We start from the raw sequence: 288,358 nt of genomic DNA, 5'->3' as shown, positions 1-288,358 counted from the left end.
ACTGTGAGGTCATTTAAAAGATTCAGTTCCACATCAGATCAAATGCACAAATGATCGGTTTACAGTACATACACTAGTACAAATAAGAAGAGATTAACAGTAGACTAAGAGGCATTACACAATTATTATCACCATCTGCTTTTAGAGTAGCATTTAAACCATCTAAAGCCATTTGAGAGACATTAACTAAACACTTGTTCTCCAGTTTTGAAGAATCTTGCAACTGCCACAGAGCTGTTAACATAATGAACAATGCACAAACTCCCTCATTTACTCCACACACACAGATTTCTAGAGCTTGCAATAGCTCAAAGAACTGAGAATGTACATGCCCAGCAGTACCATATTTTGGTTGCCAAATCTGACAGAGAGATTGCTGTAAACAACAAAGATTTTTCTACTTGCACCCAGTTTGTTATCCATTTTAGGGTATTATGTTTAGCTTGGGTGAATGACTGATTTAGTCTAACTTTAGTCTAACTAAAACAGTGAAACAAGTAAGGAAAGGAAATGGCCTGACTCCACAAGACTTTACAATAAACAACAAAGACTGCCCAGAATTTTAAAATGAACAATGATACTTCAAAGAGAGAGAGAGAAAGAAAGAGGCAGACAGACAGACAGACCAACTGACAGACAGAAGAGAAAGAGAGAGAGAGAGAGAGAGAGAGAGATTGAGAGAGAGAGAGAGAGAGAGAGAGAGAGAGAGAGAGAGAGAGCTGCAGTGGTTAAATGAGGTTGTTTCTCTGCAATAAGATTGATCTCAAAGATAATGGAAACTGACAGATAATTGCATGCTGGCTCATCTGAACATATCAGTGGTAATCAAAAAAGACTAAAACTGAATCCTGTTCAGGACCAAAAACTGTCTGTCTACTTAACTTCATGAAGTTGTATTAAGTACTAGCCGTATTCAGCATTTTGTCAGTAAATAAAATACAAATATGATGTACAGAAGAACATTGTTCTGTCATCCAAAACTGGCAACCTGTATGCTTTTCTGTCTTGTCTTTGACCATATCAAACCACTCTCTTTGTCCAGGTTCCTATATAACCTTCTGCTTTTGTAACATGACAGTGAGCGTTGTGAGTAATCCTGTGTGTGGGTGGAAACCCCTCAGAAACTGCGGTGCATTAGTTGCAACCCAGATTGTTGATACTTAAGTTCCTCTGTGAATTACATGCAGAATGAGACTCCAACACTGGAGTCTAATCCAAGATGTAAACATTTAATTCGCATTGTCTCTGGTTGTCTGATAAAGATCACAGGAAGCCAACTGTTCACACACACCATTGGAGCTGGCTAATCTCTGAGGAGCAAAAAGCCCCCCCCCCCCCCCCGACTAATAGGTGGGAAATAGACATTCAGATTCAGACAGGGAGGCATTGCCATGGTGATGGTGGTGATGGCAGTGATTGGAAGGGGGGCTCTTTGGGGAACTGGGATAAACCTGCAGGCTTGGCATGGTGAAACCTGTAGACAATAACTAAGCCAAGCCTAATGGGACAGTCAGTTTGAATGACCATGCATTAACGTGATGATGATGCACACTCAATAAACCAAACATGCGTTTATCACAAGTACCAGTACTCAAGTCACTCAATGTCTGAATGAGACTGTTGCCGATGTTGAGTGGACACTAACCAAAATATTTTGAGTGCTAGATGGGCAAATCCTTCCCCTAAGATGTCTGAGGTTGTTATCCCTGTGCTTGAGAAGATCACACAGTGTGCATTAATAGTTTGAAGAGATCTCTGGCTCAACTAGAAAGCCAACGGTACATCACCTGAATCCCTAGCTCTGTGTATGAGTGGATCCCTGCATGCAGAAAGACGAGTAGAGAGGATGGGAAGAGAGGATGGAGGGAGGGGAGCAGAGGGCTGGTCTGGTCGGGGACCAGATGTCCTCCCAGTGGGGGAGGTACGATGAGGTGAGGGTGGAAGGAAGGAGGGAGGTATGGAAAGGGGGGTTCTCAGCAGTTGCCATGCCATGCCTGTTGTATACATAATGTTTATATTGTTGAACATGCTGATAAATCACACTTTCATTACATAAAATACAGATGATAAGAGGGATGCTGTATATTTTATGTACCATTTCCATTACGTCTGTCACAAAACAAAAGCTCACTGTGCTGGTTTAGACATTTAAACGACATTACTCATATTAATTAGGGAAAGACAAGGCTTCACCTTTGAACAAATAGCAATCACTCACTGAAGCCACACAGGCACCTGCTTTTCCTCAACATAATGTCACTTTGCTAGTTTAAATTCTAAATGTGATTCTCCATATGCACTCTCCTCCTCCTCATCTTAGCTTACACGAGTGATTAGACTGCAGAGGTAAATGCATAAGTGGCCTTGTTCTCTCGCCCACACACACACACACATATACACACACGCACACACACACACATCTGCATCTCTAGCTCTCACTCTTTCTGTTTAATACACATTAGTTACTCAATTTCCATCTGAATTCAACAGTTGCCACGGCTAATTATAGTCTGCACGCACAGCTTACATGCTGTAATACAAACAAGTTTTTGCTTTTGCATGAAAAGCCCTCAATCATGTAGAGCAATTGACTTGAGAAAGCAGACAATAAAATCAGTTTATAAAAAACAGCTTTTTAAAAATGTTTGCACTTAACTATATAATTTAAAAGCCAATCATTCTCCTATTTATCAATCTACATCTCCCTACAATCTACAGCCCTTTGTCAGAAGCCTCTGGAGTTGGCAGGACATGCATACCTCCATACCAAACAGCTGTTTAGCATAAAGGTTCATAACTACAATCCCACAGGATAAAGCAGACACTTAATTACTCTATCACTCAATCGCCTTGTCAATGCCTCCATGTTCAAATGAAGTGCCTTACTAACTAAAGCCTGTATTTGCTGGAATAGCCACTTTGCCGCATCCTTCTCATCTGCATAGAAACTGGCTGACCAATCTAAATAGACAGCGCACAGCTTTCCACACAATAGCGTGCTCTAAAAAAAAGGAGGAGAGTTAAAACTGGGCTGCAGGTTAATTAACCCAACTAACACACAAAGGCAAGAATATCACTTCAAACCACATTCAATTTCGATGTGGGCAGCTGTAATATTGCATACGCCACAAAAAGTGTCATATTTTACTCCATGGACTATGGGTAAGAATGACCCATGTTGCTAGAATAATGTGTCAGTATGCAATTTAATAAACAGACAAGTCCATCACTGGCCACTGCAACACATAAAGCAGAAGAAAAAAAATCATAAGGGACTGTTGGCTACTACTGTGTGTAATGACTGAATGTTTATCTGAATTTCTCAAGGTATCTGTAATGTTCCCTTCACTGAACAGTCAATGGACTGAAGCTGCTTCTGTTGCACCACAGCAGCATATCAAGGCTTTGCATTTTTCAGAATTACATTAAAATTGATTATGTTTTATCTTAGTGACCCACTTCACTAAAGTCATTTGACTTTGCTTGTTGCAGATAAGTTTATGTTCTTGTCCTTGTCCTTGTCTCTTGACTTGTTTCAGAGGGCATTTAAGGCTCAACTAAGATGTCCATCATCTCTGATCTCTCCCTATCCCGCCCACTCAGGAGGTAGTGGTGTCTACAGAGGTCAGACAAAGACTGATGCAGCCGCAGTAACACAAATATACACAAACCCATACTTCCTGCAAAGCCTATGTATAATTCAGATTTGAGAAATAATACAAACTGTATGGATAGGGGACTGGTCTTGTTGTTCTACATAATTCAACAATAGCTACACATGTGACAACAATATGTTTGTAAAGGATGGGTTTTTGGGATGTTAGAAAAAAAAAGAAAAAAAAAGAAAAGGCCTATGCTCTATTTAAATTATGTACCAATGGTCGATTACAGTTGTGTTCACACAACATTTGTTGTTTTGCTTCAAATTTAAATGTTAAAATAAATAAATAAATAAGTACCTAATATAGACTGATAATCAGTTACTCTAGTAATAAAGTAATAGAATATCATTTGATATATCTAAAATAAAAACATGCAATCAATGCTTAGAATTGAATTGCCTCTATTGGGAAATACTGGTGTAAATATATTGGTAAAATACTATATAATTAAAACTTTAATGTCAATTCAAGATTATTATATGTAATATAACTGAATACCAACACTAAACGTAGATGACAGAGAAAATCTATCATCATCCATCTCAGGTCAGTGAGAGCCGAGCCAAAGGATGGAGGTGTAAAATGGCTGGTATGGCCATGCATCTGTCCCTGGGCTCACTGTGCGTCAGTCTGTTCACACAAAGACCCCGCATAGGCTGTGTATGTAAATAATCAATTAAAATGACATTCTACTTTAAAGTTGTCCTCTCTTCAGTGTGTACACATGTCTGACACCTATTTTTCCCCACTTTAATTATGTTGTCTTAAGATGTTTTTATCATGCAATGATGACAGCATATCATTCATGTCAGGCTGGACTGATCCAAATGTCTGCTGCAGCAATCATCCAACTTAGTAACACTATTTAGGGAATGTTTCCAAAATAAAACCAGTGCAGTGAGCTTCTGTTGAGTCTGGGATGTGGGCTGCTGAGAAGGGTCTTTGTCTATAATTCATAGAGCTAAATGGAATAGAGCAGCCGGTCCTGTCGCTGCATGTCTGCACTAAAGCTCTTAATGTAGAGCCAGCAAGATGTGGGGTGTGAATATGAAATACTCCTCAAGTACTGTACACCATCCAACAAAGACCATGTGTGCACACAAAGGTCCCCATCAATCCACAGACAACGGAAACCAAACACCATATCCTGTTAGATGAAGTCTTGCACGTTGATTCATAGAGACAAGCATTCCTATTTAATTGTGCAAAATATGAATACCAACCAGATCTTGATAAACTAAAAATACTATGTAACTCTGGTGAAAAACAAGGAATAATTTACAAAAAAATATTTGTGATTTTACAACAATGCAAAATCAAGGCCTGGGAGACTTCCCTTGCGTTCTGTTAGATTGTTGCAAATAATGAAAAAAGAAAAGAAAGGAAAGTCAAAAGATGGGTCATTCATTGGATGGAATTAACAAAGTAATAGAGAATGTACACACGTTTCTCTTTTTATTTATATACCCCTTAGTTTTGAACAAACTAAAAAAAGAAATCAAGACATGAAAGAAAACAATATGTAATTGAAATCAATATCCATATTCATTTTGTAAAGAAAAAGTGAAAAATGAACCTATAAAAAGCTTAAGAAATTATTTATTTATAGAATATTGCGAAATATTTATTTGTATTATATGTATTGTTAAAATTAATAACATAATTGTTTTGTTAATTTTTCGAGAATGAAAGGCATTCAATTGTTCAGTAAATTGTTAATTGTGTTTATTTTTAGGTGTTAAAACTCAATAAACAGCAATAATAAACCCTGAATGCTCCCTATGGCTCTGAACACCCGCAGTCAATTCTCCCTCCATAAACAATAGGACATCCCTTATCTTTCCCGTCGTTTATTGCTCTCATGAGCAGGCTAAACTGAAACTGAAAAAAGAAATCATTTAAAAAGCCTTTACATTTTGTAATAGTAAATTTTGACTCTTATCTTCCTCAAACAAACAAAAAATATGTATAATTTGTAGGAATTTCGGCCATGCCCATATTCACAAGGAGTTTATTTCTAATAACCTACAAGATACATTTCACTTTACCTCATACTGAAGATACTGTTTCCTCCACTCTGGAGTAATGTGGGACGAAAGATGCTCCGCGAATTTCATTTTTGCCAAATCAACTATCCCCTTGAATCTCCGTTAAATCCAAGAGCGGCTGTCCCCTTCCTTGTCGACGCGACTTTTGTTATTTCAGTCAACTTGCTCGCTCAACATGCGGTGCGACAGCCCGGCGCACTCTGCTCCTCTTCACTCCACTTCTGGCTCGTCCCGGTCAGTGCACTCCGAGCAGATCCCGTCCCACATACTATTTCACGAGAGGGACGGCAATGGCAGCGGTCTCTCTTTAACAGGTAGTCAGTTTAAGGGAGCCGGTGAGAGTGGCTCAGTGACTTTGCTCCGTCCCTCTCTGGGCAGGTCTGGGGACATTGCGGTCCGCCATCGCATTGAGCCACAGCGACGTGGTTGCGTCAGCAGAGCGCGCAGTGGCACCGGGCGTTGTTGGGACCTCCGCTAAAACTAGTTGGCAGTGCGGTCAGGGAACCCCACACCTTCTACACACAATTCAGTTTGTTGTTGTACGTCTGCAATCAAAGAGGGGGTACAGTTAAACTTCAAAATAGAATAATCTAGCCTACTTTGAAGTTTACATTCCATGTTTTCCAACGAGCTAGTGCAAACTCAATTTCAAGATCACATAATGATTGTAAACGTACTTTTTTAAGTCATTATTGACTGTCCTCATCTCTTTGTCTCTGTTTTGTGGCATTTCTGATTAGCAGTCCTTCAAGTTATGGGTATGCAGACTTTTTCGCAGAGTATCCTACTTCTGCTTATTTCTACAATTTATCTTAAAATGGGACAGCGAATTACATATAGGCTACTTAGATGCTCAGTTAAATAGGCCAAAAGAAGCCTTTGTTTGTGCTCTGGAAAAGCACAGAGTTTTAAGAGAACAGGATAATAGGCTACCATTATTTAGGCTATTTCAAAAGAATGTCATTATGCTGTCCATACAAAGATCTCTACATTTATGACAAATACAATCAAAGGTAATGAGTGAGACTATACACATAAACAAGCTGGATTGGCTCGTCTATGTATTTGTGTAAGAAACATATAAGATATAGTTTTAAGTTTGGGACAAGCGCTAAGTGTCTGTTGCACTGCGGTGTAGGAAGGTCTGGCAAAGCGACACTAGTTGCAAGTGACAATTCATCGTTATGCCAATAGCAGCACCTGCTGGACAAACTGCGCTAATGCATTTCCCCACCAATTGGTCTAAAAAGTTACTCCATTTGCCTCATGATGACAGCTGTCATTGAAATGGAACAAATGGGACTTAAATTGGACAGAGTAATTATTTAAAAAAAATAAAGCTAAAAGAATAATAATAATAATATAGCAATGATAAAGCCCACATTTACTTTACCTGCGTTATTTTCTGTCTATGGTTACTAGGCTGTAGATTGAGGACATCTCCAAGCAACCATGTAGCCAACAAGCAAAAATGCAGGCCGTAACGTTAACGTTACACTTAAAAATGACCATGTTGGCAGCTGTAGGCTACTATGTGATAAAAATGCAAATAGTTTATACCTCTGTTGTCATCTGATGAAATTAGATTTGGATAATACTAGATATTACAAATAAACCATTTTCTTTTGTACAAGTCCAAATTAAAGCTAACGTAAATTTTAGTTAACCTAGCTAGCTAGCATACCTAGCTAATTATTGACGTTGACGTTAACGTTAAGTTAGCTAACTAGGTTAACAATAACTGACAAAGGCGTTTCAACTTGGTTGTTTTCACGTTAACCGGATGGTTACCACACACACAATGAACCCAAAAATATTTTCTTTTCATGTAGATTTTGTGATCTACTTCAAAAACACAGTCATACCAAAACGAACCAAGAATTTCACAGTTTCTTTTACCGTTTGATTCGTTGATTTTTTTACCAAAGGAGCACCATGAAGCACAGACCGGAACCTTCCTTGCTAGCAGAAAGTTTTAGCCGGTGCTTTTAGTTGACAGTGCCTGAGACGGACCAACGGTAGAAACAAATCCGACTGTCACCGATTCTTAACGATAACGGATTAAAAAACGAAATCGGCGCTGAAATACTCATCAAATATATTTAGGGTAGCTACTCTCCGTTCGTCTTTAACGTTTTTAATACGAATCTACGGCGCACGTCGTCTCTGACGGAACGCTACCGTTATAAACCAAAATAACAATGGCTTCTGGGTCGCCGTCGTCCTCTCCGGACACTGCGACGGGCTCAGGTACAGACCCAGCCCGGCCCGACACAGGGGAGCCTCTCGGTGGAGCAGGCTCGGACTCGGACTCGGACATGGGTTTGGGTAAATTTGACTGCAGCGCCATTGACACGGGGGACCGGCTGGATGGAGAAGGGCTGGAGCAGGAGTTTGAGTCTGCAGCCGACCGCGTACGAGATCTGGTTCAGACGGCCAGCAGGGACCAGCTGCTGTACCTGTATGCACGATACAAACAGGTGAGTCTCGGATTAAATGGCACTGTGGTCGTGTAGGCCAAATGTAACACCTCAAATACTTGCAGGATGTGGCTTTTAGATAAGAAGCACATACAGTACATTGTATGAATCCCTAACAGCCTTGTATCATCACTGATTTTTAACATATGAGGTAGGCCCAGATACCTCTGTTGTCATCTGATAAAATTAGATCTGGATAATACTGAATGAGATGAATGATTCAGACTTGTTTTGTTTTCAGGCCAAAGTGGGAAAGTGCAATACACAAAAGCCTGGCTTCTTTGACTTTGAAGGACAGAGAAAATGGTATGTAGCTTAAAATTGGATGATCATTTTGAATAAATAGTTTGCACATATGTTTAAAATGTTACAAGATTGCATGAATTAATTTGTCATCTTGGATTGAAGTTTAAAAAGCACTGAATGAATGAATGAAGCCATCAACACATGGTACAGATACAAATGCACACCCCATACAACTGTAGGTTTATGATTGTGTAGTGACAATTATGCTCCCATTACAGGCAAGCCTGGAAGCAGCTTGGAGACATGGAGGCGGATCAGGCAATGCAGGAATACATTTCTTGTGTCAATGTGTTAGACCCTGAAGGCTGCACAAAGGTAATCAGAACCATTTCTGAGAAGTTAAAGCGGATTTCCAACACCAATGTTGAATATAAATTAGTGTGTATGGTGTACTACTATACATGTTTGTATCATTCTGAATCCTAGTGTAGTGGATGCAAGGGTAGGAGGCTTAATAACGGCTTAATAAAACCTTAAGTGAAGCTGTAAACATCACAGATGACAAACTAGTTGCATACCTGGTGAAATGAAGACATATCTTGTTTGCAGCACTCATTTTGTTGTGCTTAAAGATCGATGTTGGTGGAGTTTGTCACTTGTTGATGATGCTGAACTAAAGGTAAAATCCATCCAATCAGAGAAAAGCTCCTACTACTGTTCAGTAAATTATACAGTGCCTGCAAGACTAACAACATTTTGCTAAATGGCTAATTCCACCCACCTTCATGTTTAATGTTAGGATAATTATTTATCAAAGAATGGACAAAATCACTGGAGTTCTCTTAAAAGTTTGTTTACTTGCAGCAAGTAGAGTCAGTTTACAGCACTTCAGCATAAGTACAGAAAATGACTGAAGATTGTTCACAACAGTGTCCCTTTAAAGGAGTTGGGAGTCAAGTTAGTTATTCGGTTCATACAATCAGTAGCTTTCTTCTTATCTCTGATCAAGCCCGGCATCTCGTCCACATTATGCGTTCTGCCCTCAGGGATACATCCTGTGCACTTTGCGAGGTCACTCAGCTTTCATGATTAACACATGAAAGACAGAAATACTAAAACAGAAATACTAAAACAGCAGTTTGGATGCAAATGGTTTAACAAAGAAGCAAAACCTTTCTAAGCATACTTTTTCTAACATTTAATTAAAACTAGCCTTTAGAGGTGTTTCAAATGAACATATCAGTATTTGACTCAGCTCTGCTCCACTGTAAGCTTTAAGGTATGACAAATAAGGAAACGTTTGTCATTGCTGCCCTTTTAAGATGCAGTGCAGTTTTTCTGCCAGTAGAGGTCAGTGTTACAATGTAATTTTGTCCCAGGCCTTTAAGTGGCTCTTTATTTTGTGCATGTAGCATGAAAAATACATGAGAAGGTTATGTTGTCTTCCTCAATAGCTGACATTTTGGGATATTAATAATGCAAGAAACTGTCATAGTTCTGGCTATTTAGAGTACCTGTGTGTATGGCAACATAAGAGAGGCTGTTGTTTACATCTCTACACACTCCTGTGTTGTATCATTCCACTGAGTAAGGAGTCTTGTGTTGCCATGCATAGGCTGTCCTTTGGGGCAGCAGCATTCAGTTACAACAACAAGTTTGTACTGTCTGCTTAGTTGGGAGGAGTATTATTGGAACACTAAGAACAATTTTGTCATGCTTAATTTTTTAACATTATAATGTATGCTGAGTAAATATGAATGTAAATATTAAACATTGAGATTTTTACATAAAGAAATTATGTTCTAAAATTAAGATGGTTGCTATTAGGCCAACAATATTAAGTCTGCATTGCTTTGGAAAAGACTGGACCATTCTGCTAAGTTTGGGGAATTTCCATTAATTAATATAACCAGATAAAACCTCAACCTGAACCTCATTTTATTTGGTATTTGAGATACATAATATAAATACTACTATACCATGTTGCCATATATGTCAAAGTTGTAATTCTGCAGCTTTTATATACATTCAGGGGTTTCAGTACTTAGACCTTTATCCTGGTGATAGTCTAAGGATTAAGGACCAAAATGTTCAATTTCTAAATAAAAGTTTATTGTTAGTAAATAGGACAGTGTGCGGGAATTCTCTTTTCTCTCATTGGCATTTCCTACTATACACCTGTCCACAATATATTGAAGGTATGCATGAGCCTTCAATGTCAATGTTTAAAGTATTGACATATTTAAAATATCTAGAAAAACTTAATCCAGCTGGTTCCTGGTGTTAGGGCTACAAGTTGCCATAGCTTGTAACTCACACCTGAATGTGCCTGCCGTGTCCACATGAGGCAAACATCTGAACAGAGTGTGTGGATTTCCTCTTAAAGTGTAGCATACTCTCCAAACAGGGGGATGGACTCACAGTCACATAATGCTCTACAAGCATAGCCCCAGAGAGATGGGAGTAGGATGTTTTTTCTAGAACTGAAAAGCCAAAGAATACATTTATGTATTAAGAGCTGACATCCTGTGTCCTGTGTGACCTGCTGTACTGTTCTTTCCATTTTCAGCTCATCCTCTGGTTTCCCTCGCCTTATCATTACTGCACCTTTTCTTCTGTGTACTCCACTTACTTTCCCTCTACTAATCTCTCCCCCCCACCCTCTTATCTTATGTAACCCCTTCACTGTTTTATTACCCCCCCCCCCTTTCCCCCTCCCCCTTTCCCCCTCTCCTTCCATATTTATGTCTCTTTAATAGTGTCACTGTCAACCCCATGTCCAATTCTGACACATTCTTTTCTCTTGGCCATGCTGAGGGGCAATATGCGCTGACTCTGCCTCATAGCTGCACAATGCAGACAGGCCAGCAAACGCACAAATGCCCCCCCGAAAAGAAGCTGATTGTATTAGTGTTAACAAAGCACCATAGCATGGCAGTTTCTTTTCTTTTGGAAGCACAGTCAAATAGTGTAAGTAGGAGTGCATAGACGAAGAAGCAGGGGAGAGAATAATACCCAGAATTTGACCTTTGTTCCTGTCTCAATTGTTGAGCAGACACTGGCTTTATATTACATTATACTGCAGAGGAGAAGGGCTAGTGCATCAGCAAATATTCTGAGTTTCTGAAGTGAATTAGGTCTTCCCCAAAAGTGCACCCAGAGTTGTTTTGCTTCGCTTCTCATGTTGTTCCCCACTCTCGCTATTTTCTCAAATCAGATTTGTGTGGGTTCTTTTGTGAGTCGAGGTTGGTCCGTGAAGAATAGGCTCTGTAATAAAGTCTTGGCTGAACTAAATGTAAAACAGAAGATTAACAAGAGTCACAAATTATTATATATTTTATATTGGTCTTGTGCATTTTGTTGGACATTTATTAGCTATGAGGTCATGTCTAAAGCCCCAGAGGCTTGTTTCAAAATTACACATTTTGAACTTTGTCTGTGTCATGCATTAGCTTTGCAATGGCTATAGGTGAAAAGCCATAGGTACAGTGAATAGATGAACCCAACCCTTTTGTATTGCATTGAGCACACAAAACAATAAGGTCAGGACCTCTGTCCATATGGGATAGCAACACAGGCTGCAGAACTAAGCCACACTAGACTCTGTTGTTGTTTCACACTAGCTATTATTAAACAAGAAGTACGTTTTGTTAACGGTGACCAACATCTGTGGTGAAAATGTCTAATTTTAGTTTTAACTGTGGATATGGTTTGTTAATGTGTGACTGTCTTTTATTTGACAGGAAAGACGACAAGCAGAAAGAAGAACGGGCTTCGGAGGAGCAACAGTCAGCTCGCTATATCAGGAGGAGATGATCAGGTATTTACATCAGAAGTAACAGAAACACACACATACAGACAACCATACATCATAAAATGCCTATTACATTAATTACGCAAGGAAAGCATCTCGTCGGATTTCAGGGACACACGTTGTGCTTTGTTGACTCCTTACACATCTAACACACGCTCTTTATTTAACTGTGTTCTTTGGTTATGTTTTCAGAGACCAAAGCATCTAAATGCAGTTTCTCAGTTCTTTAGTAGTGTTGGAACAGACTCAGCTATTTCCACCAGTTGTGAATCACTACTTATTTAATGCTTAGGTCAACTCAATCTGAGTCTTACTGTAGCATTGTTAACCACTGGTCTTGATGCTGTATTTGATTCTATTCAACAGCGCAACTGCAGTCAGGGCCCGGAGACGTCATACAGTTCTGATTTATGTTAATGAAATATATTCTCCATTTACTTCTGCCTGGCAGACTTACTCAAGCTTAAAAACCTCATCTTCATTTCAATGAAAAAAGAGCTCTTTTGGAGATGAAAATGAGATGTGTGAATCCTGCAGGTTTTCCTCCTAAATGGCTGTATGTGATTAGTATGCACGGTCTTGGGAAGAGGTGGCCAGAGTCTCCCTTTTTTAATTACGTTACGATTCAGGGGGTATTTTGTGGGAGGGGGGTGATGAAGATGTGCCAGGTACAGCAGAGAGGAAGCAAGTTCAGCAGGTTTCCCAGAACGATGCTCCCCTTGACGATATCCAGTAGCAACGATGCCCCAAGGGGGAAACCAGCATGAAGGAGGTCATTAACATGGCATGTACACACACCTATGCACACATTTGCACACATAAACATACACTCGCTGCTATATGTCGACACGATTGCATCGGAATCCATGCATAACCTGCTGGAACTGTCACACTCACTGCTCTGCTGCATTTTAATTTCCTCTCTTTCTCTTTTACACACACACACACACACACACACACACACACACACACACACACACAGACCCACTCCATATTAAACAGTTAAGCACCTGTTAACCAGACAGAGAGTTAATTGCATTGCTCATCTTGGTGTGTGTGTGTGTGTGTGTGTGTGTGTGTGTGTGTGTGTGTGTGTGTGTGTGTGTGTGTGTGTGTGTGTGTGTGTGTGTGTGTGTGTGTGTGTGTGTGTGTGTGTGTGTGTGTGTGTGTGTGTGTGTGTGTGTGTATTGACAAAAGCGGGATTGATTAGCAATATCCCTGGGCTACTGAGCTGATCAGTGTGTGATTGAATGATTAAAGAGGCTTTGAATGTTACATTTGTAATTCTCTCACCCACCTTGGAAAGAACACTGGAGGCTTTGTTGTCCAGACACTGCTGGAAACCACTGCTGAGTTATTTGAGTTCTCATTGTTTCTAGTACTTCTGTGGAGCTCAGCCATGTTGAGAGCGTCGACCGCAGTCCTATAGGGTGTGTGCGTGTGCGTGTGCATGTGCGTGTGCGTGTGCGTGTGATGGATGGTGTGGCCGTGGTGTTGATCAGTGAAGCTCAGGCCAGGTAGATGAGTGTTCTCCACCACTGTGGCCAGTTTAGCCTGATGGATGAAGGACATATCCGCCAGTACACCATACTGGACAAACACACACATGTGAGCACATAACACTCTCACACTGTACACAAAAACCCTTGGTACACTAGCTGTTGTTATGACAGAGTAGCCTGTGACCTTCCCAGCATGCATTGCGGTGCTGTTGATGTCACGTCATTTATAGGACCCACATTAATCATTTGTTTGTTTATAGCCTGTGTGTGTTCATGTCTGTGTGTTACTCTTACTGTGGTGTGGACTAAATACAGGTGTTGTGTGTACATTCACATTTAGCTTATTTTAGTAATGTGCATATTATTATTATTATTATTATTATTATTTAACCTTACACTGTATTAGATGTGTGCTTGTGCTTTATATATATATATGTGAGGATGTGTCATGCGCCCGTCATGCCAGCCCTGTTCGACCATCAACGAAAGACTGATGAGCTGGCCTATTGATTAGTTGCCGGGGAGACGGATGGCGGCCACACATCAGGGACACTTGGGGTCACCATGGCCATCAGACAAGGAAGTGGGTGTGGTCCAGCGTGGAGACTCATGAATAAACATAGCGCTGGCAATCAGGAGTATGTAAATGAATGTGCTCATACATAACCCAGCAGTGATAAAAGTGTAATGAGTTATTCATAATTCATCACAGGCTGATAAGGGGGAGATGATGGGATGAGGGAAGGGAGGAAAGAGAGTGCCGGGAGAGATAAAGCGTGTAGATGAAAATCTGAAGAAAAGGAAGTACAGAGGTTCATTAAAGAACAAACAGCCGACAAAACTTTGTTTGTGTATTCTTACAGTAAACAATAAAATGTGTTGATTATGAGTCAGAATGGTTTACGTCCCCTAGGAGTAGTTTTAAGTTGTAGTTGATCCAGCTGTGTATTAAGAGAGAGTTGACATTTGAAGGCAGTGGGTCGCAGTATGAACGAGGAATTATGCCACTGCCAGGATTCTCAGATGCAATTGTTGTTCTTTGTATCAAAAACACAGCCTGTCAAGCACTTAATGTAATTAATATATATGCGACCACCTTTTCTTCAAGCTCAAAGAAGTCAGGATAAAGACTTTTGGAAATCTTCAGAAAATCATTTGATTGGTTGTGAGTTTGATAACCGCCATAGTCCAACAGTGCCTCTGGTTGGTTTTTGGCTGGGTACAAAAAAGTTGTTCAGCAGAGGTGGTAAGGAGCCACGAAAGGGCTGCAACTTAATACTACTCATTTTAATAATGAGTGAATGTGTCAGTTTTCTCAATTTATCAAATAATCGTTTGATTAATAAAATGTAAAGAAATGATAAAAAATGCCCATCACAATTTTCCAAAACCCAAGGACATGTCTTCAGATGTCTTTACTTGTGATTAATTGAGTTAGTAAGTGACGACCTAAACAAATACTCAAATCATTAAATAAATGCCAACACAATGTTATGTAAAACAGCCCCTCTGCTTTTTTTCCCCTGAAGGTTTGTTTTTGTGAGTGGAGGTGGTCTTCATTTCAGGCAAAACATTGTGGAAAACCTTAAAGTTTGTCCGTCGACTTTTGTGCTTGAATTTTCATAGCCAGAATCTATATCTTTATGCTAACAGAGGACCAGCAGTGTACGATAACTGAACCCCTAACTATGAACGTTAAGGCCACATACTCAACACAAAGCTAAACAACATCCTTGTCTTAATTGGGACAGCCCATGGTGTCTCCTGTGTGCTGTGTGGGATTTGTAAGGCAACAGTGCGGCAGAGCAAGCAAGCTTCAGAGACAGGAACTGGGGGATTGGCCTTGGGGATGACTGACTTACTGCGTGGGAGTGGTAAAGCGGCTGGTATGCGGGGTTTCTGTCAGACAATAGAGCACTAAATTCAATTAATCTGAATGGACGGCATTGGGTATGAGGGAGGGGAAGGCGTAAAGCTCTAAATGAGATTTCGCCCCTTCTCTCCCCTTCACCCAACAGCCCACCACCACTGCACCGTCTCCCCCGAGCACTCACTCCTGTCCCCAATGCCAGGAGGTGATTAGAGACACAGAGATATAATCGGTGTGTGTGTGTGTGTGTGTGTGTGTGTGTGTGTGTGTGTGTGTGTGTGTGTGTGTGTGTGTGTGTGTGTGTGTGTGTGTGTGTGTGTGTGTGTGTGTGTGTGTGTGTGTGTGTGTGTGTGTGTGTGTGTGTGTGTGTGTGTGTGTGTGTGTGTGTGTGTGTGTGTGTGTGTGTGTGTGTGTGAGTGTGTCAGTGTTCCCGAGGGATGTGGCACGTGTAGGTGCTGCTTGTGTGTGAGACAGAGAGAGTAGTTGTGTATTTACACCTGTGTGTTTGATGACTAAATGATCTAGTAGCATGGTGTTTGCTTTCCTGGGTGTGCACACACTTCACACATAAGGCACTTGGATTGACACACAAGGCATTTAAAAGGGTCTCTTAACTCAAATTACAGATAACATATTTTCACAGTGCCCCTGTTACTCTGGATCATGGACTACACATACTGTCACCATTTTTCTTTGGGACTAATTCTTAGGTAGAAAGCAGTTTCATTGAGAACTGTTCACAGTGAGGTCTGTAAATTATTCAGAGCAACCAGTACACGGTGTAGAGGCTCCTAATATCTCAGACATACTGTATATCTCAAAATCTGGGCAAGTAAAACCAAAGAAAGTAAAGTGTTAAGTTGTTAAAAGTAAAGGTGACGGAATCTTCTTTCTCTCTCTCTGTTTCTGTTTCTGTGTCACTCTCAGGGAAGAGGATAAGAACATCTTTGACTACTGCAGAGAAAATAACATTGACCACATCAGCAAGGCCATCATCTCACAGAAAGTGGATGTCAATGCTAAAGACGAAGAGGTAACTACAGAATGCAGAAATATGTCAAGTGAAACTTTACTGATGGCATGTGAGAGTTGATTTTAATAGTGCTACTGTACATAAATGTATTATGTCATAGTTGGTATGTGGCAACAGGGGGGCAGAGAAAGTATCCAGAGGATCAATGTTCAAAGCCCATGTCAGGAGGGATTCCCCTTGCTGAAGTGCCCTTTAGCAAAGAACTGAGTCTGTACCAGCCACAGGGTTATTGTTATGTTCTCTGACCCCTTGTGCAGGAGGGCAGGTGATGATCAGTGGAGAATGATGGATAATACAGGTCACCAGGGGATGGTTCAAGCAGCTCTTTTTGCAATTGTTACATAATGGTTTAAATTATCTGAAGCCACAAACACATGGGAACCACTCCTCAAGCGGAGATGAGTAAATTGTGTGAACCGCTATTACCATTGCGAGGTGTTTCCTGGATTGACCCTGAAATCCATTCATCTGTCCCCGATTCATTATCGGCCAGGCCAAATGGCTCGCTCCCTGCCTCCCCATCATCACAGCCTTTCTTCAGATAAGCAGGCAGTTGGCTGGCGAGTTTTCCACTCAGAGGCCAGATGGTTGAGGGACCTCGGCAGTGAAAGCTTTGTCTGTCCCCTGCCATTGTTGCCGTTTGCACTCCTGCAGCGCAGCTTGCTCAACAGCAGAGGGCAATGGTGAAGTTTCACATCAGCAAGAAGCCTGATCTGCTCCTGCAGCTCAGAGAGAGAGAGAGGCAGAAAGAGGCTCTGTCCCAGTACTCACTCTTTGGGTATGTGGCCAAATATCCACATGTATTTCTAGTAGTTTCCAACAAAGCCAAATATCAGTTTAGACTGCAAGTGTGTGGAAGCTTTCAAAACACATTCGGACATGCTTGGTTAATGAACTCATACTGCTCATCATTGCGCTCGGTTGCTTAGCCTCAGATGCTTTTTAGATAATTAACAGCCATATAGCATCACAATAATATTCAAATAACAATAAAACAAAAATGGAAAAATCCAGGGAACCATAGGAGAAATACAGTTGTTTCATTCTATTGAGCTATTTAGGATTATTGTTGATTGAGTCACATAAAAAGATAACACAAATCAGGAAATGTCCTTTTGTATGATAAAACATTTTGAAAAGGCATGTACTGTAATGTAACTCATATAAATTAAAAAATTAAAAGAGGATACAGTTTTTAAAGTCACAATCACCTTTTGGAGGGCCTGACAACATGACGTGCATTGTTTGGATAAATTAAATAGTTGATTTGTGTATTGCTAGCCAGTTTATATATCTACCTTATTTGTCATGTTCTTTTTGATTACTTAAATCATTGTTGCTCTTCCAAATGCTTGAATATTATATCCATTTCAATCTAATTCTGATTGCACTTTTTTTATGAATGTGGTTTCTTTTTAAATCAGGAACAATTACTCTAATAGTATTTGAGTATTTGACTTTAGAATGCCTAACTTTATATTTGTTCATCGTTGTCACAAACCAACTTGGATGCATTACCGCCACATGAGCTGGTATGGCAGAGTAGAAGATCCTGAATTGTGGGATACACTGACGCTCTAAATACCAATAAAGCAATGATGAAATGAAGTGTTTGGTATTAAAGATTTGGATACATTTGCATGTGTATGTATGTTCCCATTGTGATTTTATCATTATATTACCACATGTTGGCATTTTGCAAATGTGCAACACACTTGCATACTTTTTTGCATACTTGCCAACACTGCATAGCGTTTTAATACTAACTCAAACATGCCAAACCATAAGTGTGACTTGGGGCAGAGCCAAAGAGAGAGGATAGAGAGAAGAAGACTGTACATACTGTACATTGTGCGTGCAATATCCTGTTGAAAGTAGTAAACTCTGGTCTTCAGTGAAAATGTGGCCAGCAGCAGAAACACCTGGAAGAGAGCAGGAAAAAGAGTGAAGAGAGAGAGAGAGCGAGAGAGAGCAAGTTATTGGTATTCTGGCCTGGCTTATAAGTATCCATTTTAACATGCAGCCATGGTGATCAATATGATTTAAGCAACAGAATTAAACTTGGAGAGTTTGCTTTACCTAATTGGCCTGACTGAAAAATGAGCTTGCATGGTTTTATTAGAACAAGGATCTTGAACCTTAGGAGTGTGTGTGTGTGTGTGTGTGTGTGTGTGTGTGTGTGTGTGTGTGTGTGTGTGTGTGTGTGTGTGTGTGTGTGTGTGTGTGTGTGTGTGTGTGTGTGTGTGTGTGTGTGTGTGTGTGTGTGTGTGTGTGTGTGTGTGTGTGTGTGTGTGTGTGTGTGTGTGTGTGTGTGTGAGAGATAGAGTAGGGGGTTGCTGATCAGGGGGCTGCTCTTGTTTTGTGCACAGTGTCCCATCAATCAAGCTTTACACAGACTGTGCAGGTTACTTCAATTTGTCTGTGAGCCCTCTTTGGTCTGTGCTTGCACCACCTTATTGCTCTTCTTCACACACATGCACCGACACACACACACACACATCTCGTCACTCTGTCCGCAGATCATTATGAAACTGAGGCCCAGAGGCTTTGAGTTCTGAATGGTAGTGCATAATTTATTTTGTCTGAAAGCGAAGAAACCGGTTGAAGTTTGAGAAGGAGGAGGAGGTAGAGGAGTAGGAGGAGTGTGTAATTCATGACTGTCTGAAATGACAGGCATGACACTGCATGCAACAAAAAGCAAATTTAAACACGCAAGTTAAATAAATAGTCATCATTTAAACTTTTGTACATGCCATTAAAAGTACGCCGGATTCTGCAGTAGTAATCATCTGATGTGCACTTGCATGTGTGCTTGCAGGGCCGGGCTCTCCTGCACTGGTCCTGTGACAGAGGACACAAGGAGCTGGTTTCTGTATTACTGCAGCACAAAGCAGACATCAACAGTCAGGTGAGCTCTTTTTCTGTCTCTGCTTCCGTGATAATGAATGACTGGAAGCCAAACGAGCCCCTCTTATTTAAATTGTATGACAACTTCTTTTACAGTATTTACCTGGTCTGTATCATTCGAATTTATCGACATTAGAGTCTGTTTTATAGTTTCTGTCTTATTTTTCAATTTCCATTTCTTATTTTTAAGAAAGATCTAACAACATTTGTTTTGGTAGCATTCAACGGCTACAGCTCCCTTGAGTTTTGACCTGTGTTATATAGACTGCAAACACCAGTATTGTGTTTCATATTTTCAAAAAGATCGATGAAAGAAACCCTCTATGGGAAAATACATTGTGGAACAGCGACTTGCCCAGAAGTGGAGCGTGACTTAAGATCTCGATTCCGTTATTAGATTCCACCTCTATAATTGCATAAATTACTGAACTTGAGAGCTGCAGTCAGGGAGTTTTATTTCAGTGGCGGAAGAACATAAACATTCATGCACTGCAAAGTTTTTTAATAACACTTATTTACTCAATACAAATTATTTTCTCCACCACAGAACTTTAATGTATTTGTCTGATCTCTTGAAGTTAACGAAGACGTGTTGCAACATTTTCCAGGACACAAGTCTAGTGGCTGTATTTTGTTCTAGAAGTCAGTACAGAATATGGAGATGTGTGCTTGAGTATATAGATGGATTTAGGATGGGGATGAGAGGAAAGTCACAGGAGCTTTCTCATTCCTTGTAACTCTGCACACATGTACATGCAAACCCAAGGCAAATAGTGACATCTCCAGCATCCACATTGCCCTTCTCTTTTCTCTCTCCATCCTCTCCAGAAGGTCACCTTTAATTCACTTTGTGCCACAGACAAATCCCCCAGGGCTTTAGCAGACAGAGTTAGCTGGTAGCTAGCCTAGTGTTTAGCCTCCCTGAGGTTTAGCAGCATCCAGGAGGCTTTAGCTTTTGTGGTAAGCTGGCTCAGCTGCACATCGGAGAAATTACTCCTCTTCCCTGCCCAGCGGCACGACACAGTGCAGTTCACCCGGCTGAACACTGAGGCTTTAACTGTAAGGCCAAATCAATTGGAAGTAATCAGACAAATTGTTTTACGTTGCACAACCCACATAATCAGGACATTTCACAAATGACTTTCTCTTTTGTGGTCGTGCGTGGCCCCTTTTGTTTTGAATGCTTGCAGGGAGGGGGTGGATTTGTAGAGAATGGTTCATAAAAGACTTAGCAGTAGGATAACTCTGAAAACACTTCACTAATGATTTATAGCCATATCAAGATAATGACAGACGAGGATTGATGTATAGATGGAGGCTTTTGTCCTTTTGTAAGATGTAGCGTATTTACAGTCATGTATCTATCAATAAAAATATAAATTGATATCTCAATGTGCCAAGATGTTTCAGCAGTCAAAGTAGGAAACCTAAATCTTTGGCCAGGTAGTGATAATGGGTGGCTGAATTTGAGTAGACTTTTAATCTCACACTTCTGATTTGACTGCTTTTCGTATCAAAACACATATAGCAAACGGAGCGAGGATGATGGCAATCTAGAGATTTAAGGTGTGTTTTAATTATTTAAAGTTCTGTGTACGTGAAGACAGGAAAACCAAAAAATAATGTTTCAGAAGGGTGTATCTGGAGCCAATCAGAGCGCAGACATACAGTATCCTGAAGTAATGCATTTCAGGACCTTTTCACCTGCCTGCCTCTTAGGTGTTAGAGGAAGCTGTCTGTGGAGCAGCCTGAATATTAAAGACACTGGACCCCTGCAGCAGAGTTACTGGTAGCAGATTTATGAGGTGGCGAAGAGGTGGCTGAGAGAAAAATATAGTCAGCTAAATCATACCACTCTGTCGCAATGCCAAATTATCTCAGCATGTAAAGCTTACAGAACGATATGCTTCTCATTAGAACCTGCTCGAACATCCTTTTGTTTTGTTTTACTTGGGGTTAAGTCATTAAGGAAAATTAAGGAAGAGAAAGTTTGTTATATTAGAGAAAGATAAAAACTTGACAGAGCAGCCTTATACTTGTGTCTCTTTTGCCCAAAGCCCCTGTAATATGAAACAAAGAGTATAGGAGGTTGTGAGAGGAATAGAGGAATGTTTGAGTTGTCTGCAGGCTATTAGAGCAAACCAGTAATCTCTCTTGACCTCTACCAACTGCCGAGCAACCAGTAAATAAAGATCAAACATGATTTATGCTTAATTTGTTGATTAAAAAGGGGAGGGGGACTTTCAGAGTTAAAACAAAAAGTATTATTATTTGCTTGGCAGAGGAGGAAAATCGTTCGAAATTAATCAACTGATTGTTTTAGTGAATTGTTCCCAAACCCTGGTAACCTGCATTAAATGCTTGTTTGATAGTTAATCCTGGATCAAGGCGGGGAGGGTCTACAATAGGTAGCTGTGTGTGTGTGTGTGTTTGTGTTTGTGTGTGTGTTGTGTGTTGTTTGAATACACAGATCACAGCTCTGCCACCTGCCAATTGTAGATCAGGCCCTGGGGTTGGTTCCCCTCATCCTCACCGTATCACTGCTCCCTCAGCTAATACACTCAGAGAAAGTAGGGCAGAAACTGTGGGAAAGATGACCGTAAAACCTCACTTAATGTAATAATGGAAATTAAGGCTTAAACACTGGACTTGTATTCTGTGTGCTAGAATGTATTTAAGAGCATTAATGAGGCATTAGATTAAGTTTAGGGCATTCCATCATATCACAACAGCAGTGAAAACAGATCCCACAGTACAGATTCTTCACTAATTAGGGTTTAGTTTTGTTCAACTAGAAGAAGTATAATTGTTTTAAGACATTACAAATAAGGCGAGATATCAGACTTCAATATTTTACGGGTAATGACCAACATATGTCTCTCTACGTGAGTACCGAAAGCTGGCCTTGAATGACAAGTCATATTCTTAGTTTGGGTGGAGTTTGCCCAGCTGTCATAAAATTGTAGATGTTAAAATATTTTAATAAATTTTGAATCTAATTAACTAGGCTATGTTTTATTAAACAAAGTTTTTCTGCAGCTGCTTTGTGTAAAGATAGAATTAAACAGCTTTCAAAATGTTTTGTTTATTTTGTTAAATATTTTTTTTAGATTTAACAGTTAACATGTTTCACAGCGAGATTCTGTAATAAATAATAAATAATTAAAAAGAATTAATAATACAGAATAGGCATGAGAAACATAACCGCATGATTAACAATACAGAAACAAGAAAAACAAAAACAAAAAAAGCGAAAGAATATATGTATAAGGTGTATCAAAATTGTTATGGAAAAGATCTACCTGCTATGCTATAAAGGCAATAAATACTAAAATGTCTGTATTTCCCAAAAATAAAGTTAGGAAGCAAGGCAGCACATTTTCTACAGGAAAGAAAATAAGCATATTTCCCAAAATGTTGAACTATTTAGAGAAAAGTTTAATCAATGAAATGAAGACTCATTCAAAATTGGGTTAACTAAGAGTTAAGGATTATATCCTTACATGGTCTAGACGACCTGTGTTTGTGTGTGTCCACTCTCCCTGTGGTCATTCTCTGTCTAGTCGTTGTAATCCCACAACCACAGGTGGAAATCCCACCTGAGCCATCCTATAACCCTCCAAACAAGCTGTAGGGTTGCCATGTACCTAAATATATGCATTCATAGAAAGGACATGACCATTCATGGGAACTGGAGTCGGAAAGGCAAGGGCTTTGTTGCGGAGGTGCTGCAGACCTCCAACAAAGGTCAAGAATGGTCCGGAGTAGATTGATAAAATGTCTGACCTGCAGTGATTACTGACATCGTAAGGGACCAAGGCAGGATTAGGCTGACAAAGAGGAAGGACCGGTGAGATTCAGGTAATCACAACACAAACACAATGCCAGGAAGGTAACATTGTTAAGGTTTAAAGTAGGTGATTGGAGGAAAAGGCAGTGCAGGTTTTAAGCACATGGCTGTGTCTCACATCCTTTTACTCGACTCATGCCTGTTTTTTTGTTTTTTGCCTTTCCGTCTGTTTCCATCTTTCCCCTCTCCTCATCACTCTCCCTTCCCCCCAAAGCTCCCGTCCCCTTCACTCCATCCCTCCCACGCCTCCGCCTCTACTTTGTATTAAAACAACATGATCCATGAGGCGGGGAGGGCGACTCACAGCACCGCTAATTCTAATTAATCCAGCGTGGTAGCACGGCCACGGCAGGCCCCAAGCGCTCCCAGTCTATCAGATAGAAATTCATAACTTAATTGAGGTCAGAGCCTCGAGCCGGCAGAACAAAAGTCTCCAGCCAGGACCAGCTAGATCAATAGTAATAAATATCTGACTGGGCGGCCTACAATTGGTGGGAAGAGATAACACAACAAGTCTCATACATACTCATAGTCTGCATGTTGAACGTGCCTCGATATCTGTGTGTGTGGCTGTTGTGAGGATTTGAGCCTTCCCTGACTGGCAGACTGGCATATCTAAAGTTTCCCTGTAATTACATTCCTTTAATATACAGTTTTATTATTTTAGTTAGATTGTAGAAAAGTATTCTTTACTGGTAACAATAGTTTGTGTTTGTATACTTTTATATACTACTACGTGTGTAAAATTGCACGATGGAACTCTAAATATACATGTGTGTATGGCTAATTTGTAATGGCATAGTTTCTCTTAAGGTATGGATCCATTGATTTGATATTGATGTGAGTGGTGTGGGTGGACTCAGGCTGTTGATATAATGGACTAAAACAGTGAATTCATCACTGTGGGAGTTCTCAATTTAACTGACAAATGCAGACAGTCAGGCAAGAACTTGGGAAATCTTTATAATATAAAAGGATGTTTCCTCTGATTTCACGTTAACAGTCACATTTTCACACCAGCTGCTTACCATCTGTTGTTACCTTCTAGAGCTGGACCAATAAATCGACCAAACTGATATATCCTCTGATATGAGGTCCTTGCAGATGTCAGTATTGACGTAAATGTTGACCGATAAGTAACAAGACATTGCAGTACAGAGTGCCAAAGATACAGTATGTGTAAGATCATGCAGGAACAGTGTCTTCAATACATAGTTTGTTTACAAGACTGCTCTGACATTTATAAGTGTAAACATCCCACACAGCACAGATTATTTAATACCCATTTATTTATTTAGTTATTTATTTATTGTATTTATGTTTAAAAGATAAAGTATAAAAGGAATAAAAACTGAAATATTTACATGTTTACATTGATACAGACAGATACCAATGCACAGTAACAATGCACGTGGGAAACACACACGCACAGAGATTCCTCGATTTAAAGTTAGATAATTGGAGTTGCTATGAAACAGTGCAGATGTACTGCATGTTAAATTAATGGAAAAAATATTAAACCTCATACGGCTGTATAAATATGGGCTGCAACATTCAGCAAAAAATTAAAAACTGTAACCTTTTATTATATTATGCTGCTTTACAGGCATTTTAGAGCTTTTTGAATTCAAGCTCTGCTGTTGTAGCAAACAGAAAACTGAACCATCTCATCTGTGTCCTCTACTGTGGTGTCAACTACTTGTGTGATCAAAGCACACACACACACACACACACACACACACACACACACACACACACACACACACACACCGTGGTGGTTGATTGAAATTCTATGGTGGAGGCATTATTACACGTTTGTAGCCCTCCCCTTTCCCAGCACTGCCTCCTATAACTAATGGCTCAGTCAGGCCAGTCATAACAAATATCCAGCAAGATTCGTCATAATTGTGTGTGCGCATGTGTGTTTGTGTGTGTACCAGTGTTTGTAATTGTGCAACCTCTCCCCCAGAATATATAGGGTCTTTAAGAAAGGGAAGGCAGCAAGGTGGGAAAGTAAGAAAACAGAATATATCGAGGATTCAAAGAATATAAAGGGGGAGAAAAAAATAGAATGGAGGGAGAAATAGAGCAGGTAAACAAAGATATGAGATGGTATGTGTCCCTTTCACCTCTCTGGGAGTATTAGGACATTATTGACTATCTTACAAATCAATCAGCATGACGGCTTTATGGTAGTATTATGTGATATTTGCGTAAGTGTGATTTAAAAAATAAAAAAAAAACTTTATCAGGTATTTAATTTACTGAATAAGCCAAAACTAGACATTCATATCTGGTTACTTCCTTCACAGTTTCTCAACTTTTTCCAGAAATGATATCATGCTATATATTGATACACACAATTTAAAATTAAATATACTGTGATAAAGATTTTTATCCATATTGCTCAACCGTAGAGACAAGCAGAGAAGAAGCAAGACAATAATATGTACATGTATGTTCCTTTGCTTGTGTCCACAGCTTGCAGCATGTAAGTGGTTCCTATTTAGCTGAGCAGATGAGTGTGCACCTTCACACACTTTCATGTCTCTGCAACAGATTAATAGTTGACACTGAGACACTCCCACAGCTTAGTGCACACATTAATGCAGATATTTAAGAAAGCCATTCCTTGCTTCCTCTTTATAATAGGCCCAAGTGTAATTTATTGCTCCTGCATTTTCAAATGTGTTTGCGTCTGCCTGCCTACAGTATGTACGCAGATGTTAAAGTAGGGGAATCGGAACAAACCTTGGTAACGTATAATACACACACATAAAAGGCACCGTAGCCACAACACACACCACTTGACATTTTACACACCACACTTTAAGCTGCTCTTATAGGATTCATTTTTAGTATTTGCTACACATTAGCTTGACTCTGTGAAATGAAAGCTGTTGCCGCGCTGTGTTAAAAGGGCCTATCGGACATAGATATAGTTATGAATCTATAATATGAGCACTCAGAAAAGAGCCAGCTACTTGACAGTAATATTGCAGCCTAAAGAGCCATTCCAGCAGGTAACAGTCCTCTTTGCTATCATCAGCTGTTGTTTCTTTCTTATTGGCCACTCACTGGGCCTTGCCTACACTCAACTATTTGATTTCCATCGTTCTTAACCGTCCACATAAATTATCAGGAGCATTAAAGCTGTCCTCGACCGCTTTAGACAGAAGGGGGGGGCGTGAGAGACTGAGAGAGTGAGAGCTGGATACAGACAGCGAGGGGAGGGAACGGGGGTGAGGAGAGAGAATAAACAAAGTAAGTGTTTTGCCTTCCATCAGTCTCCCGCAGTACTCAGCTTTATGAGTCCCTCACTCCAAATGCCTCAGCCGCAGCCCCCGCTGCTTGGCCATTGATTTTCATATTACACTCTTTTATGTATTTATTTATTTCATATATTTCTTTTTAAACATCATCGATGAGCCGCAGGAGGACAGACGGGGCCTCTGGCGATGTTAATTCTTAGTCGCAACCTCATCCTCCTCTCTGATGGCTTTAATGGAGGCTAAGGTGTCCCATGGGAACAAGTAAGCTCCCTGACATGGGGAGGAGAGGAGAGGAGAGGGAAGTGTGTGTGTGTGTCTGTGTGTGTGTGTGTGTGGGGGTGGAAGGGGTGGGGGGGGACGACAACAACCTTGGTGAGAATGGAGATTTAGAGCTTCTTTTGTCTGGTGTAACAGAAAAATGCAAGAAAACCAGGCTATTGTGGGTAAAGGTACAGTATGTACAGGCTTTTAAAGGAGCTTTTACACTCAGATCGAGCTTCAGAAACTTGTATTACCCTTTGCTCCAGACCCACAGGAGTTGTTTTGGGATGGACAACCTGTGCTGAAGTAAGGTGTGTCCCACTTTTGGGCTTCCTGACAACTCTGACACGATAAATATCTATAATCCCTGGCAACCACTGGGACCCCTGTCATCTCTGAACCTGTGAATCATTCAGGCTATCCCCCCAAACTGTGATTCTACTGATTGCAGCTATGGGTGTGATTGGGGGGGGTCACCCGGGCACCTGAAGGACACTCCCAGGAGGTGTGAAGGACAGGGAGTTTGGCGTCAGGCTAATTTGACCATTGGTGGCAGTGCTCACACGCTGAGTGGCAAGGTTACCTCTCCATGCTCAGAGAGGAGACCCAGATTCAATTAGGGCTGGCCCTGGTCAACAGATCCTTTTAACACAGGGGGCCTTCCCAACACGCACGCACACACACGCACACACACACACACACACACACACACACACACACACACACACACACACACACACACACACACACACACATACACATCTGGCAGTTAACACACACAGCAAACATAGGGCAAACTCATGTGCATGCACAGCCCTTTACATACAATACATATGCTTGTATCATAATTTCTTACTTCATCTTGGGAAATGTAATGACGATTCTGCATAATTACAAATCATGTTTAATTTACATTACCAGCAACTATTTTCCAAAACATGTTTTTAGCTTGATCACCTACCTTCAGGATTGCTGCTGGTTTCTTGAGATCACAATAGGCTTTTTTCTACTTTTACTTTTGTCAAATCGATGTCATCATAATGCAGGTTTAAGGAGATTTTAGAGTTAGCTGCTATGCGATAGGAAAAACAAGAGTTACAATAACATGAAAAGTATTGTGTGAATTTGATGAATTGGTTTGGCTTCTGTTATATAGCAGACTTTAAAATGTCACATGTTTCCTTAAAGGCAGGGTTGGTAACTATTTCCAATATACACTCTTTTATATGTTGTTTGAAATGCCTCCTTGCCCCGCTGCATGTACTCTACCCCTCCTGTGTACGAGCCTGAGCTCAATGCACGTCGTCACCGCCGGAGTTACTGCAGTCTACTCAGAGAAAACTCAGCAAAATTTGCCACTGCCACGGTTACTTTCAGCCGCCCGCCTGCCCTGCTAAAAAGGCTAAGAAAAAATGCAGCGGTGTTCATGTACGTGTGTTTGTAGGCCGGAGCCCCGAGGGCAGAGGGGAGGGGTTAGACGGAGCCCCAAGAAGATGCTACTCTTAATTCTTGCTAGCTTTTCAAGATTACCAACTCTGCCTTTAAATACACAAACAAGGGAGAATTTTCAAACTTTTCAAATCTATGTGACAATAATATTTAGACATAGCAGGCTGTCTATGTCAAGAGGGTTTTATGGTGCTGGAAGTAGATTTTCTCACCAGACTGCATGCAACAAATCTAAAACTCAAAAAAATGCATGGTACTGTATGTTTTGGAACATGCTAAGCAGTATATTCTGCAGAATTAGTAATGAATGTTCTATAAAAGCGCTATAAGTTGGTTCTGTCTGGTGCCACAGAAGCTGCTCTGGTTACAGATGGAACCCAATGATGGAGAGTCTTCCTCTCCTCCATCCTTCTCCGATCTATGTTCTGCTTTCTGATTAATGGCACCTGCTCATCATAATGCTATCTGCTGGAATCTGCATACCAATGATCCCAGTCGCTTATCGATTCACCCCTCATCTTCCCCACACACACACCCTGGAGACTGATCCACACACTCATCCCCCCTCACTCTTTCTCTCCCTCCCCCCGACCACTGTCATTATAAAAGTCAGCAGCTGCTGCATGCATTGATCATAAATCATAATTGCTTGTCCATTTTTCCCCACTTGTTTAATGTTGCTGTCAGGGACAGTAGGGGGGAGAAAAGGAAGAGAGGGGAAAAAAAAACCTTGAGAAAGTTTACTGAGACAGAAAGATGAGACAGAGAAAAAGAGCTAAAGGAGAAATATAGAGGAAGAGTTTGATAGTGGAGAGGATATGATAGTGAGAAAGAATAGATCTAGTAGAGTTTCAGTTAAATACAGCTAGTGGCCATTAGAGGAGTTGCAGCTCAGGACGTCTGCATTAGCTTTTTGTATTGAACTATAGTGGGTTCCCTTTTTTTTTTCTTTTAGCTTTTGCAGATAACCCTCTGCCTCTGAAAGTGTTGTACTGCTCACTGTGGAAGAATAACACCCTTCTTGTTTTGTGGAGTAGCCGACATGTCTGCCAATCAACTTGGCTAAGGTCTTGTTGGTTTAATTACACTAATGTTTCAAAATGACTGTAGCGATGATTTATTGATGTTAAATTCTTCACCTTTAAGTGGTATTTTCATTTCCTGACAAAACATTTCTTGCTGTAAGACAGTGATGAAGCCATTGTGTGCAGATAATGTTTAATTAACGTTTTGTCCATTTTAAAATATATACCACTTAAATTATTGTTACTGTTGGGAATGACACCATTGTTATTAATAGTTATTAGAAAGATAGCACATAGAAATAGAGTGGGCTTGATTACCCACCATATACCAAGGACCATTGTCAGTTGGACTGGCATGGTATGAACGCATGAACTATGGGTGTGCAAAAAAATCAATTCACATTCGTATCGCGATTCAAACCCTACCAATTAAAAATCGATTCATAGAATTCCAAAAATCAATTAATTTTTTTATTTTATTTTTAATATATTTTTTATTTTATTTGTCTTTATTTGGATAGAACAGCAGAAGACATGAAAGGGGAGAGAGAGGGGGGAATGACATGCAGCAAGGGGCCGCAGGTTGGAGTCGAGGAGTAAACCTCTATATATGGGCGCCCGCTCTACCAACTGAGCTATCCGGGCGCCCGTGAATTGTTTGTTTTTTTAATCGAGAATTGTTTTTAAATCAAATCTTGAGCCCAAAAATCGATATTGAATCGAATCGTGACATTTTCTGAATCGTGCACCCCTAGCATAAACGTTTTTACAGTCCATGGACACACACACACACACACACACACACACACACACACACACACACTGCTTTCTTCAGTCTCAGAGCTGACAGAACTTTAACCTCTACCCACAATCTCTCCTCTGACTTGGACACAGACAAAGGGAATGAAACCTAGTTTCAAGAGGAGACAGACTTAAAGGACCTCTGCGTTCTATTTGTATCCCTGACTGAGTTAACTTTCCGCCTCTGATATGCCCTTGATCCCTCCACTTAATGCTGGTGTAAACAGCTTGGGTTGAATGTTTGGAGTGTTCTTGTCTTGTCGTCCAAGGTTCGTGAAAGAAGACTGACTGAGAAAACAAACGAAACCACTTTCCAGAAATGAACCCAACATCTGTGACAGTCCCTTTTGTGTGCTCTCTGCAGATAAATATAGTTACAGACAATGTTTCAATTGACCCTGGTTGGCCTCAGTCTGACTCTGAGTTGCCTGGACATTCCTGCAGGGCAATCTGAATGATAAAACACAAATATTTACACAAGATCATCTCACAGTATTATTTTGATCTGTAAAGAAATACAGCTGTGTTCTCATATCTTTCTACATTCTTGATTTGCTGTCTTTCTCTTTCATCCATCTTGCTTCCCATCATTTGTGTGGTAGAAATGATAGATTGGTGTGACTTAAATTCAGCAAAACTGCATTTGTACTAATAGATCAATCCCAATCCATGCTGCTCCTAAGCATATTGCTCCACCCCATTAGGGTGATACACTACTACACAGTGCTGGAGCTCTGCTGCTGGTATTGTGCAAGCAGCGGCTTTATTGAGCACTCTGCTGACATCCAGCCCAGTATTTCTGCACCGCAAGGGGAAACTTTGGATGACATGTAAAAGCAGGGGTTTGGTGCGACATGCCTCCGTAATGGGATGGGAACAGGGGTGCACAAGAGAGGGGGGTGGGGTAGCTAACTATAGGTATTGGGGGAGAGTGGTGGGAGGGGAAAGAGTGTCTCTTCCAGGCTGCTTCCAAAGCAAATGGAAGACAATCCAATTTCCTGTGATTCCATCAAGCCTCCGTCCTGGATGAAAGGGCATTAGGGAACGCTGAGAGGACAGGCTGCTGACCCCTCACATGAACATGCAAGAAGCATGTATGCCGAGCACACACACACAAACATGCATGTGTACAGGCAACATACCGTATAACAGTATTTTTGTTTTGCTTCCAGGCTCACTGCACTTTAAGGCATATTTTCTCTTGCTTGTTAATTATCAACCACTCATTCATACTTTTGTGTGTGTGCTTGTTGAATAACTAACGGCAGATTAGCGCTTTGTGCAGATTAGGGCTTAAACCCCTTACACTTTAATTATAACTGTATGTATTTATGTGCATCAAGGTCTTTCACTTGGCCCCGGCTGTAAACATCTGTCACTGCCCCATTTTGTGTGTGTGTGTGTGTGTGTGTGTGTGTGTGTGTGTGTGTGTGTGTGTGTGTGTGTGTGTGTGTGTGTGTGTGTGTGTGTGTGTGTGTGTGTGTGTGTGTGTGTGTGTGTGTGTGTGTGTGTGTGTGTGTGTGTGTGTGTGTGTGTGTGTGTGTGTGTGTGTGTGTGTGTGACAAAAAAAAAATGCCTGGACAGTAAAATTTTACCTTCCCACCATTTTATCTAAATTTGTCAATTTTAGTTCAGTTCAATCTCTCTCTCTCTCTCTCTCTCTCTCTCTCTCTCTCTCTCTCAACATCATTGTGAGAGACAGACAATGTCCTCAGTACATCACAGGTTGCGATTTGACTTGCAGACAGACAGCATTGTTGTCTTGGGTTAACTACGGCACGCTTTCCACGCTGGTGGCGATTTGCATCTGTGCTCTGTGATCCACCCAGAGGGAATAGAAAGCTCTAATCCAATCAGCAGGTCCCTGAAGTGCTGCCCCTGAGAGAGCGACACACACACAACAATAGGATCACTCTGCACTGTGCCCAGCTAGAGAGGGAAGACAGGAAAGTGACGAAGAAGGAAAGGAAAAGGATAAAGATTGAAGAGGAGACTGAATGGAAAAGGGAGAGAAAGGTGGATGTGGTAATGAAAAGAGAGAGAAGAGGAAAGAGAGGAGTGACAGGAAAAAGAGAGAGGCGACGGTGGGCAATGTAATGAAAGAAAAGAGACGAGGTAGGTCAGAAGAAGAAGAGAAGGAAGAATTGGAAGAGAGTGGAGAAAGGACATGGAAGTAACCAAAAACAGGAAGGTGCATGAGAGGATCTGCTGTTAGAAGGGCAAAGGTGGAAAGACTAATGAATAATTTCACCATAACAGTTTTAGTAATTTGGAGGTATTTCCACTGCAGTGACATTTTACGGCACAGAAGGAAATGTCACTGCGCCGCCTGCTGGCTTTTAATCTGTCTCTGAGCATTTGATACCGTTGTGCTTAGTTCAACGACTGCTCTTGTTCTGAGACTGAGGGCAACAGTTTGACCATTTATCATCATTATGAGGTGCAAAGGCAGGCTGGAACAGTGATTAAGAACTGAATGTCCTGTTGATGATGCCAGTCATATATTGTGCCTTATTATACCTGCGCACGCGCGTGCACACACACACACACACACACACACATTTCCCCATCCCTGTCCCCAATCCACAGTTCTAACAAGAAATATATCTCTACCATTGACCCCTTGAACCAAAGTATCATTTTTACCGCACACCCACATATCCGCATGCACACACAGACACACTCGCACACACTCGCACACATGCATGTAAGAGAACACCACTGATTTTCTGGTCACCCCCTGACACTCTTCTCTACATTGTCCCTGAGCTGTTGTGTGTCAGGGTCACATAGCCTCCATGGTTAATTAATTTAAAAAAAGTATGCTTCAAATATTCTATTTTTTTCTTATTGCTAACAAATCACATGAAAAGACTAAAACCAACAAGTATTTTCTGCCTATCCAAAGCCTGATCACGTATTCGTCTGTGCCATAGAGCTATATTGTTGTCATCAAAAACACATAAATGAGCACCACTGTTGCACAAGCTGACATGTTTTTTAATTGCCAATTCATTTTAAGATGTACATATTCAAGCAATTCAGTTAATTCAAATAACGCTATACACTGTTTGTTTCAGCTTTCACTTGTTAACGAACTGCTACAGATTTGTAACACAACAAATGTTACTAAGTTTGTCTTTAATAAAGCACAAACACTACCCACGCTACGGGATAATGTGGAGGCTTTCCTGTTCCTCCCATTCTGTCCAAACTACATACAGCTTAATACATTGTTTGTTGACAATAAAACAAATGAAATCACCAGCCTTAATCTTTAAGACTCTCTAAGACCCTAGTTTTGTTGTCATGGGGTTGAGATGTATGGTCGGGGCTAACAATGGTCTGGTGTTTGGAGGATAGATACGTAATGCTGGAGGCACCTCCACAGTAATATGTTGAGTTTCAGTAGCTTATTGGTTCAGGTTGATCAGAACTGCAAGTCACCTGCAAGTTGAAAGATTTGATTTGCAGGTCCCATGTTCCTCAAATCAATATCTCATCGTCTCATAATTCGCCTTTGGTACAATAAAAACGTAGCACCTTTTGTCCACAGCCAACAAGTAGGAGGTGATTGGTATTCTAGTAGCTGAAAGTTTTCCTGTTGACTCCTGGGAAGTTTGAGCAAAGTAATTTCTCTCACACCAAATGCTCACAATATATATTTTGTTATATGATATTATTAAGACTTGTTTTTGTCTTACAGGATAATGAAGGACAGACAGCGCTACATTATGGTAAGAAGGCCTCTCTTGTTAATCTCTATAGTACAAAATGTTGTATACTCACTTTTTTTAAGTGTATTTATATCTGTTTGTAAATGGTGAAAATCTCTTTTTGGATCTATCGTACACTGACATAATTATGTTTTGTGTGTGCGCGCTCTTTATATGAAGCAGCTTGTTTCCCGCTCTTTGCCAACATTTGTCTCAAATTTGACAATGCTCTCCTCCGATCCTCATCTTTATTTTCTACAGTTGTTTTTTCCACCCAGTTTCTCTTATTCCTCTATGTGTGTCTGTGTGTGTCTGTGTCCTTTGGTATGTATGTGAGCATGTGTGGATGTCTGGTTTTGTTCTGCGTGTGTGTAATAATCGGCAGGCCTCCCAGAGGAAATCAGCAGTGGTCCTTAGACTCCCCTGACCCTCTCATGCCCCAACACACATGTCCCTGAGGGGCGTTTCCCCTGTCCTCTGTGTGTGTGCATGTGTGTGGCGTCACCATCTGTCCCCCAGCTTTGTGGCATTGATGTGGGCATGTTGCATTACCCACCGTAGATCTACACACACAAACACACTCAGCAGAGGAAGCCCCGAGGATGGGGCATAAAAAGATGACTAATAAACATAAGCGATGAACTCCAAGAGACAAATAGCAGAGAATGAAAATTCATTCCCACCTCTCTTTGCACAGGGCCACAGTGGCTGGCAAGTGATTAATTGAGGGTTTACTGCTCACCATAAATTGTTCTCCTCCTCTACGGCTCCCCTGAGAGCCAGCTACTTTTTACAGCTCAAGGCCCAGGCGAGACACCCGCCACACACACACACACACACACACACCCCGCTGGCTAAATAAAATACTGTTTAGAGCAACAAGAGGAGGACTGCAAGCGTGGCTGTAAAAAAATAAGCCAAGCTTTGTTAGTCTGATTTGGCTGAAAGATAAGTGGTTCTTGTAGTGTTTGATAATCACACACCTCATGCAATTCATAGACACAACCTGCGCATGCACATGCATTTGCTTACACACTCAGATGCATTCCGATGTATCATCATATCTCATGCACACACACTCCCGCCAGCCAGCCAGCCCACCAGCCACCCCTGGGCTGGAGGTTAAAAGGCCTGGCTGTCAATCACTGTGGTTGCTGACATCAGCGATCATGGCACAGCACAGAGTCCGCTCTTTAAGAGAAGCGAGCGATTGACACCGACAGAGAAGAGCACTCAGAACAAGAGAGGAAGAGAGAGGAGATGGGGGGGCGAGGTGCCAGAGGGGCGAGAGGTGCATCAGGAAAGCAGGGACCTGCTAACTGGGTTAAGAAAGTGCAAGCCTCCCCCACTTCCTCCCCCTTATACAGAGAGAGAAGACCCTTTTAGTGGGGCACAAATTGCCAATGGGGCAGAAATGAAGTGTTTGAGAGAACCACAGGTCCAGGCCGGTGTCAGTGCTGGGCCTCCAGATGGGCTTTTCATTAACTGCAGCACTGTACATACTGTACATTACGTAGAAGAAAGGGATGAAGCAAATTTACTCAAACCTCTGATTCACACCAGCATAACAGTCTGTAATGAGCTGCACATTTGTCCAGGTTAATAATAAGTGACAGTGTTACCACACTCCTCTGTTTAAACCAGACTTTACAACAACTCTTGTGAGGCTGTGCTTAGGCACTGCGGTGCATTGAGCAAAATCCTAACATCAGCATCCTAACTTGCTCAATGCTAACAATGTTTACATGTTGATGTTTAGCAGGTATAGCATTTACCATGTTCGCCATCTTACCTTGTTGTGTTAGCATGCTAACATTTTCTAATTAGCACTAAACATAAAGTGCAGCTGAGGCTGATGGTAATGTCATTAGTTTTGCAGTAATTTGGTCATAAACTAAAGTACTGGACACATTGAATTTTGGCCTGATTATGGCGCTAGACTAGCTAGTATATCGCCAACGTAACTAGGATTCATCCTCAGTGGAACACAAATATCCGTACCAAATTTCTTGGCAATACATCCATAGTTGTTAGATAGATATTTCTGTCTGGACCAAAGTGGTTGACTGATCTACAGGGCGACGAAGCCATCCACACATCCTTGCAGCTGCTAGCATGGCCAAAAAGCTAAATGCCTAGCACAACGTTTATATAAATGCTTTTTGTTTTCTACTTATTTTATTGCTCTTCTTTGCGGTTTTCTCCTCCTTATAATTACTCCATTATGTTATTTCTTTTTTTTCTTCGGTAGCATCAGCGTGCGAGTTTGCTGACATCGTGGAGCTCCTGCTGAACGCTGGAGCCGACCCGTCCATCAAAGACATGGAGGGCTCTCTCCCTGAGGAGGTCACTGAATCCAGTGCCATCTCCTCTCTCCTGCGTCACTACACAGCTCCAAAAGGCTAGCTCACCCACCTGCCACCACCCTGGTCCTCGCCCCCGTCCTTGTCTCATCCCTGCTCCACTCATTCAACCATCCTCCTCATCATCCCTCCTTCATCCCTGAAGAGACTCTGTTCTTCCCCAGCAGTTAGTAGACCAGGATTACAACAGTTTTATTTGATTTGATTTTCAAATACTTGAGGTGAGTTTGGTTATGTTGGCTTAGCTCTGTGGAACTACAGGGTGTACACATTAATACATGTAATTTCAATCATCCAAATAATGTATATTGACTTTATATGCCCAGTAGGGTTGGGTGATATGACTTATTCTGGTAGCACTGCTGGAGATTTTGCTATACTGAGGTAGTTATACCTTAAATATATTTTGCTGTATTCGACCAATGCAGACAATGTTGCAAATCAATGAGCAGGACTGCTTATTGACAATATTGTAATGACAGGTTTTTGCATCAATGTGGTGAAGTATCTGTATTTGTCAGGTATTTAAGTCACTGGACGAACCAAAAAAAGACATTCCCATCCACTTATTTGATCTATAAACAGTAAAATATTTCAGAAAGTTCATACCGCAATATATTAAATACTGTAATAAAAGATTTGATACATATCACCCACTCCTACTGCCCAGGTCTGACTATCAGCCAGGCCTTTTAGTCTGAGTCAGCCCTCTCTGACCATTTGTTCATGATTCAGTTGTTACGTTTAAGGAATGCTTTGATCATTTGTCATTTATCACATTAAAGTCTTCAACAAATACTTTCCCTCTGACTGCTCATTAGATAACTTAACATCAGATGACAGTGTGACATGCTCTATCGTATTCTAACATTCATAGTACAAACAGACACGGCAGTGTACTGTATACTGCTGCAGCCCTTGTACTGTATGAGTAAAACCTAAACTCATATCCCACCTTAGTGAGCACCACATTGAAACTAAACCATACATTATCAATACAGACTAAACCAACTGAGCCAAGTTTATGTTGATATACCTTTTACAGCAAATTAGTTTGGAAACACAGATACTTTTAAGATAAGCTTTATCAGAATAAGCATTTTTGTTAGAATTAAAGTGCTTTACACAATAGGTAATTCACGCAAAAACATCCTCCACTTAGTAGGCAAGAAAAAAATTAAGAAAGAAAAAACATTTCATGCGAGAAAGCGTTGGGGGGGAATCTCACAAAAGATACTCCCTAGCTGCCCTGAAGGTAGCAAGATTAAAAGTCTGCAGAGAGAAAATAAACATGAAAAATATATAATTACATCATCACCAACAACAACTTGACCGTGCTCAAAGTCCAACCAAGTGGTATGCTACAATACACATGAGCACTGATACAAGTCCACGGAGATCCCATTTATTTGGCCTGTCTGTGTTTTAGTGCTGTCAAACTAATGATAACACATGGTTGGAAATCATACTGCCATACTGTGTGGCACAATTAAACACTACAGTATAAATGGAAATACATATTTTGCAGTTCTGACACAGCTCACTATTGTTTTTATCCACACCCCACCCAACTGGCCCATCTTCATCATCCACACAGCATATGCACAACATACTGTTCATACAACATAGGACTCTGCAACCTGCCTCTGTAGTATTGCGTCATATAGGAGAGATGTGGATGTTCTCCAAACATAACCAACACATGGTCTGAGTCCAAATCTGCTTTACTTGTCCTCAAGCCCCCTCTGATCAGCACATTTTCTCTGCCTCAGCACACACACACACACACACACACACACACACACACTCAACAAGATGAGAATACACTAAATCTGGATCCTGCATCTTAACTACAGCTTTATGAAGATACAAATGTACATTTTGTACACAACAGTGGGGACAAAGCTTAATCCTTTACTCTCTAACACCCTCCCTTGCTCCACGCCTGCCCTCATCCCCCCATGTTTTACTTAACTGGAAATCTGCTTCGACACAAGGCGTTAGATAACCCCTCAACATGTCAGTCACTCACAGATCTATGGCAGCAGTAGTCTGACAGGCATTGGTAGTCATTGCCAGGGGCACCACTTCAAATTAAATGTTTGTCTTGACAGCTGTTGTACAGTGCCTGTAGTGAATTCATATGCAAGTGAGCTGTGCTATACATGAGGTGAATTAAAATGTCTCCACATGATGTCTGTATATGCATCCATGTCCCGGCCTTCACAAATCACATGGGAGAAGAGAGCCTGAACTATTCTTTTTCAAAAGTGTCATCCTTCACTTTTGCAAACTCTAGCCACAGAGTCTGCCTCACCCCTCATGAATTTTGAGGAGGAACCCAACATGAGTTAAGAGGAAACCTTTTGAGTATTCAACCTGAGTCTGAGACATGATGTGCTACAATCCCACAAAGAGACGACCAGTGACCATATTGTTGTTATGAATTCCATCCACATCCAGCCATTAGGCTGTTGGTGTATTTCTAAAGCCTGTATGGGGCCCGTTGTTGTCTCCTCGTTGATTCCTAAACCCCGTTATACTGGCTAGAGGTAAGAGAGGGTGACGGCAGTCAAGTTTCCCCCCCCCCGGCTCGTCTGCAAGACTCTGACACTAAGCCCATTATGCTTCCATTATGGGGCTTCAATTTTCCTCTGAGCGCTTCACTTTTGACACTGCAGCTCCCTCCCTCTCCAAACCGCAGACTCACACACCCCTCCAGGCCCAAGATTGTTCAGTCGTTCTGAATATTTATACATTTTTCCGAGGTGAAAAGTAATAAACTACATTTTCTCAAGTAGTAAACTTAAGTACAGTTTTGAGGTACCGGTACTTTGCTTGAGTGCTTTCATTTTGTGCAACTTTATATTCTACTGCACTATGTTTTGGAAGAAAATTTAGAGGGACTTTTTATTCCCTAACAATTCTGTATGGTGTCCCCAAGGGGCAGCCCCATGTTGAATAGTAGGCATTTTGTTTTTGTAAATATTCAATTAATTATCTAATTATGAGATGATGACTCAACTGTTTTGTGACGTACTGTCTATAAGTACGGCCACATTTACCTGAAAAAGACCTTTAATATCTGGTCAAAACATAGCAAGTTACATCCTTATTAAACAAAAGAAGGGCAGGAAATGGTTATGGTTATGATCAGGTTTTTTTCAGTGTTATATTTTGCGCATATAAACACCATATCCTGGTTTCAGAAACCATACTAAACTGTTATCCCAGTTTTGAGAAACCTGGATATGCTAGCTGGAGTGCTCCAGTAGTATACAGTGGCATGTAAACACCTTATTCAGGTTTCTAATCATTCTCTGCCGTGTGTGCAGGTGCCACTTTAACTCAAGTTACATAAGTAGTTAGTCACTAAAAGAAGAAATATAATGGTAAATGATGTAATGTAATGATGATCAACAAGCTGAAGTAAGGGGAAAGTCTGACCTCAGTAATGCAATGCAGATCATAAATTGTATTGTCACTCTTGTTTTCCATTACCAGTGATCAGATGGAGACTCTAAATCCGAGTCCAGACAGCGATACACCAAAATGTGTTCATTTTGAACTGTTGAGGTGTCTCAGTTGGTGACATGTTGAGAAATCAAGACATGCATGCAGATAGCTGATCAGAAACTTGGTTACTGTCAGAAGAATGTGTTCAGGGATATGAATAGCCAGGTTTCCTGTAAACAGCATATCCCCGTGGCCGGGTTGGATCAGTGGGTAGAGCAGCACACATATACTGAGAGGTTTATGCCTATTTGTTGCTGGGAACCTGGAATGTATTTGTAGATGTGTGTTCCTCCAGAGAGAGTTCTCCATCTCTACTCTTTACCACTCTCATCACTCCCCTTTTCATCTTTCTCTCACACTGGCTCTCTCTTCTTTTACCTCACTCCTTTCTCTTTGTAAAGCAATAACATGTTTTGCTTTGGCCAGCTCTTAATGCAACCTCTTTACCCCCACACCCTCAATCCCCCCCTATTTTGTGCTACGCTGCAGCACCCCCACACCCACCCTGAGCAGCGTGGCTGGGAACCCAACAGTAAGCAGAAATCCCTCAGCTGCTGAAACACTTCCCACTAATATTAGGCTCATTCACTGGTGCCCAGGACTGTGTGTGTGTGTGTGTGTGTGTGCGTGTGTGTGCGTGTGCGTGTGCGTGCGTGTGTGTGTGTGTCTCCGAGGCTCGGCTCTAAAGCTTTATGTGTAGTTTATGGTGATGAACAAGCGTTTCTGCTATCCACCGACACAGAGGACCTAAGCTTTCAGACAAACAGTAAAGAGTCTTTTTACACTCTCTCACAGCATCTGTGTCCAATACGGACATGAAAACCTCCAGAGAACTATTCTAGAGACTGAGGCCTCCAATACAGCAAACATATTTTCATCACTACAGTATTTGTCGTGGTTTCCTTGAGTTCGTGAACCCTCCTCCTTTGGTTACCTGTCTTCTATCTGATACATGCAGCAGGATAATTATTGAGTGGGAAAAAGCCCAGTTTCACATTAAAACAGCATTGAGCTCACAACCTTGAGGGTGTCATTGAGAGGCCTCTGCTTGACTCCAGTCCCTCTTTAAGACTCACTCCGTCATCCTGCAGATCATTGTTCACTGCAGATCATTGTTCACTGCAGGCCCGATGGAGTCATTTGGGAGAAAAATGCCCTGTCTTGATGCTGCGAGATTGACTTTCGGGCCAAAACAAATTTCTATTTTGCATGTTAATTTATTCCCTTTTGCTTCAGATGGAGAAAAAAACTGTTTCCTTCAGGAAGTTTGTAATAAAAGCCTTGCGATCGATGATAATGGCATTTGTGCTTGTGTTTGTCATCTTCGCAAAAGCAACAGTGGTGGAGTTTCCACAGATTTATTTGTATACTAGTGCTGTAAGTGGCGTGTAAATTATCCTAACTGTCTGTGTGGCTTTTTATCTTTGTAAAGCCATACTATTAGAGCCTATCCATTAATGCCCATAGCCCAGCCAATCAATGCTTAAATAAAAATCAGCTCAATTTGTAGTGTTTTATGCAAACGTGCAAACTCCAACCAGGCTGACTCTTTGCTTTTTGTTTTTTTAATGTAACAGGAATAGCTAAAACACAAAGGAATCGATAACACTTAAGTTTGGGTTAGGTTGGCCTGCTCTCAGTGCTGCACATTGCTGCATACAAATGAGTTTCATACAGATGTACACAGTGGTGTAATTTCATTATAATTCTATACATAGTTAGCCAACACCATAGTTACAGGGAATTAATCCACCGTAACCTGAGAGGTTTAAGAAATGCAGCAACGGCTACTAAGAAAGCAAAGGCCGAGCAGCCACACACGTATAAGGTCAGGACCATTGCTACAAATGAGGACACTGTGCTCATGTCCTCTGAAGGAGTTTTGATGGTTGTTTTTTTAGAAAGATGGCGGAAAGTGAGGGGAGAGAATGCAAACCAGTAACATTGTGGTTCATGGCCAATACCTTAAGGTCTCCTCCTATTCCACCAGTTTGACAGTATTGTTTTTTTAAAGGTGGTTTAGATACTTTTAGCGAAGCTAGCGGTTTGTCTTTAGGGATGGCGATGTCAGTTTGTTGTCAGCCCACCACTTTAGTACAGACTAAAATATTTCAACAACTATTTGATGGATGGCCATGAAATCTGGTACAGATATTCATATTCTCCTCTGGGTAAATTGTACTAACTTCAGTGATACCTAATTTTTTTCATGTAGCCCCATCATTAGGTCAAAATTTGAATTTGTATAATACTTGGGTTTAAGAATCTGCAAACCTATTCCCATTACCTTTGTATTCAGTGCTAATTAGCAAAGTTAGCATGCTAACATACTAAAATAAGATGGTGAATATAGTACAGTATGCCTGCATGCTAGCATTGTCATTGTGAGCATGTTAGCATGCTGATGTTAACTCAAGTACAGTCTCACAGAGCCAGTGTGGCTGTAGATATTATCAAAATATTACTTTTTTTAAACCAAATTTAAAGTATTTAGTATTCCTCCACCAGAATTACAAAATTAAAAAATGCAGGAGCAGCGGAAGGCTTTGAAACTGCCTGTAGACCATCAATAATGGAGATGAAAATGATAGAAAACATGCAAGTCAAAACATTTCCCTCAGGGTGTACGGTGGACTTATGACCTCAGTGGTTGAAAATCCTGGCTACAGCTACGTTATAGTCTTTTTAGCAACTTGACATATTGACATACAAGCTAACTGCCGGCATATGGGACATATTCCCTCTTTGCCCGACCACAAAGCATTTTTCCCAATATTTCACAAAGCACTCTACAATTAGTTAACAGCACAGGGATTAAGGATAGATTTGACAGTGCAGCGCTGCAATCTGCTGCTGTGTCTCTTTAGCACTGAGAGGATCAGTGAGCTAGCGAGGCATCTGTTTCTCCACTTGTTTTATTTTTTCTCTCTTTCTTCTCTCTCTTCATGTATCTTTCTTGTCACCCCCACCCCGAGAGCGAGAGAGGAAAACAGCATCAATCACTGTTAACTGACTGACCACTGTCTGTTGGTGGTACTAAATGGATCTCTACAATTGAATAGAGGCCTAAGTGTGTGGTAAATGCTCTCAATGGGTAAATTAATTTGCGGGTTAACTCGCTCTAAGAGCGTTTAGATAAGGCAAAAATAATAAAAACACCTAAAGCAGATATTTTTCTTTTGATATATTGAAAACAAAGTTCAGCTGAAAATCTTAACTCGCACATTCATCACCACAGGCCTGGTCTGTTAAAGAGAAATGCACTCAGGGGTAACCCAAAGACAATTCAGCTTTATTTTCGTCGTATAGATTTGACTGTACACGGTTCATACCATTACACAGAAGGCATAAATGAATAAATTCAGTGCTCTCTTTTACATCTTTTTCAAAGACACATGGCAATAATAAATAGCGTTCATGAAACAAGACGATCAACACGTTTTCAAACTGTACAAAATTTACAACAATTAAGATGCAAACTTCTGAGGCAACACAGAATAGACAAAACTGTAGCAGTGTTTGTGTATGGTTTTAACTACACACTTTAGATTGTAGCCCGCAAATTACACTGAAAATAGTTTGTACATATGAAGTACAAATGAAGCACCTAGTGGATATCTACTGGTGGAGAATACTGGGAGTAATGGGTATTTTCCTGTTATCTATTGAAGTTTATCATACTTTTAAAATCAATTATATCGCAACTAATGTCACTGAAATATTCCCTAAGCTATTGTCATCTTCCCCTGTACTTATATTTTAATGCCGGTATAGCCATACGGTAAGTATAACATTAAAACATGTATTTACTAGATAATTACGCTGAAATTTGCGGGCTGTAATCCAAAGTGTTACCCGATTCACTTAATGGTGTCACTTTCGGTTTGTTGATTTGCTTTCTGGCTCTTAAACAGGATGCTCTAGTAAAAAAAGAACTTGGCATTTTTTCACGAAAAGGTGACCACACAGATAAGAATTGATTTCTTTTCTTCAATTGACAAAACAGAAATAGGAGTAGGGATGTGTTTTTAAGCAAACCTTCCCCCAGATTAAAACTTCATTTTGACATGCTCAACAGGTCAAATCAAACTTTTAGAAGAAAGTTTGAATTTTAAGGGAATCAGAATCTTCTGTCTTCTATCTCATTTGTCGTGGGGGTTGTTGGGGCTTTAGCTGATGTGGCCTGAACTGTACAGTAATAAACATATCAGCCTAGCGGTCATGCCAGCACTGAAGCGACAGTAGGGTATCGGCCCTGATCGTGGGGGGCTCTGTGGTAATCCCTATGACATGGAGGCCAGGCAGAGGGAGAACAGATTGACAACACATCTGGGGTCAGTAAGTAGGTTGATAGCAGGCAAAGCTAGAGCTCTGCTGGGCTGAGTAGATTACCGTAGAGAAGCCTGGATCACACTGAGGAAACAGAAGAGCCAACACAAAGGGACTTTTTATCTGTGTTCCTGCTAATACTTGTTGGTGTTTTGAATGTTTTGTATTTGCCTAACCATCTAATTTGGTCACTAATATCTGCAAAAGAATCTGTCTTATGAATGGATATCTACTCGTCTTACGTCTGTGCATTCAAAGAAATGAATTCATAATTTAGATGTGTGATATATTACTAGAATGGTTAAGAGTTGAATCTTTCCAAAAGCCTAGTTTTCTTGACTGTCCTCCAACACATAAGCTCTGATGCCTGGTGAGTCTGGAAACAGATAATTTAATACTGACAGACGTCCGCTCTCAAACAGCTTTTACACAGACAAGAACAAGTCAAGCACCTATAAATATAGAAGAGAGGCTTGCTGTGTAGTAAACAGTGTTCGCCCTCATTCAAACAGAGGAGATGTCAGTTTCTACGGACAGACGGACGGGCAGACAGACCAACCGCCATCTACTTCCTAATAACTTGTAAGCTTCAGCAATACATTAAAAAACATCAGCATGGTTCAAAATTCACACTTGTGCCACTGTTCTTGTAAATTTCTTTCCCAATGAAACACTGTGTTTTTGCCTTGTGCATATGTCTCTCCTCTTTCTCTCTCTTCCTCTTTCTGCATTCCTGTCCATATGTGTAGAAAAAGAAGAGGAGAGTAAAGTGCATTGCCAATGTAACAGGCTTTGATATGGCCCGACAGCAGTCCTACTCATTATGAATCAGAAGCATGCAGGTGCCTCCTGGGTCTCATAGGGACTTTGATCTAGAATGTAGCCCTATTGTTGTAGCTGTTACACAGGGGTGGTTTATTTTGGGGGACAATATTACCTTCCCTGTGAGCATTAATCCACCGACATTCAGTCTCAGTCTCGGAGTGTAAGAACAAAATAAAGTCAGGTGATACCAAAAATTGTATGATACAGTGTTGAGATTGAACATTCAGTGGTGTGGAGGTGCTTCGTCACACTTTGTTCGGACTACACATCTCGACCCGGTTGTTACCTCACCATTACGACTGCTGAGGGACTGAGAGTCACACTTCTTCTCTCTTCCTTCTCCTCTTCACCCAAATCCACAAAACATACCAGTCTTGGAGGGTGATAGAAAGAAATGTAAAAAGCCTTGTGAAAGTCTGTTTTGTCGTACCCCCACAGCGCCGTGTTCTAGATTCAAAACTGGGAATGGTCCATCTCGTCCAGCCATGAGGCGGGGCTGGTGGGGAAGTCGGGGTATCCTGTACTGCTGCCTGTGGATAGGTCTGAGGTTGGGCCCCCTGCCATGGCCCTCAGAGCCTGTCCCACGCCGCCCGGCCCGCCCTGCACCACCAGACTGTCCATGCTGAAGCCCAAGTTGTTGAGGAGAGGCGTGTGGCCGGGCAGAGAGGTGATGGAAGAGGGCGACTGAGGAAGACCATAGGGGCTTCCTGCTCGGATGTCGTGGTAGGGTTGTCCCGCCACGTCGACAGAGAAGCCGCCGTTCAGTACCGCGCTGTTGGTCACGTCACCGACACTCCCGTAAAGCCCGTTGGTGTGGCCGAGATCTGACAGTACCTGGTCATCTGTGTAGGAGATACCGTCACTTAGCATGAAGGGTGTAAAAACTTTGACACATCAACAGTGCTGTCAACGGCAAGAGCATTATATAGTTGTAATACTTCAATACAGTTAAGTGCTTTTATGAGTGAGATTTATTGTGGCAACATTATGTGGATTTTACAGGTACAGTAAATGGACTGCTGAGCCACTGCTACGTATTTAAAAAGCATTTGAGTCTTGTTGGTGAGAAAGGATCTGCTTTACTTTCTTCTCTAACAAAAGAGGTCTGTGCAGTATGTGTGCAATTACTGCAGCACAAAATAGTTGTTTCCATCTCAATCCGTCCCCTGAGTGGTTTCAATAACAACAATGCCCCAGAGCACTTTCTCTCTAATTGACTAAAAGCCTCACATGCTTTATAGAGTTTCTGTCACCATGTTTTCATTTCTCATAAAAATGGCCTTCTTTTTAAAAGTGGCTTGAAGACTTTTATAACTACCCAAAACGGGGTTTGTGAACATTAAATAACACAAAGATGTCTAAAATGTCGTTTGCATCCCACTAAGGACCCTCTCTCTTTTCCAATAAGCTCCATCCTGGCGACAAACGGTGGCAGGAGGATGCGTCAGTGGCCATGGGGAGGTGTGAGGGGAATGTGAAATGAGAACGCCGTTTTGGATTTTCCTGACACCGTGCATTGAACAATGCAAGAAAACAAATGAATTGCGACAAATACACATTCAAGTGCTGCTGCACCACATCATTTAGCAGCTTTTAGGCTCCCTTAATCCCATTAACACAACAGCATGACTGACAGTTCCCTTTCAGGAATCTCTCTCTTAACTAATAAGAGATATGGACTCGGTTTAAGTTCTGCACACAATACGTACCTCTGAAGCTCAGTTCACTGTCACTAAGTCCTGCGTCGTCGGCCGAGCTTTCCTTCTCCACTTTAGTTCCTCCTCGGCTGCGTTTGACACTTTTATAAAACTGAGTCCAGCGATGTCGACCTGCATCTTTCTTCAGACGCTTTTCCTTTGCTCGCCGGTTCTGGAACCACACCTGACGGAGATCATAACAATTATCATTAAGTGAACATAATAACTAATATTGTAATTCATCATTCAAATAATCATGAATAATATTATTTTCAGTTCAATATAGTATTACATTTTTTATGATATTTTAAATGTTAAACTCTTAAAACTATTTTCTTTGACACAAAAAAGTTGTGAATACATGGTGGAATACATAACCAACTTAGTCTACACTAACTTATCATAATAAAATATAAAAACACAGTTCAAAATGGTGTTGCATAAAGATTAACAGAAATAGCAAGACAATCAAGGAAAGAAATGTTAAAGCAGAGCATAGAGTCATAAAATATATAAAGTTTTATATTTATCATTAACAGGTTATGTGTTTGTATCATGTCTTTGTATCACCTTTTAAATAAAATAAAATCTTTTTAGATCCAAAAGTCTGATAATAAAGGCCTGTTTTACATCATTTATATTTTAAAACATACATTAACTAAGGACTTCAGCTTGTAATTAAGTCATACAGGGCTAAAACATTTGTGATAAAGGAGGATAATTAGTAAAAAACTTTGCTAGTTTAAAGATGTAAAAATCAAGAGCTAATGTCTTTTTACTGCTTTGTACAGGTTGGAGACAACAGAGATCCTTTTGCAGGAATATTGACAAAAGAAAGACGAAACCCTCTACCTGAACTACTCTCATGTCCAGCCCCGTCTCCGAGGACAGCTGCTCTCTGACGTGGCGTGCCGGCTTTGGCGAGTTTTTGTAGGCACTTTTGAGGGTCTCTAGCTGCTTGGCTGTGATGGTGGTCCTCGGTCGCTTGGTCCCCGCCTCTGAATCATCTGAAAACATCATTACAAGTGTGAGTGACGTCTTCTTACATTTGTCACGTTACCTTAACAGTCAGTGCCCCTTGGCCTTTGCGTGGAGTGTACGCACGTTAAATGAAGTGAATGGTTATGTATGGAAGTGTATTATTGTCCTTGTGCATCTGTCCCACTCCCACAGCAGAGTACATAAATCTACACAGCCGGATTGCCAGAGGAACGGAGTTATTGGGGCTGCTTCACTTTACATAATCAATCAGAGATGCATGGAAATCTCAGAAGGGAGGGAGGGAGAGAGACAGCATACACACCCAGACCACAAACAACATAGATCCACAGTCAGTAGTCATTTCACTGCATTACTCAGTGTACATAGCTTGATCTGTCACATCCTCTACTGTGATTCTGATGTAAGTCAAGCCAGACTGACTTACATGGGCTGCGTCTGACTGTAGGGATGTAAAGGAGTCCTGATTGTTGAAACAAATCGTTTTAAGTAGCCTAAAGTTTAAACCTGTAGTATTTTTCTTTTAAATTGACTGGATTTAAGTTGAGTATCAGCTAATGTTGCCACTTAATTTTTTGGATGCATGCAGACCTACCATTTTGTTTTGCAGTCTCATAATCCACCTTGCACACAAGCCTCCCATCCTCCATTAGGTAAAACTCGTCCCCGGTGGCCAGTTGTCGGCTGCACATGATGCAGGCAAAGCAGTGCAGGTGATACACAAAGTCCTGTGCCTTCCGCACAACCTGTGTCGGAGGAATCCCCTGTTGGCATGATGCACATTTTGTTCCAAAACGCCTGCAGGAAAACATGAATAAGGGAGCAGCCATTACAACATTTGATGCAAAACGCCAGCAGGGTAGACTGACATCCTTCCCATTTATGCCCACTTTACAGGCTGGTGGAGATAGTGCGACCAACCGAGATTAAAAAATGTCACATGCCAGACAGATATTTCTTTAACTGCAGCCAAGAATGATGGCACAGTGTCTGTATTAATAGAAGCTCCAGCTGTTGTAGAGAGAAAAATCAGCACTGGAATGCATTTCTGTTAACGATAGACCTGATGGATGGAGAGGATCAATGCACTGTGGTGTGTGCACGCCTCTGTGTGTGTGTGTGTGTGTGTGTGTGTGTGTGTGTGTGTGAGGAGGAAGAGGAGGAGGAGGAGGAGGAGGGGTGCCCACAGTAAACACACCCTGAGGAGAACCAATAAAACACTGACTCGGGAGAGGCTTTAAATCACACAACCAACCCACAGAAATAAAAAGAGCAAGGTGAAGCCTCCAAATCAGGAATCTGTGTGTCTACACGTGTGTGTATGTCTGTGTTTTCCAGTCACACACGTGTCCCTCGCCACAGCACTGAACATGCAAACGTCCCCCTGCTGTCCCCCGGGGTCGACTAACACTGTTAGCTCTCAGTGAAGACTCCAGAGCTCTTTAGGTCTCATTCAAGCTTTGAGCATGAAAACCTTTCAAACATGATTTAGTGAAAAGCCTGGATCTGTTGATCCTGTTTTGGATAAAAGTCAAACTCAATTGTCTTCTGCAATGCCTCAAAAATCCAATCGTTTGAAAGAAAGAAAGATAGGGGGAAATGGCAAAAAGAGAGAAATAGAAAAGGTTGTTTGAGCTCTTGTTTTGAATTTTTTTGCTTCTTCTTATGATGTCAGCAGGACAAAACAGCCGGTAAAAAGGTGAATTATGTAGAAATGTGAATATTATAAATAACTTAATAAATAAATCCTAAAATATTATGGATACCTAAACAAATAAAAATAAATAATCATAAAATATAGTCCAACATGGTGCCTTGAGCTGAGTAATAATGACATCCATTTATAACAGACCAGCAAAGTGATTGGTGTTTAATACAAAATTATTAGAAAGACAAAACTATTCACTAAAATATTATATGTAATGTTACTAACGTTAGCTAGCTCTCTAATTTACTAGCTCTCCCTGTGGATGTTTTGGTTTAAGAAATAAATAATAAGGTTGATAAAGCTTAGTGTAAAAATAACTAGATTATCTTCATTTATTACAATAAAGCATGACTTTCCATGAAATAAAAAGGCTGCACAAATTCCTAAACAAAAATATATAAACGAGAAACACTGGATTTATGCTAATAGCAACTTCGAAAACAAGTAGCTAACGTAACGTTAGGCTAGCAAGTTAAGCTAATGTTGCTAACATTCTTTTTTACCAGATGGAATATGCTAGGCTGTTTTGTATGTCAAAAATATACGAATTATTAAAAAAATTAAGACTTATTTCCGTTAGAATCAGTCACTTTCCACCCTTATTAGTGGTGAAAGTGACCAACATGTTAACGTCAACGTTACTTTCTCTGGGGGCAACTCTGCTAGCTTGTTTGGATTGTATAGTCCATGTTTGCTTTCACAGTTAATAGGCCAAGAAACCAACTCAAAGAAAGACTGGGTTAACTATGAACACATTTATAATTTCATCGCTATGACAAACAAAAATAAATAAGAAACTGACTTGAAGAAATCGTCCTTGCAGTAGACGCTCCCTGCCCGGGAGAAACATTTGTCTGCCAGCGGAGTCTGGCAGTCGGCACACTTGAGGCACTTGGAGTGCCAGTGTCTGTCCAGCACCTTCAGGATGAACTTGTCCAGGATGTGTTGACTACAGCCGGCACACTGAGGGATCTCTGCGGGGGGAACAAGAGCACACACACACACACGGTGAGTACAGAGAGAAGTGAGCAACCCCTGATAGTAGCCATAGAAATAAATGTTATCAGGCAAGCGTTGTTACGCGGTAAAATAACAACTATTATATACATGCTTATGAATTTTAATCTGAATTTGAACTTTGAATCAAAACAGGTGGGTTTCTCCTCCATCATGTCTCAACCTGCAGGTCAGTCTTGAAAAGCACACTATATCTCTGTCTCTACATTGAATATTAACTTGTCAATTGAGATTTATAATAGGAACTTTATTATATTCTTTATGATAGTCAAAGATACAAGACGTATTTTCAAAAGCTTTAATCAATCTATTTTATCTTAGTGATATTTGTTTAGATTAGTGATTTTTATTTTGACCCACTTTTGTCTCGCTGATTTTTTTTATCATTTTAAATTACGTTATGAATTAGATTTTTTTTAATTGTATCATCTTCGTTAACAATAAAAATAGAGGATGCCATGTTTTAAAAAGTCAGTTTATTTGTAGGCTATATGAAGCGCTTTGTGAAAAATGTCCGTCACTGTCCAAGGTGCTGAACTCAGAGCTGTTTCCCAGCAATGCACACGTAGACATACTTCATATTGATTTGTATTAATTTTGTTAACCAGTGCTGTTTCTCTGAAGCTTGATCATCTATCTAGATGTGCTTCTAGGATCTATGGTGGCAAATCGGGGTCAAGACGAGGTTCAATTTAATTTAGTGGTTGTGAAAAACACAACTGGGAAACAGCGGCAGACCACATGTGCACATACAGAAAGAGAGACCGTACTGATTCCCTAACGTTTCCTATTCTGCAGCGGCATCGATGATCTACAGTAAACTGCAGATTTCAAAAAGTAGCATTTAACTCATCAATCAATGAGAGTCAAATGTTTGTCCATAACGAAATAGATATTTCCTCTTAAAGCTGGACCTTTAATAAACCAAATGCCATAATTTAGTCTATTTAAACATAGATATGCCAACACGACATATGTTGTACATAATCTGGTTTATTTTAGACACTGAAGTTTGTGTCTTTAATTATATGTAAACCTATCCTTTCCATTGTATTTAACATAGAATCAATCCGTTATTTATATTGTAAAAAAAAGGCCTCGTGTCATCTGAAAACCAACCTTTAATCTTTTCAATTATTCTGTAAATAGCAATGCAATTTTTAATACATTTTCTTTTGTGGCTTCACTTAGTCAAACAGCCAACATGATATCTGATAATGCAAAATCAATATCGAGGAGAAATGGAGAGAAAACACCAGACACAACACACACACACACACACGCGCCCACACGAGCTGCGGCAGCGAGGCTGTTCACTGTTGAGACAAAACATAATCTACCAATAACCGTCTAAAGCGCAAGATGCCTTATGCTAAATCTCATCACAGCACACAGTCTGCAAAAAACAAAGCTCTCGGGTTATGCAACATGGAGGTCGAGGCAGTTTGCACACAAGTAGACACGCGCATTTTATACGTAAATGCATGTTCAGCCCGTAAATATGTAGGATATGTAATAAAGTTGTGCTAGTTCCTTTGCATTAAATTACTTTTAATTCGAGACATTTTTGACTAAAATGAATTACGTTTAAATGTACCAAAAAAATATATATATATTTTTCATATTAGTTTGCGTTTTTCTGAAGAAGATGAAATGTATTTTATGTAACTTGCATAAAATATCCGGCTTCATTTTACAACAGAAAACGATCCACACAGTAAATACAGAGCAACATTCCTGCACAGACAGACAGGATCATAGGATGGACTGGCTTTGTTTAACCTCGATAGTGATGCATTCACAACAGGGATGATGTAAGAAGTTATTTAGAAAGGATTGCACTTGAATCTGTGTCTTGGCTTTTTTATATATATGAGGAAAAATTAGAGGCATTTAGAATATCTAGAGATAAGTGGTGGGTGGGTGAAGCTGAGCGGGTGCGACAGAAGTAGTGCTGAAAGGAAAGCAGCACGATCTTGGCAACGACACAAGTTCCACCGTCCAGTGTGTGTGCGTGTGCGTGTGTGTGTGTGTGTGTGTGTGTGTGTGTGTGTGTGTGTGTGTGTGTGTGTGCGCGCGTGTGTGTGTGTGTGTGTGTGTGTGTGAGAGAGAGAGAGAGAGAGAGAGAGAGAGAGAGAGAGAGAGACGTGTATTTAGGAGGTCTTCATATCTTGATATCTGTTGCCACCACTCTCCACTCTTACACTTCACTCTACAATTCAGTCTCATCACCTCCGTCATTTCACACAGGAAGTGAAACACATTTTCAGTCCAACTGGGGGTTTTTTCTATGTGGAATAAGTGCAGTCTGGCAGCATTTATACTTTCAATTGTCAAATGATTTGTGGTAATTAAACGTGGAGTAAACAAGATATCCCAGAATAATAGTCTGCAGGTTAGAATTTGGGTGTAATTGCCCTGAGTCAGCAGAGCACTCTGTCCATAATATAAAATAAATGTTTCGATACATTCTCTGTTGCTTTTATTCCTGGAATAATCCAGGTTTAAATCCAGGATGAATGCTGGTATACTGCAGGGGGCTGAGTGGCAGGATCTTTATCCAATCTTTTAATCTGACTCGATTTATAAAATTAAAGAGCATAAGCCGACCACATAGTCTCTTTGTCATTTGGTTAGGTTTAAATACTTTGCTGAACTCTAAAATGACACCATCAAGTTATTCTATTTCACTTGCATTTTTATTTGCATTAGGTTTGTTTACACTCAACAGGCGACAACAATGTGGTACAAAGAAAATAATATTATTTTGTATTTTGGGTTATTTGGAAGCCAAATGTGTGTTAGAATTTGGCCTACATATTTAGAGCTAGAAGGAACGATTTTGATCAAACATCGTATTATCAGTGTTTTGAAATCAAGGAATGCCCAGTAATTATCTCACTTTATTATCCCATTTTGTTTTTTGGAGACTGTTAGAGTATAGCTCCATCTGTACATTTGACTAACTCGCATATTTAGGTCAGAGCAGAGACGTATCCTATTGCACTTCTATCTTGATTGCACGATCAGATTATAAAAGGCCTGGGACAGATTAACACGCCGGGACGAATAGATGTAAGGTAATTCTAGCCTTTGATGCTGAAAAGTAGAATAATGCAATAAGATGCTGAAAAATAACTGTGAGAAATATTTGGTCGTATCCTGAATAAATAATGGCACAAACGAACGACGGGCTAATACTACTGCTTTCACCACTACTGCTACCATCCTGACCTTAATTGTAAAACATTCAAACTAATGTAAAGGCCTTGCTTCAGAGACGAAAACGACTAAACAAACTGTATCATGCAATGTATATGTATTAGGCAATTATTTGACCCAGTAATGAGTGTCAATCAAAGTCAGTGTGCGTTTGTCTGATGGGTGATGACAACTGCGTCTGATGTCTTGGCCATGCAGGCTCGTTTACAAATTAACAGCTGCCTGGGAAGGCTCACTGTGAGCCCTACAACCTGACTGGGGATGCAGCAAAGTTTGAGGCCAAACTGGAAAATGAAATACTGCTGCTTTAAATAACAGAAATGATTCTCTTTTCTTCTAGAGGTGGGATGAATAACCGAAGTGCCTTTGCACTATAGGTGTTGCATCCTATTGCAGACTACAGCTACAGGCTGCAACGATGAATTGGACATGCGGGATAGTCATTGCTTGGCTTTGAGGCCAATACTCAGTATTATTTAAGACGTCTATGCTCGTTGAAATATAAGCAGCATGACACATCATTGGCCTGTACGTGACAATCTAAGACAGAGAGGTTCAGCCTCCTCTCCCCATCCTCAATCTCGGCCGAGTTACTGGAACTAACCCCCCTCTCCCTACAGCAAAACCCCGCAGCACTGGTTGCACTCGCCAACCGCTTTCCAGATTGAAAATCGACAAAAAGGAGGGTAATGTCTTACGTTGCAGTGGCACTCCGAGAATCTCCGGTAAACTCTTTACAGGACTCTCTGTCGGTAGGACCGCCGCACTTTGCATCATCGTGATCCAAACCGGGAGACAAACGCACGCACATACACCCGCAACACGGTGGGCGCACTCCCCGTCCTGTCTTTTGGAGAAAAAAAGTATATGATGATGCAGATGTTGAGGCCTCTTTCCTCTCTGCAGGCTGAGCTCTCCTCGCTGTCCCGCCAAGCCTCTATCCCTGTACGGTCTCTATTCCCGGGATGATGTCCGTGCCGTGCTGAGCTGTTTTGGAGTGAATCAGACAGGCTGCTAGGTCCATTCAGCGCTGCAGGGGCGGCGGGGCCTGACGTCACCACGGCAGTGGCTCACCGGGGGCCAATAGGAGCGCAGGAAGAGGAGGCCCCCGGGGCGGAAAGCATCCTCCATAGGTGTACAAGCGAGGAGGAGAAAGGAGAGGAGCAGAGGCGTCTAACATGGTATATGAAAATGTCTCAGGAGAGGCGGGGCCTTGTTCCTCTGGAGACCATAAATAGCTCACTGCAGTGGCTCCTGGAGGGACCCCGGGCCAGCAGGGCTCCTTCTGGGAAGGAGCAGGAGGGGGGAGGCTCCATGCAGCCAGGAGACTGAGGATCAGTTCACTTTTATTTTAGAAATGACCAATAAGACAATATATAAAGAAAGGAGAGTTGTCCTTGCATATGTCAATTCTGCTCATATGAGGGTGTGGGATCACTTGTAAACAAATGTTTCTTCAACGTGCACCAGATTGCTTGAAAAGGATTGAACCCAAAATTTAAGTTTTATAGGCTAGATAATCAGCAAGTGGGATGGTGGCACACTGGAAATAATTCAATTAATCTTTTTTTTTTCATTGAGCTAGACGTATTAGTTGGGCATGTGTGAATATAAAAGGTGGACGCAAAAGCAAGCTGAAATAAAAAAAAAAAGTCACTCGTTCTTCTTTAAAAAACAGCAACCTCATATCAGTTTAAATATGTTTTCATAGGAAAGAGATGGCACACTGATTTGTCGCTAACATGTACCGTATGGGAGCAAAAAAAGAAACCAGACCACAGAAGTGATATCTTTGAACACATGTCTGAGTCAAATTCACAGCACCTTCACCTGCACGAGCTGTACTCTTTCCCGGCAGCGTGGCAGCGCCCACGCAGCTGGTTTTCTCCCAGTGACAGGTAGGATTAGGAGTCTGGGCGCAGTCCTCCTGACACTGTTCATTTCAAACCCCATCGTCTGACACTGCTCTCCCGGATAAGATATTCCCCCCGGAGGGCTGCTAGTTCAAGCTAGATGAACTCAATCTTCGCTTCCAATTTACTTCAAGCATGGAAAGAAAAGCACACAGTGGCGCTTCCCCGCCGGACCGCTTCCAAACCAACGTAGGTTATTTCCGTCAACAGAGTAACCGTCTGCAGGTCCCAGCTCACACCACATCTGCCCAGACACATCTGGATACACGCTTAACTACAACAACACCACCAAGTTTACTTTGAACAAAAAAACAAGGTTATTTGACTTTATTCACATTAATAATAATAACGTGAGTTAATTTCTGTGGTTTTTCAGCCCTTAAAATGATATAATGGGCATTGTATTAACGCACAGAGGCTCTAGAATTAGTGTTAACCTCAGAAAATTTAAGGTCAAAAGATTGTTGTTGTGGAAAAAATATTTCCGAATAATATTGAAAACAATTAAGTTATTTAATTATCAGTGAATCTGCAGAAAGTGCTTATGTACAAATTACAAAAATGAGGGTCGTGTTGGAAACTCAGATATTCAGCTTTGGGAAAATAAATTAGATTTTGCGTTTGTCCAATTCAAACAAGTAAACATTTCTCTGCTACATTATGCTGATTTATCTTCCTATCTTTTTCCGTAGTCTATATTTCCAACTGACTGTTTATTCCATTGTCACACACCGTTTATATAGCCTAATGGAAAGAGCCACAATTCCATAAGCCGTTCGCTTGTGTAGTTAATGTTTCAAATGTAATTAAGTAAAAATAAAACGCACATCAAGCTGATTAAAAAAGGAGCCTGGGAGGTTACAGGATTTTTGTATCCAACCTATTGAAAGCTGCAGTGTCTTGGGTTAGGTGTCCCATCCATCCATCCATCCATCCATACATACATACATACATACATGGCGTGCACGTGTGGGAAAGGAATCATCTGGTCTTACTTTATTTTCATTATACACTTTTCCCCTCAAGATCATTCAATTTATTCAACTATTCAATTACTCTGATTGTTAGTATTGAGACCCCTTTAGCTGCCCTGGAAAACAATGAAGATAAAAATGCTCTTAACCTATCAGCAAGGGCAAGATAATTAGAATAATTGACGGATGCAAAATGCAGAAAGAGAAAAGATGTGCACATCTGGTCACTAAATGACGTTTTTTCATTGTCAAATGAGATGGCAAAAAAACAACAACGTGGGAATTAACTAAATTAATTGCAAAACATTATGTATCTATCAAGAAATATTTATACTGCACAAGGTGACAGCAGATATTTAAAAGCGGAAGTGATAGGCCTATATGAAAAATTGGGCTAAAAAAATATGTTTTAAAGACGTCCAATTGTTTACTGCTAAGCCCCTCACCAATAAATCTAATTTAACGTATTGCCAATTCATTTTCGAACCTTAAACAATGCACTCAAACACAAGAAAGAAAAGCAAGAATGATGGTGAAATGATTAGAATAATGCACTTTCTGAGATAGGTGAAATGACTGATCTTTGTCCATATGCAGGTGCTACTGTAAGAGGAAAAAAGCTGTAGAGGAAGCAGCTCTCGGGCAATAATTCACGCAGAGGGCGACTCCTTTGCCACCGACGTTGACCCAGCCACCTCTAATTAGATCTAATATTTCAGTGGACGAGTTCATTGGCATGTGAAATTCACATATCCATCTTTCTGAGCAGATAGTCAGAATTACAGAAACACATCCATCTGTACAAAGAGCAGGCTTATAAGGAGTCTAATACAAGTGTGTGTCACCCTGTACTGATATATAACTGTGCGCTAGGCAGGCCTGATGAACCAAAACATCACACATTTAATAGATTGGATTTATTATTATCAATATTTAACATTGTTTACAATTTAACAGAGGCCCATCACGCCCACACAAACACAATTAAATATCAAATGAGCACAAGAGCAATGTATATTACAAATAGTGACAACTACATCGCACATTCATTTAGTGTGGAAATGACTGCAAAACAGCACTTAGAATTCACTGTACCGGTGTGATCAATACACAGAACATGGATTATATCTCAGTGACTTCACTTCAGAGAAGATGCATATTTTAGAGAAGTGTAAATTCCCTCTATGCTTTAGTGTAAATTCCCTCTATGCTTGCAAGAATATATAACACCACCGAGCAGACCTACCTAATCACCGCAGCTCGCCGGTGATTCAGAGGCAGGCTGTCTCCTCCTCCTCCTCCTCATCTTCTTCTCCTTTATGCCGCTGAGAGGTTTTTCTCAGCAGAATGAGCCGAAGCTCGCAGAGAAAGAGCAGCAGTCAGTCCACAATCTCTCCGGCATCCGCTGACAAAACAACATTAGCGCTAGCGATGGCCCCGTGTCCCTAACCATTTGGTCCGAAAGCAGGAGAGGAACAGAGAGAGGGAGAGAGGCAGAAAGCGAGGGGGAAACCTGAGGAGAGAGCACGGAGGAGAAAATTAAATTGCACTTGGGGGGCAAATTCTATTAGGGAATAGTTATTGTCTCCTGACAGCTCCTGTCCATTTGGGTAATTAGTAGAAGAGATTGGTTGAACAAACGAAATCTATTCCCGTCAGAAATGATATTTTCCAATTCCCTGATTAAACCTGACCCTGTCGCGCTAAGACAGGCGGTAATAGGCTCATTTGACTCAAACAACTTGTACACAGTCCAGCCAAGCCTGCCTGGTCCAACACTCGATTGAGGTTTTAAAAAATAACCTGAAATAGACGTTTTATTAGTTTTAAGACACAACGGCGAGGCTAATAAAGGCTGCACTTGTCACAAACATTATGGTATAAAAAATTCACAATTTTATTATTATTATTATTATTATTATTATTATTATTATTATTATTATTATTATTATTATCATCAGCCTATCAGTAACCAATGCGTGCACTGACAAACTGGATATATTTTTGTGGGAATCTCTCTGGACAGTAAAGACATAATTCAGATATATTATCCAGTTTAATTTGAAATACTGTGATTTAATATTAATGGCACCTGCCCAAGGTGTTACCCTGTCTGCATGCTGCCCCCAGTGCATGCTGGGACATAGACCCCAGATCCCCAAGAACCTTCATCAGATAAGCCTGGAAAGCAAATGAATGAATGACAATTCCAAAACCTCCAAATGAAAGTATTGATAGAGAGAAATGTCATGGTGCCTATTTGGTCTGAAACCCTGTAAACAATAATGTCTTAATTAATGTGCAACATAAAGTATCAAACAAAAAGATGTCTCTAAAAAATGCATTAATTCACTGAAAATCGTTCAATCAGCCTTTAAATAATCAAATGTGCACAAAATGTTAGTATGTTTAGTAAGTAGGTTTTTGCAAGCAACTCTTCCTTTGAGGGCCTTTGAGTTGAGGGGTGACCTTCATTTCATGAGTGTAGCTGATTCCGTTTGCATTGCAATTCTCAGAGGATGACCAAGATACAACATACACATCATCTCAATTCACAGCCTCAATTACAACTTGCCTGAAATGAACTTAATTTATACAACTTAACTTTTTAAACTTTTCGTTTTTAAAACATGATATGCTTAAGTGCTATATTTTGCTATTTACATCTAAGATAAGGATTCAAATCAGATGACCCAAAGCCCCTTTTGTTACAAACAAGTGACAGTAAACTAAAACAGACTAAAGCCTTTATATAACTCAAGATTTCCTGTGGAAAGTGAGGAGTGAATCAGAACATAAAAAACAAGAAACACAAGAGAAGAGAAGAAGTAAGGCTCAGATTTGTGTTGAAATTAAAAAGTGCAGTTGAGCATATTAGCAAGGCCTAAATGCAGTTGATAGTAGGAGGTTATTGATTGTCCCTCCCTCCTGTCCACACTGCTACACTCTCTGCTGTGCACAGATGGACTGCAAGAACTTCCAATTTTTGCTTGTCATTTAAAACACACACTGCAGGTATACAAACCAACATAGGATGACAAACAGTCACACAAAGACAGATATTGATTGTGCTGGATCTGACAGAAACTCTAAAAAATAAACACACACTCTGTCTTTTGGTTGAACACAGGCTGACTGGCAGCACAAAGTACAAAACAGCATCCCAACACACTGATGGTGAGATGAGATGTTTGGGAGATCAGCAGATGAGCGTCCGTATGAAAGGGGGAGGGAACGCAGCAGTAAAATGAGATGGATCTGACCCTACTTGACTCCTGCCTTTAAAAGGCTGAATGTTTAAAACTGAAAGGGGATCTGGCTTAGTTTGGATGTGATATATACCAATACCATATATTAACCTCTTTTTCATAATTTATTCACCCCCCTCTCCCCTTCCTTCTCTCTCTCTCTCTCTCTCTGTCCACAGCAGGAAGCTTTATAGTATTATTAAAGTCAGAAAGAGAGATGACAGAAAAATGCATCAGGCCCCTCCTGCATTTTAATATCAATACCAGAGGGGTAATAAACATCGAGGCAGAGAGCACACAGGAGAGGAGCGGCAATAAAACCCTACATTGTCTAATTTATGGAAGACAACAACAGGCCAACAAGGTGAGGTTTTTACCCTTCAGTCTGTGCTTTCATAACACTAAGATGTATCAGTGCACACCATTTATTTTGCAGTGAATAAAGACAAGAAAAAGTTTTGAATAGAGTAATCCTCCCTTTTTGAGTAAATGGCTCATATTGTACCTGGAGGAGGGATGACAAACTGGACAATTTCTGTAAACTGGAAATGTTTCTCTCACATGAGTTTCTGAAGTTATTAAACTTACTTACTAAGTACACAAAAAAGTTTGAGGAGGACATGTAATTCTTCATTTAGTTTGACAGTTTCCCCCTTGTGAAAAAAAAAAAAATCACAGCCCACCCTGATGTTAAAATCTATCAGGTGATATATTGGATAATGTTTGAAAAAGGAATAAATAACATGCAGAAGCATCTCTGGTGACAAACTGAGCTTTTCTCAATCCATTCTGGCAATCATAATGTGTCATTGAGGGTCTAATTTAAAGTATCTAAGAGTTTGATTAAGCCACGGAACCACAGCTGCTCAGCCTTGATGCTCCTCTGCTTTAATGTATGGCTATTAATCAGCCTATTGTGTGTGTGTGTGTGTGTGTTGTTAGAGGAATTGACTGCCTTAACTCAACTAATTCACCATCAAAACCTGTCATACCGTTGATGCTTGGATAAAGAGATTGGTGAGAGTGGGGTTTTCAGATGAGATCAGAGTGTGTGTGTGTGTGTGTGTGTGCGAGACAGGTTGGGGGTGAAGGTAAGGGGTAAGAGTCAAGGGAATACAAGCCAATGTTCCAGGAAACACAAAGCTCAAGATCAAGCATCAGTTGTCCCTCAGATGGGCTTGTTGTAATCCGGACGACATCAAAACCTCGTCTTCCGTCCATCCATCCATTTATCCCTCAACACACACTGCTCCCTCTTTCATCCACCTCACCCGATCATCTCACCCACGTTACCCTCCCTGAGGGTCTGTTGCTGCCCACCCCCCGTGGAGCTCACCTCCAAGTCTGTGAGGGAAGAAGCCCCACAAAAGCCGATTGCGTTTTAATAAAGTTTATTATCTGCAGGGAGCTAATCCTCAAGGGTAATCTCTCCCCTCCAGTCCTAAAGGAAAGCTGGATTACTCACTTGCTATAATCGCAATGAAATTGTTAGGATTTAGCTTGCGCTGCACAGCAGATGGCAACAGGCTTTTTTCCTTCAACCTTGGATGCTTTAACCCCCCCCTCCCCTCCCCATTTCTACATGCAACACCCCTGTCCTCCTTGCCACATGTCCTGGTAGTCTTGGCCAAAACAAAAACAAACATGTTTTTGCCAAACCTGCAGAGAATAACATCTAGGAGGTTCTCGAAACATATCTGAGACAGTACAAATGGGATCAAGGTGTACCCTTCTCTGTAAATTCATGTTTTACGTTAAAAAGAAAGTGTGATTGATGGGCCTTCATCTAGACCTACCTCAACAAATGACAGATTGTAGCTGCAGATCAAAAGCAATGAGTCCTTATCAAAAATAATTTTATTGATTCAGACAGAAGTGAAGAAGCAAACAGAAAAACAGTGTTTTTGAGATGACCAGCCAAAGCTTTACATCGTCGACACAAGCCAAAAACAAATCCTGCTTATTCTAAAACCTTGTCCAGTGTGAACATATGCATCGCTCCACAGCACTTCATAAACAACCAGAGTAGCTGTTATGTGGACTCAGCAGTGTGATGTAATATTTAACCCATGTGTTTTATTCCCGTTGGCCACGCAACTTTTTGTTTTTCTGGTTTGAAATTTAAAATTTAAACCGTAAGAAGCTTTCGTCGCTTTTCCCAGTGTTTTTTTTTAATGTTTGTTCTTCTTTTTTTACCATATTTTTGAAGCTTTTCCCGACGTTTTGTCACTTTTCCGGAGTTCTTTGTTGATTTTTTCTGCGTTTGACGTTTTTGTTCTTGTTTTTTCCGACATTTTTGTCACTATTTTCAACGTTCTTTTATCAATTCTTTTCTTCAAATGTTATCAAATTTAATAAAACACCCACATTCAATGAAAGTAGTGAACTGATCATTCATTATACTTGTGAAGAGCGTTCCACGTAATTATTTTTGACAATTTGGTTGAAAGAAACCCACAATTCTGATATAGAAACTTTTTGAAAAAAAATGGGTCAAATATGACCCGAGGACAAAGACATGTAAAGACATGACATAACGCTCAGTGTAATGTACCGTAAGACACCTCAAAGGAGCTGAACAACAAAAGGCTGATTCGCTCTTCTCTGGTAAAAGTTAGTTTGGACCGGCTGGTCCAGTCACAGTATTCAAACAATATGATGCAGCTGTCAGGCGGACAACAAACTTTAAAAACCCACTATGCATTTTTCGGGACTGGGGCGTTTTAAAAAAAATCTGATTATTAAATGAAATGCAGAAACATTTAATTTATTACCTGATACATTGACTTGATAAACACAAAGATCTCAGTGATTGATTGGAGGGAAAACAGATCGTCTGTAATTTAAGATACAACAAAATGTTTTTTAAAATCGAAGAATAACCTATTTGAGTATTAAGTTCAAATGATTCAAATATTTTTTACGTGTAAATATATAAAAAATTGTGACTGAAATAAAAACATATTTTGGTTATTCTGATCATAGTACACAGGGAAGTAGTGTAGGAGGTCTTTCTCCTACTCTAAGATATAAAAAATATAACGAAAGAAAAATCACACTGTTACAAATGTCCATAACTCAAATCACTTATTAGTTGCATTTACTTCTTACAAATAAAAAAAGAAAATCCTCTCATATTGGGTTTAATTTTATCCTTCATAAGTGGTCAAACAAAAATCAAAATATGGATTACCCTTAACTCAGGCACAAACCACAAACAGAAGCCCACTTATAGAAAGATATATCTTTAGGCACATATTTTCCACAGTTGAGGTGATGCCTAATAAAGCTCTGGAAGCCAGGTTAAGTGTAATTTTAAAAGGACCCACCCCCGCCCCAATTTTCAAAGATTTGGAAGGTGGTCTGCTAATTTTCCCTTCTCCTCCTCTCCAGTTAGACATAACCCATCCACAACATTCAGGGTAAAACACACTGTTGCATACTTTGGCTGTAGGTAACAGTTAAGTGGACCACCGAAGATCGCCTTAATCTTAACACATCCCCTAGCACTAACCCCGACCTTAGCCTACATGAAGCTAATTAACGTTAATCATTGCGGACTCAGCTCCAATTTGGATACACTCTGGTTCAGGGCAGGCCTACTTTAGCCCGCCGTGGTCTGAGGCGGGTCTTGAAGAAAAGGTACATGGCCAGAAGACACATGGAGGACAGGAAATAAAGGATGACACACAGGCTGATGTCCACTTTGGAGAAGCCAATGCTCAGCACAGTCATCCAGCGTCCCCTGTGGCTCAACTCGGCCTCCTCAACAAAGTACTGGCCGGTCAGTTCTCGCTTCTGCAGCCGCTTTCTCTGCCGCCCCACATCTTGCTCAAAGTCTGCTTCCATAGGCTGCAGGCCCACCATCCCCAGCCCTGCATCCAGCTCCATGCCGAGCCCAAACACAGGCCAGGGCTCCTGCTCCTCCTTCCTCTGCAGGGTGCGTTGTTTGACCCGCAGCGCCTTGGCCTTGTAGTGCTGGTTGACAAATGAGTCGAGATCCACGATGTCCTCCTGCAGCTCTCGCATCCTCATCCCCACAATGCTCGGCTTCCTGTGGGCCTGCAGCCGGCCTCGACCCACCTCCATTTCAGGCTTGGCCCAGGGGGTTGTCTCAGATGTCTTACCCTCCATCTCATCTGCTGCTGCTGCTCCTTCCCCACCTTCCTCCTCTTCCTCCTGCGGCCCCTCTTCCTCCTCCTCCTCTTCCTCCTCTTCTTGCATGGCGGGTTGCGATGGCAGAGGATGTGCCATTGAGTCCAAGGCCTCCCTGGCTTTCCTCTCAACACGTTTCTGAGCTTCTAAAGCTTGCTGCTGACTCGCATGTTTTTCCCTCTGTTTTGCCAGGATCTGGCTTTCATCTTCGAGGTAGTCTGACAGGGCGAGGAAAAGAAAGACACAGGGAAGTTATTTCTAAACTGTAATCTAGAAACTTTAATCTAGAATCAGAGGCATTACTTATCATCTTTGGTTCATCTGAATCAATGGTGAACGTTCAGCTCAGAAACTCTTTTTTTTTTTGCTATTCACTCAATACAACAAAAAAAAGTATTACTCACATATTAAAAGAAAACTACTGTCTTTTATTATACTTTACATTTAGAGAAGACTTGATATGATTTAGAGGATACATTCTCTAAATTTGATATAATTTGGCAAACCCAAATTATAAAAAATAAAAACTCGACACAAATAAGTGACAGATACTGTACAAGGAATTTGGGTGACAGCGGGATTATCTAGACTCTTTGTTACCTTGTTTCTCCTTCTTTGTTTGTATGGCATTACTGTTCCTATGTTTTTCATTTACTGAGAACAAGGATCTTTTACAACACATCCACACACATACTATATTTACATAACATATTTTTTTGAGCTGCTTACTTCACATACAGATAACAAAAAGGAAATACACAGGACGATGTCATGATTATTAAGCTCTAGACTGCTTACACAGGCAGGTAGAAGGAAGAAATACATTTCTATTGTTTGGTAAAAATCCTTGAATTCATGAGATATGATCTCTTCAGAAAAGGAAACTATAGTGTTAACCTGTACCTGTGAGGATACTGCTGGATGAGAAGTGGGACAGGAGGAAGGGGAGAACCTGCTCCTTACTCCACTTGTGCTCCCCGTTTTCCTTCACCGTATGGCAGGCTGGACACATTTCTGGTGGAGGCCACTGGATCTTTGGGAAGTTGGGGTCTTCACTCAAATCACCTGCAGAGATGAATGCAAAAGTAGGGTTAATGTAATGTATTGTACAACAGAGTCCTGATCACGTTAGTACTGAGCAAAGATCAAGCACACAGCAACATAGGGGGGAAAGGATGAATTGCAACCATAAAGGGTAGCTGGGTGGTTGAAAATTAAAAATCCGAGAGCCACAGAATTAAACCTAGTGACATATATTATTGGCTCATGCCTTTTTTCTATAAAACTACCTACTAAACGACCTGAGTACAATTACACAAGTAGTGTCATTACTTGATTATTTCAACTGTGTGACACTTTATGCACCTCTATTCCATTACACTCCACTATATTTATTTAAGTTACTTTGCAGAATGTTAAACATATGATTAACTCAGATAATATGACGCATTGAGATACATACTTGTGATACTTAAGTACATCACCTGCAAATACTCTTTATGTACTTTTTTTAATGCAGGAATTTAAATAAAGAGGCCCATTTCTTCCACTACTACGGCTTTCTCACAGCAACAAACTAATATGTACATCGCTAACTTATAGTAGATAATAAACAAGGTCAGAAAATGTTGCATGGCTCGAGATTCTTTCCCACATACAGGAATCACACAACATAAAGCGCCCAGTCAGCTGCTTCATCCATTGTTGTTTCTTTTATTCTCCTTGTTAGTGCATTGACTTGAGGATGTAAGTGCTTTGAGGACTGGATGCAATCTGTGTTGAACCCATTTGATCTTGTCACAGTGCTCGTAAATACTAAGTGCCTATATGCATATGTGTATGTGTTTAAGTGTGTATATGTAAATCATCTGTCTGTGTGAATGTAATCTAGGGATTGATATTTGTGTGTGTGTGTGTGTGTGTGTGTGTGTGTGAGTGAGAGAGAGAGAGAGTATGACAGGGTCTAACAATGATCAATGGGCTTCTGGGATGTCCCAGTGGGAGGGGTGGTGAGATAATAGATGTGGCCAAAGTGGACCACACACACACACACACACACACACACACACACACACACACACACACACACACACACACACACACACACACACACACACACACACACACACACACACACACACACACACACACACACACACCTGCAGCAGACCTCAGTGCTCTGGACCAACTGTCTTGTCCCTTCACACCCCTTTGAAAGCAACTCCAATCTCCAAATTGAACATGAGAGCAACAGAAACCTCAGAGGGGAGCTGCCCTTCTAATGAATTAGAAACTTTCTCCTTTAACATGTTTTCTTTCATGTAGCCGCTGCCTGCTAACGCCCCTCGTCACTCACAAACAACATCCATGCAAACAGACTGGCAGAGGAACAGGCATCCACGCAAAAAATACTCATACACAGCAGACACACTGCACAAATTCCCACAAGGACACACACACAGGGCAGCATCTAGTAATAAATTGCTTGTTGTCACCAACAGGCCTCTGTGTGTGTGTGTGTGTGTGTGTGTGTGTGTGTGTGTGTGTGTGTGTGTGAAGAAAAAAAAAAATAAGGAGAGCAGCAGCAGGTCTGTCACTTTACAGGACTGTCAATTTACATCCTCCACCACCTACGTCCCCGCTTCCTCCTCCTTCTCTACACCGCTCAAGATTAATCTCAGTCATATGCATGTGTGTATGTACTCTGCATACAGTACTTTACATAAAGGATACATCAATTTTACTGTGTCCTGGATGGGCTGCAGCCTGTGGGTGTGTGGGCTTTTATACATTTCAGCAGGTGAGAGCGCACACACACACAACACACAACACACACACACACCACACACACACACACCACAGATGCCTCAGATCTCTTTCCTTATTCTAATCAGCTTGTCACGTTTGCGGCCAGGGTGACTTTAGCCATACCAGCCATATTGAGATTGCCACAATGGCCTGTCACAGAGATGTCATCACCGCTGCGCATACATATTCATCAGGTATAAATATGTATTGTTCAGTACGTCAAACTAGCTTCCTCAGCACTAATTCTGTAAGTGATGATCACCTACACCACATGGCATACCGAGCCATCATGACTGCTGGGCAGTGTGCATGATGTCAGACATTTTGCTCATTTAGATAATCGAGACAAAACCTAAACCAGGAATTCTGTTTATGATGCATCTCACATTTGGGTGAACCTCGATACTTGTATTGATACCAACTCAAATGTGTCTGGAGCACACATTTCCATATAATCTAAAACTGTCAAATACTGAAAATTGGCACTGAATGTGTAGTTTAGTTTAGTTTATTTGACAGAGGACATTAAATCACACATAATTACAAACCGTTCAAGTCCAAGACTAATTTCCATTGTGGTATACAAAGGAAAAGCATAGATTGTCAGCAGATTGAAGTTTGCAAGCTTCCAGAAAAATCCCAGGGCAAAAAAAAGGAACAAATTTTGGCACTCAATGTGACATTGAGATCATGGAGGCTCTGTTGTTATAAATAAGTAAATACTATGTACCACACTGAGTTGTAGTTGTACAGCTCTATCCTTTAAGGGTAACCATCCGACCTAATGGAACTGCTGTTTCCCCAACATATGCCATTGGGGTTCAAGCCCAACTCAAATTTAACTAACTGGGGTTTGTCTTACTATACTCCTTAAACAGTACAGTACATTAGTTTCTGGTTTGAGTCAAAATGTTGCTAATTTTAGACTACTTTGTGTTAGGACAACATTTAACATTTGAGAATGTCATCTACCCCTGTATTAGTACTGAAATCTCAGGTGCTGTTTTGGCACTAGTATGGAAAAAAGATGTATGCATGGGAACACAGTCCTAAAGATAGCCAGGCCTGCTGCTGTTTTGTCTGTAGAAATGTGAATCAGTCTCAGCCTGTTGACAAGCAGCAACAAGACTGAGCTGCCACCGGTCTTAATTCTACTGCTGCGAGGAGGCAGAGGGCCCTGGGGCCTCTTTGTTGCCAGCTAAATTAATTGTTCGGCCGCTTTACAAATAGCTGCTCTTTTATGCATGGCTGCTCCCGAAAGGAGGGGCAGGGAGGCCTGCTAAAGAGCTCCACTTTAGGCAAAGGGGAGAGGAGGGGCTGAGTGGATGGAGGGATGGAGTGTGCACTCCTCAGGGAGACACCGCCACTCATTGCTACAAACACAGCCAAACCCCCTTCTCCTCCCTCTCTCTCCTTACGATTCACCCGACTTATCCCCTGAGGACCCACGACTCACCCTCCACCATGACTAACTCCCCCTGCCACACGCCACAACTTGACCCATGCTCGGAAAGGCTGTGTGTGTGGGTTTGGGAGAGGGAGGAAAGGAGGGGGAGAGTGTGTGGCTTGTGTCATGGTGTTAGCCACCTGCTGTAACACAATACATTGGGAATTGTGCGTGTGTGTGTGTGTGTGTGTGTGTGTGTGTGTGTGTGTGTAAAAAGAGGGCTGGTTCCTAGGGGACCCATCCTGCAAGGATGCTGTGCTGATGCTGTGCCATTACTTGTCAAGCGCAGGATATGAGTCCCAGGGGATGGTGAGTGGAAAGAGAGAAAGACTGCAACAGAGATAGAGGAAGAGAGGGAAGACGGATGGGTGAAGGTGGCGGGTTGAATAGTCTTTAAGCGTCTGGGGTGCAGACACTCGCAGGGACGGGTGTCATTCTGGCCCCTGCTGTTCAGGACACAAGCTGTCCCAGAGATAGAAGAGGGGGCAGTCAACACAAACAAAAGATAGTGATTTAACAAAGTGGGCTGTTAATGACAGCCCTGTGCCTAATAAAATCATATGAACACAGATAAGAGAGGAGGGATGCTTAGGAGCTGTTTAATACTCTCGAGACTGATGTGCAGAAGTGTAATACGCTGATACAGTACCGTCAAAAAAGAGAGAAAACTTTATACATTTACAAGCAGAGGAAGACGAGACAGACTGAGCATTAGAGGAAAAAGTGCAATCTGATGCAAAAAGGAAAGATAAGATTTATTTCTGTGTATGGCCTATACAAGTTAATAAGTCGGTAATTATGCTGCATTTAATGAATGATCTGGATAGAAATTTCTAGTCATAGATTTCTCAAAGACACAAATCGTACAGTGGAGTGAAGGGGTGAAGTTTGGGGTACAAACCTATGAGGACAAGGCGAATGAGCATGATTTGGGGTAAATAAGACTAGAGGAGATATGAACAAGAAATGGTTGAGGACTGGTAAGGTGATAAAGTGGGGACAGTGGGGTATGGGAGAGAATCAAAGTAAGGGTGTGGAGAAGGACGGAAGATGGCAGAGGGGGGTCAGGAGAAAATGGGTGAGGCAGAAGCAGATGATGCTTGGAGGACTAAGACGGGGTGACAGCTGGTGTCTGATCTGAGGATCCATCCTTCCTCCTCCCCTCAACCCTCTTAGTCGTATTACAAAAGACTAACTGACCATGAACAGACAATCTTCCCCCAAAATTGAATAAGGTAATGCTTAAGATCCCAAGGTGTGGACGGTCACAGAAAAGAGGAGTGTGGAAAGAGGAAAGGATGGGATGGAATAAGTGGAGGGACGGGAATGGCTTAGCAAACTAAGGCGTGGAACATCAGCTTCACAACTTTTTTTTTTTTATTATATACATTATATATATCTCCTGTATAGGGGCCAATATACAAAATAAACATATTCTTTTCTTCTGCATTAGGGCTGCAACTGACTATTAGTTGTTCTATTTGATTAATACATTTTGTCTTATCTATAGAATGTCAGAGAATAGTGATAAATTACCATTATAATTTCCCAGAAGCCAAGGTAACATCTTCTTGCTTGTTTTGTCTGGCGAACAGTACAAAAAGTAGCAAATCCTCATATTTGGGAAGCGGGGAGCCAGAGAAACCTTGGTGTTCTTGCTTGAAGGATGATTGAAATGATCGAGTATCAAAATAGTAGCAGTTACATTTTTCTGTTGATAAACTGAATGGCTAATCGTTTGAGCTCTACCGATTAAAAAATTACCACATTAAGTTCAAAACAAAAAATTCCCCAAAACAAACAAGACCATTACCAAGGTGGCTGACACTTTGTGCTGACCTCTACACAAGATTTTACAGTCTCATTTGAATGCATGTTCCTTGTTATGAGGGTCCTTTATCATGTCTTATCTTTCTTTTGGCCCTCAAAACAAAAGCACACATCCTCTTTATAGCAGAAAGTAGTTTGTGGGAAATATGGTCTTCACTTTAAAGCTATAGTGCGTAGTTTCTGTCTCCCCCATGAAGAATTCTAAGTAATGACAACAACACTGTCGCATCCACATGACGCATGCCTTCAATGATCGCGCACCCCCCCACCCCCTCCTCCATGCAGTTGCTAGTAGCCAAGAAGGACACAGAGGATTAAAAAAAACATGGACTCTTCAGAAGAGGTAATGATCTTCACTTGAGAGGGTGTGGTCCGGCGACTTTTGCGCCAGACCACACCCTTGTCTAAACATAGCCATACTGAGAAATACAGAGAGAGTGGAGCTGATAGGCTTAATTAGCTTTGTTGCAACTCATTTGGCAATGGCTCAAATGTAACGGACATTCATTAATATAAAATAGTTGCGCACTTTAGCTTTAAAGACACAGTGAAATAAAAAAACACATTCTCTAACCCTGTGTTGATTGTTTAGTTATCTCTTGGCATATGGTTAGATTTTTTTTAAATGATTTATATCATAATTTCTCTCTATCCCTCTTAACATTAAAATACTTTTAAAAGGAAAAGGTAAAGGTACTTTATTTGTCACATACACGTACATTGGGAATTTATGTTGTCAGGAAATTCATTCTCTGCATTTAACCCATCCCTCAAGGGAGCAGTGGGCAGCCAATGACAGCGCCCGGGGACCAACTCCAGATCTGAGCCAGTGCCTTGATCAAGGGCACTGCCTGGAGAACCTAGTACATGTTTTTGATGACTCATCTTGAACTCTAGGGGCGTATACATAAATATATCCAATCAAGTGTGATTTGAGGCATCTAGCTAACCCCACCTATCATATAAAACCGCGAGTTGTTAGCTTGTTGGTCATAGTAGCTAGCATAATGATATTATGGGAGGTGTGGATGGAGGCCAACAGCTCTGTATCTCACTACAGCTTTGTATCGCTCCATATTTGCTAAGCCAACCCCATGTTGGAGCGATCCAATCTGACATATGAAGGATTTTATTTAAATAGTAATTGTACCCCTCCCACATAGTTAATTTCACTCAGAAATACATTACATTGTGGAAGCTAAAGATGCTATAACAGCAGTTTCATTGTCATTTTAGGGAAACATCTACACACTGTGTACCATAGCTGTAATTGAAATAGAAAGGACAATCACCTCTAGTTTGCACCAAAGGGATTTTGCAAACTAGCTACAGATGATCGTGTCGCTACAGATGATTGTGTAGCTACAGATGATCGTGCTGACTCCTACCTGCCAGTCTGTTGTTGACACGATTGTGTCTGGACCAAAGCCACAGCACCGCTGACGACAACGTGTTCACCTCCACCAGACTCTCTGTCGCCATAATTTCAAAGTGCTCGGCACACGCCCTGCAGCCAAAGAAGCTGTGGACATAGTTTCTCATCGCACTCAGCACCTCCTGAGGATCTGGGGGGAAAGACATTTTATGTTGTCAGTCAATGTTGAGCACCAGTAATCTGATCAAAGTGAGAAATGTGATGCTGTGTATGTCACAATAACAAAAATATCACAAACGCCTTCCTAACACCAACTTCGTTCTATTTCTTGATTTTGTTACTTTAAATGTTTTTGTGGTAACATCTTTGGTAATACATGCAACTAAAAACAATGGTTAAAAAACAGCATGTTTACAAAAATAAATGCTAAATCAAAGTCATTATCTCCTAGTTGAAGCCCATCACCTGTTCTTGTAAAGCTGGTTGTTTCTATACATTAAAATGTCCTGTTAACCTGCGCTGTAGCCTGAAAGCTTGCTAATGGCAGTGTGGGTCCACAGTTTCCTGGATTCCCACGGTTATGTGGGCCAGGAGTCACAGAGAGCTGGGTTAACCCCTTATTGAGATGAATTATCTATGCAAATGGGATAACCCAATCTGGAGATTAAATACAGTTAACCCTCTGTGTGAATGGTGGCCATGCTGTTGTCTCAGGACTTCAAACAATCCACAATCATATTTTCCTAGAGCTTTTTGGTTTTGTTCTCGATTTAGCAGGACCTTCAGATGAACCGTACTGATAGTGGGAGTGTGTCTCTTCATGAAAATAAGGATGGGCTTGTGTTTAAACCTATACTAATGTGTTCACACCTTTACTAATCTATGCAGCGTGGGTGTATATAAATAGAGTTTTATCTGATAGTCAATACTGTACAGTACGTGTGTGTGTGTGTGTGTGTGTGTGTGTGTGTGTATCCTCCCATTAAGCTGGTGGTCTGTGGGGGGCCAGATGGACGCCCCTTTTGGCCAGTCCATCTGCAGGTCACATGATGGTCCGTAAACCTCGGGATTAACCTCTGTGTGTGTGTGTGTGTGTGTGTGTGTGTGTGTGTGTGTGTGTGTGTGTGTGTGTGTGTGTGTGTGTGTGTGTGTGTGTTGAAGGGAGATTAACGTCCCAGCCAGGAGTGGAGCCTCCGGTCATCTGCCTGTTTTATTAACCACTCACATTCCACTAATCTAACATAATCCTTTTTCACACAATCACAATTAGGCTCAATTTTAGTTGTGACAAAAATGACAAAACATAGGAGAAAAACTCAAACTTCATTGTGATATTTGTATGTGTTCTCTGTGATGTTAAATCCGGTCAGTGTGAAATAAAAAGCAGTTCACCAAACATTCCTGAGCTAAATCGTTTACAAAGCCTCACAAAGCCCTCATCCTCAGTCCACCCATCTTTGTGAACTTTCAGTGGCCCTTTTCCTTCACAGCAATACAAACTCAGTGTGTGTGTGTGTGTGTGGGTGTGTGTGTGTGTGTGTGTGTGTGTGTGTGTACCGGTGCCTCCTGCGTTCTTGGCCTGGACAGTGAGAGTATGGAAGAGGGTCCACATCCCGCAAGGGTAACGTCTCAGGTGGGGTCGTGAACCCTGACAGCCCACCCACCTCTCTCCTTCAGGCAAAGCAGTGTCTGGAGACTGAGAGAGAGAGAGAGAGAGAGAGAGAGAGAGAGAGAGAGAGAGAGAGAAACAAAAAGACAAACACAAATTACTGACAAATGGGAAGTAGGAAACAAAAAATGCTTAAATGATCAATCTGGTGATATTATATATTTTTCTTACTGTCAACAAATCCCACAAAAGACCAAATCAAAAATCCCACTAACAAATATTGTCTGTGTAACAAAAGCCTGAGATAGCTTTTTCCTCCTTGTTATACGTCTATTGACACCACACTGTTGCACTGCCATGTTCTTTTATTTCTACAACTACAAGTAGCCTTGGTTGGGAAACACTGCGAAACATAAGTGGATGAAAATATAACAAATGCATTATTTAATCCTATTTGATAAAAAAAATGATAATGCCCAGTTGTTTAAAAAAATAAAAATATACAGTATATATAATGCATGACCCATTTTTAATACATCCTCAGTAGGACAGAATGTCTAAATGCCACAGACAGAATAGGAAAATTGGAAAGTATTGAGAGACAGGTTAACGCATCAATGGTTTTGGTCTTTTCATGGGATTTGTTGACAATAAAAAAAGGAGAATAACCGCAGCCTTATCCTTTAAATAGGACTACAAAGATTCTCTAAAAAGTAGAGCCTCTTCAGCATCTCCCAACCTGTTCAACTTAATGAAAGCCATGTAGTTTTCTTGATCAATAAGAAGTCAATCTTAGGTTAATGGCTCAGCCCTCCACTAATGAACAGAAGCTATCCAGATCTCTAACCACGAGCCACAGTTGAATCCAATAACATATTTTCTCTGACATAAAGTCGTTTCTCTCGCCACACTGCATTGCCATCACTGGTGTGATTGACAGGGTTACTCACATGTCAATAGTAAAGATTTTGGTGTGTGGGTGTGTACAAAGTCCATTTCCTCTGAGGCGAAGTCTATTCATACCTTCCCATTGATTCATTGATCAATTGATTTGCCTGCTAAAAGCTAATGATGTAAGTAAGTGACTCTTTCAATTTGCGAGGGGCGGTACTGTAGGCATGCAGGCTTCATTCCAAAGACAACAGCACATAGATCCTCAGCTGTATGTGCTGGCACCGATACAAGGACAAAGTACATATTGAAAGATCTGGATACTTATAAAATGTATTTTTATCTACTCATACTGGGTTTTTATAGACATTTTCAGGATCACATTTTAACATTTTCTTTGACAGGATAGGCATCACTTTGATGCCTCAGAGGTGGCTTTGAACTGATTATGTGGCCAGACTGACAGGTGACCTTGATATCTCGGTGGAACAAAGAGGCTACTCCCAGACAGACGTCCTCACATCAGTCTGGGTGCATTTCATGATGCCCTGCCCTCTGCTTACCTGTCTGGTCCTCTCTTGTCTCCCTTCCTCTCCCTTTAAGATGCCTGCCTGCTCAGGCTCACAAAAGTATGTTCTTCTTCTCAATTTGCATTCATGTACTTACCTCGATGCAGCATGTAATGGACAGACCACTTCTGAATCCAATGAATACCAAAGATGGAAGACAGACTTAAAAAGTTAACTATGTCCTACATATGATGTTGGCTTGACTGACAGTAATGAGCCCCAAGTTCATCGCAATATTCAAGAATAAGGTGAAAACTTCAATTGGATATTAGTCTATCCAGCTCTGCCTTGACTCACCTGAGCTGAGTTATCCAGTATCTCTCGGAGAGCGTCATAGGAAATCTCATCGCCAGTCTGGTTCTTTAGCAAAGAGTTTACAGACTTCAAAAGGCTCATCACCACTGGACGGCCTGGAAAGTACTGCAGACATTAAACAGGGCACAAAAAAATTGTTGATTTTGAAGCTGATGAGATGTAAGAAAAAATGCAAATAACCATTATTTTCATTGTCGATTTATTTGTTATTGATTCATTCATTAGACATTTAGTCTATAAAATGGTGAGAAAAGCACATCACATTTTCCCAGGAACCAAAGTGACGTCTTCTTTCCGACCAACAGCCCAAAACTATTCAATTTACTATCATTGAAGACATGTAAACCCAGCATATATTCACATTAGAGAATCATTCTGTCAATTGAGTAATTGATCAATCAAACCAATTAGTAGTACTAGTTTTAGCTCTAAGTGCAAGTGTAGTTTATTGAGAAGGAACCAAAACTCCTCTACACTGTCAGTTACTTGTAGTCCCTTTATTTAATTATGATAGTTATGTTGGTAGATACATTTAGATGAAATAATCCATTAATTAATATTCACTGATAAAGTTTATACAATCTTACAGCTCTGGTATTAGTTGTATGCTTTAGTGAGCACATGACAATCTAAATGCTTAACAGTTTGCACCACATAATAGCTTAAAAAATATAGACTGTGCTAATGTTCTATGTAAAAATCTTGTATTTATAAAAGATTTATTTTCCATGTGCTAATACGGATACTAATGCCCCATAACGTTCACACTCCTTTGCCTGAAATGAACATTTCAAATCAACATCTTCACATTTGATGAACACGATTTCTGTCCTACTAATGCACACAATGTACCAAGCAGAAATGTAATGCCTAGATTATCAGTTACCAACTCATCCTCAACTATGTTGTGCACGAGGTTTACATCCTGCACAGATGTTGTGGTTTGAGTGTTTTCCCTGTAAAGAAACTCACTAAATGTGACAGCAGCCGAACTTAAGCCTCTTCCTTCATTAAGATCCATTTCCTAAGCCACTAAAAACCACTTAGCTGCTGTCTACTCAGTGCTTCCTCCTGATGTGTATTTACATCCTTTCAAACTAGCACTACCATGGTAACAACCACAACTGTGTGGAAACATGATACTGTAACTAGCAGAGGTAGGCACACAAAGAGAAAGAGGAAATCCAGCTGATGGGTTTCTGAGACCAGTGATGACAGAGTAAAGACATACACAGACAAACATGTCTTCACACATACGTTACTGACAATAGAAACAGCTGATGTCTTCAGAGAAGAGTGCTTTAATACATTTCAGCTAAATGTGCTTCCTATTCTTACTGTAAGCCTCTCTGTGCAACAGTTTATGATAATGGTCCAGTTTCAGAAAAAGGGATCAAGCTTTTTCCAAGACTTCAACAACAGGCAAATAGACTATTTCCATGGTAACTTTCATCTAGGTCTGCAACTACAGTAACAATTATTTTTTATTAGGGATTCATCGGCTGATTACTTTTTTAAATAACTGATGAATCATTTTGTCTATAAAATGATGGTAATGAAAATCCCCGTTATAATTTTCCAAATGGCCCAAGGTGACATCTTGAAATGTCTTTTTTGTCAGAGCAACAGCCGAAAACAAAGATATTCAGTTAACTATCATGTATGACAAACAAAAGCATCAAATCTTCACATTTAATATGCTGGATCCAGCAAAGGTTTGGCATTTTTGCTTAAAAAAAAAAAAAAAAAAAAAAAAACTGTTCTACTACGTTTGCCATTTTTGATCCTTTTTGATCATCCAACATGTGGACCTTTATGATTTGCATCACTGAGTCTTTTTAAATTGGCCTCCACCATGTGTTAAACTAAATACACCTGCATACACTGACCATCTTGCGCGCGCACACACACACACACACACACGGCTCAGCCGTCTATTCATCACCCTCTAACAGGATCTGTGTGTTACACCCTGACCACTTAACCAGACCCCCAGTGATTTGCTTAAACCTCCTTGTCCAAGGCTGACAGAGTCCTGCTCTGTCCTCCATCCTTCCCTCTGCAACAGAGCACTCTTGACGCAGTCCATGCAGCGCCTTTCAACTTTAATCAACATGGCCTGCAGAAAACTGTCTCTGTGCGTAAACAGCTAAATTTCAACATATCGGTTAGTAAGCAATACATAAGCAGCTGCCTTACATAACTAAAAATCACAGTCAAATGCAAGTATACTATGTGATTCTCAATAATAATAAATAAGATGTGCACTACTTCAACACCAAAAACACACACACAATATTAGTGACAGCAACAACATGGCCCAATAAATAATTAACAGAAACAACTATTTTATAAATCCTTACTGATCATGAATCATCTACTATAATTGCTTTTAATATTGTTGCAACATCAAACATTTTCAACTTTTCTAACACACACACACACACACACACACACACACACACACACACACACAACAACTTGAAGTAATAGTTGCAAAGAGCAGACAAAGGCCTCTGATGTGTGCTGCTCACTGCTGGGAAAGAGATCTAATAGGTTTAGGTCTGGATCTGGGGTCCGGATGCCAACCGCTCAGAAAAGCTCATTAAATAGCCATATGAATTTAACCAGAAGAGAAAACGCAGGTGTTTCTCACAAATGGGTTTAACTCTGCATCACCAAAGCAACACTATTCATGAGATCTCTGGGTCTGGTGATCGCCTTAAAACTCAAATGTTCACCATCTTTATAATTTTATTTGTGCAACAAACAATATTTATGTATTTAGATATCAGTCAGTTTCATCTTGCTCTGTTTTATAACTATATATATATATATCTTACATTGATTTCTCTTTCTCTGATTCTCCCTGGCCTTGATCATTGATGGTGCACAATGTCAATCAATATGCCAAATATATTGCACTGATATATTGATCTATAATGTGCCAAAAACAGTGACAGGCGATGAAGAAAAGACAGGTCAAGTGACAGCATACACATTCAGGTGACAGTGAGACAGTTCAAATTTAAAGCTATAGTGCGTAGTTTCTGCTTGTCTCCCCCATGAGGAATTCTAAGTAATGACAACAACACTGACGGCGCGTCCACATGATACAAGCCTACGTGATCGCGCAGATTTACAGTATAAAAGAAGTCCAACAGTTTAAAAATGTTATACCAAAAATAATACTGCCTGTTTTCCACATATGTATTAAATGTACTTACAGAACACTTCTCTCCTTCATGAATACTCACTCTTGGAAACAGTGTAAGTGTTTAAAATGTAATTACGAGAGACAATAAGGATGCTCGTTTTAGACGATTCATCGACAACAAACCATCACAGTGACACAAAAACAAAAAACAAAAAATCTTTACTGATCAAATTCAGTATTGGGAATAACTAGTGATTAAACTGTAAACACCCATTTTATCATCTCTACTAGACATCTCCCTCTGCATTTGTTCTCTCTCTCTTGATAAAAGACACACAAGCATGCACAACCCCTCCTCTAACCCTGTATCCCTCCTGCCCCCATCCCAGTTGGACCATGACAATCCCCTTCACCCTGGCAATATGTCATCCCTGATCCGATTAGTATCAGCAGCACTTGAGAAACCGCAAGCTCCTTGTGGTGAGGGTCCCGAGAGGGAGGCATCTGTTGGCTGCAACACGGCAGACCAGGCCAGGCTCGGGGCAGGAGACAGGGGTGAGGCCCCTTGGTAACAATCTAACTTCAATCCACTGGGGAAGCATGGGGGGACGCTGCAGACACGTGCCACAGAGTGGAAACCAGGCAAACAGCAGCCTCATCTTTACACACAAATATTTAAATTTGTCACTGAGAGAAACCTACTGAAAAAAAGCCAAAAGAATCAACATTTTTTGTTGACTTGCTTATTATGATACATTACATGAACAGCTGGTTTTAAAAGAGAGCATATTTGGTAATATAGGTGTTCCTGAGCCCTGGCGTGAGAAGGGCGAAGCCTGGGTCCGTTTAGACCAAAGCCCCCCTCTTAATTCTTTGTTTTATTCCCCAGCCCCTCTGTCCCCTTTAGGCTGAAGGGCTTCTTTCAAGAAAAGCAGGATAGAGGTGTAATCCTTAAAAACCTCGCTGTAATGCTCTCATGCTTCCCAAGATCCAATTTTTTAATCCTCATATACATGTAGAGGCTTCATAAATCCGGCTTCAGCCTCCTGACAAGACAGTAAATCTAGTAATATTATGACCGGGTGCAAAAAAAAAAAAAAAAAAAAAAGAAAAGAAATCCAACATCCACCATGTTTACATGTTTGGATAAAGATAAAATGATGGGATGATTGTGGATTGGAAAGAAAGAAACAATTCATGGAAAAACAATTCTTGGACCGAACAGTGTATTTTTTTTTTGGTCAGGGTAAAAGCTAAAAAGAATACATATTAATTTACACACAGACTTTGCTTTTCCTCAAGATGTACAGAACAATGATTAGTGGATATACAGAATATTTATAGGCAACTGTTTTGATATTTAAGTGACGTTCTAGCAAAAATACCAAACATTTGATTTCCAGCTTCCAGTTTCCAGCTTCTCAAATGTGAGTATTAGTGATTTTTTCTTGTCTTTCATTAAATAAACTCTATAGTTAACAACAATTTGGGTTTAGGACTGTTAGTCAGCCAAAAAAGCAATGACATTTTATAGAGAAAATGATTAAATCGAGAAAATAATTGGCAGATTAATTGACATTGAAAATAATAATTAGTTTCAGCCCCTTTACAAATGCATAATGGCAAGCCCACACATTATCACCCATGCAAAGACACACCCTCGTGTATGCAAATACACTCTCCACTAATTATTCTGTATGGTAAAAGTTCAAAATTGTGTTATGATCGAGGAAATGTGTCACCAGTGTAAAGTGATGACACTCAGCACTGTGGTCAGGACATCATGATACACTTTCACTCTAATCATGACTCACGCGGGGAGTTCCGGTGTCACATACACATACGGTGTTTATATTTAATTTTCTTATATTCAGCATATGAACTGCATTCTATGAAACTTAATATAAAAATGTAGTCATTAAATATGTGTTTGCTTTTCAAAGTGCATCAGTAAGCATTTTCTGCCATTCAATCCACTCTTATCCCAAACCTCTAGTTTCACATCGACTTGCTTTTCTTACATTAACTGTTCTTAACAAGCTGACTGACTCAAAGGATTCGGCCTCTTTGTAGCAAAGATCACTCAGTCAAACAACAATAAGGAGAAGTCAGCTGCAACAATGACAACCTCCTCAACTACACAAAGCCCTGCTGAGTGGCTGGTCCATCATGGTAGGGGGACAGGCTAAAAATACCACTCGGACCTGCCACTATTGACTAAACAAACTGGAGCTAATGGGAGGCCTCAGTGTTCAGTGTGTGTGTATGTGTGTGGGGGGGCGCACACACACACACACACACACACACAGTTACACCCTAGCTTGCTACAACGCTTCCCTAGAGAGTGAGATATAATCAGAGAGATTGGTGGCAGACTAGGGCAGTGAGACAGCCTGGTGCGTAGCCAATAGGCAGGTCAGGCCTCATCATCACAACATGTTTGCCTGGCTGGCACACTTCAGGGAGGAAAAGAGGGAACAAGGGAGCATGTGATCAGTAGCGGAAAAATAAAGTGGGAAAAAGCATGTAAATAAAAGCTGATAAATCAATCAAACATGAGACCCTGGACAAAAAAAAAAAAAAAAAAAAAAAAAAAAAAATAAAAAGAAATATGTATGCTTTAAAGTTGGAAGATTGAAGAGAGCAGAAAAGAAAAATGGGAAAGAGGATAGGGGGAACCACAGAGGCTTGGCATGTTCACAAGTACATACAGAAATGCCTGTGTGACACCAAAATTGCAAAACTGCATGAGGAGAACAGAGGAGGAGAAAGAAGAGGAGGAGGAGTAGTGGCTGTGTCTGTGGGTGGCAGCCACGCTTTAATCCCCCTGAGAGCCAACATGAAGAGGGTCAACAATACCTTAGAGAGTGTTTGTATTCCTGCTCTAGTCAATGGCATCCACTTCTGCTTTCAGTAATGTGTGTGCGTGGTGAAAAACAAAAGTGAATTTGACAAAACAATTAATTAGGTAAATTTGCCAAATAATCTAATGGATTCTAATGGAATAAAACAAACATGTTATGAAGAGAGGACCTTGAGCTAAATGCTGCAAAACAACAGCTCCAATCTCAAATGTGAGCAGACATTCTGCTGTCTAACTCTCCATCTAGTGGTGACCTGCTGTAACTACACATTTCTGACTGGATGTTCATTATACTTAAGTTTTTTTTTTTATAGAAACAAATCAGTTTAAACAGATTTTATTTCCCTATGAACCAAAAATGTGTTGTCTTTCCTGACAACATGGCATCATGACTTTGCGTAAACATACATGCCACATTCCAAAAGCCAAATGGTGTGTTATCTGTACGCATTTTGAGCTATCCACGTGTATGTCTACGCTGTACACAGCGGATGTAAACATACACGCCACACGCGGGACGCGATCCCGGCTCTCCTGGGTGAAAGTCCTGTGTTTTACCCAACCCAATCCAACCTCCTTCCGTGGACTTAAGTCCTTTCTTACTACTCGCTGTGGCGAAAATTCACACGTAATGTAGGTCAATGGCGGCCAAACAGCGTTGATTATGCGTCTTGATAACACGCCAAAATGGCATACGAATTGGCGTGTCATACATACGCCACTTCATGAGATCAGTCTGTTCCTGATCACCGTTAGTTTACAGTTAACAATCCTCTGTCCCGTGGTGACAAGGACAGCTAGGAAAATGTTTCCGATAATAGAAAGAGAAGAGTAAAATGAGGGAAAAAGTGAATGAGCTGCTTATTAAACAAGAGAATCCTTATAAATGAGAAAACAATGAATTAATTAAATACAGCATATATTATACAGCAACGTTATTTTTTTAAATCAGATATTTTACCTGGATTTTGTGTTAAAAAGGTGTGGTCAGCAATTTTTACGTTTTCAAATAAACAAAACAAAAATCTAAATATTATAAAATAATGAGCCCTAATCAATGTATATCATTTGTTACACATTTTGTGTGTATGCATTGCTCTCTCTGCTAACTCTACCTTTGCCAGGACAGAGATGTACTTCTTGAGAGAAGTCAGGGCCTCTCCTTTGATGAGAGTATGGGCAGCTACCTCCACACGCAGAGAGTAGTGCAGCGTGGACTCCAGGTCTGCCATGTACACCCTGGACCTGGGCACACAATCACACACTTCACGTCAACAAATAATAAGAATGAGCATACAAAAAGACAGAGCCGCATGTATTGTTCATACCTGTTGAAGGGTCTCCAGGGCTCCTCTGTGCTGTTATTGAGGACGTCTAGGGTGACCGGTAGAGGCTTCCCTGACCGCACCACCCCCGGCAGCCTCTGGAGGGCGTAAGAGTAGAAAGTACGAGCCTCAATGTTGCTGAGGGAGAGAAGGACAGGTGAGACAGACCTTTAGGTCACTCAGCATAGACTATATGCACAAACCTACGTGGACACCCCCTCTCTTGCTTTCCTGATAAAACATTACAATGATCCCATGCACAAAGAAGGTCCAGAAAGAGTTTGGTTTTGAAAGAATTTGACCATCCAACACTTTGTGATCAACTGAAACCCCAGACCTTATCACTTAACATCAGTGGCCGAACACACTAAAGCTCTAGTGGCTGAATGGGAGCAAATCTCTGCAGCCGTGTTCCAAAATCTTATATAAAGCCTTCATAGAAGACTTGTGGTTGTTATAGCAGAATGTTAATGCCTAATGTTTGGAACGAGATGTTCAACAATCACATGTGGGTGTAATGTTTGACTGTACACTTTTGGCCATATAGTGTTCATGTAACCCAGTTTGTACAGCAATGTGTTAAGAGCATAGCTTTAATTCTGCAAGGAACCTGAAACAAATGCACTGTTTTTTTTGTTTTTTTTATTTCAACCTTTTGTTTCAGCAGTCCACTTCCATAAAAATTGTTTTATGACCTGTATTTCTTTGTGGCCATATATTTTATACACTTACGGGAATGCATTTTAAATACTGAGCAGATGGTGCCAGAGTAGCATGGAACTGAGAGAGAGAGAGATCGCTGATTATTTAGCCATGTGATAACCCTGCAACAGCCATTAATTCTCTCTCTCTCTCTCTCTCTCTCTCTCTCTCTCTCTCTCTCTCTCTCTCTCTCTCTCTCTCTCTCTCTCTCTCAGAGAGAGAGAGTGGGGCAGAGAGAGAAAGAGAATATCGTAAAACTGGAACAGGATGGTAATAAGGAGGATGGATACTCTGGGCCCACGCTCACTCACACCAGCCAGGGACTCAATTACACCTGTGTGTCTGGTGGGAGTGTACAGATGTGGAGGGAGAGCCATTCATCCAGTGATCCCCAGGGTCGGCGGGCAGGCAGGCAGGCGTCAGGGTGGGCTGGGAGGGAATGCATTCACCTGGGACCAGCACGCATTACATGCATGACGGATGTGAGACGCCCCCGCACACATACACACACACGAGGCACACTCTGCTCTCCCAGGATCAATCAGACATTCAGCGATGATGGGAGGCCATCTGTCGCCGTGTGCGGCTGGGGCTTGTTTGGCAGGTGAAGCCAGAAAAGCAATGGCATTGTTTTCATGCAAGAAATTAAAAAACCTCCCCTCTGTACAGTGATGGAGATGAGGGGGGTTGGAAGGGGAGAGATGGAGGGTGAATAAATAAATCAGCAATAAATCATTTCCTTTTTGCATTTGTCAACTAAAAAGAGTCCTCTTTGCATGCCAAGTTATTGAAACAGCCAAACAAAGAGGCAGAAACAGCAGATGAATTTGCAGGGTGAGGAATGATCAGCGCCGCTTTATGATAGTGAATAATGGGAGCGATTTTGATGTTCTGATCCCATTAAGAGGCCAGATGTTTAAAAGCATTCTCATGAATAGGGTTCAGATAATGAGCACACGATGAAGGTTTACGGCAGAAAGCAAAGTTGTCGCGTGTGGAACAATAGGAACCAAGGGAAAATAAACTTGGTGTTTGTGTATTTCAGATCAAGCTAAATGGAAATTACTGTAAAAAGTTTGAGGTGTTATCGAGATAAATACAAAATTATCAATATGTACCAGGTACTGAACATACAAGATATACACAAAAACAGTTCATGTTGCAAGAGCCTCACAGCTTCATACATCACATCCATCCACTTGCTTTTAAAAATGTTAGCCCTACAAATCGAATGCTGACTGGTGGATAGAAAAACACATTCAGAACAGTTACAACATTGTTTTTCACAATGTGTATTGTCCTGTACTTCACAGATAACAATCGGCAGATCTGGATGGTCTTAACTTAAGCTCCTCCTGCTCCAGTTGGAGGTGGCGCTTGTTAGCGTTTGGCACAACCACAATATGGCCACCACTATTTGCATATTTGACTGTTTGTCATTTTTAGGGCTGTCCCAAACCAGCTAGTGGGGAAAGGCAGGGAACAATAAAACCTTCAGACAGCGAGTCTGCCCCAGCGCTGACTCGATTCTCCTGTGCCCCTCGTTGTTAGTGCAGCGCCACAGAATAGGGGAAACACTGTATAAATTCACGTTCTGTCCTGCGCAACCACACAGGTGTTCTCACTTATTCTGACTCATTAGACCTCTGCTCAGGTGGAAGTTGGAGAGAGCTATGCTGAAATTACAAGGTCACCAAACCTCATGAACCAAAGACATAATAAGGGTGTAACCTCTCTCACAATTTCGGTGGAACAAAATCCGGCTGGCAAAATTCACTCGTGTGGTGTAGGAAGGGACAGGAAATAGGGTGGGTTTAATCAATTACAATTACTTAATAACAAAAAAAAAGTAAAGTATGCAATATAAATACAATCACAGTTTACAATGTTTAATAAATGTAGACTGCCCTCCACGCTGGCCTGTGTGACTTTATTTTTCTTAGTTATGCTGCGTTCCGAGCACAATTTTTAGCCCGTAAGTTACGACTTCAAATCATGAATCACAACTTGGTAGCGTTCCAGGCAAAGTCACGACAAACCCTTCTGCGGCTACCTAACGCTGACGTTAGCTAGCGCTAGCTGATAGTAGCGATTTCTAGTTGGAGACATATTTTGGGCTTCATTTAATAAAAATAACCTGTAGTAGTACACAATCGAATGTGTATTGTTTTGATTACAATGTGCGGAATTATTTTATGTTGCCTATTTATGTCTATTCATTTCTATTTCTCACAGTTAATCACCGGCGTCTGTACAGCATCAACAGGGGTTGCCATTGTTGTTTATGTGTGTGTGACGTCAAAAACTGTAAGTGGGAGTACAACGATCTGGTACGAGTTCACGTGTAGTAAGTTACGGGTTTGACTGCCGTTCCAGGGCACTTTCACGGGTAGAAGGTTGTAAAAACACAAGTTACGGGTTGCCTGGATCGCAGCATTAGTAGCGATCTGTTTGGGATACAACCTTAATGCTAGCTATCTGGTCTTTGTAATTTGTCTAAAAACACAACTGTCACTAATGCCTGAAATATAAACACACCTCATCCTTCAGCAGGGAAAGACCTACCAGACACTGACTGTTTGTAAAAGCAAATACAGTATTCATGAACTGGTGTAACAAATCTCTGTTTTCTAATATTACCATTAGGGATGCATATACAATTAAAATGTAGAAAACAATAATTATTATTATCATCATCATAAATCTCTACACTGCACAATACATTATGTATATTTTCTTATATTTTAGTGGAAGCTGCCAAACATTGTCAGGATGATAATACTGTAGTTATAAATAGCAGAACACTGTATAATGCAGTGGAAGTTAAAGACGGCACAGATACTCACACTTTGAGTCTGGTTAAGTTGCCTTGAGGAGAGTAAAGGTAGCAGGATGGAAACTCAGTCACTCCCAGTTTGGTTACCAGACCTTCCTCAGTGCTCAGGACTCTCCGCACTGCGACGTTCTCATACTGCAACAAGTCCAGGGTTACCTGAAGAACACAGTACACACATATACACACTTCAAACTAAAGATTGTAGTCATGTTATATTTCAACATATGTCATGTTTATCTGTGATGTGCAATCATTTCCAGTCAAACATTACAACAGCTTATTTTGACCACGCTTTCTCTTTCTGGCTAAAGTAAGACATACATAGTCAGAGAGAAAACTATATTTAGTATTTCTAAAAGCTCATCTCTTCTGCTGCACAAAAATAAATAATATTCAAGAGGAGAAACAAACACACAGCTCAGGTTGACGGAAACATGAGCCATTACCTCTCGCCCGATGTAGGATTTAGTGTCCTCGAAGATCAGAGCCAGGTGTTGAACGCTGTTGGTCTCAAAGAAGCTGTCGATCTCTGCTTGGCTGGACAGAGAGATGAGCAGACAAAACACTTAAGACTGGAATCTTAGGTACAAGTTACACTAAGCCGCGAAGAATTGCCAAACATCACCAACAAATCTTAAAGGCTATTGATCCTGCAGAGATCAAAAGGAAGAATTAAATAAGAGCATATGACATATTTTATCTAATTAAGAAAAAGGGACATTCTAAATGTATCTAAGAAGACTTTAGTTCATTTGGAAATAGTTATTTTTTTACAGGTTTTTAAATGCCTTGGATCTCCTTTATCCACAAGACTACTTTTTATCTGAAGAGCATCCACAACCACAAACTTTTAAGCTACTGTGTGATATCTGCTTTCAAGTATGTTGTTTCCGCTTGAAAAAAAAGAAAAGAAAAAAAGGAGAAGAAGAAAATTGCATGATTCTGAGAGAAACAATGTTACGTTTCCTTTAAATGTAAAAATGAGACATGAACTTGACTTCCGGATTCCTTTTCCTGCACCACTATGATAATAAACTGTGTGTGCAGTGTCTGAATACATGCGTGGCAGGATGTGGGCAGAGCAGTGTGGCCTACTAGTGAAGACCTAATATTAATAAACAATAATAAATAACAGGGTGGCAGCTAATGATGAGATCAGATAAATTGATGCAGTATGGTGGGAATGTGTGTTTCTACACCAACAAGAGCACGATTCTGCAACAAAAGGTAAAAGAAATACTGTAGCTCAACATGGAACTATAATAAAATACTAAAATAAACTATAATAATACATGTTCAATAAAAGTGTGAGATAGGTAGATGTGGGGAAGAATATGGACTCACTTGCATTTAAGCCTTACTGTACATGTAACTCAAATCAAATAACTACATGTAACTACAGGTTTAACAAACATTATTATTATTCACAACATCCTACTAGACTGCACACGTGCATGCTATCAGTAGAGCAGACATATAGATAAACAGAGTGATTGACAGACAGATTAACTTTTATCTATGGCATTTGTTACTTAAAAAAATAATAAAAAAATAAAAATCAATCAGAAGAATCTATGTGTGTGTGTGTGTGTGTGTGTGTGTGTGTGTGTGTGTGTGTGTGTGTGTGTGTGTGTGTGTGTGTGTGTGTGTGCGTGCGTGCGTGCGTGCACCTGGTGGGCTCCAGTGGGGGGCAGGCTGGAGGCCAGGGCTCTTCATGGGATTCCAGTTGGTCTATGATCCTGTGACGGAGCACCCGAACATCATGAGTGGAAGCTGGAGGTCAAAGATTATCAAGAGAACATTATACACTTATTATTTACTAACGAGACCTGAGCATGTACACAAATATCTGCAAACTGGACGCGCTCTATAAAAGACACATTTAAGGTGAAGGCTCCTCCTTTATTTTCACTGGCCTGAGTTGCTTCTGTGTGTGTAGTAGTACCTTTAAAGGCCTGTCCTGTAGAATCAGCTTTGGAATAAGCATGGAAGAACTGCAAAGTGAAAGAGAGAGAAGGTTTAGGTTACGTAGGAAGTGGTGAAAAAGAGAGAAGTGAGATCAGATCAGACGGCACTCACACAGCCATGAGAGAAGCAAAGTGATGTTGTGTAATGTGGGGGAGGGTGGGAGGCAGCTTTCCCCTCTGCCCGCCTTGACCCCTAAATCCTTCCTGATTCAAATCAGTCGCAGATGTTAAAAGCTCCATTGTGTGTTCAAACAGAAAGAGCTCTTTGTTTCATTGGCTCTCGCTGGATGACAGAAAGGAGAGTCTGAAACACACACTACTGCTGACTAATCAGATACGCTACAAATACAAATGCAGATGTTTGAAGCTGGAGTGTTTCTGCTGATCATGCATAAGTTAACTCTACTGGGAAAGACTGTTGCATCTACAGTACCTAACCCAATCTGTCACGTTAACATCCAGAGCTTCAAGAATTATATATAAACCCTTTTAACATAGGTTGCTCGTACATTACCCACGTACTGCTACTTTTAGAAGGAGAAAAATCCCCTGTTGACTGAATATTAAAAACAATATTCTAAAGTGGATCATTTAGATTTTGAATTTACTAAATGACAAACAGCCCAAAAAAGGTTATTTTCCTTTATAGAATTGACAGAGTTTATGTATAATGGTTTCAGAAACATCACAAAACAAAATCACTACGGTAGTTAACAACTGAAACATACTAACAGGTAGGATAGAGTCTGATCACTTAGGGGTGAAAGTTAAACTTTTGAATAGACTTTGGTTTATCAAATACCTCTTTAAAGTACCTGATCTAAAAAAAAAGTCTTTTGTTTCCAAGAATGCTTATGCACATTATACACTACATGCTAATCAAAGTCAAACATAATGTATTAGTGTTGAAAACGGGGGGGCCCCAGACATGTTCAAGGAAAACTGTGAACATTCCTGATTTTATGGTCACTTTAGAATATGTATTGGAGTACCATGGGAGGGAATGGACTAGAAATTGTATGTTTGTATATACTGTATAATACCTTTATAGTGGGGTACGATCTGATGCCAAAGCCATTGCAGACCTTCCTGTTTTCCTCTGCAGCACAGTCAACAGCTGCCAAGTTCACAGCTGGCTTCCACTCTGAAGAACAAACATCAAATAGAGCCACAGTTAATATTTAGCGTATGGTCTACTGCACCCTGTACAGTCTGCGGACACTGGGTGGGCCTTATGTTGTCCTTCTGCCATGCAGTGGGCCAATATGAACTTCAGTATATCAATACACAAGAAGTCCATATTGTCAAGAAAAGAATTCTGTTTATCAATAGACCTTACTTACCTTTATCTATCCACATGTCTATTTATTTATGAAAGAAGGCAACAAACTCATCACAGGTAGCAAAATAACTGAAGTGATTGTTACATGTTTTTATAGCTGATAAACATCAACAGGTTGAGGGTTGCCATGCTGCCAGTCATTTAATCTGCATGAAATCCTAATCTTTTCTCTTGTATTCTCCTCAATTATTAGATGGATGACCCTCCTAGGCAAAGCATTTGACAGCATGCCAAGACATCAGTTGCCATTGTTGACTGTGTGTGAGAGAAATACCTCATGACTGTGTCAGGCCTTGTGCCATCATCAGAAACTTTCCCCTCAGCTATATTCCTAATTATATTTATTGTCATGGCTCTGTGATATTTATTTTGGCTCAAGAGCTACAGAGAAAAGGAGGATGTGATGGATAAATAAAAAGACATTCTTTAGATCACATGCTCTAATTAACAGATAGAAACAACAGTTGGTGTTCTCACTGTTCCCATGCAGATTATAAAAAAAACACAGGGAGACGTAGGCAATATTTAAGCTAATTAATTAAAGACTACAGTCCTAAAATGTTTAACTAGGATGTTTGACTTTTTCGCTGGCTTATCATGTGAATGAAACAAACTCTGAAAAGTGTTTACTTTGTAAACATTGTAAACAGCTGCAGCTACGTGACTTGCGCCTGGTCCGTACCAACCTTTTATGTCACTCGCCAAACCTTTGTAAACCGGAGAAAAGGCGATGCAGTGTCCGCACCATGAAGCATAAAACTCCACAAGAACAGCTGCTGAGGAGTTGATCAAAACCGACTCGATATTTTCCTGACTTAATAGGATGACTTGATCAGAAGCGGTGTACAGTCCAGTCTCCGCAACAGAAGGGAAAAGAAGACAAAAACATAACCAAATTGCGAATGTTGCTATCCTTCTGGGATATATTTGTATTTCTACAGTAAACCGAGACGTGGCACGGCCACAGCGCCGCGCCATCTTCCCCGTCCGAGCTGCTAACCCCATCGGTTTTCACCTCCGTGTTCTAAAACTTGACACAACTTTTTCTCCCTCTTTTCCCGGTCAGCAGGCTTTACGGGTCCTCCCCCCTGAAGAGCTCCAAACACCTTTCACAACAAAGTAACACACCCTCTCCACACTCTCTCATTGTTGTCGTTAACTTCTGTGTAAAGATTAAATATGTTGATATCAGGCGAGTTAAGTGACGCGCGAGGACAAGAATTACAGTCGTTTGCCCCTTCACGGCTTTCATACAGGAAATAACCTTGCATTCCTATTAGTATTATTAAGACTTACATTGTTTTAAAGAAAAAAACTATTAGTTGAGCGTAAAGGGCCATACTTGACCTTCAAAATAAATAAATAAATAAAAAATACCTTTAAAAAAACTTCAAACTTACTTTTTCTTGGGGGTGGGGGGGGTCCGATGAGGAACGCCATGAGATGAGGTTGAAATCTGAGATAAAGGCTGGTAAGTGGACATTGAGTTTTTTTTATTTGTGTGTCAAAACAAAAGCTTTTGGGTCCTCTTTACCTAGACAGTTAGTAAAATCACCACCACTATTTTTGGCCATATACATTACAGGTATATTCCTTTACACTCAGTACATCATTGAATAGTGACTTGTAAATGAAAAAGAAGCTAATTAAATTAAAACAAAACAAAAATTACAAAACTCCATAAATGTATTTATTCAACTTTATAATGGCCTTTTCTGTTCTCTCCACACATTATGTAGGATACTAGTAGTTTTTGTTGTCGTCTTCACACTTTGAAGATTTTTAGACTTAATATCAGCCTTAAAAATCCAAACATGTGAAATAGTTATTAATAATCATAGAATGGAACCCCTTTTGGTGACATGTAACTCCCACATTCCCATAAATGCTAACAGTGGATATGACAGTGGTGCCCTCAATATATGCTGCAGCCCTGTAGTAACAGTTAGTAGGAGTAACAGTTTTCAATTTTCCTGCATTTTGAAAGTTTTATCATGGATTTGCAGTATTGAGGAAACCAGCAAAATAATTTCACTATTTGGACAATTCCTTGGCCTGCTGTCAGTGCTGCAACAACACTGTGTGGTAACTCCAGCAAACTCTAAACTAAACCAGAACACAATCCAACTCCGTGTTCCTTTAGAAACAATGAAAGCTTTATTTACAATTTCAAAGGTCATTTAATGTTAACAAATATATATATTTGCATATATTTGCAAAGTAAACAGTGTTTATGTTACAACAATCGTTCAGGTTACAGTAACCGTGGGTCAGATAGGATAGACAGTATATTTACACCCATAAAAGAATTGTACAAGTCTCCAGTGCACTTGGCGCACTCACAACACATTATAAATATTCTTAAACATTTCAAAAGATGAAATGGGAAATCTAGTCTGACTAGATTCATTTGATAATCAAATGTCTACCTTTATAATTCAGTTAATCAGATCAAACTCTATTAAAGGTGAATTTGCTTTATCTCCCTGTGAAGAAAACGGACCTCAGACCAGCAGATAGAAAGCAATTCTGCCCTGAACCAAACAGCTTCTTGTTGATTTAGTTTATCTACAGACTACAGAAAAAGTCTAAGCTGTTTGGTCCATACCTATAAAGCAATGCATAAGACCAAGTACTGCATAGTTACAGAAGGGAACTTGACTTCCTCCCACACACAATCAATTCAAGAGGACAATCCTAGAGGGTTTGTAATACAGCCTTGCAGAAAGTCTTTCTAAAGTACTTATCATGTCAACATTACAGTTACATATGCCTATAGACCAGACATACAAGTCATACAGCATGGAGAGGTTGGTGTCAAATGTTTTTGGTCTTTTTCTACATTATATAATTTACAGTTTGAATGTACACTTAGCATCTTTAAAACATTTACAGTAGGAAAAAAAAAAAAAAAGACTCCGTTTAAGGTCACTTTAGATCCAGTCAGTGAAGATTAAGAAGCGGTCACACATGCTATGAGTTTGTACAGTTTCTTGGATCAAAGCAGCACAGACAGTGAAGGCTAAAATAAGCCCTTGGATACAGTCCTACGTGCTCAGTCTCATCAGCTCTATGACTCGCACTGTGTGCGTTTGTGTCAACAATCTAGTTCCTGATACAGTTCATTAATAAAATGACTCAACTGTGTCTATATGCACAGATGGTGGGGTGATGTAGACAAGCAGGTAACATTTAGAGTGAGTCAGCGATTCTGTTACCTCATAGGACACATTTCCTCAGGCAAATGAGAAACATCTGAAAAATGAGGTTTAAAAAAAACCCTTCCTCAATTATGCTTCAATACAGAAAGATTGATAAGGCAGAAAATGAAGTATTGGCCAAACTGGTTAGAAGGAAGAGCAGCCGTTTAAGGATCATTTAGAAAACCGTGGAAAGAGACATTCAAAGAAAATAGGTCCAAAGGATGTTGAGACATGAACAAAGTTTGTTATAAATCTACAACTTAACTTAAAGAGGCACTTAAACTGCATGTTAAGAAGACTACCCACTGTTGTCTCACTACAGCCACAGGCTACATTCTGACGGCTGGTTTGAACTTGCCGATTGCTGTGAATCCAAATTATTCACAACAGCAAGAGAAGCATATAATCATGCTGCTACACGATTCTGATGTTTTTTGGGCAAATGTTCAGCTGGCAACCTTTACCAGGACAACTTATGAAAAAACCAAACAACCACAGGTGTTGTCTCTCAGGTCATAGACGGTAAATGGACTGTAGGATAAGTAAGGCTCAAATCCAGCATTTAGGTTCTGTCCTATGATGGGATTCAAAATATATCAAGTCAGGCCTACTGCCAGTCTTTTGCATCCCACTTGCATGCTATATACTCATTCTGTGGTTGGTGTGTGTGTGTGTGTGTGTGTGTGTGTGTGTGTGTGTGTGTGTGTGTGTGTGTTTACAAGCATTTTGTTAGCTGGTTGTATGAGATGTTTTCAAACTATTAACATTAATAAACAGTGTATACAGTATGTAGTACGAAAGTGGGACACAGTGATTGTGTTAACCAGCTGCACAGTTGTGGCCACAATAAAAGTCATACAGAACACTTTAAATTAATCATATATACTACAACGTTTAAATATTAAAACAGTTTTCTCCCCCATGTTCTTTTTCTGGTTTAATAGTATTCTTTCAACCTCCTACATAATATATTGCTGTGTTCACATTCCCATTTCTGTTTGTGCTTTTTTTTTTACAATTTCATTAGATGTAAAAATCTGTTCTCTATATATGTTGACAAGATCATTTACAATTCAAAATGTTCCTTACTCCTGTAATCAACCATTTTCACGCAATAAATAATATAATTATGGAGACAAAATGTTTCATACAATATCTGATCTCAGCGATGCTCCAATACAGCACAGCCTGACAATATTTAAATCGGTGACAAATTTCTATTGTTTTATCGCTCCACCAGCACATTGGATTTAAAATTCAACAATGATTATAAAGTTAAAGTGCTGACTAGCATCTAGCACCTTTTTTTTTTTTTTTTGCATACATATTACCCCAATTTAAAGCCAATGCATGAGGACAAAGCAAACAAGGATTTTTTAGGGCCAAACAGTGACTGGCTGAGTCGGTCACCTGACAGATTTAGCATGTGTTGTACTTGCTATTGACCAGACTTCAGGCAAAAAGTCTCAGAAACAAGCAAGAAGTGAGGATAGTTGCAATGTTTGTGGGTCAAAGACTTCTGCCAGTTTTAAAATTTAAGGCAGGCTTAAAGACCTATTAACTAAGGGTGGATGATCACTAATCACCCAGTATGGATGTAAAACCCCTCAAATTACAGCTAAAAGTTTAACCTCATAGTCATTGTTTAATTTCAATGAACTGGATTACCAAACCAACACACTGTATAGTCTTCTGCTACTACGGTCTTCTTTTACAATTTTTTAATCCATATATATATATATATATATATATATATATATATATATATATATATATATATATATATTTACTTTAAGATTCAATACAAAATATAACAACCTATTTTAGTTCCAGGTGGATTTTATATCACAGTCCGCTATGGATCGATCAATTTAGCAGCATTAATGCACAATCCATCCTATCAAAACATCTACACATTCTCCAACTGGTATTTACAAAAAGGACCAGACCGGGAGGTGAGATCTGAGACTCGGTGGTGTTAAGGTTTAAAAAGGCTGGATTGCTCAAGGAGGCGTTTTATGTTTAGAACAAATTATATAACCACTAGCTGATGCAAAATCCAGCAAATTAATGTCACGGAAATAATAGGAGTTGTTTAGCTGAGAGGTAATGCTGGGACTGAAGGCATCTGAGGGTTGCTGTTGGCACATCCGCTGGTCGGCTGTAGTTTACGGGGGTGGGGAAAGACTGGGATTGAGCTAGAAGTTGTAGTTTAAAAATCTAAGCAGAAAAGCTGTCAGGAGAGGGCGCTTTCTCTTTTGGCCCTCTTATCATAGATTAGCGTCAGCACATTTGCAGTGTCCTTCAGCAAAGCATCAAAGATGCTGTCTGCCAGCTGCATCTTGACAAACAGCTCGTCCTCATCGTAGTTGACCCACTGGGCTTCCTCCTCATGGAGTTCCTGAACCTGACGGACAAACAAACAGTGTCAACTACTGAAGCACAGTGACTAACATTGTACTGCAGTGAGTAAACTGAAAAAATGTCTACAGTTATTTTAGCCAGATAAACTTCTACATACGGTAAACTGACAAAGTATTAAAGCAGGGGTGGGGAACCTTTTTCCTATCAAGGGCCATTGAAATGTTTGTAACATCCTTGTGAGGGCCACACTAAAAGGTGTTGGGCGATATGAACCAAAAGTCCTATCTCTGTATATCTCAGTCTGTGATCAAAATAAAATGCAAAGACAGGGTTTCCTTAAAATAAAATATCCTAAAATAATATTTAAAACAAATAGCCTATATTAAATAAACAAAAGGCCTTCTCTGAGAAAGTCCCTTCAGCTGTTTTCAACAACAGTAACAGAGAGAGAGAGAGAGAGAGAGAGAGAGAGAGAGAGAGAGAGAGAGAGAGAGAGAGAGAGAGAGAGAGAGAGACTCATAGACAAGAGAGTGAACGTGCGATGGACTCAAGCTTAAGATACAAAAACTTTCTCTGACCATAAAGCCAACTGTGTTACTGTACAGTTTTCTGGTTTATCAGTGAAGTGTCTGACCTACACTGCAGAGTGGATTCTCTACTCACAAAGTGACGGCTGATTCCGAAAGAAAAAATGACATTTGTTTGTATTTAACTTGTAAAAACTATACAAGCAATACATGATAGTGATCTTGTATTGCTTGAACAAGTGGGTTACAAATGCCGTCTGTGTATTAAGTGTTCTGTCCTGGTGATAGAAAAATCCTGGCTGCCCTTTCAAATCATATGTACAAGAAAAGCAAACGTTTAATTTTGAGACCTACCAGAATGTGATCGACTCTGTCTCGCTTCTTTTTTCCAAATTTCAGCATCTTCTGCCAGTCAGTCTTCTGGCTATGATCTTTTGTCAGACCGTACAGTTTCAGTACTTCTGCTGAGATGAATTCCTGGGACACAATGTAAAAACATAACATATAACAATAAATACAATGTAATCAGATGTGTAAAAGGCATGCACTGAATTTGTAAAACTGTAAAAGGACTTTATTACTGCACTTTATAAAATGTGTTGTAAATGAACAAAGCCAAATTGTAAAGTGGGAAGATAAGAAACAAACCAACTATACTCTGAGTAATCTAGCTGCCTTTAAGGCAATTACAACGTTTCAGACACAAATGTACAGTAGTGTCTTTCTTTTGGTGGTGGTTGCACTTCAGTACTGTACCTGGATTTTGGTGAGGTCTCCTGGTGTCTTGACTCTGTGGAAAAAGGAGGACTTGACTCGACGCGGTTTGACCCACTGAGGCTGATCTGCGTTAGGGTCCTCAGCATAGATCTCCTGAAGCATCTCCCACGTCAGGTCATACACAGCCTGGGGAGTGAAAGACAGTAATGAGATACGAGTGCGTAAATATGCAACATTAACTAAAGCTGATCTTAAAACTGCAGTAGTTTCTCAGGTTGAGTAACCCTATTCTAGGTGAAGATAAGAGAGATAGTATGTCAAAATGTCAGAAATATTTACTGCTCAACAGCTTGAGTATTTGCATTCAAAGCATAGCTTCTGACCCACTGAGGGAATATCTTTCTCAGTGGCAAAGGGAGATATTGTAGTTGTAAGACAAAGGCAACTAAAAAAGCAAAAGTAGTCTTGAAAACATCAAGATGCTAATCAAAGAGGAATCTGCTGAATAATAGAATTTTATCTGGCTTGTTACCTCACTGAACTCACTCAGAGTAAGTGCTGTCTTTGAGATTAAACTGCAAATCCAGCTGCTGTTGGCTTAGTGTTACTGAAGACAGTTGTGTGCTAATTTTAACTTGTATGATGAGTGGGGAATGAAAAGGAAGTCGTGAAGAAGGATGTTCATCTTACTTCTCTTACAGATTGTGGTATTATACACATGCATTGCATTTTTTTTTTTCAGTGGGCTATCTGTATGTTTTTTTGTTGTTATATTTGAAACTACTTGAAAAGTTCTTCTTTTCACCTTTCGGTAGCTGCGGACGCAGAGGGCCTCCTGGTCCTGGCTCATGGCCTCTATACCCAGATACTCTTGTGAAGGTTTGGGGTTTGGCAGTTGTGCAAGGATCAGTGCTCCCTCCTTCCCCAGACAACAGCTCTCCCAGATCTCCTTAGTGGCAGCATGGACCATCTTCTCAACCTCTGTGGATGAGTGGGGCACCACCATGGCAGGCTGCTCGGGTAGTTTTGGAGGCAGGGGGAGAGGTAGCTCCGGTCTAGGTGGAGTCTTAACCTGCTGTTCCCCACCTGATGATAAGCCAGACCTCCCCAGCCTCGCCTCCTCCTCTTCCTCTCTCTGTTTGAGTCTCTGCTGTTCTCTACGGGAGCTAAGGCCAAAGTCCTCATCAAACCAGTCCTGATCTTGACCCAGCTCATCTAGCAGTTCACGGCTAAGTTCCAGCTCTGCTAGTCGTTTGGCGAGCTCCTCCTGACCGCTGGCCCCCAACACCGGACTCTCCTGTTGTGAAAGAAATACAAGAAAAAGTCAATTTCATGCTCACTTCCAGTTAAAGATTAGAACCTTCCATAAATATGAATATTAAGTGCACCATGACATAACAAGTCCCATTATAAAGCATGGTTTTACACTTTTGATCTAGTCTTAAAAGGTTTTTCTTTCTTAGTGATCATTCAGACACAAATGGTTTTCAGCAAAGAGCACCAAATTCAATAATGTCTGTCAACATAAAGGTGGACTTTGGCTGAGCACATACCGAAAACAAGGGTTCACCAGGTCAAATCAACAAGTACTGTTTGTCAGTAACTTTGGAGAGTCATTGTTGCCGTTTCCACAGCACTTTTACATGTTGTCAGTGAGGTTTTTGCTCACTGACTGTGACATTTTGATTCATGTGTCTTATATTAATCAGAAAATACATAGAAAGAGAATATTATTTTATTAGTTAAAATATTATGATGAATTAATTTTTTTAATGTTTGTATTAACAGGTTACTAAAGAATCAGAAATATACACTCACCGGTCGGTTACACAGCTCTGGAGAAGACAGCTCCTCTTTTTCCGCAGGTAGGAAGAAGGGTAGACCATCTTTTTGTTGCACTGAAGACAACCATTCTTCTTGTTCAACATTTTCACTAAACAGGTATCCATTCATCTGGTTGGCAGCTTCTATCTTCTGCTCTTTAGCCTTTTTAATTTCAGCAAACTGTGTCAAAGTGTCTTTTACAAAGTTGTTGAGGAGCTTGTCTGCAAATGTGTCCATTAAGTCTCTGTCCTTCGGTTCTCCCTTATCATCCCTGATATCAGTGGAAAGATCAGCAGGACTAAACTGGTGTGAGTCTACCTCTTCTCTCTCAACAAGGGCAGTAATCTCCTTCCGACTCTGCTTCCCCTGTTCAATCTTGTCCATGTCGGAGATGAGGAGGGTGGTTGGTGAATCTTCGAAATCCAACATTATGTCCCTAGTGTTGCCATTAGAAATGGGATGCTTAGATTCGTTGTGATGCTGTAAATTGAAGTGGGATCCAATCTTGTGAACAGACTCTTCTGTTACCTTTTTATCTCCAGACTCACAGACCTTATTGGAAGTTTGATCATTTTCACTCTTCAGATTTCCTTGCTTTTGGGATTTGTTCTCATCTGTTTTACATTTTTCCCCATCTTTATCGGACAGACCATCACAGAATGAGTCCTCATCCTCCGTGGTGTCTGTGTAGATCTCAAACTTGTCTGGCAGGTGTGTGATCTTGTCTGGAGGAGCAAAGATACCGTGGCTCTCATCACACTTGAAGTATACTACCCCATCATAAGTGCCGTTGTTGCTCCCCTCAGACTTATCCAACTCCACACCAGCCCAGAAACCATTAGCAAAGCTTGTTGGACCTTTAAATCTCAGAGTGCCAGGCTGAACACTACCAACGAGAACCCGATCTCCGATGTTAAAACTTGGCATTTCATCTATAACAGGAGAGAGAGGGGTATGCAAAGGAGAGATTGGTGGTGAGTGGCTGGAATGAACAATATCCTTGCTGTCATGTTTGGAGTCTTCTGTGTGGTTACGAAGATCAAGCAGTCTCCCAGATTGGCAGCTAACTCCACTAGTCCCTGAATGGTGACTCAGTTCTTCAGATATTTCCTCGTCTACCTCTTCATCCTGGCTGTCATACGGTGTGGCTCTGCTAGGGGAGTCCTTTTTCAAACCCTTGATCTCGGTAGGGGCAACTGAGATTTGAGAGGTAGGCTTGGAACTAGGACGCTCCTCCCTGGGGGAAGAATCTGCTGAAGACTCAAAGTCCTCATGATAACCATCTGCTATGGGAGAAGAGATCTCAACATCCTTTATTGGCACCCCCTTCTTTGAAGAGAAGGCCATCAAGTCAGGAAAGCAGGAATGCTCACTGGACGCAGAGCTATAGCTTAAAGGAGGTGACGTTTTGAGGTCCATTGCAACTGAATGTGACTTACTAGAGGAAATAAGATTAGATTTTTCAGCTTCCTCAGCTTCAGATATTTCCCTTTTCTTTATTTCTGTATCTTGTTCTAGGCTAACAGATGGTGAATATCGATGTTCTTCACTCATGGAAGAAGAAACATGGTTAGATGCAGACAGCTTCTCTTGGGATTCAAGTCTGTCTTCTTTGTCTAGTTTGAGAAGACGTTCAGAATGTTGATCCTCAAATGTGGAGCTTACTTCCACCTCCAGCTCTTCCTGAAGGTCAGATCTTTGATAAGACACAATGTTCTCATCCCCAGACTTAACTATCTGTGCATGGGCTTCCTTAGAGGAAGGTCTTAAAAGACCCCCTCTGGCCAGGCTGCTCCTCGGTCCTGAGGGCGGACACTCTGGGCTGTCATATACTGGGGATGTTGTGACTGTTGGTGCGTCGTCTATATCAGACAATTCTTCAGGCACTGAGGTGGATCTACTAAGATCAGGTTGAGGAAGGGCATCTGTCATAATAGGAAAGGGTCACATTATTATTGGAACATCAATGATCATCAAAACACTTTTTTAAAAAGTTGTATGTATTAGTTATGATGAGTGAACAACTCACTGCAAACTAATGAAGCATCATTTGGCGTCCTTTCAGATTCAGAGATTTTACTGGTTTCTGACCTGAGAAAGAAGGATTTGCTTTCAATTGAACACCAATATTTTCTAACTTATATTACAGTATAAGATATGTTGTCATGTTTACAGCTGTATCTGGTACCTGTGAGAAAGTGGTTTAATACTGGACTGCTCTGCGATTGAAGTGGAATCTTTGACCTGGGATTGCGTATCAGGTGTTGAGTCTGGCTCCTTGTTCAGTTCTGCCTTAGTTTTCTCGATGAAGTTGTTATAGCTCTGAAAGGAAAACGGAAGAATAACAGTTATTATGGAGAAATCTGCTTACACAGTGCATGGATAAACACACACATTAACAAAAACATAATCATCCACGTTTTGACATTTGAACATTCAAACAACCATCTAAAAGCCCCCAGGCACACTTGCACACATTTACCTCCAGTTGCTTCAGTAGGCTGGCCTCCTGTGCCTTCAGGCGCTCCTTGTTCCTCTTCTTCTGCTCTTTCTTCAGCTGGTAGGCCATCAACTTTCGTTTTCTGAGTTCTTCTTTCAGGGCCTTGATACGGCTCTCTATGTCACTCTGGTCTGAAATGGGTTCTGAAGGCAAATTTTGATGATAAATCAGTTAGAATGTGAAACCAGTGCCAGATCTCTGATTAGCAGAGGGTAATCCAACTTCGTGCCCACTCGATCTTAAACCCAATTCTTTGGAGATTAGTGTACATTTTCTTTACTAAGAATGTGTTAGGTTCATTTTTGTGCATGCTGCATTGGCTTGTACCCAATGACCCAATTACAAAGATTAAAGGTTAAAATAGTAGCCTGAAAATGAATGCAACACATTTAGCTACAATACTGGGCCAGAAAAGCTGTCTTTGCTTGTGCAGTAACTAAGTCCAATGCAATGTGTTCTCTCCTCTTTTCACACAGCTAAGCAGGTTAGGTATCAGGGAAGTGCTTGCATAATGTATTCCTGGCAGCATCACATTATGCCTGACTACACAGCGCCAGCAATATAGCTGCATAACGTCCAATCTCTCCTCTTTGCCCCTTCTATATTCTCTGAGAACTACCAGGAACTATTATAATCCCCCCAAAAATATTACACATTCAGTGTATGGATGTTGAATTATTGGGGAACTCACCAGTCTGCATGGGCACGGGGGATTCAGTTGGCTGAGTGTGGGCATGTTTGGCGGTCCGGGAAGAGGAGCAAAGCTGCATCTTGGTTTTACTGCTTCTATCTGAAGGAGAGGCAGTAGAGCTGTGGCTGCCTTTAAGTGGAGACTGGAGAGACTAAACAGAAGGAGGAGGAGCGGAAGAGAAAGAGAAAGGAATATTACTTCAGGATATAACAACACAGTCGGATGGACTAATAGAGGCATGCCTGGATTAATATTTTACATGCGCGATAAACTAACAAATTGCACGTCCCTCACGCAACATAAAACGTTATATTTTCAATAGAATCTAAACTTAATTCTATGGGATGAAGTTGACTGAAGCCTGGTCACTGTAGCATACTTCACTTTCTCAGACACTTGAGGTCAGTTTTTGAGTAGATATATTTAGACTCAAAATTAATTCAGCTATCATCAAAGAGATGGGACTAATAAATAAATAAATACTAAAAAGGAAAGAAAACCACACTTATGCCTACTTGTTTGCTAGGCGACCGGGAAGCTGAAGTGAAGTCCTGGGTGTAATTTGCAGGGCTGCTCTGCACAGAGGCCAAAGGTGTTTCAGGGATTGACGCAGGTTGTACTGAAGATGGGCTTCCGGGTTGCTGGGACCCCAGTCCCTCTGTGTGTATACTGGACTCAGGTGTCGTTGAGGAACAGTCGCCTTCACTCACATAGTCTGAAAACATGTGAAACAGATAAACATGAGATAATTTTTTGTAAGTCCAGATACATTTTGACCTGAGTTTGACTTTAAACCTGGCAAAGCACAGGTAGGGTCCTGTTGCTTCACCTTTCTCACTGTCAGTTCTGGGCTCTGAGCTTCGATGGTGACTGGGGCTGGGGCTAATGTCGGGGAGCTCCTTTTCCTGACCCTCTGCCGTGTTCCGAGGTGTTTGTCTGTCCCAAACAGCCAGGGCCTCCTTTTCCATCCTACGGACCTCTGCCTCCTCCTGGTCCAGACGCTGTTTCCACTGCAGCAGCTCCTCGGCATGGTGACGCCTTTGCATAAGCTGCTGCTCCCGCTTTGTCAGAAACCTGGGTAAGGGGATGTTAAGAATGAAGGGAAAAAAAGAATGGGGAGAAAGGAGTCGAGGAAGAGATGATGTTGAGAAGAAAGGTGAGGAAATGGAGAAATTAGGGAAGAGACGATGGGTGGTGAGGGATAAGGTAAGGTGGCAGTGAAGGGGGAGAGAAGAGAAGTTTGACAAAGGCATTTAGCATAAAGAATGTTAAACATGACATCGCAGTAACAAGCAGACCCAAATCACCTGGACATCCAGTTATCACTTCAAACTCACCTCAAACCTCTGTCAAAACACACACATACACACCGAATACATGCTTTACTTATTTCTTTCCCTGGAATAATCATCCAAATAAAGAAGTGTACAAGCACCCAATAAATAAACAAGCACAAAGTAATGACGTGTCACTCAGGAGAAAAGGAGAGCAGGAAAATAACAGTGAAGATGTCAAGATTCATGCATCAGACTGAACGCTGCATGGTTGCAGTCACACACACACCTCTAACAGTTACACGAAAAAGAAAAAAAATCTAAACATAGGCAGTTACATCTGTATGAATGCGTCTCTTCAGTAGAAAAATGGGGATAACGAGACTTAAACACAACAGCTTTTTTTGTCTTGTAAAGCCAACAGAATTTGTAATTCTAAAATCCAACTTTCGCTAAGTCACTTACACATTCATATATCTGTAGATGCCTATCAGTCAAGTGCAGTCAGGTATAGCTGTTGTGTAATGTGGTACCCCACAGCTATGGGTGCCATTACAGTGCAGTATTATTTAGCCTTGATCTAATTTAGAGGCCTTTCGCTTGACTTAATGTATACTGATGACAGGCCAGATACTGAAGAACCAGACTGGGGGGGTTCTTTTAGTGCCTTTCCAAACTCCATTACAGCCAATGGCCATCTGTACTTATTATCCAATTCTATGCAACAGTTACCTAATAAAGAGGGCTAGTTAAGATTTACTGGGATCATTAAAGAGATAAATAGATAGATAGATAGATATCTCTGGTCTGTTCTCTGCAAACCTCCTTTACTTCCATGTCATATTGTGGTTTAATCTTAAAACATTTTGTATCAACGACTGGGCTGGAGCTGACCAGCCAGCAGCCACAATATGAAGGACATTGAAGATAAATGCACTGCAACATTCATTCCAAGAGGTAAGAGAAAAAAAAAAGAAAGAAAGAGGGAAAGAGTTACACATTTAACGCAACAAAAATCCGTGAAATCCCAGTGTTGAGTCTGAGATTCCTATCCAACAAGGAAGGCTCCTATTCAAATGAACACAACCTTTATCATTTATAAAACAACATTTATATCCCCTCTAATATTCTCAATGTAACCGCTTTGTTTTTTTGTTTAAAATTGCTCCACAACCATACAGCTTTAATGCACACAGTAATGGCAATAAAGTGGCAAAAAAATAAATGATATTTAAAGTGAAGTTGTCAAAAGGTTAGGTTATTTCAGCGAGGTAGCCTTCCTTGGGCACTTTTCAAGCTTTTACTCAAACTCTTCCCCACACATATTCCATCCTGGAAACAATCCAAACAATCAGTCATCATTCACCGTCCCACCCCTACAAGGTCCCAGTGCCAGTAGATGAACACAAGCATGTTCCATGGGGTGGGGTGAGGCAGGGCAGGGCTAGGTGGAGGTGCTGGGGAAGAGGTAGATAGCACTATACAGTACCTGACCAACTGGTTGTAGATAAAGAGCTGGAATTTAGGGTGAAGGTTGGGAAGACGGACACTGAGGGAGGCCCAGTGGTGGGCCGTGAACACAGAGAAGAAGTAGTGGACAGGAGAACAGTGTCTACAACACATAAGCACGCAACAGACAAAGTCACACAAACATGGGTATGGAAACAAACAACACACAATGTACAGTAAGGAGGAAAAACATAAAAAACACAAGAGAAGTAAAGGGCAAAAGACAAGTAGAGAGAAAGGGAGAGAGAAGAGTGATATGAGCACATGTGGTTTGATTGCACCCAATGTGTCAGTCTGCCAGGTTTCTGTTAGAATATGGCTACCTTTAAATGACCATGTTTTTGGAGAACATAAACATTTTAGCTTAGCTTTTGGGCATCGAGCATGGGGGGTTGGTTGGGGTATGATCACTGCCAAACCTGCTTATGGAGGGGGTTAAATGATTGAGTTATCAGTAACCCTGATTATTAAGCAAATAACAGTGTGAGGTAACCATTACAGCCTTAGATGAAGTGATTACAACTTAGTGGTTAGTGTGTTATGTCAAGATGAATATATAGCGTACATTTGCTTTGGCTTTGATCAACAGCAGGACAGTGGTAATAGAGAATGACAGAGGAAAGAGAAGAAACAATAGTTTAATTAAATGGCAAGCAAGCCAGTAAATGCATGATCAGAAACAAATATCTAAACACTTTTATGTTGTTATGGTTTTTGTTGTTAGATCCTCTTCTAAACCTTCTAAAAGATCTAAACCTAATTGTGGTGATTTTGAACTTCATAATGTATCAACATTGTGTTGCTAGTACACATTTAAACAAATCTACACCTAAAAAAAACATGGAGGACCTGTGATTTATAGCAAAGTTATAAATCCTAAACTCGAGAACAATTAACCCACTTGTTGGAACTACCCGGTCATGAGAGACTCTACAATCACCTGGCCAAAGCTGTTGGCCAAGTGTAAAACCTTGGAGGACGAACAGGAACTCCAAGCGAGGAAGTGGGTGTAATAAAAATGATGGAATGCACAACCAATATATAAGAAAAACGTCTCATCTGTAAAAGAATCTTGCCTCTGCAATTGAAAGGTGCAGTATCAAAATTATTGTGTTACAATAACTTAAGACTCTGTAATATTGTCTGATGTTCTTGCTTTAAAACGTTTGTTGAAGACTGCAACAGATAACTCTTAAGACTTCACTCTTAGCACAGATTATTCTACCAAGTACTGTTACAGTTGTACAACTCTCAAGTTAAGAGGGTTACTGTAGCAAAGGGTTAGGGATTCCTATCTAGTTTAGACGGGAGAACCACATGGAGCATGCTTATTTTCACATCCACAGCATTTTAGACAGCAAAAGAAAGATGGCATGCACGGATTAGTTTTCATTAGTTCAGTGGCTAGTTAAGGTAAAGACCCTATGTATACAATTAGAAGATTTGGTATGGTCAAGGTAGAATAAAAAAAAAAAAAAGAAAAGACACCATCGCAAACAGCACACTGCCACACTTAATGCAGAGCCACGTAGTTGTAAAACATATCTAAACCAAGCTTTCCCAATTTTAATAAATGCCTCACTGCATGCTAAAGCCCCGATCAGACAAGGGCAGCTTGATGTAATTCTTTACAAAGAGAGTGAAGTGTTTTGCTCACTGCTTGTCCATTGTTAAGTACCTTGCATGTTTTTGCTGGAGTGCCCTGAACTCCTCGAGTTGAAATAACTTGATTTTAGAGTGGAAAAAAAGCCTGACGTCATTTAACTTCACAGCAAAATAACGGTTGGCTCAGGACAGGTTATTCGATGGTTGCCTAGCAAGAATAACAAAAAAAAAACGCAACTGGTCTGATCAGGGCATCTTTTAGGCAGTGCAGCGCGCCTCGTGTTTTGCAACCTGCAAATGCACCCAGTCTGATCACGACCAAAGTGTAAATGCAATGATGTTATGCAAAAAAAAAAAAAACTAAATAAATAACAGATCAAATTGTGTGTGTATTAACAAATACTATGGGTTAAAGAAAACTGTGATCAGTAACTATTTTTACAAGCACAAAAGAAGCAAAACCTTAAGGGGAAAGGCAGCAGGACAATTATGGAGTAAGCACTGTTAAAAACACCGATAAGGGAGCATGACTTCTGATAATTCACTCGTCAAATTGGCAGAAAGCAGAGAACCCATTTACTATATGAAAAATTAAAAGTCTTTACTTCTCATCCATGTGAGAGCGCATCTTCTTGAGCTTCTGCATGATGCTGCTGGTCTCACTTCCAGAGACGGAGAGCGAGGGAGAGGGGCTGCGGATATCTTCAGCATGTCTCATGTTGGAAGAGGCTGCCTCGGACACAGGGGTTTCTGACACAGGAGTCTCCTGGAGGATGGATACATGGACGCAGACAAGCCAAGTATTAGCAAAGCCAATTCAAAAAAGCTTAGGAACATGGTAGCATGTTCTACAGTTATAAAGGTTTTCTTTCTTGATTCCATTAAGATTTGTTCTGTAGAACAAAACTGAAATGTTTTTCGGTACCTCTGTATGGGCTGTGAAGGTGATAAGTGACTGTTGCACTACTCACAGGTGGCGTTTCACCCCCAGCACACTTGAGACGTTCCTTAAGTCTGAATGTAGAGTTTCTCATCCGCTCAATCTCCTCCTGCTGCTTCAGCAACAGCTGCCTTTCCTTCCTGGCTGCTTTGTTGGCCTCCTGAAGTCGTTTGATCTCAGCCTGTGAACATGAGTGGGAGAGAAGGTTTGTTGGTTAAGATCACAGTATACCCCAAAACTCAGTTGTCACAATGTCAATATATTTCCACCCCTACATACCTGTTCCTGCTGTAGTTTCATCAGAAGGCCCCTCTGTTTCTTCCTGATGGGTGGCATTTTGTCATCTTCTCCCTTGTCCCTTAGCCTCTTTTTCTGGTGCTCTAGCCAGGCTAGCTCAGTTCTGGTCTTCTCTTTGACAGCTTTCTGGCGAAGATGCAGCAGAGAGCTCTGGTGCTGCAGTCTTACCTCCTCGTCCTTCATGTACTGACGCACCATGTCCATCGTGAACTGGGAAAAGCTATCCTGTCCGCTAGAAAAGGCCATGTTTGCATCCTGAGACTGCAGGAGAACAAAGATTGGAGTGGCAGAAAAGTTGAAAGGAAAGGAGATTGAAGGGGTGTAGGTAATAACAAGTAATTATGTATGAGAGGACAAAAGAGACACAAACCACATGCTCAACAAGGTACATCCAGGCAACAACAACAACAAAAATCAAATAGTCACACTTTTTGAAAAGGACAGTAGTCACACCAACCTTCCATTGTCAACAACTGACTCTTAAGGATATGCATTGGCAAATGTTTGTATAACTACACTGCCTTCTCACCTTTAAGATATTGTGTGCCCCTGAAACCAATGTTGTGTCGTGATTGGCTCCATCATCCTCTGATTCCTCATGGTGGCGGGACTTCTTCTCCATAGTTCCACGGCGGTGAGCCTCAGATGGCAGCAGAGAGCGGAAGGAGCGCTCTTCTATCTCATCCTCCGTCATGGACTCATCAAACTTGAGAGAGTACTCCGTTGCCACTGACGTACTATCTCCTGGGGGGCCAAAAATAAGAGCGGTTCAGTGTAAGTGTCATTTTTAGGTGCCTTGTGCATACACAGTTTTGGCTTCAGTACAAATTAAACGACGAGGTTTTCACATTTTCTCTGACAGTCGTGGTGATACTTATTTAACAGCAGCCCCAGCCAGTTGAATGTATACTAAGAAAATACTGGTGTGTGTAAACATGAAAAAAAGCATGTTCAATTAAGAGGTGTGCTTGCCATCAGATACCTTTCTCATCCACTACAGAGGGGATGCTGTCACTGCAGAGGGAATCATTTGCTGCTGTAAGAACTTCCTCCTCTATGGAGTTGCTGCCTGCTTCCCTCTCCGTCCTCTCTTTAGCTCCCCCCTTCCTCAATTTCCCCTCTACTGCTTCTTTTTTTGTCCATTCTCTGGGGTCTGTCGAGGTATGCGACGGGCTATGGTGGCTGTTAGAGTCTGGTCCACTGAGGAAAGTGACAGATTTAGTGTATATTTAGATTTCTCTTCCATAAAAAAACAGAGAAACTTGTGCTACAGAGAGGCCTGAGTGGTACCTGAGGTTGGGTCTTCTGAAGGATAGAGAGTCAGAGTGGCTGAGGCTGTTCAGCGAAGACAGCGGTTCCTCTGGCCTGGTCCTTCTGCTTGACACCTCACTAGGGAAGCTGTAAGAGAGCATACAGAAGAGATTTAAAGGTCCCATGGTTTCTTAACATTAATATGAGTTCCCCCAGCCTGCCTATGGTCCCCCACTGAATAGAAATGGTGATAGGTGTAAACCGAGCCCAGGGTATCCTGCTCTGCCTTTGAGAAAATGAAAGCTCAGATGAGCCGTTCTGGAATCTTGCTTGTTATGAGGTCATAACAAGCAAGGTTACCTCCCCTTTCCCTGCTTTGCCCGCCCAGATAATTTGGCCAACCCATGAGAGAGACATCATGGCTTTCAAATGAGAAAAGTGGCAGTTGGTCAAGGCCACACCCCCACTCTCCACCTTGCCCCTCCCTCTCTCTTCCTCAATAGCTAAAGACACAGAAATGGCACGTTCTGAGGAAAGCTCATCGTGGGACTGGCTCTAGTGGCTGTAATTCTGCACCAAGGCTGAATTTTGGGAAAGAGACTTCAGATACAGTATTAGGGGACCACTAAGGTCTATATAAAAGCATCCAAAGAGCACCAAGTCATCGGACCTTTAAGAACCATTTAGCACAGATACTAAGTTTAAAATGAAAGACGGTATGCAGTGTAAATGATCAAAAACTCTTTCACAAAAGGTGTTTTTAGTTTACCTGTCAGAGTCATTTTTTTCCTGTAGCTGTTTTGAATAGGAGCTCTGCTGTTCTTCCCGCTTGTCCAAAATGGAGGAATCAGAAACAGCAGGGGGGGCAACCAAAGCTCCTGCTATCTGGGACCGTGCCAATTCTGTCATCTGACAAGACAAGGACATACATACATACCAAATGTTTGATTTGACGAATCTTACAGCAGATATTATACTTTCTTCCTCTGCATGGATAGTTATTTCTTTAGTGAAACTCAACAATCAATCAGCTTTTGTTACAAAATGAAGACACAGGTTTTTTTCCCAGGCAGAGATTGCTAACCTCTTTGATGTGTCGGGCAGTGTCGGCTGTGTACCGTGCTGCCTCAGCCTGTTGACTCATCATCTTCGTAGTTGCCTCCTGGAGGCCCTCCAAGGTCTCTTTTTGATTTGCAGCCAAGTTTTCCTGCAGTTCTATATGAGCCTGGACAAAAGCAAGCATGGACATCATACACACAGAAAAAAAGCACACATATCTTAGAATTAAAAAAGGTGAAGAAGCAAATACTAAAGTTATCATCTATAAATGCACATATATTTTGTTTGTAAGAGTAAACTAACTGATGAACTGTGTGTGTATGCCTGCATGTGTGTGTGTGTGTGTGTGTGTGTGTGTGTGTGTGTGTAGATATACCCTGGCCACTCTCTGCCTGTTTTCCTCCAGCTGTAGCTGTGTCTCCAGGGCTTCCCTTTCAGCCTTGATCTTTAGCTCGTAGAGATCACGCTCATGGCACTGCTGCCTGACCTGCAGGGTCAGAGTTCAGAGAGCAGGTCAATACAGTGAATCAATGCAGACATTAGTGAGGTAGTAAGTCACTGAAATTTATAGAGGCCAAAAAAGCTCTTGAAGTATTTATCATGTACATTTTATGCAGCAAGAATTAGAGTCCCTGATAAATAAAATATTGGGAATGACTGAACTACGTGTAATTCCTATTTTTATTGTACATTATATAAAATGTAGATGTTGTAACTTGTACATAAAGACACAGCTTAAAAGTATGTGCTGTCTTACAATAATCAAAATATTAAGCTAGATTAAAAAAAAAAGTCAAATCATCACTGTGTGATGACACCAAAAACAGAATTGAGAAAGGTGAGGATAATTTTATATTTATTGTTCAACATTAATTTATGTTAAAGGGGCGCTATGCAGTTTTGGCCATTTCTTTGCTTTTTGCTCGCAGGTTTCTCTATAGAGCTCCCCCTACTAACCTTACTCCGCCAGATGGATTGCTTCGCATTTGCTCGGCATATCCATCTGGGAACTTACCGTTGGAGAACTTTTGGGAAGGGGCGAAAATACTGGTTAGCTGATTGGATAAACCATCTGTCTATCACCACCTATGTTGGTGATAGACAGGCCAGATCAACCAATCAGATCAAAACCATCAAAAAAGCTGATGTGTGGTGAGCGTTCTGGCGTCGTAAGGCGTTGTATGGCTGCCGTGCATCACCCAGGTGGGTGCTACACATTAGTGGTGTTAGAGAGCAGTCCCCACCCCCCCTCCCCCCTTTGAGTGTCTATGATAAAGCGCTATATAAATGTAATAAAATAAAAATAAAACAACCAACGCCGATTGGTCGGTCGTTTGGCGAAGGGCTCCAAATTTTCTCTATCTCAAGATGCCAGACTGATCTGCGAGTGGAAAACTGGAGCTTGCGAGATCAGGACGGTCTCACGAGGCTACCCCCTACAGCTTCGGAATAGAGATTTGGCAACACTGTGTAAAAACTTGCTCGGTCAGTCTGCCGTTTCCTCTTTCTTGGTTCCTCCGACAATGCTTTCCTAGCTTTCTGCTTTTTTTTTGCCGGCTCAGCCATGACGATAGTGAGAAAGACTCCATTGCTACCTTGTTGTTATAGCTAGCCGGTTCCTGTATGTGTGCAGTGAAGCAATTTGTTACATCGCGAGACCTGATATCACGCAATACTTCCTGACTCTGAGGCCGCCGGCTCGCCAGCCAAAAGTTGCAAGGGTGGTTTTTCCGCTCACAGGCGCTAGGGGGGAGCGAGACGACCATCATTCAACTCCAAAAAAGTCATATAACCATTCCAATGACTCCGAAGCTGTTCAATTAAGGTAAATTAAGCTAAAGAAAACTGCATAGTTCCCCTTTAACACTTTAGACCTGGCTAAATATACTCTGTGTAGTCCTGATCTACAGTCTTGTTACTCTCAGTCTCAGCAACAAAACCCTTCTTCACCTTGAGCATCTGAGCCAATGTCACGCTCTCCTGCTGAGCCATGGACACACCCATCACCCTCTCCACGTCGCCCAGCTGTCGGACTGACTCCTCAATGGACTCCAGGTACTGGAGCTCTGCTGCCATACGCTGCTGCAAGACGGCAGGTGAATATTGTAGTTCACCTGGGAGAAAGGAAGGGCAGATAGGGTGAGAGAGAGATTTATAAAAAGGAGATGTTGGTGTGTCAGACCTTTTCTGTCTTCATCTTAACAGTTGTGACTTCAGTTAAAAGGTACATTCTGTCTTGAAATCTTTTTTATATATGGCCCAGCTGAAATCACATTTCTTAAACCCCATGGCGCATACTAGTGTCACTGACCGATGTGAGTCGAGTGCAGATGCGCATGCTCAGATTTAAACGGTTTGCAGCATAACGTGTCATACTGAAATTTGTGAAATCCATAAAATAATAAACTTTTCTCTTTACATACAATAACAGAAGATGGAAATCCTTTCAAAAACGTGACACCTTTCCTCTATGTTAGTAACGTTACCGTTATATAGCGTACATTACAATCTATGGCTATATAGCTTTAGCTATCTATGATTGCTAACGTTAGCTCAAAACACCATTCTAGTGACAGCCTTTGTTGTGTTTGATTGCTAACTTGTAGCCAGCAGTGAATGAACTTCGTTGTAGGTCCATTTTTATTGTACTGACATTACAGAAGTCTCGACGTTAGCATTTTTTAGGCTACTTGTCGCAAAGTGACGCATGCGTAACTCACATCTGCACTCGACTCACATCGGGCAGTGACACTATCCAAATTATTTTAATAAAGTTCTGCTTCACATAACATTTGTCATTTTTAATGAATATTATTTTCATTAATATGAGTTTTATTTACCGGTGGTCTTGGTCTCTGCTCTACCACTGCGAGCTGCGGTGCCTGTGTTTGGATAATTTGCTTCCAGAGAGCCACTTCTCCCAAGCTCACTGGGGCAGTCTGCTCCTGGAGGAGATCCAGGGTATGGAGAGCCAGATGGAGAAGACTGTTTGGGCCTGGCTGCTGTAGACTTCTTACTGTCAAGTCCCAAATTACAAATATAATTAGAAAAATAAATAAATAAATAAATAAATAAATAAAGGTCAGATACATAGCTAATGAAAGATCAATTACTGCTGTGAAACCAGACAACATCTCTTCTGAGGTAAATATGTTTGTAACATTCATGTTGATGGGCTTTGGTGCATGGGTATCAGACATACAGTACAGGCCAAAAGTTTGGACACACTTTCTTATTCAAATGCGTTTCCTTTTATTTTCATGTCTATTTACATTGTAGATTCACACTGAAGGCATCAAAACTATGAATGAACACATATGGAATTATGTGCTTAACAAAAAAGTGTGAAATAACTGAAAATATGTCTTAGATTCTTCAAAGTAGCCACCCTTTGCTTTTTTATTAATAAGGGGAAAAATTCCACTAATTAACCCTGACAAAGCACACCTGTGAAGTGAAAACCATTTCAGGTGACTACCTCATGAAGCTCATTGAGAGAACAACAAGGGTTTGCAGAGTTATCAAAAAAAGCAAAGGATGGCTACTTTGAGGAATCTAAAATATAAGACATGTTTTCAGTTATTTCACACTTTTTTGTTAAGTACATAATTCCATATGTGTTCATTCATAGTTTTGATGCCTTCAGTGAGAATCTACAATGTAAATAGTCATGAAAATAAAGAAACACATGAATGAGAAGGTGTGTCCAAACTTTTGGCCTGTACTGTAAATGTATGACTATTTAAGGTGTTTAAAAAAAAAAAAACATACAGATTCAGTACTTCAGATTATTTTATTGTTTTCTAAAACTAATTCTAAAATAGGGGTTTAACTCACACACACACACAGGAAAAAAACAGGATGTAACAAGCTTTGCAAAGTGATACAGAAAGAGGGGGCTTCTCGTCCTGCAAACCCTACAACTGACTGAGGCAGCATGACCCTGCTGTGAGAGGCCCAGACTATGAATGGCTATATTGTGCTGCTCAGAGATTACTATAGGCCATGGATGAGGTCTAAAGAGATCAAAATACACTCTACTTCTCCATTAAGGATAGCAGACTGTGGCAACTTTTTTCTCCAAGAATAAGAATCATACTTGAATTCATATATTATAACACAATATTACCATGATCTCAATGATAAAACAGTTAGCTGTCATAACAGAAACGGATATAAATGCAATTTTCCCAAAGCTTACATAAATTATTTTGAACTGTAGTGATGCATGTGCTGTTACTAACGAAATAAAAAGAAACTACAATAAGTCTCCACAAAAGTTAAACAACCTGCTACGTGCTGAGAAGAACACTTGAACATCTTGCCTTCATTGTGTAAGACAATCTGCAGGAATCTGCCACCTGGGCTTTAGAGTACCATTAGAGGGCTCAAATATCTCTACTGTGCACTGAGATTAAAAAAAAACAAAACTATCCTTTTCCTTTGGCTGCAGGCCCACGCTGTGGTGAAGCTGGCTGACCCCACCAACCACCCTGCAGGCCCCCAAAACAAAACCGCCACCGTTTTTGGTCTTGGGTCAAACTGCAGACTCCTCCTGAATATCCCAAATGTAAGCCAATAGCACCACTACTCTTCTCTCAAAGAAGTGTTGCACTAAAGGTTATAAAAAACCAGGAAGGAAGAAAACACCAGAGACAACTGGATGTTTGGGTAATTCAAACTTGTGGAAACACCATTCACAATTCATTCACTTCTCTGCTACCAATGCACAGTCTCTTAAATTTGATATCTTAGAGATGCTTTCAACTGCAACACACTCACAGTGAAACCTTGCAGGTGGAAAGCTTTACAGCACTAAACCAAAAGTAACAAATCTCCTCTTTAATATAGTCTGATGAAGATCGTTACCTTTGGTGAGAAAGCCCTGACGTTTCCCCTATAGTGTCATTAGAGTGGACACTCTTCGCCTGGCTGTGGACCGAGCTTTTGTCTGAGCCCCTCTTCCTGGAGTCAGAGGATAATGTCTCTGAGGGAGGTGAGTAGGAGCTCCTTTGCTCTTCTACCAGGGTGGCATCACTCTGGTCTGATGCTGTGCCTGCAGAGGAATGGAGTAGTTACTGTATATTCTGCAGCAAAGGGACTTCAAAAACACAGTATTTTACCATATAGAGACCATGTCCTTTATTTTATTTTAAATAAAAAAAAAGAAAAAAGGAGCTGTCCAATAAATTATGCTAAATGAATGATTCTCACCTCTTTTTCTGGTGGAGCGCTTGGAGAAGGGTGAGGAGCCAGATGTTGAACCAGGGGAAAGATGCGGTGAGTGACTAGATGACTGAAAGGATGAATGGTGAGAATTGATGCCTCCTGTACTTTTGTCATAAGGAGACCTCCTCATCAGCTCCTCAAAATGACTGTTCACACTGACAGAGAGAGTAGAAAGACGTATGATCAATCAGTTTTTAAATAAAATTCAGGATCTGTGACAACACAAAAACATTATGTCTAGTGAACAGGGGATAAACAGCAGAGTTAATCTTACTGAGAGTGTTCATTCTAAGAAACCTGCTTAATTCGAGAATACAGACGGGGATTGCTGTCTGAAAGGGCTACATGGGCTTTCTATTTGTGTGACATGAATGCCATCTTGTGGTCACTTTAAAAACTAACATCCACTCTTTTTTTTTTTTTTTTCTTTTCTTACCTGCGTGAATTGGAGCTTCTCCTCAACTGGCCGCTGGCTCTGCTGCTATGTGATGACACAAAGTCATCTTCATAGACGGCTGCGTCTACGGGGCCATTCCCAGAGTGTATAGAATGGGCAGAGGGAGAGTTCCTCTCACTCACTACAGGACAAGGTGGTGATGGAACAGACAGAAGAGAAATATTTAGGATCTTGCCTAAGACGGTCAGTACGAACAGTAGGAATGCTAGTTACTGTGACAAACATTCTGTGTAGCTCTTATGGTTACATATTTATTGGAAGTTTACCTATAGATACTCAGTAACGAAAACATTCTCACCATTTCTCATCAGACAAGACACACACTTATGTCTCATCACCTACATCTAATATGGAAAACTTGCCTATGACATATTTTCCTTAGTGGAAAGGTCCTCATATGTAAACTAACCTGTAACATGGCCATGAAGATTCTTAGTAAAAATGTTGATAACGCTTAAAGGGCTTCCTTTGTTCAGCTCCTCCCACGCTGCTTTGCTGCCATCATGCTGTGCAAAGGGTGGGCTGAGGGCCGAGCACCTTGCTGCCTCCCTCTGGAACTCTGACAACCGCTGGTAATCCCTTCTTTGACCTGCGCAGTAGTCCATTGCCTCCAGGCGATCTGCCAATACAGGCACACGATTGTTGGAAGGGTGAGGAGGGCTTGGATCATCCTCAGAAAAACTCCCTTCGCTCAGAAGAGGACCCTCACTGATGGAACCGGCACTTGAGTCATGGAGTTCTGTCCGATTCTTATCCTTTTCCAAACCATTGACTAGCCTCCTCCTTTCGTGTGTATAACTGTTGAGAACGGGCCCTGTTACATCAACAGAAGTTGTTTGTGGATGGGTCAAATTGGTGTGCGTACCCTTGTTTTCTTTGTGTCCCCTGAGGGCGTGCAGATTGCCTACTCCTGGAAGAGCTGTGCCATTGTATGAACTATGACCTGCGCTAGTCAAAATTCTCTGGATCCTCAACGCTACGTCATCATTTTCTGTGGCAGCTGTTTCTGCCCAGCATCCATCATTAAAATTAGCTTGAGCGGGCCTAATTGTGTCTACGTCCATTGAAGTTTCTGTACCATAGTTGATCCCCTCCCCAGCAAGCTTTCGTGCCTCACTCTCTATGCGGTTGGAGAGGGATGCAGCTGTGGCCTTGAGGGCCTCAATGCGCGACATCTTGGACTGCGGCCTGTTGAAAGATGCTGTGGCTGGCTGCTGGGTGTGCTTGACGTCACTAGCTGCAACCGCAGTCTCCAGCCTAAGAAGCCGAGAGAGTAGATGGTCACCAAAAGGGGCTAGGGCACTGCTGCTGGGACCAGTCATAGGTCGAACAGCTGGGCTCAGACGGTCAGGCTGAAGCAAAGAGGTAACTCCAATATCCAGATCATTCCTGCAACAGGAAGAGCAACAAAGAATGGAGATGTCAGAAGGAGAGGGAAAGGACGTGTAAACAGCTTAATATTTTGAAAACAATGGTTAAAGTAAACATGTGTAAGTGTATTCATCACGCGAGCTACTTAAGAAAGAGAACTTTAATTGTGAGTTCTCATTATTCATTTTACTTGACATTTGGGTCTGCTCTCCCCCTGCAAAAACACCTTAATGTATTGCAGCTTTTTGAGTAAATGTGTTCAACAGCCTGATATGTAACTAATAAAAAAGGATAAAGCATACACTTTATTAACTGGATAAAAAACTATGAATCAATAACTATAATCACGGAATACACACAGAGAAAGATTATTATATCTGTTTCACAAGAAAAGGTATTACACACCCTCATCTTAATTTCCAGTCAATTATCTAAGATGCCGTTTCATGCAACTAAAATAGAAGAAGTGCTCTCAAAGCCAACCATCTGGGAACAAACTGTTCAAACTGTTCCTGTTCCTCTGTTTGGTACAGTCAGGTGATTCCAGTATAGATTATTTCCAGTAGATACCAGAATATGTTTACTGAGCAGAGTTGTTTGTCGTTCATCTGGGTCAATAAATCGGAGTGTTTGTTATTCTGAAGAGTGATGGAGGTGAGCAGGCAGGTTTGTGTGCACGTACCTGGATAATGGAGGAGATGGCCGATCATTCAAAGACCTATCACTGCTCGAGGGGCTCTGAGGTGCCTCTAGTCTTTTGTTCTCTTTGTCCGACTCTCCTGAGGGCTGGTACATCGGTCTCTGTGGCAGAATCACATGTTAACACAAATGTCAAAAAGTATTTAGATTCTTACATCACATGATTAAATACATTTATTTTACTGAGTTACTTATTCTAGCCAATACAGCTTCCATATACAAATAGGGTGCCCATGTTTTATGTGTATGCACAATACCATTTGACTAGAAGCTGCAGCAGGTAGCATCTGTGTGGCCTCCTCGCCCAGCTGGGCTTCCTCCAGCAGCAGTTTGTTGTAGGTTTCCTGTAGTCGCTTCTGTACTGGGGCCACAGGCGCCTCGCTGGGAAGGGCCACTGTTTTAGCTACTTCTCTTTGCTTCCTGTAGAGCTCCTGCAATCTCTGGTTTCTCCTTTCTGCCTCCTCCTTAAGTGCCCTCTTCTCTTCTGCTTGACGCCTCTTTCTCTCCTCTTGTTGCCTGGAAATGTACTGGCGAACAGTGTCTGCATCATAGTGTCGCTTTTTGTGCCCAGAGTCAGTAGTTTCTGGTCGGTGTGCGGTGGGGCTGACACTGCGGCAGCCTCTTGAGGAGCTACCCGATGTCACAGTGGTTCCCCAAACGGAGACTGGAGTTCTTTTTCGTGACCCTGATCCCCCTCTCCCTCTCCTAGCACTGCTCCCACCCCGGGACCTTTGCCGGGCCCTCTCCTCGCTCTCAGCTGCTTTGCACTCTAGCTGAAGATCATCAAGTATCCCCTTGATGTCTGCTGACAACAGGTCTGTGCTTGCACCCACTGGGGCCTGCTCCCGATCTGTAGATGAGGGGGGAGATGCGGTTGTGGAGTGGTTTTTGAATTTAAATCCACTACGAGGTCTTTCTGTGCCGTTAGGGCGAGGCTTTGGGTTTGATTCTGTGCGTGGATCTGAACTGGAACGGTGACGGGAAGCTGGTGGACATTTACAGAAAGGCAAAATGTTACAGTTGGAAACTGGTAATCCACTTACTAACATCAGCACACACAGTGCCCCTGCTAAATAGTTTGAATGCTAAACTAAGATTTAAGTGAAAGCTAGGTTCATAAAACATTGAACATTTCAAATTTGCTTTCACCATTCATATTTAAAGGTATAAGTGTGTGACAAGTCGTAAAACTCTTTTTTAACTAGTTTAACTAGTAATAGGGGTTGAAATCATTTAAACTGTTCTCCTGTTTATCAATGATCAATTTATTTAATGAACAGGTTTTTCACAGCTAACAAAATACTGGATGCTCCAACAAGTGACTGCAGCAGATTAAAAAAAGCTAAAGCACTAGACCCAGACAGAATATGCATACTAAATGAGTCTTGGGGGGCAGGCTTGTCATGGCAACTCTAATCTGGGGCAAATTGAAAATTCCAATTTAGATTTGACAGTATCTAATCCAGACAGTGTTTTTTTCAGAACATGGCTGCAGTGAGCCTCTCCCTGCCCCACTCTGCCATTCCCCAGCCTACATGCTGCCTTCACAGAGCACAACCTCTGGAAATCAGGCCATGTCTAATTGTGCACCCAACCAAAACAGACAGTCAATCTCTATTCCTTCCGGTCAGTGGTACCCAGTACAGATGCAGCTAGAAAAGTCAGAGGTCGATGCAGACAGTGTGTGATAATGAGAGAGTGTGAGACAGAGTCTATGGCTGTAAATGTACAGCAGCAGCCAAAGACTCTTTACTTATTCATATTCTTTGGCAGCCTCTGTTGTCAGTCTAACTGTGGTTACCAGACATGCAAAACCTCTATAAAACCTCTATATAGTGCAGAATAGCACCCAGTGCAGAATTGCAGAAAGTGTATTTGTAATTTTAGACATGGATATGTTGGTTTGAGATAGATAGATAGAGAGATAGATAGAGAGATAGATAGATAGAGAGATAGATAGATAGATAGATAGATAGATATACAAACATACATACACACACACACACACACACACACTTTGGTGATTAAGTCTTGTCCTACATGCCACTTGACAAATAATGCAGAGAAGACATTTTTGACGTCAAGCTGATATATTTTGAGTGGCACTTAAAACCTTACTAGAAAGCTAATCACCTATTCTATCTTTGTCCTTTCTACCTCTTGACACGCTGGTTAACGATAGTATGTCAAGCTGAGCAAGGCCATTGAAGAAACGGTTACAGCAAAATGACTGTGTTACAGGCAAGCTGGGTCGGCTGCTGGTATCATGAAATGGGCTAACATAGTAATATAAGATAGGGGTATAGTGGCATGTATAGAGGGTAAGAGTTTAGGTCTCCAGGTCCCACCTGTTCTGCTCAGTCTGTCAGCTGGCTGGGGTCTGTCCTCCTCCCTGGGCAGCTTGGGAACTGGACCCAGTACCATCTTTACCAGCTTCTGGCCCTCCCGCCATGATGCAGGGCTAATTACTGCAGTGAAATAGAACATTATCACTTTAGATGCTGCCAGTGAAGAGCATGGAAATTCAATGTATTTAATGTTGACCTGATGGAACATAACTGCATGTGTTAATACACATACGTATGTAAACATGTCACCACAGTAGCAGAACATAAATATACACAGATTAGAGAATGGAAAATACACAAGAAAACGTTTGATAGACAAGGCGCATTGCTTATTAAGACCAATATAAATGTCACTTAATCCAAACCTAGTGATATGAAAATAAGACATGGAGGCCACGACTCAGTTTACTTTTTTTAAGTTACTTACGTTGTTGTCTGGAAGAGGTGATGAAACAAAATAACTTATTTTTGCAGTATGCACTCTATTACATTTCAAAAACAGCATTGTCTTATTGTGTGGACTAATCTTGAGAGCTCTTTTTACTATGACTGTATTGTACCAAAGAGCAGTTCCTGGTAATGAAGCTGTACATCCAATAACCAAGCAGCTGTTTGTACTGGGTGGATGAGGGAACTGAACCTGGCCACAGATTTCAGAGAGCTATTTATAGTGCTGTGCCCGCACGAAATAGAGACCAGCCAAACTTTAGAGACAACGCAAAAGTTGGAAGAAACACAAGTAGACAACAGGCACAGAGCGAATAAGAGCTAGAGCACAGGAGAGAGATATTTTGCATTTTTTTGTACTGTACTGTATATTTCCACTGTTTTTGCAATGAGACTGAATCATTCATTACAATGACCATGCCAAACCAACATTATATATACATAATATATTTTCTTGTGTCCAGGTCTACACAGACACAGAGATGAAGGTAGCTAGCAATCATGTTTACATGTGTGCCTTTGGATTCATATTTGTGAACGGGGAGGGGGGAGTTTTCTCAGCTGTCAGAGGTCTGCTCTGCCCAGGTTACAGCAGTAGGATTCTGCTATGTGGGTGTCCGTATGCTACACAAACTGCATGTCACACATACTGAACATTTCTTCAGGGATTAGAGTCTTAACACAGCTTTAGAAGCCAGCAATGTATCTGGTTCATATACTGGGACACATACAGGCTGGTATGGGACAGCTGAGTATATGGAAAGAAAACATTGAATACTGTAGTCTGAAAAAAGGTTTCTGCAGTCCGTTTGATGCATTTATGAGATGGTCTCATTTAGATTCAAATAAAAGAATTCATGATTTCTTTTACTCTCATTGTGGGACACTAGAGAAGCAATGCCATTTAAGAAAATCCTTCTATTGCACACCAATAGTTTAACATTTGAGATTCTTGGTTTTAGGCCATATGCACCAACCCCTGACAAAATCCTAGTAGATGGAACATACTTAGCTTTCCTACTGTCACTAATTAAAAATAGATCAGAGGGTGGGTTGGCTCCCTCACATAAAAGAGGATTATTATACCTGGTTTTGCATTTAGGTCAGAGGAAGGGGCAGCTCTGTGGACCTTCCTGACTGGTTTGGGAGGCCTCCTCTCTTTCGACCTGTCTGCTCTCTGCTCCCTTTGCTGCTGATGTCTAGATCTGGTGGTCTCTGTACACAGAAGACACAAGCAGATAATAAGCAACACAAACTTAATATTTTTTAATAAAACTAGATGCGAGTTGGCTGATAAACAAGCCCAGGGTCGAAACTCTGATGTTATAAACCATAGACTATGAGCATAAATCACGTTTTTTAATGCAACACTATGAGAAACAGCTGTTACAATATTTCTTGAGCTTCTGACAGATCAATACAACTCCATGCCATGCATTCATATGCAATCCTTAGCTTGCCCATGTGGTTTTTCAGACAACTCTCTATACTCCTTGCCATAGGGTCTTATAACCTGGATCAAAGCTGCAGAGGCTACTAGCTTTTTTTCTTCTTTTTTTTTATATAAATAAAACAAATATGGAATGTTGGCAAAACCTATGCTTACCAGCAAACTGTCGTGACAGGTCACTGTATATTTCTTTGCTGAGATTATGAAACTCTTCTTCCTTCCAAACTCTCCCATCGGGAGTCCGGATCTTTGTCTCAGTACTGTTGAAACCTAAGGGTAAAAAGGATTCAAGATGTAAGCTTTAGCATCCTATTTCCTACTATATAGCGGAAATCTGTATTCCCAAAACATTAAGCTATTCACATATCATTATGTTTATTTAACGAGAAAGTTAAAGTTTGGGATTAGAGATGCACCGATTACAACTTTCTAGGCCGATTCCGATTTCCATTGAGTTAGGCCAGCCGATACTGATTTTAACCGATTCCATTTTTTCTAACCACTTTACAGCACACGCAAATATTTATTTTTTATCTTTTCTTCAATAGAACATTTTGCACAGAACATAGAACATCTTTTGAACAGATAATGGAACACTATAAAATAGAACTATATAAATTACTCTAAGTGCAATGTTAGAACCATTTCCTTCCTTTCACATCCAATATCCAACTAAAGAAAATGCGATTTTGGTTTTTGGTGTCGTCCCTCCACGCTCTACTTTTTCCTTGCAGATGTTGCATATTGCAAACTTGTTATCTTCTGCACACACGCTGGAGAATTTCCAAACAGCTGACATGTTGCAGGTTAATTCACGAGGTTACCTACATGTGCGAGAATAGCGTGGATACGTTGTTCACACCGCGAGCGGGTACGAGCGACACACGGCGGAAAAGTTGAGAGAAAGGAAAAAGAGACTGTGCTGTCGCGTCCGTGCGTCCTTGAGAACTGTAACTCGTATAACTTATGTTATCAGTTAATTGTAGCATTGACCAGTATGAAATCGGCATATGTCAGACTGACCTGCCGGTCGCCGGTCATGGCTGAGCACGTGAAAACCGGTCAATTCCGTTCACCAGCCGGTCTATTGGTGCATCTCTATTTGGGATATATCCCACACTGATAGTACCTTTGTATATAGGCGCAGGCGGTGCAGCTGCTACTTTCCGTATTATGGCTGTGGGTATGTTGCTAGTACCAGCATTGTTACTCCCCACAGCTGCCATAATGGGCTGTTCCAGATAACCCAGAAGCTTCTCTTTCTCTGCAGCCTCCTCCAGATGTTGTCTCTGCCTTCGAATACGCTCTTTGAGCTTCTCCAGCTTATCATCAGGCTGATGTCGCCTTAGGTTCTCCAACCGTTGGGAAGCTGAGCCAGGGCTGGTGGAGGGAGTGCTCTCCCCTTGGCGTATGGAGCCTGGAGCTGGAGCTAAAGATGGGCTTGACTCCTGGCCATCCATGCCAAGTTGTGCTTTTAGAGTGCTTTTCTCCTCAGTCCTTTCCCATGCATGAACTCTTACACCTGTGAGATGTGACTGGTTTCCAATAGTCCTCAGGGTGTCCAGGGCTGGCTGGTCATTGAGGTAGCGTACCTCGGTGTTCTCCAGAGCCGAGGAGTGTGTGCTGTCCAGGTCCCTGTCCGCCTGTTTGTCCCTGGTGTCTCTCTGGTAGACCAGCTGGCTGAGCAGAGGATCTGAGGGAGGCGGAGAGGATGGGTATGAAGACCCTGGCACTGACTGCAGACTGTAGGCCTCCAGCTGAGAGGAGGGGTGTGGTGGAGGGGTGGCCTCTCTGGAAACAAACCAGATTACATGGGATCAGAAAGAGGATCAAGATTTACTCTCGTGTATGGGTGGCCAAAGGGTATTGAAGGAGGAATTGACATATTCACTCAAGACGTTACTTTACTTGAATGATAAAAACTATTTAAAATGTATAACCAGAACAAAAAGATTACGTGGAATTTTAAAATTGTGGTACACTTCCACTGCCCTGGTAGTTCTCTACGTATAATATCAAAAAGTAATCTGAATATCATGTACTTTTGTGTGCATTTGTTGTAAAACAAACAAAAACAGGTCATTTCCAAGACTTGTCTTGCTTAAACCTGCAATAACGGATTTTTTAGCAGAGCTACTGAAATATCTGTGAGCCACTGAGCTACGAGCTATTCAGAGAAGATGTCACAAACATATGGTCACTGAATGGAAGTCTTGAAGAGTAAGTAGTGTTGGGGACTGTTATTTAGGTGAAAGAGCTCTTCTCCAGATTAAAACAATGAGCTGACGCAATCATTACAATGAAAATATCACAGCCAGGTGGGGAATAAACACCATCTTATACTGTTGTCACTCTACAGAGCACACGCACTATATAGTATGACTAGAATGGTATCATTTTATTAAAATTTAAAATAGTAGTAGTAGAGGTTTTTTTAACATTAATATGCGTTCCCCCCAGCCTGTCTATGGTCCCCCAGTGGCTAGAAATGGTGATAGGTGTAAACCGAGCCCTGGGTATCCTGCTCTATCTTTGAGAAAATGAAAGCTCAGATGGGCCAATCTGGAATCTTCTCCTTATGAGGTCATAAGGAGCAAGGTTACCTCCCCTTTCTCTGCTTTGCCCATCCAGAGAATTTGGCCCACCCGTGAGAGAGAGACATCATGGCTTTCAAACAACTAAAGTGGCAGTTGGTCAAGGCCAGACCCCCAACCTCCACCTTGCCCCCCCCCTCCTCCTCAAAAGCATTTAAAGTTACAGACACAGAAATGGCACATCCTAAGGAAAGCTCATTGTGGGACTGGCTCTAGTGGCTGTAATTCTGCACCAAGGCTGAATTTCGGGAAAGAGACTTCAGATACAGTATTAGGGGACCACTAAGGTCTATATAACAGCATCCAAAAAGCAGCATGCCATGGGACCTTTAAAAAATGATTACCAACGTGATTTAATAAGTGGTGGAGAGCATTATTCACAGATATCCAGTCCTGAGTATGACAGCATCCCCTGCTTTTCAAATAAGTATGTTTCATGAATTCATTTTAATTATTTGCACCTGTAGGACACGAGTGGCTCCCTGAACTCCACGCTGTTGTTCCTGCGGACATTGCTGTCCTGGGTGGCATTTCTCAGTGGGCTACGTGAGCTGCTCTTTTCTGGACTCTGCTGACTTCGCCCCCTGCGCTTTGATGACCCTCTACTGTCATCAGCTTGTTGTCCATCTATAATAGAGACAGCAATGTTAAAATAGTTATAGTTTAAGTGTAGAATTTAACACATCATAATGGCATGTTGAAATAAGTCACCCCTGCAGCGGATCGTCCTGGAGGATTTCTTCTTTGGGGGGTCCATGACAGAGTCCAGGAGAACCCCTGTCCCTGGAGCTGCCTCTAGGCGGTTTTCTATATGCCGCAACTACAGAGGGAGAATACACGTGTCAGACTTGGGTTAGAATAGAATGGATTTTTTTTTCTTAGAGGTTGACAAACAAACAAAGCCATTCAGCAAAAAACTGCCAGAGATGTACTTACAGCAGCTTTGGACTGAGACAAACTTTTCCATGCAGTTGTCAGCTCTGACAAAGAGTAAGAGAATGAAAATCCATTATAAATAATACAGTAGGTGATAGAGAACCTCTCTCTATGTAAACAACTCATATGGCATGTCTAAATAATTATTAAATGAATTATTTCATTTCAAATGAAGTGATTGTGAAAACACTAATACAACTGAACTGCTTTTTTTTCTTTTTAAGAACACACCTGTACCAATATTGTGATCGGTAAGCTGCTGACCAGAGCTTTTAAGAGACACCTCAGTCCTCCTGCTGCTCCTCATCTCTCTCGTTCACCTGAAGTCAAGATTAGAGGACGCAAATAATGAACACCAATACTGAGCAAAGGTAAAAGTGTCGTAAATGATTCAAAGTATATACTCTTCTCTACTTTTATACTGCATACCACATAGACAGTATAGACAAAGGCAGGAACATTTCAGCAATTAGGCAGATGAAACCAAAACAAGGAATAACATACAGCAGGGGTGGCCAACCAGTTCAGCATAAAGAGCCACAAAAAAAAAAAAAAAAAAAAAAAAAAAACACAAATCACAGCACACATGCACGTCCACATTACAACAGCAACAGTGACTTCCAGATCTAATGACAGTCATAATACATAGCAGTCTTCATAGGGTTTTTTTTCTTACTTATATTGACTCAGTGGGAAACCTGACAGTCTTTGTTATCCACAATCCTTTTTAGGTCTGGTTGTACTCTGTTGTGGCCACTCAAAGGGACTCTTTCATTCATTTGTCACTAGTGGGGCTTTCAAACAATTTGATTCAGCAGTGAAAGGGTTAATGAGGAAGGTGACCTGTGGCCGCTTTTTTTCCTCAGGTTGCAGAATCGGTCCATAAAAAAACTCTGCTGCATTATTTTTTATTTTAAAAAGGAACACGCCGACTTATTGGGAATTTAGCTTATTCACCGTAACCCCCAGAGTTAGACAAGTCGATACATACCCTTCTCATCTCCGTGCGTGCTGTAACGCTGCCTGACGGTTCCAGCATTAGCTTAGCCTAGCACAAATCCTGCAGGTAACTGGTTCCAACTAGCCTACTGCTCCAAATTGTGACAAAAGTGACAAAATAACGCCAACATGTTCCTATTTACATGTTGTGATTTGTATAGTCACAGCGTGTACAAAAAACAACGTATCATGAGACACAGCTGTCTTCTAACAGTAAACAAACCGGGAACTATATTCTCAGACAGGCTTGCTGCGAGCATATCACTCCGCCCAAGTACTATATTCTTCCGCCTGAGAATATAGTTCCCAGTTTATTTACAGTTAGAAGACGGCTGTGTCTCATGTTACGTTGTTTTTTGTACACGCTGTGACCAAGGGGGTAAGCTTCGCTTCAGAACGCGAACCTCCGATGGCGCCATTTTGTTGCTACGAAGCGATCACCTCTTGTTAGCATTACACTGACCGCCATTTTTTTTTTACGTCACTTGACTGCGAATAACTTTACATCTGAAGTGTTTAAAGACTCTATTTGTCCATTGTTTATTTCTAAAGAAACACAACAATGTATAAAAGGCTCCATTACCTTGTACCTCACGTTATAGCTCCGTAGCAGACGTTTTTGTAAAAATAAGCTAACGATTGTGTCATAACCAAGTGACTTACTGTCGCACAGTAGAGGAATTACCGTATAGTACAGGAGAAGCTCGCAGGCAGTTTCGACTTACATTAGCTGTTTAGTTTTAATTACTAATGTTAACTAGCATGTTAGCAATAATTTGCCTGTGCTTATGTTATCTCCTTACATATTCCTACGCTCTCCGTCTCTGTAAGATTGGAAATGATTGAGATTTCTCTTGGCACAGCTACCAGAAGAATTACAACTTTCAGACACGTTGCTCACGTCACATTTACGTTGTCTCTGTCAGTTCGAGGCTGCGCAGTAAAGCAAGAGATCACCGGAAAAGTGCTTCTAATAGCCTTCACTGGTCTCCGTCCAGAGCAACGGGGTCTATTGGTCCATTATATACTGTCTATGGCTGTGACACTAAATCACAACATGTAAATAGGAACATGTTGGCGTTATTTTGTCACTTATTCGGAGCAGTAGGATTACTGGAACCATTACCTGCATGTTCTGTGCTGGCCTGATGCCGCTGGAGCCGTCAGACAGCCTTACAGCACGCACGGAGATGAGAAGGGTATGTATTGACTTGTCTAACTCTGGGGGTTATGGTGAATAAGATAAATTCCCAATAAGTCGGCGTGTTCCTTTAAAATAATTGGCAGATGCATTCAAATGCTTTTTTTTTTTTTTTTTTTTTACTTATCTGAAATGTTTCAAAAAGTAAAAAAGAAATCTACCAATAACACAGCCCCCAGCCACACAGTAAGAGCCTCAAAGGAGCAGGCAAAGAGCTGCATATGGCTCAAGAGCCACAGGTTCGCCACCCCTGACATACAGCAACAAAATGCATCAAGCACTTTCAAACATGAAAACGACAGATGACAGAAACAAGTATGCGTGGGGCAAAATATCCATACAGCAATTATTGTTGGCCTTCTTTGTGCGATACGATAATCGATACACTGGCGCCAAATAGAAATTTGAATTAATAAAATAAGATAGATAGATTTCCCTGCTCCCAGCATCGCTACTTCATCGCTCAAGTCCAAAGTCTGGACCCACAGTTGCTCTAGTTCTGTAATTTGAATACACAGACTGAAAAACTTACGCTGCACGTTTTCAAACAGTTTGGACAGAAAACATGCACTTAACCTTTTTCACAGGCATTATGTGTTCATAGTTAGACAAATATCATGATGTATCATTATATGATTGTCTAGCAATATAGTGATTATCGCAAAAATGCTGTATTGTGATATTATCGGTATCGTATCATGCCTTGTAATTCCCACCCCTAGAAACAAGCCTTCAAGACAACAATCACATACCGTAATACATACTATAGCCTAAGTTATATAACCCAGTATAAAACATGTAACTATTATGACAGCTTGTTGACAGCAGATTAATATTACCCTGCCATTTAAAACTGGTTCTACAACAGCACATTCCTCAAAAGATTTCCATATGGGAAGGTGAGCAGAACTGAAGTTTGTCACATGTCAGCCATGTAATGTTTACTTAAAACACCTGTTAGAGTACAGGTGTGTTGTCCTACTCGAATGACAAAATTATGTTTAATAGGTTTGTTCTAAGTAGGGAACCCTTTTGCTGACAGTGGGTTGATTTGTTGACAACTTTGCCACTTCAATCAGTTAACTGTACCATGGATCTATAAGCAAGTCTAGCCGAGTTAGCCCATTATGGGTGTTGTGCACCCATATTTAACACCCTTTGTGATAAGGAGTTCTTCATAAGTCATGCCTTTTACTCATAACAATCATGTGACACAGCCTTGAGGCAAGACAGCAAACAGGAAAAAAACTAAATGCATCTGTTTCTATTACAGCTAAGATGAACTAATTAATTGTCAACTCTTAAATTAATTGCCAAATATTTAGATAATCAATTAGTCGGTTTGAGTAATTTTTTAAGACAAAAGTAAAAATTATTGGATTCCAGCTTCTTAAATGTGAATAATTTCTAGTTTCTTCTCTCCTCTGTGACAGTAAACGGAATATCTTTGAGTTGTTGACAAAACAAGACATTTGAGGACATCATCTTGGCCTTTTGGGAAACACTGATCCACATTTTTCACCATTTTCTGACATTTTATAGACCAAAAAAACCATTCGAATAGTCGAGAAAATAATCAACAGATTAATCGACTATGAAAATAATGCAACCCTAATTTATATATCAAAAGAAATTCTTAGTAACAGCCCATACACTGATGATGGTTATTATAAACTCAAATTAACAGTGTGATTTAAATTGTGATTAATAAACCACACTACAAATAGTCGTCTTGTTTTCCTGTTATCTGAATCCAGATATGGGACTAAATCCAAAACATATGGTTTAGTCAATCGCAGGGGATAACCAGTAAGCCAGAAGACCTAAGTGACCTACCGGTAATATAACCATGCATATGTCAGAACAAGAACCTTAAAAATGAATCCTTAACTTGATAAGAAGCTAATGTAAATAGTATAAGATAGGAGCAATGTGAGTGGTCCATCTGGACCTGGTCAACAGCCTTGCAGCAGCAGTTGTAGACGGTCCAGGCCAGGGACGACTGCTTTGGCAGGTGAAAAAAATGGATCAGGGCTATTCAAACGCTAGCTGTCATTGGTGTTAACGACACAGCTGACTATAGATATAGCCTAATAAAACATTAGAAAAACTGAATAAATTATGAATAAACTAAATGAAACAAAGTAATGACCATCTTACTACCTACGTCACAGTCGAGACCGAATGATCTGTATCTGAGATGATCTTTGCCTGTATCAAGGCTACGACTGAAACAAAACAAAAAAATTCTTCCTAGGATGGCAAAGGATAGGGGAATGTAGATGCTAGATCGGATCCGCTAGAAGTGTCGGCGTCACAGAACGTGACTCGTGGCCCGCCTTATTTTGCAACTGATTGGCTTACCCCGCAATCCCCACTCCTCATGCCTGAATCTAACACGACACGTCTAGCAGATCTGATCTAGCATTTACCCAAGGGGAAGGCATGACCCGCCCTACTCTCCCTCTGATTGGCTAGTACTCGTTGCCTACCTTGGTTAGATTGGTTAGGTTCAGGCAACAGGAGTGGGATTGGATAAGGTTGAGTAAGCATGTCAGGGTAAGCAAATAAGACGCAGAGTAAGGACGGTAATGCCTTTGCCATCCTGGGAAAAAATACCTATGAATAATACTCTCGTACGGGAATTACACGCCCGTGCACTTTAACAACACAATTCATCAATAATCTACTTTTGGGTGTGAACTAACAGCCATGGTATTACTGTTTTCTGAAAACCTAATTATTATTATTAAAACAATCTTAACTTTTTAAACAACCTTTTTTTCTAGAACAATCGTTGTAACGTTACGTCCAAAAAATGTCTGCAACTCACTCCAACATCTGACTTCAAGATGACTTATTTCGACCGTTTAAACGGTCTATAATTTCGACATGTCTTTGGTCCAGGGAATAGTCGGAGCCGCTAACTCGACAGAGTTGAAGTTAACGCTAGCTGGCAAGAAAGTCATGAATTAACTTAGCTGAACACCTTTTTAGAGAGACATAACACATACCTTTAGGGAAACGACCCGACGTGTTTAGCTAGATGTCCACATTCATGCTGACGTTCTCATGATAAGAAAATCCTAACTTCTCCAGACTTCAGTTTCGTTCAGCTGTCTGTTTGCTAACGTTAGCGTTAGCCAGCTAACGTTAGCAAACCAATGTTAGCTAGCAACTTTTTCTAGCAACATGCACCCATTGTTGTTGACTCAGTGTTTGTCCGGGCAACTAAATATCCACGTCAGCCTTGAGATTACTAGAAAGAAATGTCGCTACCCGCTTCTAAGGTTGCTTTTCCCGGGTTACTATGTTGATGTTTCTCAACAGTGAAACTGGAGTATCCAAGACGGGTAGGGAACTGAGAGACCGAAATATCGCGAGATTCAGACGTCAGACGCTCGGAAAGCCCCACCCAACACACACACACACACACACACACACACACACACACACACACACACACACACACACACACACACACACACACACACACACACACACACACACACACACACACACACACACACACACACACACACACACACACAATAATTTAGCCCAATAAATCGTTAGTTTTGTGGTTTTATGAATTGTATCAAATTAATGTTCAAGTGTATATTGCCTATCAGATTGTAGTAGCCAATAATTGATGAACATTTTATTTTTTTTAAAGTGTACTCTTTAATTAATTTAGTAGAACACGTAGACTTATTGGTATATTTGCTTTAGGACTACACTATTATCCATAAAATAGATTAAAAGTCAATATCTTTATTTATTTAGCAAATTCACATATTCAGAAATGAAATAGAGACTCACAAGTAGCCTACACAATTAATTAATACACAAGAACGAATATATATAAACTAAATAACTTAATAACATGAAATTAATTTTGAATGTACAGCATACACTTGCAAGTTTAACTGGTCTCGTATTGTCTGAAGTAAGACTTGTTTGCACATATTGTTTATTTCTTTAACGTTAAACTGAAAAATAATTAATTAGTCAGAGCCATAGACCGGAACTACATGCAGTCTGTCAGGGCAGACACAGCAGAAATTACCTAGCTATAAAGAGTATCTTTGATACTATCAATATCATTTATATGAGTTTACTGCCACCTAGCGGCCTGAGTGTGTCGCACATGCAGAGACACACTCATATGCATCGTATCGCCTTGAACGCTCAACTCATTCACAAAATTACCATAGCCCACCAACCCCGAGTCCAGTTCATCTGAGTCATTTTTCATCAAAAGATTATTGCTTCATATTTTTCACTCGACTGATTTTTATTGCTAGTATTCTTTTTTACTGGTCCCTATGGCAACGAATGGAGTGCAGCCAAATGGGTGAAATAGTTTGATGATCGGATGTGTGCTCACTGTTAAACAGGTGGGTCATAATAAATAGCCTATATAAACTGTAGTGCAGCCTGTCATAACCATGAAGCCATAAGATTCAGGTTTCCAGGTTATGGCAGCTTGTTTGACCATGCAGAAGGCATCAAGTAGGTTACCTGTAAGCTACAGCGCTGTTTAGGATGACAGCACTCGGATGTTCATGTGGAACTAAATATTTGGTTACATGAAATAAAAAGATAAAATGTTTTCAATATGTCATACAATAGAGGTTTCGATTGTGTTTTGGGATGTATTTAATAAAAGGTGTTGTAACTGCTCCAATTTCCCCTGGCTAATAACCACGGTTCTCTCTCTCTCTCTCTCTCTCTCTCTCTCTCTCTCTCTCTCTCTCTCTCTCTCTCTCTCTCTCTCATTACTGGCAGGGGAATTGTAGGGCGGACGTGGTCTTATCTGCCGCCACATTTTCATTTTCTGTGGAAAGGTGAACGACATGGAAAGGAGTTCTCCCTTTTTAGGTAAGAGTAATTTATATTTTTTTAAACAGTTTTTAGTTAAAACCACTGTATTGATCTTATATGTCCGACAACTAAAGCTTTTTTGGCAGAGGTTATGCTTGTGTGGCACCCAGATAAGCAGGGTGCAGAAATCAACTATAAGTCTTCCTTCAGTCTTCATTGATGATAGGCTACTGATCAATGAAACAGATAGGCCTGAGTGAATGAGTGTGAAGCTTTTATGTCACTTGAAAAACAACAGTCTGCCGTTTTGCTGATGTTTTTTTGATACTAGCTGTTTTCTAACTCCACTCACCTTGGCTTGCTAATTAGTCCTTCAAAGACAGTGACAGAGCAATAATCTCTCTTCACTTTCACCAGTGCAACAGGATGTACAGGAGTTCTAATACTAATTCAAGAAGACTCAACTCTTCATATTCAATGTGTCACTCAGAGTGACATGTCAGTATAAGGGCCACAAGGAGGCAGACTTGTTGAATTAGGGTCTACTAATTACTTTAGTTTACTTAGTGGGCCTAGGCCTAGACCAGATAATGATACAATTTCAAGTGCAGGAGAAGGAATCAATCAATCAATCAAATTATTTGTCACATGAAATCATATAAAATACAATTTCAGTGAAATATAATCCTGTCAGTTTCTACAATTTATGCCTTAAAACTAATAATGATAAATATGTATGTAAGTATAGTAGGTAGAAATCTCTCTGTAGTTTAATCTTAGATGTTGGGGAAGACAGAGATTATTACCTCAAGGAGGAATGGAATTAATTAAAAATGAGAAAATTGAGACTATATTTGCTGCAGTAAATAGATAGGAACTGTGTGTTGTTGATGAGATTTTAGACACTAAAATGCTACAATTTGCTCGTATCATCAATCTATCATCTTGGCTGTTTGTCTCTGCCCTTGTATGTCTATGACCTTTATCAAATGTTATGCATTATTTTATTATGAAAAAAGGCCTTGAGTTATTTATTTAGATAAACTAATTGATCAGAAGTTGAACTTGGAGTCATGGGAGTTTGACAATAAAGGAAGAGGCAGTTTGAATAATCAGTGTGTGTGTTGTAGATGACAGGCTGCTGGAGGCAATTTCACTGTGTTGCCAGTCAACTTCATCATTCACATCTCTCTTTTTCTTGAAGTTGAGTCGCAGTCATGCAATCTCTTACAACACCCATTTACCATTCAGTGGTTCGATAGGCAGGTGATTAGCTTTGTGCTGGAATTGATCAAATTACTTTGGAATTAATGAAACTGGCCATTGCTTGGATCAGTCCTGCTTCTCCGGAGTGTCTTGTTAATTATTTCATCACATTAACATTTGTCACTTACCACCCCCAATCTGGTTTGGCTATATTTTACTGTTCATCTTTTCTTGTCAAGTGCTCTGGTTGTCCTGCTAACACCATTCTCCTTGGAAGGGGTGTAAATTGGTTTCATGGTGTATAAATTAGTGCCTCTATTCAGCATAAAACGGAACCTGACTATACTGAACTGATAACAAGATGTATGTTTCTTGTGCCACCTACAATGCATATTCACAATAATGAATCACTGTGATACATAATTTACGAAGATGAGTAATCATATATTTTACAGCCTCAAGATGCACAGTAATTTCATGTTTAGTTGCCACATTCTGTCAGTCTTTCTGTAAACTCTTGGTAAATAAATATGCAAGTAAAGAATGTAGCTATCTAATGCATTGAAAACAAACAAATCCTCTGTTGAATTAATAACACCATAGCTACAATGCCTAATGTGTAATCATAGGTTAAAAAGTGTAACCTAGAGACTGTTGGGGACTGTAAACTTTGTCCAGACGTCAACTTGTTTATTTTGTTTTCACCTGGAAGCCTTTAGGTGCACCATGATAATAAAGGCTGCTTTTCTAATTGATTATCTGGGTCAACAAGCATTAGCAAATGCATTTATTTCATGTGCTGGATTTTTTCTCCATTCAATTAAGGCTGCTATCTAGAACAAGGGAGCAAACCTTTCTTTAAGGGTCAGTGCTACTTTGACAGAATACACAGCTGTAGCTGGGATCAAACTTTGGTATCCTCTAGCCACTTTTACGTTTTGCTGTACTGTATTTTTTTCATAGTTTGCTTCCTCTTAACTTTGTGCTACAATGATGTGGTTTATGTCTCAGAAATTTCTGATGTGTCAAACATGAAACATTGACAACATACTGCCCAGAATGCTGTCAATGCATGTTGTTTCAGAAAATGACCCAGTTTAAAGTTAAAGTACAAGGAAGTGATACAGTAGCTTCCCGTTGAGCCTGAAACTGGATCTGAGTAATGAATGCAAACGATTCAAATTTGCAGCTGTTTTCCACAGGTAGGTCAGGTGTGTAATAACCGAGATAAACATATATTAACACATTTCTTTTATCTATAGAGCAGGTAAAATCATTGATCATTATTTATGTTTTGTGTAGAATTGGTCCATGTGGGCGCCCAGATAGCTCAGTTGGTAGAGCGGGCGCCCATGTATATATTTTTTTTGCTGCATGTCATTCCCCCTCTCTCTCCCCTTTCATGTCTTCAGCTGTCCTGTCAAATAAAGGCCTAAAATGCCCCAAAAATAATCTTTAAATAAAAAAAAAGAATGGGTCCATGTTTCAAATATAATGTTTCCCCTCAGCCTTGTAGATGGATTTGGCAGTTTTAAATGTCAGTGGCCTCATTGCTATGTGTTACTTGCAGAAAACAATATTGCACAGCAATCACAGTACATGTGCAAGACATTCTTCCTAATATCCTATATATTGGGATGAAACGCTGTAATATTGTTGTGCTGACATTATGTTCTAAAAGCATTTTTTATGCTATGACAATTCCTTTCCATAAAATTCAATTACTTCTGTGGTAGGATCCCATTAGATTTAAGAGTTATTATATCAATATTTTATTCAATTTACCCTGCACATTGAGTGAGACTATCTGTTGAACCGAGATAAATATAACATCATTGAAACTTAATGATGAAGTGATAATTACAACACAGGGATGAGGAAATGCATCATATTCCACCCTGGGACAATTTCTTACCTTTCAGCCCTTCCCTGTGAGGCTACTTTACCTTCCAGTGATTGGACCAGAACAGTGTGATGGTCCTATTAGTAGTGTTGATCATTACTGATATGATGTGTCAGTGGTGTTGTGTAATGGTCTTTTTTTGAAGGTCATCGCAGCAGTAGGATCCCTTCGAGAAGCGACAGTAATGGTATTCCTGGCTGCAGTTAAAGACAGAAAGCCTGACTGCCTTATAAACTATTGAATACATTTAGCACAAAGTGTGTGTGTGTGTGTGTGTGTGTGTGACTCAGTAGCTGACAAACTTATCAAACTCATAAATACCAGGAATTCAAAATGATACTATGTTGTTTGATAAACACTGCATGTTCACTGTCAAGTGTCACTGTCAAAGCTTCAATCATCACACAAAATGAAAAATTAATGTAAAGAATGTGAAATGGAAAATATGAAAATGTGCATATGACATAAATACCTTCAGAACACGTGGACATTACAGATAAAATAAACTCAAAAAAGGAGAAGAAGAAAGGAATAAAAGGGAATTCACAGCATACATATAGGATGAGCAAAACGTGCATAGTATTTGCATTAACACACCTACAGATGTGTTATATTTACAAAGAAAATGTGTAGCTTATGGTAGAAAAAAATGGCCATGTCGTTAAATACATAATTTTTATTTTTCCAGATACAGAGACGATGAAGTAATGATATAGAGACAAAGATAGACGTGGCTGTGGGTGGAATAGACTGTGCTGGCGAGATGCAGTTGAAAAGTTTTGCTGATTGAGTTATTATCCTTCATCAGTTATTATTGTCTCAGTGTGGGGATGCCCCCTTGCATATATAAAAAGTTTCAGAAGTTTGGGATGAAACAGTAGTTAAAGTAGCTAAATGAGATTATGTTTGATAGTCAGAGATACATATATACAGAATACAGTAACACTGTGCCATTTCCTTCTTTACCTTGACATTTTTAGCGCTGATAGTGGCATGGCTCTATCAATGGCAACGTCGGGCTGTCGTTCAGTCCACCACTTTAGTCCAGACTGAAGTATCTTGTATTCTTATTCCTTGCCAAAAACCTGGGGCCTACGTTACCCACAGTGCAACTCGATCGGCGTCAGTTTGGTCGGAGATTCAGACTCACTTCTTTCTAACGCCGCACCCCAGATTTTTTTCATTTTCTAACTTGCAATCATCAGCCCCAAACCTGACTCAAGTTACATCACTAGAGGCAATTTATCAGACTTCAAGCAGCTTCTTCTGTAGCCACAAAAGGCTTTATACAACTTTTTTCACATGTTCAGTAGTACCCTTCCTTCCAACACCTATAAACAGACTTTAATGTGTAAAATCTGTGGCGTTCCCTTTAAAATTTTCCTCTAGTGCCATCATCAAATTAATGTAAACCTGGTAAACATTTTACATTTAGACATCAGCATATACTGTGAGCATGTTAGCATGCTGACATTAGCATTTAGCTGTTTTTTTGTCTCTTTGTTTCCTGAACCTCGATGCTACCTTCAGAAAAGTTTAATATACATTTTGCCTATATAACACTCTACACATTTGCATATTTGCTGCTTCCGTTTGCTCACTGAAGTGCACCATAGTGTGTGATATAAAGTTTTTAATTTAATATGTAGATGTTGGCAGTGCTTAATGCACTTTGAATACAGAACATTAATATGCAGTGACTGTATTATGAGAGACTCACGGCTCTAAATTAGTAGCTGGCTGAGCTAGAGAAAATTAGGCTTCTTATTGCGAGGATACTTACTCATTCATAGTATTCTGTATGTGTCCAGGCTACTACAGTATTTATGTTGTCAGTGTTCCTTACTCTTGGATGAGCTTTCTATTCAGTTCAACTGGTCTTTGTTCTTCTGTTTGTACAAGGCAAACAAAGCTGTAAAATAACCGACAGCACACAGTGTTACAAAAATTATTGAATACTTTAACTTTGACACACTTGATTCAAAAGTACCTGCACCTTGCTATAAACACATGATGATTATTTTCAGCTGGCTCAAATTTCACACCAGACTTCCATTCCTGAATCGTGTATTAGAGTAGGTTCAGGTGACATAACACTTCCTGACACATGTTTGGCCACTCACCAGGTTGAGGGGGGGATGTGGTAAGATACTGTATGAAATCAGGCATCTGTGTGGGCCGTTGGGGGCAGCAGGTGTGAGAAGGTTCCTCGCCTGACTGAGCCTCTTCTTCACTCCTCATTAGTAACCTTGCAGACACCTGTCTGTCTTGTAGTCAACCTGCGTAACTAAAAAGTCACCAACCAGCTGTGAGTAGCACAACAATTTCACATAATGGCAGTCGGAAAGCTCAGTGACTACGGCTAATCAACAACCAAGCTCTTAAAAGCTAATTAGGAAAATGAGATCAAACCAAAGTCAACTTTCTTGGCAGTGTGGTTTTTGTAATTGTGTGGAGCAACCACAGTGGAGTGCAGAGAAAGCAGGATTGGTCATTGCATATCAGTGTTAGAGCTCTGTGGTGAAGGTCTGTTTTTGGACTGGTGGAATGGGTCTGGTTGTACTAATGGTCCTGATAATGGTCACATGAGGGAGTGGAATAAAACAAAGATGTTTTCTAAAATTTCAGCCTTTTATCTTCGTTTAATTATACAAATTACTTGCTCTTTTTCCTCCTCATTCCTGGTCACAAGCCATTTTTTTCAATTGTTTTTCTACTTTTTAGTCAGTAATAAATGAACAGTTAGACGTTTTGGAAAATACTCTTACTTGCTGTCTTGCAGAGCTATGACGCTAGCACCAGCAGCCAGTTAGCTTGGCATAGCATAAAGAGTGGAGATGAAGGGAAACAGCTATGTCCAAAATTCACCCAACAGCTCTAAAACACACTAATTAACACTTTGCACTTCTGCTGGTAGTAGGATGGATGTTTTATACTTTTAAACAGAGCAGGCTAACTGTTTCAATCTGTTTCCAGTCTTTATGCTAAGCTCAGACTCAATAGACTCAATATTTAACGAACAGGCATGAATGGGTATCAATCATCATATCTTTTTCTTTCCAAAATTTTGAATTATTTTTTGTGTGTGACCCAAACAGAATATAGACTGTGAAGACAAAATACATCACATAAAGGATTGTTTAGAGTATTTGCATGTGTCTTTTTTTTATCTCATTGTAGTGATCTCACTAGCAGATGGTAGATGACCATAAAAAAGTCATGAAGTGCGTCAGTATCGAAGAAGACAGTCTAAATGGCCTTTACATAAATACCACCATAGATGAGCCAAGTTTACTTGTTGTTTTCCGATAAGATCTGGAGTGACTTAAACATTATTGTATTTGCTTGTGGCAATATCCAATTAATGTTTATTGTTGTATATACTTTTTTGTCAATGTGTGTCCATTTTTAGTAGCTTTCATCTTCTGGAAGAGGCCTATTTATCATTCAACCCTTTACTAACCATTTTTTTCTAAAAAAGGTTTTGGTGTTTAAATGTTTGTACCAGCCTATTTTATTACTATTGATCATAAATACATTATGGCACCTTTCTGAGTCAATTTATTCTGTCTTTGTTGTATTTTGTATGACTGTTGCTTTTCTGGGAGTAAAATACCCAGATACAACTGTCTCTACTGAAACACCCAGATATATCAGCTACAGTATTATATTACAGTATTAGTATATTTTGTTGGCATTCCTGTTCAGCAAGTTTGTATACATAATTTGCTAAATGGATTCAGTAAGCACTGGATCAAGTTCTCAAGTCTCCCATTTCTCAGACAGAGTACCCCCTGCCAGGAACCACACTGGAATGGAATGACAACTATATGGACAAATCATACAGCTATATTCATAGCTATATAGTCTCACTCTATGGATGTAATTTAGCAGCACTCAATAATGCTGTGGAGAGAAGAAAGAAGGGAGGACTTAGCAGCACTGTTTTCTGTCAGCTCATAATCAGAGTTTAGAAAGGCAGACTAGAGCTGCTAGCTTAAGTTACAAACAGAGGGTTTATCTAGACGATGATGAGAGTGTTCAAAAACTGTAAAGTCTGGTCTGTAAAACCAAAACAATGAGTTAAAAAAATGCCAAAAGAGAGACTATAATGTTAATGTTGGACTTGGTAAATCATAGTCCAACTGAACAACCTGTATACCAGTAGTCCCCAGTTGGCCCATTTCTATTAGCTCTAATGAGCCGAGCCAGTCTCCCTTGCCTCAGGAAAACATTATTGTTTGATGATTAATTTGCTGGGGTTTTTTTGCCACATTTTTTCATTTATTTCATTTGTGTTCTCTATAACATTCATGTCACTTTCTGCTTCATGAATAAAAAAAAAAATCATATTCTTAATGGTTTATTTGTTTTCTCGTAAAATAAGTCCAAAGAAATGTTCTCATATCAACCTATGTTCTGCTGTTTCTCACAGTTATTCATGGGGCTTTGTGCTTTGCAGTAAACACAAGATCTAAGAAAATCAAGCTGGGTGTTGTTTCAGTTTGTGCAAAATTTTGATATGTGGAGACCTCCTGAAAATGAAGGAGGTGCAGCTTTCTTGTGCAAGTGATTCCATCATTAACTCAAAAATGGCCTCTAATCATCAGTGCCTCATACATATCAGTGTGTCCACTTATTGACAGCAGTCTAATGAATGGCTCTCAGGGTGCTCAAGCAGTCTGTTGGATTTTGGACAGATGCTCAAGACAGTTGAATAGCTTTCATTCATTTATCTACACTACACAACAACCTCTTTTTACGGCTCAATATTTTCACCTCACAAGTTATTTAGAGCTGTTCCTCTCAGAGGGACTGTGAAACCAGAAATCCATCATTCGGCTAACTAAAATGGTGAGGGCTCCATAAAGCTAGAGTAGGAGCAGCAGCAGCAAAACGGAGGCTTATGCAGCATGCCATATAATGAGATGTATTGTGTGCATGTCTTGCTTAGCAAGTACCCGAAACCAGACTAGTCCTTATTGTTCCTCCCAGATAAAGGAGAAGGTGGGTTGATAAAATCACTCTCCCTCTCTTTCTTCCCGCTTTGTAATTGCACCATTAAGCACAGCACTGGCAGTATTATATATGATTATTTGTTTTGAGGGTTGCGTTGCAGCTTATCTAATTGGTTCTGATGCATAGAGGACTGGTAATATTTTAAACTGACTGAAGACAGTGAAAGCTGTTGGGTAATTGGAAAATTGCCTCGGAGGGTTATCTGAACAATTTCCTATTTACCCAGAAGCTGGATCTCTTCAAGCTTTTCACTGATGTAGTTATAATCCAATACCCGAGCACAAGCTGGCTGAGTGTCTGCACCTGTAAGTGGGAATGATGTTGCTACATCATTGTCTGCACTAGGGGTTTAATGCAACGCTACTATATGTATGCAAACATATCTAGGTATTAGTATACTGATTTAAAGCATGCCAAAACTGAGCAGGGCTTTTTTTGGGGGTGGGGGTGGGGGTGGGGGGGTAGAATAGGAGGTTTTAACAATAGGAAAAAACAAGTCTGAATTGCAATGGGCCATTTTGCATGATTTCTTTTTTAACTAGAGGCTGTGCATATCATGGGCGTAGGCCCTTTTTTTTTTTTTTTAAAACTCTTTTGGCTGTTTTTTAATGCACTTTTGAGACAATCCCTAACTTCAGCTTGTCCGTTTCCTGTCTGTTGTCAAGTAACAAATTCAGATGCTGTTTGTAATGGAGAACATTATCTGTTCACCTGAACAGCCTCTGTTAAACTCCCAATTGCACTGAATAAAAGATCCGGACAAACTGTTTTGTGAATCTTTGATGTCAGTAAAGGTTTGTGTATTATTATGACGTCTCACTTTTTCTTTCCTTGTACTCTCTACTCCCTTTCCTTCCTGCAGCACTATGCTGAGATCCCGGGCAGCCTTCCCACTATGCTTGAACCGGACTCCTGTTTGGTCAGCTCCCAGTCTCCGACAAGGGGCCACAATGCTTTGGGGCTACCTAGACCCCCGTCAGGGTTGGAGTGTCCAGGGGAAGGTCTGGGCATGGGGGCGATGTGTGGTAGCAGCACCCCGAGGCACCACATCCTTTACTCGTCCCCAACAGACTGTGAGACCTGGCAGAAGCATTGTGCAGAGCTGGCCGAAGCGTCAAGCCTGTTGTCTGAGTCCCGCTCCCTGTTGGAGCCCCAAGGTCTCTCAACCAGCTATGACACCCTCTACCTCCCACACATGTCTGGCCAGGCTCCCCATCTACATCCTAACCGTCTTGGCCTCTCTCTTGATGTGGCCTCGACGTTTGAAGTCGGAGGGGGAATGCTGGGGGTGGATGGAGATTTGGCGGTCAGTCCCAATGTGATGAAGAGACGACGGGGTGGCCTGATTGAGCAGAGGGACATTGTCAAAGCCCACCAGGCTCATAAGATTCACAGCACACCACAGGCACGACGCAAGGAGTGGGAGTGAGTATGATGTTAATGTGTGTGTGTGTGTGTGTGTGTGTGTGTGTGTGTGTGTGTGTGTGTGTGTGTGTGTACAGTACAGGCCAAAAGTTTGGACACACCTTCTCATTCAATGCGTTTTCCTTTATTTTCATGACTATTTACATTGTAGATTCTCACTGAAGGCATCAAAACTATGAATGAACACAAATGGAATTATGTAAAAAAAGTGTGAAATAACTGAAAACATGTCTTATATTTTAGATTCCTCAAAGTAGCCACCCTTTGCTCTGATTACTGCTTTGCACGCTCTTGGCATTCTCTTGATGAGCTTCAAGAGGTAGTCACCTGAAATGGTTTTCCAACAGTCTTGAAGGAGTTCCCAGAGATGCTTAGCACTTGTTGGCCCTTTTGCCTTCACTCTGCGGTCCAGTTTACCCCAAACCATCTTGATTGGGTTCAGGTCCGGTGACTGTGGAGGCAAGGTCATCTGGCGCAGCACTCTATCACTCACCTTCTTGGTCAAATAGCCCTTACACAGTCTGGAGGTGTATTTGGGGTCATTGTCCTGTTGAAAAATAAATGATGGTCCAACTAAACGCAAACCGGACGGGATGGCATGTCGCTGCAGGATGCTGTGGTAGCCATACTGGTTCAGTATGCCTTCAATTTTGAATAAATCCCCAACAGTGTCACCAGCAAAGCACCCCCACACCATCACACCTCCTCCTCCATGCTTCACGGTGGGAACCAGGCATGTAGAATCCATCAGTTCTTCGTCGCACAAAGACACGGTGGTTGGAACAAAAGATCTCAAATTTGGACTCATCAGACCAAATCACAGATTTCCACTGGTCTAATGTCCATTCCTTGTGTTTCTTGGCCCAAACAAATCTCTTCTGCTTGTTGCCTCTCTTTAGCAGTGGTTTCCTATCAGCTATTTGACCATGAAGGCCTGATTCGGGCAGTCTCCTCTTAACGGTTGTTCTAGAGATGTGTCTGCTGCTAGAACTCTGTGGCATTCATCTGGTCTCTAATCTGAGCTGCTGTTAACTTGCGATTTCTGAGGCTGGTGACTTGGATGAACTTATCCTCAGCAGCAGAGGTGACTCTTGGTCTTCCTTTCCTGGGGTGGTCCTCATGTGAGCCAGTTTCGTTGTAGCACTTGATGGTTTTTGCGACTGCACTTGGGGACACATTCAAAGTTTTCGCAATTTTCCGGACTGACTGACCTTCATTTGTTAAAGTAATGATAGCCACTCGTTTCTCTTTACTTAGCTGATTGGTTCTTGCCATAATATGAATTCTAACAGTTGTCCAATAGGGTTTTCGGCTGTGTATCAACCTGACTTCTGCACAACACAACTGATGGTCCCAACCCCATTAATAAGGGAAAAGATTCCACTAATTAACCTTGACAAGGCACACCTGTTAAGTGAAAACCATTTCAGGTGACTACCTCATGAAGCTCATTGATGCTACGTTTACACGTGGCCGGCTATTTTCATAAACGGACATTTCAACCTCTCGGTTTTCAGAAAAGTGTTCGTTTATATGTACCTGTGTATATATGCCGTCAATGCAGTCAAGAGCACGCCAGACCTGTAGGTGGCAGTGTAACGAGAAGCTCAAGCCCACATTAGCCAATCAGAATCCCGACAATAGCAACAACAGCAACCAATCCCGTCCTCATTCTCTCTCTCGGCTGCCTAAACCTCCGTTTGTCTCAGTTTACATGCAAACGTACAAACGAAGTTTTCCAAAATCTCCACTTTGGCCGGAGTTTTTAGAAATAATCGTTTTCTGTGATAAAAACGGGGTTTTTGTGTAAATGAGGCCAAACCGCAGGAAAATATCTGCATCTTCCCTTTGTGTAAACGGGGCCTGAGAGAATGCCAAGGGTTTGCAGCGCTATCAAAAAAGCAAAGGGTGGCTACTTTGAGGAATTTAAAATATAAGACATGTTTTCAGTTATTTCACACTTTTTTGTTAAGTACATAATTCCATATGTGTTCATTCATAGTTTTGATGCCTTCAGTGAGAATCTACAATGTAAATAGTCATGAAAATAAAAGGAAACTCATTTGAATGAGGTGTGTCCAAACTTTTGGCCTGTACTGTATATATATATATATGTATGTATGTACAGTACAGGCCAAAAGTTTGGACACACCTTCTCATTCAATGCGTTTTCTTTATTTTCATGACTATTTACATTGAAACAACAAAAAAGTGTGAAATAACTGAAAACATGTCTTATATTTTAGATTCCTCAAAGTAGCCACCCTTTGCTTTTTTTGATAACTCTGCAAACCCTTGGTGTTCTCTCAATGAGCTTCATGAGGAAGTCACCTGAAATGGTTTTCACTTCACAGGTGTGCTTTGTCAGGGTTAATTAGTGGAATTTTGTCCCTTATTAATAAAAAAGCAAAGGGTGGCTACTTTGAAGAATCAAAAATATAAGACATGTTTTCAGTTATTTCACACTTTCTTGTTAAGTACATAATTCCACATGTGTTCATTCATAGTTTTGATGCCTTCAGTGAGAATCTACAATGTAAATAGTCATGAAAATAAAAAGGAAACGCATTGAATGAGAAGGGGTGTCCAAACTTTTGGCCTGTACTGTATGTATGTGTGTGTGTGTATATATGTATATATATATATATATATATATATATATATATATATATATATATATTAGGGCTGGGCGATATGGACCAAATGTCATATCCCGATATATTTTGGCTGAATATCGATATACGATATATATCCCGATATTTTTTCCGCAAAGTGAGAGCAAATGTTCAGTCAAAGCCAAATATGACATGTCACAAGTAGTTTCATAGAAACCGGCTATTTCAGTGAACAGTTACAAAAACTAATGAATAAATAATGAACAGGTTTCTTCACCTGGTTCATGATTAAATGCTCAGCTGTTCAAATAACAATAAAATGTAAACTGTATAACATATAAATACTGTATAACAACATCAGTACCTTTATTGAAATCAAAGCTCCATAAGGTGCACATTTAAATAAAAAAATATCTTAAATAAAAAGCCTATAAAATAAAAGAGGCCAATCCAAAAGGATCAGCAGCTTGCTTGCTTGGAGCAAGGATCAAATTTGAACTATATCGATATATGCGATATGGTCTAATTCTAATTCTCTTTCTCCTACCTGCTAAATTATCCTGAGTTTTATCCTGATTATAGTCGTGTAGAAACAGACCACAGCAACACAACTGCAATCAATCAATCAATCAATCAATCAATCAATTTTAGTGGGTACGATTGCAGGTTTAAAAGAATAGTTTGACATTTTTGGGAAATACGCTTATTCGCTTTTTGGCAGAGTTAGATTAGATGAGTGAAACCATACTCATGTTTGCATATAGTCAGTTAGCTTAGCTTAGCAAGACTGGAAACAGCTTGCCTGGCTCTGTCAACAATAACAAAATCCGCTGGCTGTAGCTTAATATTTACTGTGCAGACATGAGAGTGGTAATGATCTTCTCATCTAACTTCCTGCCAGAAAGCAAATTTGCATATTTCTAAAATACTCCAAACTATTCATGTAAATGTGACCTAAACTTTAAGGTGTGCATCATTCTGTGGAGTGGAGAAAATAGCGTCTCGATCTAAATGATTATTATTACAGTCTCACTATCAGCATACTGTACTGTACTGTTTAGTGTTTAGTGTGTGTGTGTGTGTGTGTGTGTGTGTGTGTGTGTGTGTGTGTGTGTGTGTGTATTTACTGGTTTCCTGCCCTGTGGCGCTATAAAAACTTCTAGCTGATTATAGCGGTGACGCCCCCCTCTGTTTCCCTGCTGATGCTGGGGCTTCACCTCTAATGGCGTTGGCACCCTCTGTGTCCCCCCCCTCCCCCTCCCTCCTGCCTCACCACAGGTACAGGATGCCACATCCCATACTGAGTTTTGTCTATGGCTAAAGAGACAGAGGCTTGAGGAGCATAACGGCACAGAGAAAGTGGGAGGATAGATGGGAGGTGGAGAGGAGATGGCTGATGAGGAGGAAAGAGACAAATGTTAATTTGAAATATAAAAGGAGGCATTTGTGAAATGAGAACCCTTTCTGCTGTAATTTGCATTTGATATTTAAGCCCATGTGACAGTGCTATTGATGTGGTTGATTACTGGATCACCAGGCCTGTAGAGCTGCACGGTCATGGACCAGATAACTATTCTCTCCCCTGCCTGATAGAATTATTACAATACTATAATGACAGATCTTTACTTCATCTGCTGAGAGGACAATGACCAGAGTGAGTCAGGGTACGTTACAACCATGAACATTCACCTCTCAGGGCCACTTAGCAACAAACCCACAGCCACCTGACAGGAGGATGGAAAATGAGGTGTTGCACCTGAGCCAAAGTGTGCACCTGCTTTTGTTTTTCAAAGGAAATTAGTCTTGGTTTTCAAACCAAGCGAGAGCAATATGTTATGATAAAGAAAGTTTTTTTTCCCAGCTATCATCAGAGCACAAGCATAGTAAAGTTATTCAAACACTCAGTTTGTCCCTCGCTTCACTTTAGCCTGTTAACATCTCTCAACTTCCGGTCAGATTGCAGTTTAAGTTTTGGATGGATGTTTGTAGTCCCAAGTGAACTACTTTTCAATTTGAAATGACCCCATGTCATAAAGCGCCACCATCATGTAAAAGTTGCACTTGATCAGCACTTTTATGTTGCATGAAATGATTCATGTTCCCCAGAGGATAAACTTTATTGACTTAAGTGACCCTGTGATGTTTCCTCTTGCACTTCTGTCACATTAACATTTCTAACATTTCTTTCACAGTGCATTCATAGATATGTACTCTGTAGTCTGATAACCTTTACTGAGGTTATTCATATTCCCCAGAGGAAGAACCCATTTGAGTCTGGCATTTGTGTCTGTCAGCCTGCACATTTTTATCCCCCCTGTAGGGTTTTCCCGTAGAATAACAAAATGCCCATTGTGTTGTTTCCCTCTGAACCCTTTGTATTGTGGATGTTAATGAGCAAGACAGGCAATGTGAGTCATTGACTTTGTCTTTAGTCTTGTTTTTTTATGTGCTTCCAATGAGCATCTTCTGAAAGATTTGCATGTCACATACAGAGCTCCACTTGAAAGACATGTTGAAACGGCAAACTCTGCTTTGTAAATGAAGCAATTAAGCTTCCAATTCTGGTATCTTGTCTGCTTTTGGCAGGGTTGAAAGTGTTTTGTATGGTTGTGTCTGTATGTGCAGATGCATGTGAGTGTGAGTCTGTGTGTATGTACATTTGTAGCATTTGACACATGGCGGTCTGGATAAAAACCTCCTTTTGGAAGTGTTTGATGAAATAGCAGCATTTAGAGTTGGTGTGGCTGTAATGACAGTAATCAGACTTAATTAATCTGGCATTTCAACGACATCAGGAGGAAGTGGTCACAAATAAAGGAGAGCACACAAAATGTTTTGGTCTCTATTTGACATTTTGTGTGTGTGTGTGTGTGTGTGTGTGTGTGTGTGTGTGTGTGTGTGTGTGTGTGTTTTTATTTAATTGTGTGTATTTCTGAGGGAAAAAATAGCATAGAGAGGAAGAGAGAATACTATGCCAAAATGTTTTGCGCACAATTGTATACAAATTTCACTAAAAATCAGCCTGACAAAAATTAGGAATCGGTTTAGAATTTAAAAAAAGATTTGATTAAAAGAAAATCCTTCTCTACAACACAGAACTATTCAGCGTGGTTACTACAGTATTTCTGGTGTTGTGGCGTAATTATTCAGACCCCAAGACAGACCCTCAATATCAGTAGGATCTCCAGCTTGCTTGTGATGGCAGTTGTGCAGAGCAGAAGCCCGATTTCCAGAATGGGCTCATTAAAGTAAAGAGTGAAGCAGTAAAAGAAGAGCTGCTGGCTGTGTGGGAGTAGTGGTTAATTTAAATGATGCAAGCCAGAGTTTTAAAGCAATTAGAGTTGTTAAACTAATGGCATCATATGCTAAATCCATGACTCATTAAGCTGAACTTGGAAATTTAGTCAGAGCAGACTTTTGAATTAGAATTTTCTCATAACAGTCACACAGTAAACTAGACGAGACAGCAATAAAAAAAAAAGCAGAAACAGACGAAAAATTAAATAAAAATAACCACACACACCCACAGATGGAGGGCTATCAGAGTGCAAGATCAAAGCATTCTCAGATTAAGGGCGTAGCATAGCAGCAAACACACAAATCAGACATTTAGGTCTCATCAAGCAATATCAAAAATGGTTTCCACACCTTCAAAATGTATTTTTGTATTTTTTGAATTTCCTTTTGTGTGCGTGTATGTGTGTAGTCTTGAATTAGTTTCCTGATTTGCTTTGATTTCCATTGTTCTTGATCCTGTCACGCCTGTATTTATGTCGGTCATCTTTTGCACCAAATTACTCCTCTGTCTGAGTTCTTACACACGTGCTAGGACCGGCACACATTTACAGTAAAAGGATGCAGGATGAATGAGACTGTAGTGGCTGATTGCACTTGCGATACAATAGCGCCTCTTCACAGTCTCTTGACGATTCAATTGGACAGTAATTACTCAAGCATCTTTATGGTTTTATTAGGATAGATTTAAAAAAAAAAAAAGAGTAAAAGGCACTTTCTTTTTCTCCTCTTCACAAACACAAAGGTAAACATGTACACACCTGTAATTGTCAGTTCAAATTCTTTTTTTTTTCCTGTTTTACCAAAAACATTGGGTAAGGTGAGAAAACTCAGACGTATATTCCAATTTACTTTCACAAATGAGACTAAATGGAAAAACAATTGTCCCGACACTTATTCCTTTGTGCTAACACCCATCACAGATTTTTTCGATTTTTTTCATAGCCTGGCATACTCAGTATGTTATTTCCTTGGCTGCCCACACACACATATATACAAATCTGCCCATTGAAGACATATTGAAGGATGTCAAATCAACAATTCATGTAATACTTCACTGGTGATGTATTCTGAAATGCTACAGGCCGTTTTTAGAGATAAAAACATGACCACATCATCATTGCTGTAGCTACTGAGTGTGTGTTTGTGTGTGCATTGTGTTATCAATGGTTATCTGTGCAGGGCTGTGCGTCCTGTGTTGACTCTATTCTCGGCAGGGGTGTTTACAGACTTGGACACAGTGTGTTATCCTCATTTCTTCTGATCACAACCTGATTGGAGCATACTGGCCATGCTGCTGGCAGTGGCCATCCATAAAGAGTCCGCCTGATTTCATTGCTCACAGCTGCAGTTGCAAAATTGCCTGTTTACAGAAGTGTCAGTGTTTTCATTCTTTAAACACCAAGCACATGCATCATTATTTTTCCACCGGTACAAAGAACAGGGTTCAGGGTTCTTGTTTCAGTTGAAGTCCGCATGAAGCATTCTGACTGTAGCAGGGCCATAACCAAATGACTTTGCGAGCAGCATGGCTTCAAGAATAGAAATTGTTGTTCAACCACTTTGGTTCATACTGAACTATCTCAACAATTGGTCATTGATGGATTTACATGAAATGTTATACAGGCATTCGTTGTCTCAAAGGATGAAGTCTACAGACTTTGGTGATCCCTTGACTTTCCTTTTACAGTACTTTCCTTTCTTTCCGTATTTTGTTTTTCTTTCTTTTCTTTTTGTCCTGAATCATTATTTAGCCAATACAGACTTGACTGTTATAGAAATCTATTTGTCCTTTTCCTCTGTCAGTTATCTGTCTATTGTTGATAAAACTCAATGTATTGTGTGAACCTGCTCTACAGAGTGGAGAAGCCATAATCTTGTCAGGGAAACAGTGACACCACCTCTGGTTTCAATCTTTCTGCTTCTCTCAGTGTTTGTCTGCCCTCGGAGGGCCGCACACATCGGTTTATTGTCAACCTGTTTAGCTGCGAGTCAAACGGTTATTCAGGAGGGAAGACTCAGGGAATTACAAAGTCTGTCATTTAGTCAGCCAGCAGGCCTGCTCATTCACACATTCTCTCAAAAACTGAGGGAGTGTGCGATTGATGTTTCGAACAGAGGTATTATTGGATAGCAAACATGCAATCTAAATGTCATGAAAACCTGTTTGCTCATTCATACTATTTTCACAAGATTTGCTGAAGGGGCTCGGCTGCACTCTTAGGTTAGAGCTACAGTCATTTTTACTCACTAAGTTCAGTGTGAGCAATGGACGATTTCTAAAAAGGTCATCTTAGGCAGCTTTTGCTTCTTCTGTCAATGTTTTATTACTGAAGGTTTGACACTTTATTAGTCCTGACCCATTCTAATTTCATCAGTACACAACTGAGAGAGAGTCTGTCTCTCCTTGTATCTGTCTCCTCCTTCATTATCAGACAGACACTGTCAGTTTCAGACAGACACCCAGTGCAGTGTAAATGTCAAAGCTGTTTGTCATAAGTGAATTATTAATGATGACACGCTGAAAAGCCATTTTCTGCGCCACAAAACCATGTGTCTGTCAAACAATATGCAGAATGGAGAAGGCAGTGTTATTGAGAGAGAATGTGTGTTGGGGGGGAAAAGTGTGGAAATGTTTGTTCACTTGCACACTCTATAATAATGTTTTCATTTAATTCAAGCTGGCATATTTGTTTTATGACAAGGATGTATTTGTGTGTGCCACATTTAGGGTGGAGAGCTCCAGGGTGCTCAGGAAGTTCAGTCAGATGTTTGAAGGTGCTCTTTGGGGTCGGGAATTCAATTAAGTGTATAAAAAAGGGAAATCCAAGGCACTCTTCTTCAAAATTATTTTAAAAGCCTTTATTTTACTGGCTATTTCATAATAGAAAATATAAAAGACATAGGGAGAAGCAACCCACGCGTAGCGGCGCAGACAGCCTTCTTCGCTAATGTGTTCACCCTCCACCTACCTTTGTTTCTTTCTTTGCTCTCTCTCTATCTGTCTTCCTGTCTTTGGAACTGACACTGTTTATGACCATCACAGAGATGGATGGTGTCCGAGTTTGACTTAATGTTGCTCTAGGGTGTAAAGTGAAGACAGTGACGGGATGGAAAAGAGTTTAGGAGTGCAGCAAAGACAGACAAATACAAAGGGAAGTGGAATGGTAACCTTTTTTGGCAGATTTTGTTTTTGTGTGAGCGACCTCACGCTTCTTTGTGAACGTTTTATATAAAGTCCCCGATCAATAACATTCAGATTTTATTGCTCTAATTATTGCATAGTCATTGTTCTCTTTGGTTTTGATGTTAAGGCAATTGCAAAGATTATTGAACTTAGTTAGTGTTTAAAAATGGCTTTAGTGATCATTTCTATATATTTTTTTATCATATTATGTTATCACAAAGTCCCTGATCTGATTCTGACCGGGGACCTTTGTTGCATGAATCTATGTCCCAATGTACCTGTCGATCTCTATTGTCCCTATCAATAAAGGCAAAAAAGCTAAATGCTAACGTCAGCATGCCAACATTGACAATGCTAACATGCTGATGTTTAGCAGGTATACTGTTTACTATGATCACCATCTTAGTTAAGTGTGTTAGCTAATATGCTAATATTTGCTAATTAATTAATTAATTTTGACCTGATGATGGTGCTAGATAAACGGTTACATTATATCCTGAGGGGGACATGACAATAGTTAGGGAGACTGTCCTTACCCGAAACACACCAAGTTCTCTGTTTAAGCAGCAATTATGACTCATATTTACATTTACAGTACAGGCCAAAAGTTTGGACACACCTTCTCATTCAATGCGTTTCCTATTATTTTAATGCCTATTTCATGACATGAGATTTTTACTGAAAGCATCAAAACTATGAATGAACACATATGGAATTGTGTACTTAACAAACAAGTGTGAAATAACTGAAAACATGTCTTATATTTTAGATTCCTCAAAGTAGCCACCCTTTGCTTTTTTATTAATAAGGGAAAAAATTCCACTAATTAACCCTGACAAAGCACACCTGTGAAGTGAAACCCATTTCAGGTGACTACCTCATGAAGCTCATTGAGCGAACACCAAGGGTTTGCAGAGTTATCAAAAAAAGCAAAGTGTGGCTACTTTGAGGAATCTAAAATATAAGACATGTTTTCAGTTATTTCACACTTTTTTGTTAAGTACATAATTCCATATGTGTTCATTCATAGTTTTGATGCCTTCAGTGAGAATCTACAATGTAAATAGTCATGAAAATAAAGAAAACGCATTGAATGAGAAGGTGTGTCCAAACTTTTGGCCTGTACTGTATGTATAGTGGGGGCCCTCTAGTGGCTGTAGTAAAATAAGTAATAAGGAGGTAGGTTGGAGTGTTGGATGGGTCAAACAAACACAGAACTTAGACCCAGGGGACTGGGGTTTGTGTCCCGTTTGAAAATATAAGTGAACAAAAAGTTTTTTTTGACACCCCATGGTAGCGCTTGAGTCAGGGTGTTACCGAAGTAATTAGGATTCATTATTATCTAGCAATCACGAATGCCTGTAAAAAATATTTTGGCAATCCATCTTGTAGATGTTGAGATATTTCAATCTGGACCAAAGCCAGAGTGATAGACCAACAGATCGATGTTTCCATTTTGTGATAAAGTTCTAAATGATGTAAGTTCAGAGCTCAATGCCCTCACAAGGTTTATCTTTTGACTGAACACAGGGCATCATCTGCATGCCCCCATTACCTGTAACCCATTCTTTCAGTATTACAGCCTTAAATGTTACTACCATGCATGTCTGCATCATGCCCTGCTTTACTGACATCAGCTACGTCTCCTAGAAAAAAACTCTATGTAATATGGCCTCCGGCCCTCCCATTGAAAACCACATGACCTACTCTGGCGCCTGCTCTCTCATTTACTATTGCACATTCAGATGTACACACACACACACACACACGTACGTGCATCCAGAGTCCAGATGCATATGGTTTGCAGGCCGTTGCGCTTGAGGGGAATTTATTATCTGTTTAATACTTAATAAGACCATAGATGAGCTGATAACTCTTATTTAGACCATATCGCATATATCGATATATTTCAAATTTGATCCTTGCTCCAAGCAAGCTGCTGACTCCTTTTGGATTGGCCTCTTTTATTTTTATATGCTTTTTATTTAAGATTTTTTGTATAAGTTGTTATACAGTATTTATGTTTAGATTTTATTGTTATTTGTTTAACAGCTGAGCATTTAATCATGAACCAGGTGAAGAAACCTGTTTTATTATTTATTCATTTGATTTTGCAACTGTTCACTGAAATAGCCGGTTTCTATGAAACTACTTGTGACATGTCATATTTGGCTTTGACTGAACATTTGCTCTCACTTTGCGGAAAAAATATCGGGATATATATCGTATATCGATATTCAGCCAAAATATATCAGGATATGACTTTTGGTCCATATCGCCCAGCCCTACTCGTGTAATGATGTTTGGCTAGAGAGGTGACACCCTTAACCCCCCTTTTAAAATAGGCTTTCAGCTAGCATGAGTAAGGAAGTGATTTGGGTGTTGAATGGTCCTGTTGATTGCCAGGTTGCAAAATGTCAAGTTATAAATAAGAAATCAAATCATCTATTCCAGAAACTTCTATTTGTGTGTGTGTGTGTGTGTGTGTGTGTGTGTGTGTGTGTGTGTGTGTGTGTGTGTGTGTGTGTGTGTGTGTGTGTGTGTGTGTGTGTGAGTGAGAAAAGACGGTGTGTTTATGTGTGGTGTGCATACGTGCTGAAAATAGCAAAGCTGTCATATGCTTCTTTGGACATTAAAGTCCTGACACGATGAGGGGAAGGATGAATGTGTGGCCCGTCGTTGAATTCACTCCCGTCCGTTTATTCAAAGCTTCAGATTTAAATATCAAAGATGATGGTGCTGTGCTCTGAGAGTTCAATGCTGTTAGCTTATTGGAGCAATAATACCTTTGTAGTGCAACAGGATTTCTTTCAGCCACTGATGTTTTCAAGCCAAATGGGCTTAGCAGGGGGCCTTAGCTATATCCAAATAGCCTTTTTTGGCCCCTATACTTTGAAATTACAATTCGGTGATGGGTTGTGGCGTATGTGGCCAGCATCAAGATCCACACATTAGCCGTTGTTGAAGACTGATATGCAGGGAAACAAGCCAGAGACACGCCTGAAATGTGTGTGCGAGATATTCATCACATCCCCCACCCCCCCCTCCCCCAAAACCAGAGGGAGCCCGAAATGTTGCAGCTGCGTGACTTATGTTGCTCCAGGAGGGGAGTAGTTCTGACAAATGGGGAGAAGGATGCTGGGTAAGCAAACTGATTCTTCATCAATATCCAACATAATATCAAACTGCGACTTTAGTGTCGTGTCTGTGACCCCTAGTGGAGCTTCTGAGAACTGCTTACTGCACAGACAGACTCATGCATGCATCCATGAGACACATTGATGGTGTTTTAGCTTATGAAGTAATAATTTGTTTATATCATGATGTCACTTGATGATAATAATAGGGAAAATGTGTTGACAGAGACACCAAAATCCAACTGGAGGGGATACACAGGAGAAGAGGAATAATTTAAATAGTTTTTCTTTGGAATTATTCATGCAGAGGTACAATGAGAACAAGAAAGTGACACATTACATATTTAAAGCTCTTTTAGGTTGAAATTGGGCAGACTGGAACTCCCCCTGCATGCTAAAACATTGATAAAGAGAAGCTGTGGCTGAGACTGCAAGCACACAGAGAACTGATGAATCATTCCTCCGTCCTATTCATCTCAAGCCAAAGTTTGATTTGATCCTGAGTGTGTTAGATTAGCGTTGTTTTGCCCACCAGAGACCATTCATAATCCACAGTCTTAGTGATTCACTGCAGCTTCAGTCGAGCTTGTCTGCACAGTATGTTTTCCAGATCACAGCAGCTGTCACTTAAGTAGCCATTAGGTAATGACGTGGGGAAATACTGTCATGTGGAGTAAAGAATCAAGCATTCCCAATCTGCAGCTGCTGGTACAGTTTTAGTAATCAGAGTAAACTGTACTCCAGCCTACCAGCCATCTGGTTATGACATGGCCCTTGCACACCTCTGTGATAAATTTACAGTTGCCTGTTGACAGTATTGATCTGTCTGGCTGCCAGTTTGATTATTAACATCATTTTCATTCACTCTGATTATGAGCTAGATAGATATATGGACTAATGGATGGTTTCATTTAAAAAGTAAATAGCTGCAGCACCAATTTTTCACAGAGAAATCCTTATTCATGGCTTTTCTTGATTAACCCACCTGCTCCCTTTCACTGTATATTATGATGGATTTCCAACATCAGGATTTAATAGTGTTTTTTTTTGTTTTTGCGCCACTGAAATGTTTGGTCTAAGAAAGGTCTGCAAGCCACTACACATGAATGCTTTGTAATAGAAACATGGTTTGCAGACCCTTGGGGGATTTAATAAAGGCAATGATCAGGAACAGGCTTTTATGTTGGCAACAGGATAGCAGTTCGAACAGTAAAATAAATCCAAAAGGGCGTGACTGGTGAGCAGGTCAGGAGCATGTGGAGACGGGCTGGTATATAACTGGAGAGGGATGAGGAACAGGTGAGCAGGCGGATTTGGGAGTCATGTGACAGGGAAGTCTCAGGCCGTCTGGTGGATTGGTGGAGAATGGCAGGTCTGGGCCTGGGGGAAGTGAGAAGTGGCTGGAGACAGAGTCCCAATCCCAACCGAGTGCGAGAGGCTGCAAGGGCTCGAAATGGTATACAGTATAGGCCAAAAGTTTGGACACACCTTCTCATTCAATGTGTTTCTTTATTTTCATGACTATTTACATTGTAGATTCTCACTAAAGGCATCAAAACTGAAACTCAAAACTATGAATGAACACATATGGAATTATGTACTTGATCACATTGTCAGGGTTAATTAGTGGAATTTTTTCCCTTATTAATAAAAAAAGCAAAGGGTGGCTACTTTAAAGAATCTAAAATATAAGACATGTTTTCAGTTATTTCACACTTTTTTGTTAAGTACATAATTCCATATGTGTTCTTTCATAGTTTTGATGCCTTCAGTGAGAATCTACAATGTAAGTAGTCATGAAAATAAAAAGGAAACGCATTGAATGAGAAAGTGTGTCCAAACTTTTGGCCTGTACTGTAAATAGAAATGGGACAGTACTTTATCGTATCACGTATCGCGTATCACGTTACCTTGACCATGCCAAAACATGTTAGGTACAATTGGGCAAGTGGGACTTTTTATTTTACTTTTTTTTACAGAGTGGAGTAGTCAAATAATCATTTTACAAATTTTTGTCAAAACCAGGTGTGCTTGTATTCCTCTGATTTTCACGTAATCATTTCATCTAAATCCTGAAAGTTGATCTAATGTATCTGTGTAAATGTAATACTCGAGGCTGAACACCCATGTGCCACTCCTCCTTGTTTACACTTTCAGGCTTCCCCTGGTAACTCTGTGTTTTAACATCACAACGCTATAAATTGTCGGTTATTCTCTCAGGCAAAGTTTGCAGAAATGCGGATTATGGAAAGTGTTCAGAAAGGGCTCAAAATGTCTATGAGAGAGACCTCATGCACTTGACGATTTGACAGTGGGACAGCCCTAGGCCCTCACAGACTCAATGGAAATGAGTCCATTAGTGTGGAGTTTGTGATCGGGCCAGTGACAGAGGGGCAGACTGAGCAAAAATAAAAACAACTGAGGCAGCTGTTTTGACAGTAAAGGGCTTTTACATGGTTCACAACCTTGACAAAATATATATATCTCCCTAATGTGAATAGATGATATAAAAAACTGGAAAAATAGCAGACAATAGCATCAATTGTTAGACACCCTGTGTACTCAAATTACAAAAAAATTGTTCCGTGATTTCTAACAAACAGAGTGTAAATTGTAATTTCCCCACTGGGGATCAATAAACAGTATAATTATTAATAATTCATTAAATAATGTAGTACCTATATTTGTCACTAGATGGAGATAATTGCTCAGCAATCACATTTCCCAGCACACTTGACTTCATTCAACGACAGGGTTATGCAGCAAGGATGCATAATGTGACAGTATTGTTAGTACACATATAAACCAGTGTCAGACTGATATACAGAGCCGTCCTTGGAGTTTTATTAAATATTAAATATAAGCTGCAGATGTCATCCACCTGCACTATGACGGAGGTACATTAAAACGGTCTGCCAAACCTGCCATAACATTCAATTTTCTTTGGACAATGAATTCCTTCAATAACTGTTTAAGTAGGTTCATAACTTGACTCTTCATTTTAAAGACGAGGTGATGTTTCCCGGAGTTTTCTGTATCATTGGTGTGATGTATCACATACATAGCCTCAAGAAACAGGTACTAAAAGGTACAATCTTTGATCCAAATGTAAGCAAAAGTGTTACCCTAATGGTGTTCTAAATCTGCCCCAAAATAATTTAGAGGTGTTTGTTGTTGCTGTTTTTTATTTTGTACTAGAAGGACCTAGCCTAGAAATCTAGACGCACCCTAGCGGCAGCAAATTTAATTTGCAGCCAATGTCAGTCTAAAAACTCTGTTGGCTTGTGAGCTGGAACAACCAAATTCTGGTCAGGCCAATCACATTGTGTATGGAGTCGGTGGGCGGGTTTAACATAAGGACGGCAGAGTTGCGACGGTTCCGCGTGAATTCCCTGCTACTTGAAAACAAAGAAGATGGCTGCTGCTGCTGGCGAACAGCCGTCTTTCGAATCGGCTTTGGCCGTGACTCTGGAAGACTTGGAGTTAAGCTCTGAAGTCATTCTTAAAAAAGGAAGATGTGTTCGGAGTTTTGCCGACCGGATGCGGCAAAAGTTTCATCTATCAACTAGCATTGCTCTGGTTGGCTATGAGTGCAGAGGAAATTTGAAAGACAACCGTTTATCCCGCCCCTGGGATTGAGCTCTGCCAATGGTGAGTTCCCAGACCCAACATCTTGATGTGCGTCTGGCTTGTCAGGCTAAGAAGGACCGACATTAGACGGAATTGTCAAAAAATATAGATTGGGTAGCCGGGTTAGCTCAGTTGGTAGAGCAGGTGCACACATTCATAGAGGTTTATGCCTTGATGCAGAGGTCCAGGATTCGAGTCCAACCTGGATGATTTCCTGCATGTCTTCCCACTCTCTCTCCCCTTTCTCACCTAGCTGTCCTGTCCATTAAAGGCGAAAAAAAAAACATACACTGTATTTTTATTTTTTTATCTGCCTGTCTCTTATATATATATATATATATATATATATATATATATATATATATATAGATAGATAGATAGATAGATAGATAGATAGATAGATAGCTATTTCTGAGGTTTTTCCACCCCACAATTATTATTATGGCATTAATACAGTACAATCATCTTAAAGGAGAATTCCGGCCAATTTTTACGTTAATCTTGATCGCTATAGCTACGCGAGTACTTTCGATAGAAAAAACCCCGACCCAAATCAGTGCAGGTAACACGGAGAAGCTGCAGCTACGTACTACAAGCGTCCCCTGAGCTAAAAGCGGCGGTCTTGCGGGGCAAGTTTTAGAGTGCCTTTGTGCCTCTTAACAGACACAATATGCAATTAATATGTCTGTGCCACATGAACAGGGCCCTTACGTGTCAACAAGATGCGTTTTCAACTCAGACATTGTTTAAATTCACCTACCCTGGTCCCTGTCTCGATCCTGCCAGTAGCTAGCTTGCCCTGCTAGCTGATAGCCGTTAGCTGCCGTTTGGTGAGTGTATTCAGACAGGCTTCTGTGATAATCATCCCAATAACAATCCACGGAGCGGTGGTGGTGTGGCTATGTCCTCCAGAGGACAGGTCATGTCACGTCTTGAAGTGTATTCCCTCCTAAAAAAAACAATAGTGCTGTAGTAGCTGTTAACTGCTAGCTGCCCTCCGGTGAGGGTGTACAGCCAGATAGCTGTTAGCCGTTAGCTGCTAGCTGCCGTCCGGTGAGTGTATTCAGCCAGGCATCTGTGATAATCATCCCAATAAAAATCCACGGAGCGCCCGGTGGTGTGGCTATGTCCCCCAGTTACTGAAGGCTACCTTTAGCTTGTGCTTGGAGCAGCAAGTTCATCTGCCTGTTTCCCCTCTGTCTGTCAGTCTCGTTCTTTCCAACTCTTGAGGCTAGTTCTTCGTCTGTATACTCTGGTTCGAATAAATAAGGATGACCATCAAACATAAAGGCTCTTCCGTGTGTTGCATATCTGCTATATTCTTCATACTCCAAGCTTCTTCCGTTATAAACAACTCCGCTTTTCACTCTTCACACACACTACGCTCCAATCTGCAAATTACTGTTTACCTTTTTCTGCTACAACTGAATTCCCAGGAGACCGCGCGATGCAACAGCTAGGCTTCAGTAACGCTATTACTGTGCAAGCCACAGACATCGTTTATCCCGTTTCCATGTAGTTACATAGTCACTGATATGGTCATAACCACTACAGTGCTCAATTACCTATTTTGAGGGGGAAATAATCTAAACCTTTCGCTGCAAAGGCATGATCTGTCCTATGCAGGATTTCCACCAGCCCACCGGGCGCTCCGTGGATTTTTATTGGGATGATTAGCACAGATGCCTGGCTGAATACACTCTCCGGACGGCAGCTAGCAGCTAACGGCTAACAGCTATCTGGCTGTACACACTCACCGGAGGGCAGCTAGCAGCTAACAGCTACTACCGCACTATTGTTTTTTTTAGGGGGGAATACACTGGAGGACATAGCCACACCACCACCGCTCCGTGGATTGTTTTTGGGATGATTATCACAGAAGCCTGTCTGAATACACTCACCAAACGGCAGCTAGCAGCTAACGGCTATCAGCTAGCAGGGCAAGCTAGCTACTGGCAGGATCGAGACAGGGACCAGGGTAGGTGAATTTAAACAATGTCTGAGTTGAAAACGCATCTTGTTGACACGTAAGGGCCCTGTTCTTGTGGCACAGACATATTAATTGCATTTTGTGTCTGTTAAGAGGCACAAAGGCACTCTAAAACTTGCCCCGAGCACTGCCGTTTTAGCTCAGGGGACGCTTGTAGTACGTAGCTGCAGCTTCTCAGTGTTAACCTGCACTGATTCGGGTCAGGGTTTTTTCTATCGAAAGTACTCGCGTAGCTATAGCGATCAAGATTAACGTAAAAATTGGCCGGAATTCTCCTTTAACACTAACTCAATGTTGGCTGCAGTGTTTTTAAAATAAATTCACCATAGCAGATTCAGTACATGAAAAAAATCCTCTTTATCATTCTAAATCACTTAAATTAAATGTCAGCGTTTATGTTTGTTTTGTTATCCGGTCGATTATTGCAGCGCACTATCTACTGCCCAACTGTTGCTTTGTCCACTCTACACTTGTAGTATGTCAGAAACTAGGTTAACAACATGCTTGTAGACGGAGTCGTTTGTCTGGAGACAACGATCATAATTCAGCCCCCCCATGGGGAACAATGATTTATATAGCTTATTCCATAAAATCTAGGGTTACGGGGACAGATTCATGGGGCTGAGAATAGGGGGCTTGTCAGTTTGGTTGCTAGGAAACAAGTAGGATGAAGACAACAGTTGAATGCAGAAATCTGGGTTGGAGAGAGAGAGAGAGGGAGAGGGGGGTGCAGAGAAAGGGTGAGACAGCTGGAGAGATAGATGAGGGTGATGGAGAGGGTAAGACAGAAAGAGAGTGAGAGAGACAGGCAGAGAAATCATGCTGCAGGGTAAATTTGTTTCCTCATATTTCCTTGGGGCACTGATCAAGGCCAGGAAAGAAAACCAACAGTGCTGCTATTTCCATGCTGTGTTATTACAGAGAGATGACTATTGATTCTGCCAAACCCCCTCGTAATTATTCCTGTTTCTATGATCAAAACACTTTACCAATGCAAAGCCGAGAAATTCAAATGGTGGTTCTTGTACAGCTCATCATTAACACACACCCAGACACACGCAAAGCCACACATACACTCACACACAAAAGTCCTCTCATGTTCCAACCATTACCATCTCAATGAAGCTAAATATAGTCCAATCCCCGGCCCCTTCATCTCGCTTCATCAATAGGTCTGCCTTTGTCGTCTGTCTGTCCTTCTATGTTTGCCCGGAGCTTTTCTGTGTCATGTTGAATTCTGGGGTCTGGCCGATGGCACACTGACCCAGCACAGCGGCTATTTTTGGGGAACTTAATAGGTTTAAGATTTTTTTTTTAGATTTGAGCACACAACACTTGACGCATACTGGCCCTATGTTAAATAGGTGTTGTTGTAGGTGAATAATATTATAGTGTTTAAATGAATTACTTAAAATGTTTTTTCTTCAATTCAGCAGTTGTTGTAGCAGTGGCTTAAACCACATGGTCATCCACATCTCCATCTGTGCTCCAAGCTAATTTCTACTGGAAATATGAAGTTTTTTTTAATTCATTAATTAGTTTGTCACATTCAGCTGCATACATCAGCTGTGCGAGCAGACTCTGTGAACAGATTGTTTTTGTGCTGATGCATTTTCCGGCAGTCCATTTTTATTGTGTTTGAAGCCTTATCTATCAAATGATATGCAAAACCAGACTTGATTTCAGTCCAAGCATAATGGTATGTTTGCAAGCTCAAGAAATCAAATGTAGTTTGATTTCAAATTGAATCATTCGGAGTGATGTCTTTGGGTGTAACCGCAACACAAACAACGGCTCAGAATTTGGCAATGTTTCACACCTTTTGCAGCTCATTTATGGTGCATTTTATGGCCAGGGACAAACACACACTGCCTTCTTAATGTAGTTTTACCTAAGGGGTGCCTTGCATCTAATTAGCATTATTACATATGTATTTAATGCAAATAACAGGGGGAAAAAAAGATGATCATTTCTCATTGTATTTTGTGGGTTAAAATCTCTGCCTCTAAAGAGCAGGTGCGGGAGAGAGAGAGAGAGAGAGAGAGAGAGAGAGAGAGAGAGAGAGACGTTTAAATGAGCGTAACATTACACTATATTTTTTTTCTATGGTAAAAACTTCAGACCCTTAAAGATCTAAAATACGTCCCAGGATGAAAAATTGTCTACCGATGTTTCCCACTTATATCAGGGTACCCGCGGGGTCTTAAAAGCATTGAAAGTCTTAAATTGATAATCTCAAATTAAAGCCTTAAACTAAAAGCCTTTAATTTGATGTATATTTTAATGCATATTGTTTCCTATTATTTAATGTATACTCTGTATGTGTGCTGTGTGTCTGATATTTTTGCTGCTGCAACACCATTATTTCCCATTTTTTTGGGCTGGATGTGACCGGCAGGTAACGTTAAAGGTTATCTGCTACTGTAGCAGAGCTGCAAGTAAACGCTGAACTGAGCTGTGTGTTTTCAGTGTTAACCACTGCTGCACTTGTTGGTGATTTCCAGAGGTGGAAGACTTACTCAGATCATGTATTGCAGTAAAAGTAGAAAAAACTGTGTTGTAGCGTTACAAATTACTTGTCAGTTACAAGTCCTGCATTCAACATCTCCCTTAATAGTACAAAAGTATTATCAAAATATACTTAAAGTACCAAAAGTAAAAGTGCTCATTATGCAGTGTAATATATCTTATTTTATTGGATTATATTATGATCCAATAAATTGTATTAAATATGACTGATAATTTAAATAAAAGGTTTTATTCAAGTAGCCTGCTTGTACATAATTATTTTCTAGGATTTAAAATTTATCCAGATTTGACATTTTCCCCTCATACTTCTGTCGGAATGGGTACGAAGTTGGCATTGAATTTAATTTGAAATGGTATTAAAAAGGTCTTTAAAAGCCTTGAATTGAAGTTGGAGGATTCTGGGGGTACCCTGTGTTTTGTTTGTGTTTGTTTGTTAAACATGACTTTTTCATTGTAGCCTAGGCTGTACAAACCATGAAAAAGAATTATAGTAGGCCAATTTTGGAACAATATTATAGTAATCTTATAGAAATAGGCTACTATAGGCCTAGTATTTTGGGACTTACTATAAAAGTATTACAGTATTTTGGGACAAATTATAGAAGTATTATAAGACTGTAGGCTACTGTAGGAACATTATGGAGGGTGAGGGTAAGGTTATTATAGAGATCATAAGTAACCTGGGCTATGACTAATGACTATGTCCTAGGACCAGGGGAAGTGATTGGTAAGCATGTGAACTAAACGATACACTATACTGATGCCCAACCAGCCAAAATGACATCAAATACAGCGGTAATGGCACATTTTTTCCGTGTGCGTGCTGCCGTGTTCATGAACCAGAACTTCGACGATAAATCAGTATGTTGCTACTCAAAAAAGTTTTTCAAGGTTGGCAGGTCTGGAAGTTGAATTTGATGTTCATTGAGCTGCTGCTTCACTATGGTGATGGCGAATGCACTCTTATGACATATATTTTATAATGTATTTTTAAAAAGCTCAAGACCAAGTGAATGTTAGACATTAACTAACAATCTTTTTCAAACGTTTTTCAGTGCAGCTTCCTTCTATGTTTTGTGGTGCACCCACTCTGCTGTCATTGGAGTTTCCACTGTACAGATTATAAATTAAAGTTTCTCCTTGTCAATACACCTGCCGACCCCTTGCAAACAGTGTGAAGTGAAGCTAGTAAATCCAACAGAATGCACAGTCGACTAGATTTATCCTGTCCTCCTCCGTAAATGCATGCAATGTAAGGGAGAGAGGTGCACATGACTAATTACACCAGGTTATACCTTAAATAACAGTCCAACTGAGCAGCCAGGCTGTTGTCTGAAATGAGACACCCTATGTGTTAAGGTTGTCCTGTAATGTTGATTGTGGATGATGAATTACGGTAAATGTTACAGTAAATCCAAAAAAAAGTTTACTATGCTATTGTGTGTGTGTGTGTGTGTGTGTGTGTGTGTGTGTGTGTGTGTGTGTGTGTGAGAATGTTCTGATGGCTTGTCCGATGACATGACATTGATGACTAAATGTTTTAAGCACAGCTGTTGGCGCAAAATTGGCTAAGACCACTTTGTTGCTCATACCTCAGCAGTATGTGTAAGCTGGACAACACCATCTCTACATGGATGCCTTGTTGCTATGGAGACTAATCCGACTGTGACAGGTTGAAAACAATTTAATATTGGGTTAGCCTGGAAAGAGTCGAAAAAAAAAAGTCTAGCTTAAACGCCTTCAATGCACGGTTTAAACTAATTAAATAAATAAGATTGTTGTGTCCAATCAATGCCTTCATCCTTCTGGATTGAGAACCATACAGAATACTACACTACCCAGGATCCTTTGGTGCAAGAGTTTTATTTTTGACATGCATGTATATGTCCTAACTAAATGAAATGTAGACTGAGATAAATACATTTAGTTACAACAGAGATATAGTGGGGTAAAGGAGATGGGAGTGAATCACTCTAAAACAATTATGAAACGCTTTAAAGTTGTTGATGTTATGATCATACTGTATGTTGACCTGCTTATTTATACCTGCACATGTAAAGCCCCTCCAATGGCTGTCAACAAGTGTGTTATCCACACTGATGAAAATGTGTTGACATGTCTTACTCAGACAGACATACAGATTCTTTATGACGTCTCTGTCTGTCTCTCTGTCTGTCTTTCTGTCTCACAGCACTGTGTAAATAATGTCTTCTGCTGTAAGTGACTCACTACACAAGCTGGCTGCAGTTACACTCTTCCAATTACAATATTTGTCATTTAGTCAATGATACAAATTGTTCTATTTTCTTTCCTTTTATTACTGTTTACCTACCTGACTTGGTTTCAAACTAAAGTGCTTCACAAAGGAACAAAAATGAGAAGCACCTACATAAACAGCCGGAGTGGTGTGTGAATACAAGTCTATCATTTAGTATTTGTTTATTTGTCGGGTCGTGGGGACAGCAGCTCCAGCAGGGCACCCCAAACCTCCCTTTCCTGAGCCACATTAACCGGCTCTGACTGGGGGGTTTCCAGGCCTTTACACCTAGTCATGGGTCTTCCCCGAGGCCTCTGTCTCTTCAACTGGCTCCTTTCGACGCTAAGTAGCTGACTGAGCTTCCCACCCTATCTCTAAGGGAGAAGCCAGCCTTCATGACCATAGTTGAGGGTAGGAACGAAAATTGACTGGTAGATTGAGAGCTTTGCCTTCCGGCTCAGCTCTCTTTTCATCACAATGGTGTGATAAAGTAAATGCAAAACCGCCCCTGTTCCTCCGATACTCCGGCCAATCTCCTGGGGGGTATTGCACAAAAGTAGAATTTATAAATCCAGGATAACTGATAAAGCGAGGCTTGACCTAGTCTAATCTGTGCATCCCGGCCTGGTGCGTTTCACGAAGGCCAAGCCCGGCTGAGGAGGAGCGACTAGATCGAGCCAGGCTGAAGTAATTTGGATAGATGCTCTTTCACGGCTTTCTTTAACAAACCGCGATGTCGATCACAGATTTCTGATTTACTGATGCTAAAATGGAGAATACACATTGTGTATTCTTTACACAGAGTGAGCAGCAGCTTCATATGGAATTATGACAGCGTGAAACACATTATTTGTAAAAAAGAAACACGGCCGCTGTAATGAAACAGTAAGAAAAAGCGAGGCAGACGATCACGGACCGACTGAATGCGTAAGTAGCCTAATCATATACATTAACTGACAACTGCTCTTAATTGAAACCGCCATATCATTCAAGGAGTTAGGCTAATTATTTGCACAAATGAGCTGTTGTACTCTTTGCCTTAAAAGTGAACAGAAGACAGCCTAATGTTACGCAGGAAATGTACCATGAAGATCAATTACAACCACTAATCTACAATGCTAGATTGATGCGTACATATCCCCCTCTCTCTGACTCTGTCGGTCTATCTCGTTTGGGCTAAAATATAAATTACCTAAGTACCATATTTATTTCCACTGCTCGCTTTTCAGGCAAAGTGTACAACAGTTTGTTTGTGCAAATAATTAGCCTAACTCCTTGAATTGTTTCATTTAAGAGCAGTAGTTCATAAATGTACATTTTTAGATATATCATTCAGTCGGTCTGCTTCTGCCACGCTTTTTTCTCACTTTGAAATTGGACTCTGAAATCTAGAAACTATAAAGATAATTATTAAGTGATACATTTAATGCACACCTTAAACATGACTGTAACACAGTGTATTCATCAATTATTTCCCATCCAGCTAAATATAAGGTACAAAACCATTGAGGTGTCCTCTCCCTGTTGTTTCATGAATGTCCAGTATGTACAGTAGCCTCAACTTACTGGTCCAGTGAACTAAGATTATAATAAGGGAGGATTGTACAATTAGAAAAACCTATAAGAATTGTTCAATCTTCCCAAATTATAGTCCCAGTTCACTGGAGACAACACACATTGTGTGCTAAGATTGCCAAATACTATGCACATGGAAGGGGAACATACATGGTCCTTTGTTAAAGAATACTAAAAGAAATAAATCAACAAAAATAATTAAAGGTGTATTTGTCCCTGACCAGTCTGCCATTGTTAGAACCACTAACACGTGTATAGCACTTTATATATTGTCCTTCATCACTGACTTCATTTAAATCAGCCTTTTCTAATTATCTCCATAATATATTCACTAAACTTCTAACAAGCAGTTTTCATACAGCAATATAACCGTAACAATGACACATGAATAATTATAAAAAATAATCGTCAGCTTTAACTAATAACAATGCTTTACTAAACAGCAACCTGCACCTGTTGTATGTTAATGCAGGCTGATAACAATAAGGTAAAAACCACTGCTGAGGGAACAGAAAAGGCTCCAGGATTAATACATCCTGGCTGTTAGCCTGGTCAGGAGCAGGCTAGCTGCACAGAATAAATCTCTATGGTAATTTAGGTGCCTCTGCTTTTGTGCAACCAAGTCAAGGCTAAATTCATCCAGGATAACTGGAATATCCCGGCTTAATCCCTTATCCTGGTTTTGTGCAATAGCCCTCTGCTCCATTGTCCCTTCACTCTGAACAAGACCCTGAGGTACTACTCCTTCACTTGGGGTAAGGACTCATTCCCTACCCAGAGTAAGCACTCCATTGGTTTTCTGATTGTTTTTTTGGTTTTTTTACCAATTGTTTCAATTCAGAATTAATCTATAAAATCTAGACTGTACAAGCTGTATTGTATCATACAATATGTAAAGATAAGTTTTACCTTTAGTTTGTGCTGTTGAACATTTTGTAAGAGCAGAAGTTCTTCTAGACTGAAATGTATATTTTATTAATTCTCTGCTCCAAATATATGTCCTGCACTCTTCTCTTACACGGTATCTGTGGCCCTGTTGTCCTTGCTGTGTTGGCACATATCAGTAAACTAAAGTTGTCTGAATCGGATATTTTAGCATACCGCATAACTGAGCCGCACAATATTATTAATGTGTCATCTTCCAAATCCATGTTGGACTAGGTTGCAAAAGTCAAGACTAATAATACAAACTAACCCTAAAACAAAACCCAGTAAATTCAAAATCACAAACTTTGTGAATTATAGTCTTGATAAGGAAAGTTGCACCACAATGTTGTTTTGTTAAAAATCACATTTTGCACAAACAATAAATTGCTGGTTGTCACTGTAGCAGGTCTAATTTATTTATGGTTTTGTGTGGACAGAAATGGGGTAAACTCTACACTGTAGCCACGTGAAAAGCCATGTGAATTCAAAGCGCTGGAGCTTGTAGGAAAGATGTTGGCAGCAAATGTTGACTTGACAACCAAATGTGTGTAAAGTGAATTCTTATGTGAGCTTTCACATGACTATTCTTTTCCTCAGGTCAAGAACCTAATTTAGATAAATACTATTAAGCGAAGAGCATGATAATGACCAGGTTTCAGATTCAAGCCTGCCAGTATCTCTGTTCACACGTTCTATTTCTGAATTAAAATCTTTGTTCTCACCTCAGGCCTGTGTCACTAAGTCCCATTACCGGAGCAGGGACTGTCAACCTGCTGTCATGACAGCAAGTAACCTTGGTAACCCCATGTTCCTCGGCTAGATTTCTGCAAGCTAGACGTCTCCTACAGCAGGAAGGTTGTCCAACATTGACAACATGTCTACGATGTCAAATTAAATGTCCAACAATATTTACCTTAAATAGTATAGAATTAGAAACACAATACAGGAGAATATTTTAGGGTTACTGTCCTGTAAGACTTTCTGTTGCCTCAGTGAGAAAGATTCAAATGAGATCTTTTTGTATTTTTTACAGTCATTGTCGAAATATCAATTTATTTTATAGGATCTTGTATGTATTTTAAACATCTTAAAAAAAAAATCTTTTTACTTCATAACAATCACTTGAAGCTGTAGAAATCTTTCCTCTAATTGGAAATCTAAATTGATTGGAAATCTAATTTACTAACACTTTACTTTAAGTCCCCTTATTTAGCATTTACATGTTAGTATATACATGTTCATTGAATGCTGATCACACTATAAGGTAGTTGTAAGCAGATACCGGAACATTTTATGCATTTATTAATGTACAGTATTTGTCAGTAATTATACATTATCCTATGAAGACTATTGTTTAATATTTTAAATTATTGCATTGGTTTATTAAACACATATCTTCTTACAACTACATGATAGTAAGTTATAAACCTTTTTATGTTTATATACTGCTTATAAATGCTTAATAGGGGGACTAAAATGAATGTGTTACCCTACATTTATTGGAAAAGACTTGGAAATATTGAGACACCTTTTAGTTTCAGTATCCAACATTTTGAGTTATATATATATAATTTCAATTTCAATCTAATCAGTACATTTCCATGTGAACTTTATAGGGAAAGGGCTGCAGATAATCTGGATTTATTGACATTTATAACTGCAGACTTGATGGCTTATTAGAAAGTGAGAAGCCCATGAGCTTTGATTAATGTATTACTACCATGTATTACCAAATAGGAAGGATAAACAAAAGACCATAACAACAGACAAAGGGATTTTTCACAACATGGCAACCCCAATATTTTTTATTGTTATTGGCTTATCACTGATCTATAAATCATTAGTATATTGTTTTTTACCATAGAGAAAGCCATTAGTCACAACATATAAGCTTTTGGGTGCCTTATTACAAATGGCTACCAACTTTGAAGTCATATTTTAGTTGGGTTAAGTCACAGTCCTTCAATAAAATAACCTTTTTTTTAATTAGAGAAAAAAAACTACTGACTCACAGCTATATCTATAAAGAGACTCCACCAGCTTGCCCTCTGCCTTTTTCCAGTAAAGAACCATTATCCTTCCACCCTAATCATCCTTGTTACTAACACCTAATTACCATTAATCACCCCTCACCTCTCAGCAAAGGGAGCTGTGGCTGCTTCACGCGCTCCTCCTGGCAGAAAACAATGTATTGGTGTCACTGCTGCACAGAGGAATTGGCAGAAGTAACATTTCTATCACACTAAGAGACACAAAAAAACGAAATAACAAAAAAAGCAAGTAAAATGTGATTTTGCTTTCAACTGTTTTTCGCCTTGTAATTGGAGGAGTACGTCATTTCAAAATGTGTACGTCTTATCTCACCATTCATAATGAGGAGATGTCAGAAATCTGTCTGTTATGCGTTCTATTTTTAATGCCCATAATGTGTTGGAGCACTAATGAGTTGGAGGCCACACACCATTGATCACTGCCTTCGTCATACCACCATCACTAAATACCCATCAGTGTCAGTATCGTGGTTAACTCTCTCCTGTGGTTCATCTTTTCTTTGACTTCTGTTTCCATTCACATCAGTTTACATCAGAAAATAAAGGCTTTCATTCAGGCATCTACTAGATGCTTTATATCTTTGTAAATAGTGCATTTGTTGGACGGTTTTCAGTTGTGGATTTTAACATCTAGTATTTACATGTGTAAATGTGTGATTGACTCAAAATAAACATGCAACATACAAATGTACAGTGCCCATGTTCATTATAATGAAGGAGCATGTTATTCACTGCAAAGGCGTTATTCACAGATGTGTTTTTAATAGTTTTTAGCAGATGGCAGTGTCAGTCTGTAAGTAGATCCACCACTTTGGTTGAGAGACTGAAATATCTCTCTATAACTATTTGATAGATCCCTTGACTTTTTTTCTAGCGTCACCATGAGCTTCACAATTGTGGTTTGAGTGAAATCCCTCAAAGTTTGGATGGATTGCCATGAAATGTAGTACAGATGTACCCTTATAGGAAGACTTTTGTTATCACTCAGGTCAAACTTTGTATTTGTCCCATGACAAAATAAAAATGACAAAATACCTGCAAACTAATTACATTCACCGCCTCAATTTTATTTTGTGTTTACTTAGGAAAAGTTTGTTTCGTTTGCATTTAGCACAAAGCACCGCTGGGCATTGTAAGGCATGGCTGTAAAGTCTTGTTGGATAATAATGGAGGACAGGCACAAAGGAGGATCTTTATCAGACTTTGGCTACACTGACAACTTGTTAGTAGAATCAATTCATCATTGGTTTTGCTCTTTTCAAGGGGTTTGTTGACAATAAGAAAAATATAGAATATGATCACACTCATACTTTAAAGCTAACTGTCTTCATTATTGCTTGATCTATAGTCATTTTTCTCAGAACTGACAGCTGTAACATTTCAACTCCACCTTCCAAACCAACATCGGTCCCTGCTCTCCTGTTTCCCCCCCTCTTCATTGTGAACATTCCCCATCCTCAAGAGTGGATATGATTACTTCCAGTCAGCATACAGCAGCTCAACTCCCCCTCACTATTGCATGCCTTGCAATAGTAGGTTCTGAACCATGTAATTAGCCAAAGATGCTTGTTGCTGTCCTCCTGGGTGTCTTGACTGGCGCTGGTTAATCTCACAGCAGGTGTTTACTCCCTTCCAGACTCCATGTGTGACCAGCATTCAGTTTGGCCATCCTAAGGACCGTGTGGGGTGGACAAAATAAGCATCAAATAGACAAAACATGGCCCCTTTTCAAATGGTAGTTGACCAGTCACATGAGAAAGCTGAAGTGATCCCACATTAAACCTCTGATATTTTACGAGAATTGTACGCACATTTCCAGCACCTGGAATTACAGGTTTACAAGCTTTAAAATGTCTAATTTAATTGGTTTAAATAATCTCTACTCTCGTCAAGATAGAGGCAACTAATATTTGTTTTTTTACATTGTGATTTTATCAATTAGACACACGGGTTGTTAACTCAATCTGCGCATATTAAAGCGCTTGTGTGGGGTTGGCCAGAGGTTAGGAGAGGTGCCTGTCGCATTAGGAGACACTGTTGTGTTGTCTCCTCTCCTCCTCTGACAGTGCGGGCGGAAAGGGAGATACTTCCCTCACCTTCCAACCCACTATCCCACTGCAGACGAGACGGATTGAGAGTTTTCTTTTCCTCCGTGTGACATGTATTTGGCAGCTTGTTTTGTTCTCGTTCTTTCGGGGGGAAAAATGTCGTGGAAAATGCCAAACTTTTTTTCTTCCGGTCGTCCTCTTACGCACGCAGCAGGATAGTGCTCTTGTGGTAGGTGGTCAACAGAGAAGAGGAGAGAGGAGACAGGAGTGATGTGCTCTGAATTACTCAGACGACTGTTGCTAGTTTATTTAAAAATCCATGGATCAACCTGTTCTACTGCTTCTCGCTCAGGGAACTGAGGATGGCTGAAGACGTGACCTGTTGCAGCTTTTCTTTAAGATATTAATGTTTGGATGGATACAACGCTGCGAAATGAATGAGTTATTTCACGTTCATTTAAGACGACAGGTTGTTAAATGGGGCGGAATTTAATTACTTTTTGGATTTGTGTCCTTTATTTTACGCGGAGCACACTTGGAATCGACGGGCTTTTCTAATTGGACAGACTGGAGAAGAATCCGTGAATGTTTTGGACAGATTTTAAAGTTGGGAAACACTGAGTTCGGTGTTTTTTTGCGAATTAAACGGATGATGGACTAAAACTGGTCAGGATCTCGCCACTCCGCCGCTGTCACACCGAGCGCATCACCGCGCCCTGCTTTCTAGGAAACTATAACCTCCCTTTCCTATCCTGTCTTCCCTCCCGACAGAATGGCCCGGTTTGGAGACGACGTCCCGGGCTTGTTGAGCCCAGGGGATGGAGGGTCCGATCGCAACCGGAACCGCGATGGGGCGGCCGTGTCCACAGGTGGCCTCTCCCCAGCCTTTAAGCAGACCAAAGCGCAGCGTGCTCGCACCATGGCCTTGTACAACCCCATCCCGGTCAGGGAGAACTGCTTCACCGTCAACAGGTCCCTCTTCATCTTTGGCGAGGACAACGTGGTCAGGAAGTACGCCAAGAAAATCATTGAGTGGCCATATCCTTTTTCTGCTTCATGGTGTAAATGAAGCGGGTAAGGTGTGAAATATACAAACACATTCATCCGAGATGTGCAAGGAATCGTATAGGAGTGAATTGCTAAGGTGGGTAAACAGTGTTCCAGTTTAACAAATAAACAAGAACAGTGTTCTCGTATTTCCACAAGTGTACACAATTTCACACAAGAATAAAGCCTACATTCTCTTTAGTGTTTTGCCCGTAGTTTATCTGTGCAATAGAGAATAGAGAAAATTTGGGAATTTCAGCACCATAGACAGCACAGATAAATACACACAGGAAAATACATGAGAAATTCAACGAGAGAGAGAGAGAGAGAGAGAAGTCTTGGAATTGTTTGAATGAAACAATATTTTGGTTTCTTTAATTGATTAATTAATTTAAATGCAATCCAATACTGTACAACAGGGACTTAGGAATTAACTTTTTGAGTGTACCTGTGCCATTATTTTTACTATTTTATAAAACAATAATCCAAAAGTGGATGAAATCATACATCAGTTTGACTGTGGTTATGACAATATCTAGACAAAAATAGTGCAGAAGGGGAGGAGGTGTCAATGGAAAGTGGATTAGAGGAACACACAGGAGTTTCTCAGCTTATGGCTGTAAATCTTTTCTGTCAACAAAAAGCTATGAAGACCTGCTGTTGCCACAACAGCACTGTCCCTACTGACGAGTTGTGTACAGTGAATATATCAAGCTCAATAGAGCTGCAATGATTGGTGGATTAATAGATTATCGATCGACAGAAAATGAATCGGCAACCATTTTGACAATCGATTAATAGTTTTGGTCATTTTTTAAGTAAACATGCCAAATATACTCTGGTTCCAACTTCTCCAATGTGAGGCTTTGCTGCTTATCTCTGTTTTATATTACTGTATTGTTGCCTGCCTACATACTGCCATTAAATCAGAGTGGCGTTATCCAAATCGGTTTTACATTAACATTTTCGGTAGTGCTGTGACATAGTATGTGACAGTGATTATTTGGCTGCTTTCAAAAACCTAATGACTAGCTCTTCTATTACTGAAAAGGGAACGACTATATTATTTCCTCTGCCTGTTGCTGAGGAGGGCGACCACACGCAAATGTCCATTGGTGGCGTGTTTGTGCTGCTGCTGTGCAGCTCACCAGGTGTCCGGGCCAGGTGTAGCCTCTTCCCAGCTATTGTTCCGCTCCTTTCAACAGCTTCCTGACTGACTGACTGGCCTACTGCTGATTATAAAAACCCAGCAAATAGAATGAGTGGACCTCTATTGTTGATCACTGTCTATTGTTGTTTTCTCTGGGCTTGCCCATCCATTGAGGTGCTTAAAAATAGAAACTGGATGAATCTCAATCAACAGCTGAGAAAAAGGGGTTTGTGTGTGTGTGTGTGTGTGTGTATGGGTGTGGGTGTGGGTGGGTGGGTTGGTGGGTTGGTTGGTTATCATATTACAGATTTTTCACCCAGTGGATGAAATATAATCAATAATGATAATACATCTACAGGCACATATTATACTCTGTGTCAAGAATACAATTTAAATCTAAATATTGTGTGTGCTGTAGTGACCAGAAGGAAAGCATCCAGACTGAATAACCTCCAGGTTAATGTGCTGTTGTGGAGGGAGTGTCTCATTACATCTAATGAGCTCTACTGTATCTGATTAACAAGCATTAACAGGAATTATATGTAATGATGTCTGATCGCAGTGTCACATTATATTACAACAAGTCATCACTCACTGAGTCATATTATATCGTTTGCTAATATGGTTTTGAAGGGAGTGATGCTGAGCTGAGTGTTTCTGTGTTCTGGTCAATATCCACTGTGGCTTTGATGAGTGGCTCTTTGTGAATCATGTCTGGAGTGTGAAGAATCATTTACAGTTAATACACATGTAAGCACAAATAAGAACACATACTGTAAATATAAAGACATATAAACATAAACAATGGTACACAAATGTATTTCTATACTTGTGAGGACCCTTATTGACAGAATGCATTCTTTAGCCACCTTTCCTTACCTTAATGCCCAGTGGTTGACGAAGTAGTCAGATATTTTACTTTAGTAAAAGCAGCAATACCACAGTGTACCCTTCATTACACTTAGACCTTGGTCCAAAGGTAAACAAAATCCACTTACCAGCACCTTTTACAGCTCACTAATGCCTCATTTCCACTGCATTGTTCCGCTAAACTCAACTCACTTTTGGTACCAGGTGTTCCTCTCTGTTTCATTTTCCAGTGCAGCTAGTACAACCTCAGTGTAGGCGGGATTATCAGCTGATCGCCATAGCGACACTCCCTGGATCCGTCATCTGCAGCAATGTCTGCAGTTTGTCGATGTACACCATTATGTACGGAATAAAAACTATTGTGGTCGCTGTTGACAGTAGCTTTGCTTTTTAAAAAATGGCCAATTAACATAATTGTATTTTTAATACTAAAAGGCCAGACCCTTAAACGTTCCTTTTAAAGAAGTAAAAAACTCCTTAAACATCCTCACTTCCCACAAATGTCCTTACTTTTATTGTCTAAATCTCAAATCGGTCCTCACAAAAATAGAAATACAAGAGCACACACACACACACACACACACTCACAATCTCACAATCTCAGCAGGACATCTCATAAAGGTCAGCCATGTGTTTGGAGAACAACTTCTGCTGTCACCTCGCTGTAAGAGGCTCTTTTTTCTCTGAGTGCTCAGTTAACAGCACCTGATCAATTCAGGAATTATCCAAAGGCTTCTGTGCAAGCTCACAGGAGTAAGAGTTGGTTAAATGTATGTGTACATGTATGTATGAGTCTGACTGTCAGCCCATTGTACCTACCTGAGGTTGCAGTCAATGGAAAGCTGATCAAGGCCTGGCAAGGAGAGGCAGGGCTAATTAGGCCCACGGCCTGAGTTTAGTGTGGCAGGCCTGGTGAGGACTGACAGCTGCTCCTCCTGTCTGATCCCCACTGGGATCCCCCGCAGAGGGAAGTTTCCCATTGAGAAGGTACACCTTTAAATAATTGATAGTTGGATTTAATAGTTTGTTTCATCATGGCACACAGTAATAACCATGTGCTTGCTGGTTGTCAGACTTTGTGAGTTTTTAAGCATGAAACTGTTCAAAGAAATATCAGTAGGCTGAGATGGTGCAGTATAAGACCTTTATTTCATGAACAAAGATCTGAGATAGTCAGCAGAAAAACTGAACTCGAAAGTGCAGATACATGACAATATAAACTGTGAAGATTATTAAAACACACCTTCTTATCCCCCTCCTTCCAGAAGACAGCACTCATCAAGAGACAAGCACCCCCCTTTGTTACACACAAATCTTTGGAAAAACAATTCTTGGTAATTCTATGTTTTTAGCTGCTCAGGTCACTTCGACCTCTTAGTCATGTTCTAATCTGATATCCTTTTCGTTAATGGTATGACGCATTTGGTGTCCAGGAAAACACTTGAGTGTCTTACTGTACTGGCAACTTACTGGTTATACAATAACAAAAAAAGGTGGGTGATTTAAAAAAAAAACACTCTATATGGTCTATATGGTATCTCTATGGTTTTCTAATATATAAATCCCCCCTTTTCATGATATATCTGTGAGATAAAAGTACAAAACTATAAAGGCATAATCATTTTGAATTTAAAAACTGATATATTTAAAAGTGATATTTCATTACATTTCAATTACCATTCTTTAGGTCTGTCATTGTAGCCCGCTACCACCAATATCTTAAAAAAAAGACCTAAATCCAGAACTTGCAACCCTCTTACCCTGAATTTTCAACAATAAAAGATAAACATTTTTAATGTATCTTTTTTGTAATTTAATTTACATTTTAAGCTTAAGGCATAGGTCTATACTATGGTTTTCTACCTCAACAGGTAAACATTTGAGGTATTTGACAGTCAGGAAATGTCATTGCTCTTTTTTTAAACACAGAGGCCTAACCATCATTTAAAATGCATGGATGGCAATTTAATTAGGGAGCATTTTAGCTTGTAAATCCTTTGCATATGCCTCTACAGCCAGCTTAAACTTGAGAAAGACTATTAATTTCTCTCTTACTAAATTGCATCCTTGCATGAAAAATAGAAATGGAAAATTAGCAAGGAAATGACCCTGGTGTCCCCAGTGGTCCTACTCTTATTTATCTCCAAATACAAAAATGTTTTTTCCTATTATTGACTGCTTTATTTTAGAGTGAATGTAGCTGAAGAAAATGAGACTAGTAAATGTGACCTTGCACAAAACACAAAACATCACATGAGGTATGTTCAGCCCTCCTTATTATGACTGTATATCCACCTGACAGAGAGATGTATATAAGAGCCGGCTGTGGCTCTGAGTTGACACGGTTTACTCACAGGGCTGCTGCTCATAAACAGGACTGACTGAACTATCTCCGCATTTATCCTCAGGATTGATCGGCTGGCTCAGGCAGACCACTGATGTGTGGAGATGATGTGGAATTGAAGATAGATTTGTCTGTTAAATCCATTCAACGTCTTTAATCTTACATCTTTTTGAATAACAGCACAGCAATAGTTCTCCAGGCTGAAATATAGTTCATTTTACTCCAAATGGAGATTACACTCCTGGCTTTCCTCTATGTTGTATATTTAATGCTGCTCACTGCCTTTAAAACTCACTCATACTCATGCACGTTGCTAATAATTCACAGATTTCTAATAAGCCGGACTCCGATGCCTGTAATTCATTTTGATTTTCACCTCTACGTAATAATAATCACATGGGCTTGGATCCAATCTGGGCCTGATCGTTTTCGCAGATGCACAGGGCATCACACTCTGTCTCCATGTCTATTTTTACACGCATGTTTGAGGAGTCGAGGCAGAGTGCCAGCGTCACTGTGACTCACAGGATTGCTCACGAGATGCCACGCTGCTACAGCTGGTAGACGATTCACGATCAACGTCACACTTTAGAGCAGCACAGTTGAGAGGAGATGGGTTTTGGTTAAAGACACTTGTTGAGTGTGTAACTTAGGGCCAAGTCAACATAGAATTTTAGGGAACATCAGTTATATCAGGAATAACCCATCCGTTGTTTGGACTCTCTTGGGCAAATAAGTCAACATACTTCTGTATTCTGCAGAGTATATGAAAAAGGCATCAAAAAGGCTGCAGAGGCTAAATCAATAATATCATGTAATAATCACTATTGTAACACATTTGTAACAATGGATAAAATGACTGTTGTAATGAACCAACAGAATTATCATCAACTCTGGAGTTCTTCTCAGCTCTATGGAGCTCTTTAGCATCTTTTAGGTAGGGCTGTGCAATTAATCAATATTTAATCATACGATTTCTGCTCTTAACAATCCCAAAAAGAGAGTAATCGAGAAAAACGATTATTTTGCACGTTACGTTTTGCAAGTCAACTCTTATTTTTTCCTGTGTTCTGAATAGAAAGAAAAAAAGCTCAAACGGGAAAAGTATTAGAGAGAAATTTCATAGTTCAAGGAGTTTTCACTGTTGATTTGTTTAACTATTTCACTGTTTTTTTTTTTTATTCAATAATTACAACATCTTTCCAAAAGTCAATGAGTAATTATGTAAAATAATCGTGATTTCAATATTGACCAAAATAATCGTGATTATGATTCTTTCCATAATCAAGCAGCCCTACTTTTAGGTCATTGTTTTGGTTTTCCAGGCCACAACTTTTGCTGTTTTTGATTCACATTAACACTCACTGTGGTGCTTTGGGCCGCAGCAGGCAGTTGGTTTTCATAGAAAAATCTTTAAAAACAAACTGTACACTACCTGCCCGGCACCAAACGGCACGCAGACAAAGTTAGCAGCTAGCCGGTGAACATAGTCGAGCATTTAGAAACTAAAAATCCAATTTCCTCTAAACTAAACAACGGAAAAGAGAGCTAATTTGGCGGAGACCAAAATCAGAGCTTAAATGTGAGTGAAAATTTGACTTGAATCCGTGAGGTTGCCACACAACTCCAAATGAATGTTGCTCCTTATCTGCTGGATGTGTAATAGTCAAATGTCTCCTAACATGTTTGCCATATCAACTTAAAAGGTGATAACGTGTCCGTACCATATGTGTGTGTCTAACCACAGATAGTTCAGCTGCCCAGGAGGAACTGTCTTGTAGCATTGACTTTTGGCTGGAAGAGAAGTCTGTTGCCGTGGATACCTCTCTCTTTCTATCTTAATTTTCTCTCTCTCTCACTCTCTCTCTCTCTCTCTCTCCTCCCCTTTCCTACCTTTGTCTCCCCCTCTCACGTCTCCCCCCTCCTCCTGCTTGTGTTGTATGTGTTTGAGGGAATGCAGGGCATGGCGACTGTCTGCTGCTGAGAGCTCTCAGCAAGACTAAAGTGATGCTAGTTATTGTAGAAAAAAGGGAATCAAAAGATATACTTCCCTTCTTGAAAACAAACTTGAAAACAACCCGTCAGCCTGAGACAGATGTTTTGCTATTTATTTTCATGCTCATCATGTACTCATGTCATCATCATGTACTCATCTCAACATGTACCAATGGCTGCTGTGGTTTTGTTTATCCAAAATGTATTAGCGATCAACTTGCAATCACTGAATCAAATCTGTGGCTAAGCCTAGCTTTAAGTTAGAATCCCTGTAGGCTGGTGGGAGTAAGATTATTTTTGCTTTGTTTATTTAGCTTCTCATTGCTCAAATGTCCCTGAGTAACCCTGCTGGTTACAGCTGCTTATCTGGTCTCATTGCCTTTTCCTCACCCACCTGTTTAGCAAGCTTCTGACACTCTATATAACCATCATCTTCTCCTCCACTGATCACCCGTCATCCACCTTATCACTTTCTCCTGTTTCATTCTTCCCTGTTATCTCTGCCTCCTTCTTACTTCCGCTCTCCCTCCCTGTCTCCACTGTGCAGATTTAAGCTCCCTTCCTTCCTACCTCTTCTGCACATAACCAGAAGAATGGGGTCTGCCCACGCAGAGCATTAGATAAAGAGCACATTGCTGGCTGAGCTCAACCCAGTGCGGCTGGTGTGGAACCGACAACCAGTACAGGTCTCATTGAAAAGGCAGTGAAGCGTGTAGTAAGAGTGACCCTGTTTATTGGATCACGTTTCAGGCCACCCACTCATCCATCCTCGATAAGCCTTCTGTTGCCTCAATGTGTGCGTGTGGATGTGTGTTGCAGCTGACCTCAGAAAAAAAGTTTAGCCCATGTCTGTTTGTGTCTATAGCCCCAGGGCTTGGTACATGCAGGTTTATTCTGTTTCATACAGAGGAATCAATGTTAGCCTGTCTATCTGTTTATGTGTACATGACATTGTAATTGCAGTGCTGCTGGGTTTGTTTTACTGTGATTAATTCAATTACTTTTTCATTTTTTTCTCTGATTTAGTGTCTGGATCTTAATTTGTTCTCTCTATTCTAATAGCATAGACTTTCTGTACTCTGTATAGATAGCATAGAAATAATTTTAGTGCCATTTATTACATACATATTTATTTCCTCAACTACTGTTTGTTCATCACATTTGTGTTTGACTGTGACCTAGAAACCTGTTTAGAGCTTTCTCTGTTTCAGTCTATTTGCTTTTCTGTAAATAGTCCATATGTCACTTAAATATAGTACTTAAAGGACAAGGCTGGAAATATATTTTATATTTTTTATTGTAAACAAATTGCATGAATGACCAAAACCAATAGTAAACTGATGGTACTAACAAGTGTTGTTTATGTATCAAAGCCTGATAGAGCTTATTCCTCTGTGTTTAAACCTACATCGTACATTGTTGTCCAAAAACTTTTTAAACACATCAATGAGCCACATTGTTGCACTGGGTGACATATTCCTTCATTACCATGAACATGGGCACAGTAGTTTATTCTAAGTTGATCCCACATACATCGTCCTGTTGCCAGAAAGACCCACTAGTGCACCAAATCTGCGGCTTAAAGTGGTCCCTAACAAATGCACTATTTACTCCTTTTTGAGTGATGTTTGCTAAAAACTACAGTTTAGGGAAATTAATTAACCTTTTTAAAAATGAAAGTATATATTCATGACCTATTTTTAAAGATTAACTTGGGCTTCATGGGTTGAGAGCCACAGACAGAGTAGGTCGTGCTGAGAGACTAACATATGTTTGGTTTTGATATTTTCAAGGAATTTGCTGCCAATGACACAAATATAGAATATCACCAGCCGTATCCTTTAAATTAACATACTTTACTAGACACTCAACATAAGGTCAGTCAAAAGTTCCTTAACTTGGTCCTTCCACGCCATTTGAATACATGATCCTCACCACCATCATCGCCAACTGTATCGTCTTGGCTCTGGAGCAGCACCTTCCTGGAGAGGACAAAACGCCCATGTCTAAAAGACTGGTGAGATATTCACACAGTGGAAACATCTGCACAGACAACCACACTTCATGTTTTCTGCCAAGTTACTGAAATTAAAAGATAACTTCCATTTCATTTCAGTGTAAGACAATTATCACTCTGATTATCTGCTTTGCACTTACAGGAGAAGACAGAGCCCTACTTCATCGGGATGTTCTGTTTTGAGGCTGGGATAAAGATCATCGCCCTGGGCTTTGTTTTTCATAAAGGCTCCTACCTCAGGAACGGATGGAACATCATGGACTTCATTGTGGTCCTCAGTGGGTGAGTCGACGAGTGTGTGTGTGTGTGTGTGTGTGTGTGTGTGTGTGTGTGTGCGTGTGTGTGCGCATGTATATTTGGATGCAGATCTGTGAAACAGGATTAGCGTTATGAATTGAAAGGGATGGTGAATCTGTGAGATTTACTGAATTCAAAGCACCTGATGTTCTGATGTCCCAGTTATTTCTATCTGGTTTGGTTGGTCAAGTTTGACAGTTGGCTTCTTTGTTGCTTGTTGGTCTTTACTGAATATTAATACCTCCTCACTTGAGATGTTGTCCTACATTTTTAACTCATCCGGGATCCTGTAAAGAAAAGTCACACAAGGAGGTTAATTATCATGATTTAAATGTATATCTTAAATTTGGTTTTTGTTAACTGTGTTTAACCTCATCTTGATGACAAAATTATGTTCTCGGTCCATTTTGTTATGCTAGGTGTTCCAAGGCTGAGCTGTCACCAACCTCCTTATACACATTAACACTTTTTCATTGTCATTGGTGGCCTTTTCTTGTATTTGGTTCAGATTATTTTCAAAACGCACCATAGTTTAGCCCTATGCCTCTAGTTGTGGCATAAATGCACCCTACATTTTTGTTCTTGTTTGACCACTTACCAATCTGCGCTTCATTTCCTGCTTAGGGAAGGACAAGATGAGGGTCAGTGTGCGATATCAGATTATATATTCAGTCAGTATATATGCAGTCAAAACTATGAGGAAAACCTTTTTCATCAGATATATGCGCTGGATGAACAGATTTCATCAAACATAAATGGGCCGCCGTTTTCGGATACCTCATCCAGTGTTGAACATGGTTTGTATTAAAGAGACACCTCTCAGTTTTACTCTGCCTTTTATTTGATTTATTTATGTAACTTAAAGTGATGGTTCGGAGTAATTTCACCCTAGGGTCCTTTGCACCATGACCTTGAGCCAAACACCCCCCCAGAAGCTTTTTTCAGCTGGGTCTAGCATTGGGAGAGTTAGCGTAGCAGCGTTATCAGCTGAATAGCTTAGCGCAGGGGCTAATGGACCCACGTTTGTATCTCGTAAATGACCCCACTAATAATGCCCGAAATGATACCAAACTTCTACACTAGTACAAATAGGTTATGTACTCATAAAACGATGGATTGGAAAGTTTGTAAGTACACCAGAAGTTTATAAACACTTGCCTGCGCTCTTCTGCTCTCTGTTGCTTCTGCTGCTGCTGCTGCTGCTACCTGCCGTTAGACGAGTGCTTAGGGCCGTCTACAAATTACTACACCGAATAGAAAAAAAATATTTATTAATTTAATGATTAAATAAGGTAATGTCTCCAAACTTACCTCAGTTATTACTTGTCTCCTGCTAGTTATATTACAGCACTTAGTTAAAAAAAAAAATTAAATTAAAAAATATTTTTGTTGCATCTCTTTTCGGTGTAGTAATTTGTAGACAGCCCTAAGCACTCGTCTTACAGCAGCAACAAAAACAGAGAGCAGAAGCTGCTACGCTAACTCTCCCAATGCTAGACCCAGCTGAAAAAAGCTTCTGGGGGGGTGTTTGGCTTGAGGTCATGGTGCAAAGGACCCTAGGTTGAAATTACTCTGAACCATGACTTTAATAAATCAAAGTTAATGGAAATTGTCAAATTAGACCAACTAAACTCTAAAATCACCCACTTGTTCACTTATCCACTCCATAATAAACACTAAATAGTAACAACACTAACGACTTAATAATGACTTACTACCACTATGTGATGTCACGGAGGGTTGGAGACACTTAACAGTTTTTACACATTGATCAAAATTGAAGTATTATATTGTGGAACCTTTAAACAAAAGCAGTGTACATCCTACTTTTTGTTCTATTGTAGAAAGACCTTGTAGTTGCCAAAGTTTTTTACATAGATTTTTTTCCCACAGCTGTAAATATAATGGATTAGGTAACAAATAGACAGGGATTTTCAAAAAAGCCTCTTTAACTGTAACCCATTACTACCTGAGCATCATGTTGAATTAACGACCAGCTGAAGTTATACAAGGACTGTTGTGAGGTGGTCACAGCTTATAAACCGTCACCTCACTCTGTGTACTTACAGCACAGTAATTACATGGCTGTTAAATGCCCAGGGGGGCTTACGTTAACGTTAGTCTGTTCTGTGGAGGAAAGGTATCATATTAGAGGGCATTTTGCAGCAGTTACCGGAGAGTTAGGTGCCTCACTGTCAGAGCAGAGAGAGGAAATGTTTATGGTTTTAGCAGATTAACCTCTCTCTCTCACACACACACACACACACACAAATGAAATATTAATCAATTCACAGCACAGAAGTACAAAGGGTGGCAGACAGGGTTCTTAGAGAATTCTACATGATTCTGGGTGTTCAATTATTGATGAGCCAAGCTCAGACGATACTCCACTCGCTGTTGGAGAGAGGAAGGGTGCGAGGTTGGAGGAGGAGAGAAGAGCTTAAGAGAGGGGTGACATAAAAAAGTGTTGATCAGTTCACGTGTGGCAATAGTTGAGGACACTCAACCCCACAGCATATTACTATGTGTTCAAAAATAGAAGCTTCATTAAATCACACTGAGACAGACACATGCTAATGGGTTGTTCTAATCTCACCTGCCTGAATGTGGACAAAGAAGAAGAGAAGGCTTGTTAAGGCCAGACAGGCGCTGTAATCAGACTTTACCTTTCTGTCTGCTCTGTGTATACTAGATCAGGCAGCACTTATTGATGTGTTGGTTTCTCTTTGTGCCGAGGTCAGTGTGTGCCGAGGCTGAAGTCATTTGACTCGCCAAAAATGAATGTAATCTAAATACATCTGCATATTTCCTAAAAAAATGGCAGATTCTCATGTTCCAACTCTAACTGTAAAACCATTATTTGGCAGTAAGATGAAGGCATGTTTCCTGGGTTGAGTTTCAGCGACAGAGATCTGGATGAAATAGCCTTCCTGGTCTCAATTTTATTAATATTCAGCATGATGAAGTGAGCTGCAGATAGATCACTCTCTCGAAATTATCATTCTGGCCACAGCAAAGACAAATTAATGAAAATTAATTCTCTCTCTCTCTCTCTCTCTTTCTCTCTCCCTCCCTCTCTCTTTCTCTGAAACACACGCAAACCATCTAACACTCACGCTCACATGGCCACATTCACTCATCTGCAGGCCATCACTCCAGGTTTGCAACCTTATCAGAGATTGAATGAAGATTATGAGAACTGCTGATAATATTCAATGAGTCACCAGTGCTTTCATCAGTTATCATTCAGTTAGTAATTAGGAGGCCTCTACAGACAGGAAGGGTCAGACTGTGTTACAGATACAGACACAGACTCCCCAAACCCCTACTCACACACACAGTATGCATGCAAACACATAAGCATCATAAGCATAATGTACAGTATAAGATACATTTAAATGAATAATCATAGAAGAGTCCCTGCCTTGTGAAGCCCTTTGTAACCATATTTTGTGCTGTAAAAATAAATCAGGATTAGAATTAGCATTGTATGCTTGTTCATCCATGTGACCGAACTAAAGTGGCCACATACACTAGTCTGCGGTTTTTGTAGTCAGACCATACTGTAGAGATAGGTCTGGCAATGCAAGACTACATCCACAGCTGCAACTTGTCCCTTCAGGCTTGGTGTGCAGCAAGTAGTCAAAAACAATACTTACAGTTCTTTACTGATTTACCAGTTTATTAGTTATACCTGTATCATTTAATTCCATACAATTGCCCTGCAGTAAATCCTGTCGTCTGTGAAGCTTATAATGTTCAGTCTTGTTGACATTGTGTCAGGGAGGTGCTGATTCAACTCACATGACTGCACTGAGCTCACTTTGATCGAAGGTTTACATGACTCGAGTCATACAGGCAGGGATCCTAATTAAACTGTACTGCAGAAAATGTTGCTTTTGGAGGCAGAAAACACTACTGTTAGCTCACACTGCAGAGTGTGTGAACCTTTCCACAGTGGATAGTCCTGACTAATTAAACATCTGTAATCATGTGTAAATATGGAACCATTTGATAACCGTGTCAATGCTGAAGGCCATGGTCACCTCAGCAAGCTGCCTTGGTGTTTCAAGATGGCCTGTATTACACAGAGAGAGAGAGAGAGAGTGAGTGGAAGGGAGGTATGAAAAAACAGATGGCACTTGCCATTTCCTAGGCTATTATTTTGTAGCGAAAGGGCAGTTGTTTCTGAAATTTGAAGACAGGGACTGTGGGTTTTTCTCAGGCCTTCACACATGCTTCTTCTCTTACTCCTGCTAAAATGGCAAGTTGTGAGCGGAAGTCAGAGACCAGATTAGGTTTTAACCAGTAAAACACAACAGGAGAGAAACAAAGTAAAGAATAGAGATGAGAGAAGAGATAGAGCTGGAGGAAATGAGGAGTATGCCTCTATGCGTAATCGTACATACTAATTGGCACCTTGGCAGTCTCATTCGCTGGCAAGCCTTCCATTAGACTGGCAACAATTGGCAGGGGGCGACGCCCACCAAGGGATTTTGTCACCACTATGTGCCAGACCCTCCGAGGGGGATGGGAGAGACTAGAGGAGTTAGCTCAGAGGGAGTTGATAGGAGTAAAGATTAGGAGACTTTTCTTTTCTCCATTTATCACAGCATGGTTTTAGGAGCACAGACATTGCTGATCAGTAAAGATGGTTCAGCCTTTTTTCTCTTTACTTTGGAAATTTAAGCTTATTGAAGCTGTCAACTGAATACATTTTTTTTATTCTAGATCAAAAGAGAAAATGAGAAACAGCATTGATCAGGCAAGGCAACACGAAGAGAGGAGAGGAGGAGTCTTGGATGTTACAGTAATATGCCTTCTTTAATCTGTTGGAATCTGTATGCCTTCTTTAATCTGTTGGAATCAATCTCAGTTTCTTTTTTTTAGTTGTGTACATTCAATTATGGTGCACGTGTGATAGATATCATAAGAAAGGTGGAGCGTGTCCGACCTTTTACACCTCCAGTGTTAATTTACAGAGAGAGGCGGCGTCCTCTTTGCTGTGTGTTAACAGATAAACGCTGCAGCTATCAGTGTTTATTCCTCACTGGGTGTCAAAACTGGACTGTTTCTACTCTATTACCACTGCTAGCCAGAAGGGAGAGCTTCACATCTATCACAGCACCATAGTATCAGCCAGCGAGACAAAAGCAGGAATATTATGAGAACTTAGCCTATGCGTATGCATTTATATTTTAATTTTTGTCTTAATCCTCTCTTCAGTCTCACCCCTTCTCCTGCCCTGTTCATTATTTTGCCTCCTTTACTTTACTTTTCATTCCTCCAGGTAAGTTCTTCCAGTGTAGCCAAAGTTGCATGAACACAGTGTCACTGTACCTGACTCACTGAAAGCTGAAACCACAATCTGTCTGATGTGTGTGTCATCACCTGTGCGTGCGTGCATGCGTGCGTGCGTGTGGGATGTGTGTGTGCTTATTTGTGTGTATGAACCAAATGTGCCACTACTGCATGTATTTTAGCCAATGACACCGTCTGTCTGTTTGGCAGTCATACACCTGGTAGAACTGGCTATCTCAAACTGACACGCACACACGCATGCACGCACGCACGCACGCACGCACGCACGCACACAGACACACACACACACACACACACACACACACACACACACACACACACACACACACACACACACACACACACACACACACACACACACACACACGCATACAGATACAGACCTGTCCTCTCCAATCTTATTTTCCATCTGTTGTCTGATCGATTGATGAGTTCAGACACAACATGGGGTGGATATGTCCCCCTGAGCTGTTACCGTGGTGATGGAGGACCCCGCCCCAGGTTAGGATGTCAATGGCTCCAGTCCTACTGCTCCTCTATTCAATGTCTCTCCAATTAGACCAGACCAAGATAGATTTGTCTTCTCTTATAGTCAGATGGGGGAATGTGCTTAATACACCTGATTTTTGTGTGTGTGTGTGTGTGTGTGTGTGTGTGCGTGCGTGCATGTGTGTGTATGTGACAGAAGAAGGAACAGGCAGAGCGCTGGCAACACTTTTCTTTCACTTTTCAACAAACCTTTGTTTCACAAATCAAACAAAATGAAAAATGAATATGTACGTGATTAAGAAAGAGTGAGTAGCTAGTGACATTCAAATGACATCCTCAGAGTAAAAGTGGTGTTTTAGTTGTGATACTGAATTGAGTGAGTGAATAATAATAATAATGGTGGTGTCGATGTAATTGACAGTCTACCAAGCTTTCTCTCTCTCTCTCTCTCTCTCTCTCTCTATCTATCTATCTATCTATCTATCTATCTATCTATCTGTCTCTCTCTATCTCTCTCTCTCTCTCCATGTTTCTAGCCATTATAAAGAGGCTAAGTGGGCCGTGAAACAAAGACTATGTCAAGGGCCTTTATGCAGTCTAGTCTAGTATCTGTTCAGACGAGGTGCTACACTGAGATGAAAGCGGTCCTGTTAACTGGAAGTCACGTCAAATTAAATTTGTTCACTTCCTAGTGAAAGTTACAAAACGGAAAATAGTTAAGCTGAAATTTACAAGAACATTTCACAATTACGAACTGGTAATTTGTCTTTATAAATTGAATTTCAGGCAGACAACCTATTTGTGGGTTCATTCTGGCATTTGTTCCTGAACAACTCTGTTAAAAGCACTAACCCAAAATACAACTTACGTAACTCTTGAATCTCCTCTGACGGCATTTAGAATGAAATTACATGTTTCAGACAGACAGACAGACAGATATAGAGGCAGCATCAGGCAGGCAGTAATCTACACGGTTGTAAAGTTGTAAAGACCCTGTTCACTTCACAGTGAGACAGGCTGATTTTAGAGTGACCTCTAGTCCACCAGTCCAGGGACAGCGGATGTAAAATAGCCTCCAGGCTAATTCTGGCACCTTTTTTTTAATGTATTATTAGTGTGCATTGTCTCTGACAAATAAACCTGAAATAAATAAACATGCACACTCTGCACTGGATTCTTTACACCTTATATTACATGATGAATGATTTCAGAGTTATGCCATGAAACTGTGGTATGCAATAAGCAGCCTGTGGGCCAATTTTGACCTCTCAAACTAAAGTTATAGTCTCCAGACATCAAACCTTTAAAACAGCAGTGTGACTTTTTAGGAAATACAGCAGCAGTTGCCAGGCAACAAGAGGAGACTCAAGGAAGTTACTGGTAAATCCTTCAAAATAATGCAATGCAAATCAACTTTCACCAGAAACCAATGGACTAATTCATTAATTCTCTAAAACCTTTTAGTATTTTTTTGTTTTTATTGTTCAATTATATATCAATTAATGGGATCCTTTATAACCACTCACAAGACAGCTGTGCTCTTCCATATGCCAATTAACAGTGCTGGGGGGAAAATGGCCCATGATTGAACCTAATTGCTGACTCTGTAATACATTTTTGTTCATCTGGTTTTTCAGTTAAAATAATGACGTGTTTCTGGTGCTGGATTAAAACACTGGGGGATGCAGTATCTATATGGAAGTCAGTTTTTATTTTAACAAGCATCAGATGTCTTCTTAGAGGTGTCAGAATCAACCATCAGTGTTGTTGGCAAGAGGAAAGTATGTGCTCTGTTACAGCCACAGTTTCTCTGCTAAAGCTGAGTTATTTTTTTACACAGTGCATATGGGAGTCTAAAGCAGAACTAATGTGGAAGAATTGTTTTTGGACTTTTATGATACCAACTAACCAACATGTCTCCTCTCTTTACCTGGCTACAGGCCAAGGATGTTAAGAATTATTTGAGCGAGTGCTTCTGACAAGCAGCTAGATTGAATGGATGAGTGTCCAGAGGGGAGGGATGTGAGGTGTACCCAAGAGAAATCAAGAGACTGTAGGTAGTTTGAAATATTATCCCCAATGTTCAGTGCACCAGTGGTCCAGTGTGCTGAATCATCAGTGGCAGAAAGTGAAGTAAAATTAAAGACAAGAAATAATCTATTGTGGGGTTTTAATTTGGACTAGTGCAGTACAAGATCACTACACAATTTAGTGAAACAACCACTCTCACTTTAGCCTCAGTCTTACACTTCTATATTTGGTTGAACTGGCACCTACACAGATATTAAATCAAGCCCCAAACCTGACTTTTAGAGTCCCTGACCTATAGAAAATCCACGTTTCAGCTCTGCAGGAGTCTGACTGGGGTGGAAATTACACCATCAGAGGATCTCCCTGTCAATCAATTTATAGATTAGCATCAACTAAATTATGTACTGTATGCAATCAGTCATCATCCTTCGGTCTCATGTTTAAAGCAATATAAGTGCATCCATCATGTACATCTTTTTGAAATGTGCATAAAGATAATAATATAGTATGTGAGAGGCATTAAATGAAGCACAGGGTTTTCTGAGCACACCATGTTTTGTCACAACAGAGTCAGCGCTCAAGCAGCTTCTTGAGCAGTGTTGCTGTCAGAGTTGTATCATTGCCAACAAGCAGTGTGTTGCATTTGGCTTTCGTTGTCCACAAGATACCAAACAGAGCTCCAAGCCTAAATGCATTCACCTTTATTGCTGTACATGTAAGAATATACTGTACATACATGTGATAGATCTGGATGTTCTTTCAGACTAGTGTCTCACAAATCTCACAAACCTAAAAATACACCAAATCTCTTCTACATTTCAGAGAGGAATACTCTGCATTTATCTGATAGCTGTTGTTCCGAGTTGCTCTACAGAGAGCCGTCACATACAAGAGATGATCATAAGAGTTGCTCCACTATTTATAAAATATGATTAATTGTTACGCATTAAACGACTCAACAGTATAAAACTAAAAGAAGTAATTGAAATGACATTAAATGCTGCTTACACAATACAGTGATGTAACAATAATTATTAACAATAATCCAATACAGGTTTTTTTTTTTCGATTGCTAGACAACAGTGGGCACAACTGGAGTAACGTGCAAAACTCTAACCACAGACTGCACAGCAGCAGTTCAAGTGGACCAAACTGCAGTTAATTTTTCATTGCGTGAACACAGTTTTCAAAACTCTACAGACTTATCCCATGACTTTAACCACAACCTGCACAACACTGTAGATTTACAGCACTTTATTCAAATGCTAACACACTGCTGTCAAAATTGTTAACCACACATGCAAAACAGTACGGATTTCAGCCCGGTGCATTTCAGACACTGCTGATTGCAATGGTTTCTTGTTTTAGACTTGTTAGTGAACACATACTGTATATACAGTATATAGGGAAAGCTCATAAAGCCTTTTTTTGGAAATAAAGAAACACCAAATAAGAATGAAACAGTTATACATTGTACCGTTTGAGAGAAATAGTGAACAGGTAAAAGAGCAAAGATACCAATATGTCCAAGGTTACATATACAGTTGTGAAAATGTGAAAAACACTTCCTTTACTATAGTAAAACTGCGCACTTACTGTTTTTTTACAAAGTAACAGAGGTGAAAGCAATGGGAACACCACATTCATTAGGGACCACAATGGAAATAAGTCTATTGGCTTTATTGTGTCATCCCTGACTAGTTATGTATTTTTTAACGTATGACACAGAGTACTGTTTCATATTTTTATATTTAAGTGGAAAAACAAAATCAATCAATCAATTTGTATTTATAGATGATGCAGGTCCATGGCAAGAGAAGAAATCCAATTTGTTGATAAAAAACTTGTAAAACTTCTGGACTATTACGTACCTTTAGTTTTTAACATTCCCAGTGATTACGTAAATTACGACAGACAAAATAAAAATATATACAGTATACTGTATATCTATTTACTGTAGGTAAGCAAACTGAGGATTTTCATTCATTCTTGTTTACCTCAAAACTTTCACTCTTTTCTTATAGAAAATATTGATTAGTGTAAAGTCACTTAAATTATACAAACTGTAAAGATGATAAGTTAGTATTTTCTGTACTGGTGTTTGATGCTAGTGTTTTTACTCGCAGTGTGTTCTGTGTGACAGTGTGTGTGTTATCTCAGTGAGGATTGTTCATAGTGTTTGGCTGCACTGAGCCTGTTTAGAGACACGTGTGTGAAGAGTTGTGTTGCTTGGAATGATGTGAACTTTTTAGCTCAGGTGACTGTTGGTAATGTCGTTTATCAATCGAAAAAAACTGTAATACTGTATAATAAACAATAATATAACACTGTCTAGAGCAATTCTGCTGTACAATGATTACTATACATTTTGTTGATAGAGAAGTAACACTTTGAATACAGGACTTTTACTTGTAATTAAATATTCTTACATTATTCTTAGTGCTACTTTTTTGTGGAACATCTGGATACTTCTTCCACCACTGCCTGATGTGGTTTATAAGCTTCCTCTCATTAAACATTTATTTATTTATTTTATAATGTGATTAATGTTTTAATCTTTGTAATTCAGCTGTGTTCATGCCTTGACTGTGATAGAGTTTATTAATATAAACGTACTGTATGGAGGCAGTTTGATTATAATATTATGCAACATTTGGTTTTGCATGCTGTATGTGAACTTTTGAGACCTAGAAAGAGTTGGTGTGCCTACAACTCATCTCTGTACTGTACTGAATTAATATTTCTCACTCACTCGTCTTTATCTCTCTCTCCCTCCCTCTCTCTCTTCCAACAGATGGCTAATAAATCATTTAGCGAAATCAATTATTCATAATGCCCCAAAAGCAAACATTTACCTAACTGACACATAAACCAATATGCAGGCTGATACTGAAACTGATTCACATAAAGCCAAGCCAGTATCTCAGGCTGTCGATATATGGAGCAGTAACATTTGATCTTGCATAACAACTTTAATATTTTGAATGTAGAGGGTTCAGTGTGTGTGTGTGTGTGTGTGTGTGTGTGTGTGTTTCAGAGAGAGAAAGTAAAAAAGGCTGAGGGGGGAGTTAAAAATGAGAAAGCACACTGTGGGAGGCAGAGAGGCTTATATTAACTAGACCAACCAGAGCATCACTGTAGGAGTTGCTCCACACAATTCCTTAATCTGTCAAGACAATCCGCTGTACACACACCACCCACTGTACTGTGGGCCACAAGAGCAGTTATATGAATTCATCGGCTTGCAGATTCACAGGTCTTCAGAATGTGGGGAATGTATGAGAGGTCAGATTGTGTATAGAATGTGTGTACAGAAGTGTAGCTGCTAAACTTTGGAGGAAATGTTGACAACTCACTGTGTGGCAAGAAACATCAGTTGCCCTAAACAAACCTTATCAATGCTTAAAACTGAAATGTTGTTAAATCAACTCCACAAAACTCAAAATCTGCATTGACAGTATTTAATGTTCACCTCAGTACAATATTGTACTATGGACAAACACACACAGTTGTCAAGTTTTCTTTTTCTCGTTCAGAAACGATTGTGGCCCTGCGGCTAAAATGTTCTAAAAAAATTTATAAACTGCAGAATAACTTCTTATTCAGATCTCTTTCACTAAACTATCACATGTGAATGCAACAACTAAGCCTTTTGTGGGAGCTTGTGACGAGCAGATTTTCCATTCCAGGATTTATGATCAGAAAAGCTTTAGAAGATATCAGCAACACAGCCAACAGTATCAACAATAAGCCAACAAATCACTGTGTAACAAAACATTTAAATACAAAACAATATTGTTAAAACCATCAACAGGGTGGATGGACAGAGAAAGAAAAACGGTATCATCCATTGCTGCGAAACTCGCTGTCAATCTTTCACAGTACTACACCATGATCCCCCTAAAAAACAAAATGACGGGCGCGGGCCCTCTGCATGAAAGTTTACTTTTATCTTTAGTTATTGTTTCGTCTGTGCAATTACCATTGTTGAGTTGCACAGTAATAGTTAATATCCAACTGTTTTTATCCAGCTCATGTTGTGTGTCTCTCCATACTGCTACTGGATTATTTCCTCCTGATGCAATCTACTGCAGGTCATGCTGCTGGATTGTACACACTGAAACATTCATGACTATATACTTATATGTATTATACTTACACTCACCTAAAGGATTATTAGGAACACCTGTTAAATTTCACGTTAAAGAAATTATCTAATCAACCAATCACATGGCAACTGCTTCAATGCATTTAGGGGTGCTGTCCAGGTCTGGACAATCTCCTGAACTCCAAACTGAATGTCAGAATGGGAAAGAAAGGTGATCTAAGCAACTTTGAGCGTGGCAGGGTTGTTGGTGCCAGACTGGCTGGTCTGAGTATTTCGCAATCTGCTCAGTTACTGGGATTTTCACACACAACCATTTCTAGGGTTTACATAGAATGGTCTGAAAAAGGAAAAACATCCAGTATGCTGCAGTCTTGGGGGGCGAAAATGCCTTGTTGATGCTAGAGGTCAGAGGAGAATGGGCCGAGTGATTCCAGCTGATAGAAGATCAACTTTGACTCAAATAACCACTCGTTACAACCGAGGTATGCAGCAAAGCATTTGCAAAGCCACAACATGCACAACCTTGAGGCCGATGGGCTACACCAGCAGAAGACCCCACCAGGTACCACTCATCTCCACTAAAAATAGGAAAATGAGGCAACAATTTGCACAAGCTCACCAAAATTGGACAGTTGAAGAATGGAAAAATGTTGCCTAGTCTCGATTTCTGTTGAGACATTCAGATGGTAGAGTCAGAATTTGGCGTAAACAGAATGAGAACATGGATCCGTCATGCCTTGTTACCACTGGGCAGGCTGGTGGTGGTAGTGGTGTAATGGTGTGGGGGATCCCTTTCGCCTTCAGAACTGCCTTAATTCTTTGTGCCATTGACTCAACAAGGTGCTGGAAGCATTCTTTAGAAATGTTGGCCCATATTGATAGGATCAAACACAGTATTAGTATGGTGTTCCTAATAATCCTTTAGGTGAGTGTATATTGCTTTTTTATTCCAGACATCAACTTCCCAAGATCAAATCAGTATCACCACTATTGGGTATCACCAAGTAGCTTGTACAGAAGTCCTCAAACTGACCCTAAGGCATAGAAATCACCATAATAGACCTTTTTCACAGCAGACATTTTGACATGTCATTGCAGGAAACGCACAAGTGTATAAGTGCCCATGCTGTCTTACTGGGGTAGCTCGATTTATTTTGGGTTTTCAGCCAACAGTGATGATGTGCTCTAGGTTCGGCTGATATGTACTATTTTTTTGTCCCCTTGCACTACATGTGATTATGCTTTTGTCCATATCATTTACAAGTATGTCAGTACTGTACTCTGTATACTACCTATGCTATTCACTTTTTATTTGGCTAGTAAGCACTAAAAATGAACCACTACTCTCTCACCCCACTGTAAACTGTATTTTCACAGTGTTAAGCAATTCAGAAGTTATTTTGTCTTTCGTCGGGAGAGGCTGATAAGCCTATATAGTGTCATAAAATAATATAAAAGGTTTAGATTAGAGAACAATAAAAAAGTAGACATATTTCTAATAGTATCAACATCATATTGTGATACACCTAAATTATCCTGGAACCCCTGAGCTGAGAACCAGAGGTGTACATACTGTAACACATGCTGTGGAATTTATATCTCTACAGTAGTCAGGTGCGTTCACATCATATTAGTTAGCAGCTCGACAGTGACATGGAGCATAAGTCACAACGTTATCACTATCATGGCATGACGGTTGTCACAACAGATTTGTCACGCCGCAGCAAGCTGTCAGTTCTGCAGGGTATGTCATTGTTACTCACTTATCATGGCTGACAACTCTGACCAGGGCATCAGCCCAGTTCACTACACTGTGTATCTCACATAACGCCTGTAGATATGTGCAGGGTGAATGAAGAAGTGTTTCTGTGCAACAGCTCCCGGTGACTAAAAATTACTTGATTAACTTGTAGATGCACCAGGCACCTCTCAGATGTGTGTTGTCTCTGGGATCATTTAGGGTGTCCATAAAGTGATGGCCAATCCAAGACCCTCTCATCCCCATCATGCCCCAACTGTAACTCAAAGGTTTCTTTACAATGTAGTTTAGTTGGGAGAGAGAAGAAAATAGAGAAATTGGGAGAGTTGTGGGAACTGTAGCGATGCACCAATTGACTGCACCAATAGAAAGCTACAGGTAGGGCGCCTGGTTAGCTCACCTGGTAGAGCGGGCGCCCATATATAGAGGCTTACTCCTCCCTTTGCTGCATGTCATTCCCCTTCTCTCTCCCCTTTCATGTCTAAGCTGTCCTATACAAATAAAGGCCTAAAATGCCCCCCAAAAAAGAAAGGTACATTTATTTATATATATACATATATTTCTTCATTTATTTATAGTCTATACTGTAATCATGACCATTGGGGTTTCCTTATAAATCAAATGTTTAACATCACGTACTGTAAGAGATTTAATTTTAATCATAAAATAGACCTAAGCTTATACCAACAACAAGTAAATAAATCAATTGTCCTTCACTGGGGAGAATGGAAAAATACAGGGAGGAAATATACTTCCAAATCAGCCATGTGTTGTGCTTCCCTTGGCTGATTTACATCTGCCAGTTTTTGTGGCCAACCTTCACCTTCCCCATCTCGGTCATACAGAGGGTGCCAATGTCCAGACGGCAGCAGTGTGAGGCATAGCTGTCTTGATGATGATTGTAAAGCACTATGATAGAAGGAAGTGGGAAGGTTACTGGATATTTTGGCAATATATTCAAATAAATTCATGAAATATTTCTCATTTCTGCCTGGACTGTGTATGTAAATGGTATTCCTCTTCTTTGGTGGAGAATGTCCTGTTCCTCCTGACCAAAAGAGGCTTGTTTAACCAACAGGTTAATAATAAATCAGTCAGGAGGTAGCAGATAAACACTTTTATTTATTTTGTCTGTGAGAGACCCAAATCTAAGAACCAACTGAAAGAGGAGAAGGGAAGAGACCAGAGAGGCCTCTTATGTTGTACATTGGCAATCAGACCAGACATGGTACACCTGAAGAGAAAGGACAGAAAAATTCAAAAAGCTGGCAGCTCCTACTGTAACTTAGGTTACAATTGAACAAAGCAATGCAACGTTGTACAGTTTGATGTATTATAAAATGCTGCTGGTTTAATTTAAGCTTTTTCTACAATAAAAGGGGGCTTACAGATAGTTAAACATTCCAGTTTACTGTAATTCCTCATTCTCTTCAGCACCATGGACAGCTCTTAACAGATGTGCACATTCACATGTGCTTCACTGTAATTTTGGGAAAGTTTATGCAACATTTTGTCCAACTGGAATTTCATACACATCAAAGCCTTCTTTAAATAAAAAATATCAGTAAATAACACAGATAAATTGACATTAGAGCTTTTCTGTCTGTGCATATTTCAATATACATCTACACATAAAGAGAATATCTTTACATCTAGCCAATCGAAACAATTTATTTTCAGTGTGTATTTGCAGGCTTTAGCAGCAGCTGCCACTGTTCTCTTAGCGTGACGGTGATAGTGACGTTTATACACAGAGACAAAAAAAGCACAGACTGAGAACCAGCAGCAAACATGATCTTTCTAGCTGTAATGTATCTTTGTTATTTGCTAGCATGACAATATACAGCTGACAAAAAAAAAAACTTTACATGAGTTCTGTCTGCAAAAAAAGAATGAGTTCAATTGGATGTTAAGAGCAAAACATTACTTCTGCAAACGGTAGTTTTTAGAAAACGGGGCCCAGGACATCCACTGAATTACAGCGGACTAAATGAGGAAGCCATTTTTAGACCTCCATCCCTTTGTCTCCATAACAACTAAAGAGCAGCCAGGACTGACTAATGGTCTGAAGAAAGATTGAGAGATGGAGGAAGTGGGGGATGAAATGACAGAGGTGGCGGGAGGCAGCAGAGTAAGTGATTGAAGTAAAAGGAGGAAAGGAGAAAAGAGTTGGGACTGGGGTGGGAAAGGGGAGAAAATCCAAAGAGGTTTGAAACTCATGAGGATAATTCTATTTCTATATATTTGTGTGGATGATGGTGAGCTAGCTTTCTCACACCTCATTCTCTCTCTCTCTCTCTCTCTCTCTCTCTCTCTCTCTCTCTCTCTCTCTCTCTCTCTCTCTCTCTCTCTCTTTCTTTCTTTCTTTCTTGTGTTAATTAAATCAGATGACGCTCTGTGTCTCCTAACACAGACAGGACTAATTCTCACCACTGTATCACTGGAATGTAAATGGGTCTATGTCACTGTTTTTCTACCTGTGTGATTATCAAGTATCCTAGCTTATAGCAAATGACAGTACTGGACATAAGATGGTTCTTTAACATTGTACTGCACATAAATCATGTGTTTACATAACTGCAATCATTTTACATAATAGACCTATCCACCTTAGAAAGTCTTCTTTTATATGTTGTTGCTTTCATTTTAGTCCTATCTTTATGATTAAAGTGAAGTGTAAGTACAGTTATTTAGCTGTCATTGTTTTTTAACTGGCCAGAAGAACAATGTGCATTCATGTACAGTATAAATAAAGTTTTTGAGTTAGGAGAGGGTAAATCTTATGATCCTCTTCAGAATCTTGGCAAAAACCTCAACACCCTTTTCGCTATTTTTCTTTTGTTTGTACCTCATTTCTCCATCCATCTCTGTGTTTCTCTCAGTAGGTGTTAAAGGGGTATACATATGTGCTCAGGTCAGTGGAAAATGGATGAACAGAGTCAGAGGTGCAAGTATAATTGGGAGGAAGGTTATAAAAAAAATAGGTGGAGGAAGAGGGAGATGAGAGAAAAGAGATTTAGGGATGAAGGGTAAGATATGACGGTAGAGAGAGGAGAGAGAGAAAAGGAAAGCAGGAGGGCAGACTAATGAGGTGCCTCATCAGTCTGAGGGCTGAAGGCCACAGAGGTGTATTTAGAGGGCGGGGGAATAGTGGAGACAAAACAAGACAAAGTAAAAATGGAACTTTTGTAGGACTCAGGCTTTGTGTAGCAGATACGAGGTCGATGTGTTCGCGACGTGTGTGCATGTGCAAGCTTCATGTCTCTCCAGCCTGAGGGTGTCCTGCCTTCTAAGCTGCTTTCTTTGTTCTCATCCTAAATAGCAGTTGTCACAGCCATCCTCCCACACACAGCGAAACAGCCGAAAGCCCCCAAAAGCCTCCCTGTTGGTTTCTCTGTTTTCTCTCTGCGTGCTGGAGACCCTTACGTCCTCACACTCCATATCTGAGCACTGCAGCCGTCCTCCAACACTGTGTCCTTACTGTGTTTGTGTGTGTGTGTGTGTGTTCGTGTGTGTGTGTGTGTGTGTGTGTGAGAAAGCCCGATTTTTGACATCGCTCTGCAACATATTATAAAGCATAAAGTTGTAGCGTTCATGAGCATCTGCAAGACAGTGACAATTCTGCTCAGTGACTGTGGTTCTGTCTGTGTTTACCTCTGTAGGATCCTTGCTGCAGCAGGGGCACATATGAACATCTCAGTGGACCTGAGGACCCTGAGGGCGGTGCGAGTGCTCCGACCCCTCAAACTGGTCTCAGGCATCCCCAGTGAGTACCACATATCAATATCTTTTTTTTGCTAAAGTAGTAAAAATATTCTCTCGCTCCCCAAGCGGTATCTAGCCATTAAGAAGAAGTTTTAACCTCTATGTGGCCCTCACACAAACTTGAAAAATATATTTAAAAAAAATGTGATTCTAAATCTATTTTTCAGAAACAGTGTCCCTGTTTCACCACAGTGCACACTCCCAACAGGGACTATTTAAGCAGTTCCAAATAAAATAAAAACTAAACTGTGTGCATAGCTAGATACACTGTGATAATTTGTAGTTTGGTCCAATTACAACTGTCATCAGAATACCGTGTTAAAATAAAGGTTGAATTAATTAATGAATCAGTGATTTCCTCTATTAAATTCCAGGCCAATATCAGCATGAGGTATTGGCCTAACCGTAGAGATAGGGCTGCACATGATGATTAATGATTATTTTTTCATTAATTTGGTTTGTAAAATGTCAGAAAAAAGTGAAAGAAAAATCACAATTTCTCATAGCCCAAGCTAACATCTTCAAAATGGTTGTTTTTCTGACCAACATTCATATCCAAAGATATTCAGTCATCATATACAATCATCAGACAACAAGCAAATATTCACATGTGAGAAGCTGGAACCAGTCAATCTTTGACATTTTTCTGAAATTACTTGAATGATTAATTGATTAACAAAATAGTTTCTGGTGATCAATTAATCAACTTATCGCTTCAACTCTACTTGAAGATGTTATTTTTTTCAATCATTGTGAAGTGAGGTTGAAACATTACATTTTATTACACACGTTTCACAAATTTGTACTGTAAGAAGTGCCTTTTCACTTTAACTCACTGTGTGATCTACTTCCAGGTCTCCAGATTGTCCTGAAGTCTATAATGAAGGCCATGGTTCCTCTGCTGCAGATCGGCCTGCTGCTCTTTTTTGCCATCCTCATGTTCGCCATCATCGGCCTGGAGTTTTACAGCGGCAAACTGCACTACACCTGCACGCCACAGCCTGGAATACTGGGTACAGACACGTTCATTGTATATCTCTGTATAGCACACAGGTATATGCTGAAAATCACAGACAGTGTATGCAAAGTGATTCTTACATATGCAGATGTATAGCTGTACAGGATGTGTACAATGGAGCAGTTAAGTTTGTGCCCTACGTATAGTACATAACCACACACATGTACAGATATTTCCATCCAGTATTTTACACAGACAGGAAGTCAAAGAGATTGAAATATAGAAGTGTGTTAGGATTTTAGTCCACATAAGTAACTGGTAAATCCATAAGTTATTTGTACTAATTCAGTGTTTAAGTTCAGATATACACACATTTACAGGCACATATACACATGCAATGATTCATACTACTTACATTCTTTCGAAGTCTTCACTACACATTATACTGTACGTGTCTGGCCAGACAGGGATGTAAACTGCATCTTGACTGGTTGGCGGAGGCATACAACCGCAAGCTGGTAATTCTGGTTCATCTTGAGGCTAGATCTGATTTGAATTGCATTATACAACAGGAAATTGTCTCAACACCTCTGCCACACACTGATGGCATGGCTGAAACAACAGAGAGCAGTTTGTAGAAAGGGCCTGAAATGGTTGTGGATAATTTATTAATGCACACGGATAAAAGACTAATTTTAGAACTATTTTTGACAACAAACTGCGTCATGGGACGTAAAAGCAAAGAGTCAGGACTGAGCTCATTCTGTTGCTGTTGTTATTGAGTGTGTAGATAATGTATGTGTGTGGCTGTGAGTCGTGTACGTATTTCTTTAGGTAGTAGCTCCATTGTCATAATCACAAATTCATACACACAATGGCACGCCAGGCTGCACCTGCAGGCTTGATCAAACCAAAACTGGTGTTGTTCTTCTAATTAAAACCAACAATTTGGTGAGCTGCAATAGCTCATTGTACATTCACAGCTGTCATTAACCTCCAAGCTGTTCCCGTGACAAAGAAGCCTAATGGACAGATAGATAATGCAGACGCACTGAAGGGAGTATTTTCTGTCTCTGAATGGTCACGTTACTGTTCAGTATGCTGCTCCACTGTTTTATAGAGAGGCGTCTTTCATTCAGTTTGACTCTAATTCAATGCATGATAATTTTCCAGTCATTCATTGAACAGGCAAAGTTTAACTTTGGTCTTATGTAAGACACATAACATATTTCTGCTTTTCTTTTTTTCTTCCCCCCTCCTCTCTCTCTCTCTTTTTATGCACCTTTCTGTTCAGAAAACGAGACAGTGGACTCCTCTGAGTACGAGGTCCCGTGTGGCGTGCGTCAGTGTCCTGCCAAATACACTTGCAACGATACTTGGATTGGCCCTAATGACGGCATCACTCAGTTTGACAACATCCTGTTTGCTGTTCTCACTGTCTTCCAGTGCATCACCATGGAGGGATGGACCACTGTACTCTACAATGTAAGACAGCTCACACACACAAATGTGCCACTCATAATATTTCTCTGGATGGCTGCAAATTATTGAAGTGCAGCAGTGTTTTGTCGACTCCATTAACCCGAAAGCACCAAGCAGCTTTGGCTCCAGCCCTCTGATGGTAGATGAGTGGAGGTCTGCAACCCCTGCATCCTCCTCTCTCTCACGGTCTGCCTGTGGATGGAAACATGGGGACAGGGGTTACTGGCTTGTGATTTTAGTGTGGAAACTGCTCAGTTGATTCCTGTTTTGCTCTCAACTTGCCATTTTTATTCCATCTACAGTACAGGCCAAAAGTTTGGACACACCTTCTCATTCAATGCAATTCCTTTTATTTTAATGCCTATTTCATGACATGAGATTTTCACTGAAAGCATCAAAACTATGAATGAACACATATGGAATTGTGTACTTAACAAACAAGTGTGAAATAACTGAAAACATGTCTTATATTTTAGATTCCTCAAAGTAGCCACCCTTTGCTTTTTTATTAATAAGGGAAAAAATTCCACTAATTAACCCTGACAAAGCACACCTGTGAAGTGAAACCCATTTCAGGTGACTACCTCATGAAGCTCATTGAGCGAACACCAAGGGTTTGCAGAGTTATCAAAAAAAGCAAAGTGTGGCTACTTTGAGGAATCTAAAATATAAGACATGTTTTCAGTTATTTCACACTTTTTTGTTAAGTACATAATTCCATATGTGTTCATTCATAGTTTTGATGCCTTCAGTGAGAATCTACAATGTAAATAGTCATGAAAATAAAGAAAACGCATTGAATGAGAAGGTGTGTCCAAACTTTTGGCCTGTACTGTATGTATAACCTTCTGCAACATGCTGCAAGGGCTGAATTGAGATTAGACTGCCCACCTACTAGTTATAAAATATGGCACTGAATCTCTTAGAATGGAAACTGAATGTTTTTATGCTCAGAGACTCTTAGTCCAGTAGCAAAAGTTAGAGTCATGTTATGAATTCCCCTACATTTATTACAAACAAACCAGAAGAATACTGCATCATGTTCGTAATGAGTACATTAACTCATAACAATGCTATTGTTTTGCTATAGAGTTAACTGTCAGACAAGGATGAGGTGCTGCAACGTGCTTCATGAGCATCTGTGTCACACACACACACACACACACACACACACACACACACACACACACACACACACACACACACATTATGTAGACAGAAAGGCAGGCAGTGGCACCATTTGCTAATTTGATATATCTGTTGCCTGCTTGACCATCCAACAAATCAAGTCCAATTATGTCCACCTCTGGTTGCAGCTGAATTAGATCCTGTCCAGATAGGGACGCTATACGAAATCCTGCCCTTGTACTAGAGTAGCATATTTCACATCCCAAAAAAAATACATATATCTCATTCTGCTCATAAAGGCCTGGTGCTGGAAATTTGCAAAGTCACCGTTTTGAATGGTTAAATTATGCCTCGTGCAGTGCTGCTATCTGATCAACTGGTCTCTCAATTTAGTTTGCATTATTTTAGACGACCCTGGACCATTTTGTAAACGTTTGAGCCTTTACTGTAAAAAATTTTGTATCTGGTATTGCCTCAGATTTGAAGGAAATTTGTATGTAAAAAGCTTTTACACTAGATATTTTTTGACTGTTTCAGGCTCAATTTTTGATTTCAAACCAACAAGGAAACGCACTACTCGAAGTCCAAAGTGCTCTGAAGATTTATTAGAATAAAAAATAATAGCTGCAACATTTCCCCAAGGCCAAAAACACTGAATTTATCAAAAACTCCTGAGCATGAAATTCTCTCAGGAAAGCAACAATCATATGCATACACTTGCAAACTGCTGTGCCGGAGTATAATTTTCGGCCTGCTCTTTTAGTTTTTATTGAGATGGATGAAGTCAGATGATTTGCCAGAGTGATGGTGTTATGTAGTCTAAAGTGAAGCTGAATGTGCTTTGCTGATGAAAAATGAAGGGGGGGTTGGGGGGGGTGACATGCTGCTTCAGTGCTGCTGCAGAGTGACTGCTGACCATACAGACTCACTGACTAAAGTAGAGATGCAATACTCTGTTTCTATATTGGCTTCATACAGTAGCTTCTCCCGTGCAGAGTACCTGTACTTCACTCTCCTCCACACTCTTACTGGGAGGCCAGAGTGGCTCAACACACATGATGTCTCTGTCCAATGCCCTGCCTGCATTCTGACTTGCACCTTCAGCAGCCACCCAAACCACAAGTTTGCTCCAGCCTGATATGATTTTACTGAATTTAGAATTTATGTTGATGTTTCAGACCGATGATGCCTTGGGCCCCAACTGGAACTGGCTCTACTTCATCCCTCTCATCATTATCGGCTCTTTCTTTGTCCTGAACCTGGTGCTGGGAGTCCTTTCTGGGTAGGTTAACATTGAAGTTCACTGCAGGTTAATTTTAAACTCATCAAGGTGTCAGCCTTTTGTGATGGAGATTTATGGGGCTTTGTCCCAGTTAAGGGGCTGCCTATTTGTGTCTAAGAAATCCTTTGTTTAACCTATTGTGTGATGCATGTACATTTGTTGACTTTATGCATTGATGTGGACTGCTTGGAGATGGTGGAGAGGCTTGAGAAAACTCCCACCGGAAAACTGCTGCAAAGTGCTCAGGGATCTCATTGTGGCCTTATGTCCCACAGCTGACAAAGGGATTAACTGAACTGACAAGGGGCCACACTCAAATGCACCATTAGTTTTTGTCTCTGTCGAGATAGACTGAATCTTTTGTTAGGTGGCCACAGGTTCCTTGAAATGGGCTGCAGCTACACAGTCAGCTGGTTTTGTTGTCTGAAGCCAGACATCACACTAAGTTGCTTTTTCACTGGTGGTGTGGCTGGCAAACTACCTACTGCCAAGCCAAATTGTTCTGTTTCATTCTATACAAGTTCATTGGTATTATAGAAAGTTAATTGGTAATATCTCCACAGTGAGAGAGAAGAGAACTCCTTTGCCTCTTTTCCTCTCCACTCCTCTCCTTTTGAATGAACAATGACAAGAGCTTAGTTTAAGACAACAATATATTTTTCCCCAGGTGATTGTCTCCAAGAGGACTAATTTATGGGACTATAAATCTCTGTACCCTCGAAGAGTAAATAAACAATTCTGTGGTTTGATTTTGTTCTGCAGGGAATTTGCCAAGGAGAGGGAGAGGGTGGAAAACCGCAGGGCCTTCATGAAACTGAGACGCCAACAGCAGATTGAGAGAGAGCTCAACGGCTACCGGGCCTGGATCGACAGAGCAGGTGGTTTTAGTCCGACCCACGGCTCAGAGAGGATTTGGATTTGGCTCTTGATGAGAAAAACTTAATCGATGTTTCACTTTAAGCTTCAGGACTAACCTGTCAATTGTGGAACGTAGGACTATGTGATGTTTTCTTTTAGCTGTTTGTTCCACCACAATTGAGATATAGACATAGTTACAAAAGATGTCAGTATGTCTCTTTCCATCTGAGCCATCATCGGCTGCTCATTTCTGACTGTGGTTTGTTGTTGTTTGCTTTCCAGAGGAAGTGATGCTCGCAGAGGAGAATAAGAATTCAGGACCTTCTGCCCTCGATGGTAAGTTAGCAGAGATGTTTGTTTTTCTTGGTTTCTTTTGTGCATTGTCTTTCTGCTGTCCTCGCATTGCTTTACATTCTGTCTCTCTTCTACTGAATCAGTTTAATGCTGGCATGTACACCTGATGCTTTATAAAGGCTATTCAATATTATGCTTTTGGAGTCTGTATTATGTATTTGTATGTTATTCTAGGTTGACACAGTATTTTTTTAAATACAGATATAGGAATAAAAACTCTTTCCAGTGAAGTTAAATTACAATTTCAATCTGATCGATCATTTTTAGCCACGCTAGCAGCAAGCAGTGTCAGTGTCAGATGGTCAGTCGGCCCACCACTTTTGGATGGATTGCCACAAACCTTTGTTCAAACATTCCTGGTTCCTAGAGGATGAAAATTACAGACTTAGGTGATCCTACAGCCTCACAGAGCCACTAGCGTGGTTGTAGTCTCTTAGTCTTTTTGAAATTTCACTGCTGCGCTAGAAAATTAAAAAAATAATTGAAAATTGACACCACATTGCAACAACAACAAAGAAAGTACAGTACAGTATGGTATATCAGTTCAGGACATATTGTATTGAGCGCATTTGCACAGATCACTTTACATTATTACATCTCTCAATGTCACATAGAGAGATTTAGCACTGATAGTGGAAAACCTGCCACTAGACACGATGCCCCACAGACATTTATCTGTAAGTGCCTGCTCTGACCCACTCAACTCTACTTTGACCTTTCCTCCTCGCTAAACCAGCAGGGCTTTTATTAAATGTTGATTGATTGGCAGCTCTCAGGAGCCTCCCAGAGTGGAGTACAGGTGGTGCTTATGGTGAGAACCGTCCTCTGTTCTGCTCTTTACCTCACCAACTTCACCAACTCATTTGCAACGCACACATACTGCCAATCAAAAGCACGCACACTTTAACATAGAAAAAGGAGAACAGCAAAATCCTTGTTTAAGTATGTTTCTGTCACTTGAGGAACAAAGACCTTCTGACAAGATAAAAATAAATCTACATGATGCAAATCTAAAAACACATAGTGGCTCCAGCTGTTGTGATTGAAATGAATGCGGAAGCTATGATTAGAAAGAAAGGTGGCGCACTGCAGTTGCCTTAGCAACCATTGGTCTGAAAAGGCAGCAGCACGCTTGTGTGTGTGTGTGTGTGTGTGTGTGTGTGTGTGTCTGTGTCTGTGTCTGTGTTTGTGTGTTGTCATGCCTTGAGCAAACACTCCCGTGTGCGTGAAATGGCATCTGTGTGTGTTTGATCAACAGCTTATTAAAAAAGGTCCCTAAGCTAATATTGAAGTGCAAGTAGATTCAGAAATCCAGAGGAAGCAGGAAGGTATGAGTGGGGGTGGGATAGTATGAAAGGTAATCATAAACACATCACTCAGCAAAAAGGTCAAAACATACTCCTCACACTCACCTCGGCATGTGTGCACTGAATGGCGTGCCCGCTGATACTGTATTGCAGCAGCTCAAATAAGAGAAATGCATGGACCGCCAAGTCGCCGCGGAGCATGGTTTGCCATGATGAAGATTGTAAAACAGAAGCAGAAGGTTTGCATTTAGTTTGGATCATTGCACAAACATTAAATGATTATTTGTATCTCATTCAACTGCAATGTTAATGAGCTCAACTTTTCCTCTCAGCTAAAACTTCACAGACATTAGCTTGTCAGGCTGATGATCCTCATTGTGATTTCTTCTGATCATTTGCTTCATAATCTATCCATTGCATTATAAATTCCCACGCTGCCTGGTTCTACCTATTAGTGTCTTAAAGATGCATGGGTGGTCACACACAAGGCAGTTTTTTGGGCCACATTTAAATACTGCCAGCAAAAACTCAAACATCTTGTCACTAATTCAGCACACTGTGCAAAAAGTAAACTGTTTTGTGGTCACGTTGCCCAGAAGTCGGCTTTGTGTCACTAGTATCCTCACAGTATGTTCCCTCCTATTGGTTATACAGTTTGGACATCTTGTTCTGGGACTTTTTATGTTCACCCTGCTCTGTCTGCAGTGTTAAAGAGAGCCACCACCATCAAGAGGAGAGGGATGGATGTGGTGCATCGAGGGCAACCAGGGGAGGAACAATATGGTGATATCTCCTCTGTGGGTGAGTCGGAGTCTGGACAGGCTCATGAATATGGGCACCTAAAGTGTATAAAGCATACTCCAGTAATGCACACTGACCTCTGGTGCAGCCGTAGAAAAGCAGTTTAAGATTTGCAGTAGAACAGGAACATGCTTTACAGGCACTGTTAGTTAGACCATATCTCTCTATCCTGCTAATCCCCTCAGGCATCCCCATGGCCAGAGCAAGTATCAGGAGTGCCAAGAGAGGTCCAACAGCGTATTTTCGTCGTAAGGAGCGTCTCCTGCGCATCTCCATCCGCCGCGTGGTGAAGACGCACACTTTCTACTGGACAGTGCTGGGCCTAGTGGCTCTCAACACGCTGTGCGTGGCCATTGTTCACCACAACCAGCCCATCTGGCTGTCCAACTTCCTCTGTAAGTCACACTTCATTTCAGTTAACACCTTGAGGCAGTTAATACACCTTTTCTTCACCGCTGTAAATCAATCAAATGGCTCTGAAAGTTGTTGCTTTATCATATAATTGTCTTTGTAACTTTTGAAATTGAAATACCTATTTTTTGTTGTTGTTCCAGACTATGCAGAGTTCCTGTTCCTCGCTCTGTTTCTGACTGAGATGTTTCTGAAGATGTACAGCTTGGGGCCGCGTCTCTACTTCCACTCCTCCTTCAACCGCTTTGACTGCAGTGTCAGTACTCCCTCTCCCTCTCGGCATATTTGTTTTTCCCAAATCCAACTGCTTGTGTATTTCAATTATGCAGCGTCAGCCCTCTCCTCCTCTGTATCTGACTCTATTGCATTTTCTCTGCCTCTCTTTTACGTCACTCTGTCACTGGGTCATAGGTGTTCTTTTATACTCATTTGTTCCTGTGTGTTTTTATTAAAGATGCATGTGAATATATATATGTCTGTAGGTGATCGTTGGCAGCATCTTTGAAGTGCTGTGGGGTTTCTTCAGGCCTGGCACTTCCTTTGGCATCAGTGTCCTGCGTGCTCTCCGTCTGCTAAGGATCTTCAAGATCACCAAGTTAGTGCCGCAGCCTTCCTCACTCTTTGCCATCTGTTTAGATGTTTCATAATATTTACATGGAGCATTTCACTGTTGACTCAAAGCTAAGTTTGGCATGTTGGTGTGATATGCAGTGTTCTATATTTTGTGTTTTGTTTGTGTGGGGAATTCATTTTTCTTTCATTTCTTGAAACATAGTCTTTTTTTAAATATATGTATGCAGCAACAATCAAGTCCATCAAACAATAAGTTCATGAATACAAGACAAAAAAAACAAAAACAACAAAACAGACTCACAGTAAATTAACATATGCCCATGACATTTACAGTATATAAGGGTAAGTTACATGCAAAAAAGTGGAAATCGATGGAGCTCCCCTTTAAATTTTCTTTAAAAAATAAAAGTAAAGTATTTAAACTTTTTGCACGTGATATGTTGTGACTGTCTAGGTATTGGGCGTCTCTGAGAAACCTGGTCGTCTCTCTGATGAACTCCATGAAGTCCATCATCTCCCTCATCTTCCTCCTCTTTCTCTTCATCGTTGTCTTTGCACTCCTTGGCATGCAGCTCTTCGGTGGCAGGTAACACTAAATCGTCCCCTATGAAGTAAAATACTGATGCTTATAGTTCTTTGCATCGCTCCATATGAGTCCATAAAGTAATGGAGTCAACTGAGGAACCACCGTAGCAGAAAGACAAATCTAATAATTTTTTCTCTCCCACTCGGCTCGTTACTCATTTCCAGTAAAGACACAGACATAAAAACAAGGCTGAAGTAGACTTAATGGTTCAGTAGATTCCTCTTTACTGAATGCACACAGTTTAGTGGAGAATAGATTGTCCTATGGTTTTTGTTGTTTTCATTATACCGACAGACTGCGTGAGCTTGGTCGAGATTTCAGACTTTCTTTGTCACACACACAGCTTTTGTTGCTTGGTTTTCCCCTGAGTCGAATGTTGTTTCACCACAAGCTGTCGCTTCAATAAAGACTGGCCTTGTATATGAACTGGCCTCAAGAATACAGAGCACATGGGAAAAAAAACATCAGCCAGCCAGTCGGAGAGAAGGAGAATTGATTTATTGATATAAATAAAAGAAAAACTAGATCCAGCATTGCTTTTTTTAAGGACCATATGTGTGTGTCTCGCTCACAGGTTCATCTTTGAAGACTACACCCCGACAAACTTTGACACATTTCCTGCAGCAATCATGACCGTCTTTCAGGTCTGGAAATTAACCTGACAATTTATTGCTCTCTAGTTTACCACAGCCAATCACAATGTACAGGAAATGTAATTTTGACAGTGATGCTCATGATAGTTTTGTGGATGATATTCTGTGTGTGTGTGTGTGTGTGTGTGTGTGTGTGTGTGTGTGTGTGTGTGTGTGTGTGTGTGTGTGTGTGTGTGTGTGTGTGTGTGTGCGTGTGTGTGCGTGTGTGTGTGTGTGTGTGTGTGTGTGTGTGTTTTCTCAGATCCTGACTGGAGAGGACTGGAACGAGGTGATGTACAACGGTATTCGCTCTCAAGGAGGAGTGAAGTCTGGCATGTGGTCCTCTATCTACTTTATAGTGCTAACACTGTTCGGAAACTGTATCCTTCATTTACATCATTTCAATGTCATGTACTGTCCATCACTTAATGCCTTCCTTTAAGTAGGTAACCTCAACTTACTACCGTTATTACTAAAGTAATGGTACCCTTATATGTTATTATTTTGTATCAGTAATTTTGTAAAAGTGTAGTAGGCATTTGTTTACCACTATCTGTCTCTTAACAAGGAGTCAGTGTTGTGTCAGTTAGGGTTGCCTGGTTACACTTTGACCACGTCCTTAACTCAGCTGTGACCAGACACACTGCTGAATGTCTTCTTGGCCATTGCTGTGGATAACCTTGCCAATGCACAAGAACTTACAAAGGTAAAAAGGGGAATAACAACAAAGATATAATTGAAAGAGCAAGCCTGGTCTTATCGGCTTTTATTCTTGTTACAGTTACTTAATACTAAATAGTCTAAATAATCTTGCTACTCCACCATGTCCAGTCCTGCTCTCATCTCCTCTCATCACTTTGATTCTGTTTAATTATTTAAACTCGCAGACGTTACAATTGTTCAGTCGCCTTTTGCTCTTTTCCTCTTTTGATCAGGATGAAGAGGAAGCAGAGGCAGCGTTCAACCAGAAGCATGCTCTCCAGAAGGCGAAGGAGGTCGGGCCATTGTCGTCCTTCATGTCTTCAGAGTAAGTGCTGTATGCAGCCACTCTCCCTGCCTGACCTCCTCTTCTCCTTCCTCTGTCTCTCTCTTCCTCTCCCTCCCTACCTCCCTCCCTCCCTCCTTTCCTCCTTCCTCCAGGGATTGTCTATATAGGACTGACCCGCAGTGCCAACACTTTGCACGAGTTGCTGTAGCCTCCAGCAAATTTCGAGTCCATCTTTAGGTGCAGTAGATTTGGCTTACTAACCACGTCATGCAGAACAGTTATAGGTTGAGGCTGAAGGTCATCAATACAGAGCTTCTAGTTGTGTACTTAAATGTCACATAGGGCCTGTTGAATCAGTATTTGATGCTGTCCCACAAGAGACTTATTGATACATCTCTAGATTCTGCCTGCTCCCAGCACTGTAATTTGCTCTAAATTGAAGTCTCCATGGTTACTGGTTCCACTCCAGGGTGGGACACATTGTTACTAAGTGTCCAAATTAACATGGTGTGTCGATCACAGTAATATAGTCCTGGATTTAGCAAAGTGGATATTGTAGCTAGTAAAGTGTGTGCAGGCTTTGATCTGTTGAAGTGTTCTCACTTGTGGAAAATTTGATAATGTGACCTTGTTTTCTCAATGCTCAGGTTTCCAGCTTGCAGAATAGATTTTGTTTTTTTCTCAGGGATTGATTGCACAGTGCCTTGTTGTCGTAGGTGGTGGAAGTGCATGTGCATGCACAAGAGTGAGGACCTCTGGCTCTGTATGCACGCTGTGTATTGAGAAACAAGCAGTTTGTTGCATGGGCATGTGGAAGATTTTACCAGATAACATTTTATTAACATGCCATTATGTACCTTCTTCTTTCTTGCTTACTGTCTTTCTTTCTCTGCCTTGCCATTTTACTAAAACTTAACCCAATGGAAATTAAAATTCGAACAGAGCAGAAAGAAAAGTAAATTAGTGCCTCAGTTTTTGGTTTAGCTAGTTGAGGGTCAGGCTCCTGTCAGAGCCCATAGATAAGACAAGAATACCATGGGGTCGTCTGAGCAAGCATTTGTATTCAGAGAGGAAACTCTGAACTTTAAGGGGCTCTGGTCTCAGCTCCGATGTCAGCTGTGAAACCCCGGCGGTACCTGCCCCTGTTGACCTCGAAGAAACTTGCATGACAGCATTTGCTCAATAAAAAAAGAGATGCAGCATGTTGGAGGCTGATAATGATTTAACTTTGGGAGCGCATGCATCTGGTCAGCATGATCAAAGGAAGAAAAACTGAAATTACACACACACACACACATCTCTGCTTTTTACGTACAGTATTACAAGTAATACTTAGACTGGAATAGTGTTTTTCAGTGTGTGTACAGTTTTTCTTCCATTGTGAGGTTTTTAATCCCTCTCCCAAATGCTCTTGAGTATTCTGAATAATTTTTTAGCAAATATTTTGAACTCCGCACATGAACTTCCTCTACTAGCATGTCCTAAAAGAATGCTAATGTGTGAGTGCTCTGAGGTGAGGGTGGTGTTCAGAGCTGCATCCCAATGTGGTGGTTTTGTTCAAAGGGTATCTAAATATGAACTCCTTTCCTGTGTTTGCTGATGGAGCCCATCTCTGTGTTTTCTACCTGTACCCATACTGTAGCTCAGACTGTCTAACATCTCAATCTTACTTAAGATGTCTTCTTATCAATGTTGTATGAATGTTGTTTCTAATACTGCTACCATCTTGTTTGTCAATGTGCTGCTAGGCTCCAGTGGAGACACACAGCAAAGCATCAAGAGTCAGTTTTTGACCTCCAAATTTATCCTTTATTCTTTACAAACATTGAAAGAAGGGATGCGCGCAGTGGAAATATCCAGCTGCAAATAGAATGCATGATGTAGCAACTGAATATAAATAATTCATCTGTGCCTGCAGTCTTCTAAAAGAGCAGTTTTACCCCTGAATAACAAATTCAGAACAGCTGTTAAATGGCATTAACGGCCTGTCTACAGTTGTTTTGATGACTTTGGTCTTTGTGTTTTTCTTTGAGGATTGTTTGCTGTGTGTCTCCTGGTCTGTTTTGTCTCTGCTCACAAAAGCACTAATGTCTTGTTTTCAACCAATCGCTCATTGATAACACGGACCACACAAGAGTCCACGTTCCAGTAAGTAACACTGTCTGTTCAGCTCTCTGAATCTCTCACTAATGCCCTTCTGATTTTCTTGAATGGATAAATGTCCCAGACTCATTCTGTATACAGTAGTATTCTGTTCACACTCTGTCCTGTACTGTACCTCCAAACTCTCCAACCTCATTTTATTCCACCTATCTCTATTCCACTGGTTTCATTCTGCATCTTACTCTTTTTGTTACTACAGTCACACAACAATTCCTGGCTTGGTTAATTTATCGCCTAACATCTTCATCGATCCAGTAAATTGCTTCATGTTGACATGAAATAGCTCTTTGTTGGTTCAAATGTCTTGATTGCTAATTTAGATTTCAAAAGACCTAGAAAGAATGTTAAATCCATCAAAGCAGATTCAGAAACTTTACTTTGAATCAAATTAGATTTTTGGTGAATACACAGCATGCAAATGAAAATGTTTCAGACACGGATTAATAAATAACAGAACAAGCTAAAAATGAAGTGTTTCAAACCAAATTCTAGCACTAAGACATTGACCTTAATTTACGCCTTCTGTATGTTAAATGTGGCACTGTATATACTACTTTGTCTGCTTCTACATGCTGACATTTGGTCTTTTCTTTTCTCTTCTCAGGGGAAGCCGGAGGAGGCGGCCCTACCTGTACAGGAAAAGAGCCATCCACCGCAGCCGGCCTACCTACTCCTGCTCCCTGGACGAGGGCAGCATCAGGGAGGGCCGCCCACCCCCACCACTCAACCCCTCTACTTCTTTCATGTCCAGGAGAGAGAGAAGAACAAGGATGACCATGTCAGTGTGGGAGCAGAGGACTAGCCAGCTGCGGAGACACCGGCAGATGTCCAGCCGAGAGATCCTGTTCAGCAGTCCCAACGAGGAGAAGGACGGCCCTCCTGCTTCAGCCCAGGCCCAGCATGGACATCCCCAGTCACTACACCGCAAGGCCATGGAGCGCACACAGACCGGGAGTTTGAAGCACCTGACGGACCCCTTAGCCTCCCCATCCAAGAATCAGGCTTTAGGCTCCTCCATGTCTGTGGATATGGCCCTGGATGCCGCCCTCTCTGGCCACATACCAGAACTCCCAGTGGTTCTGGTACCAGAACCGTTGGATCCTACGAATGTGCCCCTTCCCGATGCTTCTGTGTCTGTGGCCATACCAGAACCTCCTGAATCCGACTCCATCACAGAGAGCAGAAAACTGGGCGTTAATCAGAGTCACAACACCGTCAGCGAGCGCCGGAGCCCCAGATTGAATGGCGAGCGTCAACACAGGGCAGTAAAGAAGTTCAGGCCACCAGATAACCTTGACACACTGACTCCTGAGATGGGAGGTCATGGTGGGATCAGGGGCAGAAGGGCGCTACATCACTGTGACCATCACAGCGGGGCCAAAAGTCAAGGGTCATCACCATCAGGGAATGGAAGCCACTTGGCGAGTCACTCGGTCAGCAGAGAGAGGAGGAGGAATCCGGGGAACGTGGTGGAGAAGGAGGCAGAGACCAAAAAGGTGGAAGAGGTGTCCAAACCTGATGAGAGCAGGTGAGACAGACCAACAGCTGCTCAGTCAACATGTTTTTTTTTTTTATTTGTTTGGCAGTATGTTTCAGATTTGGTAAACAGGTGAAGTCAAAGTAAAGAGAGACAGGAACGATTTGGAGAGAAGAATAAGTGGCAGCAAAGGCCCCCGGTCACATGTATATGTTTAATGCCAGTGATTTGCAATGACCTGGAGATGCGATGTATATATACAAAATAGGGATGTTAACTTGCACTTGTGCTTTATTGCACACTCAAATTACCAACTTCTACTGCGTTTTGGCTACGTTTATTATTGTTATTTAATGCCTTAATTGGATAGTCAACAGTAGAGAAATTACAGAAATAAGGAGGAGGGGGATAGACGTGCAACCAACCAGATGCAAACTGGGGACGTTGTGGTTTTTGGTCGGCTATAGATTCACCACCTGACAGCACAGACCATACTGTAAGTATATCGCTGTCCTCCTGTCTGTCCAGTTAAGTCTTTGGCGCTCTATTTTTCAGACAGGGTGACAGGAGTGGAGGAGACACTGACCCACCAGAAAACCAGAGCCACACTGGTGACCAGTGTCCTCAAAAGCAGGAAGAACCTCCTCAGCAATCAGACCCGTCTCCTCCTGTCATCCCAGAGAGCAACAAAGAAGAGAAGGAGACAGAGCAGGACCAGGACAAATGTCAGCTTAGCTCCAGTGTGATTATCGAAGCGCCCAACGTTCAGTCATCTCTAGAGCTCTCCACGATCACAGGTATTTGAGAAATAAAGTTGACCATGCAGTTGCAAAGTCATGCTTCATTTCATATCTATTGCACCTAAGCTAAATCGTTGCCTCCACAATTCAGGGCCATTATAGAAGCGATGAGTCATGTTATCTTCTAAGCTTGTCCCCATCCATCTATTCTCAGTGGATATTTTCCAGATTAAAATCCTATTTTACTAAGTTTTAAGGTGGCTTTGTGAGGCCTCCCTCCTTGTTTGTATCCACTGTGCTATCTTCTCATTCTACCCTACTCTTCTCCTCCTCCCTACACCTGTCCTTGCCTCTTCTTCTTCTTCTTCTTCTCCTGACCTTCTCCAGTCAACATCAAGGACCCTGAAACCTGTAAACCAGAGAAGGAGGAGGCAGAAGAGACAAAGCCTGTCAACACTGTGACTCCAGACAGCATGTTCATCTTCAAACCTGACAACCCGTACGTTGCTTCCTCTGGGATAGACTTTATAATACTGGGGAATGATGACACTCCAAACCTCACGTGCACTTGGAAGTAATGGCAGAGAGTTCAGGGTTGTTGCACGACATCTATGTTGTTTAACCCTGCTGCAATTAAGTTTCAGCCAGCTTAAGCCTACACAGTCTCACTCTTAGTAGTTATGGTACCTGACCTCTGCATCGCATCTCCACTGTGCCATCTGCTCTCCCTCAGGGTTCGTCGAGCGTGTCACTACATGGTGAACCTCAGGTACTTTGAAATGTCCATCCTGCTGGTCATAGCTGCTAGTAGTATAGCACTGGCTGCTGAGGACCCTGTAGCCACCTCCTCTAACTGGAATAAGGTTTGTGTGTTCACATTCATGTATATATCATCTGTCTGACACAGGGCCAGCTGTCACATTAATATTTCACAAAAATATTTCTCCTGAAACACTGAGATTCAATTTCAATCATGGTTTATATGTGCCTTGGGCCTCATAGCTTCATCTACACTAAGCAGCAAAGAAAAAGAAAACATTTCCTTAAATTGTTTTGCAAAATGCCGCTAATGTAACTTGATGGGGGGAGGGTGGGGGGCAGTTAAATCGCTGATGAGTGAGGAAATTGCAGTGTAAGACACACTGAGCCTGGTTGTTTATTTGAGAAATGTGGCTAATTTTCTTGTCTTGTGTTGCCATCATTTGAGGGGACTGTTTCATAATAAACCACAAGATGAGATTATTTGAAGTTACATAGCCCTAAATGTCATGAAATCAACGTAACGAACTGACGAATTTCATCTTTTTATTATCTGTGTTATATCCTAGACGTATTCAGATTTTCTGATCTTTTTCTTTTTCTTTGACTGTCCTTCTGTCTCACACTCATTGCAGGTTCTGCGGTATTTTGATTATGTGTTCACCGGAGTCTTCACATTTGAAATGATTATAAAGGTAAGTTACTGTGTAAAGATGTCCCTGTGTGGCGATTGATTGCAAGAAATGTTAAAATATAAATATACCTTTTTCGAGCAAAGAGTTCCAGGATGGTTCCACTGTGGAGCCACAAGACCTAAACTAAGCAACTAAACTATGAACTTAGGGTCCCCTTTGGGCATTCCTTTTCTACCACATCTAAAGAACCATGAAGATTAGACAACTTAGTCTGATAATGGATCAAAAAGAAACTGTGTTGTTTGACACACAGTTTTCAACCATTTTAGCTCTAATTAAAACGTTTCCCTGTTTTATTTGACTCATTTTAATAGTCCCAAAGAAGTAAAATTAATCTTAATTAAGATTGAAGGAGTGTCTGAAAAAAATAAGCCTATTGTTGTGTATCAGAAATAGTTGACAGTTTTCTCTAATCTCCTCTGCTGTTAATCATCACTGCTCCATGGAGTAACAAACAGCTTTGTCAGGCCCAATTCAAGGCCTTAACTTGTTTAGGAGCTTGACACTGAAGTTTGAAATACCTAAAAAGAAAGTTAACTGCATTCCTGGAAACTATCCTGGAGAAGTACATTCCTTTCATTACTCGCTCTTGTCCTGTCTTTAGATGATTGACCAGGGTCTGCTCCTCCATGACGGCTCCTACTTCAGAGACCTGTGGAACATCCTCGACTTTATAGTCGTGGTGGGAGCATTGGTGGCCTTCGCCCTCTCGTCAGTCACATGATTTATTTGAATTAATCATATGCACTAATCATATGTCTAAACATCAAAGTTTGTTTAAATCAACTGTAAATATTCTTCCACTTCATGTAGTCATCTCTTCCATTTTGTTTCTAACATTATAACTGTTGATATATGTGTCCTTCTTTCCTGTTTTTTTCCGTCTGTTGGTGATGCCCCTGTGGGATTGACCAGCAGCAATGTGATGGGGTAAAAAACAAAAAAAGTCTTTCTCTCTTAGAGCAAATACTTTAAATGTGCAAAATTCAGAGTGTAACATAAGTAGAATATGTCAGATTACACATACTGTGATGATGGACGAATAAGGTGGGAAAAACAAAACATGAGTGTCTAAAAATGTGATGTTTACTATGCTGCAGTGGTGTGATACTCACAGTCTGTCTGTCCTTTTGTACAGAAATAACAAAGGACGGGACATCAAGACCATCAAGTCTCTAAGAGTGTTACGTGTCCTCAGACCGCTAAAGACCATCAAGAGACTTCCTAAACTCAAGGTCAGACATGCTCCGACTTTGATATCTCGGCTGCAGACCTGTGAGCAGAGACAGAACGAGTAGACAGATGAGGTGATAAACTCTGAGCATCAGGGCATGAAGACATGTTGTCAAACCTCACACGTAGACTGTCCGCCGGGAGAAAACAAATTATAAAAGCGCCATGCATACACAGGTGGATAACTCTTTAAGGCTCCAAATACACTCCTCCGTGGAAAAAGAAATAATACAAAATGGAAACTGAGATTGCCATTTGCAGACAGGAGAACTAAAGAGAATAATGTAAAAACTGATAATAAGTGAGAAGGGGGGAGAGTTTAAAGTGAAGGCAGGGAATTAACTAGCCTGAGAGACAGCTGGAGGACTGTCTGAGTGCGCTAACAGGTACTCATTTGGGGATTGCGACTAATACCAAAAACACACATCTCGTTCTAATCACTGGGACAGGGAGTGAAGAACAATAATAACAATAAGGTCCCATGACATGGTAGCTTTGTGAGACCGTTCTAATCTAGCGAACTCCAGTTTTCCACTCGCAGTTCAGTCTGGCATCTTGAGATAGAGAAAATTAGGAGCTGTTGAGGTGGGTTTAGGTGGTGATAGACAGATGGTTTATCCAATCAGCTAACCAGTATTTTCAGACAGCGGTAGCCCTAATTCTGTTAGCCGCTCACTAATGCTTTTTTCTCTTGGATCCTTCTTTTGGAATATGGACGGGAACCTGAAATGGTGCCTTTTATTCGTAAATTCTTGTTACACAAACGGCAAATATCCTTTACCGCCATGTTGCTTGCTTGCTGACGAGCTATGCTTTTCATGCAGCAGCAGCAGCAGCTTGTGGTTGTATTTTCATACGCTTCGTTGATCTGATTGGTTGATTTGGCCCGTCTATCACCAACATAAGTGGGCCATAGGCAGACTGGGGGAAACGCATATTAATGTTAAAAAACCTCTTAAAGTGACATTTTCATGCCATGGGACCTTTAACCTAAAGCTCCCATTAATGGTTGTACATGTTTTAACATATAGTCCTTTAAATTACCGCTAAAGTCTATGACATGTCTTTAGATTAATTTCTTACCTTCCAGGCAGCCACTGGTTTCACGTCATGCCAGTAAAAATCAAACTTTCTGTTTTTGAATTCACATTCACATTCACATGCTATGTTGTCCAAAAAACAATAAGCACAAGCTAGCATTGTTAATAGGATAGTGTGATTTTGGTATGTTCTTGCACAGACCTGATTTAAAGATCTCACGTATCTCTATTCCAGGCGGTGTTTGACTGTGTAGTGACGTCTCTGAAAAACGTCTTCAACATCCTGATCGTCTACAAGCTTTTCATGTTCATCTTTGCCGTCATCGCTGTGCAGCTCTTCAAGGGGAAGTTTTTCTACTGTACAGACAGTTCCAAGGACACAGAAAAGGATTGCCAGTAATATTCACTTTTTTTCTGTTTTCCCTTCCTTTATTCCCGCATTCATATTTATATTCATCTTTGTTTATTTGTTTCTTTCTTTTCCCTTCATCTCTTTCCCCTTCCTTCTTTTCCCATCCTTCATTCAGTCATTTATTCCTTTTTGGAATTGTTGTTTTTTGGCTCCATGTCCTCCTAAAACTAGACACTTGGGTCAATAAACTTGTTAAAAAAAGGTTATATGATTTTTCCCTTTTCTTAATGTGTTTTCTTCATTTAATGTATCTTAGTTACAACTTTGTTTCTGTCCCTGGTCTCCTCCTTCTCCTCCTTCTCCTTCAGGGGTTACTACATTGACTATGGGAAGGATAAGAAAGAGGTGAAGAGAAGAGACTGGAAGAGACACGAGTTTCACTATGACAACGTCATCTGGGCTCTGCTCACTCTCTTCACTGTTTCCACTGGAGAGGGATGGCCTCAGTGAGTCTGACTGGAATCAGCGGATGAGTGCTAATTCTCATGCTGGTTGAGAAAATTCAGCAGGAGCTTTCCTGCACATCATTTTCCTTTCTTAGAGGGCTCATTAGCTTTTATGAGCGTTATAACCTTTTAACATCTGTCTTGTTCTTTGGTAATGGTCAAATCTGATCTTTGATGGAGAAAATATAATAGATGTGATTAACTTAACAAAGATTTTGCCATTCATTATCTCACAATAAAATTATACCAATATTTAGCTGACAGTGGTTGTGGGTTTGTACTGTTCCAACCCTCGTTAATTGACTTATGCCGTGGCAATAAATCGAAAATGATGAAATTGGCATTTGATCCCCACCCCAGTGAACAAACACTACCAAACGTTTTTTTTCTCCAAAACTAATAACTCCTGTAAGTGCGCAAGAGTCTTGATTTTGTGAAAGATTTTAAGCAGCTGCATGAGCATATTCTCCTTGTTAAAGGTGACATTTTTGCTGTTTCTGTCTTGCCAAAAAAAGGAAGTTCTTATTTGTAGTTGCTTGAGCTTTTAATAGCAGCGTTAGCATTAATAAGCATTGTGTCTCGGCTCTTTCAGGGTCCTGCAGCACTCAGTAGATGTGACAGAGGAGGACAGGGGTCCGAGTCACGGCAACAGGATGGAGATGTCTATCTTCTATGTCATCTACTTTGTCGTCTTTCCTTTCTTCTTTGTCAACATCTTCGTGGCTCTCATCATCATCACCTTCCAGGAACAGGGGGATAAGATGATGGAGGAGTGCAGCCTGGAAAAGAATGAGGTGAGGAAAGATTGATAGAAGAACGACAAACTTCTCTGTCTTTGTCTTTTTCCTTGTGTTTAATGACTCATAAGCTACTTTCTAGTCTTTTCCCTTCTATCTAATCAGCTTTGGTCAAATCTTTTTCTTCCCTGTCTGTCTCCCTTTCTCTGTCTCTTTATTTTATGCAAAGTATAGATTTAGAGTTTATTTTTTGAAGGCCAAATACATCAAATGTACTCAGACTTGATCTTTGTAAATCCATAAATGTTCTTGTAGAAAACATCTATGTCTTCCTTTAAAGTTTAAAGCAAAGAGAAAAGAAGCAAAAATAAAGTCATTAAAACAAGGTGACTAGTTAGACTGTGTGCTGCGTGTATTTACTATTTCATTCTTCTTCCCTTTATCTTCCTCCTGTTCTCTATATTTCAGAGGGCGTGCATAGACTTTGCCATCGGTGCCAAGCCCCTGACCCGTTACATGCCCCAGAACCGGCACACGTTCCAATACCGTCTGTGGCATTTTGTGGTGTCGCCCTCTTTTGAGTACACCGTCCTGGCCATGATCGCTCTCAACACCATTGTACTTATGATGAAGGTGAGGATAATAAAAAGAGAAAATAAAAATCAAAGACTACAACAGCACATCTTAGTAGGACCAAAATGAGAGGACAACAACTGGTGTGACAGGTTCTACCATTATCTACTGTACATCTCTCTTCTCACTCTTAAGGATGATGTGCCATTTTCCACATATCCTTGTTTGCTAATAGGAAAAAACACACCTTGTGTTGCTTCTCAGCAACATATTCTGTCGTGAACTTGCGACTGTTAACACTTTGGTTTTAAAATAAGCCGAGATGTGTCACTCCTAACTGGAAACATGGATGTGTAGAAACACACTGTGATGTTTTCATTTGAATCTGCTGATGTGTTTTTTTCCCCTCTCTCTCACCACTCTGTCTTCTTCCGCCTTTCCGCTGTGCTGGTTGTTCAGACAGACAGACGCAGGGTGACTCAGCCTGTATTAAATATTGATCTATAATGTCCAGGGGCTGCTATTTAGCATGACCTCATTAACTGTGGCTGCCGCCCCTAGAGGAATGACTCCTTTTATAGTGCGACAGATGAAAGGTGCAGAGACTGAGACACTATTTATGGGTCTGGAGGAATCTTCCATCAACCTGTAGTTCTGCAGGGTGCAGGGCTGAAGTTCAGTGAACTGGTTAGGGAATATTCCACTTTTTTATTCTTCTCACAACACAGATTTGTATTTGCAGTTTAATACTTGCCGCCTGTCTATTTTCAGTATTACTCTGCCCCGCCGGCATACGAGGCCGTACTGAAGCACCTGAACACAGCTTTCACTGTTCTCTTCTCTGTTGAGTGCGTCCTCAAGATCATGGCCTTCGGCTTTCTGGTGAGAGAAAAGAGCAGCAAACAGCCTGAATGTGAATTAAAGATCTTTTTTAGAATTGGATTTAAGTATCTTTCTTGTTTCCACAGAACTACTTTCGAGACACATGGAACATTTTTGACTTCATCACTGTTTTGGGCAGCATCACAGAGATCGTAGTAGACTTGCAGGTAATAAGAGAAAAACATGATTAACTCTTGACACTGAAAGAAAGAGTTAACCTTTGTGACTTCCTTTTTTTCTGCACAGTTGTGTGAACATTACTATTGTATGCTATGTCAGGCTGACATCTCTCCCCCCCCTCCCTACCATGTCCTTACGCCAGTTTGATGACACATTCAACATGAGTTTCTTGAAGCTGTTCCGAGCAGCTCGTCTGATCAAACTGCTCCGACAAGGTTACACCATCCGCATTCTTCTGTGGACCTTCGTCCAGTCCTTCAAGGCTTTGCCCTATGTCTGCTTGCTCATCGCCATGCTCTTCTTCATCTACGCCATCATTGGCATGCAGGTTAGAAAGACACATGCTTGATTGGTCTCTGTTTCTCTGTGGAGATGGTGTTTAAGATACTACATTTACTATTTTTATCCAGCGTCCAACAGCACCCTAAGTATGTGTGTTTCATGGTGAAATATATGCACACACACAAAAAAAACATGCAAAATGGCTAGTGCATGACATAAACACTGTCATTATTAAGGATTGTGTGTGTATATCTGTGTGAATCAGGTGTTTGGGAACATTAAGCTAAATGAGGAGACTCACATTACGCAGCACAACAACTTCAAGACCTTCTCTGGTGCTCTGATGCTGCTGTTCAGGTAGGACACCGTGCGATCTTTAGTGCTGTTCTTCGGTTTGCTTTGGACTTGATGTTGTTTCAGATCACTGTAAACAGAGATCTAGCAGTGATCCAAATTACACATAATTTGCTTTACTTGGTTCGCGTAATAGCACATTTCCTTAATGTAGTCTAAATAATTTTGCTAGGTTACGGTAGATAGTACTCCAGGGGCTACTCAGTGTCACAGGGTGATAGATGCTGTAGTGTACCACTTACCTGCTTAGCAAATTAGCAGACACTTTGAGAGTTTTACAAAGCACAGTGGTTCAAATAATGAAATTGCTATCTCGACCAAACTGTTTATTTCTCCATGTTGAAGTTCCAAGTTTGTTCTCATAAGCAGTGAAGAAAAAAGATGTACATTTAAACGTGATAAGAATCATATTCCTTACACTTGCAGTAAAACTAAAATAAAAAAGAAACATAGTATAATATAAAACACTTACAGTAAGATTTAAAGGCATTACAAGTAGTAGCACTATTGCATACAGAATGTACTGTAAATGTATGCATTAGACTACACAACTAGGTCTCACATTTAGATCATCTAAAAGCTGTCTCTGAAGCGAGCAGTGCGAGCCTCGATGCTTTGATAGTATTTTCCAGATGGCAGACGTAACTGTGAATAAACTGTAAACTGGACTGCTCAAGTCCTAAGCGACCCCTCCTTCTCCTGGTGTTGTGTAATGTGTGTGTGTGTGTGTGTGTGTCCAGGAGTGCCACAGGGGAGTCATGGCAGGAGATCATGTTGTCGTGTCTGGGGGGACAGAAGTGTGAGACAGACACCTCGCTTCCCCCAGGAGTACCGACGTCCGACCAGGAGGGGGGCTGTGGCTCCGACTTCGCCTATTTCTACTTTGTCTCGTTCATCTTCTTCAGCTCCTTCCTGGTAAGTCGAGAAAACTGGAGTGTGAATTATTCCCTTAAGTTACAACAACGATACGAGGACTTCAGTTGAAAATTAGCCGGCTTGCTAACACTGGCACATTCACAGAAATGTTGATTAATGTGCGTTGTCATCAATAAAATAAATGAAATGAAATATCTCTTTTAATGTTTTAACCTGATTGTTATATTTTGAACACTTCCCATCCTCATATAATGAAATGGCATGGCTTCTCCTTTCTCTCTTTCGTTTGTCTCCTGTCCAGATGCTGAACCTGTTTGTGGCTGTGATCATGGATAACTTTGAGTATCTGACGAGAGACTCGTCCATTTTGGGTCCTCACCACCTGGATGAGTTTGTCCGGATCTGGGGGGAGTATGACCGTGCCGCCTGGTTAGTGTCTCTCTGTCTTAAAGCTACACTAACATTTTATCAAAAGTACAACTGTGCACATACAGATGCTACAGTTTTCAGTGATGGCAAATTATGTGTTCTACAGTCATGCTGTAAAATATATACTCCATAATACACTTACCCATATGGATGAAAGTAAGAGATACTCTTCTTAATCCACATCTAACATCACAACAATTGACACTATATCTAATATTGGATGTAAAAAGCAATTGTGGAGTGTCTGTCTAGCACGTTTAACAGCATCTGAACTAGTTGCAACAGATAAATGACAACAGCTACCGATAACCATGTAAAATATTTGTGTATGTGTTTATTACAGTTTTTAGTAGTTTAGAAGTTAGATTGATTGCTGTTTGAATGTCCTAAAACTACTCTTTTGAGGACAAGAGGAGAGAGCCTTCAGTTAGGCCTCATTCACACGACACACAACTAAAGACATATATGTTCTTTCCAGTGGTAGGATCCACTATAAGGAGATGTACAAAGTTGTGCGCACTATCTCACCTCCCCTGGGCTTTGGAAAGAACTGCCCACACAGGGTGGCATGCAAGGTTTGGTTCCCCCATATCAACAAACCCCTCTGCCTCTTTCGTGTGGGATCCTTCCTGACCTCCTCCTATCCCTCCTTTCCTTCCCTTCGCCTGCTGTCACCGCCCTGCTTGGCCTTTTAGGGGTGTGTTACTCAGGTCAAAGAATGACGACACTCGAGTCTCTGGGTACTAAGGCACAGGACATCCCTCATTCAGGATTATAAGTGAACGTTTTAGTTTTATCAAGGCACTTAAGATGCTTACTGTTGATGCCGTTGTACCGCAATTTATATATACATCACCTTTATTTATTCAGGGAGGGTCAGTTGAGAGCAAGATCTCATTTCCAATGACGCCCTGATTACGTGGCATACAAAATTATAACGCATACAAAACCACTGGAACAACTTAATATACACTATACAGTTGCAATACACAGTACACACATACAGCTATTACAGAATGCACGTGTACATTCAGTATACATGGCTTCATAAAGAAAAAACAGGGAAATCCTGTCTCTTTCTACCTTTTGGATCTGGTTTAAAGATGAGTTCCCTCTCACACACACACACACAACGCTTTACAACGTAAGTATTTGATATTTGTACCAGATCCAGTGAGGCTGTCATTCCTTTGCCTATCCTGTCCAAGGTTTTCTCCTTTCCCAGATTTCTATGCCCTGGTGGCAGCATAGAAAGAATACAACCTGTTTTATTTTCTCCTACTATTTACTCCCTACTCCTGTGTGATGCATTGGAATAATCCTTTCTCTTGTATCTCCTCCATTCATGTTCCTCTCTTCTACCCTCCACCCCCTCTTGTGCTCTTTCTCTCCTCCATCCCTTGGGAACGCACTCCCCGATTCCTCCACTGTTATTCAATTTCTCCTCCACCTTCAACATCATCCCTCTGCCTTCCTTCCCCCCTTTCTACTCCTTCCCTCTTTTTCCCTCTCTCTCACTCCCATATTCATGGCTACCTGGCACTCCCAGTGGTCGTATCCATTACAATGACATGTATGAGATGTTGACCAACATGTCGCCACCTCTAGGCCTGGGCAAGAAATGTCCCTCCAAGGTGGCATATAAGGTAGACTAAACACTAGACCCTAACAGGCACTTCCTTCATATTTTAATTAACGAGGACAGGTGCTGTAGAAACTCATTTTTTGTGTCACACATTGGAAAAGCAAGGCATTTTTTTCTGTTGTTTATATGGTGCAGTTTTGCTTGTTGGAACCGTTCCAGTGTTTTTTCATTGGCAGATGATTAAAGCTACAGTAATGATTTGCCTGTTTTGCTTTGCATCTCGGCAGAAAAATAAGGCGCCATTATCTGTTCGCTGTTATCTGATGAGCATCTGTGGAGTTTATTGCTCCAAACAAGTTAGAGAACATCAGTCAGAAAGTTGTCAAACATCTACATGCTTCGTCTTTCGTCGACGTCTACTGTCAAATGTTCTCGTCTTTCATACTTTGTTTCTTACATTTACCTGTCTGCATGTGCCTCCTGCCACAGCCCAATGTTAAATCTGTGTGTAATATGAAATGTACTGTGTGTGTGTGTGTGTGTGTTGTTGTTGTTGTTGTTGTTTGGGTATTTGTGATTGTGAGTTTGCGAGCCTGCCAGCATGCTCCATCGCAGATGAACACTGTTCTCTTACTTCCGAATGTGTTTCATGAGTTTTATCTTCTTTTTTTTAATGTGTCTGTATTTATTCTGTGACCTCAGATTGTTATGTTGAGATTGAAAAGTTTACGTTTTACATAACAACTTGTCAAAACAGTTTTCTTGTGATCATCAAATAGTGACTGTATCTTGTTTCTCAAAACAAGATACAGTAAATATTTACAAGGTTATTCCTCTCCATCCTTCTGCATCTATCAGTGTAGTTAACTTCATTTAAACAAAGCAAACTAGGCTATATGAAATTATGATTAAAGTGGAAAAATGTTCTTCTGTAATGATGCCCAGAAAGGCCATGGTTGCTTAATTTTTTTTTTCAAGCTAGTGGCCCCAAAATCATAATTTGAGTATCTATTTATCTCAGTAACAGATTTATGGGTGCGTAGGCTGAGCTCAGTTCCAGCTGGGTGTTTTTCCTTTGAGCTGAAACATATTCATATGTTGTTTAGAACTACACAATGGCATTCCTTAACAGTGTAAGTAAGTATCACAAAACCATAATTTGTTATCTTGAGATAATGACAATATTAAGTAATTACAAGCACAAGATAAGAGGACTGAAAAACATTATGATCAACCACAGCTGCTCTGGGCTTCCACTTTTTCATCGTGATATGTGGTGTAATTGTTTGTTGGTGTGCTGAGTTGTGTCTGACTATGATGCTCTCTCTGCTGCCATCAGAGACTAGTCCTGATGAACATGCCTGTGGACGATGACATGTCCGTTCACTTCACCTCCACCCTCATGGCCCTCATCCGCACCGCCCTGGAGGTCAAGATAGCCAGAGGTCAGACCGAATATCATAAAACGTTACAGACATACATTCACTGTGATGTAAAACTCATTAAATCACACTTTTTATCTCCAGGAGGGGAGGATAGAAATCAGATGGACCTGGACTTGCAGAAGGAGATCGGTGTCATCTGGCCTCATCTCTCTCAGAAGACGTTGGACCTGCTGGTTCCCATTCACAAAGGTGACATCAGCCTGCATCTTAACAGTACCGTTATTCATATGTCAACGCAAAGATATACATGTTTGCTATCGTAGTAGTTGTACTGGTAAATGTTATTCCATTTAATAATGTACTCTTGAAGGGTCATGTCTGATGCTTTCTCCTTTTTCAGCCAGTGACATGACAATTGGGAAGATCTATGCCGCCATGATGATCATGGACTATTACAAACAGAGCAAGGCCAAGAAGCTCCGACAGCAACTGGAGGAACAGGTACTTTTCTTTTTTTTTTTTTTTTAGGTGTATTATGATGACACGTTTTGGGTAAATGTATTCCCATGAAGCACCCAGCAGCCACTGATGTGCAATGGTTTCATTGCATAATCCCGCTCTTTGCATATTGGTCATCATTTAACAATTTACTGTATTAATGTAAGTATTTATACAACAAACTGAAAAGACAGCACATTCATCCTAAATGAATGATGTGAACTGTAACTGTTTAACTGGTTTCAGGATTCTTAAAAAAAAAGTCACATGTCATGTCATAGTTGATTGCTAGAGACAGTAGGATTACAGGAGCATATTATTTTAATTTCCCATCTCCCCCTGCATGTGTTTTTCTCTCCCCATAGAAACATGCTCCTATGTTCCAGCGTATGGATGCCTCCTCTCTGCCTCAAGAAATCCTATGCAATGCCAAATCCCTTTCATTCCTCAGGCACAGTGCCGGATCTGCTCTGTAAATATTCAACTTTAATTTACCTCACACGGTTATTTAGATTGCTTTGTGGTTATTTATGCTGGTAGGAATAGATGGATCTTTTTGTAGATCTGGTCAAGGACTTTTTAGATGCCTTCTGTTCGTTCATCATCATCATCATCATCATCATCATCATCATCATCATCATCATCATCATCATCATCTATAATATATATCAGTCTATAATCAACTTCCGGTCGCTGCTCCTGTGGCAGACCACGCTACCCCGTCTATTTTAGATTTCTTTTAGGTTCCAGGTGTATTTATTTCTTTTATTCTAAATTTCTTAGAGAACAGGTCAGATAAGATCATGACAAACACAGGGTCACCTCAGGGAACTGTTTTATTACCCTTTCTTTTTACCATTTACACTGCAGACTACCGTCCACAGCAGGCAAGCTGTCAAGTTGTTAAATTTGCTGACGACACAGCGCTCATTGGGTTAATTGAAAATGATGACTATAGTCACTATCAAAATGAGATAAAAGCTTTTGTTGATTTTTGTGACACTCATTTCTTAGAACTCAACGTTAAGAAAACTAAAGAATTAGTAATTGATTACAGGAGAAATAAGATGACAACTGAGGCAGTGGAAATTAAAGGTTCAGTAATAGAAAGAGTGGACACTTCCAAGTATTTGGGCATTGTTTTTAATGATAGGCTAACATGGTCAGATGGTCAGACTTACTGATGAAAAAATTAAGTCCACGTGTATACTGTATGAGGAAGTTGCAGTCCTTTAAGGTGAATACAGATGTGGTGAGAATGTTTTTTATGTCAGTGATATGTAGTGTTTGGAGCTACTGTGTGGAAATGCTGGGATCACCAAGAAGGCCAGGATTGATAGAGTGACTAAAAGGGCTGGAAAAATGGTAGGAGAGTTAAATACAGTGGATCAAGTATATGATGACCGCCTGGCAAAAATGACAAAGAAAATAACGAGGTACCCGGGTCACCCTCTTCATGGTAATTTGACTGGCAGGGTTATGGAACGTAGTGGTAGGCTAAGGCCTCCCGTGATACGAACTAAGCGGTGTGCTCTCTCTTTTTTATACCTTAGACTATCAGACAGCACAACAAGCACTTTAAACGTACATTTTTATAAATTTTATATTGTATTTATGTATTGTATTGTATTATATTGTATTTATTGTATTGTATTAGGCGGGTATGAGCACTGTAATTTCTATTTTTATGGATGAAATAAACTTGACTTTGACTTTGATCATCATCATCATCCTCGTCATCATCATCAACAATAATTGACAAATGTATGTGGGTATATAATGCAGTTGCCCTGTTGGTTTGTGCTCCTTCAGCACCAGAGGAGGTTTTCTGGCACTCAGCCCTATCTCTCCACAAGAGATGTTCCTGCAGCCGCTGTCCCGCTCCAGGGAGGAGAAGGAGGAGGAGGAGGAGGAGGATGACGGCGACTATCGTTCACCCTACCACCCCTACCATCACCCGCATCACCAGCACCATCCTTTACAAACACTGGTACCCACCTACATGTAGTATTGAGAGAACTGCATAATCATTGTCAGCAGTCTGGTCAAACAAAAGTCTATAAATGCTAGTTTTACTGCTGCAAGAAAAATAATATAATTTGAATGAACACACAAACTATATGCAACATCTGTACTGGGACACATTGTTTACACATTGACCGGAATTCTCCTTTAACGTTGTTGTTAAACCATTATCAGAGCATCACTAAAGAGACTCAGTTTGACTCTTAAGACAAAGAGAAATAAATAAGAAACAACCAGCCCTCTTTTTTTGTGATATTTCTGTGTAGGTGCCAGACGTAGTGGAGTATAACCAAGTGATGCAGCAGGCCAGGCAGGACGCAACAGTTATTAAATCACCTCAGCGCACAGCATCCATCAGAGCTTCCTCCATGCCCAGACTGGCTGTTGATCCACCGGTAATAAAAGAGTAATAACCTTTATTCAAACCTAAATTCAGCAACAAACAAATCTTGCATTAGAAAGTGCTTTGAAAATCAATACACAATTGAAACAAATTAGTTAGAGTTTGCTCAGCACATAATGTATGTATGTAGGCTATGTATGTGTGGGTGTTTGATGATGAGAGAGAGTGTGTTTGCTGATTTATTCATGGTTACTTAAGTGATTCCTTCTGTGGTTGTTGGATGTGTATGTAGCCTGGGATGTCAGCAGACAGTAAGCTGATAAAGCGCTCCTTCTCCACCATCGGAGACCAGTGTGTGAACGGCCTCTGGCAGGAGCAGCACTCTCTGGAGAGAGTCAGTCCTGACGGCTCGTACAGGCCTCGTCAGAGGAGCTACAGAGGTCACTGAACACACATGGCATTACATTGCATTTCCTATAGTCTGATACATTTTAGCAATAGCAATGTCAGCATAGCAATGTTTAGTAGTCATAGAAGTAAAAATGTCCTTTAAAAAAATGACTAACCCCTTAGGTCCTAGAGTCAACCACAAAGAAGCAAGCAGTCATGAGAGAGGGCGCTCTAAGGAACGGCGCCACCTACTGTCTCCTGACGTGTCCCGCTGCAACTCCGAGGAGCGCAGCCGCGATCCATCGTGTGAAAGGAGACGGTCCCGTTCACCTAGCGAAGGACGCACACACACCTTACAGAGACAGGTAGAAGTACAACAGGGTTAATTACACACTGAAGCACCAGTTAGTCTTTGTGACCCAAAGATGTGCTGGTTTGTATCGCACAATCAAATCAGGGACTGTTTTGTACCTGTGATTGGATGTGAATCCAGTGAACCACCTGGAAGAACGCCAGCAGTACTTTGTCTCTGCTGCAGAAGGAGGATAACAGCTGAAACTGTAGCTGTAGGAGTCTATAACAGTACTGTACCCCTTACTATTGTGCGTGTGTTGTTTGCAGGTAAACACAACAGGCAGCCCTGCCCATTCAGCCTCAGACTCCGGCACTCCTCGTAATCGGCGCCAGCTGCCACAGACACCCTCCCGGCCTCGGCCGTTCATCTCCTACTCCCCTCTGGTCTGCCAAGCCCACACCTCTCCAGCACCAGCAGCCTCCTCTGAGGAACAGACCCAGCCTCAGGATGGCGCTGGTGGCTCCACGGAGACCTTGTGGAGGGCTGACAAGGAGGGCGGCCCCCTAACTGCAGGTCAGGGGTCATTCGGAGTACAGGTTTCAGGACCGAGCAACCCATCTCCTCACCGCTACATCTCAGAGCCCTACCTCCCATTCCATGACGACGGCGGCAGCGGTGGAGAGGCAGGCGACGGGCAGGAGACCCTTACTTTTGAGACTGCCATAGCAACCAGCCTGGGACGGGCCAACGCCATAAGCTCCGCTCCTCAGCTCAGACACTCCTGGCAGGTTCCTAATGGCCATTTCCGAAAGCACTTGGGCCAAGCGAGTCCGGCTCGAGCCAGCGAGCTGCTAAGTGACACAGACGAGGACGACCGCTGCTAAAGAAAACGGAGACGAAGAGAATGCATAGAGCAAGTGGGCACCTCGGAGAAGCTCCACAAGGCTTTAGCTCCTCTGTGGCTCTGAGAACTTGTATTCTCAGTACCAGTAGCATAACAGGCAGGACTCCACTGCTATTTATCTGGATACTTGGGTGTCTGTCTGCAACGTGTTCTTGTGTGTGTGTTTGTTGTAGCTAGAGGGAGGCTGTGTGTGTGTGTGTGTGTGTGTGTGTGTGTGTGTGTGTGTGTGTGTGTGTGTGTGTGTGTGTGTGTGTGTGTGTGTGTGTGTGTGTGTGAACACGGGTGTGTGGTAATGCATGTGCGTGTGCTCTTAATAGAGAAAAGTTGCCAAATCAAGAGAACAGCAGAGACTGACTGTACTATAAGTAGATCACTGCAGGCAAACCCAAGCATTGCCAAGCCTTCCCACACAAGTTAGTGTTTTGATTGTTATTTGAACAAAATATGGTGAGACGTCTATCCAAGGTGTCTTTGAATCCAAGAAACTGATCTCAGTGCGTTTTGTGTAGGTGAACATAGAGGTAGCATGTAAAAATGTAATACAATGAATGTATTTTAGTTTTTTGGTTCTTATGTTTAAGTAATTTGAAAGGGTTGCTGTTAGTGTCGACTGTGAACAATCATAAGGGTAGCAATGAAACGGAGTTTGATTCAATCCAATTTTGCCAGTTTATAATTTAAAACTGTTCCTGTTTACAACAAGAGTATCCACGTGGTTCATGGGCATTATGCAGTCACTAATCAATAGATAGTCAATACAGAAAATCATGTTCCAGACCATAAAGTGAGCAAAACTTCTAATAAAGTTATTTTTTCTGTCCAGTGTACCTCCAACTGGAGCAGCACAGTGCAGATTTATGTCGCTCTGTGGTGTGAAAAGACACTTAAGATCTTGGACAGATTACAGAATAAGATATGTTTTGTCTCAGGATACTGGACCATTGAATTTGAAAACGTGAAGGACTAGAAGTGTCTTTTACAGGTCTGTCAGCATGATATCAACATGACGAGATCACCAGTTGACTACTCTGTCCATGGACTACAACGGCTTTGGCCTGAGGTACAACCATCTGTAGGACAGACAGCCCCTGTGAAAGGCAAATGGATTTTCATTCTTTACGTTTCTTCTCAAGCCATTTTCTTCTGGTACATAGAGCCAGGGATGTGTCTTCTTCAGGATGTGTTGCCCTCTTTCATGTGATGATGAGAAATTAATGTCCTTTTTACATGTGATGCAACATGGATGCTTTTACAAAAGAGGAATCACAGGCACACTATGGTTTGTCTGTATGTTAACTGCTACATTGTTACCGTCACATTGGAGCCTATGTTTTGCTCAGTAGAAACGAGCGTTAATGGAATTTCTGTGCTCCAGTCGTCATAGTAATTTCCACATGCATGATTATGGTGACAATTAGAGAGAGACAGAGGTGTGCCTGTGGCTGCCGGATTGTTCTTATTTAAATGTGTCCATGATATTAAATGGGATTTAAAACCACCTCACCAACAGAGTATAATGAAACAGCAGGCATAGTAATGTTTATGCTTTTTTCAGTCCCAGGATCCACTGTTAATATCTTCGAACATTCCACCTTTAGACCATTTGTTGTTCCCCTTAAATAAGATGTGTATTTATATCATGTGCTGTTGTATTAATGTAATATGTTGAGTTTGACATCTTTCTGAAATGTGAACACAGGACTTATCTGGACTGAAGGCCAGAAGAGGTCACACTCCCCTGCTGGAGACCCAAAACAGCAAGTCCTGGACTGAAAAAGACGTGTTTTAGCAGAGAAACCTCCTTTGAAGTGTCGATTCATACAGTTTACAGGTTAGGTTAAGGCTTCAGCCTGTAGGTTATAGGGCCGTGCTTAACATGTACAATGCAGCCTAGGACTTAACCTTGATGTACAGAACAACCTAATCTGTGCCTGGGGAAGCTCGCCCAAAGAGTTCCCTATCAAGCCTGGATTTCATAGATAGAGAAGCTTTCTGGTAAATATGTAGTATAAACTGTACAAAATAAATCCATGTTTAATTTATTGCACTGTTTATATTTTATTTGAATCATGATGCCTGTCTATGACTTTACAAAAGAAGTGTTTACATATCTGTTCAAAGGACCATTAAAGAGAGATCACTTGTCTTTTCTGTACTGGCTGATATTACCTTTATATGCTTAAGAATGTAACTATATATATATATATATATATATATATATATATATATATATATATATATATATATATATATATATATATATATATACTTAATTAAAGAGTTGATGATAGAGATGATAGGAAATGAGGGCATCGACCCTTAAACTCCTATAGGCCACCAGAATGTAACTACTGAATACTAAGCAATAGCAGCGTTTAAAGCTTTAAAGCAAAATGTGTTATCATATACGTAAGCTAAGTGACATCCTCAAGCGTATAATGGTCTTTAGAAATTTAGACATTTGTACTGTTTGCAAACACCCTTCCAACTTAGCACACATTTAAAAGTTATCAATACAAGTTCACTGCACTTGATGGAATTTATCTGCAACAATTACATAGTGCTTGTGCCTTTTGAGTTTGAATACTCTAACACAAATTAATGTAATGTAATGCAGTCAGAAAGCCTTTAGTCAATAGCTGGATAAATTACAGGCTTACGCTTCATATGCACAGAATATCATAATGTGATAATTTATGGTTTTCACTGACTGACTCATCCAGGAACGTGTGTTTTTACTTGTTTCTGTGTGTATGTTCACATATTCCCAAAATAACCAGGTGTAAAAGATTCAGTGCCCTGGAAACAGAGCAGAGATATGTGTGATATCTAATTTGCTGTTGAGAGATCAGAACACAAGCCACAAAGTGTGTTTGTGAGAAGACAGAGATGCTGGTTAGGCCCGGCCCTCTGGTCTATGTGTACCAGCAGCTTTAGCAACTTTAGGATGAGGTAAACAAAAAAGCAGTTAAAATGTGTTTCATCAGTTAGGTTAGGGTTAGGGTTAGGGGTTAGTTCATGGGTCAAGAGTGTTGCATTTTGTTTTGATTACTGCAGTTATCTAGTAAAGTTGTTGCCTTCATGTTTACAACTTTCAAATTCCTAATGAATACGGCCATGCGTAAAAACCTTAAATCTGAATTGTGGCAGTGTCAATATTGTTCGAAATGATTCCAGTTCGTTTCAGATACTGCATTAGTAATCTATTATATAGTCTACGTCTTGTGTTTGCAGAAGTGGATCTATTACAGCTCTTGGACATGCAGTCAGCCACTCATTACAATGTCTCAACAATAAAAGATGACAAAAGATGTCCGGCATATCAGATTGGACAATGTGCCACACTGTCCCTACCAATAGCTACAGTATTCGGCCCTCTGTAAGTATTACCAAGTAGGCTCAACGCAGGAGCTAATGTTAAAACCTACTACAGTACTTCTCAGTTGAAATTTCCAGTTATTAAAGAGGGTTTGGTTTCATGAGTCATGTCCACAACACAACCAAAGGTCTCCACAGGAAGTCATGTCGGGCCCACTCCACACCAGTCCACTCCACACTGACCCAAACTATACTAATACTACTATACCAATAATATCTTACTTACATACTAAAAGTTTTACCTCGCCAGTCTTAGCAGCAATAAGATTTTATAAGAAGTTTATATCAACATGTATTTCTAACAAAGACGATATGTCCATATTGTTATTCATTATACATTCTTCCTCAATGTAGTCATGATTCAAATTCATGTAATATGTTGAAAATCAAAGACAAATTGTAAAATATTTCCAAGTTATACAGAAACTCTGCTAAATCTGTACTTTAAATCTATATTTTTTACTCCAAAGGATGATTTTTCATTTTCAGGGAGCTGACAAGGTCACACGTGACTGCAGTGAACTTGTTTATCTAGGAAGGCTTTTCTTTCCATGATGTGTACGTTGAAAGGATTTAGCTGAAGGCTTTGGTGTTAAACTTGACCTTGACTGTTTACACACATAGGGTACTAATGCTGTCTGAATCTGTCAGCTTTGTGATACAGTTTACATTCACTTGTGAAGCGGCTCTCTATGAGGAAAGTCTTTAGTCTCTCTGTGACATGAAAACCATGGGTTTAAACTCTACACTGTCCTGTATTCTCATCTCACAACTGTCCATGTCCAGTAAAAATGATCAAGTAAAAATGTGCATGTGAGCATGTGTATTTGACAAAGTGTGTATGTGTGGGAGAGTCTTCTGTATGTGTACATTTATTTGTGAATGTGTTAACGTTTATGTGACAGTTTTCCTGATGTGCTGAGTGTGCTGATGCGTCTGGGTCAACGGTGGTCAGAGGAGACGCCGCTATTGGTTATTTTAGGGCAGAAAGAAGAGGAGCTTTTTCAGCTGAAAGTGGGGCTGAGACACTTCACTGTCGTTAGTGCCTGGGAAAAACACTATGAGTAAGAAAACACAAAACCACACAAGCAAATATCCACCACTGAATGTGTAGTATAAGGTAAAAGTAGTGGAAAGAAAACTATTGATCTTTTGATCTAAGTGTATTTAGTTATCAATATATTTCAGTATTTCCTGAAAGATACCAAAGACTTTAGGGGTGAAACCTAATGTCTCAAGTTGGTGCTCTGCAGATTACACAGTAAACTGCATAAAACATAGGCACTTAAACTGGTTTAGTTCCCAAACAAAGTTTGCTTGAATTTATGTTTTAAGTCTCTTTGCTTTTAGTTATTTCTATTAGAAAATATTAGAAGATATTAGGTTGAATGTTAGACCCTCCTCCAAAAACCCAGCAGTAGACACATTGACCAAGTCTGCATATTTGGATTTTTCTGAGGATGAAAGAAACAAGATTCAGCATTCTTCACACTTTCACATTAATGCACGCTGATTTCAACCTACACAACTTGCTCCATCCCAAACGCATCCCCTGTAACTAAGACTGAGATTATTAACATATTTTAAATTATTCTGATGGCATGAGTTTTTGTTTGTTGAAAACTGGGACATTCTCAGATTTGTGCAGTTTGTGTGTTGCCATCAGCATTTCAGCCCAGTCATCTTTTGACACTATCACTTAGGGACACGATAGGAATTTTCAAATTGTACGCATAGTGGCTTTGAAGAACAACTAACACCTCCGTCACAGCTGGGTGTGGTCAGACTTTCAATCAGAGAGGACAGTAAAGCACTACTGTTACCCTGTAGTAACTCTGAAAGGTAGAGATTCAACAGAAACATGTTTGCTGTATGTGACAGTAAAATTCTCACAGGTCTGTCTCACAGATTTCCTGTTGGTCCTCTGTGGGATGGACTGTGGCATAGTCTCTCCCTTCTGTCCAGGCTGGAGTTGTATCTGGACTGTTGTCTACAGGAGAGCACCCCCTGGTGTTGGGGCCTGGAACCGCAGATCAACACTTTAGGCCTGACGCTGTTGGGAGGAGCTTCTCATCCTCACACCACACACCCTTTACCGTAAGCCCAAACCCTCCTCGGGTAGCAGCCTCTCGCTCTTCTGATCTTCATGTCACATTCCTCACCTGGGCCACAGTCCTCCCATCCTGACCCCGGACAAAAAAGTTTGAGGAGGGAGGGCTCAATGTGAAGTTCAAATGCAACGTTAAGCATAATGCAGTTGGTTAATGTGTTAACTGAATTAAAAGCAGTCTACTGTAGTAGGGGTTTAGTCACACAAAATGTTTGGAATCTCAGGATCTCTATGAACAATATAATGATTTAATCCGTGCATTTCTGAAAACTGAAACCTTTTAGATTTGTCTTACAGTAACCCTCTTTTGTGTGTACTGATTAAGTTGGAGTAGGAATAAGACCAGAATAAAAGGAGGCTGATGAGATGAGCTTCTCAGGATAGGAAGCTCATCCCAAGCCCACATCATGTGACAGCTGTGTTTTCTATTTAGTCTCACCTTCGCCATCAATCTGTCCTGACCACAAAGGACTTACACCTCCTGTACAGCAACAGGCCCAGTAGACAACACACCTAAGTGTGTTGTTGTTCACACTCTGTTCTAACTTTCTGAGTATTACAGTAAGAGGTGGGCCTGGTGCTGTGTTGCCACAGGAAGCACAAGGGATATGTATATATATCTGTGTGTGTGTGTGTGTGTGTGTGTGTGTGTGTGTGTGTGTGTGTTTTGTATGAGACTTTGGTCTGTTGAGTTCATCTTCTCTCTGGGTTGTAAACGTGTGGTCAGTCAGGCCAGCATGAGCTCAGACCTCGACAGAGGGAGGTGTGTTTTTCAAGTTCAGCTCCTGAACTTAAGAGTGTAAGGCAGCTTCAGTCAGAGGAGTCCAGAAGTTATCTTTATCAGAAGCCATGCAGGGTGCTGTGGTGGTGGTGGTGGTGCAACTGCTACTGAGCTGCGTAAGTCTGATTGTCTGTATCTTTGGTCTCTGTTCAAATGTTGCTGATGGTTTCAGGTTAAATTTGTTGAGCTTGATTGAGATGATTTTGTCTGTTTAGATTTTGAATGTCTACATCAATTATAAATGCAAATAGTTCTTAAAAACTTGCTTAATTTCTATTCTATTCTACTCAGAGATTCAATTACATCAAGAGGATTTGGAATATATCTTTATTTTTCTTGTGCCATGTGGAAATATGCTTTAAAAGACTGAGTACTTAGATACAGTACATCATTTCATAAGCTTCAGAATCACACTTAACTCTCTTATCTTCAACTAGCTTTTCTGTTGCATTTAATGGGGTTTATGTATTTTCCTATATATGTTGGCATTACTTTTGTCTGTGTGTTTCTTTGTGAGTTACATAGTGTTTCACCAGAAGCTCAAATATGTCTGCATCAGGTTTGGGGGGTTCTTACATATGCATGTGAGAGGATGAGAGGCAGGAGAAGAGTTTCACATCAACGAGTAAATCTCATAAACTGCTGTGTAGAAAACGTCGGGGGGCAGCCTCTAGCTCACCCAGTAGAAGCGTTCGCCCCATGTTGGCTGAGTCCTGCAGCGGCGCAGGGTTGGGGTCTGACCTGCTGCCCTTTGCTGCGTGTCATCCCCCATCTCTCTCCCCCTTTCATGCCTATCCACTGGCTCTATGTAATAAAGGGAAAAGCCCCAAAAAATATCTTAAAAAAGAAAAGAAAATGTCACTGCCTTTGTCAACATGGGAAATTGCAGAAGGAAGTATGTGACCTAAAAAAACTCTTTGGTACTGACATCACTTAAAAGAGTGATGCATCTATTCACCAAACAGTGCTACATGTTGACTGCCAACAGCTTTTGTCATGACTGTCACACTTAATTCTGTTTTTGTCCTTATTTAAATTTAGGCCTGGTAATTAAATATTTTTTTCACAAAATTGTTATTAGCAAAATTACTTCGTTTGTTATTTTGTCAGTTGAGAGTATTCCTCTCATACATCAACAATCAGTCAATAGAAAAGAAAGGCAGAAAGAAAGTAGAAAGAAAGTAGGCACCTATGCAATCGAGCCAGAATTGCCTACATTTTTTTCTCTCTATTGCTTATATTTCCTTCACTTTCTCAGGATGAAAGAGGCTACAAATAATGGCAGTAGTATGTGATCCATAGCACAGTCATACCATTGGGAGTGGAGGCCAGAGAAAACGTATGGAGGACTCCAGCTCCAATTATATTATTATTTCTCCCCCACAAATCACTTATTCATTCTTCAAGCTATTATGGTAATTTAAATGTCTGCATTTTGTATCTGTTGCACCACAGCTGTATAGTCATAAAAGTTCATTATATACTGTATGCAACCTTTAAAGCCATATAATAGATGAGTGTTTCTGACCATGGCGACCCCATGGTGGTGGAATCAAAAAGACACTGTAGCAGACAGCAATGTCATAAAAAATGATTTCACTGAAGCTGAGAGTTTGGAATGAAACTCTTTAAAATGGTCACCGTCTGTCTTCTGTTTGTTTGTGGTGTGTTCAGGGCACCATCCAGCAGATGATCTTTGTCTTAGGAGATCCAACAGCAGCAGAGCAGCACTGTCGAGATTACAGCAGCACTTGCTCAGCTCTGACAGACACACAGGTACAAATAATACACTACTGTAATATACCAAACACTTTTCTAAACTTTAGGGTTTTACTCATAATGTTTACTTCCTGATAGCATCTGTTTTGTTGCTCTATTTCCTGATATTCTAAACTTTCAGTTAGGCACAGTGCTCCATCAAGCATAACAGACAATAATAAAGACTATACTTATCCAAAAAACAACATTTTTGTTGTTTTATTAGGTATAATATTTTATCACTATACCTACTATATTATAAATTCCACTTAAAAGGCCTGGCACACATACACTGGTGTTTTCATTTATACCTCAACAGGTTGACGTTAGGAGGAGCTATGCTGAAAATTATGTAAGCTCACCAAACTTCATGCAAACTAATCAGGGAGATAGCAATTAAGCTTAGTTTGTAAACGCCCACAGTCTCAGAGGTCGAATTAGGCAAAAAAAGTAAAAAAATAAAAATACCTGTGTTGGTGAACTGACGTAGGGCCTTTAATTCACCTCTCCCAGCCCTACTCCATTCATCCAATGTTTGCCGTTCTAAAAAATAAGTCTGTTATACCTGAGATGGTATTAACATGTTAGTGTGAATCCCACCAGAAGTATCTTTTCTATGTGAGTGTTATCATTTCTGAACAGATGCTTTTCACACCACCAAAAAGCGCACAATACTGAACTGTAATTTTGGCTTTTAGAGGCATGGCCGTCATTCTTGTGTGCTGTTTGTTCGAATTGTGCCCTTTGGGCATTCATTATTGTTAATTAACTGCTGTTGTTTATTCATTAATTTATGTCCTAAAATGGAATAATCACTATATTGCTTTGGAGCTATTCAATACTGGGACTGAGGAAAATGGCAATTACAACAGTAGAGAACTTACTGATACATTTTGACAGAATTTCCTGCTCTCCTATCTGTTATTCTCACTAAAGACTGTACATTGGAGTTCAGCACACACAGTGCATGTTGGGTAATATCTTGCCTTATGTAAACCTTTCCCAGGAGGTTGCAGTTATAGATGAGGTGACCATTCAGCCCAGGATCAGAGTATCATCCAGACCAGAAAATCCCCCCCAAGACACAACTCTACAGGCTGGTCCCACGGAGCTGCCACCCACACCAGATCCAGTGAGCAGCACTTCCCCTCTGAAGTTACATCCTGGTCCAGAGGATGTAGACACCAAAGTTGTGGTGAAAACCTACGCTGACACAGACACTAAGTCTGTAGGCTCAACCAATGGAGAAACGGGTAAGGAAGTAAATAAAGGTGGAGATACCGAACCACAGCCTCCCACTCTGACTGGAAATGAGCAGTTTTCTAATGTGCACCCTGACATATTAGGGCCAATGAAGGAACCGAGGAGCACAGGAGGAAGGCATCAACCGTTCGTTAAAGCAAAGGAGAAGTCCAGAACAAGTGAAGGATCAGTCTTGGAAAGTACTGAGATAGTCATTTCAAGACTTAACGTTCAACCTGAGAACCCCACAGCTCCAGGTGTCTTATTAAGAGATGCAGAAACTGCAAGTACGGAAACATCTTTCTCCGATGGGCCCCGGTTTGCTACTAGATCTACTCTTATCTCAGGCCCCATCACAGAATCAAGGTTTGTCACTTCCAGCATCTACCCTTTATCTGAAGGAGGAGTAAGGGAGGCGCGACAGGAGGCATCGCCACTAGTCTTTATACCTCCAGTTTCAGCGGACCCATCAGCTAAACTCTCAAGTCAGACAGAAGGAAATGTAACTGAGGACTTTGCTGTACCTCAGAAAGATCCAGCTCCAAACCTGACCGTTTTAACTCCCACACTACAAAGTAGAGAAGCACTAAGTACTAGGAACATTGAGGGTGAGACGGGTGAGATAAAAGAAAAAGAGAATATGGAGGACAGGTTGCAAACTGTTTCACCCCAAACAGAAACGTTACCACAACGACTTCCAGGTGGAGAGCAGGGGAGTGGGACAGAGACAGATGAAGAAGAGATAGATTTAGAGGAGGATAAGGAAGTGCAAAGACATGCAGAGATGGAAAAAGAAAGTTATGATAATGACACTGACATTTCTAAGGATTATAATCAGACCTCACCTGATCGGATCTCCCAGTTCATCCAATCAGAGACTGAACCCCCACAGCAGCCTGTTAAAGCAGCCAATCAGCCGCCTACATACACAGTCAGACATCACGGGGCAGAATTAAGACCTGGGATCAGAGGTCAAAGGGTAAGGCACTGTTTACATTTAGCAGTACCTGTGTACCTGTGTTCATAATCAATAATCAAAGCTGGATTTCACATTTGAGGTTATTTTTATCTTGGTATACTCTAAACTTCAGATGTTATCACAGTAACACTGAGGGTGAATTACATTATAAATGCATAAACAAACCACATAGGAAATTTTAATCACATTTGTGTGATATTCTCATCTCATTCTCTGTCATGACCTTGGATGTAATTGAGTTTGCGTGGAGCTGATTTGATGACTGAGATGGCAACATATATCTGTGTCAATTCTAGCACCTAGAAAGCCATGCAACTGTGTGTGTGTGTGTGTGTGTGTGTGTGTGTGTGTGTGTGTGTGTGTGTGTGTGTGTGTAGAGGGGAGGGGTTAGTCTCTTCAGTATAAGCCATTGTCACCCTCCTCTGGCTAAATTGTGGTACTGTAACCATAGGCGGTGGGTGAGGTGGAGGTTTGGGTAGGCTAATGTGGGAGGGAGTAGATGCGGATAGCCTGGGCTCGTTCTCTTCATACACATGATCCTTGGTAAAACCACTCCGAGGACGCGCTCGTCATCAATATATTTTATGTAGCCTGTTTTTTAAGTCCACTCCTCAATCACCCATTCCCCCTTTCCCAACACTGCCTCTGATTACCATGACAACCAATCCAAACAGAGGAACACAGAGAGCGACCATAGTGCTTCAGAGGCGCATTCAAAAGACGCCTAAAGGTGGAGAAGGTGGTCATAGCGACAAAAGCAGTAGGGTAATGCAGGGAATACACAGGGGTTTGTATGCTTGAAAGGTCCCATGGCATGAAAAGTTCACTTTATGAGTTTTTTTTTTTAACATTAATATGATTTCCCCCATCCTGCCTATGGTCCCCCAGTGGTTAGAAATAGCGATAGGTCTAAACCGAGCCCTGGGTATCCTGCTCTGCCTTTGAGAAAATGAAAGCTCAGATGGACCAATCTGGAATCTTGCTCCTTATGAGGTCATAAGGAGGAAGGTTACCTCCTCTTTCTCTGCTTTTCCCGCCCAGAGAATTTGGCCCACCCATGAGAGAGAGACATCATGGCTTTCAAACGAGCAAAGTGGCAGTTGGTCAAGGCCACACCCCCACCCTCCACCTTGCCCCTTCCCCTCTCAATAGCTACAGACACAGAAATGGCACATCCTAAGGAAAGCTCATTGTGGGACTGGCTCTAGTGGCTGTAATTCTGCACCAAGGCTGAATTTCGGGAAAGAGACTTCAGATACAGTATTAGGGGACCACTAAGGTCTATATAAAAGCATCCAAAGAGCACCAAGTCATGTCACTTTAACTTTAGCGTAGTTGTGTGCACAATACTGTAGCGGCCGACAGGATGCCGTTGTGCTGTGCGCTGAAGCACTGCAAAGGCTCATGGGACTGTGTTCTGAACGGTTCCTGTCTTCGTCGAAGTATGTTTTAATGATGTTCTGGTAATGTTCGACTTGGGTGGGGATTGATGGCATCTGGGCAGTGTGGAGGAATTCAATGTTTAGATATAATGTGGGAGTTTTCCTGTAGATTGTTACTTTGAAGTATCAGTCTGACCAAGGATAAATGGCTAGAAATCTGTTTCATGCTGATAGCACCATCATGTATTTAGACTTTCTTTTATTAACAAACTTTATTAACACAGTATTTTCACAATACAAAAATCCACAACGGTACAGGGAGTCATTTTTCCAACGTGCACCAGCACCATAGACTGTTAATATTAATGGACAGAGCTTGTGTGCTTGTGCTGTTACGGGCACAGCCATCTTGGTTGGGATGAATTTAGACGAGAGGGAAGAGTGAGGGAGGAGCCATGTGACGTTACACACTTTCACTGGCAATCACATCATAGCCACGGCCTAAAACATCCCCTGCTTTATTGCAGATTTTAAAATCAACAAGACCATAATTTTAAAAATGAACATCATTCTGTGTTGCAGAAGACTTAAAACTAGCTATTGAGACCATAAACTCATTATTAAAATGTATACTGAGGTAATAAATCAAATGAGAAGTGGGTCACTTTCTCATAGACTTCTATAGAAACCAAACTCCTTTTGCAGCTGCACGTGTCGCCCCCTGCTGGAATTCAGATAGAATGCAGGTTTAAGGCACTTCCGCATTTGCAGCACTTCGCCGAACAGCTTACATTTTTCAGTTCATTAAAATAACCAACTTAAATCATGTGGCAATGTTGCACAGTCAATTGCAACACATGATGTCAGAATGTAACACTTCTGCCCCCCTTCACAATAAAAAGCTCTACGACCTATAAAGAGGTTACACAACAAAATAAATTACAAACACACGTGGCATATCAATACATTACTGTCATTTGAAAAACTAACCAAGTCTTGCCTTAATGTAGCAATATGCGCCACTTCTTTTTGTAAGCATCAATCATTCCTTCTGCTTTGACTTTTTCTGTGAGGTCACTCACAGTAGCAGGCTCGTGTTGACAAATATAATTTATGACATTGTCATCAATATGTTTTATGTAGCCTGATAGTTTTTTTTAGTCCACTCCCGTATCACCCATTCCCCTTTCCCGACACTGCCTTTGATTACCATGAACCAAACCAAACAGATACGATACCGATACTTATTAATAATTAAGGTGGATCCATCATCAAATTGCTAAATCTGAATGAATTTTCATAGTTTCAAGTGTTTTTAATATGATTTATTAATATGTTAAAACCCAGGACAGAATTTTCATATGCTTGTATAAATGTTTTGTGTTAACACTGTATCTTACAGCCTTTTTACAAATTATACAGTTTGCCGTTGTTTCAGTTTTGGCCTGAGCCACACCGCGCTCTTCTTCCTCTTCCTCCCCTTGTGTGTGTGTGTGTGTGTGTGTGTGTGTGTGTGTGTGTGTGTGTGTGTGTGTGTGTGTGTGTGTGTGTGTGTGTGTGTGTGTGTGTGTGTGTGTGTGTGTGTGTGTGTGTGTGTGTGTGTGTGTGTGTGTGTGTGCTGCTGGCCGCTGCTGAGCCTGGCTGCTTGCTTGCTTGTTTCCCTGGCGCCGCTGAGTCACGTGACGGTACACCATCAAATCACAAGAGGGGGAAGAAGGAGGAGAGAGAGTGGAGAGAAACTAAAACTAAAATATTGATCTCATCCATCCATCCATCCATCCATCCATCTTCGTCCGCTTATCCGGTGTCGGGTCGCGGGGGGAGCAGCTCCAGCAGGGGACCCCAAACTTCCCTTTCCCGAGCAACATTAACCAGCTCCGACTGGGGGATCCCGAGGCGTTCCCAGGCCAGGTTGGAGATATAATCCCTCCACCTAGTCCTGGGTCTTCCCGAGGCCTCCTCCCAGCTGGACGCGTGCCTGGAACACCTCCCTAGGGAGGCGCCCAGGGGCATCCTTACCAGATGCCCGAACCACCTCAACTGGCTCCTTTCGACGCAAAGGAGCAGCGGCTCTCTCCGAGCTCCTCACGGATGACTGAGCTTCTCACCCTATCTCTAAGGGAGACGCCAGCCACCCTCCTGAGGAAACCCATTTCAGCCGCTTGTACCCTGGATCTCGTTCTTTCGGTCATGACCCAGCCTTCATGACCATAGGTGAGGGTAGGAACGAAAACTGACCGGTAGATCGAGAGCTTTGCCTTCTGGCTAAGCTCTCTTTTTCGTCAACGGTGCGATAGATTGAATGCAATACCGCACCCGCTGCGCCGATTCTCCGACCAATCTCCCGCCCATTGTCCCCTCACTCGAACACAACCCCAAGGTACTTGAACTCCTTCACTTGGGGTAAGGACTCATTCCCTACCTGGAGAAGGCATTCCATCGGTTTCCTGCTGAGAACCATGGCCTCAGATTTAGAGGTGCTGATCCTCATCCCAACCGCTTCACACTCGGTTGCGAACCGATCCAGTGAGTGCTGAAGGTTGCAGGCCGATGATGCCATCAGGACCACATCATCTGCAAAGAGCAGCGATGAGATCCCCAGCCCACCAAACTGCAACCCCTCCCCACCCGACTACGCCTCGATATCCTGTCCATAAATACTACAAACAGGATTGGTGACAAAGCGCAGCCCTGGCGGAGGCCAACCCTCACCTGAAAAGAGTCCGACTTACTACCGAGAACCCGGACACAGCTCTCGCTTTGGTTGTACAGAGATTGGATGGCCCTGAGAAGAGACCCCTCACCCCATACTCCCGCAGCACCTCCCACAGTATCTCCCGGGGACCCGGTCATACGCCTTCTCCAAATCCACAAAACACATGTAGACCGGTTGGGCATACTCCCAGGCTCCCTCCAGGATCCTTGCGAGAGTGAAGAGCTGGTCCGTTGTTCCACGACCAGGACGGAATCCGCATTGTTCCTCCTCAACCCGAGGTTCGACTATTGGCGAACCCTCCTTTCCAGCACCTTGGAGTAGACTTTACCAGGGAGGCTGAGAAGTGTGATACCCCTATAATTGGCACACACCCTCTGGTCCCCCTTTTTTAACCACCACCCCAGTCTGCCACTCCTTTGGCACCGTCCCAGACTTCCACGCAATGTTGAAAAGGCGTGTCAACCAGGACAGCCCCTCCACACCCAGAGCCTTGAGCATTTCTGGACGGATCTCATCAATCCCCGGGGCTTTGCCACTGTGTAGTTGTTTGACTACATCAGTGACTTCCGCCTGGGAAATCGACGACAATCCCCCATTATCCTCCAGCTCTGCCTCTAACATAGAGGGCGTATTAGTCGGATTCAGGAGTTCCTCAAAGTGCTCCTTCCACCGCCCTATTACCTCCTCAGTTGAGGTCAACAGTGTCCCATCCTTACTGTACACAGCTTGGATGGTTCCCCTTCCCCCTCCTGAGGTGGCGAACAGTTTTCCAGAAGCACTTTGGTGCCGACCGAAAGTCCTTCTCCATGTCTTCTCCAAACTTCTCCCACACCCGCTGCTTTGCCTCTTTCACGGCAGAGGCTGCAGCCCTTCGGGCCCTTCGGTGCCCTGCAACTGCCTCCGAGTCCTCCGGGATAACATATCCCGGAAAGACTCCTTCTTCAGTCGGACGGCTTCCCTGACCACCGTTGTCCACCACGGTGTTCGTGGGTTACCGCCCCTTGAGGCACCTAAGACCCTAAGACCACAGCTCCTCGCTGCAGCTTCAGCAATGGAAACTTTGAACATTGTCCACTCGGGTTCAATGCCCCCAGCCTCCACAGGGATGCACGAAAAGCTCCGCCCGGAGGTGTGAGTTGAAAGTCTGTTGGACAGGGCCTCCTCCAGACGTTCCCAATTTACCCGCACTACACGTTTGGGCTTACCAGGTCTGTCCAGAGTCTTCCCCACCCTCTGACCCAACTCACCACCAGATGGTGATCGGTTGACAGCTCTGCCCCTCTCTTCACCCGAGTGTCCAAAACATACGGCCTCAGATCAGATGAAACGATTATGAAATCGATCATTGACCTTGACCCTAGGGTGCTCTGGTACCAGGTACACTTATGAGCATCCCTATGTTCGAACATGGTGTTCAAGTATAGACAATCCATGACTAGCACAGAAGTCCAACAACAAACAACCACTCTGGTTTAGATCAGGGAGGCCGTTCCTCCCAATCACGCCTCTCAGGTGTCTCCATCATTGCCCACGTGTGCGTTGAAGTCCCCCAGCAGAACAATGGAGTCCCCCACTGGAGCCCCATGCAGGACTCCAGTCAAGGTCTCCAAGAAGGCCGAATACTCCGAACTCCTGTTTGGTGCATATGCACAAACAACAGTCAGAGTTTTCCCCCACAACCCGCAGGCGTGGGAGGCGACCCTCTCGTCCACCGGGTAAACTCCAACACAGCGGGCGCCAGCCGGGGCTTGTGAGTATCCCCACACCCGCCCGGCGCCTCACACCCTGGGCAACTCCGGAGAAGAAAAGAGTCCAACCCCTATCCAGGAGTATGGTTCCAGAACCGAGACTGTGCGTGAGGTAAGCCCCACCAGATCTAACCGGTAGCGCCCCACCTCCCGCACCAGTTCCGGCTCCTTCCCCACAGAGAGGTGACGTTCCACGTCCCCAGAGCCAGCGTCTGCTGCCCGGGTCTGGTCCGTCGAGGCCCCTGACCTTCACTGCCACCCATGTGGCATCGCACCCGACCCCAACGGTTCCTCCCACAGGTGGTGGGCCCATGGAATGGAGAGGGAGTTGCCACGTAGCTTGTTCGGGCTGTGCCCGGCCGGCTCCGTGGCAAACCCGCCACCAGGCGCTTCGCCGACGAGCCCACCGTCTGGGCCTGGCTCCAGACGGGGCCCCAGGCTTCCTCCGGGCAGGGTCACTCCATCTCTGCTTAGCTTTTTCATTGGGGTTTTGAACCATTCTTTGTCTGGCCCCTCACCTGAGACCACTTTGCCTTGGGAGACCCTACCAGGAGCACAAAGCTCCAGACAACACAGCCCTCAGGTTCACAGAGACACACAAACCTCTCCACCACGATAAGGTGATGGTTCACGGAGATATTGATCTCATTACACTGGTATTGATCAATATCAATACCAACGTTGGTATCGATATTATCGATATTTGGATCGATCCACCCACCACTAATATGGGAAATAACCCATAGATTGACACATTACGGTCCCTGGGATAGCTGCCTGTCTATATCTGCAGGATGGAGGATTTGGGTGGGCTTAAGCCTACCCAAACCTGCATTACCCGCTGCCCCTGAATGTAACCCTTCTGGACAGACTGAAGACTGTATACTGTGTTTTCATACCAGAAGTTAGCAAACTCCCCTAACCCATACACTTACCCAGGATTACACACAAAACATTACATTAATCAGAATTCAGACATTATAACTATCTGCATTTCTTTACACAGTTAAAGTTTAACTTAGTTTTTATCCCACCCTGCTTTCATCAATAAGTTCTAATGGGTTACAGTATCTTATTTTTTGTAGTGATAATTATTTAGATATAACTGTTTCTCCTCACTCTTTTATCAGGGGTTGCAGGGTCCACCCGGGCTATCAGGACCACCAGGGCCTAAAGGAGACAAAGTATGTACTGTATTCAATTAACCTAAATCATTAATCATTTAAATCAACATTTAATCAAAAGACTATAAATTGAACTGCTGCTAGTGATGATCAGATAGTGTCCAACATACTGCCCAACTGCGCAGCCTTGGTATGCAGCTTGAAACTGCTTTTAGCATAATTATTAGGTTGTTGCTTTGGTTGACAGACACTTGTCAGCCCTCCAGTAGTGAAGGCCAGTGATTCCCAACCAGAGGTACTTGAACCACAGGAGGAATTTCTGCAGTTGTTTTGGGGTACATGGAAAACATGTAATGTAATGTAATTGTAACAAATTTTGAAAAAATAAAAATTACAATTTTTGAATTAGAAAAAATATATACTCCTATGGAGTCAGCTACAACACCTGAAATGGTTAAAATAATTATCTTCAAGTAATGGATAAACAGTTGAAAGTGATAAATGGTTGACACAGTTAGGTACAAGTAGTGGATACATGGCTAAATAGTTTGTTAAAAGTAATGGATAAACACCATAAACTGTATCTAAACACACGAGCAGTTTGTACACCATACCTGCTCAGTAAAGTTACAAAATGGCAATGAAACAATGTAAAGCAGTGGCAGGTGAAGGGAGCTAGCGTCTAGCAACCTAACTAAAATACACATTCTCAAGTTGGTCAACCAAACCAGATATAAGAAGTAAGTGAATATTAGCCTTGCATTTGTCAGGTGTTCAAAAAGAAATGTGATTCAAAATATGCTCATGTTGGTTTGTGTCAGCTATAAGATTACCCATATTTTGTTTACTAGCTAGCTTAGCAGTTAACAGGATAATATTACCCACAAAACGGTTACTTTCAAGTGCAGATAATCCAGATGTAGATCAAAAACTACTTATTAATTTAATTTAAGGAGAGATATTTAAAAAAAAAATATTTTTTTTTCTTTTATTTATTAGTATTTTTAACTTATTCATTTATTTAATTGTCAATGAAGTAATTAGTTTTATATTATATAATTAAATAATATGATTTTGTGATTATTTTATTTTACATAATAATTTTATTTTAAAGATTATTTTTTGGGGCTTTTTTATTTTATTAGACAATGACAGTAATAGTGATAGACAGGAAATGAGAGAGAGAGAGAGAGAGAGAGAGAGAGAGAGAGAGAGAGAGAGAGAGAGAGAGGAGAGAGGGGATGACACGCAGCAAAGGGCTGCTGGTCGGATTTGAACCCCGGCTGCTGCCAAGGACTGAGCCCACATGGGGTGCACGAGCCAGAGGTCGCCTCATTTGTAATTTGTAATTATGACCCATTTGTCTGCCTAGACTTGAACTGCAAGAGGTACATCCCATTCTATGTTATCTTCTTTTTATTCATAGGAAACTTTAAATTGTAATTCTCACAAAATCAATTAATGTTAATAGTCTATATATTTAATACATGTACCCCTATGTCCCCCAACTATAAAATACTAAATATAACTCTATATTCAGTATCACTAATCGATGACACATATGAGCCCTCATAAAACTGTTGAATGAGCTACTAACCTATTTTCATATACATGACTTGTGATAGTTCATCAGTTAATTTATGTTTGATGTAAATTGGTCTCTTCACTCAGATAATCAACAACACCTCCACTCCTGATAAAACCTCAGATTCAGTGACTTTTGGTTCAATGTGAAGTGTTTTCTGCAAGACAGCGATAATTGGTTTAGACCACATCTGTAGTTTCAGCTTCAGAGGGCACAACGATCATATTTAAGATTTATTTCCAGATTATACAGGTTTAAAAACTTCTGGTTTTAAATCAAAAAGGTTCGAAAATGTCCAAAAGGTACAAGTAAGTTGATTTTAAGGAAGTGCTGTATTTTGTTCCAGGAGTCAGGTGCACTAAAATTAAAAATGGCTTAGTGGAGCCCTGAGTTATCAACTGTAAATGAAAAAGACTCATTTTTATCTCTGTCAGTTTTGATCAAAATGTAGATAATGTCATCTAAACTTATCCTGTTTGCCACATTAAAGACTCATATTGTGTTCTGTCCTCTCAGGGTTATCGAGGCGTTATGGGCAGGACCGGGCAGACAGGATATACAGGCCCCATTGGTCCTCCTGGCATGCCTGCCATCGTTGTATTTAAAACCTCTGAAGAAGAGTGGGAGGATTTCAAGGTAAACTGCTGTTGGTTCTCTGACCCCGTCACCTTTCGCTCTTTGGTGCTACACACTTGTTTGAATTTGGATCTGGTGAAAAAATTATGCCAATATACTAGCTATATCCAAATTCCAAACTGATAACACATACTCTACCTGTTTTACTGGTTTTCATATACTTATTGAGGGTGTTTGTCCGTTTGTATATTGAGCCTTCACAAAATGGCAGTTTTGTAGTATATGAACATATAAATATCATATCATATAAATATATATTATACATGTATTCATCTATATTTCAGTATTAATAAAAACATATACTGGTTTGCATTTTGGACTATTGTCACCTCTATATATGTAAAGCATTAAATATACCTAAAACCAGCTAAAGTTGTTACAACATTAATAAAGTCTTATCTTATCTTAACTTTATTATGGCAGATTTGCCAGTTTAGTTTATCTTTTTTTGCTGATAATTACATTTGTCATGTTTGGGTTATTGTTTTGAAAGTTTGTTATCCATCCATCCATACATCTTCATCCGCTTATCCGGGGTCGGGCCGCAGGGGTAGCAGCTCCAGCAGGAGCCCCCAAACCTCCCTTTCCTGAGCCACATTAAACAGCTCTGACTGGGGGATCCAGAGGCATCATTTGTGAGAGAAATAGATTTACTATACAAAAATAATGTTTTCTCTGTTTTATCCTTGCAGAAAAAGAAGATCTATAAAAAGCTGATTTCTTCCTGGCCGGTAGGTGTTTTCTTTTTTTATGAACTTTTTTTTTCTTTACTGATGCAAGTTAGTTGAAATCCACTTACTTGGAGTCCTTAACAGCTGCTGAATTTCAGCTAACTCCAACAACATACTGTATTATTTCTTTATTTACAGTATAAAACAGTCTATGGTAAAAAATAAAATAAAATAAAAAACCACATAACCGGTAAACCTTCAAGGATATGTTGTGACTGAGTCTGTTTTTTATCTTCAGAAACTTAAGGGTCCTCCAGGGCCTCCTGGACCTCTTGGAGATGATGGACCAATTGTAAGTAGACAAAAGTGTCATGGATCTCTTGAAATGGCATGGTCTAAACAGCAATCTATTTAGACTTTATTACACTGTAAAATACCAAACATAGAGAGATTGTAAAAAGACTCCTGTGGCTAATTTTGTATTTCAGGGGCCACCTGGAATCACTGGGAAGCAAGGACGAAAAGGAGTTAAAGGGAAAATCGTAGGTATCGCCATCCTATTTGCATCTTACCACATTATACAGTAAGGCTTTGCATGCTAGCTTATGCGCTCACTTCGTCATGCACCACTTTAATAAGGATTATTTAATTTACACCTCTTCAAGTGTCAAACAGTTAAAAAAGCAATTGCTAAGGTCCACGCACTGTACATTGTTACAGTCACAGAAGCTCCACATTGAATTCATAACTACAGGATGACTTTGATTGAGTTGACTTATATATGTAGAACAACATGGAAGTAAAAGATAATAAGGGGATGTGATAGTCTAACATAAAACTGCAAACTACACACAATAACATGGGTAGTTAGAGTGTTACATGTGGTTGGTATGGTAACTTTGGATGGTTGCTAGGGTGTTTGAGGGGTTGCTGGCTGTACAGGGTTGTTGCCGTAGTGTAATTAAGTGGTTGCTCAGGATAGTTGCTGAAATATTGCGGGGATATATTAGGTGGTAGTTATGGGGATTCTTGGTGGTAGCAAGGGTGTACTTACTGGTTTTAACGGATACTTTGTAAAAAGTATGTGATGTAAAATGAGTATGCACAACAAGGTGTTATAAAATAATAAATGAAGAATGTCATGTTGCAAAAGTGATAGCTATTTTAACCAGACACTACTACTCAATATGTTTTTCAACAGTGTTGGGGTTTTCCTCCTCTGTGTCCCCCCTTTTGGGACAATGTGTCTGACTCCAAATAAAAGACCTCTATATCCCCGCACAGTCGTTAAATTGGAATTACATTGATCCTAAGCAAGAGCCAAATAAGACGATAAGATAAAGTCAAATACATTTGTCTAATCAGTCAAGCATTGGAGTTTCAATACACAGATCTGTGGGATCACAAAGCACGCAGATACTAAGTTTCCCTAGCAACAGACAAAAAGCCAGAGCCGGTCCACGTATATGGTCCAAGTATCTCTAGACTGTCAGACCTTATAAGCCCCGTTCTATCCTTTCTCTAAACTCTTATACTTTCTTTGTTGGGCCCCCTCTTCTTCTTCCGCACAGGGACTGCTATCTTCACACAACACCCACCAGGGTGGGGGCCACTGTATTATGTCTCGTCCTCATTTGCGCTGACGCGAAGTGGTACATTCTGTTCCTGTTTAATTTGTTATTATTACTCAATGTACTTTGCTCGAGGTCACTGTGACCCTAACTATCTTATATTTAAGCTAAACCATCTGTGCGTCAGAGTTTTTTTTATTCGGGGAACCACCGTCTCTATGACAGCACACAACTCTGTGCAATATGCACACACCAAAACACACTTGGTCTCTTATGGAAACCTTTTACATTCATATTATATTTATCTGCAACTAGTAAGAACATTATTACAGCAACACACTAACAATATAATAAGAAACTGCAATGGACCACAACATGGTACACTACAATTCAATTAACTACTTCAGCACTGATTTGTGATATAAATAAGAAAAAATATTATCAAAATTATCTGACTTTCTACAAAAAATATTCAGATTAGACCAGGCAAACTGCATTACATGTTGTGTTGTATTTCAGGGCAATCCTGGACCACAAGGTATGCCGGGTCCCCAGGGCCGACCTGGGCGAGACGGGACCCCAGGAGAGGATGCTGATCTGGGCCCTGCAGGTTTACCTGGAGAACAGGTAAATCTACTAAGAGACATGTAAAATATATGTGTATTTTCATCATTAGTAAGAAACAGGTCTGTAATACCCTGTTATATGTAATAATATAATATTATTGTTCTTTGGGTTTTTCATCATAGGGTCCCCAAGGCTACAGAGGAGAGAAGGGCAGCAAAGGGGAGCTGGGTGAGTGGGTAAGAGTGGCCTGGACTTGTTATGTTATGGGGACTGAAATTATAGAGGCCCAAAAATATATGTGTATCTCTATCTATGTCTAAATTTCTAAGTATTGTTGCATTTAGCCTTTAACTAATTTAGTTGCTCATATCCACATGTCAAGTTGTTAGCACTGGGTATTACAGAAGTGGTGGATATTCTTTTGTGAAGCTTTCTGGAGCATTTCATTTATTAATTTTGTCCATTTGTCCAACCCCTATTTCTCCGTCTTTAGGGTTATCATGGGGAGGCTGGACCGCAGGGAAACAGTGGACAAAAAGGAGACAAGGTCAGATTCCACCACACACACACACACACACACACACACACACACACACACACACACACACACACACATACATACATACATACATACACATACATACATACTTACATACATACATACAGTGTCTCACAAAAGTGAGTACACCCCTCACATTATAGTTAATATTTCATTATATCTTTTAATGGGACAACACTGAAGAAATTACACTTTGCTACAATGTAAAGTATTAATTATACAGCTTGTATAACAGTGTAAATGTGCTGTCCCCTCAAAATAACTCAACACACAGCCATTAATGTCTAAACCACTGGCAACAAAAGTCAAAAACGTGCCTGCTTCTATGGGAATTTAACATAGGGGTGTACTCATTTTTGTTGCCAGCGGTTTAGACATTAATGGCTGTGTGTTGTTATTTTGAGAGGACAGCACATTTTCACTGTTATACAAGCTGTACACTTAACACTAGCAAAGTGTAATTTCTTCGGTGTTGTCCCATTAAAAGATATAATGAAATATTTACTAAAATGTGAGGGGTGTACTCACTTTTGTGAGATACTGTACACTTTTTTCACGAGTAGAGGGCTGGTACATGTGATTCTGATTTGCCTTTCTTTATTGCAACCAGGGAAATAAAGGAGTCAGAGGCGTCGTTGGTGTCCCTGGCTACATAGTAAGTACAGTTTGCTATACTATTTAATGACAGCACCTTTCGTGCCCCCATCATTGTAAAGTCATTATATAAGGTTCAATTTCAAATGCACAATAACGTTTTACTGTGCTAAGAACAATTACTTATTGTTGTACATTTCTACATTGCAACATGTGAACTGTCCTATGTTCACAGGGACTGCCTGGATCCAGTGGTCCTCCTGGTTTTCTAGGATCATCAGGACCTCCGGTCAGTGTCAGACAGCTCACTGGGTGACAATTATCCATATATATATAAATAACAGTTCATATACTCCATCATGATCATCAGACTGTCAGGGAAAACAAGGCTCGGACCCAAAAATGCAGAGTAGAGGATTTTAGAGGAATTTATTTACATGTTCTGTCCTCAATATTCCTGAGGCAGGCAGGCAGTCAAAACCAAGACAAACCAAAAACCACTAGATAACCAGAAGACATGAAAAGGGAAAAACAACCAGGAAGAAGCGATGCAGGGAATGACAAGGAGGGAAGACAATGAACCCACAGGAGACAAAGGCAGCACAGAGACTAAATACACAAGGTAACAAGGGTGAAACAAGGGACAGGTGACACGAGGGGTCAGGAACAGGTGAAACACATCAGGGCGGGGCAGACAATCACAAAGGCGGGAAAACACAAGGCAGGAAGTAAAACAAGACATGACAAGGGAGAAACAGGTACTACAAAATAAAACAGGAAACTGAAGCATAAACATACACAAGGATGAAAACAAGGTAACACGCAACAGAGAATACAAGAGACAGTGAACAACAAGGAACCGGGGAATAAATTAACACAGTTAACAGGAAAAACTATAACAGACAACCACAACCATAACACAGACTCACAGCCCTTGGTGCTTATTATTCTTGTTTGATACATTGCTGATTATTTTCAGGGAGAGATTGGAGCTCAAGGCTTTGGTGGACCACCAGGCCCACCTGTAAGTTTTCTAACACAAGTAAAGACTATAACATTTTCATAAAATTGATAAAATAATGATGTTGGAGTAAGAAGTGCATTCATTAATCTGTCCTCTGCTCAGGGCAAAATGGGCCCCAGAGGAGTAAAAGGTGTCTTAGGAGTTAAAGGACCTCCAGTAAGTATACAACTAGTTGATCAAGTTGTAGTCCTAATTGATTAATAAACAAATATTTGTGAAACAATATTTTATGATATTAGGGTCATCAAGGTGAACTGGGTGCCAGAGGCGCAGCTGGACCACAGGTGACAAGACATTTACAGTACAAATGTACTCTTTCTCACAGAGACCAAATAATGATAAGCTAATGGCATTTAATAACCTTAATAAATGTCTAACCTGTGTATATACATGTGTTGCTTCAGGGAGAGCCTGGTCCTGATGGAGAGGTTTGGTTTCCCGGTGTCCGTGGCCCTCAGGTATAACAAAACCTTTTGAAGCAATTAATTCTATAGTAGAATCAGTTTGGTCTGCATCAGAAAGAGAATCAGCGTGTTATTGTAGGTTGGTTTGGATTTACAGTCACTGGATATTTAACTTGGTAGTTTTGTCCTTTGTAGGCCATAAACATGAGACAAAATGATAAAGTTGTACATGACAAAAAGGGAGAAGAATATTAACTTACTTTTATGCATTTTTTTGTAGATGTTATGATTCTGAACAATAGTGGCTGTCTCTTTGTGGAATGCCCTCCACATACAGGAGTCATATTTTCAGTTTTATCACATGAAGGCCAGCCACTACACACACATTCTATTTTTTTCTCACAGGGAACTCCAGGACCAGATGGACCTCCAGGTCCTAAAGGAAACCCTGTGAGTTAAAAGTGTACACTTTTAGAAAAAAAACGAAAATTGTAAATGTATCAATAGACTGCAGCCATAATTTCAGGTTCACTCGGTCATGTGGTCTCTGTGTATCACCAGGGTGATCCAGGAGATGAAGGGGACATCGGAGAACCTGGACCCCCTGGACTTAATGTAAGACAACAAGGCCAAACCCTCTGCACAAGCAACATGAATTACTAGAGAAGATATGAACTCAGAAGTGCTGTAGTGGTGTTATGTTGAATCTTGAGTATATGGCTTTCTTTTTCATTGCAGGGAGCCAATGGTAATCCAGGAAAGCCTGGACCCTCAGGTGATCCTGTAAGATTACTTAAAGCAATTGTTTTACTTCAATTATAATGTATGGCAATGTTTTAAGGATATTAACCATATCATGTTATACATTTTGGTTCTTATAAGTACCAAGCTAAATGTGTGTGTGTGTGTGTGTGTGTGTGTGTGTGTGTGTGTGTGTGTGTGTGTGTGTGTGTGTGTACTTTTCTCTACCAGGGGGCAAAAGCCAAGCGAGGTGAGAAGGGTGTTCCAGGGTTTAAGGGAGACCTGGTGAGTTGGATCCTTCCCGTCTATCTGTTCAGTTGATTGTTGATCAGTTTATTGACCAGACCAGTGACTGAGTTCAACATCTTGTTGTGTTTTGCGTACAGGGACCTCCAGGGCCTCCAGGTAAGCAAGGATTTAAGGGGCGTCGAGGCCCTTCAGGACATGAGGGACTCGGAGGACCAACTGGGTCACCAGGACTTCCTGGATCCAGTGTGAGTGAAATAAATGTAATGAGTCATACAAAGACATGTTCACTAATGATGCTATAGCAACTGTGATAATCAAGTTTACCTGCTTTCATGGTTGTAGGGCTTTGATGGCATCATGGGGGAGCAAGGGAAGCAGGGAAAAGATGGACTGAAGGTGAGTTTTTGAGAAAATTTAATGTTTTTTGTATTTAAGAAGTAAATGTTTGTGAAATTGTGAATGTGTGTGAATAAATTTGTATGTTTTTGTAGGGAGATCGGGGGCCAACCGGTATTCAAGGAGTTCCTGGGCCTCGAGGCGACAAGGTATGACAAAGATGTGGAATAAGTGGAAAATGTTTTTTCTTTATTTTAATATTTGTGCACTAGCTGCACATTCGTTTGTCATTGATGCTAATGAGAGTGAGTGAATTATTGGTAAATGTGTCTGATAGCTACAACTTGGCACCAAAATAAAATATAAGAACCATGGTCATTTTTTGTAGAAATGTTGTCCAGAACTGATACAAATATACACACCAATATTCAACTTACTGATGATACACTCAAGTCACCACAGGTGTCAGTATATCCTTTTTCAAGTGATAGTGTCTGAGCTGATTCTATGTGTACATTTTATTATTTAAATTTGGAAATATTTCTAGTGAAACAGCATGGCATTTATAGTAGGAACTCCTGGAATAGATATTATATCCTAATCATAATTATTTCCTGTCAAAGGGTCGAGAAGGTCGAGCAGGATTTTCTGGGTTGCCAGGTCCAATTGTGAGTATGAGTGAGTGGACATTAAGTCTCTTCTAGATGCTGATCATTGTGCTAAAACCACACTACTGATGCGGTTGTGTTTTCTGCTTGCAGGGAGAGATGGGGAAATCTGGAGAGAGAGGACGTGAAGGAGAACCTGGTATTAAGGTTCCTATATGGCTACACTTCTTATTCTGTCCTTATGTGACTACGGTGTCCAGTCCAAACATATAATCACTCTTACTATCCACTACTTTTTTGTACAATACTGCAATGGCTTTAATTAACAGTTCAACATAGATTTAAAGCTGTTTAATATATATTTACAAATATATATAGATAAATGTACATTGTAGACTATAAAAATCAATTCATGATGACCTAACAAACTAATTTCAACCGTTAATTTCCCATATATATCCCATATTATAAATCTATTTATAAGTCTATTATTTTAGTCTATCCAAAAAGAATATGTTCATGCAATTTAGGATTGTGTCTCTCAAAATCCTGCTAATATAAATGTTAATGAAGCCATGCGTTTTATATGTGTAAACCTTGTGTATAGGGAACGTGTGGATTCCTCGGAGTGACTGGACCTAAAGGCCTAAAGGTGATCAGAATTATGTAAATGATCAAATATCGTCAATTAAAATTATAAAATAATTTAAGTTTCATTTAAAATTTAAATACTTGGAGGGTGATAGACTTTAAGTCATTTTGAGTATTGGTCAATGAATGTCATGTAACCTTTCACTCTATTAGCCTATAGATAAAAATAATTTTGGAATTTATCAGTCATATAGTTCTTCTAAACAAACTAGCAAAAGATCTGACATTATCTGTGTCCCATCTTAGGGATTTCAAGGTCCTTCAGGTAACAGGGGACAGGATGGACCTCATGGAGCCCTGGTAAGACCAACAATATGTTAATGTTCATTTTTCTGACTTTAATCAATCACATACAGTATCACTTTATAGAGTTCATAACCTCCATGTTTATATAGAGGCCTTTCTACTATTTCTACAGATTTTTCCAAATACATAAAGAGAGTGGGAATGTTTTTGCCATAGGATTGGTATTCATGGAGATATACAGCACAAACTGAATAAAAACTGTCAGCCAACTGCAATATACTGTATATCCTATAAGTTTAAATTGGGTGTTCTATTTTTTTAGCTAAAAGTCTATATTTCTCAGAAATTACTCTTCAGTGGGACTATTAAAGGGGTAGCTACGATAGGGACAGATATGTTATAAACTAATATCACCCTTCATCAGGGACGCATTGGTGCAAATGGAAATAATGGCGACACTGGACCTCCAGGACCAAAAGTACGTAACCTCTCTATAATAAACACTGAACAAGTAGATTTGCTTACGTTATAGTGTCACATATGGATAACTGATACTCTACTAAATATCTTCCACAGGGATTGCCTGGGAAGACAGGCACTCCTGGCCTCCAAGGACCCGTAGGGACGAGTGTGAGTGTTAATCGCCTTTGTTTCATGAAATGTGATTTTTTATTTTTTTATTTTATCTTATCTTATTTAATGAAACAAAAGAAGATCACATTTCTGTTAGGAGTAAATGGGTTAAAAAGTTATTTATACATTTATATTGTAGTTACACAGCCGTACAACATTACCGTAGGTTACTCAGCATTCCAAATTATATGAGTATGAGGTGCTGAAATATGTTGATTCATATAGCTGTACATTTGTGTCAATCAACAGGGAGAAGCTGGCAGCAGAGGATCGAAGGGGACACCAGGAAAGCAAGGACAGAGAGTGAGTTACAGCATCACCATCTGGCATTTTAGGATATTACAGTACAAACTCTTGGAATAACTTGGCTCCTAATATATTGTAGTGCCACAATAAAATATTTTAAATGTAGCCATAATAATGTTGAGATTAAAGGACTGTTGATTTTCTTTAGGGGGTTAAAGGTAATGAAGGCCCAGGAGGACTTCAAGGAAGTGAAGGCTTAAAGGTATCCGTCAGTTCAAAGCTTCATGTTTGTCAATACTTGCATTTTATTCAGAATATACGTCTGTCAGTATTATAAGCTGCATCATTATGTCGTGTTGGACAAATGTGTTCACTTGGTTACTCACTCATAGTATACATTTGGCATTTTAATGTGGTGTTCACTTCGTTATATTTGTTGTGAAGGGTAAGAGAGGTGAGGAGGGACCAAGGGGGAAACAAGGCCGCCCAGTAAGTTAATTATATTCTGTTTCACTGCTGCAGTTAATTTACTATCAGTGCTACTTTATATAATTATATCAATGTTATCAAGTAAAAATATTACTTTTTTCTGTGCTCAGGGTGAGATGGGCATGCCTGGACCACAGGGATACAGAGGATATTCTGTAAGATTTCATTTCATTAATTCCTTTTAAACACATCCATTCATCCATTCATCCATCCATCCATCCATTCATCCATTCATCCATCCATCCATCCATCCATCCATCCATCCATCCATCCAAACATCCATCACTTCAGTCCTTTACCTTCTTACTCATTAAGTCAACTTCTGTATATTATTGAAATATTGTCCTACAATGAATTACAAGTCTCCTAATTAGAAGTGGTTGACTTTAATACATTTTGTGCGTAAAATATGTAAGAGTCTCCTACTCACCCGTCTTACAGATGCTGCTTTAGATTTGATACAATCTATTTGTCTCACTTTTGTATTTTGTTTATTTCAGCATAAAATGCAAACAAATTTAAGAGATATTACATAAATGTAGTACTTGGTTTAAAATTTCCCTTAGAGAGAAAGAAGTCAAGCAGCTGCTCAAACAGCCTTTTCAATGTGCACTCTGTCATGGTGCTGCCTTTGCATCTTCAGCTTCCAGTTAGTATGAGTCTTAAACATATGCTTGCACCATACATACTATTAGTGGCATTTACTGTATGTATTTTATTGATCATTGATTGATCACTTTGCCCTTATTCTAATAGCTTTTTTGTAACTATAGCAGCACTTCTGTGCAGATGACGCTCAGCTCAATGTCTGCCCTACTTAGTATTTAGAACTCGTAACAATAAGCAACAATAAGCTTTGTTGACAAGATTATTTTTCCCTCTTTCTCAAAGTTTTTCTTTGTCCTCCCAGAAAGCTTGGGTTTGGTTGGCAACCATAGCTAATGAGAGTTTGTAAGGCCAATTGAGATATTTTAAATGATACACAAATAAACCTGACTTGACCTGGAATTTGACTTAAAACACTAAACGTTTATCTTCTGAATACATGTTTTTTTTCCTCCAGGGTATCCAGGGTAACATTGGACCATGGGGTGAGGTCGGGCCCCGTGGCCTTCCAGGTGACCAGGGGCCACAAGGTCCTGTTGGCCCGCTTGGAGTTACAGGTTACCCAGTAAGTTTATTTGTATGCCTTTGTTGTCAAGTATGAACTTTAACTCATATGAGCTCACTGGAGAGAAATGAAAACACATCACCATCTGCCAAACAGAGTCAAGATGTACAGCAGGCTAAACTGTTCACAAAAAAATGAAAGTAGACCAAAGAAAAGGTAACAGGCCAAAATTGTTACACTCTGATTTTCTGCATGCATGCGTGTGCCTTCCCACTGGGTACCTTTCCCACTTTCATATAGTGGCATGAAAAAGGTTAAACATTGTTTACACAAATCATTTAGAGTTTTACTTATCTATTGGCTGACAGCAGTCCTCTTTGTGACAACTGCTGACAGAAGCTTGATCTGTTGAATGTCTTTATTTCCTGTTTGGCATGGGGCAAGAGTTAGTCATCACCAGAACAAGTCAGGTCTGTTGTCAGGGTGTTGATCCAGGGTGTCATAGATTACTCCCTCAGTGTCATCCTGATTGCATTTGGATGTTCTTGCTACATCACAAGATTTAAGATTTTTTTTAAGATCATTTTCTTGTTCTCTGCCGTTTATTCATCTTTAAAAGAAGGGAGCTTGTCGGGAGCCTTATCAGAATCATCCAGACATCATTAGGAATTTTGGATTTGAATGACTGGTTGTATGGGCAATTGAATTGTCCTCCTCATCATCATTATATTTCAATACCTGTCTTTGAGGATACATTAGATATTTTTGACTTTGACAACAAACTGTATTTCAGAATAGAAGTGTGCCTTGGCGTAAACAGAGTTGTCCCTGCTGTCTGTAATAATTCATGTGAAATCATATTGTGGAATTGATCATGATAAGAAATGTTGCTGCACAAACACCTTAAAAGCTGTGAAATTTTGAAAATATACTGTATATTCACACAGACATTTCTATAGTTCCCTATGCATCAAATGACAGGACAGTTAATTATACAGTATTTTGCATGTATTTTGATAAAGGTCACTAAATGAAATAAACACACAGCATTTACATTTAATTGTTTGTAAATATACACAAATACATTTTAAGGTGCACAGAACTTACTGCTCCAAGTACCAAGCTCACCAAGATGAGTTTGTTGTGCACAAGCATCCTGTCTGCCTTCAGGCCACTTTGAGAGCAGGTTGTAGGGCAGGAATATCAAGTCTTTTTTGTGCAATTGTTGCTTTACTCTCGCTACAATTAGGGTAAAGATGGACCTCAGGGAAGTTCTGGATCCGCTGGTGTCAAAGGAGATAAGGTAAAGCTTTTCTTTTACTGAGCTTCTCTAAACACGCTTCAGAAAATGCTGTATACAAGTGTAGCACAGTGATGGAGTGCTCTGTGCATACATTTCAGAAACAATCAATGATGGTTCAATGATTCATCACTCAGTTGTTTCCTTCATCTCTTAAGGGATCCAGAGGAGCTTTGGGGCAGGAGGGAGTTGCTGGTCTCGATGGTGAGGAGGTAGATTGATTAGACTGTGTTTGTCACAGATTTGTTTTAGATCATTTTTCATTCATCTGAATGCAAAGGCACTAACATGTCTGAATTTTCTAAAAACACAAGATTAGAGGCCTATGCAGTCTGTAGCCTCATGTTAAGCTTGAATATGTTTATGAGTAACCCAGTGCTTTTGTGTTTAGGGTCCAGTTGGACTGAAGGGACCTGAGGGACTAGCTGGACAAAAAGGCATATCTGTGAGTAAATGTCAGCTTGTAAATGTGTCATTTTATTTTTGAACTGTGGATAAAAGTGTTTTTTTTCTACTATACATTCTTCATGGTCATTACAACCTTTAAAGAATTTTAAAATGCCGCAAACAATTACACAAACCCTGCATGCAGATGGAACATAAATGCATCAATCAAACTTTGGACACCATTTGTTTTACTTACATTTCAGGGTGACAAGGGAAACACTGGGCCTCCTGGACAGAAAGGGCCAAAGGGAGCTGAAGGCAAAAGAGGCAACCAAGGGCCACAAGGAGCAAAGGGGCCACCAGGAAAACAGGTGGATAGGAGTTATTTCTAAAGTATAGTTTACTAGACTATTGTAACCCCTCTCACTTTCATAGAGTGACACAGGACGATGCCATCTGCATCCTTGTCTGTTTCTGCCCTGAAAATGCATCAGAATCATTCCCCGAATCTAAAAGTCAGGCAGCCTCACAGCCACTGATCTCAAATATTGATAGACTTCTGAGACCCACCGGAGTGTGCTGAATATTTTTGAATTGTGAATTAAAACAGGACAGTGTGTCCCTTGTGCCCTGTCTTCACCATCAACCCTCTTTTGCAGGGGTACAGGGGTTCACCAGGGGATCGAGGAAAACATGGAGTGCCAGGGCTCAAGGTTAGTCAGAATCAATGTTGGACTTCAGAAATGATGCTGTGAGTCCGAAATGTGTGATGATGATGATGATGATGATGATGATGATGATGATGATGATGATGATGATGATGATGATGATGATGATGATGATGCTTTTACAGGGTGAGCCAGGTACTAGAGGTTCATCAGGCATGTCTGGACAGTTCGGACCAGGGGGCAACACTGGGGCAGCCGGGGCCAAAGGCCAGAAGGGGCTCCGGGGACACACTGTTAGTAACACAGTTGGATTCTTGATTGTCAATGATGTCCAAAATGCTGTATGATGACGACTAACACCAATCACGATGAGCTTCATGTATCATTTGCTTGGTGCAAGCTTGTCTTTTTTTGTGTCAAGTGTCATTAAAACATATATTTGAATTCTATATATAGTTGTGATTCAGAGAATGTCTTTTAAGAGATGCTTTACATACTGTTGTTTGAATATGACACAGTTGGAAATAAACTCTGTAAATTGTATGTCTTCTCGTTCCAGGGCCCCCCTGGCAGTATAGGTCCCGCTGGACAAATTGGACCATCAACACCAGTATGTGTTATTAGACTTAATGTGGAATTAAAATATTTACCACATACTATTCAAGAGGAAATCCACATTAAATTTTTCTGCCAATACAAAATGTTTGTTTGACTTGTATGAGCTGAAAGTTTCAACCTAGTTACATCCAGGCCACCCTGATCTGTAACATAACATATTACTACTACAACATGTTGAAAATTCCAACCACTAGATGGCAGCAAAAAAAGTTTAGTTAAAGGTCCCATGACATGGTGCTCTTTGGATGCTTTTATATAGACTTAACAACTTAGTGGTCCCCTAATACAGTATCTGAAGTCTTTTTCCCGAAATTCAGCCTTGGTGCAGAATTACAGCCTCTAGAGCCAGTCCCACAATGAGCTTTCCTTAGGATGTGCCATTTCTGTGTCTGTAGCTATTGAGGAGGAGAGAGGGCGGGGGCAAGGTGGAGGGTGGCAGTGTGGCCTTGACCAACTGCCACTTTGCTCGTTTGAAAGCCATGATGTCTCTCTCTCATGGGTGGGCCAAATGCTCTGGGTGGGCAAAGCAGAGAAAGGGGAGGTAACCTTCCTCCTTATGACCTCATAAGGAGAAGATTCCAAATCGGCCCATCTGAGCTTTCATTTTCTCAAAGGCAGAGCAGGATACCCAGGGCTCGGTTTACCCCTATCGTCATTTCTAGCCACTGGGGGACCATAGGCAGGCTGGGGGAACGCATATTAATGTTAAAAAACCTCATAAAGGGAAATTTTCATGCTATGGGACCTTTAAACGTTAATGTTAAATACATGATGGTGTACATACAGATTGTATACTGTGTATAAAATGCTTTTAATTAATTGGTTGCCATACAAAACAAATATGACTTAACTTAAAGCCTGATCTTGTTTTATTGTTTTTTTTAATTCTTAAAATTAATTTCACTTCATTCATGTGTTTTTCAGGGTTTGCCAGGCAAGAGAGGTGTTGAGGGAAAAACTGGAATCCCTGGACCAAAGGTGTATTGTAAAATGTATTCATTCTGATGCAGTGAAATTCTTCAGTGCTGCAGCTGGTGTGATCTGTCCAGCTAAAGGGGTTTGCTTAATACATCTAATGCTGTCTCTGCTGTGTGTTTGTGTCATTCAGGGCAGTCACGGTGAGGCAGGCAAGCTCGGTCTTCAAGGGATCAAAGGAGACATGGTGGGACGTCCTTATGTGTTGCGCCTTGTGGACATCATTAATCCAGTCAGGCATATTTAATGGTGTGTACAAAGATGTTACCACAGTAATGTCTCTTTCTGTAATCCCCAGGGCATGAGAGGTCAAACAGGGGCGAAAGGAGAGCCAGGGACAAGAGGCACAATGGTGAGCCAGCATATTTGAATTCTCAAGGATTGAGTTTGCAATTTTCAGCCTTTGTAATTAGATCATTCAGTGTTAGTGAATTTTATCAGTACTAAAGATGTATTTCTTTATTATAATATAATGTCTTTGTGTTACTGTATTTTTTTTAGGGGACTGTGGGGAAGATGGGGTTCATTGGCACTTCAGGTGCTAAAGGTCGACCTGGACCTGCTGGTCCTCCCGGTCTTCTAGGAACTAAAGGAATCCAGGGGCCAAAAGTAGGTGGAAGTAATTTCTTAGCTCAGGTGAAAATCTAAAACAGAGAAAATAAGAATGTCATAATGGAGATAATGTCTTTATAAAGGGAAAAGGAGCCCAGCCCGGAAGGAAAGGAAAAAAAGGAACTCCTGGAAAAAATGTGAGTTTAATTTCATTCTGAAATGCAAAAATAAAACAAACAGATACGATTGTTGTGATCCAGATACCCCATGACACATTCTTTTTTCATTCCCATAATGTTAATCATACTTTCTAAGAAATGCACTTCACTTCACTTAATGCAAACAATCTTGATCACCGTCTTTGATTTCTGATTATATTCAATTATAATAAAAGGTAGGATTAAATTACTTAATCCAAATTTAACTCTGGGCCTCATAGTCTCACTCAGGGCATTGCACTCATCTAATGAAGTCTGTTTTGTAGGGAGCTGAAGGCCCGCTGGGTAGACCAGGACCTATTGGACGACCTGGAAAACCCGCAAGTATCCCTTTTGGCAAATAAAACATACATATATCATTAAATCCATCACCGCTACCCCGGGGGGGGGGTTCTGATTCCTAATTAATATTCTGTAAATCTTTTAATCTGGATAGCAATGCTAGAAAAGTGCTATGTAAATAAAATGTTATTATGTTATTATTGTGATCTATTTCTCAGGGCCTAAGCGGTTTGGATGGGTTACTAGGGGTTGAGGGTAATGAAGGAGATCCGGTACGTCAAAATTTAACATACTTCAATTTAGTCTGTTGTTCAACCTTTTTACTAAATCCAGTCCCTCCCCTGCTCATCCCAAAGGGTGATATTGGTTTCAGAGGAGCTCCTGGAACACCTGGCAGGCCTGGCAAAATGGTAAGCTCCAAAACAAACAACCCTGCACCATAGAACCATGGGAGTATACTCTTATTCATAAATATCTGTTCTAGTTTGGCCTACAGATGCACTTTGTGACATTAGATACATTTAAAACATGTAATGTTGTAGGGAAACCCTGGATCCCCTGGGATCAGTGGGAATACTGGAGCACCAGGGTTCAAGGTACAATATCATGTCATTTTAAATTTAAGATAATACTCATAACTACAGTATATGTACAGTGTGTTCACTATAGACATATGTATATACTTTTCATTTATGTAATTCACATATATGTGGTATTTAACATGTTTCTCTCAGGGTAAAGCTGGACCAAAAGGAAAAGGACCACCTGGACCAATGGGGCCAAAGGTATGCAAGTTTGTTCAGCAGCATAATAATAATATCAACAATAGATTTAACGTAATACCTTTCGGTAAACATCTGTATCATCGCTGGTCTTGATACAGGGTATTCCAGGACTGAGAGGAGAGAAGGGCAAGTCTGCAATTAATGGTCCAAAGGTAAAAGTCAGACACACAGTGCAACACCTATCCTTACCTGGATGAGACAGGGCTTCTGTTTCTCATAATGCTTTAATCCATGCTTTCTCCTATCATGTCTCTGTACTGTATACATTCTGCCCATCATCAGTTAAATAGACTATAAAAGACTTATTCCAAATATTATTGAGGGTTCAGTTGCATAGCTTCAGGAATTTACAGCATTGACAAACAGAAGAAATCAGATAAAAAGTGTTTATGTTTCACCTACAGGGTCTCCTTGGTGACATGGGAACACCAGGACCAATCGGACCACCTGGGCTAAAGGTTGGTTAAAATTTATTTGAAAAATTTTAAATGCAAAAAAAGGCATAATTTTAGTTGGTCGGCCACAATTCTAACTTTTGTCTTAGGGGAATCCTGGCTTGCAGGGCCTGAAAGGCCAAAGAGGTCATAAGGGAAAGCAGGTGAGTTGTGTTTTACTTTTGTTTTTTGCACTGTTTGTAACTGGAAGCAAGTTATTAATCAACTGACTGACTTTTACAGGGGGATACTGGTCCTCCTGGTCCAAGGGGGCAAAAAGGCTTTCTTGGACTCACCGTACGTTGCTTTGATATTCAGCTATACAAAAAAGGTTTACTGAAACATTTTACTAAGTTATTTCTGTACTGCTTTTGTTACAGGGTCAGCTTGGAAAGAAGGTGAGAGACTGTTTTTGTTTTGATTTTTGTTTATGGCTTTGCAGGTTTGTGGGTCTTCCTGCTGGACCTGATCTGGTCATAGTGCTTTTTTATTTATGTTTCATCTGAAAAAATCAGCATCATGAAATCACAGTTTTCAATTTATGTTTGTTTAGAAAGAATTTTGGTGGACAGCTGATGTAGCCAACTTGAAATGATTTCAGCATTGCACTACTTTTAGTTGGCTCCATTATTACCTTGATTGCAAATATGGAGATTGGTCTTTATGCGTTAATTGCATAAAGACAGAGCCTGACTGTGTTTGGGCCTGTACAGGGAATGAAAGGTGTCCAAGGCAAGGGAGGACCAAAGGGAGTGAAGGGCAAGCATGGACCTCCAGTAAGACATTTTGCTTGACCTGATCAACAATGTTAACTGTAACATTCTGTAATGTTTTAAGATGCATTTGAAGCTTGATGGAAGTGAATGCTGCTTAACTGCCAAGAGGATTGTACCATGCTCTTCACAGGGAAAACCAGGTGCACCAGGCAAGCGCAGGCATACACAAAGGCAGGGATCAAGCTCTGAGCCAAAACCAGGTCAAGGAAATGAGCTAAGGCCAAAAACAAGACCCAGTACAAGATCAAAACTGAAAAATGTGCCAAGATCAAGACAAACACCCAGCCTCCTGAAGCTAAGGGAAGGACAAGAAAAAGTTGGTACAAGCTTTCTTCTCGAATACACTTAATTTACTCAGTGTTCTTGGTTAGTGGTAAATTATGTTCAAGGATCGATAGTTGGCTGACTGATTGACTGTCTGGTTAAATATCTGAATGATGGATTCTTATGTAGTGGCCCAGGCCAGTGTCCAGGAGATGGTCTGAAGTAGATGAGGCTGAGGAATCCTTCAGCTGGCCGCAGGGAACTAAAGATGATCCTGCCACCACCTGCTATGAGCTGGGACTCGTACACCCACATCTGAATGATGGTGAGGGTCTGAATAGGCCCATATGTAAATCTGTTGTTGACAATACACCGTATATTAGTATTAGAGTGATCAGGCACTCATGTCAGTTATTTTTCAGGTTACTTTTACATGGACCCCAACCAAGGCTGTCCCTATGATGCTGTGAAGGTATTCTGTAACTTCACAGCAGGAGGAACAACCTGCATTGACCCTGTGCAGTCTCAGGTACACTCGTTTTCACCCAACATTAGCAGGCTAAGTGCAGTTTGAGAAATGGGCTTACTTTCTTGTTTTCAACTGCAACAACAACATGATATGATCCCATGGTTTTACATTACAATATAATTATGTAACATACCCTAGAATAGAGATCTTCAACAGGGGGTCCGGGACCCTTAGGGGGTCCTCAGAGTTACTGCAGGGGGGCCCCAAAGTTATTGTTCAATCATTTAAAAAAAGTTTAATTAGTAGGTAGTTTAAATAGGTAATTTGTCTAAAGAAATATACATATTATGGGTCCAACATATTATTAGCAAACATAAATCGGCCTATTGGTGATTTGTTTTTAAATGTATACAACAGTGATGACCAAATGTAGCCAGATACAGTTAAGCTAAAGTATTCACTGTGCTACATGTATGTTTAACATTAAATCATATACTAATGAATATATGAATATGTCAATAATTATTATTTTAATAGCTTAGTATTGTATGAACCATCAAATGGTATGTGTAAAGGCTTTAGGCCGCCCTACACGTTATTGTAGGCCCAGTTTAATATGCAACTCAAATTCAAAACAGTATGTGGTGGGCGTCCCTGCTCCATCTCTCTTTCAGCTAAGGGGTCTTTGGCCTAAGAAACGTTAAAGACCCCTGTCCTAGAACATTGCTGTTTAGATAGGATTGCTTCAATTTCCCACAGTAATAATTAATTAAATGTCCTAATAGGACCAATGTTTGCAATGCTGATAGCTTGTTAAGCAGATTTCAAGTGAAGGAATCAACATTCATAAAGCTGTTTTACACAAGGCAGTGTGGGCCCATTAATAAAAAAAAGTAGATGCTAGGAAAGAAGGGTATTACTATCCAGACTTTTTGGATTAATGTAAATACACAAATAAGATGGTACCAAGAATGGCTCTAAAAATGTTGGTAATGTTCTATCCTTTAGATTAAATTACATTGGGAACCAGTAAAGAAGAAATCAAAAACGTCTGTCCAGTGGTTTAGTCAGCAGCACGGTGAAAACAAGGTAACACATTTGTGGAATTGATTGAGGAACATTTAGTACATCTAACATCAGTAAGAGATTCCCTCAGACATATAATGAATGATTTCTGTCTTTGACAGTTTGAGTATGCTGGTGTGGATGTTGTCCAGCTGAGGTTTCTGCGGTTACACAGCCACACATCTTTCCAGAACATGACTGTCAGGTGTACAGCAAACTACTCCAGTACTGCTGGAACAACCCATTCAGCCAACAGGATTATTCACTTCCTGGGAGACTCTGGCAAAGAAATCCTTTCACACTTAACCACAGTGTACAGGAAAGGCTGTGAGGTAAGAATACATTTTTTAGTTGTTGTCAAAAACACAATTTTTGCAGCTTTCCATAACTGTAAAATGTAATGTAGATATGGGAACAGAGATAATTTAGTTAATCAGTAGGAGGTTTTACATATTGTTTGTAGATTACAAAAGAAATACTTTCCCACTGTGCTATGGGCTACACATTCTCTTCTGTCTGATCATTTTGCAGGCGGAGGTGGTTGTAATGGTTCGGGGGAGCACGGAGCTGCATCGAGGCGATATGGAGTTACTTCCTGTCAGAGATCTGGGTGTAGATATGAGGTCGCTATCTCCCCTTGTCCCGGAAATCACTGTTGTTTTGGGACCCCTCTGCTTTTTGTGACCTATGCTGTGTGTGTGTGTGTGTGTGTGTGTGTGTGTGTGTGTGTGTGTGTGTGTGTGTGTGTGTGTGTGTGTGTGTGTGTGTGTGTGCGCGTGATATAATGAACTGTAAATATCTCTTTTATATAAAAAGCAGGGATATACTGTGTCTAGATATTTTACATGAACGATTTTGTTCGGATTAATTTGCTCAGTGCTGTACTGTTTTGTGTATATTTATTGAATTATCACAAACTGAATGAATTGTTAGATTTTATTATATGAAGCAGTATACATACATTGGTATCTAATGTTTATGTAGCACCTAATTTTATTTGTTTTAATGAAATTGTGTAAGTGTTTATATCACAACTCAATGTATATGGTGTCTCATCCTCACAGGGGGAGGATGTACAGCACTATCAAAATAAAAGTATCACTTTGAACATGTGGAATAAAATCTAGCCATGCGCATCTGTTGTAGTTTTGCTGAACCTGCTTGCACCATACAGTAGATGCTCAACTTAAAATAGGTATTAGTTAGGTATTATTAGATTTTTGCTCTTACCTCTATGATCATTAAGCTGTAACATTTTTTTATTTATGTGTAGGTTGAGATCTTACACCAATCAAGTTCAAGTTTACCACTGATGACACAGAGCATGCTGCCTCTTAATATCCCATGTCATGATAGGAAACACAATTACCCAGAATGTATAACATTTATAAGCATTTTGTTTGCTTTATTCATGTGCGTAGAGGATGAGTTTTGTTACATACACAATAGGAAATGAAAAGCATTTGTCCATCTAAGACAGCTACTAGTACTGTCCTATTTATTTGAGCCCTACTGTGACTTTCTACTCTTATTTGTAGATTGTTGTGACAGAAAAGGCCTGCAGCAGGGCAGCTGATATCAGAATCGTCGAAGTTTGATATGCATATTGAGACCCCCTACCCCTCCTCCTTCATACATTCACTCAATTTATTATATAATTTATAATTCCCCCTTTAATCATGCACAACACAGTCTGAAAACAAATCTGTGCTTGTATGTGCCCTCTGCCGGAAAGGTTGCCATTATATTTGGTGCTGTAGTTGTTCATCATTTTCATAAATCCATTCCAGGATCTTTGCAGTTAATTGTATTTGCCATACTCAAGTCATAAGACCAGTTTAATTTATGATTTAGAAACCACCATGCCTTACTTACAATGTACGTTTATGTTTCCCTGTGTTGCTCATCTTGATCACATGTGGCCTTCAGTTTGTGACACGCTAAAGTTTGCAACAGTTTTGCTAAGCTGATAATATTTTCTACAAAGAAAATATCAAAGAGTAAAAATTTTACTCTTTACCATTAGTTATATAAATGTTTTGCAAATTTTGGGAAGTACTGCATTGTATACACCTCTGACAGGAAGGTATAAACAAGGCACGGCAAAGCAAACAATTGCACCAAAACCACAGACCCAAATGGGTGGTAATTGGATTATTTGCAACTTTTGGAGGGAATATGGGAATATGTTATAGTTAATTAAACAATATTCATTGATATGATGAGGTCGGTCCTGTCTTAAACAGGGTCCCTTAATTAAAATGTAGTTGGAAGGCCTTCATTATTTCAGCTAAAAGTGTGTCTGCATGAGGCCTATTCCTAAACTAATTTCCTAAATACAAGTATTTGTTTCTGTTGATCAACAAGCATATGTCCCTATCAAATAAACCAATGAAATAAATAAATTGGTGTTTCATCAGTGACCACAAGTCATAGTCCAGCAAACAGTGGGAATCCTGTAGCTCCACATTGCACATTAAGTGAGAGAGTATGAACCTTGTTATCTATTTGATGCTGTGCATGTGGAGACATTTGTGTTTTTATATATTCGTTAATTGTTACAAGGTCGTGACATATAGTCCTGTCTAAAAAACATGTAACTGTTCAGTCAGTGTCTGGTTTGGTTTGGGTTATAATTCGTATTATACTTAATTCTTAAAGCCGATTATAGTAAAATGTTCTTTTTTTTTATTATTTAATATGGTTACATGACAAGTGTTTTAATCAATCATAAGCATACTGATGATGAGTTATTGCCTAATGACAGCGATGGTCAACATTGTGGGCGCTGGTGACGTCAAAAGGAGGAGAGACTTTCGACCAATCAGCGTCGGCTGCCCTGCTCAACATCTCCTCTGTCAATACAATGGGGAAGGTGAGCAGCAGCCCAGATGGTTGTGATTGAAGGAGTTTGAACCATAGACTGTATAAAATAGGGTTGAACTCGACAACGTCGGAGGTCTACCTAACTAGAGAGCGCCCGGCGGTTTGAAGCGAGTAGGTATCCAGGAAGTCGGCAGGCAGCCTTTTGTATGTCCTTTTTCGTTTCTGTCAACATGTTTCCGCAGCTAACGGTAGACACCAACAAGTGGGCTCATTTGACTAGACCTCAGTCCTAACAGACTTTGAGTGTCACCAGGCAGATGCTTTAACGTTAAAAACGCTTGTGTTAACATTAAACCAGGTGGCTATTATGTTCGGTGTAGTTAGCTCACTGCCTGCCTGTCATACTGACTCTAGTATCAGCTGATGAGAGCTAACTAAATTGTAGCCTTCTGTCTGCTGCGTGTCCGCGTCATGCGAGAGTGATTTGACTGTCAACTGGGTTTGCATTGTTTGTCGGTCAGAGTCCTTTGCATTCATATCCATGTGATAGTGCCATGACCTGCTTTACGTGTCCTCAAGACACCTATGTCTTTGGTAATGCTGCCACTGATTTTGTTTTTCAAATTGAAGTTACCTGTGTCTTTAGGATGGAGAGCGGGGATGACAGTGGCCTCCGGTCTCGCTGCCAAGCCATTCCTAAAATGCCCACCTTCCCTGACTTGGATAACTCTTTGGATGAGGAGTGTAATCAACAGCAACACCAGCAAGGCAATGGAGGCAACCACGTTTCCAGCAATGGTAAAAACATCTCAACTCCGTCATCAGCAGGGCCAAGACAGAGGACATTGAACTCTTTTTACAGTGAACGTTTTGATGCAATATGCATGTTGATTCAACCCCTACCTTCCCCTTTTTTATTTCAGTAAATTTCCCTGGATGTCTTAGTCACTTAAGCCATGTGAGGATTTATTTCGTCTTAAGCAATGTGATGTGACCTATGGAACAGTTGGTGTGGTTAACCAGGATAATAAATCACCAGTGAAGGTCAATGAGCTGATCATGAGAAATGATGACTGTAAAACAGTCTGACAAAAATACTGACCACTCAACAACAACAAAAACGTTTCAGAAGGTGAAAAAAGTTGTGATGTAATTTATTGGCTGTCTTTGCTACAATGTCAAGTTGTCTGTTTTTTTTCTTTGCTATACTGTTTGTTGACAGATGGATGGAGCTACTGCTGCTGCTGCTTGTCTCTGTGCGTGATTTACCTCAATAACTGTTTGAACTTGTTCATCAGACAGAGTCAAGTCTAATAACCTATAGTAACTTAAGTAGTCATAGGTGTGTCTCCTTTTGGATTTAGCAACATTGGATCTAAAGACGGATGTCATTTGACTGCTATTTCGCAGACTACTACATTTTTACAACACAATGACTCAAATCTACAATACTCAACTATAAGCACCCTGTCAAATATTTAAATCACTTAAGAAACGTGTTATTAAAACAGTTTTTAATTCTATATGAACAATAAAACTAGAGTAATTTCTACCTATGCACCATCTCCTCAAATGCCCCACAGATAGCCAACTTGTCTTTTGGTCATTTATTGAAATACTCAACATGAACTGATACTATATGAATAATATGATTTACATTTACCAAGTTCTGTTGAAGCAAGGTAACCTGGCAACTCTGTTGGCTCTGTTGTTAATTTGGGTGTGTCCAGAGCACTTATCTTTATAATGCTATTGGAGGACTACAAAGCAGCATGTTGACAAAGTTTTATTTTATCATATGCTCAGACTTGTGTGCTCTCTTTCCACTTTCAGGAAAAATTGAAGTGGAACATGTGATCAGCAAAAAGCTACAACTGAAAAGGAAAGCAGAGGTTAGTAAGTCAGTAATTTGAGTTAAGAAAAGGCTCAACCTGCTTGTTGGAATGGGCCACTTAGAACAAGTGATCTTGGGTTTCCTCCAATTGATATGTTTATTTCATCATCCTGCATTTAATCAATTATTAAGCTTTGATTGACACACCACTACAGTCAAACATTTTTGTTTTGTTTGTATGGTTTATTACTGTCAATAGTCTCTCTGCACTCCCTTTTAATTATTGGGTTTATTTATAATTGTATTGGTTTTCTGGTAATTTGGGGTTTAGACTTGGTTTGAGCCTCTCTCAATTCTATCAATATCATTAAATCCAATTTGTTCTCTCGTGAAGATTGTTCTGACAGTAGAAAATATGGATTAGCTGTGAACCAGCAGGCGTTGTGACGACTAAAAGTAAGAACAGAATGGCAGTTGATATCAAAATGAATCAATACATTGAAATCAAATTTATCATAACAATTTTTAAGTTTTTCTTCCTAAATGGCTGGACAAAATTCCATCTTGAGGAAATGCGTTCAACATTTCTACATTCACATTTGACCTATTTAGCTAATGTATCCAGAGCAACTGCTGATGAGTAAGTGTTTCAGTGGGTTGCTCGAGGACACTATTTTTCAAACCATGTCTCTTGAGCGTTAAAAATTAAAAGCAATGTAACTGCAACTTTGAATCTTCTCACCTTTTTTAACACCAAAATATTCCACAATTGTTCAAGTATTTGTCATCTATGAATGGTAACTCTTCCTGTGTCTTTTGCTCTATTGCTCAGTACCTGAAGAGTGACCTGATGCATCAGTTTGACAGTCAGGTTAATGACTTCATGGACAGTCTCATCGAGGAGTCGGCCAGCCTGGAGTCTGCACCTGTCCCTGCTGTCTTCTCGCCTCTGCTGTCAGACAAGGAGAGAAGTAAACTTGGGTGCTGTCTTTTAACTTCTACTAGCCTATCAAAGAAATGTTAGTTTTAAGTTGCACTTAAACCAGATGTTTACTGTTTTAGCACATATGGACAAACTTTTCCCTTTTTCACTCTTGGTCATACACACTTTTTCTGCAACAAAAACAGATTTGCTGGCCACTGACGTCATTATTATTTTTTTTTTTTTTAGGTCTTTCCGGCCTCCTCATAGCCAGGGCAAACTGTTTGTCAGTCGCAGATTCCTCTTAGAGTAAGTTGACACATTGATCTGAAAGAAAATGTAAAAATTGTATTGCCACCTTTTGTTTATTACAGTGCAGTGGAGATTGCTGCTGCTTAAAGATTGCCGACATCAGTGTAGTTGTACAGACTCTAATCGCTTGTTGTCTGTTTTTCTGCAGTGAGCTGTTTGAGGTGAACCACATCAGGACTATCTACCACATGTTTATTGCCCTGCTCATTCTCTTTATCCTCAGTACACTGGTGGTAGATGTCATTGATGAAGGCAGGTAATATAGAATACTGCTATGTATAATGCCTTATGGTTTTATTAAGCTTTTGTTGAACTAAAGGATTCTTTAGATAATCTGTCATGTGCTGAGGTTTCAAGATTCTCCTCTCTACTTCATCTCCTTTGCCTCAGACTGGTGCTGCACTTTGACCTGCTGGTCTATGCGTTTGGACAGTTCCCTCTGGTGGTGTGTACATGGATCTGCATGTTCCTGTCTGTGTTGCTGGTTCCCTACACCCTGTTCCATTTGTGGTCACAGACCCAGTCTGGGTCTTGGAGTCACCCTAGGTTGTGCAGTTTGCTGTTTGGCTCTGCATTCCTGCTCTACCGAGCTCTGGGTGTGGGATTACTGCCTACATATGTGGTGGTGACCAACAGTTTTCCACCTGCATCCTGTTTCATCATCATCTTGGAACAGGTAGATAACCAGTGTGGATCACATCCACAGTTAATATGTTGTATTCAGCCTTATTTCTTGCCTTATTTAAATCACTTTCAAATGTCTTTTTAGAATATATGTAAACTCACCTTCTCTTCTTGAATTGACTCCATGGACAAAGTTGTAATAGCTGTGTCTGTTTTTTATATTGGTCTGATTCCAGGTGCGTCTGATTATGAAAGCCCACTCCTTTGTCAGGGAGAATGTACCAAGAGTCCTAACCTGGGCTAAAGAAAAGACCAGTACGTCACTTCTTTCTTTTTTCTCCTTTGTATCCATGTGCAGTTCCTATTTGCCAATTCATACAGTTACTACCTTTCTCATAGCTACTGTTTTTTTCCTGTTCCTTATGTCCTGATAAGCAGTCTCTCCTTATCATCTATAGGTCCCCGCCCAGTGGTCCCTCAGGTCTCTCAGTATATCTACTTTCTGTTTGCACCAACACTCATCTACAGAGACAAGTACCCCAGGTAAACAGACCACCTCCTTGTTTGGGTTTTTTCCCCGTATAGTAGTTCATGTGTTTGGTAAAGCCTTGTTTCTCACTTTATACAGGAACCCAGTGATCAGATGGGGCTATGTGGCCACAAAGTTACTTCAGGTACCAACCTCTTTCATATTTTGAGGCTGAGCTTATTTAAATTTGCGAAAGATAATAGCCCATTTTTCTGACAATCTCATCCATCCTATATATATGAGGCTATATCATTTTTTTTTCTTCATTTGCAGGAGTGTTGATCCTCTTCCTGGGATTCTTTGCCTTCCTCCACTGTTGGCTAAATGCTTTTGCTGAGATGCTCCGCTTTGCTGACAGGATGTTTTACAAGGTACTTCTTCTGTCACTGCCAGCCACAGCAAAATTTGAATTAAGTTCCTCTTAATAATAAGTGCTTTATATTTGACTAATTTCATTTTGATTACACATTACAGGATTGGTGGAACTCAACCTCTTTTGCTAATTACTATCGCACTTGGAACGTAGTGGTCCATGACTGGCTGTACTACTATGTGTACCGAGATCTCCTGTTGGTGAGTGATTTTGCTATTGGTACAATTTCTTTTTTTTTTTTTTTTTTTTTTTTTTTAAGAACAGTAGCTGCATTCTGTCTTAGGTCAGGTTTATAGGGAATTTTATTGACTATTTTGTAATTAGAGGGAATTATAAAATCTGTGTGAAAAGCCATTTCTATTGTAAAATGCATAGATCAAATTGACTTGTCTGTTCTCTCCACTGTTGTCTTCCAGATGTCTCAGAGGCGTTTCAGACCAGTAGCCATGCTGTTTGTGTTTACAGTGTCTGCAGTGGTCCATGAGTACATTCTTGCAATCTGTTTTGGTTTCTTCTATCCCGTGCTCTTCTGCCTCTTTATGTGCTTTGGAAGTAAGAGAAACACCTTCTGTGTTCCTCCCTATTCTCACTCCACTCTGTTTTTATTGTATATCAGTCACCCAGACTTGCTTGAAAATTCTAGTAGTAGTAGTAGTAGTAGTCTTTCTGTGGTATGACCCACACAATAACATGGTCTAGTTATATCTCTCTGCATTTATTGTTTTATTATGTTTCTACCCTCTCACAGTGATGTTCAATTTCATTCTGCATGACCAAAGGAAAGGTCCCATCTGGAACATAATCATGTGGACATCCCTCTTCCTGGGTCAGGGAGTCATTATCTGTCTGTACTCCCAGGAGTGGTATGCCCAGTGCTACTGCCCCCTGAAGGAGGTAACACCTGCAGCATTGCCTTGTGTTGCCCTCTAAACACTGATATGCTGATTATTTAGATACAGCTGAATGTTAGTTTTTGCTTTGCTAACCTTGAGCATAGACATAAATTTAGCTTTATATATTTTTTCTAATTCCAGCCTTCATTCCTTGAGTTACTGAAGCCTCGGTCCTGGAGCTGTCAGAGAGGCCTGATGGCAGACTCTGATAGGCTGTGATCTACGTTTGGACTACTGCAGAGGATCAATATAAATTTGACCAGCCTTTCTTTTACTGTCATAACTTCTGGTCTTTCAGTTTGTTTTATATTATTGCACTAAGGTCATGACTGAGTCTGTGTATGAATGTATGGAAGAGATCCAATTATTATCTGCCAAAATGTTCTTTACTTTAACAGCAACGTCACAGTGATGCCTTACTTAACCGTTTAAAAGACAGACCCAACAAAATTACAAGTTCACATAAAATCACAAGTGAACTCTTTTATTTTTTTTTACTTATTACTTTTGCCTTGATCAACTGTGAAACCACTCCCTGTGCCAATATGATAGTGGTAAACATTAAATATGGCAGTGGAATACATCACATATCACGTTTGCAATTACTACTCTATTATAGATAACATTTAATATGTTTGGAAAGCCTTTCAATGTGATTTATTTTCACTGCCAATAAGATTTATTTTGAAAAATGGTTTGTTTTGTATAAATCTAAGAGGAGCTGTGTCCGCTGTATTATAGTTCCAAGATTGCAGTCAATTCCTCTAAAGAGGAAAATGGGGGCTTGGCATGCTGATATAGTTTGGAAATAATTTTATAATAAATCTGAAACTATAAAAATAAAACCATTACAGTAAACTCCAGAAAACAAAACGTTAAACATGAGTTAATGTATTGTGACTGCTGAATGTATTCTTGAAGATTTGAATATTTCAATTGAACCGGTTTGAACATAGATCTAGCGTTCCTCTGAACTTAAATAATATTTTGGTTTGTTGTTTGAGAGTTATGTGAAGGTGAAATCACTACAGAATAACTTACAACTGTAAATGTTGCAGCTGGCTGCTAGAATTATATAACATTGAAATAGTGATGATAATAAATTATCACTAAGGGCTACAGATTGTTTTGGCAGATACTGACATGAAACATTGTACATAAATTTAGACTTTTTTTTTTTTTTTTTTTTAAATGTCAAACTAACCGAAGAAGGAATGTATATGTTCAGTGTGCTTTTAGTTCCTGTGGTCTTGAAACAATTTGTTTACACATTTGTATTATTTTGAGGTAATTACAAAGTTAATGCACAGTTAATGTTGCCAATTCTGACATTTCAAGGCAGGGATACTGTATTTACAGTTGTGAATAGTGAGATGCACAATATGAAGTAAAAACCAGCAATGACAAACAGGGTGCTTCCAAAAACAGTATGACCACAAGGTGGCACTGTATTAAAAGCTTTTACTTTTGATTCGTCCTCTGCTCTATTTGGCTGTGAATTGTGGTCAAGAGTAAGAGAGGCTTTCCCAGAGTCCCTTATATTAACAAACACAATTACCAGCAACTTGTTTTTGTAAAATATGTACAGATAATAGCAGAAATATTGGAATGCCTTGTGGTACTTTCTATTAAGTAACTCTTGAGAATGCCACATTTGGCTAAAGCCTTAGTCTTGCTTTATGCCTTTGAGATTTTGTTAACAAGGATAGTCCGTGATCCGTTTCATCCTGAAAAGTCCGCTTTTTCAAAAACCAACATGGCTCAGTTCAAAATTTTGTTTCAAAACAAAATTCCTCATCTCTCGTCATGATTCGACATGGGATGATTTACGACCACTATACTTAATAGTGATGTTTGCTCAAAACAGAGCGAGGTAAAAAGAGCCAACCTGCAGAAATGCTGTTTATTGAAATAAGATATTTATATTTTGGAGCAGAGCTTTTGCCTGTTAGATTTGTGTTAATTATGGGTTGTTTTTTTTTCTCTGGCCTTGAATAGCTCATTTTGTCAGGTGACAATTTTATGACTCAATACGTTGTTCTATCTACTGATGTAGAAATTATGTAGTCTGGTACATTCTTTAAAGACACATCAAAGTACAAGAACTATTCAGAAAGAAATGAAGTATGTTCTCTCTTTTATGATTGTGTTGTATCATAAATGTCTAATGTAATGATCAGTGTGCCAATTAAATAGTATTGAACTGTCTTTATTTAGAGTTTATTTGCACAAAATTTAAAGCACTTCATTTGCATAAGTGTATATTGTCTATATAAATCTGTGTAAAATTTACAAATCACTAGGATTGTATTTATAAGGGGTATGTTTGGCACTTACGAGTCCATTCATATTACCAGTCACGGTGCTTCATCAGCTATAGCAAATACTGTCTGGCATCTGCAGATTTTGTATATTTTTGGACTTTCATGCATTTCTGTTAAACTATTCCTTAAATAATTGCATACCTATACAGACCATATTATCTTAATTACAGATTTATAGTGCAGATCATTTAAAATAATCTTTTGAAGCCCTCATTTATGTATATTAACACTTAGTTGACAAAACTATAGCTGATAGTGGTGTTTTAAGATTTTCTGCATTTTCTCAAGGTCGCCGGGATCAGACAGCCCACTTCGGACCCCCGCCCGCTGGAATCTGGTGCTCGGGAATTGTTGGGACCCGGTGTTGTGGTGTTGGTGCTTGGTTGAGATGGAGGATCACGGTGACAGGGGATTGCGGCGAACCCAAACGTCCCAAACGTCCTTACACCAAACTACCGGGATGGGACAGCAGGTAGGCCGTTTCGGTGAGAGCACATCGACCGGACAGCCCCACGCGTCCCAACCGCACCAAGGGAAGGGGAACCGGGGGAGCGGCGCCGGGAGGAGACCCCGAGAACCCGGCAGTAGCACCGGGACACCGCCAGGCAGGGCTGCTGCAGTCAACGTGCCCGACCCAGGGATCAATATCTTCACATTGCATTCAGGTAACAAGAGAACCACGTTAATTAAAGAGGTGTGGGTGACTATGAAGCCGTTAGTTTTTACTTTGATATTTGTTTGCTGCATTAGCGTTTGCTAGCAGAGTCCATGTTAGTTTGACAACGACGCGTTAGCGGAAATAGCCCTGCCAATTAACCTTAGCTTTCTATGTCTAATCATTTACTGTGTGAGTGTAAATTTGTCCATTGTGTATACAATGTGGGCAATTTATTGAGAAGATGAATATCGCTAACTCAATTGCTCAGATTTGACACAGATATGTGCTGCATGTGACCAAATGTTCCTCGAAGGAGAGACAATGTTTTTTAAAAGAGGAAGAGTCTTCTGTGCTCAGCAAAGGGTCATGACTGGAGGTTAGCTAGTTATGTTTTTCTTTAAGGCCCCTCTTTGTGATACTTGGTTTGGTAAACAGTGATTCTTGCCTTCGGAGGTTGAGTAACAATTCCACCCCATTAACTCACTATAGCAGCCACCACAGGCTCACATTACAATACCTAGTGGTTTTCACATGCTCACTTACATCCCCTGTCTGACAATGTCTACTGTTACAACCCACTCAGCAAGCTGACTGCACGGTTTGATCCAGTGGGAAATGCATGTGAATTATTGAAGTCACCTTCTGTCATATGATTGCACTCATGCAAACATCAAAGTCTGAAGCTACTCCTGTGTGATTATATTTTAATATCCTATACGTATATTCTCTCACATGATCAGGGAATTCATGAGATAACTCATGTATGATATGAATAATGTGGGTTAACAGTCATAGAAAGCCACTTACAAAACAGAGATGTGGCAGTACCTCCCGTCACCCATGTTCCTGCCTCAGAGCAAGTGCTATGTATTGGTTTTGTTATTTGTTAGTCATGGAGAACAGTAAAGATCTACTGTATCTCTTTTCTTCTGAGACATGGATAAATAGCCCAGCAGTAACTCATCCATGCCCTTCATGGGCTGCCTCCTTTCTCCCAACCTTTTTTTCCCTTAGGCAGGGTCGGTCTGATCTGGGCTTATAAGTAACGGTGACGACAGGATAACTACTTGGTGGCGTCGTGCATAATATTATCATAGTAATGCATTTTATTCATATAGGGCTTTTTGTAATACTCCAATATGTTTTACATGAAAATCAAGAAAGCACCCACACATGTTTAACTTTACACACACTCTCTCTCTCTCTCTCTCTCTCTCTCTGTTTGTGACATCCTACGTTAGACTTGATTGGACAACTTGGTGGGGTGTTTGATCTTGATAGTCTGTCTACCTGCAGTTTGCTTTGTTAATCCTCCTACTTCTGTTCTCCTGTGGATGGTCACTTCACTTGTGCTGTATAGATATAAAACTACTGGCATAACTTTCCTAGTTTCTGCTGATGACCCAACGTCCTTACACCATTGCAGTGAGCAAGGACACATCAAAGGTGCAAGGTTTTTGGAATGGAACACATTTTCAATTCCTGGCTTTCACATCTCAAAAGTAACCCTCCTTAGCTTGAAGCACACACACAGACAGACAGACAGACAGACAGAGACCTACTAAGTGCAGCACCACTCAGTGCCGGCACTTCTCTGTTCTCTCCGATGTCGGGCAGGAGTGGCCTTTTTATAGCAGCCAGGATGCAGTCACACAGCCACTCTGCAAAGAGACTGCTACTCTCCAGAGCACACAATATTAGAACAAAGACTCTTAAGCAAGGAAATTTGGGACTGTGCACTCTGTCTTCCACTATCAAAGTGCTTTTTTTTTCTGACAATCTATTTATGTGATAATGATGCAGCTTTGTCTTGCACATCTTTGTGGGTGAAATTCGCACTTGTTCTTTTAAGGAGGCTATTTTGGTTGTTAGGAAGTCAGTGTGCATTAGGGCTAAAACAAACCATTGCCATCATTTGTCAACTACTTAATTTAGTTTATAAAATGTCAATAAATAAAAAATACGCACATGTTACAATCCAAAATTGATGTATTGCAGCTGCTAATGTAGTATAACCAGAAGCCACAAGATAATGTTAGTATGTTGTATAATAACAAAAAATATAAGTGAGCAGCTCCTTGAATTTATAATCATCTGCAGTCATGGGATTAATCACTAAATAGAATCAACCAATTTTTTATCGATTAATGAATCTGTTTAGCAATAGTGTTGATTGAACTGATAAGATGGCCAGATTTGATTTCTGTGAATTTGACAGTGACATTGTGTGACTGGGTCTTGTCAAGAGGAAGCTAAAATGAGATAAACTTCATTGATCCCATGCAAGGAAGTGGAAGTGCCACGACAGCAAAAGGAAGCACAAGAACAGATAATAGAGTTGTGAGTCAACGGACAAAGTGTTGGTTTGACAACCGATCTAATTCAGAGTTATAGTGTGTTTTAATTTCTATTAGTGTTTGTGTTTTCATAGGAGGAATGGCTTCAGTTCATAGTCATTACTACAGAAAGCTACCAGAGTTGTTGAAGGGGTTTTATTAATCCAGCTTCATAACCCTTTTATAACAGACTAGCATACTTCAGATGCTAAATGATGCCTTCTTGAAATGTAATTGAAAGGTGCCAGTCTGTGAGGAATGTGTTTTTGTCTGTTGATCTCATGCCTGTGTCGCTGCCTGTCTTTCCAGGGAGTATCCGTGCGTGTCCTCCTGTGCACATGCGCCTACTAGAGTTTCTATCAGTATGCCTGAAACCACTGAGTCATTTTAGGGGGATAAACACGAGGCTGCAGGCCGTTGGTGTAAATTGTCTGTTAATATGCCTGACCCAGTGTCCCCTGCATGTTTCTCTCCTCAGTTGTAGTGACATTTTTCAACGTCTGTAGTTTCCAGCTTCGGGCTGTTTTTGTCTTTCACCTTTTCACCTCTTTAGGCATGGCGAGTCAGCTCCTGTCCCTTGCTCAGGTGTGCAGAAGTTCTCCTCAGCTCATCGCTAATTGAGCATCTCTGTCTCTGAGCAAGAAAATTTTTACATCGGATAGACAGACAGGCCAGCTAGAAAACACTGAGCTAAACAAAGACAGATGGGGAGCAGACCACCTCAGTGCTGATTCAAAGGGAGCTAGCCAGACAGCCACCTCGGAGTATTGTTTGAAGTGCAGTATTTGTGAAACAGTGGCTGCAACATATTGATGGTGCCACCCGTTAGGCCTTGTCAGGAGTTCAGAGATCTCCATCTCTGCAGTGGGTTTATCTGATCCACACACTGCAGTGGAGAGACAGAGAAAAAGCTGAAAAATTGGCCTCATTAAGGATACACTAGAATGTATTACATTTCAGTAATTGGCACCTTAACATGTCTCCTCTTTTGTCTTTCGTCAATGAAACCTACATCTAGCTTGTAAAACTTCTGGATGGGTCGTAGTGATTGGTGTATTGATTATCTAAAGAACCGGTAAAGGTACTGTTTTTTTTTTTTTAATGCAAACATAGAACAGAAACAGAGAAATACAAACTGAACAAAAACCCTCACCCACCCTCTGCGTTTTCGAGGAAAAAAAACAACAACAAATAAATAAACAGAAATCGCACCTTGCTCTGGTTCTTGTGGCGCTGAGGTCATTTGGCCCGATATTTGTGCTGCTGCACTTTCCCATATGGTTGATAGTTAAAGGAATAAGGAGCAGTAGGCTAGTTGGAACCAGTTACCTGCAGGATCTGTGCTGGGCTAAGCTAATGCTGGAGCCGTCAGACAGCATTACAGCACGCACGGAGATGAGAAGGATATGTATCAACTTGTCTAACTCCGGGGGTTACGGTGAATAAGCTAAATTCCCAATAAGTCGGTGTGTTCCTTTAAGAACTGGTAAAGGTACTTCTGACGTTTGTTTTTATAAAATCAACAAAGCAATAGGCTAATCTATTTTTACTCTACCCAGATGATAGAAATTGGGGCAGATGAACTGATTTGAATAATTTTTTGGCAGCAGCACTAATAGTGAACGAAGGCTGTACCTAAAGTGCAGCGCTGTTAAAGCTGCCCAGAGGAGAAGAGAGATGCCTAGATCCAGGATCCAAGGACGTAAGCTGATTTGCATCACGGGTGAAATTAGATTAGAGACAAATCCACTTTTCTGTGAGCTATTATGTGCTAAACCCCCAACAAGCAGGATAAGTCTCACAGCAGCCACTGTAATATCTGGGGACAATCAAGTTTCAGATGCTTCAGCAGCTATGGGTGAGATATTAATAGGCTTTAAAAGGTAATATCCTGGAGTACAGAGGATTTCTTGATTTAAAAAAAAAAAAAAACTAGTAAGTCAGTCCTAGTGACTGCCATTAACCACTAGGAGGAGCCATGGCTGCACCTCTTCTGGGTGAAACTGGCTAGAAATTAGGGCAAAACTGATGAGTCCGACTGATGTCTCCCAGTTGGTACTAAGTGTAATTAGATGGATGTATTTGAAGAGTGTTTCTGTACAGATAATTTTAACACAATCAGACATGGTTCATGTCTGAAGACTGCATGTACCATTGTACACTCTGTAATGGTTGTGTGTGTTAAATAATTGATGTCTCTCTGTGCCTTCATCCTCATCCCAAGCCTGCCCTGTACTACCACTGGCTGCCTTACCCCCAGCCTGAGGCTCTGCTGTTAGCCTCTGCAGTTGACCAGTCCTGCCTGTCTGTCTACAACCCTTGTCTCTGTTGAACTCTGGCTGTTGTGATGGGCCTCAATCCCAAATCTATCTAAGAAGAGTCAACATTTTCATTCATTCATAATGCTTCATAACAGAATGTGCCATAATCTAATGTTGCTGCACTGAAAACACAATTCGAAGAGTTATCTTTTTTTCAATCCTGTTTTAAGAAAATGAACAAATAATTACTGAAGATTCTAAAAACTTTAACAGGCCCACAACGTTTTTGTTGTTGTGACTGTGTGCTTCTGTACCCAAACTCCTGGTTGTAGCCTTGAGCCTCTCTGCATCTGCTCAACCTTCTGTAGTTCCCGAAACCACAGGCCTAGTTTCTATTCCTTGGCTTCAGCTCTCTGTAGCTTATATCATTAAAGAGTGAGGATTAATCAGAACAGGGAATGATTGGCTGTGCAGATGGTGAAATTATCCCTTGCATCTGTCAGCTTAAAAACCCCAAATGTTTTAAATTTGTGTAGACGTCTGACCAAATTTTTGTCGTGGCTCCTTGTTAAGTCACAATTTTTACTCTTAAGCTGCAATGGGGCAACGGGGAAAAAATTAGATAAGAGGTAGGAAAGGGGGACAGTCCCTTTGCCAAGTCTGTAAAGCATTGATTCACTTCCAGGATCAGTCCTCTGTTGCTGGCATTATCACTGCTGCTTATCTCCTGGGTTGCAGGCTGGAGACTTGGCTAGAAATGCACACTTTCACACACTCACTCACACTCACTCACTCACACACACACACACACACACACACTCGCACACACACACACACACACTCTCTCACTCACTCACACACTCTCTCTGTCTCTCCCGTTGCTGGAGGTTTAAGTCTTTAGAAAGTTATTTGTCAGAGCTCCTCTCCTCTGGTACCTACCTACTCCATCAAACGGAAACTGGAAGTCCCTTAACTGTTTGTTTTTATTATGGATCATTACAAATACGCTGTGTTTTAAAAGTACGAAGTAGTTATACTGTGAAAAAAATTTATAGAAATCAAAAATGTAGGGCTGCTCGATTATGGAAAAAATCATAATCACGATTATTTTGGTCAGTATTGGAATCACGATTATTTAACACGATTACTCATTGACTTTTGGGATGATGTCACATTTTTTTGTTTTAAAAACAGTCTACACACAGATCAACAGTGAACTGTGAACTACCCTTAATACTTTTACGGTTGAACTTTTTTTTTCTTCTTTTCATTCAGAACACAAGAGTTTAAAATAAGAGTTTACTTGCAAAACGTAATGTGCAAAATGATCGTTTTTCTCGATTACATTTTTATTGTGATCGTTAGAAGCCAAAATCAAAATCGCGATTACAATTCGATTAATTGCACAGCCCTACAAAAATGTTGATAATGATAATCGTGTTCTAATCTCATTGTAGCACTCGGAATCGTCAGGTCCCTAGAGTTTCCCACACCTTTTATATAAGATGAGTAGAGGAGTATTGGCATGGCTGGCATATACATAGAATGTAGATTCTCCACTGGGTTGGTTTAGCAGCCAGAGGCATCTCAGCTATCTGACTAAGAGCACTGTGGAAGTAAAATCTTCCATTTGGGCTCTGGTCAGTTCTTTTAAACGGAGTCATTGTAAAGCAGCTTAAACCTACACCCTGGCACAGCTTAACAACACCACACACAGAGCTGTTCAGACATCAAGATTAGTCCTCGGGTGCTTCTGTAAACCCTCATTACAAAGAAAGAAGACGGCAGCAAGGAGAGACCTGCTGGGAGGAACGCACCTCTTTACCTGTGGGGGTTGAGAAAATAAACACACACCTCAGCCAGACATTTTACGTCATCCTCATATATTGCATAATGTATTGGACAAGAGCAGGCAGATTTGCAGTGAGGACAGTGCTCTGACATCTACTGTAGTCATCAGTGTAATATTTCCATTCAGTGTACTTTTGTGCAAATGTAGGTCTTTTGCTGGACAGAAAAACAAACTTTTTTAACTTGGGGATTAAGCAAGGCTAAAGTAGAAATACTTGTTAACAATCCAAAGACATGTTTTTGCTTTTTCAAATTTTACTTCCCAGGGACTGAATGATACTTTTAAGTACAGATACCAAACAGTTACAATTACATTTGTCATGTTTGGGTTATTGTTTTGAAAGTTTGTTATCCATCCATCCATACATCTTCATCCGCTTATCCGGGGTCGGGCCGCAGGGGTAGCAGCTCCAGCAGGAGCCCCCAAACCTCCCTTTCCTGAGCCACATTAGACAGCTCTGACTGGGGGATCCAGAGGCATCATTTGTGAGAGAAATAGGTTTACCATACAAAAATAATGTTTTCTCTGTTATATCCTTGCAGAAAAAGAAGATCTATAAAAAGCTGATTTCTTTCTGGCCGGTAGGTGTTTTCTTTTTTTATGAACTTTTTTTTTCTTTACTGATGCAAGTTAGTTGAAATCCACTTACTTGGAGTCCTTAACAGCTGCTGAATTTCAGCTAACTCCATCAACATACTGTATTATTTCTTTATTTACAGTGTAAAACAGTCTAGTGTAAAAAAAATAAAAATAAAATAAAAAACCACATGTACCGGTAAACCTTCAAGGATATGTTGTGACTGAGTCTGTTTTTTATCTTCAGAAACTTAAGGGTCCTCCAGGGCCTCCTGGACCTCTTGGAGATGATGGACCAATTGTAAGTAGACAAAAGTGTCATGGATCTCTTGAAATGGCATGGTCTAAACATCAATCTATTTAGACTTTATTACACTGTAAATTACCAAACATAAAGAGATTGTAAAAAGACTCCTGTGGCTAATTTAGTATTTCAGGGGCCACCTGGAATCACTGGGAAGCAAGAAAGAAAAGGAGTTAAAGGGAAAATCGTAGGTATCGCCATCCTATTTGCATCTTACCACATTATACAGTAAGGCTTTGCATGCTAGCTTATGCGCTCACTTCGTCATGCACCACTTTAATAAAGATTATTTAATTTACACCTCTTCAAGTGTCAAACATTTAAAAAAGCAATTGCTAAGGTCCACGCACTGTACATTGTTACAGTCACAGAAGCTCCACATTGAATTCATAACTACAGGATGACTTTGATTGAGTTGACTGACATATGTAGAACAACATGGAAGTAAAAGATAATAAGGGGATGTGATAGTCTAACATAAAACTGCAAACTACACACAATAACATGGGTAGTTAGAGTGTTACATGTGGTTGGTATGGTGACTTTGGATGGTTGCTAGGGTGTTTGAGGGGTTGCTGGCTGTACAGGGTTGTTGCCATAGTGTAATTAAGTGGTTGCTCAGGATAGTTGCTGAAATATTGCGGGGATATATTAGGTGGTAGTTATGAGGATTCTTGGTGGTAGCAAGGGTGTACTTACTGGTTTTGAGGGATATTTTGTAAAAAGTATGTGATGTAAAATGAGTATGCACAACAAGGTGTTATAAAATAATAAATGAAGAATGTCGCAAAAGTGATAGCTATTTTAACCAGACACTACTACTCAATATGTTTTTCAACAGTGTTGGGGTTTTCCTCCTCTGTGTCCCCCCTTTTGGGACAATGTGTCTGACTCCAAATAAAAGACCTCTATATCCCCGCACAGTCGTTAAATTGGAATTACATTGATCCTAAGCAAGAGCCAAATAAGACGATAAGATAAAGTCAAATACATTCGTTTAATCAGTCAAGCATCGGAGTTTCAATACACAGATCTGTGGGATCACAAAGCACGCAGATACTAAGTTTCCCTAGCAACAGACAAAAAGCCAGAGCCGGTCCACGTATATGGTCCAAGTATCTCTAGACTGTCAGACCTTATAAGCCCCGTTCTATCCTTTCTCTAAACTCTTATACTTTCTTTGTTGGGCCCCCTCTTCTTCTTCCGCACAGGGACTGCTATCTTCACACAACACCCACCAGGGTGGGGGCCACTGTATTATGTCTCGTCCTCATTTGCGCTGACGCGAAGCGGTACATTCTGTTCCTGTTTAATTTGTTATTATTACTCAATGTACTTTGCTCGAGGTCACTGTGACCCTAACTATCTTATATTTGTTGCTTAAGCTAAACCATCTGTGCATCAGAGTTTTTTTTATTCGGGGAACCACCGTCTCTATGACAGCACACAACTCTGTGCAATATGCACACCAAACCAAAACTTTCCTTTTGGTGCA

The 288,358-nt window shown here is 40.6% G+C and overlaps 8 protein-coding genes, 2 long non-coding RNA genes and 1 pseudogene across 12 annotated transcripts in view; 7 read left to right on the top strand and 4 right to left on the bottom strand.

The window, feature by feature from the left end:
• Positions 1-8,185, bottom strand: part of xpr1a (xenotropic and polytropic retrovirus receptor 1a) — a 71,228-nt gene extending 63,043 nt beyond the window's left edge. For both annotated transcript variants that reach the window (XR_003693328.1, XM_028587005.1), the window contains exons 1-2: positions 7,610-8,185; positions 5,711-6,255 (exon numbers count right to left, since the gene is read on the bottom strand). Coding sequence is in view for 1 of the 2 variants with exons in the window: in XM_028587005.1 (XP_028442806.1) it covers positions 5,711-5,779 (69 nt within the window). In the remaining variant the exon portion in view is untranslated. The remainder of the gene's footprint in view (positions 1-5,710; positions 6,256-7,609) is intronic.
• On the top strand, positions 7,643-37,100 carry acbd6 (acyl-CoA binding domain containing 6). The gene is made up of 8 exons (XM_028587006.1): positions 7,643-8,190; positions 8,432-8,496; positions 8,715-8,811; positions 12,180-12,256; positions 16,550-16,655; positions 19,474-19,563; positions 33,927-33,957; positions 36,188-37,100. Exons 1-8 carry the CDS (start codon positions 7,912-7,914, stop codon positions 36,340-36,342), a joined length of 900 nt encoding a protein of 299 aa, XP_028442807.1. The 5' UTR covers positions 7,643-7,911; the 3' UTR covers positions 36,343-37,100.
• A 5,959-nt stretch (positions 37,101-43,059) lies between these two features.
• On the bottom strand, positions 43,060-54,389 carry lhx4 (LIM homeobox 4). Its single transcript, XM_028587711.1, has 6 exons — positions 54,311-54,389; positions 50,176-50,425; positions 48,261-48,463; positions 47,519-47,673; positions 46,679-46,850; positions 43,060-45,811 (listed from the first exon to the last, which is right to left on the bottom strand). The coding sequence occupies exons 1-6, from the start codon at positions 54,387-54,389 to the stop codon at positions 45,423-45,425; spliced, it is 1,248 nt and encodes a 415-aa protein (XP_028443512.1). The 3' UTR covers positions 43,060-45,422.
• Positions 54,390-62,498: 8,109 nt separating this feature from the next.
• qsox1 (quiescin Q6 sulfhydryl oxidase 1) lies at positions 62,499-90,175 on the bottom strand. The gene is made up of 13 exons (XM_028588371.1): positions 89,625-90,175; positions 88,640-88,740; positions 87,575-87,623; positions 87,300-87,402; positions 86,076-86,166; positions 85,640-85,785; positions 82,095-82,229; positions 81,882-82,011; positions 74,729-74,851; positions 72,920-73,058; positions 71,376-71,552; positions 64,806-64,967; positions 62,499-64,120 (listed from the first exon to the last, which is right to left on the bottom strand). The coding sequence occupies exons 1-13, from the start codon at positions 89,941-89,943 to the stop codon at positions 63,336-63,338; spliced, it is 2,460 nt and encodes an 819-aa protein (XP_028444172.1). The 5' UTR covers positions 89,944-90,175; the 3' UTR covers positions 62,499-63,335.
• A 3,776-nt stretch (positions 90,176-93,951) lies between these two features.
• On the bottom strand, positions 93,952-129,788 carry cep350 (centrosomal protein 350). Its single transcript, XM_028587078.1, has 37 exons — positions 129,445-129,788; positions 124,462-124,550; positions 124,231-124,274; positions 124,006-124,114; positions 123,756-123,921; positions 121,830-122,491; positions 120,857-120,970; positions 120,337-120,465; positions 118,804-118,923; positions 116,713-117,440; positions 116,439-116,557; positions 114,795-115,774; positions 114,365-114,506; positions 113,914-114,083; positions 113,569-113,755; positions 111,540-111,715; positions 110,650-110,813; positions 109,076-109,186; positions 108,725-108,865; positions 108,410-108,549; positions 107,680-107,787; positions 107,372-107,589; positions 106,919-107,133; positions 106,372-106,650; positions 106,124-106,273; positions 105,758-105,918; positions 101,594-101,838; positions 101,280-101,479; positions 100,765-100,915; positions 100,056-100,216; positions 99,762-99,895; positions 99,603-99,664; positions 97,568-99,498; positions 96,555-97,046; positions 95,789-95,935; positions 95,387-95,509; positions 93,952-94,548 (listed from the first exon to the last, which is right to left on the bottom strand). The coding sequence occupies exons 2-37, from the start codon at positions 124,535-124,537 to the stop codon at positions 94,378-94,380; spliced, it is 9,426 nt and encodes a 3,141-aa protein (XP_028442879.1). The 5' UTR covers positions 124,538-124,550; positions 129,445-129,788; the 3' UTR covers positions 93,952-94,377.
• Positions 129,789-170,065: 40,277 nt separating this feature from the next.
• Positions 170,066-229,500, top strand: cacna1ea (calcium channel, voltage-dependent, R type, alpha 1E subunit a). Its single transcript, XM_028587704.1, has 46 exons — positions 170,066-171,088; positions 179,368-179,473; positions 179,616-179,755; positions 197,142-197,245; positions 198,099-198,257; positions 199,497-199,687; positions 201,991-202,094; positions 202,857-202,972; positions 203,235-203,288; positions 205,319-205,414; positions 205,600-205,809; positions 205,969-206,081; positions 206,308-206,420; positions 206,853-206,984; positions 207,559-207,628; positions 207,879-207,996; positions 208,255-208,322; positions 208,552-208,643; positions 211,519-212,295; positions 212,800-213,041; positions 213,372-213,483; positions 213,718-213,847; positions 214,379-214,438; positions 215,043-215,149; positions 215,357-215,368; positions 215,577-215,673; positions 216,947-217,107; positions 217,432-217,569; positions 218,162-218,363; positions 218,775-218,939; positions 219,651-219,761; positions 219,848-219,928; positions 220,084-220,269; positions 220,489-220,580; positions 221,318-221,492; positions 221,755-221,882; positions 223,432-223,528; positions 224,807-224,912; positions 224,994-225,101; positions 225,253-225,353; positions 225,716-225,822; positions 227,163-227,340; positions 227,642-227,770; positions 228,011-228,158; positions 228,292-228,473; positions 228,730-229,500. Exons 1-46 carry the CDS (start codon positions 170,823-170,825, stop codon positions 229,285-229,287), a joined length of 6,942 nt encoding a protein of 2,313 aa, XP_028443505.1. The 5' UTR covers positions 170,066-170,822; the 3' UTR covers positions 229,288-229,500.
• A 6,144-nt stretch (positions 229,501-235,644) lies between these two features.
• On the top strand, positions 235,645-250,004 carry LOC114561637 (collectin-12-like). The gene is made up of 7 exons (XM_028587703.1): positions 235,645-235,692; positions 237,251-237,352; positions 238,341-238,587; positions 238,681-239,555; positions 249,439-249,477; positions 249,716-249,769; positions 249,906-250,004. Exons 1-7 carry the CDS (start codon positions 235,645-235,647, stop codon positions 250,002-250,004), a joined length of 1,464 nt encoding a protein of 487 aa, XP_028443504.1.
• Positions 250,005-251,588: 1,584 nt separating this feature from the next.
• On the top strand, positions 251,589-252,103 carry LOC114561179 (uncharacterized). Of its 2 annotated transcripts, none has more exons than XR_003693326.1 (3): positions 251,589-251,615; positions 251,738-251,783; positions 252,049-252,103. It is a non-coding gene; the product is annotated as an uncharacterized LOC114561179 (long non-coding RNA). The 2 variants fall into 2 exon arrangements; XR_003693325.1 differs by having other exon boundaries at positions 251,596-251,615; positions 251,738-251,791.
• A 1,153-nt stretch (positions 252,104-253,256) lies between these two features.
• Positions 253,257-268,956, top strand: LOC114561634 (collagen alpha-2(XI) chain). The gene is made up of 41 exons (XM_028587699.1): positions 253,257-253,330; positions 254,137-254,190; positions 254,698-254,751; positions 254,875-254,919; positions 255,264-255,369; positions 255,469-255,522; positions 255,618-255,671; positions 256,678-256,722; positions 256,968-257,021; positions 257,392-257,445; positions 257,544-257,597; positions 257,850-257,903; positions 258,055-258,108; positions 258,291-258,335; positions 258,446-258,490; positions 259,399-259,506; positions 260,696-260,749; positions 260,905-260,958; positions 261,138-261,191; positions 261,397-261,504; positions 261,793-261,846; positions 262,361-262,411; positions 263,344-263,397; positions 263,528-263,581; positions 263,693-263,746; positions 264,665-264,718; positions 264,803-264,856; positions 264,989-265,042; positions 265,181-265,231; positions 265,330-265,383; positions 265,636-265,689; positions 265,776-265,829; positions 265,909-265,962; positions 266,046-266,063; positions 266,379-266,441; positions 266,572-266,757; positions 266,895-267,030; positions 267,128-267,234; positions 268,183-268,263; positions 268,362-268,571; positions 268,771-268,956. Exons 1-41 carry the CDS (start codon positions 253,257-253,259, stop codon positions 268,921-268,923), a joined length of 2,874 nt encoding a protein of 957 aa, XP_028443500.1. The 3' UTR covers positions 268,924-268,956.
• A 2,110-nt stretch (positions 268,957-271,066) lies between these two features.
• LOC114561174 (sterol O-acyltransferase 1-like) lies at positions 271,067-278,760 on the top strand (annotated as a pseudogene).
• A 428-nt stretch (positions 278,761-279,188) lies between these two features.
• Positions 279,189-287,042, top strand: LOC114561178 (uncharacterized). The gene is made up of 4 exons (XR_003693324.1): positions 279,189-279,541; positions 286,526-286,564; positions 286,807-286,860; positions 286,989-287,042. It is a non-coding gene; the product is annotated as an uncharacterized LOC114561178 (long non-coding RNA).
• Positions 287,043-288,358: the final 1,316 nt, after the last annotated feature.

Source organism: Perca flavescens, chromosome 9 (assembly GCF_004354835.1).
Source record: "Perca flavescens isolate YP-PL-M2 chromosome 9, PFLA_1.0, whole genome shotgun sequence".
In the NCBI taxonomy this organism is placed as follows: domain Eukaryota; kingdom Metazoa; phylum Chordata; class Actinopteri; order Perciformes; family Percidae; genus Perca; species Perca flavescens.
The sequence above is the reverse complement of the archived record's forward strand: the minus strand, read 5'-3'. Positions and strand labels throughout refer to the sequence as shown.

Coding starts and splice junctions, on each gene's coding strand:
- LOC114561637 (XM_028587703.1), top strand. CDS start 235,645: ATGCAGGGTGCTGTGGTGGTGGTGGTGGTGCAACTGCTACTGAGCTGC. Junction 249,478..249,715: donor AGCTGATTTCTTCCTGGCCG/GTAGGTGTTTTC, acceptor TTTTATCTTCAG/AAACTTAAGGGTCCTCCAGG. Junction 249,770..249,905: donor TTGGAGATGATGGACCAATT/GTAAGTAGACAA, acceptor TTTGTATTTCAG/GGGCCACCTGGAATCACTGG.
- LOC114561634 (XM_028587699.1), top strand. CDS start 253,257: ATGCAGGGAATGACAAGGAGGGAAGACAATGAACCCACAGGAGACAAA. Junction 257,904..258,054: donor CAGGAAAGCAAGGACAGAGA/GTGAGTTACAGC, acceptor GATTTTCTTTAG/GGGGTTAAAGGTAATGAAGG. Junction 260,959..261,137: donor CTGGTCTCGATGGTGAGGAG/GTAGATTGATTA, acceptor TTTTGTGTTTAG/GGTCCAGTTGGACTGAAGGG.
- acbd6 (XM_028587006.1), top strand. CDS start 7,912: ATGGCTTCTGGGTCGCCGTCGTCCTCTCCGGACACTGCGACGGGCTCA. Junction 12,257..16,549: donor TATCAGGAGGAGATGATCAG/GTATTTACATCA, acceptor TGTCACTCTCAG/GGAAGAGGATAAGAACATCT. Junction 19,564..33,926: donor AAGCAGACATCAACAGTCAG/GTGAGCTCTTTT, acceptor TTTGTCTTACAG/GATAATGAAGGACAGACAGC.
- cep350 (XM_028587078.1), bottom strand. CDS start 124,537: ATGAGGAGCAGCAGGAGGACTGAGGTGTCTCTTAAAAGCTCTGGTCAG. Junction 101,480..101,593: donor CAGAACTGACAGTGAGAAAG/GTGAAGCAACAG, acceptor ACATGTTTTCAG/ACTATGTGAGTGAAGGCGAC. Junction 95,510..95,788: donor GAGACCTCACCAAAATCCAG/GTACAGTACTGA, acceptor ATTGTGTCCCAG/GAATTCATCTCAGCAGAAGT.
- lhx4 (XM_028587711.1), bottom strand. CDS start 54,389: ATGATGCAAAGTGCGGCGGTCCTACCGACAGAGAGTCCTGTAAAGAGT. Junction 48,464..50,175: donor TGCAAGGACGATTTCTTCAA/GTCAGTTTCTTA, acceptor GTTTTCCTGCAG/GCGTTTTGGAACAAAATGTG. Junction 46,851..47,518: donor TGGACATGAGAGTAGTTCAG/GTAGAGGGTTTC, acceptor GATCTCCGTCAG/GTGTGGTTCCAGAACCGGCG.
- cacna1ea (XM_028587704.1), top strand. CDS start 170,823: ATGGCCCGGTTTGGAGACGACGTCCCGGGCTTGTTGAGCCCAGGGGAT. Junction 198,258..199,496: donor GCCACAGCCTGGAATACTGG/GTACAGACACGT, acceptor CTTTCTGTTCAG/AAAACGAGACAGTGGACTCC. Junction 206,985..207,558: donor ATGCAGCTCTTCGGTGGCAG/GTAACACTAAAT, acceptor TCTCGCTCACAG/GTTCATCTTTGAAGACTACA.
- qsox1 (XM_028588371.1), bottom strand. CDS start 89,943: ATGGGGTTAGCAGCTCGGACGGGGAAGATGGCGCGGCGCTGTGGCCGT. Junction 82,230..85,639: donor AACTTAACCAGACTCAAAGT/GTGAGTATCTGT, acceptor TCTCTCCCTCAG/CAACATTGAGGCTCGTACTT. Junction 64,121..64,805: donor ATCCAGCAGTATCCTCACAG/GTACAGGTTAAC, acceptor TCGCCCTGTCAG/ACTACCTCGAAGATGAAAGC.